The following is a 227,537-nucleotide window of genomic DNA, read 5'->3' as shown; positions in this document are numbered from 1 at the left end:
GTACATTGTATGTTGAGTTAATACCACGTTCTGTGACTACAACACACAAATATGAGCATTATTTTGGGCATGTTTTTAAATTTCGTGATGTCGCCATGGATGTTATATCTGACAATTTGTTGAATACGTAGACTGTAATTCTTCTGAATACAACAGCCAACAGTTTATTTTTCCTACCAATGAGATACATGGATACCAATGGGGGCTGTATATCATTGGTCCTACTCAGCCACAGATCTATCATTTCTTTCTGTTTAATATCTGTAATTAACAGAGTTTCAAAGCAGATATAAGATTTTTGCATCGCCCATGTGTGATGAAGAAGCCCTTTGTAGAGAGTGTCATAACAATATTCCGTAGTTACTTCTGGAATTATTTTGTGCTAACATCAATAGGGTAATCTGCATATTACTTCAACAAGTGCATTAGAAAAATATTGTGTTGAAATCTGAAGCATCTGGTTTATTTTCTCAATGATGTAAACACAGGAAAATAAGCGCGAAACTTTTTCTCTTATTGTTTGTGTTAGATAAACTGGATGATGTTATGAGACTACTTTTAGCCTGCTACTTAGTCAGCTACAAAATCAGCTATAATTTCGCTACCATTTCCTAAAAGTAGTGGAGCTATCGTAGTAGAGCTATCGTAGTAGAGCTATCGTAGTAGAGCTATCGTAGTAGAGCTATCGTAGTAGAGCTATCGTAATAGAGCTGTTTTTGTTTCTGATAACCTTATTGTGTTTGGTTAGTGCTTTGTGTAGTTTGTGAACATGTATCATCATTTACTGTGACTACTGCATAGTTTATTTCAATATACTCTGTATATGATCACTAATATTTTTGAGACAGGTTTGTACATATTGATGGTTTATAGAATAGTATAATATGCTATTCTATTAAGCATAAATATGTAGACTTGTCTCAAAATATATTAATGCATTTTATTGGTAGTCGTCACTTGCTTGTTGAACTGAATGCATCCCAATAGCAGTAATAAGTTATAACGCTTTTTAACATATTTAATACGTTTCCTTTATCCGTAAATGGTAGTGGTGCCAAATAACCATCTGAAACTATATATCAAAATATATGCAAAATGTTAATCACAATGTGTCTCTGTGTTAATATATTATGTAGTCTCAGTGTACCTCACTCCGGTAACAATTGACCTCTAACAATTGACCTCGGTATGTTGCACCCTGAGACAACTGACAAAACTATGAAACTTGCCCACAAAAATTTGCTTTAGCTATAAGTTGCCAACATAGATTACTATGAGTCAATTACAAGTTTTTCTCAGTAAATCTAAAAATATGCCAGGGAGAGCTAAAAGAATGCATGTTGTCCCAGCTAGCCAATCTCCCCTAATCCGACTTGCTATAATATTTAATTTTATATGCAAATATTTAACACTGATTGCTATATAGCATAGCCAGATTGTTAAAAATAGTTTCAATATTGAAACAAATAAATCAATTTTTAAATTTTGCTATTTTTTACATAAATATACTATGTTTGTAGGCTGATAGTTCTAAATTTAACTTATTCTAGTAGAACAATTGCATACTGAATCCCTATGCTGCTATCTATTTAATAAATAAAATGCTATGAGTTAATTATTAAGCTAGTTGATCACCTGCAGAAGAAGTTGTATTAAGAGCTGTATATGCTGCAACTGTTTCAGTCATCACAGAAAATAAACATGCTGAAACTGTGGAATGCAGTATTTAGCTAGCCTCATGATAAATAACCGACCTTATGAAACAAGCTAAAATTTAGTAAGAAAAACTAAAATCCCAATACGATTTTGATTGGGATTTTTAATCAAAATCCCAATTTTGATTAAATTACGATTTAATCAAAATTAAATCGTAATTTAATTTTATGAAGTAAATTAAATTCTTCGAAATATTATTACGAAGTAATAATATTTCGAAGTAATATGCAGAGGAAAGCTCCTAAAACTATAACATTAAATAGCTACTGCAAGAAGTGCACTATAATGACATGCAGTTAAAATAAATATAGAGTAGGGGAAAATGGGGCTAGTTAAGACAAGGGGCAAGTTGAGACAGTCACATTGTTTAAAACTTTGTCTTTATGAGTTGTGTTTTCTACTTGAGAAAGAGCATTTCCTGTTAGTATCAGCCGCATTGGTTAGAAGCTCATGTTGATGTCGTTTTGAAGTAAGATAATTTTTTTTAATTTTTCAACTGTTTTAGTAAGTTTTTGCTATCATCAGACTTGATGTGTTTTCTAAGAGATTACTAGGAATCCAAGTTTCAAATTCAAACACGTCTTATTTCCAGATGCTTACTACATGCTACTAAAGTTATGGATTTATTTCTACACATAGTTTTATGGAAAACATAGTTTACTTATTAACTGATGGGTTGGGGCTAGTTGAGACAGCATCGGTGGGGCATGTTGAGACACTGTTTCAACTAGCACCTTGATATATATCAGTTAAAACTGGTAAGGTCTATGGTCAGGATGTGAAATTACTAGCAGCCGTTATACTAATATTCATTTGTACTATATTACATTACTATACTACATTTCAACTACAATGCTCACTGCCAAGCAGTCTTTGATGGCGCCACTTTTGAGAGTGTTCGACCATTTCCCAAAGCTGAGCCACGCAAACAAAAAAGTGGACGAAAACGAGGACAGGCATTAGTTCTTACTAATATGCCAGTAAAGAGCATGATTCAAGCAATGAGCTTAGCAACACAAAACAAAGTTCAGAGAATTAAAAAAGCAAGGCTCAGGGTAGAAAGTTCTGAGAGTGAAAAGAAGACTAAAATCTACTATGTTCATGTAAAGTGACGAGCACTCTGCATGAAGATACAGCTGAAGTACATTTTCTCAAAAGATTAGGTACATGATTCATTCGACCTGAAACTCCAGATGTAGATGACATTGCTATAACCAACATAAAACTAGTATTGCTACCACCCCATCCTTGTCTGGGTACATCTTGTGCTCTTGACAAACTAGTATTTGATGTTGACATAGACATGGTCAAAAACTAATCTCACCATATTTTTGCAGAGTAACACTATAACATTGTAATCATATCATGTTAATGTTTTACTTGCTTCCAAGATACAATGTTTCTAGAACTATATTGGTTGTTTCTCATGATATTATAGATTTTCTCAATTTGCCCCGCTGCAAGTCTCAATTTGCCCTGCTGCATGTCTCAATTTGCCCCGCTGCACGTCTCAATTTGCCCCGCTGCACGTCTCAACCTGCCCTCCTTCGGGGTAGGTTGAGACAGTTATTAGTCAGTTACAAAAAGTGTTGTATATAATTAGGTTTTTAATCGAATCAAACAACAGTCCTTGCATCAAGTGCATAATTATTACGTGGTAGATTATTTTGCACCATATTTCACATTTTCACTCACAACAAGAATATAATTATAACTGAATACTTGACTTTTGTCTCAACTAGCCCCACCTTCCCTACATTAAATGGTTACTGTTGCAAGCACAATTTTTTGGCAGCATGGTAGTCACAACGTGAGTCAGCATAATTAAACATAGTTTAATATGCTGACTTGCTGATTGTGAAGGAATGTGCTACAACCTTGCAGGAAGATGTCCTTAAATCGGCTATTAATATAGGAAACTGCTGTAATAAAACTTTTGAGCTGCAATGGATGAACTAGATACTTTGAGAAATTTTTGATATTATTTGAGCGTTATCTTCTAGATTGGTATTAGTAAAAAATTTTGATTCTGAAAAAGTGAATAATTTTTAGTAAGTGTCACTAATTCTAATCTTACCTGTACATGTCTAGTACATGTAGATAAATATATGAAGTCTTACTATTACTCTCCTTTGTTTCTGTTTCTGAAAATCTTATTGTGTGTGTGGGTTATTTAATGATTATACACGTATATATTAATATACGTATATATATATACAATTAATATATATATATATTAATTCTTAATTAGTTCTTACTATTAATTTTCTTACTAATACATTTATATATATTACACATAAAATATAATGCAAAATATAATATATATATTATATATATTAATAATACATATTACATATATGGATTTATATATAATTATATATGTATAGTTTGTATATACACCGTAATCAGTTGCAATTACTTACTCCATATTATTTCGCTGCCTTTGTAATCTAGTTTGTTTCTGTAAGTAGGTGTTCTTACGTCATCGGCACATTATTTTAGTTCTAGCTACTGACCTTGTCTAGTCCCTGTTACAATGTTAGCTCTAATTAGTGGACCTTGTCTAGTGCGACTCATGTTTTTGTATCGTCTGCAGTCATTCTATTGCCAAGTGCTGTACAATTAGGTAATACGTACAATGTACTCTGCTGACCAACTACCTCCACCTTGTTAAGTCACACAAAAACAATTTATGTCAGGTTGTCAGCATTCTAGTGAAATAGCAGCATTGGAAGCTTAGTTGGACGATTGGAGTTATCTGCTCATCTCTCTATGAGTGGCCAAAGTTGATTGATGCAGTCGTTTTTTAATCTTACTCTCAGTTTTTATACTCTGCTGTTCATGTTTTCTACTAGAAACTAAAATCACTAACAAAGCTGCATTTAGTCCTGTAGTACAATGTGTAGTTTGTGGAGTGATCAAAAGAATGTTGTCATCAATCCAAGCTTTGAAGTAATAAGTTTTTTACTAGGAAGCTATCTAAGTCTTCAAACTTTTACAAACTGTGCTAATGGCATCTGACAATAGTTATAACATGTTCCTCTAGGTTGTATTCTGTAATGCATAACAAACAAAACAAGAGTGCATTCTTAAGTCTATGCATTGTGAGGATTGTGGTGTTGAATGCACTCTATCTATGCGAAAAAGTACTTTTATGGATAGAGCACATCTTTACTACAATAAGAGCTGTCTGTCTGCCCGAAGCCATGAAGAAAAGAAAAAGAAGTTAAGAAAAAGCTAAAATTTAAGAAATTAGCAACGATGTTGCTCTCAGCAAGACTCAAACTCTCAACTTATGGCTTGGTAGACTGATGCTACCATCTGCGTCATTCAAAAAAGGAATATATACAGTTATAGATGGAACCTGAGTAGAACATAGAAAAGTATAGACAATCATGTAAACATCGTTTTACATAAAGCCTCACTTCCGGTGGCGGCGTATGTTCAAAAAGTATGCATATACTTGATTGAGCTGAATTTTTCTATCACTTTTTGAAGCTTAGAACTAGTGCTAAAAAATAAATATTGACTGGAGGACTTTTATATTGGTTTAAACTAACAAAGAAGTTTAAATTCTGATATTTATTAAAAAATTAATTATTATTCAAAAGACGGATTTGACCAATTACTTGATATACATTTTTGAAGTTTTTTTTAAACATTTAGGAAACGAAAACTTCTAATATATGGGAATCACCAACAAAGTAAAAAATGGAAAAGTAGAATTGTTGTAGATAAGTAACCCTAGTTACTTTTTGAAGTGGGTTTTTGAAAAGTGAAAGATAATGTCTCAGTAATATGTTATTAATTGAAGGTGTGGCATTTCCGCCGCCACGGCTAATTAGCTATGACATCATTGTCTAAACTCTTATAATCTTAAACTCAGGATAGAACAAACAATTATAAAATAACAGGACAACACAACTTTAGTTTCAAATTCATGCGAATTTTGTCGGTATGGGGGCACTCTTAATTAGTTTCATGTAACGTTTTCACAACTTGATGCATCGAGAGTGTTTTATATTTTGCTTGCCACAATTTTCATGAGTTAAACTTCACTTTCCTACAACCTACATCATAACTATAAAAAATTAAACTTTTCTAGAGATGACAATGTAGCCAGTATTAAATGATTACTATGAGAATGGATACACTCATAACTGGTTATAGTAGCCCGCTAATTGTTGTATGATTGGCTACCTTTTACCAGTTGCAAATAAACATCGAGGGAGTGAAATACGCCAATGATAGGGTAGAGCTTACTAGTAACAAAGAAATCTTTTAAAAAAGGTTTAAAATTTTTTGTTTGTTAGTGTTTTTTGTAGGTTTTTTTTTCATGCTGTATATATCTTGCTAAATCAATTGTTTTTATATGGAATGAGTTTTGCAGGAATGTTCTGTCAGGGTAAGATAAGTTCAGAAGGGAGCAGAATTGGTAAGAATACAATAAAAAACAGTTCACTCACCCATTTCCTGATCACATTTTAAAGTTGAATTTTGTTTAATGAAAAGACTTAATTTTGATACATTAATGCTATCGCCTTTCCTTTCTCATTTAGTATCCAAAGTAATTGAAACATTCTATTGGCGTCAGCACACAAATGTAAAACATCTGAGGCAGCAGAGGCCCCCAGGGCTGATACTCTCCCCCAACAGGCCCATTAGGTTTGGGGCAAAATCATGTTTTAGGGAGGGTTTTCAGACCATGGAGCACTGTCAGTGAATTGCTACTTTAGGGGGGTTTCCACAGCCAAGCCAGTGAAAGGGCCCGTGAAAATTATTTTTATAGCTTCTGAATCATATGGATGTTTAGCGGAGCGTGCAACCTGGGCGCCTTTTAGGGAACTCCCAGTGTTTAGGGGCTGTATTTCAAATTGACCAACCAGGTGATTGGGGGTACAATATCCAAGCCTGGGCCTAGCCAGGTGGGTGTTTCTTTCAGAGTATCAGCCCTGGGCAGAGGCCATGCCTGTATTTTTTTTAAAGTATTATTGCACAAACAATGTCTCTATGATCTTTGCTCGGCATGTACGCCTCCGGCGGAAAGGAAAACTCAATGATTGAAGAAATACTCAGTTGCAGAAAACAATTTAAGGTGGAATGTCATTCTTGTCACTACCAAGGGCCGTTTCAAGAATTGAACCTCAACCCGTTGTTTGCAGGTCATTTATTCTGGACCACCTGGCCGCAGCTGCTTCTGGACCACCTGGCCACAGCTGCTTCTGGACCACCTGGCCACAGCTGCTTCTGGACCACCTGGCCACAGCTACTTCTGGACCACCTGGCCACAGCTGCTTCTGGACCACCTGGCAACAGCTGCTCTCTTGTGTTAAATATTTGCAATTTGAAAATCTAGTTATTAAAATAAAAATGTATTAATACCCCTGTACCAATCGCTATGAAATAGTTTTAATGGCAACAAATAGGTTAACCTACAAAACTTTTAGTCTTACAAAAATCGTGATGTCTTCTGACAATTTTTTCTAGCTGAAGGCACAGAAACAGGTAGAAAGGTTGGAAAATCATTCTCTTCATTGACTATTTAACCTTGTCACAGATTCTGAGTGCTGTATATAGTATCATAAACAAAGTTATAGCATGACAATAGCTATTGTGCAATACGCTGATGAGTCATGATCATAAATTTAGAAGCATTGTTCTATTACTAGATTGTTCCTGAATGGATTTTCTGGAGGTTTCTAGAATAATTGTAAGGAGGTATAAATAGCCTGACTGCAGCAGCTCATAACAATTCAGTTGACATTATACATGTCTACAAGTCAGCAATAAAGGATTATTTTATACTCTCACAGCAATCCTCGGCATATTATTATATAGACACTATATTACTTATACATAGTTAGCCGCAGTATTACACTAAGACGTCTTAATTCTTAGCCTTGTGCAGACATCAGGATACAATCACAACACCAGATATCTCGAACCTGTCACATTGCATCACCACTTTGTGACAAACCTTTAGTATTCCTAGACCTGCTGCGAATTTCATACCTACCTCATTAAGTCTACCTTTAGTCTACCTTTAGCTCTATTCATTCATATTGATTGACAAAGTATTCAAATAGCTTCATCAATAGCAACAACCTGTCAGATACTATGCATAGATAGCCAATACAAAACTATCAGGAAGGCGTGAAGTTCACTGACTCATCTACGAATGAGTGACAAAGATGTGTAATTCATCTGAAGTTTAATAAAACTTCTGCATAGGAGAGAAAACAGTCAGATCTCTTCACATGAAACACTGCTAGTTGAATCAATTTAATAGCTAGATAGGTAGATACTGTAAATAGATAAAACAAGTTATAGAATGACTAAAATTTATATGCTCTGCAACATTGTTTCCTATGATTTACATTACAATATTGCTTCGTATTGTTTACAATACAACATAATTGCGTATGGACTACGATACAACATTGTTTTCTATGGTTTACATTACAATATTGCTTCGTATTGTTTACAATACAACATCGTTTCGTATGGTTTACAGTACAACATTGTTTCATTTGGTTTACATTACGATATTGCTTCGTATCGTTTACAATACAACATTGTTTCATTTGGTTTACAATACAACATTGTGTCGTACGGTTTACAATACAACATTGTTCCGTATGGTTTACAATATTTAGTCACTCTATAACTTGTTTTATTCTAGCTCCTTTTTTAAGTGGAACACTTTATATGTGAAATCACAACAATTAAACTGGTTTTAGATAAATAGATATTAACTGGTCAATCTCCATTAAAGCAAATTGAACCTTGAGATAAAAAAGAAATAGTAACATAAATTACAAGTATTGAAAGAAAAAGGTTCTTTTGGCATAACTCTGGTCTAGCTGTTAACTTTTGAACCAAGGGATAGCAGGTAGAAAGAGTGTTCCCGCTTCGAACTCATGAGATTTTCGAAAGGTTGTCCACACTGATAAAGTGGCATAGAGCCCAATTTCGTCATGAAGTGTGATTCTTGTGCCCAGTCTGTATGATAAGTACTCTTGAGGGAACAACATATGCGATACTGAGTAGAGCTTCTCTGTCAATGTACATTTTCATATTTCTATAAAGCTTTTGATTTCATGAAGAGAGTTTTTGTGACCTCTGGAGAATTTCATGATGTACCAACTCGCCGTATGGGAGCAACCCAAGATGTCTAACTAGTTTGGTGTAGATTAGAGATTAGAGCCTTTGTTTAAATAGATGCTTTCAATTTTTAGGTAAACAATTACAGATTTTGAAAAACTTGAATGAAAATAAATTGTTTACAAATAATTCACCTATATAACCTTTAATTAAATGTTATCATTTAACACATTAAGAAGTGAAATTAATGTTTAACACTAACTATTTGAAATTTTTTTATAGTCTAAAATCTAAATATATATCATGAATTTGCTGCCAATCAAATAATGAGTGTTGTAGCCAAAATCTACAGTGATGACTCCCACTTTACCATTGTGTCTGTCTGTCTGTTAGTCTGTGTAAATGCTGTGTTTACGCATTTTTTGGTTCAATTCATTCAAACTTCACATGCATATGCTCTGTGTCGTCTGCCGAGTTGCTAAATATTTAGTTTCCAAACTTCATTTCGTTCCTGAGACTCTTAACCACCCACCTACAGACTATCTGATTGAAAATAAAGGAAATCCTGGGCAGCATCAGTCTAACTGTTAGTATGCTATATAAAGCCATAGCAACATAGCATTTGGTATCCATGGTAAAGTATCCTGGCATCACCTGGCCTCACCAGGTTTACTACTAGCTTTAAACAATCCTGGGCATCATAGGGCTTACCGCTAGTAATTAGTAAAAACCGCTGCTATGACATGTATAAGGTCTTAGGTTTTAGGATTTCAAGAATGTCTCATCACCGACAATCGCATAATGACAGACCCAAGGTACTTAGCCTATAACTTTATACATGGTGGCGGGAGGGATACTCAGTCAGTACCTCATGACAATATAATGTGATGGAGGACATTCGGTGTTGTTGTGTACACAAATTTGAGCAGTGTATGTATGGAATTGGACTGTCTCATGGTGATTTTCATAGCAAAAGTTGTCAAAATCACTTCTAATTTTTGAACCAATTTCCGGTGTGCAAGCTGTATTCAATCTTTTCATTTTGACACATTACAAATTCTTGTCCACTGTTTGCTAAATTAGTAGAGCCACCCATCATGTGACAGCTAGTAAGGCCTACCATTGGCAGGCCTGTATTCCCTGGTTGCAAGTTGGGGCTGTAAATGTTAGGCGACTAGTTATGAACGCTTGAGGGTTAAGGGGCGGTGTTAGCCCCCCTCTTCAACGGGATATGGGGCAGCGCCCGAGAGCTCTGGACCTTTTAAGTATCAACAACCCTCAAAGTATGGATAAATGCAATCAATTGTAAGCATCGAAATTCACATAAATATATTGCTTATGGTTCATGGTAGGCAAAACTTTTTCTTTATTCAACGAACAATATAAAACTCATGACGATACGGATTTCTGTAAAAAACATTGACAAAACAAGAGCTATTACTTCTTTATTGCAATAGCTTTTGTTCTGTCAATGTGTCCATGGCAGAAATCTTTCACAACTGATTCTGTATCTACATGTATTTCAACATCTTTATATATGTGTAATATTAGAAGATTATTTAGACAAGCCATTTTGATTTGCTTCAAAGCAGAAAAGGATCTCTCACTCACTACATTAGTGGCAGGCAAAACCAGATTAGTGAGCCTCATCGCTAGTTACGCTAGAGCGCGCAACTAACTCTCGTAATTAGTACTAGTTGGAAATTCCAAGTGAATGAGCTTATACTGCAATTCTTAGTACTTAGCCGTTAAAAATTAATAAAAAGTTGGGGCGGCTCAACCCTCCAGCCGTTCCAGAGAACACGGGCTTGACCATTGGTCAATTTAGACCAATCAGGCTAGGATCCTGTGTGATTTTACTAGGTCCAACTCTTGGTCCAACTTTCCAAAGCAAACTAATGTTTACTTTTTACTATTTTTATCTGTACTAGTGCACTGGCAGTCTAGTGTGCAGTGAGAGACTGTCATGTCTGGCTATAAAGTACAGAGAATAGGTGTGTACACAACTAATCTAAAACAGTGCAAACAATAAGGCACTGTGACAGGCTGGCAAGCAGGAACACCATGAGTTTGAAACCTATATGATGCAATATTTCTCTCAACTGGCTTTGCCATGGATGGATGAGCGCCTTACATTTGTCCAGCAGGTTGTTGTTTAATTCACAGAAAAGGCCCTGGTGGTGACAGCGATGGCATCCATCCTTATACCGCTCTCTCTGTCAACTCAATCATGTAGAACAGTCTGAGCGATGACATGCAATCTCTCAATTGGAGTTTAGTGAGAGGTGAGAAAATGTCTTGCATCTCGACTGTTCCAAGAAAATTTTTTCGCAGCCAACACTTATCACGTTTTTGCATAAAATAATCATCATTGCTCTACGCTTCTCCCATCCAGGTAAGAACCTCTTAAGGTAAGCAAATCTTCGACAGTTTTACACGCGTTTGGCACATTTATGGTTCTCTGTGACTGTCTTCTATAAAAGGTGTGATACACCCATTCAGAAACTGTTTGACATACTGTAGCTGTGAAATTTTAGTGACATACTTTTAAAATCGCCAGAGGAAAGAATAACAATTACCAACACTAGAATCATATATTATTTAGGAAGTGACTGAGAGAGTTTACTCACAGCTGTTTACTCCCTCTTTTGCCATTTTTTACATTTCCCAATTATCAATCGTGCGAGACCATTTTTTTTTTCAGGTCATGCTCAGTCATTCAGTCAAGTGTTCGCAAAAACTATTGTTTCATTCTCTGACTGTTATTTTATATAATTGAAACGCTGTGATTAGAGCAATGAAATATATATACACCCCGATGGTTGACCTATTACCTTGTACATGTAGTGTACCGTATATACAAATGTTGTATTGCTCAATTGGGATACATGAAAAAACCGCAATAGAGAATGCAACTCCCTTGGCTGAAGGAGCTAGTTTATACCATGCACACACTAAAACGGTTCTATACAAATGCTTTGATGTAATTGCTGCCGTGATGAGTATTTGTTCTCTCTACTAAAACTAAAATTTACTCGGCTTGATGTATTAGCCAACAGAAAAGCTATATTCCGGTGATATACATGTATGTCTAAGTATGCTGTATATATGGGTATGATTTTAGCTGACTTCTTTAGAACGCTTCTAAAATGGTATCAAGATTAAGCATTGTTGACTTATTTTATTAGCATTTGATACATTATCAAATCATTTGCATATATGATTAAAACACTTACCATGGTAATATGACAGGATTTGGTAATTATTGTCATGGAAATATCACCAAACATCTTTACTTGATGATGACAGTTTAGGAAACAAATATACTTCTACCACAAGATATGCAGGCTGAATGCAAGTATTTGCTGCATTTCATCAGAGATGGTACAAGTGAATAAAGGGTATCAGGAGGAACAAGATAACTGATGGACACTGCTGTTTATTTTATCTATATATGTACACAGCTTTACTAACCAAAAAATGTTTCACTGGAGCCAGTTTGTGAATAGTTGAATAACAAATATTCGTACAACGTTATATCCAGAGTAAAATTGAACAAAAAGTGTGGCATGGCTAGGAGACTGCCCAAGTATCACAAATATCAGCATACATATATTCAATCTATCACACACTCATTGTCACAAAGCATATGGTTCCAATATCGATGGGAAGACAATACCAAAATGAATGTTCATAATTCACTACTCGCATGCATGCACAAAGCAAGTCTACAATGTATACGAAAAGGTGGGATGCACTAGGACAGTGCTATTTACATTCTTGAGGCTAGTGTATGTGTAGATAACCTTTGGATTTTAAATGAGAAATAAATAGATTACATTCAGCGTGTATATAAAGCTGTCAATAACAACAATAAGGACGTTATTTCATCTACAACCAAACATCATGCTATTGCAGCAGCACCTCTTTGTCCCAAAGAGTGGCAAGAAGACAAATATGGAGATGGATATACTTGGATAGGTAGAGTGTGAGAGCGTGAGAGATTGAGACCACCTCGTAAGCCTAAATCAGGCCTACTCATGTCTTCCACGAGGAGGAGGAACGGTTCTGATTGATCATATCTAACAGGTACTGCCTCTGTATGTCGGCAGCCTGTTTGCTAGTTACACCCACGCCTGAATAGAGCTGGTAGGGAAGCATCTGGGCGGCTAACAAGGCCCTCATTTGCTCGGCTTGAGCTTGCCTCAGAGCTTGCTGGTGGAGCTGACTGGTTGACAGCTGCTGACTGTTGGGGGAGGGAGAAGACTGAGCATGCTGAGCGGTCAGCTGAGGCATGCTAGGTGTTGCGGCGGTTGCAGCGGTGCTAGGCTGTTGCTGTCTCACGACTGTCGCAGCCAGACCAGGCATATCTGAGAGAGGAGAACCCGCTGCCACTCGGCGTTCTGTAGTAAAATGGGAGTGTTAGACCAGAGAGATACACGAGTTCCCACTCACAAATATCAGACACTATTTGGAGCACATGAATGATGACATACAAAGATTTCTAGTTACACCAAAAACTAACAGCCCTTTGCGTGTCTGAGTATGCTTGCATTACCGGTAAAAAACTTAATTCTGGTTTCCAAATAAGCTGCAAGCACCGGTGGCAGAAACGTACCAAGTACTGCCAGTAGTTGTCGGCGGTCAATGCAAGAGTTCAACGCTGTTTAACTTTAGCAAGAAACCGCGGACAAAACCTTCCCGAAATGCATTGTACATGTGAAGATCACCACTTTCGAAACAGAATGGCGAGTGGCCATTTCTATGTGATCATCAGCCGCGCAGCTTTATGTGAACATAGCCGCCGAGCTTAGCAACGCAAATGTTCTGCTCCGTGAGATTACCGCCAGGCTCGGCTCTCGCAGTCGATATGGGAACCAGGCTTTAATCAGCAAATTATCCAAAGAGTGCGCTATCAGGATAAGATAAACTCATACGGCAGCAGAATGGGGAAGAATGTAATAGACACTAGTTCACTCACCTATTTCCTGCTCCTTCAGCAAAGCCTTACTAAAGACAGCTTTTAACTTTGCAGTATGTTCCTGCTTTAGCACCTGCTTCTGATTCGAGGTTATGCATTTCTCGCAGATGACATTTTTGCTGCCGGGCTTGTCGCGCTTCCAGACCGGGGTAAAGTCGGCATCACATTGGACGCAGGAGAAGGGATTGAATACAAACTTAACATCTTTCTGGTCAGTAGACAAGAGCTGCTTTACTACTTCCTGCAACACAACAAATCAAGACTAGTGCAATACACAAAATCAACATCATATTTTCACTCTATGTGTTCTCCATTGCACACCGACAACCTAGCCTTTTGCGTACGTGCACAACAAAGGACACTTATAGGCTGATGTTTACACGTAACCACGGAAATACAGATAAGCCATGATCTTTATTATTTTTACTATTATAGGACTAGCGAGCCAGCCAGCACAATTTCAACCCAAAGCGGGCATACATAGCCATCACCTTGAATTTTTAAAAACAGCGAGGAAAGTGGTTTAAAGTTAATCCTTCGTTGTTTTGTGACGTCATTTTATCGTTATCAGCCATCTTTATAGACAATTTTATTGTTAAAAACACGAAGCTTTTGCAATGAATTTTTGAAAACGATGATTTTGTTTACAATTTTTTATCATAGTATAAAAACAACACCAAAAAGTCCTATTAAATAAAAGAAAAACGATCATTTCTATAAATATGGCGGCTTTTTTGTGAACGAGCGCATGTGCAAACGGCTTGATGACGTAAAAAAAACCGATGGATACATTACTGTGAACGATGACCGCACAAGATAAGTTTGTTGACCAATGACTATTGAAATCGAAATCTGCATAGCATTTACATGTACTATTCAAGTAATAAACAAACAAACAAATCTAAATATACAAATCTCAAAGTTAGTGTGTTTTCTGTGATTCTGTACTTTGGTTTGTCCAGCTATAGCTTATAAAATATTGGAATGAAAAATTCGTATCGCAGAAGATTTGATCTCGGAACCTCCCATTCACCAGGCAAATACTTTACCAATTAAGCTAGGCGAGATTGATGGATTCATTGGGAAATATGTAGCTAAGCGGGTGAAAATACGCCACCGCTCTCTGTTACGACGCAACATATGTTTATGCTTACTCTCATGGCTCTTATTAGTAAACTTACTCAAATTAGCCATTGGCAATGTGCCACGCTAATGGCAAGCAACTACATTACCTCTTACTGTTTATAAGCTGATTTGTAATGCCCGTACAACGCCGAGCATTCTGCTAGTTATACCTAAAAGCCATGGTTCAATGGGAAAACTTTTGCCATAATTTTGAACTAAACAAATATGCCTGTAATGACATGGATAGAAAAACTATTTGTGAGCACTTGAAATTAATTTATGGGTGGCGATGATGAGCTCAACTGCTGTGACATTATACTTACTTCGTGCAGCAAAGTGTGGAACTGATCTTATTTACATTCTTGTCAAAATCAGACTGAATTGGCAGACATTTTATATAAAGCTACTAATGTAGTTTGGTTGCAATGGAATTAGCTGAATATAAGGGAGCTCCAACACAATCCCAACAGGACATCTAATTTCCAGTTTGACTCGTTCAACATAAAGTTACTAATGCAAAAATATTTTGTTGCATAAAACATTGATCTACTAACCAGGAATAAATATTCACTGATATAGACTAACTTTCCAGATAAAAAAAAATGTTAAAATTAATTTAGCCTACAAAATATGGTGGTTTTGTTTTCGTAGTATGGAAATTTATATATCTTTAAAATTGGAGAAGCTCGCAAATGCAATCATTCAACAATCCATGAAAATTACCTTATTTGTAAAAAGTTAAAAAGTGTCTAAAGATATACATAACAAGCGATAAAACACACAGTTAATACATTGAGTCACTTTAGTTCTACTGATCTTTACTAAGATAAACATAGAGTGCATATTTTCTAGACCCATTTGCTTTTTCAATTTCAACAAGGGTTCAACAGAAGATAAACACCTACAAGTGTTTCACTAGTAAAGGCCTTTACTGACTACAGGTTGATTTTTGTGAAGTCTCCGAAGTATGCTGTCAAAATATGCTAACATGAATTTAGCAATTATTGTGACAACTACAGAAGAGCAGCGTTTTAAAGTGATGATAGGGCAAGGTCAGGCTTTCTATCATTTGACATGAATTATAATTCATATGTTGGAGTTGAGAGTCACGATATTTTGTTCAGTCAAGTATAACAGTTGCCACAAGAAAAATTGGTATAATTGCAATCTAAATGTAATCAATGTTTGCAATAATAGTCTTGACCAGCTGAATTTGACGTCAAAACCATGTTGCAATGTTTATGTATTAGATGTTTATGTATTAGATGTTTATGTATTAGATGCAATATTTATGTTGATGAGATTTACGAAAGAAATTGAACACATCCACAGTGATGATGTCTTGCTATGAACAAATGCCTAGTCTAAGTAATCTGCTATAAAAATATGTTTACACAAAATGCTACAAAAATGTAACAGAGAGTACATATACACAGTTCACACACTACTCACAGTGAGGAATAGACATTAATACTGCAGTGTAGTGCAGTGAACCCACCTCCATGCCTATGAGGTAAATAAACTCTCCACTCGCGAGACTGGGCAGGAAGTTAACCTCTGGAGGAGGAGGTTTTGGCGCAGGAACCTGTTGCAGTGCCTGCTCTAATTGTTTCCTCAAAGCCATTTTGGCTGCCATCAGAGTCTGTTCAGAAGTGAGTTTGGGAGGAGCTGGAGAAGCCTTCTTTGGTTGGCTGACTGAAGCTGCCTGATAGCCATTGTACGACCCGCTGTTTCCTGCTGGTCATATATCAACAGTGACACGCATGAAGAATACTCTAATAATATGACAGAGAATGCAGTGACAGAAAACCTCTCCTTCTGAGACTCATTTCTCTGCTATATTGTAAAATAGGAACCATAAAGATAACGCTGACAAATATGTTGATAACCTTTGAATAAAGGAAAATATAAACTAATGGAGGGTGCAATAGGGATTGTTTTAGAGAAGACTGTGATACTAATAATATAATGGTTCCAGGATAGCAATATTTTAATCATTGCATTGTCTTGTAGCACACAATTGGCTTATTTATTTTATATATAAAACCATTTTAATAATACTAAAAGACATTTATTGTTTATAACAATGATATATACAGTGGAACCTCGGTTCTCAAACGCTCCGGTTCTCGACCAATAAAATTTGAGGTTTGTTTGCCTCAGATCTCGAACATAAATTCGGTTCTCAACCAAACTGGAGCTTGCGTATTGAAATTAAATGTTTGGAACAGCTCCAAAAAGCGTACAAACATTCGTTGACAAACGGAGAAGCAAGTTACACGCTTCATAAATTCTTTACAAAAAGGAAGGAACCACCTGGGGCGACGTCTCCTCTACCGAAGAGATTTGCTAGGGAGACAACTCCTCTAGTTGAATTACCCTAAACTGTTTTCGAGGAGGATTCTCCTTCAAAGATGTGAGGTAAACGTGCTATTGCTGTTAATATTTTCTTTTTCACACGATTTTTGATGTAACTGATTTGTTGCATTTTTGCTGTTTCATTATCAATTTCTGCAATTTTTGATATTGTATCTTGACCTTTAATGTTTTTAAAACAAAACATACGAAATGTTTACTTTTTGTTTTCTTTTTTCATCATCATAAATAGAAAATATTTCATTAAAATCAAACACGGCCGATATCTAGCGGTTTTTTTTATTGATATTATGCAATATATAGAACAGTTAATGGTGTAAAATGTTAAAAAAGTACTTCAACGAGGTTGTTTTCTTGAGTTGGAATGGATTAAAATTTACATACATTAATTCTAATAGGAAAAATTGTTTCGGATCTCGAACAACTTGGTTTTCAAACGACCTTCTAGAACGCATTATGTACAAGAACCGAGGTTCCATTGTATAACTAAGGCTTTTACCAATGAACTTATGCAACAGCATATAATATATACAGTTATATACATAATTATAACATTTACGTTGTAGGGAACTTACATTATCAGAAAAGTGGAATACACGTAAATTGCCTAAAGAGTTCCAAGACTTTTTAAACTCACCCCTTTCAGCATACAAAAAAGAAAAACTTGCTTTAACTTTTTTAATTTGATAGCTGTGCCGTAACTGCTGCATTATTAGTTTGCATCAACCACTTTTCTCCTTTTTATGCCACTTTTTTATGTCAACTTTTCTCCTTTTTAATCTCACTGGTTTTATAGACTATTATTGTGATAATTCTACAATAGTTTGATGGAGAGCGCACACCTTCGACGTTCATTTCCAATGATTTGCTTATTTTTTTCTTAACAGCAAAGTCTACCCTGCAGAGTAAAACTAATGACAAATATTCTATACGTCTACAAGCTAAAGAAAATAATTCACAAAAAGTAGTCAACCTGTTCGTTGTCAACCTGTATCTAGTTGTCAAGTTTATTATAAAAGAGAACTTTTAACAATACTCCAGCTCGTGACATTCGGATTGGTGGATCAACCAATCAATGTAACACCTGCACCAATCAATCGCCTTTGTATTTATGAACAATTGCGCAACTATCCTATTCTCTGTTTTGTCGACACATCTGACGATCTATCGTGATGAAAGTTGTATATATAATAAGTATAACGGTGCACGCACGTCGTTTTTTCTTTAGCAAGCGCACCAAAATAAATTAATGCTCAAATCGAATTCGTCTGACTTGGCACTTTATGTTATATGTAATTTTTTACGTAGTAGCAAGCAAAAACTTCACACAAATTCTTTACGTTATCTGGAATTTATGTTATAGGAAGTATGCGTTATAGGAGCGTCTACAGTACTGTATTTATATCAGTGTTTGATAACACATGCATAGCTAATATATCGTCTTGTTAGCCGAGGCCTAACTTGAATGCCTTAAAAAATAGTAATAATTGCCTGCATATTTACCTGCACCAAAAAATTTAAAACCATGAATAATAATATATGAAACATTCTAAGAGATGTACCGGAGGTGTGAGATGAAGACTTGGCCATGTTAACAAGCGGCGGGGGGCCAGCTGAGTTGGTACTACTAGAGATGTGGGTACCTTTTCCTCTTTCCACTGTCGCATGATGGTGATGTGTAGTCTGAAAACGCGAGACAACGACTCCTTTAATATATTAGATCAAGAAATGTAATGTATACTATTTGCAGAACCTACAGGACTTATGTCTAGCTGCAACTAGATGGCCAAGCACATAATGTTGGCTTCTGTGCCTAATGCTCTCAGCTATAAGCCACTATCACTATGCAAAAGTCTCGCGCAAAGCACACCTCCTGTAAGCGATACTTCCACAAATCATGCAAAATTTAGAATATTTAGCAAATACAAAGAGAAAGACTGCAGCCATATAGTAAGGAAAGCCTAAGAAATAGATTAGATAGTCATTCGAGTAGTCATTATGCAAGCATTTTCAGACATGAGCAAACAAAACAACAAGCAGCTGTGAAAACTATGAAGCCATACTGGTTGTTTGTCTGTAATGGACTACTAGACTACTACGCATCCAACCACTCTTACATAAATACAAGTAAAACATGACACATCACAAGCCCAAGCATGAACTGGTGTGAGGAGACTGACTGTACCTTGGGATGGGAGGGCTGAGACTGGTTTGGAAGGCCGTGTGGAGGCTGCTGATGACCTCTCTTTAAAGGAGGCGGTGCATTACCCCCGTTGCCGCGCTGACTTGCCACAATAGCACTCTTTGCATCTGGCAACTTGCTGCCAGCTTCAGTACTGGTTGAACTGGAGGATCTGTTGGCGTTTGTCTGCGAATAAATGTTGTCGGCGTGGTGACCATAGAGACAAAAGGCGCTACTGCGTCAGTTAAGAGATTACGACTTACATCAGTTAGCTTGGAGTGAGCTTAGCAGCATCGCTCCGATATTCAAACTATCAGTTATTCAATTGTGATATTGATTATTGTTTTAGTAAAAGGCGTAGGAGAGTGTTGTGAGGACCTAAGATGTGTCTTGCCAAGCTCCTACCAAACATCATAACTATCATATAGCTGACAATAAATCACCCAAAACGCAAATTAATCTTGTTAAATATTTTAAACCTTAATCACCGTTCCCTTCATCTCTCATTACAACTATTCTAATTGGACAAGAACTCGTCACACCACGATGAACAATGATAAAGAGTGGGGTCACTCTTCACGGAATCACTATGGTTGAATGACAAAGCTGCCTTTACTATTACGGCAAGTAGGAACACACAAAACTTACCACACTTTCCTTTAGTTTGCGTAGCAGAATAAGTTTAGACTCTTCAACCCTCAGCTGGTCCTGGTAGAGCTTGAGTAATTGGACTACCTTCACATTTGAGCTGTTGCGGCTGATTGCCTGTGTTAGCACCTGGTGAAAAGACAATGTCATACACACCTTACCATGAAAAACCTCAATAGATGCGGATTTAAAATCTAGGCCTGCTAAGAACACAAATTATTTCACATTTTTATTGCATTTCAATTCACAAGTAATCACTCTCCATAATAACAGACAAAATAAAAACAAACTATTACTGAGTAACATAAATGTTTTTCAGCGGTTTCTACATCCCAATCAGAGTATTGCCTTGATGGTCCAGAGACTAAACACCTAATGATCACGAATAGATTTACTTACCTCCTGGAATTCATCTTCACTGTCACTAAGGGTGATAATTTCAGGTTCTGCACCCCCTGGAGTTCCTTCACTTGTCTCTGTAACTTCGCAGCCTTCTGTAGTTGCAGCTCCTTTAGCTGGTAACTTTCCTTCCTTTTCATGTGTCAGATCAGAATTGGCATTATTTGTGAGTGTAGTTTCTTTTGAGATCGTGGAGTTACCCACCCCTTCAGTGTTAATTGCAGGCTTAACTTCATCGCCATTAAGTTGGTCACCCTTTATACATTCCTTGGTCTCTGATTGGGTATCATGAGGAATTTCATTATATCCATTTCGTATTGCGCTTGTCTGGATGGGTTGGATAACACCACCTGCGGAGCTTTCAAGCCCATTTGGAAGAGGCAAAGTCTTTGATCGTTTTGAACCGTTATGGTCTGTATGTTCCCGCGAAAGAACAGAATCAGGTTCGAGAGGCCTTTTGCCGTTTAATGACAACGGGCTTCTAAAAGCAAAAATGCAAAAGAGATGCAATGATAATAATGCTAGCATGACATAAAGATACAGCAAGAGTAAATGATACTGCATTACGACATTTACCTTTCTTGAAAGTGTCCATCGCCATGATTCATCAGTCGTTCACAGCCTAAAACAAACAATTTCAAAAGAACTGGCTAACTAAATACTTGACTGATACATCATTACAATCTTGCATAGCAATTTGATAATTAGGCCTACAAGACTGGTGAATTTTTGATATACTAACAATTAAATTAATAAAACTGCAAAGAATATTTAACTAAAACCTCATCAAATTTACATCTATAGATCTCATCTATAACCACTCCAATTAACAATTGAAAAACTGAAACATTTTTCCTCATCCACCCCTACGTGTGCCTTCACCGATGCATTACTTTCTAAAATGTGTAACATGTGAAAAGAACTCTAAAAAATCATCGAAAAACGCAGAAACTCGCACGCAAACTGACCACTCCAGTGTGACCACCTCAAATATCCTTGTGTTTGATGTGACCAGAGCCAACAATGAGCAAATGATTGAAAAAGCAAAATGGCACTGCCCCGAGTCAACACAATATGCTTGATTAGGCGTAATTGAGTTGCATGTTAAATTGGCAACGCAAATATTCCAGACAGAGTACAAATATACTACTGGCATATTATACTGTATGTTGTAAATGTACATAAATGTACATCATACTCCAAATTTGAAAACAAGAACTGATTTTAACTAGAGTACTATTTTAATTGAAACTACATTTTCTACAAGGATTCATAAAAAATTCTTGATCAGGGAGATTTTATTGGACTGTTACAGTGCAAACTTCCTTTGTTGACGAAAATATTGGAAAAACTCGAATCAAATATATATTCAGACATTTTAAAGACACGAGTTAACTGGTTGCTGAATTTGTTTATGATAATAAATTGATGTGCCAGTGCCATATTAGACTTAGTTGAAACTTCACGTAAGAATACTAGATTTGGAAAGCGACACACTAACAAACTGCTAACTCAATGCAGAATACTCAAGGTTTAGTCTATTAACAATTCATTTTGGATAAAAATTGTAAGCAGTTATAGCATCATTCTACTGAAAACCAACGCAATAACCATAAGAACAACACTGTTACAGTGATGTTCTTACGGTGTCTCCCAAACTATCAACATAACAACCTTAAGACCATTTATTGATAATCAAAATTTTTAGTTTCACTATTATTTCAACATTTATTCAAAGTCAGCATGAAAGCTAATAATGAATGTTTTTGCTATCTAAACCAATATGAAATAGTAAAAAATTAGGATGTTTTAAAACTTTATTATTACACAATCTTTCAGTTCATATGAGTTGATTATTTTTTGTGGATGTTTAAAATCCAAAATGAATCAGATCACAAACAAATCACTTATTCATCAACTTGAAATCATACATAACACTTTTACTTGGTCATGCAATGTAGTGGCATTCTAACTTTTGGTGATAAAAGTCAAAGCATTTCTTATGAATTATTTCTGGTAGACAAGATTTTCCATGGTTGATTTGCAACAATAATCTGGTGACATAAAGCTATGTTTTTAAAACCTTGTATTACATTCATCTAGCACAGCTTAAAGGACTGTCTTAATAAATACTTCAGACATCTGTAAAAGTGATTTCAAGTGAAGTCCAGTGCACAAATATATACCTAGTGAAAGCATGATAAGGTTACAGTAATTTTAGAGCTAAAGACATGTTGTTTTATTTTATAAGCAACTATTCTAGGATTATAAACGTGTCATTACGTGTCAACCGGTTCATATATGTAAAAAAAATCTATACCAAACCATAAAACTGAATCTTTATACTGTTATTGTATTAGTTTAACTATTTAATAAATAAATTGTTAAGGATTGATAATATTGGTAAGCTAGTTGATCAAATGCAAAAGAAAATGTATTAGGAGTTTTATATGATGCAACTATTTTAGCCTCATAATAAATAACCTGGCTTACAAAACAAACTAAAAAAATCCTACGAGTACTATTACGAAGCAAGATGCAGAGAAATAGCTCCTAACACAATATAACATTTAATAGCTACTGCAACAAGTGAATTTTATCAAATACCTTTTTGTATAGATCATTAAAACTAGCTGTTACCAAAAGAATTCTGATGCGTCGCTGAAATACCAAAGCAGTGATATAAAAAGAGAGCAAGCTCTTTAAAGACGTTTTCTACAGCATATTCAAAAAAGGGATTTCCCTTAAATTAATCATCAAAATAAAAGCGACGTAAAAGTATTTGTAAACTAATATTAAATCTATGAAACAAAATAATTCATTTCATAAAACACTAACCCTGGGTATGCATTTATTAAGTAGAGCTGACAAATAATATTTAAGTATATTATATTATTTTGAGAAATGGGAATTTACCTTCAAATTGTCGTTTATCGGTCATTTTCCTAACTCTTTAAGCGATATTGAATAAACAGAGCATCCAGTTATGACTAGATAAGAATTTTCTTAAAATGTGGAATTTTGAGGATTTGTCATTGTTTTACACAAAATGGCGACTTCTTACGGAGCCTCTTTCAAGGGGCCTCTTGGGGAGGCAATTCTTTGTTTACGTACTTGCGGGAAAATTCTACTGTAGAGGACTAATGTTTTGTTTGAGATGATCGGCATGTATTCTTGAATTTTAACAAATTTTTATAATAGAGTTGTATGTATCAAACAAAATCATTTTTTAATAAAATTTAGTAACTAAAAAATCCGTCGAAAAAGGTTTCCGTTGTTTACAAATTTGAAATAAAACTCAAACATGCAGTATTCTACAGTATGCATTTTTAGATCTTATTGATGGTTTGGGATCACCAACCTCAATATGCCTCTTATTGACTATTAGTTGATTGGACAGCATGTAATTTTCATCACGTGATATCTTGGCAGAGTTTCTATTTATAGATTGGAGTAACTTTTTAGCTGATGATTATATATTTCTGCTCTCAAGAAGACTGGTATGCAGAGCAACCTGAGAGCAAGGCCATCAAGCCAGAAGTTTCTGAAGTGTTGCTTGATAACAGATATGCTTGCAAATGCATCAATAGACATATATTTATTTAAAAGCATATATTTAATACACTGATATTAAAAAATACTTAATTAACTTGCCATCTACATGATAGGACCTGGATAATATTATTTACAAGGTGGTAGATAAAAACCAATAGCAATAATATACAAACACACCAGTGCATAATGAAATGTATTAAACAGTTTGAGACATTTAGAGCTCTTACGAAAGCGCCCTTGGTCCAAAGCACAACGGACCACAACGCCTAACAATAATTTATTATTTACTGATAAATAAATTATACAATACTTTCTCCTGTCCTATCACATTGTTAAAATCTTAGAGGGGTGATCGAGTTTCAACAATTTGGGTGCCATGATATATTCTCTTCCAGCTACGCTTGCCACTAGTCATAATTTGTGCATTATATGATCAATCAATGGCGCTAGCCGAGACGTAATTAACATGCCCTAACAGAGAAAATATTGCAGCAGAAAAATTGAGATCACATGAAAAAATAAAATTCAAGGTCTAGTCCGTCGAAAGTGTTCATCAATTTGCAAAAAAAATTGAAAATTATTGACAAAAATACTATGTGTAGATAATATATAAATGTTGCATTTGATTATACACATCAGGACTAAAGGATAAATCATACAATGTGAATACTATACAAAATGAACTTATACATTACACCATATTATACATGTTTTTTTTGTACATTTATCACAAGTATGAGTTAAGATTATGTAGTACGGCCCCATTGTTCTGTGCGCTTGTGCCTTGCATAGGAAGTGCAGCGGTGGAAGAGGTAGCTGCCCCGTTTTGATGTGCATGAGCTTGGTGTATACCAGAACTAAACTCAACGCCTTGGCTCATCTCACCCAACCACTACAAAAAGACCCGAAATGGAAGCTATAAAAGGAAGCAAGTACATGAAAACTCTTGGAGCTGGAATATTACAAGCAGTCAGCCTGAGCCTATATGTGAGCATCAATAATGCATGACGCTCTCCACCTCCTTCTGTTTGTAACAACAAACTATTCTCTGAGCGACATAGGAGGATAGATCAGTTACATCGTATTTACTATGTTGAATTGGACTGGTGTTTTTCTTGTGTGTCGTTATATGTGTCTTGGACTATACCAATCGCGAAAGCTGCTAAAATTGTGCTCGCTAATACTTTGTTCAGCCAATTGAAAGCATTTTGTCGACCATTTCGGTGTGCATCCACAGCCTTGACAGTTCTCTAGTTTCGGCCGAATACTGTATCTATGTGTTTCCGAACATTTCACGATTTCAACTGAAACATTTGGCACGTGTTGCCATACCTTTATACGATCAGAGTTTGAGTGTTTTGTTTGTTTTATCGTAGGAAACCAGGACCTAAGGCTAAATGCTAGCAAACCCTTTCATCTACAACAATCTACACGCACCCCATGCATTAGATGGTAAAAGTTGAAACCTATACGGCCTAGTTGGCATGCGACATTCTATGAAGTACAAGATGATTGTGGAATAGAGGTTTCAGCAGTTTTATTAGAAAGCATGCCTCATAAATAAACTCATACGAATAATGCATAGAAATTGAAAAGCACGAAGTAATACCAAAAAGCAAATATGCAGTAATGACTTGAGTATTCTCGCCTCACTGATTAAAGACACATGACAGACAGGATCTAATGTGTGGAATATTTTTTAGCTTATATACCAATATGAATGCCGAAAAATTTAATGCTCTGTGTAAAGACACGCTGGATGATCAAAAGCGAGTATCTTATACGCATTCTGTCAAATGGAGTGATGACAACAGAGCAACTACACAACCATAAACAGCTCATTCAAACCTCGTTTACTTTGCTGGTAAAAAGCTTACCAGTTGTAACATTACATGCAACACCAACAAAATATTTTTGATTTGTGAAAAAATCTATCCATCCTCCCCTCAGAGCTGCCTGACTAATTATAAAATGCCACAAAACACACAAAAATCCAAACGGGAATAGTACAAGAAGATTAGAAGTATTTCACTAGGTAATATTTTCAAACTATAGAGCTGATAACCGCAAGGCCAAATGTAAGTGAAACCAGTCGCCCCAAAGAGGCACTAAAATGTACCAAATTTCACGATAGATGAAATGCATTAAAAAATAAAATTATTGTAATTATAAAATATTACTTTATTTGGAAATTGTCTTCCACCTCATCTATACTGCAAAAATGCAAGATAAGGCAATCTTAGAGGAAATGAATGAGCGGCAATAGCAGTTATAACATCAGGCAAGTATACTTACTGAGATGAGAGAATGTTCAGGCAGCTCAAGAGCCTGATAATGGTTGGCTAGCAGAGAATTGGTGAGTGTCTGGTGAATATGAGCCTCCTGTGCCTCACCGGCAAAGTTTCCACATACCCGGTACAAATCTACAGCAGGTTGAGTCACCCATAATCCAGTGGCAGCCATGATATACTTATGTATAGCTATTACCCGCCTTACCTGCCTTGTCTAATCCAGCCTTCAAAGTGATTCCATACATTGTCAGAAAGATCTTTTAAAAGTTTAGCCGTATATCTTATACATGTACTCATTAAAAATACACCGCTGTGAACTTTTGAAAAGCTACAGAACTCGGATTAAACTATATCTATTTCACTTTTCAGGCATGAACTTGCAAGCCACTAATAGCGCAATCCGAGAGATGCCTAAACAATGTGTCGGCTGGCTCTCAAGAGTGCCCTAAGCAATATATTCCATGATAATTATGATTTGAAGGCTATACATGCCTGGACAATCAGCACAGATGTACAAAGACCTAAAAAAGTATGCTGTATGTACACGGTTATACGAAAGCCATAAAAACGCACCGCGAAGTAATGCTGTGCCCCACAGCTGAATATTGACTTCTGGAATCTTCTGAGCAAGTTGCATGGCTGGATTAACCATATCAAGGACTTCATTTGATCGTGACAAGTGGAGAAAAATCTGCCCTAGAAGAACAAGCCCGCATGAGGTGAGCTTATGCAGGTCTTCTGTGTTTGCTAACTTCAGAGCTTCCTGCAGAAATAGTCTGCAATCCAAGAAAACCATAGAATGATCTATATTAATGCGTTATAAACAACGTACTCTTTTCACACGAAACTTTCACCAATACTAAAAAATGTGTTGTTGGATTAAACTGTAGAATGAATGGGAATGAAAACTCATAGTGACTGAAAATGAGCCTCTCGTAAAAATAGTCCATAATCCAAGAAAAACCATTGAATAATCCACATGTATATTGATTTCATTGTGGAACATCATCGTTTCACATGTTACTTTGGCCAGTATTAGAGCATGTTGGTGGACGGAACTAAAGAAACGATATTAATGAAATCTCATAACTGAGTGGTAAAAATGAGCACCTTCAAATGATGAGATTAAATCTATGTTCACTGCAAACATTAAAGGTTGACTTGCAACAAAATTCACATTACAGTTATTTGGTATCAAAAGATTCACCATGTCTTACTCTGTTGTGTTGTAGGTGCAAAATATGTGGAAAGGTGATTACAAGCGAACACCGAAAAAACGAACAGAAAATCGCAGCCACACGAGACCGCCGTAGTTTGGATTCCCTTTCCAAAACGGCTCAAATGTGATATAGTTGTGAGAGATGGTTTCTGTTTACACTTTCTTGTAACCTTATTCGTCGATATATTTTCACAAATATACTTCACGCATTCAATAAAAGTCTATTGTTCTTACGGGTCTGTTTTATCGTCACCGTAATACTGTCACTTTTAGCAGGATATCTTATAACTTACCGTGAAAATTCGTTTAATTTTTTAGCCTTATCTTGAAGGAGTAAATATCATTGTCTGATAATCATGACAAGCCTGTTGGTCACTTGTGATAATCGAAAAGTGCTGCAGAAATTATTTGCGAAGTATTGGGTCACATGATCAGATTACGACTTGCCAATTAGACCAGGCTGAAACAAAACTGTAAAGTAGCGAGCATCTATATTTGATATGGGGTCTCCGGTAAAACCCGAAGTGTTTGTCATAAACTAGTACTACGATAAATTTTATATTGAGCTTTGTATTGGCCTTTCAATTCACGTGAGAACATACGTGACAAGACGATAACCAAATTTCGTGGTTACGTCATCAAAATAAATAGATTCCAATCTACGGCGGCTTTTCGTTTTTGAGCTTTTAAAGAGCTTATAATTACATTTCACATATTTGGCACCTACAACACAACAGAGTAAAACATGGTGAATCTTTTGACACCAAATGAATGTAATATGAATTTTGTTGCAAGTCAACCTTTAAACTCTCACCACAGTGAGTAAGTCACGTGTAGTGACTTACTCGTGTAAAACCAGTAAGTCACCACACTTGCCTTACTCACTTCACCACATCGCAAAGCAAGTAAAAGTTGTTTTCCATCAAAACATGTTTGCTTTCAGATAACAATGAGCATATATGCTATGCATATACAGTAGACACTCCTACAACGTAAAGTTGAAACCTATACGGCCTAGTTGGCATGCAACATTCTATGAAGTACAAGATGATTGTGGAATAGAGGTTGCAGCAGTATTATTAGAAAGCATGTCTCATAGATAAACTCATACGAATAATGCATAGAAATTGAAAAGCACGAAGTAATACCAAAAAAGCAAGTATGCACCAATGACCTTGAGTATTCTCGCCTTCCTGATTAAGGACACATGACAGACAGGATCTAATGTGCAGAATATTTTTTAGTTTATATACCAACAAAAGGCGCAGAAAATTTAACGCTTTGTGTAAAGACACGCCGGATGGAATCCAGAAACGTTCGGGATTTCACATTGCCCGAACAATACAATTCATGTAAATAAACCTCATCCGTTCCAAGATATTTCCAAACTCACTCCTTTGACTATACAAAAAGTAAATGTAGACTTTTTAATTTGTTGGCTTGCAATTATTTTGTACCGTAATTGTAGTTTTATTAGTTTGCATCGACAACTTTTCTCTTATCACTTTCACTCAGGTGCATATCTGTGGTGATTTCACAATAAGTTAAGTACATTTTCGACATCCATTTACAACGATTTGTTTATTTTTTCTAGACAGCAAAGACTATTCTGAAAGGTAAAACTAACAACAAATATTCTATATGTCAACAATAAAGCAAGACAAAAATATATTTTTACTATAAAAAGAGCGGTGTCTACTTGCTCGTCGTCTATGTGTATCCATGGGTCAACATTACGATAAAAGATAACTTTCGACGATGTTCCAACTCGTGACATTCAGAATGGTAGAAAAACGCTGCAACACTTGAACCAATCGATCACCATTCAGTAATCATGAACGATTGCACAGCTACCTATTTTCTGTTTTGTCGACAAATCTGACGAAATAAAATTTCGTGGAGATTGTATATACTGTATAACAGAGACAACGCTATAAGGACGACGTTTTTTCTCTCACAAGTGCGGCGAGATATGGTACCATTCCAATTGAATTTTAGAACTTGCCTTGACACTTTACGTTATATGGAATTTTTTACGTAGTACGATACAAAAACTTCACACAATTTTTTTACGCCATCTGAAGTTTATAGGAGGTATACGTTACAGGAGTGGCTACTGTGCTATATGTATATAATCCATGCGTTATCCGACAGCAACCCTAAATAGAATAGCATTCAACTTCACTGAAAGACTCTGCAACAAACCTAAGCAGTTTATACATAAACACAAGCGAATTAAAATGCTGCACCACAATAGAACAAAACTTGATGATGTCACAACAAGCGTCAAACAGTCGATAAAAGCACCTAACAACTTACTTTGCATCAGTGTACTGAGATTGGAAAAATCGCTGTAAGGCATTGACATACGCTGCGGCAGCCTTCAAACTGTAGGATCTACAAAAGGAATTTGTCACAATAGAACTACGGAACAATCTAGAATTTCCATCCAACAAATGATATGCAATGAGACTTTACTGTAGATCTGTTTCTATAGACAGTCAAACCTCAACAAGATGAAATTAATTTGTTCAGAGATCTGCTTTGTACACTAAAACTGGGAGATGCTGGAACCAGTATTCTTATAAAAATAAACTGTTAACTGCTTAATTTAATCCACCCTTTGTTAAACCCATGTTCGTTCTTCAATAAATCCACCCCTTGTTAAACCCATGTGCGCTCTTTAATAAATTCACCCCTTGTTAAACCCACGTGCGTTCTTTAATAAATCCACCCCTTGTTAAACCCACGTGCGCTCTTTAATAAATTCACCCCTTGTTAAACCCACGTGCGCTCTTTAATAAATCCACCCCTTGTTAAACCCATGTGCGTTCTTTAATAAATTCACCCCTTGTTAAACCCACGTGCGTTCTTCAATAAATCCACCCCTTGTTAAACCCACGTGCGCTCTTTAATAAATTCACCCCTTGTTAAACCCACGTGCGCTCTTTAATAAATTCACCCCTTGTTAAACCCACGTGCGTTCTTCAATAAATCCACCCCTTGTTAAACCCACGTGCGTTCTTTAATAAATCCATCCCTTGTTAAACCCACATGCGCTATTTAATCAATAATACAGGTTATTATTATTATACAAAGTATTAAAACAAATAGTTATTGTAATGCGGTGCAACTCTAGTCTTGGAGAGTTGACAAGACCACTTTTCACAAAATAATATTTACTAGCTGTCTGATTATAACCAATATGTAACATCTTCAGTGGAATACGAGCTTTTCTATAGTTTTTATGTTTGACTGTTGCTGCTCAGACTGATGTTGTAACAAGGAGAGAAGACTGCTTGAAGAGAAGTAACCTACTCGGGGGGCACCCTGTGAGGATGTATATGCTCGAGCAGCTGCATGAACTCGTTGTGTCTGTTTGTTCTTGCGTAGACGATGCCGAGGTTGAGATTGATGAATGACCAGAAGTGAGAATCTGTACAGGATGAGAGGGCTGTCTGAAACTGGGAGATGGCGTTCTCCATACTGTTCATGGCCATCGAGTAAAGACCCTGACGTTATAGAAAACCGTAAAATGTAGTCATTCTAAATGGAAATTGGTATGAGCATGGAGACTCGATTGTACTCACAAGTGTGTCATATCCGATGTCTATGTAAAAGGTAAACTATAATCACTAAATATTGCCTAATGTTGAACATTGACAAAAATTCAGATGTCTGTTATCAAGCTGAAGATATTGCTAAAAAAATAGATTTATTGTGGCTGGCGATCTCGCCGTTAACCATATTGATGTTGGGATTGTTACTTTGAAACATTGCAGAAGTCAGAAAGGCCTATGACTAATTAATCTTTTTATAAAACTTGCTTAAATGTAATGCAAGAACTATGGGAAATGTTCTCCTTTTCCTCTAGAATCTTAGATAAGAACTTGCTCACCAAAAGTGTGTGTAGCTGAGACCTGTGACACTGGTACAGCCTCGAGTCTTGCAAACAGATAAACTTGAGCTGTGCAATCTGCAAGTATTTAGGCTAGGCTTAGAACCTTGGACTGGACATAAACCACAAATAGAGACAGTTTGAACCATTACAATCTGCAAGTATTTAGGCTAGCCTTAGAACCATGGACTGGACACAAACCGAGTCAGTGTGAACCATTACAATCTGCAAGTATTTAAGCTAGCCTTAGAACCATAGACTGGACACAAACCACAAATAGAGGCAGCTTAAACCATTACAATCTGCAAGTATTTAGGCTAGCCTTAGAACCTTGGGCTGGACACAAACCACAAATAGAGATAGTATGAACCATTACAATCTGCAAGTATTTAGGCTAGGCTTAGAACTATGGACTGGACACAAACCACAAATAGAAACAGTATGAACCATTAAAATCTGCAAGTATTTAGGCTAGGATAGTATGAACCATCAGCGAAGAAAGCAATGCGTAGAACTAACTAAACCTAGCCCAAGGATTGATTTTAAGGTTGGGAAGAAAAAGCGAACCTTGCGAATGGCTGTCACCTTGTCTCCCGTGCTTATATGACACATGATTATATTCTCCAACAGCATCATCTGGAAACTAGTGAGCAATGGACTGTCATCTAAAGCTATAAACATAATATGACAGTTGTAGACGAAAGAGCGCAACTCCAATAAGCAGCTCTCACAACCAGTCATAGAACCTCTGAGCGGCAGTAGTCATTGCTGCTTATAGCATGCAGTGAGCAACATAATAAGAGCAGGTGAAAATTTTATCTAAACAAGAATAGAAAGTGTAAGACCATTACTAAGATTTCATATATTTGAATCCCAACAATGACTTACATCTATAAGACATGCATTAATAGGTCTAAACTGGTTTCCTTTGATAGCTTGAGTAACTTCAGAGTTTACGATAACAATTGATGGAGCGCAGTCTCAAGTCTCCAAAAATCTTTATTGACAGTTTCCAAATAAAATGGCTTCCCTTTAAATTTTCACAAACAGTAAACTGATTTCTGTTATATTTGACAACGTAAACCTTGAATTTTAATAAATTTTGAAGGAATTACAGTTTATTACAACACTGATGAAGAAGTAATAATTGAATAGGTCAACCGCTGACAGCATATACACCAACCGAATATGAAGCAATGCCCTATGGAGACTGAAAGTAAAATGAGTGACTCTTTACCCCAACATTCCCTCATCTACAAAAATGTTTAGTAATCCTATACAAACTCTATATATAAATCTCAAAGTTAGTGTGTTTTCTGTGATTCTGTACTTCGGTGTGTCCAGCTATAGCTATTAAAATTTTAGAATGAAAAGCTCGCTGCGTACTGGAGTTGAACTCACGGAGATTACATCCGCAAGTTTCAAACCACGCCTTTAACCATTGAGCTATACACTCCTTAGCTTTCTAACGCTCTTATCATATACCATATGCACACGCTAAATGTGCACTTTTAATTATTAACTAATATTACCTTTTGCAATTTTTATTTTTTGAAATTGCTTAACAACTAATTTTTTGTTACCATTACCTACTTTAAAATTTATAATTTTCAAATGTGCCGTTACAATTTCAAATGTGCCGTTACACTTCTATTTCCGGTTTTCGTGAGGTCCGATTGCCAAATTGGTAAAGGCCAATACTTTTCACGCGGACAATTGTATTATCTCGAGTAGGAATAGCCTCTACATTCTCTCTCCGTTCGGTCAGACAAAGACAACCGATATATCATTTTTACATTTGTACCTGTATCGAGAGGTACCTGTATCGAGAGGTACTAGTATCGAGAGGTACCAGTATCGAGAGGTACCAGTATCAAGGGGTACCAGTATCGAGGGGTACCAGTATCGAGAGGTGCCAGTATCGAGAGGTACCAGTATCGAGAGGTACCAGTATCGAGAGGTACCAGTATCGAGAGGTACCAGTATCGAGGGGTACCAGTATCGAGAGGTACCAGTATCGAGAGGTACCAGTATCGAGAGGTACCATTATTGAGAGGTACCAGTATCGAGAGGTACCAGTATCGAGAGGTACCAGTATCGTCGTGTTCACAGTTTTAGCTTCTGGTGGAACAATAACCTTTTATTTACACACGCACTTCTACGCATAAATTGTTATTATTAATTCAACATATTCAGGATTTTTATTTGGGTTTTCTCAGTTCGTATTAATTGTATCATTACCAAATCATCTTTTATTGTATTCGTAGCAAAACAGACTTGATTTAGCTATTACTTGCTAATTATTTCACATTTACATTTAAACACTTTTATAGTTGTTTTATTTTGTTTCTTATTTATTTGACCCGCACAAAACATTTTCCTCATAATATTAAGTTTGAAAGTTACAGTTGTTTGACAAAGTTTGAAAACCTTTACAGTTGTCTTATTTTTTTCTTTCAATTTATTTAAACAGCACAAAACACTTTTCTCAAGATATGAGGTTTGGAAGTTAGAATAGTAACTGCTGTTATATGTTATATAACCTACAGGATGAAATTATTCGCGGAGTTAAATTTCGCGAGAATTGTCTTCTCATGCATATTCACAGACTAAATTATTCGTGGATGAACACATTCGCGAATAAATTAATCCGTAAAAGCAGCTAGCAATAGAGTAAAACATTCACGTGCGTATACCACATGGTTAGGTTTCTATTTAGCTAAGAAATTTATGTGGATCATGCTAAACTATAAATTTTTGACTGAATCCAGAGGTTTTCATGAATATTCATCGATTTGGAGGCTTTTGGTGAACCAACAACTTGTGGTAAGTTACGAGTTTTTTCAACGTAAAGAACTGCAGGAGAGATTTTTGCAATTACGACGCCGTGCCGAATTCTGAATGACTAGTGAAAACCTTGAATAATTTTGTAAAAAAGTGTAATGCATTGGCAATGGGCCTAACTCAAAGCCCTGGCGATAATTTTAAAAGAGTTAGGAACTCAGCTACATTTACTAACTCTGCCTAGCGGTTAGTTTTTAATTTGTTGTAGTAGTTATTCTCCCTTATGTTAAAAATAAAACCAATTATTCGTGGGTTTTAATAATTCGCGGAATTGACAGTACGCGAACTCGCGAATTATTATTAAATCCATCGAATAATTTCATCTTGTAGGATAAAAATAAATTTTTCGTGCTAAGACTTTTATCACCTGGGAAACGCCGAGCACTCATCTAGTACTGGCATATACTGAAAAAAATGGCAGAGCTTTGTAAGAGATCGTGATGCTCACCGAGTTAAATCTCTTCGAAATTGAGGGCATGCACAAATAGACCGCTAGCTAATGAGAGAACGACTCACACTTCAAGCCTTGTATCTGGGTGAGAGCCTTCTCTGAGTAAGTCTGTGCTTTGTCTATTTGGCCAGCCTGAACGGCGTGATAAACGCTGACGAGATAAACAAGGATGCATAGGTGCTCTTTTGGCATCCACTCGAACACTTCATTCGTTTGTCCAGTAGGGTTAAACAGTAAGGATGTGTCTACAATGAAGACATTGATATAATGCAACTACTAAGGTCAGTGCAAAGACCAAATATGAAACAAAATTGATTTTCATGGTTAAGTTAAAACAGCTGACAAGAGAAACTTTGTGATCTTCTAACCAAAGATATTTCTATGCAAGCCAGTGGGCTAACAAGCATTCATCCAAGGTATAACGGCAGCATGATAAGAATATAGAACGTCTACGACGCACCTTCCTGGGTAGTGAGAGTTTGTATGCAATCCTGAAGTTGCCGGAGCAGAGGTTTCACACTTTTGGTCATACCACATGAAAGGTAGTGAGTGACTTGCAGAGTGAGGAAGAAGGCTTTGAGCATTCCTTTACTTTCTGCTGAACCGTTGTACGCCGTAATCATGCGCCCGCATGCTGACATAACGACCGAAGTGTCCTGACTGTTGTGTTGCAATAGAAGCACCTGCACAACAATTCATACAAGCTAAACTATACAGTTTCCACAATAACGCTTGTCGTGACATAAAAAGTCAACAATTAACACAAATGATTAATTAAACAACTCACCATGCCTTTCGATAGTAAGAAAAGCAACTCTGTGTGACTTGATTGAATTCTATGACAGAAGGTACATCCGGTGTCCAATAAATGACACGCGCTTGCTAGGTCTTTTTGATTGATATACAATTGCTGAAAAGCAAAATAGCAAACGTTGAGTAGACAACGAAATGGCTAGCTTTAAAGCTCGCAGCTGCAAGATTTTCTGAGTAAACAAACAATTTGTGAAGATGAGCTCTCTAGGCATGGTCTCAATCACCACCAACCCTACTAGCATGGATAGAATGCATAGGATGGTTTAGATATACTCAAACCTTTTACTTATGATTCTTTCAACATATGTGTTTTCCAACATACGATGTAAAATTCTGTCAAATGTGTGACACTACAACAGAAGTATTTTTCAACAAAGTTTAAAGTTTTTTAAACATCACCACTACGGAAATAAAAAGGTTAGTAAAAAGTAGACATAATACGAAGATGCAAAATAATGAAAATGTGTAAATCAAGTAAGTTTAAATTCTATTTAGCGCAAATTAGAGTAAATTATGCTGCATATCTCTACCATGATACTTACTTTAATTTCAACATTAAAGTAAATTTAAGAATGAGTTAACTTCTTATGTAGCCTTATGCTATATCTTAGAAACCATGTAACTTTCTATAGTGCACAGTAAACAGAAGCAAAACAAACAAATGCTACACTCTCTTGCATATTATTTAAAAACTGAAAAATAAAGTTTTAACCTTTTGACCCATCAAAAAGAATATAACAAACTTCTTAAGCGTAATCCGAATTTTAGACATGATCTAAAGATACTCACTGCGAGTTGAAAGAGAAGCCGGCAATGCCAGTAGTGTGAGTCTTGCGACATTTGAAGGGCTCTGTTCAAGTAGGAGCAAGCGTTTGCAAAATCTCCCTGCTGCAAAACCCATTCACGAAAAGCTTACATTTAGCTTCAGATTACATAGTCCTTTTAATAGATATGCTAATGCTTTAAATGAAACTCCAAACAGGCTATTGTACTGCACTTGACAAATAACATAAAATATGGTTAGTCAAAAGAATTATTACAGATCCTAATCCATGCTATGATGCTGGTAACTCTGTTGCTATCAAAACTTCAGATACAACTAACAATGTAACAGGTTATCTTTTACATAGCTTATTTTTCACAATAATGTAGTAAAACAGTTACCTGTTTCACCATGGCTTCCGCTAATGTGGAAACTGATTCAAATTTCACATCATCTAAAGAAGGATCCCGTGTCGATATAGACCACTGCAAAACAACCGAATAAATGGCAAAACAAATTAAGCAATGAATAGCACAAGGCATACCATGTCCTCGTAACCACCGCATAGACGCCTGATAGTATAGAAGAGCAGCTACCAAGTTGGCCAATTTATTTAGAGAATGTTTATTTTAAATTGAAACGCTCACGAGTTGTACTTTAAGCGTTCATAACACAGTGATCGTTAACTGGTTCTCTATGGTTTACTTGATCGCATTATTAAGGTTTCCCGGGCACGTCATGATGCAGCGTCCATATGGAAATTGGAAATCAACATATTTTTTAAAGATAAATAATATTATATATGCAAATTTTGTAATTAACCTATACAGCTCTTAAATAGAAGTACATTTTGTTAACGTACGGCTTGTTCTAAATGATGCCGAGCTAAATCTGGATTATCGGAGAAGTTCATCAGAACAGTTCCTAGTTGTAGATTAGTTCGAGCTTCAATTCGCGGTGGAGGTTTGCAATTCAATACACCTTGTAAACACTGTATACACAATTTAATGTTAGGAGGGGTTGATGTCCGAAAACTCTCTGCGGTTCCGAGCAAACCAAGATACAAAGGATCAGGATTCGCCATCTTGAACCGACGACATTGAACTTCAAAAACTCTTGTTGTGAGGAAGTACCGAATGATTGTATTACGAATTGGTGATTATGTCCACCTGTCGTTGGCATTTCATTTTTGCTCGAGTCTCAGAGTGGTCGTCATTGCCGAGGACGCTCGGTTGGAATGTACGTGATTTCACTATATATGCCAATTACACATGCTGCTCACAAATGAGCATAATACGTGTTTTGAAAGTTTGCTACTTAATATATATTTCTTTTATGCAGTCAACCTTATCATTGTAACATTTGAGTTTTTGTTAACTGCATACTGTAACATCATGTTTAAGCCGGGTGTAGCTACCGACAGATGGTTTGTTAATAGCAGTTTATGTAGATTTTTTTGTACTTTTTATTGAAACTATTTTCAAGTAATTTTTACCTTTCTTAAACAGGTTTTTTTCTCTTTCTTAGCTTATTCTGACTGTATAGCACTGATGACAAGCTTACTATTCTATCATCACAGCTTATCATATCTTGTTTAAAAAGTGTGTGATTTAACCATTGACACAACATCTCTCTTAAATGCTAACTTGGTAGCTTTTTTATGTCTGACAAGCCTATATTGAACAAAAATTCTTGTCTAGAACATAAGCTATTTAAATATGGAGTGGCTAGAATCAACATCGACACTTGAACAATTATTTTTAACTATAATATCGTGCCATAGTTCTAAGATAATCATCTAGCATTTAAGCCACATTTCTACTGTTAAGATCTAAAACATTAGGCAATAAGTTGAACATTTAGAATGCTGCTGGAACGGAACATTAAACTTCAAAATTAGCTTAAATTAATTCACTATAATTATGCTTGTTTCAACATAAATATATTTTCATATTTTCAAACACCCATATTCGATGATATGTATTATTTGTTTATTTTGTGTTAAAATAATAAATGGCTAGGTCTATTTCTGGAAGGCATTGTGACAAAGCATCAAAACAACAAATATAATTTGGTTACGCAAATGATTTTCTTCAGAGGCTTTTTTGGAAACCTGGTTATTTTAACAATGTATGCTTCTTAAACAATACTCGTCGAAATGTGCATTTTTCCTAATAACAATTAGGTATTCATTGCTTATTGCTTTCAATTTCAAGTTTGTGGAAGCGGACACTGTTTTACGATTATATTACAGAACAGTTCGAGGAGAAACATGATTTATTTACTTGCATACTTACAAGTATCATAAATACTATTTGTTCAGACTTGTGCACGCCATGTTGTCATGAGAATTTCCATATTATTGATTACAGGCTATTGATTTTCCATCAATAACCTGTAACAGTTGCTAGGTTTATTCAATCATCCTGTTACACGTTCATTTAGGGTTAAGAGTTTGCACTTTTTTACGGTCTTACACCAATTTCAGTCATAAAACCACCACATATCTGTAACCCCTTCTCTTATACACGCTCAATATTTGTGGAAAATTATTTCAAAGTATTTGGTGTCTTGTATTTGTAAGAACTTATAATTGCAAAGGTTGTGGTGTAAATTGAATGCGAGCCCAGCTGCAGAATTTTGCCAAGCACTATCTTCGTTTAACAGAATTTGTAGCTTACACATCCAATTTAGTGTAAGAATTCGTGAAGGGTTGAGCCAACCATGTTAGCAATCCTTGACTTTTGTGTTGTTCCATATGAACTCTATTCAAAAATGCATATCGTGTGGAGTGTGGGCATCTCCTTAAGCTTTTCATCATGTGTATCACTGCTGGAAGAATTATGCAGATATATAGTTTGTTAAAGAGATTAACATAAAAGCATAGAGCTTATCATTAAATAGAAGAGTCCTAGTCATCACACATCCTAGTCCGCACATCCTAGTTCTCTTTTAGAAAGATGTGAATGCAATAATTTACTTAGATGTATTGGAGACATAGGCTAGTGTTTTGTTTTTGTTTACTGTGTATGATTTTTGTGGATAACCTTACCTTTTTGGTTGAAAAATGTCGACCTTTTCTGCTGTTTGTTACTGAGATATGCTTATATCTCAGGTTGGTATGGAACCTCTCTCTCAAGAATCTGTCAATGCATCCGGAGATCATGCTGATGAACCAGCCAAAGTGAACAACAACAGTTTTTCCAATGGTCATCATCATCTTCTGCCATCGACCCAAGCTCAGCGATCTATATCTCCAAAGGTCCCAAATAGAAAAGCGGCACCTTTCAACCGCGCTTTTAAACAAGCAGTTTTTGAAAAAAGAGGCAAAGATGATGGCTCTTCAAACCTACATGTAACCTTCACCTCACCCAAGACAGCTGTGAGGCCAATAACTGTTGCAAAGCAGTTGGCAGAGCGAGATCACCATCGTGCCACCAAACCATCTTTTGGGAAAATAACAGGGATGGTGAACATAAAACCCAAACCTAAAGCTGGTAAGTACTTCTGGGAAGGGGTTGTGAAGATAGCTTTGGAATCTATCTGATTTGTGGTGTTGTATACTAACTGCCTATACCATAGAATATGCTTGCATTTTTCTTAGGACCTCCTGCTTACAAGGACATAGTTACCATAGACAAGAAAAAAATGCAAGAAGAAATAGAAAATATACCCAAGCCAGAACATATAGTGGAAGCTGAAAAGGTGCTGCTGTCACATGAATCAATGAAAAAGTAGGTAACACAATTACTAATAATGCATAACCACTCATTGGATACTGAATTGAATTTTACCTGTATATAGTAGCTCTATTGATATGTCTTTTGACTGTTAGCTCTCTGTAAATGGCTTGCGATATGGAATACTATTATTTAGTAGCTTGTTTATTATAGACAAAATTTGTGACGTTAATTAAACAAATAATTATATCGATATCGATCTATCAGTAGTCGGTGAGTAGAAGCCAACTAGTCAAGGATACTTCAATTACTGGGTTTCCATGCTTCGAATAGAGTTTCTTCCACTTCGAATCATAGAAATGGTCAAGTTCAAACGAATTCGAAGCCATTTCACTTTGCAAAATTTGTGCGAAGGCATTCGCAGTGAGGCTACTAGTTGACGTCGCAGAAATGCTCACTGCGGATGGATTTGAATCGATAATACCCAGGTAAGCTCAACCCTGTAGAGGCCAGAAAAAATTCAGTGCGTTTCATCACATTACCACGCGAGTTTATTATAACTACTATTACCAACGATGGGTTGCTCATACGAGAAGGATGAGATTATTTATTACCGTGTTCATTAAATAACTGAACCGACTGATTGTACAGATTCCCACTGCACTGGCGCCAAACCTTTCTAGCATAGAAAAGATTTTTTTTACTAAAAGTGATTATCGTTCATGTGACCTTTGAAGTAATAACTGTATAGCGAGTAGTAAATTCTGTTGTTTTGTAATAATACAGTAATATGAAGGGATATTAGTATTATTAATAATAAAGCAAATTCTGATCAGGTATTCTGGCTGAATTAGTGCAACGAGTGTATGAAGCAGGAATTGAAAAGTGACTGTGACCCCAAAGCGAGTCTCCTTTAACAAGTTCTCTGTTGAGGAATACATAGCTAGTTTTGTCTTGAAAAAAATCGACAATGTCAGCAGAAGTCAACTCTGAATCCATTCAAAGCATGGAAACCCAGTGAATGAATGTGATATGTTTTAGGTAGCTCTTTAAATGTTTTGACATTATAGTATTCTTTTTATTGCTCAGTGTAGAAAAGATAGCCCTCGGTAGTACATGTAGTTTCATCTTTTACAATAACCTCAGCAAACAAAAGTTTTATCATTCTGATACTTAAGAAACTTCTCTGGCTGAGTGTAAACAAGCCAAGTTGTGTAACGTTTATACAAACCTTTTCACTGTTGGCATTGATGTAGTTTTTCTTCCTTAGGTTTGCTCCAGCGTGTGAGACAAACAGAGACTATATCTGCCTTGGCTGCGGCGATGCGTTTCCATCACAGTTTGCTCTCGACGATCATATGAACAGGCAGAGCTATCAGCTGACTCTTGATTGTCCGCAGTGCCTCAGCAAGTGCGCCTTTAACAACAAGTGTCGAATGTATGAACATCTCCACGGAGAGCACGGCATGGACAGACATCGCTCCCTTCAAATCGCTTCCGCTTTCGTTAGCTTGCAAGCCTTGCCTCGAGCTCAAGTCAAAACGCTGGAAGCTAATACGGTCGCCGGTATGGGCGCTGATCCGGCAGATATTGCATCGCCTTTTGACAAGATGGACGATGGTGAGATGGAAGATGGGATGGTGATAGACGAGGTTGAAGCAGCGGAGAAAGGCAGCGTTGGTGGAAGAGCAGAACAAGAGGTGACGGTCCTTGATGGACGAGATGATCTCAAAGAGACTAAAGATTCCGAGCAGACGGCAGGTGCTACCTCTGAAGATGTAAGGCGATAAATGTGCAGCTTTCCTGAATTTCTTGTTATGTTTAAGGTAGAAATTAATACTGATTTAAATTGGAAATGTTATATAAACTATTAAATCTAGCTTTTTGCTTTTCTGCTGAACAAAAACTAACACCCATATTAGGAGCTGGTCACAATGACTGTCTATAACATAATCTCTTTATGCATATTATAGGTTACATACAGGAAAGATATACAATAAACATTAAATCCAATGAATCAGTCAAAATTGTAGTTGCCAAATACAAAAACGAAAGAAAATAAATGACTGGGTCTCAAGTTTTACCACCTAAAACAATTGCTTCTTTGAGACCTTTTAGTCTTTGCCATTGTTTCTTATCCAATTATCTTATCCTATGCGTTTTTTTCAGGAGATAATAATACACACACCCATCATATGCAATGGTGTAAGCTCTGATGAACAAGACAACTCTATCGCGTGCACGGAATGTTCACGGACCTTTGAGTCCGCCTGGACGCTACAAACACATTTTTCTGTGCCTTCTGCGGATGACTTTAAGCCCGAGATCTGTATACCTTGTAAGGTTGAGTTGGTGACTCCTTGTGCCCGCAAGGCGCATATGAGAATACACGGTCTTATGGAGCCTTTCGTCTGCCCAGACTGCGGAGAGAGGATGTATAGGAAAAATGTCTTCCTCAAGCACATTCGTCTGCACTGCCTTCACTACAGCGTCGTAAGTTTCTTTGTGTTCTTTACATATATTTGCGCTAATCTTTCATTCTCTGTTAGTTCTGCTTTATGATTTGATTTTAATTTATCGTTTGTAAATTTTCTGAAGAAATTAAGCTGACGCAAATACAGTCAGACCTCTACTTGCCATTTCCTTAACTCACAATTTTCCAATAAGTTATGTAAAATTCTAACAAAACTCTATACGCAGTATTGAGTTTTAGTAATTTTTATAGTAACTCTATAGTAATTTTTAATTTAAAACTTACTTTTAAGAAACATGCAGTTTTGTAAGTGAAGGTAAAAAAAAGCTTGCAGAAAATAAAATGCAAAAATGAGAACAAAAAATTTATTTTTAAAGTACTTTTATCTTACCATAGTCAAAGTTTTTTTTCAAATATTTTTGCATAATTTTTTATAACCCATTTTTAATGCTATCTGTAATAACCTGTAGTATTCATTAAGGGATTAGTATATGTATTTTAGCTGTGTAGCAAATTGACTGAATACCGTGTATGTCTTTTTGCAAAAATATTCACACAAGGATCTGACAAGTTTTGACAAAACAAGTTAACCTGATATACGGGGGGGGGGGGGGGGGGGGGGGGTTTACTGTAAACACACAGAGATGACCAGGTTTTCACAGCTGAATGCAACTACTAGTGTTCCATGAAGTGATGTTGTGTTGAATATCGCGTTCGTTCATACTTGTTATTGGCTAGTTCATTGAAAAATGGTTCATCGACGTACTACTGGTTCTTCAACTGACAAGAGTTGAAGAAGTGGGTTGATCAACAGAATATCATTGGCTCTTTGAAGTCTTGGCTCTATGGGGTCACATTGATATGATACTTAACAACTTGACAGATCAAAAGCAAGACATGTAATCATATAAACAATGAAGACGTTGTTTCCAGTACTCATCGTTTTTTCTGCAAAATAGCCTAAGATCTATATATTATCACTTATACTTCAACTATTGTTTAATTATCTGTTAGCTCACATTTTTTTGTTATACACGCTCAAAAACCAGGGAAAAATTATTTCAAAGTATTTGGTGTCTTGTATTTGTAAGAACTTATAATTGCGGTGTGTAACTGTTATGAAATTGTTACACACTGCCATGTATATAATCTTTGCTTTGCGCAAGCCTAGTGAATGTTGTGGTGGTATCATCTTACATAATCGCCATATACACCATATCATTGCCATATATACCACATAATCGCCATATATAGCATATCATCGCCATATACACCATATCATTGCCATATATACCACATAATCGCCATATATACCATATCATCGCCATATATACCATAGCATCGCCATATTTACCACATAATCGCCATATATACCATATCACCGCCATATATACCATATCGTCGCCATATATACCACATCATCGCCATATATACCACTTCATCGCCATATATGCCACTTCATCGCCATATATACACCACATCATTGCCATATATGCCACTTCATAGCCATATATACCATATCATCGCCATATATCCCACATAATCGCCATATATACCATATCATCACCATATATACCATATCATCGCCAGATATACCACATCATCGCCATATATACCACATCATCGCCATATATGCCACTTCATCGCCATATATACACAACACATCATCGCCATATATACCATATCGTCGCCATATATACCACATCATCGCCATATATACCACTTCATCGCCATATATGCCACTTCATCGCCATATATACACCACATCATTAGAGGTGGAACGAGACAGGTTTTTTAAGTTCGAGACGAGACTCGAGACACTGTCTTGTGAAAAGTCGAGACTCGAGACACGAGACAGTAAAATAATGAGCATTTGGTGATGATTTCACTACACAAGTACTAGCTGCTCGGTATATATAAATTAATAAATCTATTTTTAAATTGAATTTTCAACTGGTGTAAACGATTTAAATACAACATTTTAATTATTATAGTGATATGCATGTAGTTTTTGTAAACAAAAGTGACACAAACAGCTCTAAAATACCGAAGTTATATATTCTAAGAATTTTGAGCTTGATTGATCATAATTATTATAAACATATTGCTTTTGTACATGTATATTTTTACCATCTATTGAATAGTTCTTACTTTTTAATGTAATGTGTAATGAAACCGATAGCCGTCGCTCTACAAAGAAATACCGCAACAAAAAGAACACACGATAACACTTTCATTCTTATCGTTTCATTAATGTTAAGTTTTGTTTATGTGTTAACTGTAGTATGTGAATTATATTTAAATTGTACTCATGAAATTATATTAATTACTGTATACATGTATATTCTTATATTGAGTTGACAAAACGTCATTGTTAACCGAACACGGACTATGGTCGACACGACCTTTCGTTCGTTTCTCCGTGTCCGGGTAAGTTTTACCCGCGATTGGTAGTATATACGTAAAAGAGGCCCGAATTTTATGAAGGTCAGTTGGTGTTTAGACACGATACGATAAAATACAGACATTTTACCCGCAAAAGTTATCCAATTTATTAAATTGGATTATCCGAAGAGAAATTAGATACGACCCGGTATCTGTTTTAAGAACACAGAACCGAACTAAAATATAACAGGGCCGTTGTCCGGACTACATGATTAGACTCAGTGGCCAACATAATCAATAGCAACAGGTAGTAACGGACCGGGTAGAACTTTAAAGGCAGCTGCCCGCAATCCGTTACAATATATGGAGTTGTTGCTACCGCAAGAAGCCATGTTTTAACGACCGTGCGCAGGCGCTTTAGTTCTATTTCCTGTCTCGAGTTTGGCAATAGTTAACTCGAGACGAGACCGATACGAGACGAGACAGGTCGATACTCGAGACGTCTCGTGTCTCGTTCCACCTCTACACATCATTGCCATATATGCCACTTCATAGCCATATATACCTTATCATCGCCAGATATACCACATCATCGCCATATATACCACGTCATCGCCATATATGGCACTTCATCGCCATATATGGCACTTCATCGCCATATATGGCACTTCATCGCCATATATGGCACTTCATCGCCATATATACACAACGCATCATCGCCATATATGCCACTTCATCGTCATATATACCATATCATCACCATATATACCACTTCATCGCCATATATACCACGTCATCGCCATATATACCACTTCATCGCCATATATACCACGTCATCGCCATATATACCACTTCATCGCCATATATACCACGTCATCGCCATATGTACCACGTCTTCGCCATATATGCCATTTCATCGCGAACTACAAACTTGTCATTCTATTTTCATAACTCGTAACTTCACTGTTTGAATCTTGTACTTCATTAGCATACTATTGTTTATCCCAGCATTCTTCTGCCGGGCGGTATGCCTCAGTTTGCAACTTATTCAGGGTAGACCACACGGCACCCTACTTGAAATCGCTGAAATGTGCATAGCTCCACCAAAGCTACTGAAGTGTGTTAGAAGGCCCACCTTGAGTCAACCTAACTGAGAATATAAGACTGTTTTCTCGCTATTTCCTTTTCTGTCATATTGACAAGCGAATCAATCGTTTATGAAAAAATGCAAATGTTGCATTCGCTAATAATAATAAGTGCAACGGTATATTACATTTGCCGATAATATGTTGTTCATGCGAACATGAGATTCGGCTTCATCTGCCACGAACCAAATTGAGCGTGACTGAAGCAATTCTGTTGCAAGTTTTTTCGCGCTTTTTCCAACCAAAACAGTGGTTCAGCTGTGTAGGCACCCTTTTAGAGCATTAACTGACACGTTGTATTTGTTAAATAGCTCCTCATTTTAATTCAACCATTAAAACTCAATTATTTTAGATGAGTCAGTAAACAGATCTGACTAGAGAGGTAATATTGAGTTACTGTATAGAGTTCAATGACTCGGTGTTGCTTAGATGTCTGATGTAGAGTCCAGATCTGCTAGCTGCCAAATGATGGAATTGTAGTAGCGTGATCAAACCTTTTTCCAGGGTGATTGACAAGTCTCAACAAGTTCTTTTTTAAAATCTGTTGATTCTCACTCACTTTTTCTAATACTATGAAATAATTGTGTTGCTCTTTACCATGGTAAGGCATGATTAGGCTATGGCGCAAGCTTGATGATTGTCGGTATTTTCATTCATTCATTATGGTTCCTGCCTGGTTAGTTCGGCTCTACTAGCACTTGATTAGTAAAAGAATTCTCAGGCAATAGTCTGCTCATTCACCAAAACCTATATTAGCTATTAATCTCACTTACAACTAAGCAAAGTCATTCAGATATAGACCAATATACCGTTTGTTATTATGTAGGTTTTCTGTAGGTTATCAGGTTTTTTACCTGTTACAGCTGTCCGAGTACATGTGTCCAGGCTGTGCAGACACATTTTCGACAGCAGATGAACAGCTAGTGCACCTTAAAGTGCTGCCGTCCCACTTGAGGTTTGAGAGAGAACGGAGCTACTACAAGTGTAACGGCTGTCCAAAGGCATTTAAGTCTGTCGCAGCTCACAGCAAACACGAGGTAAGCCTCCTCTAGTCGTAAACGCGTGTTCCCATCCCTAAGCAGTAATATGACTACATCGTGCGCCATATTTGTTGATGTCCCTTTAGATTGGTGACTGCATAAAGTCATAGCATTTTATGACTCCCCTCTGTAGAATTATTTATGTGTTTGTTTGTACAGTCATACCTCGACATACGAGCTTCCGGGGACTATGTTCATGTGCTAATTCTCTAGTATTCAAATCAATTTTTAATATTCAAAACAGCTAAATACAAATTAATCCGTTCCTACCTTCTGAACAAACCACCTAAAACCAAGATATTCTAGCTGAAAAACGTGTTTTTAATCGTTCCCATTAACCACCTGCACTCACAAAGTAACAAATATCTAGTTAGTGGTTATGATCTGTAATAAAATGTAACATTCTTATGTAACTTACACTACAGAGTTTTTACCTTTGAGATGGATAATAGAGTGTGTGAGAGACTTGATGGCAACATGTTCGGTACACTAGACTTTGATGCTACGTAACATAACCTTTAAATTTAACTTAAATGAATTTAGCTTACTAAACACCGACTTAAAAATATGTTTTAATCTCAATTCTAATCATGTTCTTATTTTTTTAGTATCATCTTTCGGCTTGACTCTTTTTGCCTCGCTTTTACCTTCTCTTTTAGCTGACCTTTTTGAAACTTTTTAAACTGATCTGATAAGAAAGACCAGGTGATACTGTTCTTGTAAGTAGGCTCTCACATACTCGGCCACTTAGCTGCCGATCAAGAACCGTCTCGTATGCTCGTATCTCAATGCACAAATTTGCTCGGAATTTATCTCGTGTCTCAAATATCTTGTAATTTGGGTCACTCGTATGCTGAGGTATGACTGTATTTAATAGGTTTTTAGGTTTTGTCTCAGAGTTTACTTTTCAAACTTTACATACACATTATAGCTTTTCTGTGACAATATCATAGTGAACCCCCAGAACATTCAATTATGTTAACTGACAAGTTCTACAAGTCATATCAAGTCAATTCCACAAGTCAACTCAATTGAATTATCTTATTAAATTATTTGTTATTCATTTTAATTTTAGTAAATGTTTTGGACTGCAAAGGAAATTAATTTGGTACTCAGGTTTTTCTTCTAGCATTGTTGTTTGCGTAAAGACAAATTTCTACAAAGTTTTACAGAATGGTGGCCACATTACAGCTGACTAGGCTGGTTTTTTGATTGTTTACATTCTCAAATGTGAAACTTTATGTTACGTAAAAATCTCATTAGACCTGCTACACCCTATTGGCCAGTTAGCTAATCATGTCGGTGTTACAGAGCTGCCCCGGGGCTGGTTGCACCGTAGTACACATGTGCAACAACTGTCCGCAGCAGACTGTATTTCGAAGCTGGTCGGAGCTAACTCAGCATCGCTCAGAGGCACACCCCGAGCTTGTATGGGTACCGAAGAGATCAAAAATATATGCATGCTACCTCTGCGTACATAGATCTCGTACGAAACAAGGGTAAGGATAACTACAAGACCAAATGTAAGCAAAACCAGTCGCCCCACAGAGGCACAGAATTAGTCAAATTTCACATTAGATCAAATGCATTAAAAAGAAAGTGTAGTTAGATCTTTGTCTTCGGTGGCCATCTTTTACATCAATTCAACTTTGAGATGGCATCGCATAGATCAATAGTACTAGTATAAGGCACTTATGACCACTAATTTAAACCAAGTCTCCTAGTTATTCACAGGTTTGAATATAGCTTAGAATGTATCTACTTGTCGCCGTTCAAAGTTTGCTCAATACGAATAGCATTGTGTTGACTTAGATTGTTAGCTATTTCTTGGCTGTGTGTACTATATACAAGGCCTGTAACAGGGGATGTAGCTAGTATGTTTATTCCTGTAGTCAGAAATGCATGTCATGTTACTGTAGACAGTGTTATATACAGTGGTACTGTAGTCAGTTATATATACCATGTTACTGTAGTCAGTGTTGTATACCGTGGTACTGTAGACAGTGTTATATACCATGGTACTGTAGACAGTGTTATATACCGAGGTACTGTAGACAGTGTTATATACCGAGGTACTGTAGTCAGTGTTATATACTATGGTGCTATAGTCAGTGTTATATACTATGGTACTGTAGTCAGTGTTATATACCATGGTACTGTAGTCAGTGTTATATACTATGGTACTGTAGTCAGTGTTATATACCATGGTACTGTAGTCGGTGTTATATACTACGGTACTGTAGACAGTGTTATATACTATGGTACTGTAGTCGGTGTTATATACCATGGTACTGTAGTCGGTGTTATATACTATGATACTGTAGACAGTGTTATATACCATGGCACTGTTAACATTACTGTCAACAGTGTGAAGGTTGTACTAATGAGGTTCATAGAGTTCCTCGTGTGTCTTCAGGCTGCTGGATCATCTGCAAAAGTCTCACGGAAAAAAAAGAGTCTTCTTTATGTGTCGATACTGCGGAGTTGAAGTTGATTCTCGCCAGAACTTGGATTTTCACTTGGAGGTCTGCCCTTTCAAGGTACCATTTCAATGTGCTCAGCTCATCATCTCTTAATATCTGGTTACAATAATAAATATGCTATATACCGTAAAACATTTATTTGAATGCCATGATGCTCTATTTCTCAAACCTTCCCTTAGAGTGGCGGTTTATTAGAGGTGACGTTCAATTAAAGGGTGGCGTTGTATTTTTCAAACACCTCTTCAGAAAGTTGAGAAGATAATTTCAACCCTTTTGCGGGTGAATCAAATGTCGCCCATATCTTGCACTCTCCTTCGAGCGGTGTGACATTAACCTATTTGGATGCAATAAATTTGCTAACTTCCAACTTGTCGTAGAACTCTAAATAAATATGCACGAGGAAGCTGATACGTGTCTCTTCCAGTTTATATCTATTGCTTTCAATTAACTTCCGATGATCTTATGGTCTGCATTGCAATTTGTTGGAGCTTTGAAGTTTTTTTATTTCATTTCAAATTTGAAGGCATATTTTCCTTTTATAACTATATTTAACAAGGTTGCACTCATCGGTATGTTTGCTGCATTTTGCAGCCAAAACTGACTTGTTATGTGCAATAGAACAGGAGTTACGAGCGTGGATCCATTGTAAGCTGAGTTCAGATTACTGCAGGCATGCTATCAAATAATATGCTACAAATCTGCAAACTTATAAGTTTTATAATAGTAATTTTCTATCAAATGCTACAAATATATCTTCGAGAACAAGTGACCTAAACAAACCATAATTATCATACATGCAGAAACAAAATTCACCTGTTTTTAAACAACAAATATTTGTTTTGTTTGCTCGGCAGGTTGCGTTTGATTTTTGCTTTTGTATGAAACCATTTCATCATCTTCTAGCTGTTCAATACCTTCCACAGCGTCTGCTCACCTGAACTCTTTCTCTGCACTGCTAAACTAATCAATATTAGCATCCAAATCATTTTTTAGTATAGCAAAACCTTTACGCGTTGATATCTGAAAAACTTCGCGCAAATAATGATAAACTTTTAGCCGGATGCGTGCTTATCACAAGTCGTCCAAAGCATCGGAATTGCTGAAACGTTTTTCCAATACGTCAAAGTATCAAGACCGCGTTGAACAAGGAACTACTATTAGCCTAATACAGTTACTAATTATTTTTATGGTAGTGCAATCAAAGTTTTCAATGATATAACCTGAATACAGTCAAACATGGATAACTCAAACTTCACGGGATCGAGTGAAAGTGTTCGAGTTAGCAGAGCGTTCAAGTTATCAGAGCACTATCATAAGTCCATGTATTTATTAGTAAATACATGTACATATACAAACTATAATATAAATCAAAAGCATGAATGGCTTGTTTCAAATTAAATGCTTTTAATGTAAAGTTTAAAAGTTTTTATCAGAAAGTATAGAGATTTTTCTATCACTTGAGATTTGTTTGCTGTTTAATGTGATGTGACTGCCAGGATGTTTTCAGATTAAAATTGGCAAAACTTGATCGTTGTTGAAATGCTCCGAAGAAAAGACATCTTTTTCTTTTGAGCTCTGTAACCCCGTTTTAACCAAGATAAATTTTGTCGATTTTTCTTGAAGTTTATGCGAAGGTTACCTCGCTTTTCTTAGCCTTTGTAGGACCATCGCAAGGCGGATGTTTGGTAAAAATCAAATTTCATCAAACCTTTAGGAAAGTCGTGGACGAAAATATTTTGCAGATGATGGTAATAACGACGCCTACGAACTACTAAAAGTTGAGGTTTATCTCTATGGCTTGTAATAAAGTGATATTCTGAAGCGATAACAACCGTCTCGGTAGCCATTGGGCAAAAAACTGTTCGAGTTAACGAAGTTGAGGTCGAGTAATCTGAAGCAATTTATCATTGTGTGGGAACGGACCAAACAAAACCGTTCGAGTTAACCATGTGTTCGAGCTATCCGAGGGCGAGTTATCCATGTTTGACTGTACTTGGAGTGGGAAAACGTACTTCAATATACTAACAGAAACAATGAACGAATTAATTTTTATTGATGTAATTGAGTTATTATTAGCACATGTTTGTGGGCACTATTCTACTGATCACTTGCTATTATGGGCTTGTGACGATTACGAATGTCAAATAGTGGTAAAATAGAAGTGGCATTTAAATAGAACTGGCGCTCAATTAAAGGATGGTGCTCTATTTTTCAACCCTTCTCCCATAGTGGCGCTTAAAGTACATAAATTATATAATTTTTTCGTATTATGTAGTTCAATACATCAGAGTCTTGGCTTTCGAATGAGCCTATATTCAATACACAAAGAATAATAGAACTATGAAAAACAGGGTGTCAAAAGTATGTCCTGCAATAAAAAACACTTGGTTGCGGTTCCCACAATGTGATGTCATAATTATTATTTAGCCTTAGGTAGTTAATCCCTTTCGCTGCCATTGAGGCTGCACTTTTCTGTGACAATCGTTGCTGTTAAACCCAGAGAGCCCTAATAATTAGCTAGGATTCTAGATGACAATGCCCGGGGATTGTGCTAACGCCCGACCAATACAAACACATGTTCTGGGTTAATTAATTATGCTTCAATAAATATACTGTCGATTAAATTGTGACCTGCAGTTGCGTGGCCCTAGGACTATATATCAATCGCACTTTCGCGAGATCACGCAAGTCTTGAAATTAATTAGTCTCAGTCATGCCCCTCAACATCACAATAAAAAAAGAGGGCTAGTGCATAATATCATCGCGAAAACATAGTATGGTGCTTGGAATTTAAGTTATTTATCATAAATATAATCTGTACATGGAGAGCTAATGACACTGATTCCTTTGTCATCTTCATTGGTTCTCTGGAGTTTTCCTACCTTTGCCTGCCACTAGCCTCATTATCGTAGTTGATAAATATAAGCGGTAAGCAACAAAATAAGCAGTAAGAGCACACAACACCGAAAATGAAAATTGTGATGTCCTCATTTTTGAGCCTATACCATTGAACATTTCTGCGGTAGAGCTCTGGGGGAATCCTATAAACACCAACCAATGTCTGTCTAACCATGTCAAACAATGGCTCATTTGAAAGCCGAGACTCTGATGTATTGAAATATATGATAAAAAAAACTATGTAATTTATGTGCTTTAAATAGAGGTGACGTTCAAATAGAGGTTTTACAGTATATGTACTAGTAGCTACAGGGTTGCTGACAACCAGATTAACCAATATAAATTGGCTCAGTGGAGTGAAGGTTGTGACATCCATGATAACGTCTGTTCATTATTGCTTCTCAAGGATCAGCGATATGTAAGTCGTTGATTTACTTTGTTATAATCAGACCTGAACGGTTAACGATGAGGGTAACATTTGCTCTTTTCACGGTTTGCTCTAAAAGAAAAAAGGTAATGACTGTATGTTGCTCATAAGGAGTTTAAATACTAATTGCTTGAGCTGGATGCAGTTGAAATGTTAAGGAGTAAGGGTACATTTTGATTGTCTTTATGTAGGAAACATGCGATAGAGTACATGTGTTGTATTCGGATGCTCTACATGTTGTAAGTGTGCAATAGTGTGTTTCAAAATTGTAGAAGTGTTTGATAGCTTTTGCTATCATTGGTCTACACAACAGTGCGGGATTATCTTGCTCGGTCGAATTCGTTGGTTATGGGTAATCATATGCCTGTCGATGCAACGTTAGAAGCGATTGCTTGAGGTATTAATAACTGGTTAATGCTTGCGACCTTCAATAGCCGAACTTTTGCCATAAAACGAATGCATTCGGTGTACACTAAAGATGTCTTGTTGGATTCGTTTGTCAGTTTTTAGTTATTAAAAATGGTTTATGGAGATTAACCCCAAAGTTCTTATATATTCACAGGTGTGAACGAATGCGTATCATGTATTTATCCATTCAATAATATATATATTTAGATATTTTATTTAGGCACCTATCTCGGGTACATGTAGGAATCGTACAGCACACTAAACCTCGACTGATCAAAGTTGGGTCTGTTATGAGGCGTGACAGACTATACCAGTCAGCTATGTATTGGCTACTCTGTTGACACCCTTCACCAGTGCTTGCATACAGCCTTGGCTGTACTCTATTACTATTATCACTTGATGGTTTTCATACTTCTACTGTTAGGTCAACTGCCAAAGGCAACAATATAGCAAAGCTGGTTTCTATAGAAAGCTTTTTTATGTCTTCATTCATTTCCATACTCACTACCATTCATCTAGCCTACAGTTGCCAAAATTACAGGATGATGCAAAAAAGATCAGGACTCCGCTGTCTATACCTGAGAGGCAGCCCAAGCTGAGTTCTAGCAGCTCAGTAGTCAGTGACCATTCGTCTAGCACCGCTGCTGTGGAAGACGGTGGCGCTGTCAATGGCAGTACTGACAAGGATTGTCCTGGACCCACGATGGATATACCATACCTTGCACACGTGCCATCTTTTAACTGTCATATGTGCACTGCAGAGTACAACAGCTACAGTAAACTTAGAGGTAAATGTAATGATTGTTTCCTTCATTATTGGTGTCTGTCCTTAGCCGATTCTGTCTGTCTGTTATATCTAGTTTCAGCCTCAAGATATACTGCAATTGTTTCCTAGTTTAGTCTGGATGGCCAGATTAGTCTTTGTTTCTTTTGAGTAACTGCTGTTGTGTTGCTTTGCAATCTATTTTGATTGTAATCTATTCTGTTCGGAGCTGAAGATGAAAAGAAGATGAAAATTTTTGTAAGCAGCTTATCTGTATCGCTTGACTTACAAGTTCACTATGTATCCTAGTAGAGTGGCACTATAGAATGGAGATTGATTGCAGGTTGTAGGGTATATTTATTGCTCTCTGAAAGTAAGAGTTAACCTATATTTGTCTGTATCCTGTATATAAATTGTGGTGTGCTGCTTGTCTATCTATTAGACGTAGAGCTTTGTAGGTTGCCTGCTTCTGTAGATGTTGATGTGGGCATGACCATCTGTGTGAGTAAATGGTTGGTCTGTTGTCTCACTAGTCTCTGGTGAAACGATGTGACCCTGGTGCGAATAAGGTCTATAGGGAGTGACAGCCCTGGACAGTATCTCAGTGCAATATGGTGTGAATAAGGTCTATGTGGAGGTACAACCCTTGGGCAGTATCTCAGTGCAATATGGTGTGAATAAGGTATATAGGGGTGACAGCCCTGGGCAGTATCTCAGTACAATATGGTGCGAATAGCGAGGTCAATATGGGGGTACAGCTCTTGGGCAGTATCTCAGTGCAATATAGTGTAAATAAGGTCTATGTGGAGGTACAACCCCTGGGCAGTATCTCAGTACAATATGGTGCGAATAGCGAGGTCAATATGGGGGGGGGGGTACAGCTCTTGGGCAGTATCTCAGTGCAATATAGTGTAAATGAGGTCTATGTGGAGGTACAACCCCTGGGCAGTATCTCAGTACAATATGGTGCGAATAAGGAGGTCTATAATAGAGGGTGACAGCTCTGCCTATTGCTTCAGGACAGCTTGTGGTGTGAATAATCAGGCCTATATGAGGGATACAACGCATACTGTCTCAGATCAGGTTGAGGTATAAATCAGGGGTCTTTACTTTATCATACAACACTGACTGATGTATTGTCCTAGTACAGTTAGTGGTGTAAATGAAGTGGTCTTTGTATTTATTCCTGTAGCCACTCGCATCCACATATCATTGTTCAAGGAGGTCATGCTTTGTGCGGTCACTCCGATGGGACCAATTTCTCACATCTCTTGAGTTGTTTGTCTCCACGAAGGCTAGTCTACCTAGTAATTAATGCATCACTACTAGCATTCTCATGATGCGGTGGTTACACAATCAATTCTTTGTGTATTCCCTCGCTGGATGGCTTGTTATTGAATCATGGCTGTCTACGCCGGGCGAAGACTGGATAGGAGCCAATCCCAATGGCTCACCCTAGCCTCCATTTCTCTTCCCATCCACTGGTATTGATTTTATACTAGGCTGCATATCTAATGAGTGGAGTTTTTCCTACCCCAGTCTGGGTGTATCCAACCATCTTAGTAATGGTCGTGTAGTCATCTTTGAGTAACTTACTGCTTTTGAGCTTAGGCTATGCTCAATGTATAACAGAATAAGAGATGGGTGTCTATGTGCAGATCATGTGACAGCGAGACACGAAGGAAGAGGCCTTATCTATGAGTGCTGGGTGTGTAGGGACAGGGGTAACACATCAAACTTCTACAGGCAATCTGCTTTGGACAAACATATGACTGACATACATAAGATTCAGGTATGCCCGCTAATCATTTATCCTACCAGCAACACTTGCTTCTAGTTGTTGATCATTATTACCCTATCAACAGCCTGTCATTACTCGCTTCATTGTTCCTTATTAGGAATAGCATACCTTATATGGAAATCAAGTCACGCCCACCTTCTCCAGCTTTGAGAAAAGCGTACAGCCGTTAGTTGCGCTGGTCTACGTAGAAACCAATGTTAGTTTGGCACTTTGTTATTATGTTAGACGCCCTCATGGAAGATGGAAAACTAGTTGATGATGTGGAAACTTGTTGAGGGTGTTAAATGGCAATAAACACCTGTAGTCATCAACATTTTCAAGTGGCCCAAACTAGACAACTGTCAGTACACATTAAAAGACCAGAATGCTGTCACATGAATGAACTAATGGCTTCCAAGTGCTACTCAGTTGCTCGCGGTTTTTGGAATTTTAGAAGCATTGTTAGGACAGAATGACAGCAAGAATGCTTTCAGTGGGAGATTGTTATAGTTGTCACATCTCCTTTGGTTTATCCATTCAGGAAAGCAGCATCGCCATAGCAACACCATAACTGTTTTATGTTTAGCAGCACAGCTTACTTTTTAAACCGTGAAAACAGAATTGTTCTAGAAGCCAGGCTCTTGTGATAGTTTCATAAAACTGAGCATTGATTGTGAGCAAACTTGTACTAATGTTACAAGCGCTAATTGTTATAGCTAGATATGTGAATCTAGATATGTGAATGTCTGCTTTGGAAATTTCTCAGATATCTCAAACACCACCAGAGGCACCTATAGACAATGGAGAACCATCAGCCGAGGAATCATCTATTAAAAAGATGAGACTATGGAATGAGGAGAGTCAACCATATCAATGCTGTCGCTGTGACTATACAAGCACATCCGGTAATTGCTTACATCTCTGTAGCAGTATTGTCACAATGAGTCTGTGGCATATCTGTAGAAAGTTCATGACTTTACATTCATGTTAGCACGCATTACCAGTGAGTGTTAGGAGGTAGTTTTACTACGTGTTGTCACTCATGTGTGACAGTTTCACTACTTAAATGGAGTGACAGGGCTTGACTTGAGTGGCAGAACACTCCATGAGTCTCAAAATATGCTGTGAGTGTGAGGAGTTGTGATTAGTGTCAGGACGTGGTACCAGTGTCAGGGCTTGTCATCAGTATCTGAACTTGTTACCAGTGTTCAGACTTGCTACCAGTGTCAGGGCTTGCTTCCTGTGTAAGGACATGTTTCCGGTGTCAGGACTTGTTTCCAGTGTCGGGGCTTGTTATCAGTGTCAGTGCTTGTCACCAGTGTGGGGGCTTGTTACCGGTGTCTGGACTTGTTACTAGTTTCAGGGCTTGTTTCCAGTGACAGGTCTTGTTACCAGTGTCAGTGCTTGTCACCAGTGACAGGTCTTGTTACCAGTGTCAGGACTTGTTACCAGTGTCAGGGCTTGTTACCAGTGTCAGGGCTTGTTTCCAGTGACAGGGCTTGTTACCAGTGTCAAGACTTGTTACCAGTTTCAGGACTTGTTACCAGTGTCAGGGCTTGTTACCAGTGTCAGGACTTGTTACCAGTGTCAGGGCTTGTTACCAGTTTCAGGGCTTGTTACCAGTCTCAGGGCTTGTTACCAGTGTCAGGGCTTGTTACCAATGTCAGCGCTTGTTACCAGTCTCAGGGCTTGTTACCAGTGTCAGGGCTTGTTAAAAGTGTCAGGACTTGTTACTAGTGTGGGGGCTTGTTACCAGTGTCTGGACTTGTTACCAGTGTCAGGACTTGTTTCCGGTGTCAGGGCTTGTTTCCTGTGTCAGGACTTGTTACCAGTGTCAGGGCTTGTTAAAAGTGTCAGGACTTGTTGCCAGTGTGGGGGCTTATTACCAGTGTGGGGGCTTGTTACCAGTGTCAGGACTTGTTACCAATGTCGGGACTTGTTACCAGTTTCAGGGCTTGTTACCAGTGTCAGGGCTTGTTAAAAGTGTCAGGACTTGTTACCAGTATGGGGGCTTGTTACCAGTGTGGGGGCTTGTTACCAGTGTCAGGACTTGTTACCAATGTCGGGACTAGTTACCAGTTTCAGGGCTTGTTACCAGTGTCAGGGGTTGTTAAAAATGTGAGAGCTTGTCACCAGTGTCAGAACTTGTTACCAGTGTCAAGGCTTGTTACCAGTGTCAGGGCTTGTTAAAAGTGTCAGGGCTTGTCACCAGTGTCAGGACTTGTTATCAGTGTCAGGGGTTGTTTCCAGTGTCAGGACTTGTAAGCGGTGTTGGGTCTTGTTAGCGGTGTCGGGTCTTGTTACCGGTGTTGGGACTTGTTACCGGTGTCAGGGCTTGTTGCCGGTGTCAAGGCTTGTTACCAGTGTCAAGGCTTGTTACCGGTGTCAGGGCTTGTTACCGCTGTCAGGGTTTGTTACCAGTGTCATGGCTTGTTACCACTGTCAGGACTTGTTACCAGCGTCTTGCCCTGTTATCAGTGTCAGGACTTGTCAATGTCAATCATCAGATAATAAGTGTGTCCGTTGCTAGCCAAATAACATAGAAATGTTAGTTTGAAAATATGTAGTAGGCTATTTACAAAAATGACTTGGCCGAAGCTTTCAGATAATGATTAGTCACATAACTTGATATTGAGTGATTCAGAAGTAGGAAATTTAAGCGATCAGCTTATGAAAGTAGGTCTTTCTAGGTTTGTTGAATGAAATGTTAAAAGCTGATGGTGAACTCTCAGCTATTTCTGGACATGGGCCAGTCAGAGTGTGGTGTGGGTGTTGCTGAATGCCAGTCGGAGTGTGGTGTGGGTGTTGCTGAATGCCAGTCGGAGTGTGGTGTGGGTGTTGCTGAATGCCAGTCGGAGTGTGGTGTGGGTGTTGCTGAATGCCAGTCGGAGTGTGGTGTGGGTGTTGCTGAATGCTAGTTGGAGTGTGGTGTGGGTGTTGCTGAATGCCAGTCAGAGTGTGGTGTGGGTGTTGCAGAATGCTAGTCTGCTATTCATTTCTAATCATTTCATTTGACCTTTGACATTTATGAAAGCTTGTCTGACCAGTGTCCGAAACACTAAAATTCAGCTCTACAATACCCTACCTACGCGTCCTGCATATAATAGTACTTAGTTGGTTACCTTGGTAATGCATGCCTGTTCTCAACTCCCTGCTGTTAACGTTCCTCACAAGCACCTGTGTTCTTCACAAGCACCTGCGCAAGCATCCTTTCCACACCTGGCATTAAGAAGATTAAGGGGGAACTGTTGCCATTTCTTTGTGTGAAAACTTGTTTATCAAGTGCTGTGTAAAAGAGGGCAGTGCGTATCAATAATTGAGACGCCTTAACAAATACTCGCAGTTCAAGAGCCACACTCTTTCCTTTGAATCAGTGCGTGCCTGCAGTAGCGTGCTAGTAGTAGCAATGTTTGTTTGTTGCCATGTTTTGTAGTAGTTATACTCATTTTAGAAATTCTGTCTGTTACCAGATGTTATAGTAATTCATGAGGTGTAGTCACTATTTCCATGACGTTGTTAATTCGCAAGTTTTTCGTCATCTGAAAATGGAAACAGCAAAAATCCGCAAGTTGAACGAGTTTTGTTAGTCGCAAATTTTTATCGATTGTTTCCTGCTCCTGAAAATCGGAAATGGCACTTGCAAATGATGTGCGAGAAAATCCTGCACAAGCTATTCCATTTTTAACATTTTTTACTCTCAAGTCCTTATTTCGATTTGAGCAGTTTCGAATGCGCCACTTTGACCTCTGACTTAGAAATCATCTTTTTTAACCGAGCGCCTCGTTTAATCTGCATGATGCAAATGAACATTGAGACATTTCGTACAGTAATTAACGTCTGCACAACTCCAAATCTTCATCATGGAAACATAGTGTCCTTATGCCCGAGCAAATGTCATTTCAGGCACTGACTTTTCTTTTCAGGAGCTGACTTCAAGGATCATATTCGGCAACACAAGGTGTCTACTGAAAGCTATCAATGCGCGGAATGTGGCATGTGCTTCACTGTACAGTTGGCCTTGCGACGGCATCTATTTGCTGTGCACAAGGTGTCAGACTATTCCAAGTATTCTAGAAGTCAGTATATGGCAGACTTTGAGCGACAACTACATGATACACAGGGCAAGTGTCCCATCTGTAAGAGTCAGTTTACAACAGAAATGCAGCTAAAGAAGCACCTGCGCACACATGGCATGATGTATATTAACACTAGACGCATGGTGCCAACCTAAGCTTTCTACCACTGAAGTCATTTATGCAGCAACTAATGGATGTAGGAAGAATACATGTTATACATTTGATGATAATGACCTGTACAAGTCTCTCATAACACAATAGCGGCTCGTTGTGGTTACCTGATCTCTATGGTTACTAATTTTATTAAGTTTAATTTGTAAATAGGTTTACTTGTGGTTATTTAAAGAATACATATATACACATGTGCATATAATCTCCGATTCTTTTTTGATAGGCTCTTGAATTCTCTTGTATTCTTGAATTCTAGTCAGTATCTCATGATATATTTCAACTTTTTTATTATACTAGGATATGTAGAGTTCTTGTACATATATTCCAAAGATGTTTTCATGCAGTCATGTCATAGCCTATATTCTATTGTACATAGGGCAACTGTAAATACAATACCGAGGTTATATTTCTCATTCTTTGTGAAAAATTTTGAGATATACAAACATACAAGGATAGTTCTGATGTCTGGAGATAAACTGCTGGCTTATTCATGTCTATGATTAGCAATTACCATGTCTATGATTAGCAATTACCATGTCTTTCAATAGCTTACACAGTGCTTGGTAATGTCAGATAAATAAGCAAACAAGCACATTCGTCAAAACGCCAACAGTAAATGAGACAACTTGCTCTCCCTATCTAATCATACAAACCTCTAGCGTAAACCTAAAAAGGAAGGTTCCATGTAATCTCGGGCTTGACCTGATACTCCTCGTAGCATAAAATAGAATCACCTTCTAATATATCTACACCGTGATCCTTAAATGCCAAACCACACTCCATGTTGTCCTTTATCTCTTCAACCTCATTCTTAAAATGTTTAAGCATGTAAAGTGTGTCAACATGGAGAACTTCAGAGCCTCTCACAAGTTTGTACTGCTTGCTTCTGTCAAGCACACCATTTATGCACAAACATCCAGCGACTGGTATCTTCTTGTTCTTCTTGTTGATTTTCTCAGTAACATAGAAAACCTTTTGGATGACAGCTTCACCAAGGACTTTTTGCTCTATCTGTGGCAGCACCCTTTCATTGAGTATGCTCTGAAAATTGATTAGAAGTAGGCTTGTTCAGAGGTCCCTGACAATGTGAATAGCTTGCTGGACTTTGAAAATGTCTATGGTATATTTACACAGACACACTGCGGTTGCAACCATACAACTGTAAGGTTCCAATGGTAGAAGATGCCCAATTCAACGGCATTCAACAGCCAAAATTGACACGCTGACACTAAGCAACTAAACGATATGAGCTTACTACACTGGAATACGAAGTCCTTCAAAAGTGAGAATAAAATGAGTGTTGTTTACAGGTTGCAAGAATTGCTCAATTAAGAACATTAAAATGATCTTCTACAATTACATAACCTTTGATGAACAACTTTAATTTTTGCCATTAACTGCTAAACATATAAAAATCTACTGTCTTTTACTAGAGGTGATAGTTAAGATCAACCGTATACATTACTATATTTATAGCTTAATATAGAAAACACAATACAGGCATAACTGTACGACAATGATAGTAATAGATACTTAGTGATTCTAATAATAGGGTCTGTTTGGTAGCTGGTGAGTTGTGAGCTGAATCAGTCTTGTGTAAATAGTAAACAAGGTCCAGTGAATTGTAGCTAGTGAATAGGGTTAGTCTTATAGCTAGTAGGTAATAAACAGGATAGGTCCTGTAGCTAGTAGGTAGTAAACAGGATAACTCATGTAGCTAGTAGGTAGTGAACAGGATCAGTCCTGTAGCTGGTAGGTTGTAAAAAGGATAGGTCCTGTAGCTAGTAGGTTGTAAAAAAGAGTGGTCCTGTAGCTAGTAGGCTGTAAACAAGATAGGTCCTGTAGCTAGTAGGTAATAAACAGGATAGGTCATGTAGCTAGTAGGTAGTGAACAGGATCAGTCCTGTAGGTGGTAGGTTGTAAAAAGGATAGGTCCTGTAGCTAGTAGGATGTAGAAAAGAGAGGTCCTGTAGCTAGTAGGCTGTAAACAAGATAGGTCCTGTAGCTAGTAGGCTGTAAACAAGATAGGTCCTGTAGCTAGTAGGCTGTAAACAAGATAGGTCCTGTAGGTAATAAACAAGATAGGTCCTGTAGGTAATAAACAAGATAGGTCCTGTAGTTAATAAACAAGATAAGTCCTGTAGGTAATAAACAGGATAGGTCCTGTAGTCAGCATGTAGCAAAGTTGGTGCATCAGCCAATTGAGAAATTTTAATTTAGCTAGTTTTTGCAAAATAATCCGGTGATTATTTGTTTAATCTAATTCTCTGCTAACTGATCAAACAGTTTTTAATTAGTCATTCCTCAACATACAAGTTAATACTTTCCGGAACCGAGCTTATACGTCAATTCTCTCGTATCTCAAAGCAGTATTTTCTATATAAAATAACTAAATACAAATTAATCCGTTCCCACCTTTTGAAAAAACATCTAAAAACAGAATATTACGACGGAAAAACATGTTTTTAATTGTTTAAATTCACTAACTAGACTCACAAAATAACAAGCACCTGCCTAATAGTAATGAACGGCAATAAAATGAAACATTATTATGTACAGTACTAATGGAGTTCTTACCTTCGCGACGGTGGTTTGAGAGAGGCTTGACAGCAACCCTTTGATATGCTACACTTTTGTGACGCTCAACATAATATAAACCTTAATTATGACTTAAATGAATTTAGCTTACTAAATATACATTGAAACTTTAAAAGTTATTATTATTGTTGATATTATTCTGAAAAGTTTTTTATCGTACACTAAACTTAATTCTAATTTTGTCTTCGTTTACATTTTTTAGTATCTCCTCCAGCTTGGTTCTTTTTACCTCACTTTCACTTTTAGCTGGAAAACGAATCCGACGAAAAAGACCGAGCGGTGCTGTTTTCATACATAGTCCGCTAATATAATGGCTGCGTAAATAACACCTTTGTATGCTCATATCTCAAATATGTTTTATATCTCAAGGCAAAAGCTTGGGCGGAATTTTGCTCATATTTCACGGCTCTCGAGCGTGGAGGCACTCGTATTTCGACATATAACTGTATTATAATTATTCTTCAAACTCCATGACCACATTTAGCAGGTGTGTCTTGGGGATTCTTAGTTACTAGGTTGAAGCAAGTAATGGCAGGTGATAACAATGTAGATAATAGCTATCTTATACTAATGAGATTTGTGAGCGCCATTCAACATGCTTATATGAGCAACAAAGTATTGTGTTCCCTTCAGAAAGCCTGACAGCATCAATGAGCTGCTGTCATGTATAGAATCCCATGCAACATCAAAGTACATAGCTGCACAACAGTTTACCAGAAACTTTCCAACTCTACATGAAAGGTTTTAAAAGATTTCCAAGGAACTTTTAAAACCTTTTTTGTGAACTCATCTCTTTTCCAAGGTAGGAAAAGAGATGAGTTTGCTAACTCTATGGCAGGTCATCATGATTAGAGACAGGCAGCAACAAAAGAACATGAGATTTTCCTGGGACAAGGTGATGCCAACAGAATTCAAACTAATAATCAGCTTACACACTGGTAAAAATGCTGAGAAAAAGCTAAGCTGAAAAAATTGTAGATTTAAAACATTGAATAGATTTCAGCAACCAAGTTTAAAAATTTTTAATATTTAAAATTTAACAATTTTGAAAGTTTAAAAATATTTATGCAGCTACCTTGACATCATCCACAAGTTTATATATAATGTTGTGTTTTCTGATCAGCACATTGCAGTCTGTTGCCAGCTTCTCCACTTTGTCTGAAGACTTTGTGTTGAAAGCAAGGACTATTCCTACAGAAGAAAGACATCTGTGTTAATCAATCATGCTAACTGGAGGTAACATATTTTATGGCTTTTTCTAAAATATGACAGAAAAAACTGACTAGTATTACTAAAAACTATTTAGTGACAACTTTTAACGCAACAATATATCTATTTCTGGCAAACAACAACTTCAAATCAAACACATCATTCCTCTCAACAGTCCATACTCCAAGGATGATATATATATATAGTATATATAGTATATATAGTAGTACCCTAAGAGACCAGCATTTACATGCAGCTTGAAGAAAAGCAACTTGACGCATACTAAAAGACAAAGCAAATGATGAATACTATGATTAGTCAGCAAGGATGGCCAAATGATTTTGGTCATGATCCACTACCGCCCAATCTGACAAACTAAAGATCCACAACAAGCTGAAGATGTGCATTTTTCTTTTCTTTTTTTAAATATATACTATATAAAAAAATGCAAATATTTGTGCACATCCTCAAACAAGGCGGCAAATACATTTTTAAAAACTTTATTTATATACATAATTTGACTAAAAATCAGTGAACGAATGTGCCGTAATAAGTTTGTCTGAAATCAGTGAGAAAAATTATGAGTGAGCTTTGACTTCAAAACGTGGTTTAGTGCTACTTACAGCAACTCTAAAAAGTTCCTGACTAAGAGTATTTGTAAGTCATGTTGTATGATTGTTTTTTACAAAATTCATAGCTGAAAACAATGATTCCCATAAGTAGGTTGATGTAAAACAGGTAAGTAGTCTTCTATCTAGTCTAGTAGTTATTGGGTACTTTTCCAAGCTTACAGGTGATGACCAAATGAATGACCAGAAAAATTTACAAAAAAGTTTGGGAATTAAAATTTAAAATAAATACTTAAAAATTCTTTTGACAGCCAACTTGAAAGCTCCACAAAAAAGGCTAGAAAGATCCGGATCTAAATCCGCCATTTGGCCATAGCTGGATTAATGTTTTAATTATAAAAATATTTTTTACATTGTGTCAATTTCAGCAACTACATGAACATAAACCATAAATGCTATTATACGTTAAAAACAAAAGACGACATTTTCACCTCATAAAATAATGTAGGTACATTCTCAGGGGCAAAGTGCACAATTAAAATGCAATAACATAAGGTTGCTTTATGCAGAGCACCACAAGATACGGTACCAGGATATTATACATACTAGCAAGCGTACTGTCATGTCTGCTGCGTAATGTATGAGACTCACTCCTAAATTATAAGTGGCCCAAGTCATCCATTTAATCATAGTAGCTAATAATCATGATTTGCATTGTTTCACAAAAAGCCCTTCTTTTATATAATTGCAAGTTATAATTTTGACTAGTCGTAGTAGTATTTACTTCACTAAACATCATGAGTTACAACGCACTAGAGTAAATAATCAACAAACAATATTAAAGCACATGTAGGTTAAAATAGGATAACTAAAAGGTAATAGCAAACTGTTTGGAATGAATCCATCAGTGTAAACAAAGGTCGGCGAGGTCAGTATAAAAAGCCTCATTTAGCAAAAAAACTGAAACTTAATAAAATAAATTTCATTTTTTTGTATTTCGTTAAATGTTTTTTAAAATTTTTTTCAAGTCAAAAAAAACTTTTAAAAAGTTTAAAAAAAACTTTTTAACAAAAAATTTTTTTGTTGAAAACTTGAACAAAAAACGGCCATCTGTGACTGCTTGTGAAATAGTCTGAGCCAAAGATGACTCCTTTGGCGAAGTACTCAACACTGGTGAAATAGTCAATATCGACGATACTGGAGAAAAGAAAACAGGGACCACCATGAAAACTCATGAAAGTCTCATATATCACTTTTAACCACTTATGCTTATTAACTGTATGCATTTGATTGTTGATACGTTTTTTCTTTGTGAGATATGTAAGTACATTCCTATTTTGTAAGCAAACCCACAAGCTCTCAAAATGGCATTACTGAAAATGACTCTTTTCTATAAAATACGACAAAAAATTTATCAGTAAACCTGTATGCGGAGGCGTAACCATTCAACTTAGACCTTTTATAATTATTAACCACTTATTGCAATGCGTGGGAGTTTTACTCTGATGTACAGTTATACTCCGATAGCCTCTAATTGAGCGCTCTCTATCACCCAGCACCAATCCATACAGGTAGTTGTATTTTACCATCAAAGGCCTCTGCCAGTTCAACATCATTCTGGCCAACTTCACCGACACCGCTTGAAAGAATCTCCATTTCACACAAATCAGAACTGTATGTCTCTAGACAGGACAAGATGGCTTCTAGTGAACCATCCACATCAGCTGGAAAGAAGAACTACAAAATTGATATCTTAGCAAAGAGAGATATAGTGGATGACAGATGGGGAATACCAAGTCTACTAATCTTATCATCTACAGCCATTTGTAACTAAACGAGATTGATCAGCGCCATCTTGGTTCAACACGCGAGTTCAAATACAAATTATAAAAAATTTAACAGGATTATGTCATGGCCTAGTGGTCTAGAATGCCTCACCTCCAAACAACAGGTGGGGGTTCAATTCTCAAGAAAAGGCTAACCGTGGTGACAGGAAGGGCATCCAACCTTAAATCGCTCTCGGCGCTTGGGCATCCCAGGGGATTCACTCTCTTCTATTCATCCTCAAGGGCTAGTCTGGGATGTTATAAAATGCATCCTTTCCACTGAGTTGCACATTAATAAAAGCTAGCCCTTATCACTTCATCACCACAGACAAATTGCCCCTTTTTTTGTCATGAATACCCCTTTCCACTGTGTGGAAAGGGGTATTCATGTACCAAGCTAAAAAAAACATACCATTTTTTATGAAAACACTCTAGAGTGTCAGGCCACCAAAAACACCCCTAAAATGTGCTTTTTACGTCGAGCCCTTGGGGATGAATAAAAGAGAGTGAACCCCCTGGGCTGGGCATATCTCCAGTCACCCAGCAAACATAATCTTGATTTAGTTGAATTATCAGATTATTCAGCCGATAAAGTATTATTTCACACTTTGTTTTGTATTCTGTCAGCCCAACCCAAATCATAGAACCTGTTCATCCTGTCCACCTCTCAGGGTAGACCAGATGAACAGGTTTTACGACTCCGACAGGCTGTAATAACAAAAAGACAAAATGGAAGAGAGGACTTAATCGAATAAAACATCTCATCCTCTATTCTATATATGCTGGTATTACAACTGTCAAAGAGAATAGAGACTGCAATGGTGATAGCATGAGAGCTAAGAATATAATTCAATCAACTCAAACGGATATGCTGGTAACTTCCTATGCATACTTTGTCGAACGAATAGAAACCATTTGTCCAAGTTTTAATGCAGGTGGCTTATCAATGATTCATATTTCAGTATTCTCTACTCGGATTAACATATTTTTCATTTTATAAAAGCTTCTAATCATGTTTTTGCAAATTTACTCAGAAGTTGGTTTATCTAGTTAATTTCAGAAATGCTAAACTCTGCCCGAGCTCTTTAAAGTCAAGCCAAGTAGACACCCATAGACTATATCAAAGCATCTCAAACCTGTTGAAGATAAAATACAAATATAAAGTATATACTCGTACAAAACTTTAGTAGATTATATCAGAAAGTATCAGCATTTTTCTATCATTTGCAATTTTTATTGATGTTTGAGGTGATGTGACTGCCAGGATGTTTCTAGATTAAAATCAACAAAGCTTGATCGCGGTTGAAATGCTCAAAAGAAAAAGGCCCATGATAGAAACTTACTAATAGTTTCTGATAAAATCTTCTGAAATGTTGTGCAAATTTATCTTTAAACTCATAAAGAGTTAGTATTCTCTTAGCCAATAAGATGAGAAGAATAGCGTCTATAAAATACAGGTTCAACCCTAACTTTTCCAATCTAGGCTACGGAACTGATAGAAGTTTTCATTAACCTTTAACAATCAGGGAGAGCCTTGGTACAGACATGTCTTCCGTGGGTTTTGTGATATCCAACTCGCCTAGCTCTCGCCTTAGGCTCATGACATATCTGCAAAAGGAAAGATGACTCACTTGTTGTTTACAGCCTTAGTTCCATTATTATTATTGTACAGACTATTGCGTGTCATAGATTATGGTCACATGCTATTGTATAACATCTATATATACTTGCTAAATAGCATTAAAAGAAAATATTATATCTATACAACAAATATAACATCAAGTACAATACCATAATTATGTGAAAGAATGCACAAGGATATAATCTGAATCTCATTTTGAAAAAAAAACTGAGCGAATTGAACAGTTTTCCAAGTGATGATATTTTTAGAAGCAAAATAAATCAATGAGGTTAGTTTGCTTCACGAGTTTATATTCACACAAATTAAATCCATTAGTTTGTGTGAAAGCAACAGCCGTATTCATATTCAGGTGATCCTAAGGGTATAGTTACAAGTAGAAACTGTTATCGTGATAGAAGCTTAACAACTTGTTATTTCCGGCAAACGATTTCAGTCTTTTGGGCAATCACCAAACCTTTGATAGAAATTGCTACACAACGAACGTTGAAAATAATTTCATTCTGTCATGATATAACAAACAGACACACAAATGATTTCAGTTTTTAGAGCAGCAACTAAATCTGCCAATAGTATTCTCTAACAACAACTACTATAACTATGTCACAATAGTTGTTTGATGTTTAATGGGAAATTGATTAGTCCTTTATGGGAACAACTGCATATGCCACTACTAGCTCTCAATTCACTAGTCAAGATAGAGCAGGTGAAAACTGTTGGAACTTCTGATACTGATTATTTATTCCTGCTTTATTCGTTTCGCACCAAAAATTCTTGTCTAAACTCCTCTTCGAGTTCTACAGCTCTTGTTCTAATAACAAGATCTACTAAAATAATTATTGCAGCAGACGAATAAATAAATAAGCTCCCGCGGCAAAAAGAAAAAAACGTGAGATTGTAAAAAATGTGCACATGGTGTGTTTTTGTGCTTTGGGATTCAAAATAACTTCAGAAAAAATTTATCTGACTTTGTGGAAAGATGGCTAAGTCAGAGATTATCGTTTCAGCGGATGCTATTCGACAATCCATTTGGCTAAAAATCAATGTGCAATTTATTTGGATAAGCTATTGCCTAGTCTCAACATATCCTACAATTTCATCTCTGAGTCTTATCCAAATATATATTATCCAGATATATATTATCCATATACATGTATATATATTATCCATATAGGCTATATATGTCACCCAGATATATATTATCCAGATATACATTATCCATATAGATGTTATCTATGTATTTATATTATTCAAATATATATTACCTAGACATATATTATCCAGATATATATTATCCATGAAGATGTTATTCAGATATACCTATATATCCAGAGAACATCATCTTATAGCAACACAGTTTAAGATGATAATCAACGATAAATGTGATACAAGCGAACGCTGAATGAAGTTAAAGAATCAGCAAGTGATTATCATCAAACAGGTCAGTCACTGATGAATAACAATTGCAGAGTACTTGCAGTTGTTTGATCAATCTATAGTCTATACACTACTGACTGTTTCAAGCCGAGCTCATGTCTCCGCTTGACCTTCAGAGTGTGCTCTTCCTCGTGTGACCTTCGGTTCTCCTTGATAGCATTCCACTCCTCCTCCTCTCTCAGCTGTTGCTCATGTGCTTTTCTGTAACTAGACAAGAAAACAAACATAGCTGAAGATACGAACAAGGATGGCAAAGCCAATATGCTTTTACTAACTAATATATCATATGTAATAATATATTATAATAAAATATTATATATAATAATATAATATTATATATAATATTATATAATGACTAAATAAAAACAGTAATGATGGTAAAAACAAGCTTAGCAAAGGAATTACTCGAGAACTTCATTGAGTTCCAATAATCTATTTGATTTAATTTTAAACAAATGCTTTTTAAATTATTCTTGTATTGTATAATACAAAAATAATTTGTATAAATATCAAGTTTTGAAAGAGAAGCAATTGGCTGACAATTTATTATAGTGAAGTTTAAATTACTAGCTGTCAAACTGGACTCTAAAAACTTCAACTAACAAGAACATTGATGCCTAGGGATTGAAACGAGTATCTTCTACACATTTAGCATCCTCTAGCAAAGCAGTCGATTCATTTGGTAAACTAACACAAAGATAAAGTGCTAACAATGAAGTGGTGCAACAGCAAACCCATTCTAGCAGTTCCTGATAAGTACATATACAGCTGTCATACATCTTGTGAGGGCTATGAATCACTGGTGTTGACTTTGGTACTTCCAAGTGCCGTTTTACAGGATGCAATTACATGTCCAAACCTTAGTGCATTGTTACTTAACAAACTCCAAACCTTAGTGCATTGTTACTTAACAAACTCCAAACCTTAGTGCATTGTTACTTAACAAACTCCAACCCTTAGTGCGTTGTTACTTAACAAACTCCAAACCCTAGTGCATTGTTACTTAACAAACTCCAAACCCTAGTGCATTGTTACTTAACAAACTCCAAACCCTAGTGCATTGTTACTTAACAAACTCCAACCCTTAGTGCATTGTTACTTAACAAACTCCAAACCCTAGTGCATTGTTACTTAACAAACTCCAAACCCTAGTGCATTGTTACTTAACAAACTCCAAACCCTAGTGCATTGTTACTTAACAAACTCCAAACCCTAGTGCATTGTTATATAACAAACTCTAAACCTTAGTGCATTGTCACTTAACAAACTCCAACACTTAGTGCATTGTCACTTAACAAATTCCAAACTTGAGTGCATTGTTATATAACAAACTCCAACCCCTAGTGCATTGTTACTTGACAAACACATTGAAAAGATTTATACAGCAGTACTAGGACTGATTGTTTCCTTATGACGTTGCCTTTTATCGTGTCTTTCACAATTTAAAAAAACAGTTGTTAATACAATCCTTGTTTTGATATATTATAAAAATAAAACAAATAATTTAAAATTGATTAACTAAAAACAAACTACAAACTGTGTATAATCCCAGCAAGTGACAATCCTTTAGTTAATATACACTAGTGATCTCTCTGAGCAATTGACGATGCCAAACTTGAGTCATTTTCGCTGCTTAAAGCTGCTTCCAACAACTGGATTACTACAAGATGCAAGGATGTTCGTCATCGTCATAAGCGGATGTAATTTTAGATCAGAAATGCTGTGCTGAGAGAAATGCATGCTTTCTAATTCGTTACTAGCTAACAATTGGTTGCAACAGATATACATTTAGAGAAATATCACATGGTCACAATGGAAAGCGTGCATTGCTATTCTTTAGGAGACTCATGGCCAACACTGATTATATGATAGGAAATCTTAACAATCTGATACATTTAGTGAGTCTTCAACACATGAAGTTTATTAAACCATAACTGTCACGAACAACTTTTATTGTATTTTCTAAGTAAATCAGACACGCTGATTCCGATTTTGTACTCAAAATAAAGATTAGTCCACTAACCTTCAAAGTCATTTAGGCTTTTTTAAAGCGTTTCAATATCCGTTTCGAAAACAACACAATCGGCATTACAAGCTCCGCCCATAAATATGTGACGAAACCTAGCTTTTTCAGAAACGGAAGTTAGGAAAGTTTAGTCCGATTAAAAATAATAGAGATGGGTGTCTTAAAACCCATTATTATCTAAATCCAGCCTGTAAAATAATTTCAGTTTTTAATGAAAGGGATATAAACTATTTAAAATTGCTCGCAGCTTGTTACATGACGTTTAAATGGGCTGGACGCCGAGAAAAATGAGCTCAAAAAGCGCGGTTTTATCACGAGCTAGCGTTGTTATCGCGCTTTTTAAATATGCAATGCTAAATAGTTTATCTACATTTCAGAAAAGACTGATATTATTTTTAAAGCTGGATTCAGATATTAATAGATTTTAAATCACCCATCTCTATTATTCTAAATCGGTCTAAACATCTCTACGTAACTTCTGTTCCTAAAAAGCTAGGTTACGTCAAGTATTTATGGGCGGAGCTTGTTATGCCGATCGTGTTGTTTTCGAGACCGATATTAAAACGCTATAAAAAATCCTTTATTACTCTGAAAGTTAGTGGCCTAATCTTTATTTTGATTACAAAATCGGAATCAGCATGTCTGATTTACCTAGTAAATACGATAAAAGTTGTTCATGGCAGTTATGGTTTAAATTTGAAGAAAAATTGTTTTTTCCGAATCCATCAGCCTCTACTTTGAGTTTTTTCTAAACCGCTATTACATTTCTGAGACTTGGTCTTTGAGTCACAAAAATTAAATCATATTACTTTGTTATTTAATAGATATTTAAAAAAAATCTCAATTTTCATGATTAAGTTTTCAAATACTCTCAAAGAAAAGAGCATTGAGTTCTCATGAATAATTGTTGGTATTCACTTTATTCACATAGCGTTTCTGAGCTGTAGACTTGTGCAACATTCTCAGAAATGATAGCCTGAATATTAACTCTTACAAACAAAGATCATGGAAGAGCATCTGATATGATTTCCTTCTGTGATTCATTAGTAGCTTTAGGGACACATTTCTTATCAGCAGCGTAACAAATTGATTTATAATTACTAATATATTTTACATGCTCCGAAAACAACTGTGGCCTAGTGTGTACCTCATCAGCCATTAGGCTGAGAGTCAACTCTTTCATATGAAGATAATTGGCGCAGCTGATATTAATTACCAGTATGATTAATAATTAGCTCAAATTAGTAGCTGGACTTTATAGCTTAGGTTAGTAGCTTATGTTAGTAGCTCAAGTTAGTAGCTTAGGTTAGTAACTTAAGCTAGTAGCTAAGGTTAGTAACTTAGGTTAGGAACTTAAGCTAATAGCTAAGGTGAGTAGCTTAGTTATGGAACTTAGGTTAATAACTTAGGTTAGTAGTTTAAGTTAGTAGCTTAGGTTAGTAACTAAAGTTAGTAGCTTAGGTTAGTAACTAAAGTTAGTAGCTTAGGTTAGTAACTTAGGTTAGTAGCTTAGGTTAGTAGCTTAGGTTAGTAACTTAGGTTAGTAGCTTAGGTTAGTAGCTTAGGTTAGTAGCTAGGGTTAGTAGCTTAGATTAGTAACTTAGGTTAGTAGCTTAAGTTAGTAACTTAAGCTAGTAGCAAAGGTGAGTAGCTTAGTTATGGAACTTAGGTTAGTAACTTAGGTTAGTAGCTTAAGCTAGTAGCTTAAGTTAGTAACTTAGGTTAGTAACTTAGGTTAGTAGCTTAGGTTAGCAGCTTAGGTTATGAACTTAAGCTAGTAATTAAGGTGAGTAGCTTAGTTATGGAACTTAGGCTAGTAACTTAGGTTAGTAGCTCAACTAAAACATTATAAATAGATGTGTGTTCATTGATCATAGCCTATAGAGATAATTGGCTGATTCAATAAGTAGAGGTAATTGGTTATGTAAGTGCAGACATAAAGGACAATAGGTGCTCTTGCTGTGCTCAACGCTTTTGTAACTGAGGTATTTAATGCAAAACAAGATATTTTGGATGAATGAATCATTACCAGAGGGTTTGTTAGACTGTCTCTCATTTATCTGTTATCTGCATTTGTAATCAGGTCATGAACCGACACATCATTAGATTAACAGTTCAGTATTTGTGATGAACACAATATATCACCAGAAATCAACCGACATTTTGATGGAAAGAATGTGTTTAATGCAGCCTCTCAGACAAAAAGGTTGGGACACCCCGCTATAAAAATTCATCAGCTTTGAGCAATTGAAGCCCGCTAACACTTCCACCCCCTGGCACACAATAACAGCTAACTGCCTGTAAAAACAAATCCGACACCGTAATTTATGAGGACAGTTATTGGTAGGATACTGCATGTTGACTAACACCATGTAGCATCGGTTTGTTTAAAATGTATGCTAATGAATTTGCTTTAGTTCCGTATCAATATAGTTGGACCGACAACAAAACGATTAACTTGTTAAAATGATCAAAACCTGTAGCATCAATATATTTATGCTAAAGGTTTAGCGCTATTGCATATATTACATATTGCATGCATTGCATATATGCAATGCATGCAATTATTATGATGCATATGTGCAATGCGTGCAATTATTATAATGCATATGTGCAATGCATGCAATTATTATAATGCATATGTGCAATGCATGCAATTATTATGATGCATATGTGCAATACATGCAATTATTATGATGCATATGTGCAATGCATGCAATTATTATAATGCATATGTGCAATGCATGCAATTATTATAATGCATATGTGCAATGCATGCAATTATTATGACGCATATGTGCAATGCATGCGATTATTATGATGCATATGTGCAATACGTGCAATTATTATGATGCATATGTACAATGCATGCAATTATTATAATGCATATGTGCAATGCATGCAATTATTATAATGCATATGTGCAATGCATGCAATTATTATGATACATATGTGCAATGCGTGCAATTATTATGATGCATATGTGCAATGCATGCAATTATTATAATGCATATGTGCAATGCATGCAATTATTATGACGCATATGTGCAATGCATGCGATTATTACGATGCATATGTGCAATACGTGCAATTATTATGATGCATATGTACAATGCATGCAATTATTATAATGCATATGTGCAATGCATGCAATTATTATAATGCATATATGCAATGCGTGCAATTATTATGATGCATATATACAATGCATGCAATTATTATTATGCATATGTACAATACATGCAATTATTATAATGCATATGTACAATGCATGCAATTATTATAATGCATATGTGGAATGCATGCAAGTATTATGATGCATATATGCAATGCATGCAATTATTATAATACATATATGCAATGCATCGTAGTAAGCCATTCTGAAGAAACACTAACTCATGTCCAAAATTACACACACCAATAAAATAAATCCACACAGAGAGAAACAATAGATATGTAATAATTACATTGATAAAAAGTACTGCATAAGAGGTTGTTATCATTAGTTACCTTAAAGACATGCCAATGGAAGTGTAGAGTGGGTGAGGTTCGAAGGTAGAGGTGATGATAGAAATACGCATTAATGCTTACTCAAAACAAGGCGAAGTCACAATTAATTTAGCTTATACAATAAGTATTATTATGATAGTGTTATTTTTATAGTATTATTTTTATAGTGTTATTTTTATAGTGTTATTTTTATAATATTATTTTTATAGTTTTATTTTTATAAAAGTATTTTCATAGCATTATTGTTATACTATTATCTTTATAGTATTATTTTTATAGTGTTATTCTTATAATATTATTTTTGTAGTGTTATTTTTACAATATTATTTTTATAGTGTTGTTTTTATAATATTATTTTTATAGTATTATTTTTATAGTGCTATTTTTATAATATTATTTTTATAGTGTTATTTTCCTGCTTTACACTGAACCATCAATCACTTCCAATTTACTTACAAACTTCTTTGATAAATTTTGAGCATTATAACTTGAATCTTACTCTGGCTGTAGTATTAAATATTTGCTCAAACTTTCCATTGTAAATTGAAAAATTTGTAAGCTAGGCTTGATAGAGATTGAGTTGTACTAATATATTTTGGGCTAAAATTACAAGCCAACCGGAAGACGTTTTTGAATTTTATAAAAAGCTAATGAGTCTGGACCAAGGACAAATCCAGATCTAAGGCTATATGTAAAAAGATGCCTGAGAGTTGAAGACACCTCCACCAACCTTATGACTTTTTTCATTTGTGACTCATTCTCCACCTGTAAAACTTCGGCTCCGGGAGAGGGCAACTCCTACGCAACATCAAAATCATTTATGTAACATCTGTTTTTAAAAACCTCAAAATACAAGGACACAAGGATGAGATATCAACAACAACCTTCCAGCCGACCACTTCCGTTGCTTGGCCAGGTCCAGCCGTCTTCATTGGTTTCCCGTGTTCATCATTCAGCCGCCTGACCTTGCAGAATCCAAGGTCGGACACAAGAAAACTGCCAAGATTCAGTGTACCTACACACATACAAAAGCACAGTGACTGCATAGAACTTGTCGCTACAATGCAACTCAATTTTTCCTCTACATCCCGCTAAAAACTTGTTCTAAAAGCCATGGTGTGGGGCAAATGATGATTATAACAAAAGCAGTTGCTGCAAATATGATACTTTGTTTCATCTGAGAAAGTGTAAAAAGCAAGATACTCTGATAAACTGTAAATCCTGAATAGGTGCTGACTACTTGAGGTTTATATAAAAAAACTAAAACCCGAAGAATGTGAAACAAAGCGAAACTACAAATCCGTGTTTACTAAGTCATAGGATCGGGTGAAAAAAACATATTTTCGAATTATTCCGAGGTTTCAAATTGTAAACACTTTAGTTGTAAATCCAATCAACTGACAATATAGCAACCGTTATACTGCTTAGTAGAGAATATGTTTAGTTACAACCTGAGTTTAAGATTATAAGAGTTTAGACAATGACGTCATAGCTGGTTAGCGGCGGAAATGCCACGCCTTCAATTGATAACATATTACCGAAACTCTAATTTTCACCTTCCAAAAACCAACTTCAAAAAGTAGCTTGGGTTACTTAACCACAACAATTGTACTTTTTCATTCTTTACTTTTATGGTAATTCCCACATATTAGAAGTTTACCTTTCCTAAATGTTTAACAAAACCTCCAAAATTGTAGGTCAAATAATTGGTAAAATCCAATTTTTTGAATAATAATTAATTTTTTAATTATTATTAGAATTTAAACTTCTTTGTTAGTTTAGACTAATATAAAAGTACTCCAGTAAATATTTATTTTTTAGCAATGGTTCTAAGCTTCAAAAAGTGTAAAAAAAATTCAGCTCAATGCAAGTGTATGTAAACTTTCTGAACGCACGCCGCCACTGGAAGTGAGGCTTTATATAAAACGATGTTTGCATAATTGTCTATACTCTTCTATGTTCTACTCAGGTTGCTACAGTCAAAAATACAAAAGTTAAACATTTATCAGACCTCGTTGGACAAGTATAGATGCAATCTTTCCACGACCCTCTTCAGTTTTAGTCTCAATAATACGCCCTTCCATTGCACCTGTCGGGTCAGCTTTGATGTCCATCATCTCAGCCTGCGTGATAATGGCTTCTTGCAAGGCATCGATATTGGTGCCTATAAGACAAAACCGCTGTTACTTGCTACATTTACATGCATACATGTCAAAATGTAAATACAGTCATCATTAAAGGTAAGTTTTTTACAATTGACAGAAGAAACTTTAGACTGAGTAGTACATTTATACATTAATACGTGAGAAATTTTAAATACGAGCAAAATTTCAAACAAATTTTTGCGTTGAGATGCGAGACAAACTTTAGATACGAGCATACGAAATGGATCTTGCTGCGACCTCTAAGTGGCTGAGTATGCGAGAATTCGCTTACAAGAACAGCATCACCTGATCTTTCTTATCAGATCAGTTTAAAAAGTTTTAAAAAGGTCAGCTAAAAGTGAAGGTGAAAGTGAGGCAAAAAGAGTCAAGCCGGAAGGAGATAATAGAAAAATGAAAATGAACATCAGATTAGAATTAGGTTTAATGTAAGTTTAAAACTTATTTTTAAGTGTGTGTTTAGTCAGCTAAATTCATTTTAGCTAAATTTAAAATTTACATTGTTACGTCGCGTCACAAAAGTATAGCATACCGAACGTGTTGCCGTCAAGTCTCTCACACCGCCATTAGCCGCTACATCTGTCTCGAAGTTAAGAACTCCATACAGTATAACTGTATATAGTGATGCTACATTTTATTGCAGATAATAATGAATTAGAACAATGAAAAACACGTTTTTCCATCACAATACACTGTTTTTAGGTAGAGTTTTGCAGAGTGGGAACAGGTTAGTTTGTATTTAGTTCTTTTATAAAGGAAATATTGCTTAGAGATCCGAGAAAATTAGCATACAAACTCGTTTTCGATGATCAAAAAGCCTTATAAAAATTAAAAAGCGAATGCCCCGAGTGAGGATCGAACTCACGACCTTCAGATTATGAGACTGACGCGCTGCCTACTGCGCTATCGAGGCACGTTGCAATAGACGAGTTTAAAACCGGTACGATTGCTATGAACGTAAAAGCGTGATAACCAAGGAACATTTACCGTGTAGGGCAGATATTTCTACGCCAATCACATCACCGCCTAGCTCCTCTAGAACCACACCGTGCTCAGCAAGGTCTCGTTTGCAGGCCTCCACCTCAGCTTCTTCTCTATCACATTTATTCATTGCCACTAAAAGTAAAACTTAAGCTATATTATGTTATACATACATTTTATACTCATTTGTATTTTCCTTATCATGCGAGTGATGCTCTGCCAAGTATTTCCCTATTAATGTTCACAGTATGACTAAGTAATACCTATGATTGGAGCCTGGCTTTGTGTGGCATGTTTGATAGATTCGATAGTCTGAGGCATAACTCCATCGTCTGCGGCCACAACGAGCACAATGATATCAGTTATCTTTGCTCCTCGTCCTCTCATTGATGAAAAAGCAGCATGACCAGGAGTGTCAAGGAATGTAATAGATTTGCCTACAAAGGAGTAACAGAACTAGAAAATGTTATGTTTAGATATATGTAATGTTAAAAAAATAATTTATAAACATGATTTATAATGATTACATTATAAATCTTACAATTTATAATATTTAGATTTATTTATATACATATTTAGATATAGATTTATAAATAAATAACTTTTATTGCTTATGGCAGCGCATAATTACATAAGAAATATGGTATTGTTAGTAATCCTACTTTGTTGTACTAATATTTCTATTTTAGTACTTTCTGTTTTTATGACAAACAAACATACAATACAAGTATTGTATTTTTGTTTCAGAAAGCAATAACAGCTCCCAATTCCCGATTTCTTTCTTCTCATTTTGGTTTCGGCATGTAACGAAAAACATCATTTCGTTGAAGATCATTAATGCTACAAAATTTTAAACATACAAATAATATTAGTAGTACAATAAACTTATTTTAATTGCTAAAAGTAAGTAAAACTGAAATTATACCAAAGAAAATTCATTTTATTTTATTATTGATGACACAAATAAAATGATTAAATATATTAATGCATGCAAGAGAGCTTACTAAACATGTAACAGTTGCAATGCATATTTTTATATCTTCCATATTTTTTATCTATATTTGATCTTTATTCAAGAATATATTTACACCACAGAAACTGTAACTTTAATTTTACTATCGTACATACAATGGCGTTGAAGTAAATTCAGGGCAACCCCCGAACCAGGCCAAGCAGGAACTGATGCTTAGGTATCGTAGCTTAGGCACCTCCAATTTAGCTATACTTCCATCACGGCCAGCGTAAAAGCCATTAATACCAACTCGCTATCACACAGCCGATGGCAGACTGTGGATATACCAGTGCAACCCCAACAAGAGCCGACCAATCAGACTCTGTATAACAGCCGATAGCAGACTGTGTATATACAAGAGCAACTCCAACAAGAGCCTATAATACAGACTCTATATATTACAGCCGATAGCAGACTGTATATATACCAGCGCAAATCCAGCAAAAGAGCCAATAGTACAGACTCTATATAACAGCCGCTAGCAGACTGTGTATATACCAGCGCAACTCCAACAAGAGCCGATAAATACAGACTCTATATACTACAGCCGATAGCAGACTGTATATACACCAGCACAACTCCAACAAGAGCCGATAAATCAGACTCTGTATATTACAGACGATAGCAGACTGTATATATACCATCGCAATTCCAGCAAGAGCCGATAAATCAGACTCTATATTACAGCCGATAGCAGACTGTATATTCTAGCATGCCTTTTAAGCCAAGCTGACTACGTTACAAAAAAAGATGTGTTGTACTTGAATAATTTTATTGTGATATCATAGTATGCCTCATCGTACTAGCCAAGTCTCGATTGCCCTTTGAATGCGAAACAACTGTTTATATAAGCAAGCAGATGCAAACACAGCAAATGATTGGTGGTTACAAGTAGTTGAAATTTGTAGGTCAAAACGGCAGTTACTTTAAAAAAAACACAAAGGCTATTTACAAATAAATACATGATATAAAAATGTTGCTACATATTTGTAATACATTAATTAATATTGAAAAAAAGTTGATAATAAAATAAACCAACGAATATTCTTTCTTGAAGTTCGGAGGATTTTCTACTAGTAAGCCCAAAGTAGCGCGTGCCTTATATAATTTCTTAGCGGGCGCATTTTAGCTTGCATTTATTTGTTAGCCGTTTGAACACGTTATAATTTAAATTCTTTAGTTGAATAAATAAGCCCTGATTCGCTAGTGTGGTTTTAGCCTTTGCTTCCATCCTTTCTTCAGCCCTTCTCAGTGCCACCAACTTTTACTGAGGAGTTGACCTTCCGCTTCAATGGTGGAAAGTCTTTTTCGTAAATTTTACGCAAATTTACTACATCATGTCATAGATTATGTATTGTCACATAATATTGCATAACATAATATATATATGATAAAAAGCAAAAATATATCATTATGATACAATATGACATCATGCATAGTACCATAATATCACAATATAATGGTACAATAAGATGCAAAAATGCACAATAATATAATTTGAATAATTTTGAAGAAAAAACTTGAATGGTTTTTCTAGTGATGGCATTTTTAGAAGGAAACTAGATTGATGAAGTAATAAGTTATAAACTCATTAGTTTGTGTGAAAACAATAGCCCTGTTCAAATTCACTTGACCCAAAAGGTATGTTTACATTATGGAAACTCATCATAGTGAAACTATTTGTTGCATCATACACAAAGGATTTCTGCCTTTCAAGTAATTAGCAAACCAGCAAATAAAAATTTTAACGAAGAGCAGAACTTTGGTACTCTAAAATATAACAAGCATTAATTCGCTATGAATAAGACCTTTGAATTGAAATAAAAACCAACATTGTTTTCATCTCATTCAGCTGAAACCTCCTCCTTCCCCCCCCCCCCCCGCATTGGTTACGTTATATACCTTGAAATATTTAGCCTGTGAGAAAAAAAGTGTTTATGCTAAGAAAATTTCTAAAAAAAATTGCAATGAAGGTTAGACAACTCCTGTAATAGAAAACTATTTGTGGAAATTTTTGTTTACGCCAAGTATTACAACTGGTCTGTTTTACTAAATAAAAAATAGGTTACTCCTTCAAACTTATGCTGCAACTTTCTCACATATTTATGAACCATCTAAAATTATATTTCACCATCATGAAAGTTGAATAGCGCACAAACGATATGGTTGGAAATTGTTTGTATTTAGTTATTGATGAATGTATGATGAAGTTATTGATGAATCAATGAATTGTAGTTATTGGTTGTATTTTACTCTTGTTAGTGATTTATATAAATGGCTCTAATAACTAACGATTTTTAATTATCAAATGTAATTTAATAATTTTTAAAATTACTCAATGACACTTAATTTTTTTTCATTTTCACTATAAACCGATCGATTCTTTGAACATAACTGCATTTTAATTCATGCAGTTGTGTTCAAATTTGTCTGTCTTATCCGATATTTGGACCAGCATGGCCAGCTTTAGCGAGGGTCAGCTGTACTGTCCTTTGAGCACACTAAGCTTTTCACCTTTATTAAATATTAGTAAACTAGTGATTGTTTAGAGGAATCACACTATAATTTGAAAACAGGAACCTTTTTCTTGGGAAGTGATTAGATATGATATCTAATCACTTCCTATGAAATATATTACAAACTAACCCTTCCTCTCTTACCCATGCTTACCATCTTTCAGCGTTACAGAGAAAGCGCCGATATGCTGAGTTATTCCTCCAAATTCCATGTCAACTATCTTGGACTTTCGAAGATAGTCAAGAAGAGTTGTCTTTCCATGATCAACATGACCCATGATGGTGACCACGGGAGGCCTTGGTTTGCAGATGGATGGGCTAGCCTTAGGCCTACTGTAGACATCATGGTCAACTGCAACCAAATATATGGCTAGGTGAGACCAAGCAAGTGTCTTAGGCACTGAAGCCTTTTTTTCTTGAAAGTTTAGAAAATTGCCAGCCTCTGGGATCATAGTAACAAAATGATATTAAAGAAAACATTGTGAGATATTTCCATCCTAACCCTGTCGTCTAATAATACTGTCTATCATAGGGATAATAGACCAGCATATCCCAATCAATCCATGCATACTTGCTAAAAAAAATTTAATACCTGCAACTGCTTTGTGAGAAGAAGGACGGGCAATTATCCTGTGTTTAACTCCAGACATATGACAGACTTCACTAATGACATTGATATCTAGAATTGCTGAGTCTTTCTTCACTGTCTGTGATATATTTAGGCCTCTGAGGCAGCTAATCACGTGTTTTGTGTCTTTTTCCATAGAGCTGGCTAGTTCCTTCACCGTCATTTCTTTAAAGACGCTGATTACAGGCACCTACAGAGACGAACAACATATCTTGGCCCTCACCAATATGCATTAAAGTGGCTGGACTGTGATTAGCTTGTGATCACAAAAATAGCAAAACATATTTGAGTTTTAAAAATCGAGTTTTGAGACTATAGGAAAATCTATGTGAAAAATTACAATGATATGGCTATTGTAATCTATATATACATGTATATGAATCTCAGTGTCTGTCATTTGTCTGTCCAGGTATAGCAAAAAAGCTTTAGGTACAAAGAATCCGTTTGACAGAGGATTTGAACTCAGAACCTTCAGGTCTACAGACAGAGAATCTAAGCCAATAGACTATGTGTCCAACTGACGGCAGCGCTGAATAATGAAGCACATATTCATTAAATCGGTTAAAATACGCATAACGGCGCTGTGTCACACGTAACGATTACCAACTGGTCTCACGGCAGAATGTCCAGCATACTAAAAACAGCTTATAAGCAGTTGCAGGTAATTTAGTATAAAAGCAATGTAGTAAGTAAAGTAATGTTTATAAGCTGTTTTCTATTACTCGTGCAACGCAGAGCATTCAGCCAGTCTTTAGTATAATAAGAGCCATGTCTGTCTATCTGAAGTCACGCTTTGAGCATTAGAAAAAATAATTGCATCACACAGGAATCAAACACAAACATGTGGATCCACAGCCAATCTCACTACAATCTGCACCACTCTACTACCTTTGCACAGCTAAGAATAATTGAGCAAATAATTATTACACCTGATGATGTCTCACAGCTGTCGTGACCACCAGCTGCCGTGACCACCAGCCTACTAGTATAAATATATTAGCCAACCAGGCATTAGATACCCTCTTTCATCATTGTTGATTGGACAATTGTCACCTGTGGGTAAAAGACAAAGACTTGGCTATAAGTCACTACAAATCTGTAGTGACTTTTAGCCAAGTACTTTTTTCTTCCTATTTATGTTAGTTTTATTCCATGAAATTCTATTTTCAGTGAGAATTCTGAATTCTGAATGTGTTCCCGAAGTGTTTTCAGGTTCAGTTTTTTAGAGATAGACCCCTTCAGTAAGAATTTAGTACAATTAATTGTGCTATCATAATACATATATACTATCTAACTAGACGTTGGTCACTTTCATTCATTGCTTCACGGAGGTTCAAGGTGACAGCAGTTGACTCACCTACCTAAGGAAGCAACCTAAGGTCACAGCCCTTACTGCCTCCACCAGCGACTTTGAACTCAAAACCCATTGTTCACATGTCAGTAGCTCTGGGCAACTAAAGCTCTGCATACCAGATATTTGTAACACGACGCTATAAATATACTTTTCATGGTGATATCCAATTCATTTGATAGCTAGACACTTAACATAACAATTTAAGCCAAATGGTTTCAGAATAAACAGATACACGTTATATTATTTGGAGTTATATGGTTTACAAAAACAGTATCTATTATATAGGAGTTCAAGTAAATTTTCACAGATAGAGAAATCTTTTCTGAAAGTGTTTATCCGCATGATCAGTGTTAAAACTAAGAGAAAATTGCGAATGACCAGCTTGTGAGTTTGGCTAGTTTGATCACACAGAAAATAGACAATAAAATAACCGATTTTAAATGCCTGCCACGCATTACTAACCAAGGCGGCTAGTAAAGAAGGTATTGATCAGAATTTTGAAAATCAAAATATCAGATTTTTGAAAACCAGATACTTTATACTGCCTTCGGTCAAAAAAACAACTAAATATAGAGTTCCATCACAATGTAACAGTCTCCCAATACATTTACATCAAATTTCAACACATACTTGCTTTAAAAGCACTGTCAAGAGCTACTTGTTAAACCTACATTAATGAAGACCGGCCAACTGTTTTAATTTTGGTAAACTGGTGAATGTTATTTTCATTACCAAGTTATGCCAACTTCTGCTTGGGATTTGGGCCCAGCGCCTCGACTAGCTGCAGTGCTACTGCATATGCGCATTGTTTTTGACCTCATCATGTCTTACTTATTTAGGAATTACGGTTTTATTTATTTTATTTGTATTTCATCAATATTGTAACTATGTTTGTTTTTGTTTATTGTTGTATTTTACTAATTGATGAAATAAAGCACGCACAACAAACACAGATAGAAATAACGCAATAGATGGCTGAACCTTTTACGGTTTCGAGGCTAAAGCTTGCGAAAGCCTCCCGAACACAAATAGCATCGCAAGTGAAACACTCAGCCTTCATCTAAGTCTTCCAGTTAGTGTATAAAATAATATCATACTTTTTTCCTCAAATATTTTGTAACTTTTTGTTGAACTGGAACACGACGCTTGTGCCTGGCAAGAACAGCCCCGGTCTGACATAAACATCTTCTAGCTTCAGTTCTCCATGAAGTGAGATTTAAGAAAATCTGTCGAGCATACCCCACATTATGAGCCATCTCTTGTCACCTGCAATGATAGGCTTCAGTTACACGTAAGGATTTTAACATACAGTAACTGGGATCCACTTTTTTTATATCATTATATATGGAACAAAAAATCTATTAGATATAATAGCCATTAAACATTACCAAACCCGAAAACACAAAGCTAACCAATGGATGTAAGGTTCCTATGACATAAACGTGGCACATTCTTAGCTATTTGTTTTTTCCATGTTCACCATCAATGGCTAAATCAATAAGTGATTTTGCAGCAACCAATAGTGAATCAGAATAGGTACAAAATGATGTTATCAGTATTTGCGAAAAAAGTAAACTGGATATTAACAAAAGGTCTGACAACTTGACATGTTAAATGAGAGCAGTGCTGTTGCTGCCATCTGTGTTTAGCACAAGATGGCAGTCTGAAAACTCCCAAAAAGTATTTGCAGAAGCATTTCGTTAAGCGGTTGGAAACAATCACCTATATCGCCTATAATGGAAAAGCACAACAAACTGAATAGTATAAGAAAAGTGAAAGTTGGGCTCATCAAAGATCTAATACAATCACAAGATGATGCAAATAAAATGGTAATGTTTTAATGGAAAGACAACGCCTTTAGGTAACTGACATTAAAAGTAGTTCAAATTTAGAGAACTTTCAAATGATGGTTTCACTCGCTGGTCATTTGGTAGCAAGAATATTCATTCACTAGTTTCTAAACCTAGTCAGCAACAAGGCAGGACATCGTGAATATGTTCTCAATGTACAGATAAAAGTTATAAAGTATTAAACCATTTGAAAACTCATCAACTTACTGAAAATGTATACTCACTTTCCTTACCACTAGGTCAAAAAACTCCTTAGCAGTTCCTCAAATTGAAGTGCAAGGAAACTTGTCTGCTAGCAAGCTTTTGTTAGTAGTTTTTATTAAACTTTTGCTTATATAGCTACTGTCTAAAAATAATACCCTCATAACTTGATAGAGATGAGCATCTCTATTGAGATATTAGTTTAGTTTGGTATTAACTTAATTGGATTGAATTAGGGGTAAGTTAAAAACTATTTTTTCCAATACAGTTGTACTTGTTAAGTAAGGGAGCAGACTTCAAAGCAATATTATTTTTCTTTAAATTTGTGGAACTTGTTGACTTTGTTTGAAGTTTTGAAGCAAAAACCTTGCAGATATAGTCTAGCAATACTAAGGTGGCCAAGTGAAGCGCTACACAAAGTAGCGCTTCATTCATTTTGGTTAGTTCACAGGCAATCAACTAAAATAGGCTTTTTATTAAAATGCCGCATAAAATTATGCAGACTTTCTAGACTAGACTTTCATATAAAGCGCATAATAATTTTATCTCTGCTCCACCGCGGTTAGCATTGTGAAATGGAACATTTCCGCATAGATGAGTGCTCGCCGACTCTTAGCCTGTGAAGGTTGAAAACGATATTTAATAATAATGCATGTGACCTTTACCTTCTTCTGGATAAACCAATATGAGCTCACAAAAACTGTTTTTAAGATAATTAAGAAGAAACCGACTGTATATTAAAACGCTGTAAAAAACCTTTATTACTCTGAACGTTAGTGGACTAATCTTTATTTTGAGTACAAAATCGGAATCAGCGTGTCTGATTTACCTAGTAAATACGATAAAAGTTGTACGTGACAGTTATGGTTTAAGTAAAACCTTAGCTTCACATTTCTTGCCTTACAAGCAACAGCTGTCATATTTTTCCACAAGTTACAAGCTATTTGTTTTTATTTAAAATTAATCTTCTGGCGACATAATAGCGCTATCCAAAGTTGGTCTTAATGGAATTACGGTCATTTGAACAATAAATTCACATACCATAGGAATTTATCTACTTACATAGCAAAATGTACGCGTGATACTTTGCTGCAAATTTTACTGTCCTTTTGGGGCATGCCCAAAGACAACCCGGAAATTTTACATTATTTCAAATGTTTTGAGCTTAATATAAAAATGTAGGAAAATTGTACATTTAATACCATAGTTGATTTAATCTCATTTGGGATGCATCCCATGCATATTGCCCAGCACTGAATCCCTACAATTTCTTTAATCTATCAAGTATATTGGGGCTGTCAGAAAACGGTGATTCAAATTGAAGGCTATATATTTAGATGCTACTTGTAAAATGGTGCTATCACATAAGTGGACATAACCCTATGCATATATTTTATTTTGGTGAGAGTAGATCAATGCAGTGGCTCTTCAAAGAACTATTGAGAAAGAAGGTATCCATTAAACAGGCTTGTGCTTTCTTTCATAACAGCTAGCTAGCCCACAAGGTGTCGCCCAACTGGACTCCGGTTTATTGAACTATATTGAACTATCTTATCTTGAATGATAGTTGATGTGTAGACTGATGAGTAGGTATAACACCCATTTTCATTAGTGTGAAGATTTTAGATGTGTAGATTTTAGATGCAAAATTTAGAGTGTACAATGTGTAGAACGAATTAGTATGAATAGTATTTACTAATTGAATTAGGGGTAAGTTAAAAACTATTTTTCTGAATGCAGTTGTACTTGTTAAGTAAGAAAGCAGACTTGAAAGCATTTTTTTTTTTAATTTGTATACCTTATAGACCTTGTTTGAAGCTAGTCAAGCTATACTAAGGTGACCATGTGTAACGCTACATGAAGCAGCGCTACATTCTTTTTGGTTAGTTCACAGGTAATCAACTAAAATAGGCTTTTCCTTAAAACGTCCCATAAAATTATGCAACTTTCTAGACTAAACTTTCATATAAAGCGCATAATAGTTCTATCTCTGCTCCACTGCTGTTAGCATTGTAAAATAGAACATTTGAGTATTTGTTCTAGGAGCCCGGCTCATAGATATATTTGTCAAAAACAAAAAGAGAGCAGATGCTCATGGAAGATTTATAGAGTGTTCTATCACATAACTCAAAAAATGAGCATTTGGTCCTTCTATACTTCGCATTCTATGAAATTGAGTATCTCAAGACGAAGCACAAGCGATACTAAATGTTCTAATACTAATTCAGCTGAGCATAATCCTAGTAGGAGCTAAGAGATGCACCAACTAGTAAACAATATGTAATCAGGCACAAATATGTCATAATATCCTTTTGAGAGCTTCCTTTCTTAAGTTGAGAATCAGAATTCGAGACTAGAATTAGAAGAATTTAACCAGGAATGAGCATTGAATTGAATTAAATTCAACTTGAATTAAATATTCAATTTAAACATTAAACTCAACTTGAATTAAACATTGCACTTCCACGACATTAATTTTGTCAGTATTTCTACTCAACACTGTGAATCAGTTTTCAGCCTCAGCTATCTGTGTTATTACTAATGTGAGATTTCTTGGCAATTCAAGATGTGTTGTGGGTAGAAACTTCTTGATAATCCAAGATATATGTTACGCATGGTGTCAAAAGATTAAAGCTAAAAGCAACAATAGAACCAACAGAACAATGTAGTGTATTTATCTCCTGAGAAAAAAGACATCTCCATAATTGGTTTAACTACTAGCTATGATAGCTAATTCGTCATGCTAGTAGTGCATGCCACTTAATACATAACACTGTCAAGGTTTAGCATCACTTGCCATGCTATTTGCTGCATAGAATCAAAATATATCTTTGGCATTAAATCTAAATACTAGCAAATTTAAGTAAATTATGGGTGATTCAAGTTTTTAATAAACTGTATGTATCAACTGTAAATTGTATGAAACCTTGTAAAAGATTTTCTTTTAAACTAGTTTGATATATTATCTCTTTAGTTTGTTGCTTTAAAATCACATCTCCAAACATGATATCTCTTTTAATAATCTTACCTTAATATTTATTTTTAACATGACTAAGTCAAAGTAAGTCAAAGCGTAAGTCAAATTCTGGTGCCTTAAAATTATTAACTGATTTGAAGGACTATGATAGATTACTTATAAAATTGTTTTGCTATAGCGCTGTAAAAAATGGGGTCGTTCTGACTAAGCAAACTCTGGTACATAAACAAGCTTGCGCATACTTTGTATTACTGTTCAGGCTACATGTCATACTTATAACACTTCCAAATGATCACAGAAAAAAGTAAGTCATTTAATTTTTTAAAACATGTAAATTTTCTGACAGAAAGTGTAACAGAGCTGATGAACAAGCTATGTACTTAATAATGTGATGAAATTTATATTCGAAAATGGAACACAAAACAACTTTTTGTTTTTTACTCTGTCAGCGCATCTCATGGTCGAACTTTACACAGAGAACTACTTTTAGTACCTCAATACTAGTAATTCAAAAGTACTGAATATTCAATGCTGAGTAAACAAAATTTGCCCTTGCTGTTTGTTCAACAATAATATTTGCATCTTACATCATATAAAAACTAAATTTTGACAGGTGTCCGACAATCGATGGTGACGAGTTCTAATGTGGAGCTTCTATCCAAACATCAAAATTGAAAAGCCAGCAAGTAATAGTCAAATTGATATGTAATTATGAATTATAGAAACCTCCTGTTTGTGAGTTACACTTGTGTATGTGTATTATCCGTTTAACCCTATTGTTGAGTTCATGTCATTTCTGTTTGTAGTTGTGACGGTATAAGACGCTGAAACTTATACTCAGGAGATACTCAGAATAGTGAAAACAAACCAACAATCACTTAGCTCTAAATTATGAGTATGAGGGTAGACTTCCTAGTATCTAAACCTATTCAGGATGCCCGACTTGTTTACAGTTCGATGTCTAACAGTTTACAGAAGAATTTGAACTTTTTTTCATGACAGCTTAGAATGAAGCAGATGGCAAGATCAAAGTCGCCATCATGTTGAAGTGTATAGGTCTAAGAGGAGTAGATATATCTAAGTTTTTTAACTTCACCGGTGCAAAGTCAAAGAATAATTACACTCGTATTACAGAAAAACTTGATGCCTTTTGTAATAAAGGATCAAACAAGCTTGTGAAAAGGCATCAGCTGTTGTCAAAAAACCAGATCAGCATGTCCTTCAACGAGTATGTTATCGCACTGCACAACATTTCTCGGGAATGTCAACCAGACACTATGTATAGTAATTTTATGCTGCTCTTCTCCTGAGTATCAATGATGTCCAACTAAACCGCAAACTTTTTGATGATGCTGGAGGCGATGGAGTCTAAGGCAAGAAGTAAGAAAGTGTTGCTTGCAAAAACCTCACAGAAAAACATGGCTGTACTGCAAAGAGAAGAAATAGTCAAATATGTCTCCGCTAAATAAAAAGAGAACAAGGGCACTGCAACATCAGCAACTCAAAACCATGTGTCAACAAGGTCCACTTGACCAGCTCGGAAAACCAAAGGGTCATTCTTGGTGGGTGCCAAGAAAGTGGAACCCACCAAGACAACCCCTGGACTACAGTGAGTAATGCCACCTTTATATAATGTTCGATCACTTCAAAGCCTTATGTAGGCCCAAGAAACATTTCAACATAGTAACTGAAGATGAAAGTGATGGGTCTGGTGAATCTCTGTTCTGCCTGCAAGTGGTAAGAGAGAACAAGCAGTTCATGTCAGCGATCACAACCAGCGCAGGGAGCCATCATAAAAATATCTACTTCCAGCTTGATACAGGAGCTTCTTGCAACATAATAAGCTATCATGACTCCTGCGATTTTAGGGCACTAAAGCTCGATGGAAATCATTTAAAACTCAGGTAGCAGAAAAAACTACATATGTCATCCTGCACAAAAGTCTCAACAACAGTTTGCTGTCCCTGGATGCATAACTCGAAATTGGTCTAATACTGCTAAGAGAAGAGTGGGTAAGTCGAGTATCCAAAGGAAACCTCAAAAACATCCTGAGCAGCTATAATGATGGTATTTAAAAGAGTTGGGTGTCTCTCAGAGGAATATCATATCAATATTGACCAAACTGCGGTGCCAAAACAATCTCACAACAGGAAAACCCCTCTCTCTATGGTAGGCGACCTGAAAACCAAGCTGAAGTTACTAGCTATGAAAAACATCATCACACCCGTCAATCCCTCCACTGCCCGGATAAGTAATCACATAGTAGTCCGCAAGCCAAATTCATAACTTTGTGCCTGCTTAAATCCTTCAAACCTCAACAAAGTGATTCAGAGAATTCCTTTTCTCATGCCTACGTTTGATGATGTACTAACTGAACTCTCAGAGGCCAATGTCTTTTCTTTTTGTGACGCAAAGATGGTTTCTTGCAAATCAAGTTTAGTCAAGACTTCAGCAACCTCACAACATTTTGGACACCATACGGCATTGCTGAGGAAATGGCTGAGGAAGTAGTTTGGGCTCTGATCGAGTCTTGAAAAGTTTCAAAGAAGACTCTCTGATGCACTGAGTAGATTGCAAGAAGTTACAAGTCGTAGCAGATTACATTTTAATCTACAGCACAGGTGCAACTAGCCTGTCTTGACAAGCTGTTGTTTTTGTGTAGTTGTCCCCCCGTCGAGCGGCGAGCAACAACAGCTTGTCACAAGACGTACAGCAACTGATGCATCAGCTGCACTTATAGGGAGTTGTTCTCTTCCGTCTACGCGGCTTGGTTGCGATGTTATGTCGGTCGCTCCATTGGTAATCATAACGGATTTCACGCAAAAATTTATGTAGAAAAAAAAACAAGATTACAACGTTTAACCAAAGACCAGTTTTTGTGATAAACTTTAGTAGAACTTGAGAATAAAATAAACTGAAAATGAAATCCATTAGAACAAATAAAACTGACTGGTACAAAAATAGAAATAAAACTGACTGAGCGCACAAATAACGACATGTTTAGTCGCTGTTGTTACCTAAGTTCTCAAGTTCTACTAAAGTTTACCGCAGAGACTGGTCGCTGGTTAAACGTTATAATCTTATTTTTTCTACATAAATTTTTGCGCAAAATTCGTTATGATTATCAATGGAGCGACCGACATAACATCGCAGCTAAGCCGCATAGACGGAAGAGAATAACTCCTTATAAGTGCAGCTGATGCATCAGGTGCAGTACGTCTTGTGACAAGCTGTTGTTGCTCACCGCCCGACGGGGGGACAACTACGCAAAAACAACAGCTTGTCAAGACAGGCTAAGGTGCAACCTGTGACAGTGCTGAATAAACGAAAATAACCTGAAACCTAAATAAACTTACAACATAATACAAAAGGAGACAACCCAAGATATTCTCAAGCAGCTGCAGTGCATGATACCGACAGGTTGGTCTCAGACATTAAAAGACATACCTGCCGACATCTGAGTGTACCATTCTTTCAGAGATGAGCTCGCAGTGTCAGACGGAATAGTGTATCGGGGTTCAAGACTGGTGGTACTCACTGCTATAAGGTCGAAGATTATCAAGAAACTACACACTAGTCATCGAGGGACTATAGCAACCATCAAACAAGCTCGAAGTGCTGTGTATCGGCCAAACCTAGCTGAGGATATCCAAATCCAAACAGAAAGATGTGTGGCTTGTGCGATGGATGCACCTTCACAACAACAAGAGACTATAAAGCAACATGATGTCCCAGGCTGATGATACCCCAGCAACATGATATCCCATGGATTAAAGTAGGAATAGACATCCTCATTCATAAAAACAAAGACCTGTTGTAAGTAGATTACTTCTCAAATTTCTTTGAGTTGAGTCTCTGACAGGACTTCAACCAAGATATGTGATAACGTTGTCTAAGAAAGTGTTTTCGACAGTAGGTATGGCATACCTCAACAACTTCAGTCAGACAACGGATTGCAGTTTATATCCGCAGAGTTTGCAGCCTTCAACAAGAAGTGGGGATTTCAACTACTTCTTTTCCTGGGCATCAGAAATCAAACAGAAAAGCAGAATATGTCGTCAAAATCATAAAAAGGTTGATGAGAAGAGCAGAAGATCTCTATATGGTACTTCTAGAACACTGCAATACATCTACCACAGGACTATCAACATCGCTTGCTGAGTGAATGTTTGGCCATCCTACAAGGTCAAGACTACCTACAAATAGTCAGTTGACAGAGAGATTTTACTTGAAAAAGCACATCGTAAAGCTTTGATCCAGCAACAGTACAACAAAACACCTAAATATCTGCCCCAGCTGGAGATCGGATCCTATGCCTTGGTCAAAGATTTTCAATCACTCAAAAACCAGTAGAAACAGATACGAGTAGTTGATAAACTCTTTGATAAATCAAACCTCGTGCTGGCTGACCAGTCTACTCAAGCAGTCAGGCGTATTGGAGATTCTATATCATCATCAAACACTGATAGAAACAATGAAGTTGCTGTTCAGAAGAATACACCTGGCGCTGCACAACCCGATCCACAAGACGAATGTGTAGATGTTCCTATTGCCATGTCTCTACGTCCATACCACAACCGCAAAAAGATGGCACAGGTAGCAGTATCTCATGGCACACAAAAACCAACCTGGGGAGAGCAAGATCAACAAAAATTAAATTTAAGTCGTACGTGCTCTATCAGTGATTTGTCTCTGATGTGGACAAACAAGCAATGACACTAACACACCTACATAAAAATAGTTTGCTGTATCAACCAAAATCTGTTCATGGCTTGCAATCGTTTTGGTTATACTGAATCTGACGCTTGATGTAATAGTTTTCAAACAGCTCTGATGTATACGTTTGCACACATGACTAAGTCTTGTTCTTGTGTTCTGAGCTACTCTCCCTTTTCAAGTTATGCAAAAGAAGAAGTTTGTGAGTTACAGTTGTGTTTCATATGTATACGTATTATCAATTTATCCCTATCGCTAAGTTCATGTCATTTCTGTTTATAGTTCATAGTTGTAGAGTGGACCTTACACTAAACTACTGCACTTCAAACTGTCATGCTGATTATATCTCGCTAACATCCTACTGACAACATCACCACAACAACAAACTCCTCCAGCACTAGTGGCTTATTCGTAACAAAAAGAGGTTTGGCTCTCCCTAGTTTTTCACGTTTCTTTTACTCACCATTCAGACTTTCCAACCCATAGTTTGAGTGCAATCATTGTAATAACGAGACGCAAGCAGGTTTCTGTCAACAATAAAACCACCGGCAAGTTCGATGGCAATAGTAGCGATTAGTTTTGCCACGAATATACGCAAAAAACTAGCTGCGTTTATGTTTATTTATCACTACAAAGGCCAAAAATGGTACTAAAAGCTGTCATATTAATTGGAGGCCCAAACACAGGTGAGAATACAATATTAGAAGTATTTTAATGCAATTAAATACTTACCGATTTTACAAATTTAATGAATAAAGAAATTGAACTTTTTACTTACCTAATAGGCTATCTACATCACCGTGAATTTACTAGCTTATAGATTATGAACGTGAAATAGTTGAATGTGTCCAACTTGCAATATTTTTTGTTTATTGATGAATTTTAAATCTAAAGTTAGAGTTTAGTATGTTTAGCACTATTTAAACATGTCTACAGTTGTTTAATGCCTAACATGCCAAATTAAATATTTTACGTTTAAACTAGTCTGATTTGTATGCTTGTTGTATGGTAGTTGATGTAATTGTTCACTGTGTTATGATAGCGCAACAAAATATATAGAAATGTTTGGTTATCATCTAATCTGATTAGCTTAACTTATATCGTCATTAAATTTATGGCATTTGTTTAATTTTGCTAATTAAGCTTTAAAATGGCATCTAGGCTAACTAAGCACTGTTGCTCATCTTTGCTAACCTTTGTTATAATGAGAAGGCACAGTTATAGGTTGGGAAAAAGGTCTCATCACGCCAGATTTGAACTGCCGACTTTTAGCACGGTAGACCACTTCTACAAAAACTGTGCCAACTGACCACATCTTGTGATTCCAGAAAAATTGTACATATAGTTATTACACCAGATGATCTCTCACGATGCATTAGTCTACCAAGGTACTGGTGGCGATAATTGCTGAAATATATGTGTTATGTAGGTACTGGTTTCCGGCCATTAACCCTCGATGTACCTAAGCCGCTATTTCCAATCGCAGGGCATCCTATGATATACCATCTTATTGAAAGCTGTTCTCAGGTATGTCTGCCATTAAATAATTTTGTATGAGGTCATATGGTTTATTATTTGCGGCCTGTTTGTATTGCTCAATAGATCTTCTCATTTTTTCTGTGAAGTTTTCTAATATACATCGATCATTGGCCTACATTGATCATTGACTAACTGTATGTTGAACCAACTGAAACAAAGTTCTGTACTATTGTATTTGCATAGGTCGAGGGGTTAGATGAAGTCTTGTTAATTGGCTCCTATCAGTCCGATGAACAAGAACTGAAAAACTTTGTCAGCAGTGTAAGGAAAGAGTTCCATTTGAATGTCAGGTATGTCATATATAGTTCTGCACTTCTCTACTAGCAGCTACTTATTTTTTAATTCTGTGTTAGTAAACTTGTATCAATTAAGTAATATATTATCATATGTAATAATATACTAGCTAAATGCCCTGCGTTGCATAGGTAATAACAAAACAGCTTATAAACATTACAATACCCAAATTACTTTACCTATTACATTACCTTTCACTACATTACCTGCAGCTGTTTTTATTATTGTTGCAACGCCGGGCAGTCAACCCTGAAGCCAGCTAGTAGTCGTTACAGTGACACAACATCATTATGAGTATTTTAACTGATGTGATAAATATTTCCACTATTATTGATTGCTATGCTTAGTTGGATGCAGTCTAATTGGGCAAGCTCGATGCCTCCAGAACTGGAGTTCCGAGATCAAATCCTCTGCGAAGCGGATTTTTGCGTTCCTAAAACTTTATCGATATAAATGACAGACGAACAGACACTGAGATTTATATATATTTAAAGCAGTTAGTTGATGTTATTAATGATCTCCACCATTTTAGTATCATTTATTCGTTCTAATTTCAACTAACATGTTGGTACAAATGGAAATAACTTCTAATATAATTAAAATAAGCAATATTAATTTTTTAAGAAAGCCAAAAATATGGTGTCAAAAAGGACGTGTTCCAATTTGCTTGGACATAACATGAGAAGCACACACAGTCATAGCTCAAATAGCTAAAATAAAAAACATCTGCTTCTTCAACTCAAACCAGACTTGGTTTTTTCCTACTATAATCTAATATACGTATAATATGATTTGATATACATATAATATGATCCAATATACATATAATATGATCTAATATACATATAATATGATCTAATATACATATAATATGAAGGAATCATAATAAAAAACAAACCATTCGATGTGGTAACAGACAAGATACCTACATTAGTAGGTTTTAAGAATGATGGAAACATGTAGACTAGATTTAGTGTATGCTGTGGCTAAGCGAGTAAACCATAGAGTACATAGAGTGAACATAGAAGCCTTTGTTGAACCATAGAGTGAACATAGAGCCAAGACAATCATGGTTTGCTCCTCCGAAATTGTTTCTTAGACTTGGCTTGTTCACAGGTACTATCAGGAGTTTGCACAGTTAGGCACCGCAGGAGGTATTTATCACTTCAGAGACCAGATACTGAGTAACGAACCTGAAGCATTTTTCGTGCTCAATTCTGACATCTGTGGGGAGTTTCCCTTAACGGAGATGTTACAATTTCATAGAGAGAAAAGGCAGGGAGCTGACTATCATCATAAGGAAGTTTATACAATGTTGGCTACAGAGGTAACCATGACTATGCCTTTGACCTTGACATATGACTATGCCTATTGAGAGCCTTCGAAAGCACTGCTACTGTTATATAAACTTTTTCATACTAGTTGTGATGTGAAGCTGTTTGCAATCGGTCAAGGTTACACTGTATTCATTTATTTGATTTGCTGACCTTTGTTTTCGAAGCCTTGTAACCAAGCTCATGCTGTTCACTACCGTATACAGTAATCAGCTGTACACAGCTATCTGAATGTAGCGATATGTATGACTCACACAAAATAATATTTGAGCTGGTTGATGATATATCGCATACCTTTATTGTTGTTTTGAAAGTGATAGCTAATAGCTCTGCCATAAAACCTCTTGTGATAAGCAGTATACATTTTCTACAGGGAAGGAGTATAATATGAGCTCTACTCGTACGGATTACTGTAAGGACCGTATATTATACGAGGTTAAATATTAAAATTATGTATTTTTCTGTACTACTGTAGGCTACAAGGCAGCAATCTCACAACTACGGGTGTATCGTGAATAGGAAGGAAACAGGAGAGGTATGTGGTTCTACAGGCTTATAAGCTATTCACAGTTTGTGTGGTAAATTTTGCAACAGTTGACTTTGAGAGCAGCCGTGGCCTAGAAGTCTAGAACTCCTGACACGCTAACAACATGTTGGGAGTTCAATTCCCAAAAAAGGCCACTGGTGGTGATAGGCATAGGCATCCAACCATAAATTTCTCTCTACAACTGGGTGTCTCTGTCATTGAGGTTATCTTGCCACTGGGCTCAGCCAAGATCACTGAGCCATTGTTTGTACAACGGCGCTTTCAACAAACACGCACAACCTCTGCTTGCAGAAAGTGTAGCAGACATCATACTCTATCCTAAAGGGATTTCTCAGGCACGCACATGCATGGCTCATCCACACTATGACTCATGCGCATACAGTACTCTATGGATTACTCTGACTTTTACTGTATTACTCAGACCAATCCATTGAGTCAATAGGGCTAATAAAAATATAATTTGTAGTGCTGTAAGGTCATGATATAATCAACATTGCTTTCAGTAAACATTCAAATCTTGCTGAAATCAGCTGATGATGATATCTATCAACTGTTTATGCTGTAAAGACAAATTGATTACTTGGTCATTTTTTAAAAGATGTGTTCTAATAAGAGGGAAATTGTCATTATTTGTCAAGTGGTATGTCTTATCCTTTTAATAAAGTCACAAAATGATCAGAAACTCTTTCACGGACAGTATAAGTTATCGTATGTTGTGCTGTTTTGCAAATGGATGCTATTAGGTGTGCAATGTTTAATTACTGTTTTGGCAATCTATCTCATCGCCAGCTATGGCCTATTCTCCAGTGAACTTAGCAGTTTTCCTCTCTTGTTGTAGGTCATGCACTATGTAGAGAAACCAGAGACCTTCGTCAGCACTAGCATCAACTGCGGAGTCTATCTTTTCTCCCAACACATCTTTCAGCATCTCTCCAGTGCCTTCAAAGATAAACAGTCCAGACCTAAGTGAGTGGTTGTCTCCCTTGTTTTTAGTGAAACCTGTGATCTGATTGTTGGAAAAAATTAGTTCTTTTACAAGAAAATTATTGAAAAATACTAATTCTGCTCCGAATTATTTTCAACTCTAAGTAACTCTAAGGTTTATACAATTATGTACATTTCACAATGGTTTCTAAAGTTACGAATGTGCAAAACAGTGATGTTTGCAATCGACAGTTTTCTTTTAAATGAAACAATAATTGTAATTCTATTATATAACGCTGTGAATGAATCTGTGTGATTTTGAAGTTGTTAATAATGGTGCGTTTACACTGGCCGACACCGACTCCGATTAGGTGCCAATACCCCGACTCAGACAGGTACCTCCGACATTTCACGTATGGGTGCCGACACCGACTCCCACTTTACATTGCAACGATCAAACGATTTTTGTCGGTACCAACAGCCAATCACAGCGTTTCGCCGTTCTGACCTTCACCCGACCACGCGAAGACGAGTACACATAAAAATCAACGCGCTTGATGTGGAAAATTATATACTAGTACTACACTAATACTACTGCTCCTACTACTACTGCTAGAAGCAACTACTGAATGCCAAGCAATGAATGATTGATGAGGCAATAAAAATCCGAGCAAAGAACTGTACGTACAGTTCTTTCGTCCGAGTAATTACAATAAATAAAATGAATAATGAAGAAGATTGAATGGTGAATGTATATTTGTGGTAGTAGTAGTGTGATGGACGCCGGGCCAACACTTTACACTTCTTGTAATTATTTGTTTGTATATATTTTATATGTCTGTAAATATTTTATTATATGAGTTGTCCTTTTTATTCTCTCTTTATTGCCTTTTTATTGTTGGCCTTGTTACTCGTTATGCTATCAATTGTCGTCGTTTATGTTGTCATATCAACGCACTAGCGGGCCTAATTATTGGCCATTTAAACATTGCTAGCCGGTGTTCTCACTCGGTCCCGTTAGCCGGAACGGGCAATTTTATTGTATATAAGGGAGCAACGCTCACTTAGTAGACAGAGCAAATGGCCGTACGCTTCTCAGCTAGTGAATTTCCTTCGCTAATAAAACATTGAATGAAATCACACGCAATTTATTTCTGTATGACATAATCTAAATCGTGCCAAGTAAGGACCGGCAAATTTCTTTACAGTTGTATTTACAGTAGTACTAGTAGTAGAACTAGTAGTAGTCGTACAACTGGCTATTCACTTTTAATTAATTTAAATTAAAGAAAAAAACTTGATTTTTTGGTACTCTCGCGTTCACATCGTTGCTAGCCATGCTGGTTCACTATTAAAAAGAGAACGAGGGAAAGTTTAATGACAGTCTTCTAGCCTCTCATTAAACCTAGCCCTTTCGTTTCATAAACTTAGCACTGTCATTAAAGCCTAGGCTCATTTAACCAGAGGCTCCTAGCTTCTGATTGGCTGATGAGCGTCCGACTTGTCGGTGCAACCGGGCACTGCTGGGTAGCTCCGACACCGACTTTCAGATCGGTGCCGACACCGATTTTTCTGTTCACACCTACCGACACCGACTCATCAAATTTGTCTGTGCACGACAAAATCGGCCAGTGTAAACGCACCATAAGAGTGTGTTGATGTAACAATATTCAGGGTTCATTATATTTGACCTTGTGCTCTATATTCTCGTAGGCAGCTGTCCTTGTATGGTTGTTGTCATGTACTAAAGAGCTATGTCGACAGTAATAGAGTTATAATACATGGAACTACCGATATAGAGTTACTTTAAATATAGAGTTACCCTGACTATAGAGCTAAGGCACTACCACACGTGTTGAATGTTTTGGCTGAAATCATGAAATGTACAGAAATATTTGGAAACGCAAAAATAATCGACTGAAACTTACAGAATTGGCAAAGCTGTGCATGCATTACGAAATCGTTGACAAAATGCTTTCAATCGGCTGAACAATTTATTAGCGAGCTCAATTTTAGCAGCTTTTGCGATTAGTATAATCCGAGGGACAGATAACGACACGCAAGAGAAATACCAATGCAATTCAACATAGGAAATACGATGCTATTTATTAGATTTACTAGAGGTGGCACCCCTTTCTAATAAGTTGTATTTACTCTGTTGAATTGCGTTGGTTTTTTTTCTGTGTCATTATATGTGTCTCCGACTGTAACAATTGTGAAGGCTACTAAAATCGTGTTTGCTAATAAATTGTTCAGCCAACTAAAAGCATTTCGCCGACAATTCTTAATTTGACAAAAACTCAATTCTGTCAGTTTTGGCCAAATATTTTTGTTTCCACATATTTTTGTATCCATTTCGTGATTTTGGTCGAAACATTCGGCACATGTGGCTGTACCTTTACTCTTAATATAGAGTTACTTAGGTCATAGAGTTACTCCAATTACTGAGTATCTATGACGACCTGACTATGGTATAAAATTTTTTGAGAATATAGAATTCTGGCTATTCATCCTGACTCTAAGGTTACTTTGACTATAGAGTTGTTCTAACTAGAGAGTTTTCCCAGTTATGGAATTATTTTAACTATAGTTATTCTGATATATGAACAGAAGAATATACCAAAAATCATCACAATTAGTTAATCCTCCCAGATTAGTCACTGCCTATAGAAGCCATGTTGCCTCATAACCGTTTTAACAAGCTTATTCATTACATTGATAACAAGTCAAAACAATCTGCAAGTAGATGATTTCATGTCTGGGTTATCTCCACTTGTTGATCGTAAAACGTCTATCGCTGTCCATGACTGGAGAAGGTTAGAAAGAGATCTTTTCCTATCTATGCTTGTTACTATTGGAAAGTGAGAAAGCTATTTAGCTATGTTTGTACTCTATGTTACGCTGCCACATGCCTTTTTATATAGGGTTTTTATATATGTATTATTATGAGCGATGTATTATTATATGTGTCTATCACCATTTTAGAGACAGGATGAGTGGAAGGTAATGTGAGAATAAATACTGCCTATAGTATAGCAGCTCAGCACATGATTTCATGCCGAAACTTTTATTATCTATGTTAGAAGTTTCAATGTGGAGTCTTTCTAGGCTCCTGATATTTTCCCATCATTCTTAAAACCTACTAATGTTGGAATGTTGTCTGTTACCGCATCGAATGATTTGTTTTTTAGCTATTCTGCTTTGAAACGATTCTTTCATGTTGGTATATGTTAAATCTTGAGAAAAAAACCAAGTCTGGTTTCAGTTGAAGCAGTCGTGTTTATTTTATGAACGTTGACTAGCACCTCTCATGTTATGCCCAGGCAAATCGAAACACATCCTTTTTCATACCATATTTTTTTAATTTAAAAAAAAAAATTGGTTTTTCTATTAATGCACTTTTTTTAAAGCATTGCATAGTGTATTTATATTAGAAGTTATTTCTACTTTGTACCTATATCTGTGGTTCTTCTCACCTCTACATTCGTGAAAATCAGTTTTGCCACATTTTTATTCCACCATTAAACCTGTCCTCCTTCTACAGAATTGTTATTGATTTCTTTTAAACTGATGCACTACATGCAAAATAAGTTCAAAATTCACTAAGTTATTTTGTAGCCTCAGGCACTGAACTTTTTAGGACGGTGTGGGCAGCACAATTTCGCTCAAGCTTACGTTGCTTGCTACCTCAATATTGATATCATCTCCTAGCCTTCATCAACACTAGTGTGCTTTTTGAGCGTAGCCATGACTTCCAGAGCTTCTCCCGCCATCACTACAATTGCGCTCTAAGTCCCATCCATACAGTGCTGAAAACATTTGCTGGCTGTACTAGTCGCTGAGTTGCATTGTGTTTAAAAACAGGCTGTTGGTTGAAAGATTGTGTATAATATTGTGTAAACAAACTCGTTTTGATGTCAGTTTTGAGAACTGGTGCGTTTGATTGTATACCCTGTGCAGTCAATGGTTGTCACACCTAGAGTGTTTATTGCTTCTGTTTGGTGTAGCTTTGAGTCGAAGTTGCCTCCTACCTACCGTGACGAGTCAATCAGCCTGGAAAAGGATCTGCTGATGGAACTGGCCGGTACTGACAAGTTATTTGTCTACCATACCGACAGTTTCTGGAGTCAAATCAAATCGGCAGCGTAAGTCAGTTTGTGGTCCGAATTGTTTGATGAACTGTCATCTGCAGCGGAAGGTGTTCGCGATAAGACTTTCAAAAAGATTTTAAAAATAATTTAATTATCTTTCTCACTAGATGAACCAAGTTTAATTGCTACTATTTTATATTTTTGAATACTCATGCTTACTGATCGGTTAAGGGCACCCACTGCATTCAACCAATCAATAAAATGTTTGAGTACTATGCTGTATTTGAGTTTGACCTCAAATCTTCAATCCTTTAAATATTTTTCTTTGGTCGACTCAAGGACAGTGTAACGTTCTCAAAGCTTGGCTGACCTTTTGCTAAGCTCTGCTATTGGCCAAGACAGCATGCAGCCCGGGTGTCCTTACTCCACTAAACTCTTTCCTTTTTATCATATCATCACTCGTATTTACAGTGATATGTGATGTGATCAGTTGGTTTGATGCTGTGCCATTAATCAAGTAAAATTCAAGTGATACTGTTTAGTTTGCATCAGACTAGTTCATTATTTTACTTGTTGAACAGTTTTTTCTGTATTCGTCTGCAAATTTAGAAAACAGTTCATGCGCTTGGACTGTGCCCAAATTAGTAAATAAATCTAAGCAAAGTGTCTAGAACCTCTCTCTCTCTACCTAGTCGCATCTATGAGCAATTAATGACTCTCTGGTTACAGCGGCACCATCTATGCCAACCGCAACTATCTCAAAATCTACAGACACAAAAGACCTGAGAGACTTAGGTCTAACACCGATCATGGTCCACAGATCATTGGGGATGTTTGGATACACAGCAGTGCTGAAGTGCACCCTACTGCCACGGTAATTATATATATTATACATATAATTATTACATATATATGAGTAATATCTAGTAATATGTGTTTGTGATATCTAGTAATATGATTTAAAACAAAATTGAATAAATATGCATCTAAACATAGAACAGCGTATGAAAATGTTGATGACTGCATCATCATAACCCATAAATGTACAACCTTAGTTTATTCTCTAAGTTTATTGACCATTGTCACATTCCTCAATGCGGGTATCCGGTGGTTAGTACGTACTTTATCAGCAATGGATTTTCAAATCTTGGTACCTTTATCGATACTGGAGGCAGTAGCCATGAATATTATTCCTTCAACTAGAGCTACAGATGCCTGATATAAGGAGCGTCTGCCTGTTTGTAGATAGGCCCCAATGTGAGCATTAGTAAGGGAGCTGTGATTGGTGCAGGAGCACGAATTAAGGAGTCTCTCATTTTAGAAAGCGCCCATGTGCATGATCACGCCTGTATCCTGCACAGTATTATAGGTATGTGATATCCTATGTTTCTGACTCCCTCTTTTCTACCTTTGTGATTATTTAATATCTAGAGCTGTCAAATAACCTCGTTTTGATGCTGATTTGTTTGTTTTTCATTTTAAAGTGTTTTAGTTGGGCTTGTGAGCTGTCAGCATTACTATTTATTGAACGTCACTCGATAATCAAGATTTTGTTAAAAATTTTGAATTAACTAATTTTTTAGTTTAGGAGGGTTTTTGATGATCCAAATCTTGTAAAACAGTTGGATCTTTCGAACATAAAGTTCTTCATTCTCATTGGTTATTCCATTATGATTAACCAATCAGAAATGACCCCAAAGTCCGATGAGTCTGATTTCAATTCATCAGAGTTAGCTTTAATCTTAAATGTGTTTCACAGAATAATTTTAGTGTCGAAGCGTGTTTAAAAAGTAAAATTACAATCATTAGGTCCACACATTTTTGCTTTACATTGTTTTGTGTATAGTGTAGCAGGAGGAGACTATAGTATGGTGAACAGTTAACAGCAATGTAGTCGTAGCAAGATTTGGAAGTCAAAATACAAACCATCATATTGACACCATCTTTTGTCTGACAAAAATCTATTGTAATGAGGTTAAAAATTGTATGCATGGCAATAATACAGGAGAATTGTAATTGTAAATTTTTAAGCTGTAAAACTGGTTTTAATCAAAGTGGAGTTTTTTCAATATTTTATAATTGAAAGATGTACAAAGAAGGTGCTCAGATGACATCCTACAAGATGTCATCTGAGCACCACAATTAAAAAATAACTATAATAATAGCCAGTAATACTTAGTTATTATTAATAATAAATTAGCCTAGTTGTTTTTTTATCAAGTTATTATTGGGCAGGTATGACATAGAGATAAACCACAAATCTGCTAAAAAAAATTATTTTTAGTTGCTTTGTATAAAAATTTGGTTATAATCTTGCTAACGAAAACAGATCTCGATAGATGTAGTCACTTTGGTACATCTGTTGTTTACGAAGCTATAAAAGTCCTCTAACCATATTTAGTTGATTGTCTTTAAAATTATAAACAAAACTATTATCTCAATTTTTGACAACAACTGCCATGTCAAAATAGATTCGTATTTATTAAAACAACCTTATGGCTTTATGGTACCTATACTGTTTCTCTAGACTTAAACGCTATCCAAATAGACCCATTTCATCCTTGACCTTTGTGCTGTGCGAAAGTAATTACTTTGAGTCACGAGTAACAATGAAGAAGAAAAATGATGAACGTAAAGTATCATTTACAATATTGGTCAGAGCTATCTCTTACATTGCAATTTGTTTGTCACAGTATCAGTTGAAATCTGAGAGCAGATTATTAACTATTGATCTAATAATTGATTATCTTTTACTGTTGTATTGATTCAATAATAGCTTTATTTGATTTAGTAAATTTGCTGAACTGCAAAATATTTTCAGATTTTCGATCATGTTTTTTTTTAAATTTTTTTAAAGGAGTCAGAGTTAATTTCTTCCATAGCTGTTAAACATAAGTTTGAATTAGCTCTCCTAATCTTGTTAAAAAATATTCCATAAAGAAGTTATACAATAAAAATATTGTTTTATCTTTCAAACTAATTTAGTGTCAGCTACAGAGTTGAGGAGTTGTCCGCTTATAGAGGGTTTTTTATGGCGCGGTATAAACCACAGAAGGTTATGGTGAAGTTGCAGCAGAGAAGTAAAATTGACCAATCAAAAGGCCAACAATGCTATGATGCAGTTTGCTTTGTCAGCTCTATTTTTCTGTTAAAGCACCACTACATATTTTTGCAGTTCATACTTGGTGATGAAAAACATTACCAATCAATAAATCATCTTGCGTTTTGTAGTTGGAGCGCTCATGATATGATTAGCAAAAAAGTTGTTTATTTTGAACTATGATGATCACATTTCCTATACTCTGTCAGTAAGAATTGAATTTTTTTTGTTATAACTATTTGCATGGGATGATGCTATTTTCACCACCTCTCATTATCTGTAGGCAGAGACAGTACAGTTGGTGCCTACACACGGGTTGAGGGCACCCCTAATGACCCCAACCCTGATAAGCCTTTTTCCAAGATGGAGGTCAAGGGCTTATTCAACAGCAATGGCCAACTCAATCCTTCCATAACTATCATAGGTGTGTTTTTGTGTATTTTATATGACTGTCACTATATTTATCTTTCGAGAAATGGTTGGATATATTACAGCGATGAGGTAACCATATAACAGTGCTGAGATAGATATGTGACAGTGCTGAGATAGATATGTGACAGAGCTGAGGTAGATATATGACAGGAATGAGGTAACCATATTACAGTGCTGAGAGAGATATGTGACAATGATGAGGTAACCATATTACAGTGCTGAAATATATATGTGACAGAACTGAAAAAGATATGTGACAGTGCTGAGATAGATATGTGACAGAGCTGAGGTAGATATATGAGAGGAATGAGGTAACCATATTACAGTGCCGAGATAAATATATGACAGGAATGAGGTAACCATATTACAGTGCTGAGATAGATATGTGACAGGGATGAGGTAACCATATTACAGTACTGAGATAGATATGTGACAGGGATGAGGTAACCATATTACAGTGCTGAAATAGATATGTGACAGAACTGAGAAAGATATGTGACAGTGCTGAGATAGATATGTGACAGGGCTGAGGGAGATATGTGACAGGGCTGGGGTAGGTATGTGACAGGGCTGGGGTTGGTATGTGACAGGGCTGGGGTAGGTATGTGACAAGGCTGAAAAATATATGTGCATAAGGTTATGTTACGTAAGCACACTGTTATCACTACACTGAAAGACATGTATGCTATTTTTGCATCTCAATAGCAATTATGTGTAACAGTTGTATTCAGGTAAACACGTGATAACATCCTACATATTATTATGGTCCATCATTAGATAAGCACGTTGTGGTAAAGATTGTCTTCCTTTGTGGTAGACTTGGCAGCGCTGTGATGCCCATGTATGGTAAAGATTCATAACCGTGTAGCCAACAGTACCACCGCTATGGAAGTTACTTCTCCATGCTGTGCTAGATGAGGTGAATTTCATACCGTGCTGGAATAAAAACAACTCTGTAGCACTCAGTGCTTTCGTTGATACCTGATAGCTAAGATAGTGACAGCTAAAGAGTTGAGGAGTTGTCTGCTTATAGAGGGTTTTCTATAGCAAGGTATAAACTGCAGAAGGCTATGGCGAAGTTGCAGCAGAAAAGTAAAATTGACCAATCAAATGAGCAACAATGTTATGATGCTGATGGCTGTCTTTCATTGCCGCATTTTAATGATTGATGATTCATTTTTGCAGGCTCTAGAGTGCAAGTTCCATCGGAGATAGTTGTGTTAAACACAATAGTTTTGCCTCACAAGGACATTTCAGGCAGTGAAATGAATAAAATTATACTCTAAATGCGGACTTGGTCCACAGGCTTTTGCTATGCAGGGAGCTTTGACTTCTATATAGTTCTAACTGTTGTACCGCTTTCACTTTTTTGTCATATTTATGTATTTCTCCTTCTACTAGCATCAACGCTATGCTTGTTAGACAGCCACTGCAGTCTCATTTCTAGGCTTTTTTATTGACAAAAGGTGTAACTCTCTCTCTCTCTTACATTATAATACGTGTTTTCTGGATTACACATTGTGTGGTGTGCATAATATCATATTGTGAAGTTGTCTGCCCGCTATTACAGTTCCATTTCTTAACTTATACTTTTTAACATTGCTTCTTTTATTTAACGAAATACTATCATCATAAATGACTTCCAAATCTATAATTTTAGCAATTCTAGTTATCTCTTATATCTATAAAAAATAATTCTAACATGGCTCCATAGAATATCAAAAAAAGCACTAATAATTTATAAATTGGTGCAGCTGCTGTTATCGTCATGGCTGTAACAGATGTGTGTGTAGTTGATGTGTGAATCCAACAACTTTCCATTCTCTAGTGAGACTTACATGTACGTATGCACTTTTAACTCTTGGTTACAATTTCCATTAATATTATACCTTTGCACTACCTTATTGTGCCTGTCTTCTCACAACGTCAAACCCTATTCTTAGGCGTTTTCTTTCTATCTTACAAACTTTGTTACTGCTCAATGTGAAAAAAGCACATAAAAGTTGAGTTTCAGAGTATCAAGTTATAATTTATCTAGATATCTAGTGCTTAAATTAGAAAGTAGAGTGAATAATCTCCCCATTGTAATACATGTTCACATTCAAGAAGAGGCAACAAAATGAGGATGTTTTATACAACATTCCAGGAGGCTAATATATGATTTGCTAACAATGCAGATTTGATCATATAAACAGAATGATTTTTTAATTAGATAAATAAATAATGTCATGTAGCCTAGTAACTGCAGCAACCCTGCAGGACTAAAAAAACTAAGAAAGGATGTAGAAGCTACTCTGTGAGCCAATGGCCAGCTAGCTAGAGATGGTGTCTCAATAAAAACGCCCAACAGAAGGCTATAGCAAACCACTGTTGAAACCTGCCAAGAAAAGTCATGATTATAGAAAGTGGGGGAAAACCATGGTCGCCTATGTCCTCACAGGTCATGGTACCTAAAGAAAGAGAGAACCCAGTAACTCAGCGCATGTGAGAGGGTACTTAATTTCTTGAGTAACCAACTCAAAATTTATATTGTCACATTTCAATAAACCAGAAATTAACCAGGCAAAATCCCAAAACGATCAGCTTATTTAGTGCTAAAACATAAATCAAACGCGAAAAGAGTTTCATAGAAGCTATTAAAACCTACATGTAGTTGTTGGGTGATGCAATGATTTCAAAGTGTTGCGCGTATTGCAGCTTGTCTGCGAGTACAACTGTGTAAGCTATAACAGTGTTGGGCAGTTTTAACTAGACTTGCATTTAGTTTAGGAAAAGTTTTTTGTTAGAGCATCTGTGTACTGTGTGAGCATCTGGGTGGTTCAGTTGAGTTTGGTAATTTTACTTACCTAACCATCATGCAAAATTGCAATGGTGATGCAATTTTGCACCATGATGGTGCAAAAGTCACACAGATATAAATGTTTTTGTGAAGCGTAATTCTTTCAGTATAATCTTCCTTTTTATTTTGAAGGAGAAAGAAAATTAAAAGATTTTTAAATTTTTCACTCTATTTTGTATCAGCTTAATGATTTCAACTGCAGCAGTAAGTTTATCACTTAACGAGACTTGAAAAGTAATGCTTACCATTAAAGGTATGGAGTAGGCCTATATTGTTCAAACAAAGCAGACCCACCAAATTTACCTATTTTTTGCATAAAATAATATGAAGCTTAAACAGTTCTATAATATTATAATATTGTTTAGAATTGTTTGTAATATATTATGTTTCCCACTATCTGATCCTTAGACAGGGACAATAAAATAGGTATCCTCAGTTGAGTTGAAATAAGTACCCTAATAAGTCTCTTTGAAATGGAAGTCATAGAAGTATTCAGCAGTGATAATGTCTCCACTCACACGTAACAATCATAATTTAATTATTTTCAACTTTGATGAGATTGTTGTTATGTACTTTTTGGAGCAGCGAATAGTAGGTGTATGACAGCATTGTGACAAAACTGAGGGAAGGTACATGACCATGCTAAGGTAGAAATGTTACAGTACTGAGGTAGATATGTGACAGTGCTGAGGTAGATATGTGACAGTGCTGAGGTAGATATGAGACAGTGCTGAGGTAGATATGTGACAGTGCTGAGGTAGATATGTGACAGTGCTGAGGTAGATATGTGACAGTGCTGAGGTAGATATGTGACAGTGCTGAGGTAGATATGTGACAGTGCTGAGGTAGATATGTGACAGTGCTGAGGTAGATATGTGACAGTGCTGAGGTAGTTATGTGGTGAAGTTCAAGCAGAGACGTTGCAGGCATTTCGAAAATTGATTCCGAGTTGAATTTCAAAACATAGCAATTGTTGCAACAGTAAATCTGATTCATAGCATTTGTTGCAACAGCAAATCTGATTCGTAGCAATTGTTGTCACAGTAAATCTGATTCGTAGCAATTGTCGCAACAGTAAATCTGATTCATAGCATTTGTCGCCACAGTAAATCTGATTCGTAGCGATTGTTGCAACAGTCAATCTGATTCGTAGCAATTGTCGCAACAGTAAATCTGATTCATAGCATCTGTCGCCACAGTAAATCTGATTCGTAGCAATTGTCGCCACAGTAAATCTGAATTGTAGCAATGCAAACACGTTGTAGCATAAAGCACGCTGTGCTTTATCCAATTTGGTATAGCCCAGCTTTGCTATTGTGTATGTCGAAGACATTCAAATTAAATGACATCACTGTGTTGGCCTCGGCCTTTCAGCATATGCGAGCAAATTATTTTACTCTAGCTCTCTTACAATAAATATCCAATATGTTCAAATATGTAAATTATTTTGAAAGTTTTATAAACTAAATTTATAGACTATAGACTATTGGCTAAACTTACATTATAAACTAAACATAACTTGTTTATATTACCCGAAAACACCGATGAAGGCACAATAACCTGTGATAACCGTCAATGTTACTGTAAGTTAATTATAGTTTTTGCATTGCAACAATTTGAAAATAGGTTTCGACTTACAACATCACTGAAGAGTTGATATCAAGCATTTCCTTGGAAAATTAAGTCAATGGTGCTGCATATGGTTTATATTGTGAACTTACATACTTTGCAATGTAAGACAACTGCTAACCAATAAAAGAAGAGAATGGTGCTATTTTATTGGTCAAGGTATAACAATTACTAACACCGCACCTAACCATATGTAAGTAGATGTACTTACACCCTTTTATCCAACATTGAAATTTAAGTTATAAAGCAAAGTGTTTAACTTGTATGCTATTCAGCTCTTTTACAACTAGATCAACATCTAGCTAAACTTTTCTGCTGATATCTGCAACACTTTCTGACCGAATGGGTTATCTGGAAACCTGATAAGCCAACTGTCTGCATAGTATTACCTGAGTGACGCTCATATGACCAGCATGCAAAAATTCATAATAATATAAGCTGTTATGATGAAAATTTTACTACAGGTAGTCATCATATAGCCTCGGGTTAGATTCTGAAGACCCTGTCGTTATGTGACTCCGTCGTTAAGCAAACGCTTCCCCTTCGAGTCTCTGTTGCATACTTGTATGCATACTATTTACACTGTAATTCTTCACCGTTTCTCTTTTCTCTACTTTCTAATAGAGAATGTAAATAAATGTTAGGCTATCGTAGAGTATATTGCAGATGATACATATTTTACCTTTTCTTCATGTTAACTTTCTTGGCATTGCTGTCCTTTATTTAGTATTTGTATGTACCATATTATCTTTTCTTATAATGCTTCACATGCAGTAGATATTATCCTAACACCTGATACTAGATGTGCCTAAATGACAGATACACCTGATACCAAACATCCATAAAAACAGTGTCACGGCTAGCATACTTGTGTAATATCCATAGATTCATGGGTACTTTAATGGCTTTATGAAATATATGTACATTTTCTTTTTGTTTAGCATATTTTGGACAATTTTCACCACTTTTAAAAAAGTCATCACTCTGAGTAGTCATTAAGCGAGGACTACCTGTATTTAGTTCAATACATGTGGCCGAGACATTGCGTGGACATATCTAGCTACTTGTAAAATGTACAATCACAACAGTAAAGATTAGAATAGTGTATATTGGTACAAAGTAATTAACTTTTACTACAACTGGGCGCATAATGTGAACACACTCGACAATAAAAATGACGAGAGAATTTAGCGATAAAGACAAACTCTTTACAAATCTCTGAATAATGCCTAGCTAAGGTATATAAATTAAGTAAGCACACTTAGAACAGAAAACTGCGTGAGAGAGTATAAAAAGGGTTGAGAAATCAAATAGAGCTTGTGCTACTGTAAAAAATTGCCATTGTGTCATCAACAGGCAAATCCCAGTATGGCTGTAAATTCTTCCACAGCAAATAATTATTGAATAAAATATATTAACTTTCAATAATGTCTAAATAACTATAGACTTTAGAGGCAAAGACAGGTAACTGGAATATAAAAGATGTGCTACAAATTCAGAGGCGACTGACTGCATCTCAGAGGAAGCCTGCAGGTGATAGAGAAGACAATTTCTTTCGGATGTCAAACAAAAGTTATGATGTGATATTTAGCACAAAACCTCTATCTACTCGTTGTACATATATACCTAGCAGAGTTAGTCAAGAGCTTATAAAAAACCATCTTGCATTGTAACTGTCCTGGCCTAAGGACCAAACAACAAAAAAGGCTATAACACTGGAGCTGATCTATCTTTAACGTCTACTGCTTTCTTTAACTGTATGCCTCCATGTATTTGAGAGAGGAGATGACCACGTGGAGGCGACTCCCTGCTCTTGCCACTCTTTAGCTGCTCTATGGCTGCGGATTTAGCTGGTTGATTACCTGTGTGAACCGGCTGAACTGGAGCAGCCTTTTCGGCACCACCTAATGTAGAGTTCAATTGAGCTATGAAGTTTGAACTGAGTTTCTTTCCCTTTTTAGCAAGGGTGGGTGGGGGTGCCTCTCCTCTAGAATTTGCCTTGACTGGAGATTTAGGTTGCTGATCCCATGGAGCGTGACCACATCCACTGCTTGCCTGCGAGACCTTTGCAGTAGGTGGAGGGACTGCCTGCTTCAAAGGCTGTGAGACAACAGGGTACTGCGGCTGCGCTGGAGACACTTGGCTTGTAAGATATGCTGGAGCGGGACAGTCAGGTATAGGAGGTGGAAGTTCGGAAATGTTAAAGAGTGCTCCATTATCGGTGCTTGTCTGGTGGTCTAATCCAAACTCTGGAGGTGGTGGTGGTAATAAAGAAGAATCCATGGGATGGCAAGGCATCGGTACCGCATATGGATCTGTAAAAGTGAAACTATTTGATAGGGTGGAATATAAAGCTAAAAAGGATAAAAAATACTATGACCACCAAAATTATATTCCCACGACCAAACGAGCGGGAGCGAAGTTTGAAAGTTCTTATGATAAATGCATGTGCACACAACGTACGAAAATTATTCATCAACAAGGACGCAAACCCTTGTCTCGAAATCTCATCAACAAATTTAACCATTGTTTTGTAGAGTCGTTAAAGTATAATAACGATACAAAACACATAGAAGCCTATTTAAATGTGTTACCAAGTCTTTGTAAATTGTCGAGAGTCTCTTAAAACTTACCCATCTGAACGGATTATACACAAATAGACGCATAGAACGATTAAGTCGTGCGCATTTCACGACAAAATAACGTGCACATTTCACCAGTCTATAGCATTGTCGAATTGCCGAAGGTTTCTGTAATTAACGTAGGAGTACTGAAATCGTTTCATTATTGCCGATTTCAAAGTAATTGACATTTTGGAAACTTTTGAGTACTTTGATATTCTGATGTCCAACGCAGTGAAAGTAAAGGAAATGACGATGATATTTTTTCTAACGATTCTTATGAGATTATTACAATATTTAATTATAAGTTTGGATGACTACAGAACAATGACTATGTAGTACAGAATTTTAAAAATCTATATAAATATCACAACTTCTTGATATTGCTAGCTATGACGTTTTGAAATGTAAACAAAATTGTGCATTGGTTTTCTATTATTACTATATTAATAATATTGGTTATTCTAATAATATCGGTGCATTTTACTTCTAATATTGGCCAATATTGCATTTCTCCTATTGCAGGGGGAGAGATATAAACATATAATCTTTTCCTTTCATTATTGCTATTTGTTGTATATAATAACACCTGCACCCAGTACATTACAGCTACCATTGCAGTTATCCTATTGCACTGCAGTGCAATTTGACTGCTAATATCGCATTTCTCAACCATCAGTACCCTTTCTTTTTTGCCAATATTTATTTGATCGTGGGCTGTATGACAGTGGAATTTCTAGTTTTATATTTCTAATCTTAGCAACTAAACATGACATGATAAATACTAGGAGCATAGAGCATAGGAACAATAGACTCATTTTTAAAACAACAGCTCTATGGCAACAACAAAAAGATCAATCTGAGTGGCTCCAAGCTAGAGCGATTATTCAATTCAAACATTGCTAGATCTATTTGCTCTCAAATCTCAGAAAAATTAGCACAACAATATTATAGATTATTTGGTAATGGTGCATCTTAGGTCGGTACAACGTTCATACAACGCATGCGCAACGGACATACAAGGCACTTGCAACGCACAAACATTGTGGATACAACGCCCATACACTATCATCTCAACGTACATACAACGGTAAATAGAAAATAAATAGAATACTTTGTGTAATGTTTTAGACCTGTTTTATTAACAGACTATAAATAGAATATTGAATAATAATTTAATATTATTACTACTATTATTATTACACATTAATATTATTAATAATATCAAAGTGTAATAATGTGTACAATGCGTTGTATACGCGTTGTACCAGCCCTTCAAGGCCATAAACTAATTCAGCAATCAGTCAAATTCAACGACAGTGTGGTAAAAAGAAACATCCCAACTTTGGATTTCAACCATGATACATCGAAAGTCTGTAAAAACCGGTAATAAAAGTTGCTAAAGTTTTCATCAGTCCATTTTAGCACATATGTTCCAAGTTAAAATACAGTTCTAGCATCATTTGGCAACAAAATAAATGACTTTTTCCAATAATTATGCACTCAGACAAGGTTAAACTTATAAAACAAACTTAATAACTATCGAATGAGTTTCATGAAGTTTAAGACGCATGCCTTCCCTCTAGCCAAATAATATTATTGGACTAAAACCTTCTTTTTAAAGCATTTCATAACTAATATGAAAAAAGTTTTGATTGGTGTGTTGTCTGTCTGAAGAATTTTACTGGGTTTCCATGCTTCGAATGGATTCGGAGTTTCTTCCCTCCGAAGCATGGAAACAGTAAAATCAGGGAGAAACGAATTTGACGCCATTTCGCTTCACTAAATTTGTGCGAAGACATTCACAGTGAGACTACTATTTGACATCACAGAAACTCTCCGATAGATTCTAATCGAGAATATCCAGTTAAGCTCTCTCCAAGGAGATAAAACAATGCAGCATATTTCATCACACTACCACGCGAGTTTATTATAACTACTATAATTGCCAACAATGGGTTGCTCATACGACAATGGTGAGATAATTACCTTTTTATTTATTTTATTACCTTATTCATTAAATAACTGAACCTGCCGATTGTACATGTCCCCCTGCACTGGTGCCAATCTCTTCCCCGGCTTAACTTTTCTAACATGGAAATTTTTTTTACTGAAAGCGATTATTGTCATGTGACATTTGAAGTAATAATTGTATAACAAGTACTAAATTATGTTACTATTTTGTAACATAGAAGAATATTAATATTATTAATGATAAAGAAAACTCTGATCAGGTACTCTGGTTGAGTTAGTGTCACAAGTGTAGGAAGCGAGAATCGAAAAGTGACCTTGACCCTAAAGCGAGTCTACTTTAACAAGTTCTCTGTTGAGGAATACATAGTTAGTCTTGTCTCGATAAAGTGCAACTCCGAACCGCTACAACGTTAGGGCGTAAAATCGTTGGCGTAAACCTAGTGTTTAGGAAGTTAATTTCTGGCTTTTTCCGCAGGTGTTAAAAAAGAAAATTCGTTTATTGAACGCCTGATTTAATTACTGTTATGCTACTGTTTTCTGATCCCCAAATCAGGTTATAATGGCTGAGATCACCACTTAGACAGTTCATAAATTACTTTTAACTAAGTTAAATGGCATTTTAAATTATTATCACTATTATTGAAGCTCAGAAGCAGTTTTTTATATAAATTGCTTGCAAAGGTGGATTATGTTTATAAACGGATAGTTAGTAAGCTACTTGACTTCCTTCATGGAAAATTTAAAAGTCTGCAAGATTTATAAACATGTTCAAAAGCTGCAACATAACTTTTGATCAATTTCAAGCAGAACTTTTTGCTACTGAATAAAACAATAATAAAGTCGATAATTCTTAAAGCCGTCAAAATGAAATTAGGATGACGGTGTAACAAAAGGGCAATCGACGACCCTTTGGCAGGAAGAGAGAAACTAATGTAGAACTCTAATCCTAGAGAATGAAGCCCCACTACTCAGCAACGTTCATCGGTGACCGCCATTACAAATGTTATCGAGCAAACACAACGATGCATTTGTATATCATGGTCCAATAACAACAAAGTACACCAGATTATATTATGCCATTGATCAAGTCATGCCATTAGAGTTTTGTTGTCTAACTTAATTACACTAAACCTGCCGCTTCAATACAGAGAAAGCTCGTCAGAAAAAGATCTTTCTCTGAAAACTGTACACAGCTCTTTGAGATCAGTGTCATATTCAGTTCCGGCGGATACAGAAAATATTGTAGTGCAACCCAACAGTTTCATTGACAGAGGCACAGACAGAGGTATGAGAAGAAATTGAGTCAATTAGATACGTATGTATATGCTGATACGAATGTATATGCTGATACGTATGTATATCCTGATGCGTATGTATATGCTGATGCGTATATATATATGCTGATACGTATATATATGCTGTTACGTAAGTATATATTGATACAATGCTCACCTTCATCATCATGGTGAAGCGGTGGGGGAGACGGAAAAGATTCGCTTGCCCTCGCAGTAGATGAACTACTTCGACTGTTGGTCTCTTGTAGTTTGGGTTTTGGACTAACGACGGGTGGTTTTGAGGCCCTCTGACTGGCCACCCTTTCCATTCCATTCACGCTAGTCGTAACTGAGGAAGAGCGACGCACAGGAGGCGGTGGTTTGACTTGACCAGTTGGCTTACGCATTAAAGCTTTGCCAGCCCAGTTGGACACTTCCACACCTTCGACAATCAAGTATTCGATATTAAAATATACAATAAATAAATATATATCAAAATTATACGACAGCCACTCACTTTCGTTCGTGCAATGAAACATATCTACAAACCATAATGAGAACCATTACAGGCGATAAGTACCTTCTGCTTCGCGTTTAACCTCATTGGCGTGTCTCTGGTCAGTGACAGAAGTGCGAGTGGAATCGACAGGAGTAGATATACTTTGTAGAGGAGGTTCTGGCTGAGCCTCATCTTGTAATGATTCAGGGGTTTGGGGACAGGATTCCTCTGAGATGCGGTTGGAAGAGCTGACACTCTGCATATTTATTGAGTTTGTGTGGTAAGTATCTACAGTTTCTGTAAGGGCAGAAAAAAATTTACACACTTTATTCACAACAAGAAAATGGGACATCAGTCTTTAGATGAAATTTAAAGATTTCCAAAAAAAAGTTTAATTTTTCAAGTAATAAAATTGTGTTAAAAACTTTAAATTTTAAAGAATGCACTAAAATTCAAGTTAAAATCCTGCATTCATAATAGAATAGTAGGACAGAGTATTTTGAGCCACTGTTCAGATAAATATACTAAATTACAAACGCTTGTATTTCATCATGCTAATAGAACCACCCTAAATGCATTGGCATTGCAAGAACAAATCCTAAGTACAATGACATATTGATTAGGCATGATTGACATTAGGAAATGACTCCAATTTTATCAATGATGACATACTTGTGGTAAAATAGAATAGGAAGCAAATAGATTAGCCAGAGGTTTTCCTAATATTAGAATTTTACAGACGCTTTACTGGCAAACTTTATTTTATAAATCAGTTTTTTTATCTAATACGATATATGATAACATGAGCCTAGAGCCGCTGTCGATAATATGTGAGACTACATTCAGTGTGATAAAGGCTTCTTTTCACACGACTTTCAAATAACCTTCAACTAGCAGTGCTACACAGCTATCATGGCTACTTTCATATGCATAAATGTCCACTTAATCAGACTATTTATATAGGAACTCGTGTGTGAAAGCTGGCATACAGTTGACATTTAGTTGGCGATGAGCAATAGCCGGTTTATATGTCATGTGTATTTTATTCACAAACTTTAGGGAATAACCTGCAGCCAATGTCACCAAATATAGCTACTAATATACATAAATTCTATGTAACCTTGTAATTTTTAATATATGTAGTTTGCTGTTCAATCCTGACAGATAGATCTAATCAACTTTTAAACTTATAAACATGTCTGGCGCTAAATGACCAAGCGACAGAAACTTTGATGGCAATACGCGGCAACAATTCAGGTACAACTTCTATGTAGAAAGTAAATATGAACGTGCAACCTTTTAGTGATTCAATATTTTTATGACACTAATTTTGTTGTGGTGCGCTGCGCCACGGCCAATAGCCTGAGGTCTAAAGTCGTGGCTACATGACAACCAAAGTGTCTGATGTGTTGTGAAAAGTAGTTACAGAAACCTAAATGTAAAAGCTTGCATCCAAATTGCTTTGGTCAAGGTCAATTTGGTTTTGCCAGCTAGTTTTTGATTGGTCAACTTATTATTAGCGATTGCAATACTCACTATTGTTCTTCACCAATGATTAATTCGTGATTGCGAATGCAACAAACGGAATCGTACAATCATAGGACAGGAAATAGCTGCCATAATGCCAATTTTTAAGTTTTGTTCTGAAAATCATTGCAATTCTTTGTTAACTTCAGTTGTTCAGACTGAGACACGTGTGCTTGAACAGTACCAGTTTCGTTACTGTGTGGCCACAGTTTTGAGGTGCCCTACTTTACACCTACAGGTAAGTTTTATGCTACAGGAACGGTTAAAAACCATTATTTGAAGTCACTTCTAAATCGTATATATGCGATCCATACACCCAGTAATGCAACGTTTAGAGCGCCATATTTTCATACAATTTTCACCATTAAAATTTAAACTTGCATACTGCTGAAACCTCTTTCTAATTGGCTGAACTTCGGGACAACGACAAAAATTTTGAAACTTTATGTTAGCATAAAGTAATGGAACGATTTTGTAAATTTTTACTTTGTAGCCATTTTCAAAATAGGTCTAACCTCTAGCAAACAAATGCTTTAACAAACTATGAATCAACCATCCAAATATTTCAGCAAAAATAGATCACGTGAGAAATCACTAAAATAATTAAAATTGCTTTTACCCAGAAATCATAGCACAGGTGGCATCAGAACACTAAACTGGTCACATGAATGAGTATTAAAACACATGCTGCACTTCCACATCACATGCAAGCAATAGCCAGAGACACAAGTTTCAGGTCGTACACTCAAATCAACACCAGAATGATAAAGAAAATATTTTAACGAATAGTAGAGGAACTCTAGACACGAGCCAACAACGAGTAAAGCATCAATTAAAATAAAAAGAAAACAGTCGTAATCGAGAAAAATAATCGATAGCTCCTCTCATTATGACTGAGATGACAACTAACCAAGGACACAACACCCCTCATTGTGTTTGTAGACTACACCTTCCGCTACAAGTATCACTCTCCAAACCTTGTGTATGCGAAAAACTTGTCAACGCAACAAACTAGGATGAATTTATAACTTTTTATGAAGTTTGTTACGCCCTCAGCAAGATGAATGTTTATGTGATACCCATTAACGCTACAGCTATAATATTTACTGATAATTAGGGCTCAAAGAAGGTAATCATATTTGTCCGATCTCCTGACAGAAGAAGCCAACTGTGTATCCCTATATAAACTTAATTCTATAAAAATGCTCTCTGTAAAACTGCCAAAATAAAAAGTATTTTATTTTGAGGTTTTCACCAACAGGCTTTGATAGTCTTATAAACAAAACAAACGAGATCTGCTATGCTCAGCTGACCGCATTTTCGGGGCTAAAACTAACTAACAAAATGGCAGCCTTTTTCTAGAGTTGAATTGTACATACTGGATGCTGACCCGGCGTTGATGTCACACATAGAAGGGGGTGTGTCAGAGGTAAGTTACCAGTTGCTAGCGTTAGAGCAGCCATAAATGTAACAGAGTCGAGGAGGTACGACAACCGCGTGAGTGCAGGTCAAACTATTGACTGCCTATTTGAAGGTGCTTCCTTACCTACGATGAGGAGAATGAACTGAGACGGGGCCGTGGCACTGGCCTCACTCTCACAGCTATCAAGAAGTACACAAGGGCCGGTCACTACTATTTACTGGATATCAACTGGTACCCAGCAAGGATGAACTAAGCGAAAGTGACATGCAAATGCAAGGAAAATACTCATTTCAACAGCAGCAAGACAACTTGGATCAACGTGATGTCTATAATAGTGCAATTATCGTGCTGTGTTCAAATATATTGTGGGTCACAATAAAATTTGCTAGGTGAAACAATGTTAAGAGTTATAATAAAAATGATAAACATTTCACATGATCGTTCAAGGAACAACTTGGAAGGGCTGAGTAAAACAAAGACTGGATGGCACTAGAGTTCATCTATGTTTTTGATGCGACATCAGTGAACAAGATGGTCATGAAACTCTGCTTACTAGAAGAAAGTTTCAACAGGTTACCACTATTATAGCCACTCAACAGTAACTAAACCGGGTAGAACATTATTGCTGCCATAGGACATTAGCCGCGCTCCTGACAAGATATCACATCTATTTCCACTTGAATACTAAACCTTGGCCAGATTACAGGTATGTTTGACAGGGCGTATTGACTAGTTTTTAATACAACTTTTTTTATTATGCGATAAAAATGAGCTTTGCAAAGTATTGCTAAACCAGTGTAGATAGAGCAGACAACTCTCGATACTAGTGTAGATATTTATACGAATATCTCTATATTTATCGAATATTTATTTATTTATACGAATATCTCTATATTTCACGATATTTATACGAATATCTAAATACGACAACTCTCGATACCAGTGTAGATATTTATACGAATACGTGTTGAGAAAATAAGTACCGTATTTAGAAAGCCAACGTCCGTTACAATTACCCAGCAACATGCATAATTAAACCAATAGCACTCTCGACCTTGCCTTGTTGAAGTAAAGATTGTTTTTATTTATAAAATTATATGCAACCATTAAAGAAATATTGATTATTATCAGAGGAAAAACTTAAATTTGACATAGAATAATTGAAGATGGATTATTTTCTGAATTTCTTTTGATAATTCCTATTTCCAAGCCTCACAAACTAATTTTCTCATTAGCTAGTCTTTTATGATCTGATACACTAATAGCCTACATTTCCAGAATGAACATTGATTAATAAATATAGCCTGTGATGTACATGTAAGTCGGCGGACTTAATTTGTGTTTTCAATCAGGACAACCGAGGTGAAATGCTAAACATCTCCGGTAAGACGCATGATTGCATTGTGATTGGAAGATTTATGCCAATGAAATGCTGCTACAAAGTGTTCTCTCTAGGATTTACATGAAACATGACCTAGTTACTTTTTAAATAACACTGGAAATGAGCATTTTAAAAATAAAACAAAATTATAAAAGCTATTATAGCACATAATTACCAAAAAATTTGAATCATTGAATAAAAGCTTAATTTCTAAGGAATTCACCAAAAGCTGGCTGTATAGAATGCAATTTACTACAGCATGTCTGAACATGTAGAGCAGACAGCTCTCGATAGCCTGGTCTAGAGGAAGAGTGCAATGGAGAGGTCTATCTATAAAGGCTAGTAATGGCCAGCAATGAGCGATGCGAGCCAGCCAGCGAGCACTAAAACTCACGAGCTTACCGTGGGTTATAAGCTGGATGTCTTCGGATGCTGACGAGTTGCTGGTGGTGGTGCCATAGCCACTCGAGCTCACTACAGATTGCCTGTTGTTAGGTTCCTCTAGGCAGTCGTTCAGCGCAGCCGTGCTCGCCTCTAATTCAGCTATGGCATCAGCAAGAGCATCATTCTGTGCCTAAGTGGTAAAGAGCGCCCTTGTAGCCCTAAACTATCTCAAGCTCTGGCATTTTACAAGGGAGGCAATCAACAACTAGCGGTTTTGCAGCTAAGAAAAGCCAGCCAAATGCAACACTACACCTATACTAGCTGTGAAATACAGTATATGACCACAGGTTTGTCTGAGAGGTACCCATAAAAATTTATATTTCCCGAACAGAAGAAAATTTGAAAATTTTTCGTTGATCCCTAAACACTGCGCAGTACCATTACCAAAGATCTTGCGCGAGGAAAAATGTGTGTAAACCATTGAAATAGAGAATACTTTACTATTGCATTGACTAGCACTATATCTACCAATCATCACGTAAGCTGTAATAGTGACCAACCAATCATTGCCTGACACAAGCCTAACTACAACGTAAGGTTGCTACACCACAAACCAAGGTATTACAACAAGCTGTCACTACTTGATGCACACGCACAAAGATACGACGACTCCACATGAACAATTGTGTCAAATAGCTGTCAATTTTGTAAAACACCAAATGAACTGATATTGTGAGAGGGGACCGAATACCCCTTACACTCAGCAGAGAACAACAATACTACTTCTACTCTTGCCTGCCGAAACAACAGATCTGCATCGGTAAGGTTATTTAGAGCCACCGTAGAGGCTTCCATTTCCTTAACAGCGGCAGCAATATTGCTACCAGTCGAATACCGCCTCCATCGAGCTTCCTATAATCATTTTATCAATAGCTTAAAAGTTCGGGCACCGTTTTCCATCCCTTAATTGAAAGTTTAAAAAAGTCCAAAAGTTCAAGTTTTACAAAATGGACGGCTAGCGATATTTCAAAAGCATGCTCACCTCATCCTGTGCATAGTCCACCTGCAAGTGAACATGACGTGCGGAGTATCAGCTACCACCACTTATTGATCTCTAGTACTGCTATTGTACATGCAAGGAAGTCAGCGATTTAGAAAGCTAAAGCAGAGTTAGACATCGGGTAAAGTTAAAATGCCTTATTAAAAAGTGTCTGAATCTAGTTGAGGTTTCTAGCTGTGTCCAGCTGTGTTTCCAGCTGGTTTCCAGCAAGTGAGCCCCATTGACCAGCCCCCTGAATGCTGTGAGAGGCTCTATATTCCAATGCACAAAATTTGGGGATATTCATGTATCTAAGCAAAACCCCACAATCCAGTTACTGTTCCAAGCATACCATTACTAATACACGGCTAGCTCAAGCTAACAACACTAAACTTGGGAAAATATTTTGTGTCAAGCAGCCATATGTATAAATATGTATAAATATGTATAAATATGTGTAAATGTATATATGGTTGTCTCAATGTATAAATATGGTTCTATTCTGGGTAATTTTGTAGCAAATCTTGAGTTGTTGTACCCTATGTGAAATAAGAAAAACCTTAGCAAGTAAGCTTATAATAGATAACTTACGCCTCTAGTAGGTAGGAGTTGTACACACTTGTCAGAACACGGAGAGATAAACTAAATCTAGCGTGATACCTGACATGGAAACTGGAATTGCCATATAGCACTCACTGTTATTGCTACAAACATTAGTTATCAGTTGATATCACTCGTACCCCTAGCGCCTTGTATGGCCGAGATCAATTATGAACAGGATACCAACCTTTCTCTCTTCATCTCTTGTGGTCGGTGGCCTGTTATCTGAGGAAACAGACTGCGAGACAGATTGCTGGTTATCTTCTTCTTCCATCTTTTTGCGAGCTGCAATCTTGGCAGCCAGCTCTTGGGTGTTCATGTATATCGGTTCAGCTATAGAGGAGAGAGACACATTTCATGCTCAGTTATTTGAAAAATGCTAAAGACATCAATCGTGTAATGAGCCGTGGGTCCTAACCAACCCAATTGCTTCAGATTCAAATCTACAGCAATAGCATATTATTCTGATTGTGACTGCTAAGTGTTCACTTAGTTTAAGCTACCATCGCAGCCCAATTGGTATAGTCCAATAAAAATATTATTCTAGCTAGCGTTACAGCACTAATTGAAGCAGTACTATTTATAGCCGTGGACTGTCATGACCCTACCTAACGACACATGTCACATAATAGTCATAGCTGTGGTTGCAGCCAGTCAGATGGTCTCTGTAAATCCTACAGCCTTGATTAAGCGGCAATTGAATCAAAGGTTTGAAGTGCGCATATCTCGGCTTGTAAAAAGGGCCACACGGGTCAGAACCGAACTCAAAAAATTAAAACCACTTAAGCTATCTCCTGGTCGTAGGATTCCATTTTTTTCACTCTACATATTTATTGACTTGATCATTTGTGAAGATATAAGAATAAGTTGTCCAACCAAACGAGAATTTTGGCGCCTCTGACCGAAGTGAATTCAGCATGCCTGAAGCTGTTTGGTTGCAAGCTTTAACTCTTACAGAACTCTGGCTACTTCCCCAAACGAAATCTTCTGAAGCTGCTGTTTGCTTGTTGTATGTCATCCTGTTTCGACTAAACTAGCTGTTGTTGGCTAGTTATAATGCTAAATACACTCGATGCTGCATCTGTTCCTAGTAGCTACTGCTACATTTTGTAGCTGGCAGGGGGTTAAAACTTACTATCCATGAAGGGAACGGAGGGCAAGGCCACAGGCTTAGGCTTAGCCCGAGCTCTAGGAGGCATAGAGCTTCTGTTACTGCTCAGAGTGTTGCTTCTCTTGGCACCCTGAGAGCCGTTGGAAGATGTACTGCCATCATAACTGCTCACCCTCTGGGGCCGAGGAGGAGGGCCCATGCAATTTATATCTGTGAAACAACAAATCTCTTTACAACAACTACCAATGCTTCTAGATCCATTAACATGAAACATTTTTACTACTACTAACAGTTCTTCATTACATCACCCCGAATGCTCATTAACTTATAAGCTTGAAAGTTTTTGACATACATACATAGTAATATCGGTTGAATTGGATAATGATTTGAAATGAAAGAGTCCAGTAGTAACGCCGTGTACAAATCACATGGTCCAAGTGCAAACAAAAACCTCTGTTGAAAGGGAGAATTCTTGTGTACCAGATACTATTAAAAAGCCTCTATCGAGTAGAGAATTAATAATAAGTGACTAAAGGAGTTTGAGCAAGCTGTCTTTCTACTTACTAACAGATGTTGAGGGAAATGCATGTCAGTGTTTGTTCAGGCGAGTTCAATGCATACATATTTTGCCACTGTGTGTATTCAGGTTATCCGCAGGTCATTGCCAAAGCGTACAACATACACGTAAGCTTTGAATGCCTCTTATATTTCGCACTCTCCCTCAGGTGGAGCAACATTAACCCTTTTAGACCCAATAAATCTGTTAAAATAACTCCAACTTGTGAAAGATCTACTATATAAACGACAATCGTTGTCTGTCTGAGTGTTTGATTGAGTGTCCGCCTTATAGAGTACCGTACTTTTCGGACTATTACCCGCTACTAGGTATCTAGGGCGCGTTAACGTGAATCTCCGGTTAGTACACGCCTCTATACATAACCTATTCATCGTTTACCATTTCCCAACAAAAATGACGTAATAATTACAACTCTGGCTTTCTTTTAGCTTCATGACACACGATGCTTTTTTGTCCTTGACGTATTAGGGCTGATTCATTTTTGGCAAAACGATATCGACAATAGATTATCTCGATATTAGAATTTGGCGATTAAATTTTATTAACTCTATGAAACACGATGCCGTTTTTGTGAACCTCTATTTCTGGCTTTTCTTAAAGTTCAATTGCTAAATCGCTGTTAAGGTCACTACTTTTCACGCGGACTATTGTATTATCTCGAGTAGGAATAGCATCTAGATTCTCTCACCTTCGATCAGACAAAGACACTACAATATTTTATTTTTAAATAACATATCGTCGTACCAGTATCGCCGTATTCAGAGTTTTGATGAATAGCTGTTGGTGGAACATTAACCTTTTTATACACACACACACACACACTTCTATGCAAGAATTGTTATTATTAATTCAACATATTCACGAATTTTATTTTTTCTCAGTTTGTATTAATTGTATCATTACCGAATCATCTCATATTGTAATCGTTGCAAAACAGACTCAATTTAGCTATTACTTGCTAATTATTTCACTGTTACATCTAAGCCCTTTATAGTCGTTTTATTTGTAAAATTTATTTGACCTGCACGAAACATTTTTCTCATGATATGAAGTTTAAAAGTTGTTTGACAGAGTAAGTTTGAAACTCTTTACAGTTGTTTTAGGTAGAATGGCAAATGTTGTTATATGTTAAATACAAATCAATTTTCTGTTGTTTTTTCATTACCCGGGCAACGCTGGGTTGTTCAGCTAGATGTATTAGCTTACATATCTCTGTTTTTAAACCTAAACAATTAGTCTTTCGTAATTAATTTCACATTTTACAACAAACATTACTGTAAGATTTATCGTGTAAGATTGCAAGTATCAGTTATTCTCCACTCTCTTATATTTACACACATTTACATACTTTGAGAAATATATATATAGGTATACATATATAAATTTAAATTCTCTTATTACCTTTATAAACTTTTTATGACTTTTTAAGTTTATAATATAAGTTTTTTAAAGTTTGTTTCATCGTTGTTATTATTTCAACTTGCATTCTTTTAAACATAAATTGAGTATCGTGTTTGAAGTTTAAACATTATTCATTTTCCTATCACTGTTATTATTACTTGATTAGTTTCCAATCTTCATTATTAATATTATTCTTTTATTCAACCATTTTTGGCAGACATTGTTCTAATAAAATTTCAACTACAAAATACTATGATATTCTGTCATAATTTTTAGTATCGTCGTATTCAAAGAATTGATGGATAGTTTCTGGTGGGACAGTAACCTTTTTATACCCACACACTTTTATGCAAGAATTGCTACTATTAATTCAACATATTCATGAATTTTATTTTGTTTTCTCAGTTTGTATTAATTGTATCATTACCGTATCATCTTTTATTGTAATTGTTGCAAAACCGACTTAATTTAGCTATTACTTGCTAATTATTTGAAATTTACATCTAATCCCTTTTACAATTGTTTTATTTTTTTTAATTTATTAGACTGGCAGAAAACCTTTTCCTCATGATATGAAGTTTGAAAGTTACAGTTGTTTGACTAAGTTTGATAAACTTTACAGTTGTTTTTATTTTCTCTCATATTATTTCAACTACACAAAACACTTTTCTCATGATAGGTTACCTATCATGTTTTCTCATGTTACCTATGTAGTTTGAATGTTAGAATGGCAAATGTTGTTATATACGTTAAAAATACAAATAGATTTTCTGTGCAAAGACTTTTTATTACTCGGGCACAAGTACAGCTTATGGTGTGAAATGTTGAAAAAATACCTTACTGAAGTTGTTTTCTCACCTTGAAGCGAATTAAAATTTACATTATTCTATTTTAATGGGAAAAATTGTTTCGGATCTCGAACTTCTGGAACTGATTTTGTTCGAGAACTGAGGTTCCACTATACGTTATCAAAAGATATAGGTCGCTGGAAGTTATGAAATTTTAAATTTACTTTTGGTTTGAAAACCTTTACAGTTGTTTTATTTATTTTTAAATCAGTTGTCCTGCGCAAAACCTTTTCCTCATGATATGAAGTTTGAAAGTTGTAGTTGTTTGAAAAAGTTTGAAAACCTTTACAGTTGTTTCATTTTCTCTCTTAATTTATTTCAAATACACAAAACACTTCTTTCATGATATGTAGTTTGAAAGTTAGGATGGCAAGTGTTGTTATATGTTAAATACAAATCAATTTTCTGTGCAAAGACTTTTTTACTACCCGGGCAACGCCAGGTAGCACAGCTAGGCTTGGGGCAGTGGCGTCACTCGAGAGACTTTTTTCGCCCCGAGTAGGGGCGAAAAAGTCCCTACAGCGAGAGTCTCCAGGCATGGCTTTCCGGATGAATGAGTTGGCGAGTGCGAGGCGATTGATTGCAAAGCGATTGAATGCTAGGCGATTGATTGCGAGTGCGAGGCGATTGGTTGCGAGACGATTGGTTGCGAGTGCAAGGTGATTGATTGCAAGGCGAGTGCAAGGTGATTGATTGCAAGGCGAGTGCGAGGCGATTGATTGCGAGTGCAAGGCAATTGATTGCGAGGCGATTGATTGCGAGGAGTGCAAGGCGATCGATTGTGAGACGGGTGCGGGTTGATTGATTGCAAGGCGATTGATTGCGAGTGCGAAGCGATTGATTGCGAGGTGAGTGCAAGAGCGCGATTGTCAACTGCGAGGCGGGTAAAGACTGGTCAGCCGAGGCGGGGGCTCAGCGGCAGAAGTGCGCGATCGTCAACTGCAAATATAGACGGGTATAAATGGATGCATGAATCTAGACACATGAATCTATAATATTTACTAGATTTTACACGCATCTAGCTGTAAAACACATTGCAGATTTCCATTGTTCTCCCCAACATTGGCATGTATATGTGCACGCATACTCCGATCAGGACTTCAATTTCAGTAGACTGCATATTTGGAGTTGTTTTACAGTATGAAAGACAACGCTCAATAAACCTTATGCTGCACGTGAATCTGTTCATGTAGGCGGGTAATGCAGCTAGTCTCTTAATAAATATGCATTGGGAAGTGGAGAAATATCTCTACCAGTTAATATTTATTGCTTTCAATTAACCTGAGATGACATTATAGCCTGTGCCCTCCTTTACAATTTGTTGGAGCTTTCAATTTTTTATTGCTTTTTAAATTTAATGCTACATTTAACAATGTTGAATAAAATCTCATTGCACTCATTGATATGTTTGCTACAGTTTGCATCCAAAATTGTAAGCCGAGTTAGGATAAACACAAAGATGCTCTCAAATATGCTATAAATCTGCAAGTTTATAATAATCTATCAAATTCTACAGATATATATATGTATTAAAAACAAGTGACATAAACCAACCATACTTAAAATACAAGCAGAAAAAAAATTAAAGTTTTTTTTAAACAAAAATATTTGTATAGTTTGCTCAACCAGTAGCGTTCTGATTGTTGCTTTAGCATGGAACGATTTCATCTCCTTCTGGCTGTTCAATACCTTCCACGATGTCTTCCGAGCCCAACTGTTTTTTTGCATTGCTGAACTAGTCGATATTAGCATCCAAACAGTTTTTTTAGTAGAGCAAAACTTTTAGGCGATACATTTCACACATATAATGATAAACTTTTGGTGGCATGGGCGCTCAGCACAACTTTTAGCATACAAATAGTCATTCATCGTAAATGTAAACCGTTCATCACATACGTCGAAGTATCAAAACCGTGTTAAAGAAGAAGTAAAGAACTACTATTAGTCTGGTACAGTGATTAATTATTTCTATGGTGTAGCTTTCAAAGTTTTAACGAAAAAATTGAAAAGCTTTGAAGTTAGAAAACAGACTTTAATACGAATAGAAACAACAAAACAATTAATTGTTATTGATGTAACCAGGTCATTATTAGTGCGACTTTGTAGACACTTTTCTACTGATCACTTGCTTTTATGGGTTCATAAATAGCAAAGAATGTCAAAGTGGCATTCATATGGAGGTGGCGTTCAATTAAATGGTACGCTCTATTTTTTAACCCTTCTCCCATAGTGGCAGTTAAATAGAGGGGGGTGTTCAATTAGAGGTTTTATGGTAGACAGTGACATACTCACAATAAAGTGAGTACCCATGCCAAGATGCTTCACGATTGAAATTGATAAAACTTGATCGCGATTAAAACACCCGGATCAATCGAAGTTGCGATTATGATGTCTATAATTTTAGAGAAACTGAGAGAATACAGTCGAGTAACGCTTCAACTTGAACGCAATAGCCGGTATCAAATTTCACAATAATAAAAACCAGCGACATCATTTTGCACACATTTTTCTTTAGAGCATTTTAATCGCAATGAAGGCTTATCGATTTTAATCTTGAAACATCCTGGCAACCAGATCACCTCACATAGAAAACAATAATAGAAATAGAAAAATACTGATACTTTCTGATAAAACATACAGAAAAATTGTGTAAGTTCACATTCAAGTATAAGAAGAGACAACGGAACCAAACTAGAATATCACTGACCTGAGCCTGAGGAACGAGTAGACTGAGGCCCATCATACGTATCCATAGAGACAGTGGGGCGGGACAGAGTGCGGGTACCACCGATAGTGTGCGCTCTGTCAAGTTGAGGCTGCTGTCGCAGTTGTGACTGAATCACAGTTGGTACTGAATGGGTGCTGCCAGAGTTGTGACTCGCTGTGTCAAACTCGTTGCTGCTGCCCTGGCTGATGCTCGAGTAGACACTAAGCGAGTCCGATTTCTCCTCTTCGAGGCTGCCATGACTACGCTGCTGCAAAGTATAACAACTGATTTACAGATTATCCAATAAAGATGAAGGTGATCGCATAGCGAGATAAGTTTAAACAGTTATGGGTTGAGAGGGGATAATCTTCTACTCGCATGAAAAGGTTAAAACACTGAGTGGGAGGTAGAGGACAAGTGTTAGTTCTCTGCGTTGTGTGGCTCAATTGGGTGATGAAAAGTAAAACAAGACTATTATTAGCATGTGTCTAGAATTCACAAGTCATATGATGGTCCAAAACACACCATTCGTGGTCCAAACTACGTTTGAGAATTGGCACATTAGAGTCGCACTAACACGACTGTCATCAATTTTTCTGGCTTATGCTCAGACGGTAATAAACAGGGGATATGAGCACCAAATACAAATATCTTCTACTATAATGACGTCTTCCTAGACTGCAGCCCTGCTATAGATAAAAAACCTGGTTCTTTATCTTATAAAAAAGTAAACTATTTAGGTATGAGAAAGCAAATCCTGCAAAACGGATTTTTTTAGCAAAATTTTTTTGTCATCCATTGAGCGTGAGAAGAAACCAGGCATTAGCGTGACACACACCTTGGTGACAGCATTACTACTGCTGCCCTGGGAGTTAACAGTTCGAGCAGTTACAGCAAACAGTGCATCCTGTGAGGTGAAACCTGAATCTTGGGAGGCGACACTGAGCAACCCATGGTTGTTTGTTAACTAAAACACAACAACTCTAGTCAAAGCAAATAAAACGGGTGCAGGCAGTCATGCAAGTAAACCAGCCTAGAAAAGCGTGCATCATTAATGGTATACCAACATTTCCATATTCAATTTATAGTCATGATGGCACCCTTATAGACTTTAGCTAACTTTTGAAGCTAGAGTATAGAGGTATGAGGCAATGTCACGTAGTGCGACGACGGTGCATTAAACATTGGGATGCATTCTCATGTTTTATAATAATTGCTGGTTGACGAATGCTTAACCCAAGGATTGACGAAAGGATGTTAAAGAGAGAGTTGTAAATCTGTGACAATCTTTGAAAGACAAACTGATACTAACGAGATAACTCATGTTAACTTTCTTAAACAAAGTTATTTACAAGTACGCTTCCGATAAATACGTCTCAAAAAATTAGGCCGGCGTAACGAAATACAAAGAACGCAACGAATATGCATCAGTAAAGACGGTTCTTGGACACCTTGCCCCAATTCCATCATTTAACAAATCGACCTTTCAATTAAATAGCGACTCGTAGAAATATAGTGCTTAAATGGCAAAACAACTCGCACAAACTCCTATACCATTAAAACAATTATTGTGAATAAATAAAACAGTACTCAGATGCAGCTTCTGTTCATTTCCGAAAATTTAGTCGGTTAAAACACGTATCCTCTACAACACGGGCAGGTAAGAAACTCCAGTAGAATGTGGAGCTGCTAAACTAACCAGGGCCACAATACGGCATTGAATAAACGGTCGTGGCACCTCTATTACACATGTGTAAAGTCCCTTGGCATCACTTCACCATCTATCTATTTCTACTAATAAGATAAATCTCAAAGTTTGCGTGTCTGTATATCCTTCGATATGTCCGACTATTGCTATTAAAATCTTAGAATTAAAAGCTCGCAATCTGCTGGATTTGAACTCACGAAGATCGCAACCACAAGTTTCGAACCGTGCATTTAGCCACCCAGCTACGCTGTTCTGACTATTCAATTGCTCTTATCATACAAAGTATACTCTTTTCTCGATTGCCCATGCTAAATGACGTATTGATTGAAACTCTATGAAATACGATGCTTTTTTGTCCTCGCTGTACTAGGGCTAAATTGTTTTCGGCCAAACGATATTAACAGTAATTCTCTCGAAATTAAAATTTGGCGATTGTGTCTCAGTTTAGCGTAATGCGTTCGCTGTCAGATAAGTGATAAAATTTTGGTTAAAAGATTACTAAAATGCACACTAAAACATCCTTCAAGTATGTTTTTAGTAAACTAAATTCAAATGAGTTAAACTCAGCATTTATGTTACACGTTTGTCTTGCCCGAAGTACATTGTGTTATATTTTCTTGCATAACCACCATATCCTTTTTCTTGCAGATCGTAACCACAAAATGCACTAAAGTTATTGTAGGTAACTATAATTACTAAAATTAACATTTTGTTTTGTTACTATTTTTTTATGTTGATGATTTTGACGATTTTTACCAGGCAGTGATTGCTTTAGATAATTACTATGGTTTTCTATACCACTCTATATGTCTACAAGATATTTTTGCCTTATGATGCCAACACTGAAAAAAACTAAAATCATACAATGGTATACCAAATTTTCTCTTAATGTCAACAAAAAAACTTCTTCCATGATTTGAAATTTAAACATTAGTTGTTTGAAAACCTTCACAGTTGTATTCTTTTTTCTCTCAAGTCATTTGAACTGCATAAAAACACTTTTCCCATGATATGAATTTTAAAAGTTAGAATGGTAAATGTTGTATATGTTTAATGAAAATAAAATTTTCTGTCCATAGATTTTTTATTACCCGGACAACGCCGGGTAATAAAAAGTATGACTATAAAATGAAAACGTAAATATTGGAACAGTTGGAGAATTTTCTGCGTACTACTTTACTAAAAACCTACAATGAAATTGTTATAAGAATAAATATCTTGCTTCTAAGAGATTTTGTTTTTATCTGCCCATGTATCAGAGCCTTCTTCATAAGGTCCAATTTCTTTTGAAAGCATGTCAAATAATTTACCTACCTCATATTCATGAGCTTTTATCTCTACTCAATACCCATACTAATGGTAAAGTCCAGCCACAATATTTGTTTAAAAATCGTTACATTAAAATACATATTTTATTTGTAATCGTTGTTTTGGTTGTAGTTGCTCAAATATTTTGAGGGAAGCTAGTAATCAGGCATGCAGAATGACAAAATTATTTTACTGCATCCACTAGCCCACATCAATAGGTAATTGCAGCTAGGATAAGCTGATCTCATTCCAGCTACATGCGTGTATATGAGAGTTGACTATCAATAGGTCAGCGCAAGCCGTGAATCACATCAAAATAACATATATGAAAAAACCATAAAGTTATTATTACCTAACTCATACAGCAACCAATAATTAAAAGATGAAGCAACAGCTGTAACCAATTCACAACTGTCAAGCATACGCGAAATGACTACAGACACCTGCTTGCCACCTGTCAACAAGAGCGTATTTGACATAACAGGAGTTGCCCTACCTTCATAGCCTGCAATCTGCTGGAAGGAGAAGAGCTGCGCTGCGAGGCCCCATCACTCTCTGGTGCACTCACCAGAGAGTTCATGCTCGAAGACAAGCTATGTCTGTCTGAAGTTGGCGAATCTGGTGGTGTCTAAGGGAAGAGAAGGCAGGCATGCAGTGATAGACAGCGAGCAAAGACTGGTTGTGCATGGAAAGCGCTCACACCTTATACACAGCTTAGAGATTCTTGTCTTAGCTCATACGTATGAATAGCTCTTCAGGATACATTCTCAATAATACTGTCGCTAGCTGAACAAGACAGCCAGGACAAATAATCGCAATCTTGTTTAAGAACACTAGGCATGACAGCCCTATGAAATCTTTTCCCTATTTAGCAATCGGGCAGGTGTCAAGCATGCCAGCATACTCTAAGGCAAGCTGTGCACGGAAACAAGCTGGCAGCCTAATCCATGGTGACAACAGCATCAGTTGCTCATTGCGAGTGCCTGTACCACCTGTACCACCTAAACCACCTGTACTTTTGACTCTGCTAGGAAGGGTACATGTTGCTTTGCACCATATATCGCTGCATATATGCGCAGTCAAATGCCAAATGCTCATGAGAAGGTATTAATTATAAATAGACTGATTAATTGAAGGAATTTATTAATACAAGAAGAAATTGAACTTGATTGAATATGTTAGTAGTTTACTAGTATCTGACTAGCAACTGACAGGTAACTGTCTAGTAAGTGACAGGTAACTGTATAGTAACTGACAGGTAACTCTCTAGTAACTGACAGGTAACTGTCTAGTAACTGACAGGTAACTGTCTAGTAACTGACTGGTAACTGTCTAGTAACTGAATAGCAACTGACTAGTACATGACTAGCGACTAATAATTGACTAGCAACTAGTGATTATGCAGCCTCATAGGGCAGCACATTTATACTTCCCTTGAATCTACCGAGTCCAACACAGCGGGTTCCATAAATGGCAAAAAATACAGACTGATGGTAAATCAGCGAAGACTGATTTTGTTGCAGACTAGCTCAGAGCATCTGACTAGCTAAAACTGACCCGAATTGTACAACAAACTTGGACTATATGAATTGTCTTCCATTGTAAAAACTTTAGGTGAGAACACATGGATTTTTAATGAGCAGTCTTTGCCATTCGCGCTGTTCCATCTAACAACCATCGCAGCCAATAAGGGTAAGGGAAATCCCACCTTAGTTTTGAAACCATAGTCGGTCCCATTAAGATGGTCGGTGATAATCTGCTCACTAGTTTCTGGGAGTGTGTCAGGCTCAGCTACGAGGCCAGAGAGATGGTCGACGATCTCCTGCAGGTGAGCTATCTCATTCACCATGGACATTTCTGAGTCCTACAATATACCATTGTACCTCATAAAGCTACTGCTTCCTATCTTCAACACGCATGTAAGCTAAACATCTGAGAGAGGGTGTTGAAGAACAACATAATGGGGTGTGATAAGAACTTTTTGTGATATGACAACGCTTCAAATTGAAAAGCGCCCCTATGAATAATGTACTGATAATAGCCTGCTGTAACAGACTGTTGAATACTAGAAGTATTAAACAGACATATGATACATACACAAAAGCTAGAGCAGCATCAGCGATGAAACTATTTCTATGTTATTTTGTCAGTCAATATTATGTGTGAGAAGTACTTGAGGAATTACACATAAAAGGAAGAGGAGATTGAGTATGACGGCTGTCCTTTGCGTAACCCTCATGCGAAAATATGCCAACAGGTGAATCACATGTGACACGCAGGTGCCAGCGGTAAGTGGGAGGCACATGAATGCACGCGCCATTTGATACAAGTTATGCATCGATAGCCTTACGAAAAGGAATTCATTGGAGCTAAGAGAAGTCACATCTAAACAATCAAGACACTTGCCCTATTAGCCCCGAGGATACTATGTAGTCACCATTACATAACACATTTCCATTAGACGCACAAGTATGCAAAGGCCACCCAAGACAAGCGGGACAATGAGACATTCGATACAATTGAATTTATGAATTAGCCATGAAAGAATGTCAAACGATGAGAATCCCCTGTAAGAAAGCCTACCTTTAGTGAAGTAAACAAATTTCAAATAACTCACAAAAGTCCCCTAACAACCATGGCACTCGTATCTGTCACCCGCAAACCAGTGACAGTTGGGAAGAAGACTATTATTACCTTTTAGCCTGGTTCATATTGGGTGTTGTTCGTGTACAAAACTTAGAGAAATCTGACAGACAGCGTGTGCGATCATAACAGTAAAAGATCTTTGATACAAACAGAAATGCTTAGCTTTATTAAATCTTTTGTTATGCTTCTTGACCAATGGTAACTATGGTAACTATGATGGCGTGTTGGCGCTTAATTCGAGCACAGCCTTAGCCAAGGCAACAAACAAACAAACAAACAAACAATAAGTCTATACTGATCTGAAGGCCAAACCTGCTTCTTAGTGAGTGTATATATATAAATTATCATCATAATTATATAGCCCTATGTATAGATATATATCATCAAGTCATCACCTGATGACAGATCTATATCTGCTTGAAAAAATTCATAGTGATTGAGTAACAGCTAAACACACTTTATATGTTATATTATATCATAGTGAATATATCATAATATACATCATAGTATATATATTATAGTACATGGCTATTATAATACATATGTATAGTTTAAATATTATAATACATTATATATATATATTATAAAGTCATACCTCGACATGCGAACTTGATGCATTCTGGAATGAAGCTCGCATGACAATTTTCTCGTGTCTAAAGACATTATTTCCTATATAAAATATCTAGATACAAAATAATCCGTTGCCACACTATAAAAACCACATAAAACAGGATATTACAATGGAAAAACATGTTTTTAACTGTTGTAATTTAGTAAATTCGCTAAAAAAGTAACAAATACCTATTTAGTTGTCAAAATCTAAAACAAAATGTAACATTACTATGAACACTACTGTAGGTTTTTACCTTTGAGACAGATGTAATGGCTAACGGCGGTCTGAGAGACTTGACAGCAATGTGTTCAGTGCACTAAACTTTTGTGACTTTTGTTAAACTTTGAAATTAACTTAAACTAATTTAGCTTACTAAACACAGACTTGAAGCTAAGTTTTAACATGCAGTAGGCGCTCCTACAACAAAAATAATCCGTTCAAGGAGCGTTTACATTATAGGGAATTTATGTTATAAGAACAGTAAAATACATGTAAATTGCCTAATCCGTTCCAAAATCTTTCCAAACTTACCCCTTTAACCATACAAAAAGGAAATACTAGACATGACTTTTTAATTAGAGGGCTGCACTGTAACTGCAGTATTGTTGTTTGCACTGACAACTTTTCTTCTTTTTCTGATCAACTTCACTGGTTTTATAAAATGGTTTCATTGCCGTAAGTTTACAATTAGTTGATGCACATCTTCGACGCTCATTTACAACGATTTGCTTATTTTTTCTAAACAACAAAGTCTATCTTGCAAAGCAATACTAATAACAAATATTTTATACGTCTACAATAAAGCAAAACAACAAAATATTTTTACTGTAAAAAGCAATACTACCTGTTCCTCTGTCTATCTGTAACCAGGGGTCAAGGTTAGGATAAAAGTGAACTTTCGACGATACTTCAACTCGTCACATTTAGATCGTTAGATCAACGCTGTAACACGTGTACCAATTGATCGCTTTAGTATTTATGAACAATCGCGCAGCAACTGTTCTCTATATTGTCGACACATCTGACGATCTATCAAGACAAACTAAAATGTTGCGAAAGTTGTAAATAAAATAGATATAACTTTATATGCACGTCGTTTTTCTCTCGCAAGTACAGCAAGATTGAGTAACATTCTAATCAAATTTGAGAACTCACCCGATTTGACACTTTACAGTATATGGAATTTTTTACATAGTAAGAAGCAAAAACTTCACATAAATGTTTTTGTTATCTGGAATTTACGTTATAGGAGAAATACGTTATAGGAGCGTCTACCGCATTATTACACTTACTTTAATTTTGAAGTCTTATTTTTTTGTTTCCGGTTTTGCGCTTTTTGCCCCGCACTCATTTTAACTTCTAGCCAAACATTTAAAAGCTTTTTTGAAACTGACTCAATGAGAAAAACTGAACGATGCTGTTCTCGAAAGTTATCACATACTTGGCCATATAGTGGCCATCAAGGACCGCCTTGTATCTAAAGATTACTCGAATCTAAGGGAAGAAACTTGCTCAAAATGCCGCTCGTATCGTGATTTTCTTGTATGTACAAGAGCACTTGTATGTTGGAGCACTTGTATGTCGAGGTATGACTGTAGTACATACAGTGAAACACAGATAACTCAAACTTCAAGGGACCGAGCAAAGTTGTTCAAGTTATTAGAGCGTTCAAGTTGTCAGGACAGTCATAAGTGCACGTATTTATCAGTAGATACATTTACATATACAAACTATATATCAATCAAAAGCATAGATTGCTTGTTGCAAGTTAAAGGGTCTCTTGTGTGAAGTTTTAAATATTTTTAATCAGAAAATATAGATATTTTTCTATCACTTGAGATTTGTTTGTTGTTTTGGGTGATGTGACTGCCAGGACGTTCTCAGATTAAAATTGGCAAAACTTGATCGCGGTTAAAACGCTCAGAAAAAATACATACATATTTTTCTACCGAGCGTTTTAACCAAGATCAATTTTGCAGTAAGTCAGTTATTACAAAACTGCTTTACTATTAAAAACCCATTATCAATTTTGCCAATATTACTTTAAAGTTATCCAAATTTTACCTCGCTTTTTTTGTATTTAGAGGGCTTATCGCTAAGCGGATGTTTGGTAAAATTTGATTTTTGCAAACCTTTAGAAAAGTCGTTAATGAAAATATTTGCCGATGTTGGTAATAACGAGGCCTAAGAACTACTAAAAATCGATGTTTATCTCTATGGCTTGGAATAAAGTGATATTCTAAAGCGATTGTAACAACCGTCTAGGTAGCTGTTTGGCAAAAAACTGTTCCAGTTAACGGAGTTTCGGTCGAGTTATCTAAAGCCATTTATCATTGCGTGGGAACGGACCAAGCAAATCCATTCGAGTTAACCATGTGTTCGATATATCCGAGGGCGATTTATCCGAGTTTCACTTTATATGTAAAATTAATGTAGAAACTTATCAAGAAAGTATAATTTTTTCCCTACACAGTTATTAGACTGTATATATATATATATATATACAGTCGTGTATATGTGTAGTAGGTTATTCTATATATATATAATCTAGCACAACTGTCTTACCACAACTGGTCGAAGGCAGCATACAAAATCACAAAAATGTTTTCTTTCTTCGATGAGTGCTTTTCGAACGTAGGACTTTTCTACATCTTCCAGAAGTTTGTACTTGTCTGTCACGCCGTACATAGCGTGCTCTAGTTTCTCCTTCGCATCACCTTTACCTAAGCGAATAAATTGGCTTGAGTTAGAGAAAGATTATGAATGGAACTGGGACTTCTAGAGGAGGGTAAAACACCAAATAATGACAAACTGTTCGATCCAACCGCTTGATTATAAAAAGGGAGGCAGCATCGGATTACATGTTAGCTGTACTAAAGAGAAGAGCCAAGTTTAATGAAAATGCTAAGGCCTTAAGGCAAACCACTCTGGAGAAACCAAACAACACCTAACTCTGAGATAACCCACACCCTACACTATTGACAGCCATGAAATTAACTAAATGCCGCCAGCAACCATCAAATTAGTTTGACACATTGCAAGTTTACACAAGAACTGAAACCATTTCCAAACAATCTCACCACGCAAGTACTGTATTGTCTGAACTCTACTTACAATTAATCAAACAGATCATCAAATGAATTTTAAAAAGCTGAGATACATGAAAGCTTAGAATTTAAAATATACCATTCACAGCTATTTAAGAATAGGAAAAACAATTAGTGGTTTCATGTGTGGACAGGCTTGGTTTAGGCTATGATTATTTTCATAGAGATAAGCAACGGTGTAACTGTTATACTTTTGGATAGTGCGAATCTTCGTTTAGAGTGAACCTCAAGCCATTCTTATTGAGCCTAGTTATTACCTGCTGTAGGCTCTTGTAGACCTTTCATGTTTAATGTATAGTAAGTATATGTAAATTGAAAATGAGACACTTGTTTCTATTTTATCCTACTTCATGTATTTAATAAATTTTGTTGCAATTATTCTGTTTGAAAGCAAGAGCTTTAAATCATTACCTATCATTAGAGATAATTTCACATATTGTTTATTGCCTCTACGGAAGCAGTCAAAGTTAAAACCCTTTCAAACTGGCTATTAGTTAACTATCATTCGAGACTAGCAAATGTTCTATTTTCATACTGGATTTTGACTTCTAAAGGTGAAGTCTACTATAGGTAGTCTACTAAAGGTAGTCTACTAAAGGTAGTCTACTATAGGTAGTCTACTAAAGGTAGTCTACTAAAGGTAGTCTACTGAAGGTAGTCTACTAAAGGTAGTCTACTTAGGCAGTCTACTATAGGTAGTCTACTATAGGTAGTCTACTAAAGGCAGTCTATTATAGGTAGTCTACTAAAGGTAGTCTACTAAAGGTAGTCTTTTAAAGGCAGTCTACTATAGGTAGTCTACTATAGGTAGTCTACTAAAGGTAGTCTACTATAAGTAGTCTACTAAAGGTAGTCTACTAAAGGTAGTCTACTATAGGTAGTCTACTGAAGGTAGTCTACTAAAGGTAAAGGTTTTTATTTCTGTAAAATTCTAAAGCTTATATGGATGCCTTGATCAGTTTGGGAAAATCACTTCTTAATTGAATTCAATTCAATTCTTAATTGATTCAAAAATTGATGCATTCTCAAGTGGCCTCTAGAGCTGTAGGACACAACTGGGACTACAGGGGTGGAGTTCGGAAGAGGGAGATATGAAATGGAAGCCACTATGAAGAGTATTAATGCCTTGCCATCACAACCTCTCAATATGTACATGCTAAGTAAAAATGTACAAAAAAATCTTTTGTCCTTACATTCCTATATAACCACTTTTGTTTTAATAATGCTGATAACTTTAGATAATTATCAATTTTTGATATCTTATTATTCATTTTAGAAATCATTTTTATTCCAAATCACCTAAGCTCTTTTCTTTGTTTCAAAACTAATCAATCTAAATCAGTAAGTCTATGCTGAAGCAGCAAATTTATAATAATACCAAGTAATACTGATAACGCAAAACTTTGCTATCTGCTCACTACTGCCTGTTCAATAATTTCAAGTATATACCTTCAGTATAATTCAGATTTTTGTCAGCCATTGTCATGCCACACAGCTGCTATAATGACACAATTTAAGAGACCAACTCGGAACCAACTCATAACGATGACTATGCATTAAGGTAGAAATAATGCTATAATGATGATTAACAGATAAATAGCTGCAGAGAGGGTGGAATGAATAGAAAGAACCGTTCCATCCAAAATTAGCTATGTAATTGGTAACATTAAACGAGTCACTGCCTGTTTCCCATTTGCTGATGTATGAACAATAATATGAAGCTAATGACCTTCACTGAAAGGGAGTTAAACTTGCTATGAACTCTCTGAAGTCACTAAGTGAATACAGGCTAGAGATTTACCAACCTAGACTTATGTAAACTGAAAAAACTTGTTCGGTTTACCTCCGATGTGCTTGTAGGTAGCTGGGTTGTTTTTCTCAAACTTTGCTTTTTTGTATTTTCTGTATTTTAGAAAAGAAAATGGCGAGAAGGTACAAGTTCAAGTAAAGGTAAGGCCACACGAGACAAAATTCTCACGAAATCGGCGAAATTTGGACGAAACGATTCGTACGAATTGACATTTGGACGAATTCGTCCATCGTTGGTTGCGCACGATGAACGAATCCTGAATTGGACGATACGTCAGAAATTCCTACGAATCGTTGTTTGATTGGTCGGTTGAAAAGGTTAGTTGAATGTTGAAGGTCGTTTTCTTTGGCGCATATCCAGAAAGATTGAAACGGAATCGACTTCAATTTATCACCGCGTTCTGATTGGCTAGTTGAAAGTTAGTTTTGTACGAATCCGTGGTAGGGAAACTCCGTGTGGCAGGTCAGAAATTTCGTACGAATGGAATTTCCCAGATTAGTTGAAATTACACGATACGTGTGGCCCTACCTTTAGTCTATCTTTTCTAAATATTCCTATGAAATCGAACTCCATCACAACGCATCCAAGATTGACAAGTTGAAATATTTAGAATTTTAAAACTTACACTTCTAAAAAGTAAATCTATAAAACAAGTTCTAGATAAATCCCACAAGCAAAGCGGAAGTGAAGTTAAATCAAACAGCCCTCACCACAGACAACATAGAACACACGGTGTCGTAGCGGTGGAGGCAAGTAGCGGCAGGAATGAGGAAAGAACCATAACCGTGAACAGAAGGTGCTAGCATATTTTCCCTGAGAGACAACATTATTTTAGCGAAATGAATACCAAATGACAGCTGAGTACAAGTTGCAAGGAATTCTGCTGAGCCTAATTGCTATTTCTGATAAGTGGAGTTGGCATGGCGTCTCATCCCAAGCCTACAGCGGATTAATCTTGACTCCTACATAATGCCGATGGACTAATCAAGAATGAGCATCTTGCGTGTAGGAGTGATACACTACACCCTCTGTCACACAAAACCAGATAACATCTAATTATCTGACTCCATTTCTTTCGCAACCCTCAAGGATATACGACAGCGAAAGATATCTAAGGCTAGCTTTTTATATTTATTCTTTCCCTTCATCCAAATAATTTTAATGTAAAAACAAGAGAAAGTAAATATGCTTTCATCAGATATTACCAATCATTGAAACTGCAGTTCGTAAAAACAAATTGCAAATACATCATCATGTCATTCAACAAAGTTGATCATACGATCATCAACTTATGAAATATTTATTTTACGCTAACCTCAACTATCCTTACTTTTTTGTGAAACTGATCAGCAGCGACCAAATGCTTCCAACAAGTGGGTTGATGGGGAATTGCTTAGTAATGAACACGTTTTAGCAAAATAAAATAATGTCTCAGAATACAAAGAGAAGATAGAAGAGAAGAGAGAAGCGCTGACAACCAACAAGTAACCAGAAGGTAGGACAGAAAACAGGTTAATGTAGCGATGAGCCCACTCAAGCAAGCGCTGGGCTTACCTACTCTCCACATAGGGAGGAGTGTTGAACCGAGATGACAGTCGAGTGCTGACATATTTCAGGGGTCGAATATGACGAGAAACGCAGGTGATTGAACACTGAGCGCTCGTAGGATTAGAAGTACAAGGAGAGTTAGTGTAGAATAGCATAGCAGCAACTTACTGTAGGTGGTTTTACCTTTGCGAGTTTTCTTCTGTAACCTAATGGTATCAGATGATGCTCGTTTGATCTCTCCCCTCACCTTCTTGTGGTCTGCAATAGACATGTATTCAATGACGGGAATGCATTTCTGTGGCTGCCGTTGCCTCTGTCTAGGACGCTACGTATAATTTGATTGCGACTAACAGAGACAGGTAGCTAAATAATCATAGGAGTTGATCTAATAAACCGAGAGATAAGTGCTCGAGTCTGCCCTAGCCTGACCTAAGATAGCCCGAATTAAACGGAATACCGTAATCAGTTGCTTTCCATGAGGTGAAGATGGAAGATGGAAATGGAAGATGGAAATGGAGTCTTTGACTGAGGCATGTTGACCGAACTATTTATGGAATCGCATCATTCTGGTAATGTAATGACCTCTTACAGAGTAAAAACGCTAAAATGCCATCAGGTGTGAAACATAGAAACGAATTAGCTAGTTAAAGACACTTCTTCTCCACAAAACAAGTTGATCTCTACAAAGCATTTTTGACACTCCGACCATTATGGCAATAACTGTTGGCTATTGGTTGATTATGCAAAAATCAACACGAGTAAATAGAAATTTTTTACAGTATTTGAATGGACATTGTAACATCGCGCCATGAGCGCACTGAATGTGACACTTCATTCATGGGGTATCACTGCCAATGATCTATCACCCATTGGTGTAAATAAGAATAGAGTTTTGCATTGAGCTGGTAAAGTCTGGAGACTTTAGGTTAACCGACAGTATTTTGAAATTATGTATGGACCATATGCCGTTCACGTTCAGACAGCAGCTCAACAAGAAACAAAGTAGACCGAACAACAAATTCAATGTTTTCATTAAGGTGACCTTGCACAAACCTTCTATAGATTTTAGCAGAAAGTATCAGCATTTTTCTATCATTCAATATTGCTTTTGATACTTGGGGAGATCTGACTGCCAGGATGTTTCAATTGACAAAACTTGATCGCAGGTAAAATGCTCAGAAAAAATATACAGTCAAACATGGATAACTCGAACTTCAAGGGACCGAGCAAAAGTGTTCGAATTATCAGAGCATTCAAGTTATCAGAGCACTGTCACAAGTCCATATGTTTACTTATTTATCAGTAGATACATGTACATATACAAACTATAATATAAATTAAAAGCACAAATGGCTTGTTTCAAATTAAATGCTTCTAATGTAAAGTTTAAAACGTTTTCATGAAAAAGTATAGAGATTTTTCTATCACTTGAGATTGGTTTGTTGTTTGAGGTGATGTTATTGCCAGGACGTTTTTCAGATTGACATTGGCAAAACTTGATCGTTGTTGAAATGCTCAAAAGAAAAGACATTTTTTTCTTTTGGGGTTTTACCCACGATCAATTTTGCCGTTTTTTCTTGAAGTTTATGCAGATTACTTTACTTTACCTGGGATTCGTTAAGAGCAACACTCCGAGGCAGTTCAATTAGAAGTTTTACGAGGTTTTACGGTACATTCTATATCACTCACGCTTTTTTAATAGATACTTATTGAATGTACACACGTATTCTGTGTTTAAGTCAAACGATGAATAGTTTTTTGTAGCTCAGACAACGTATACGTTTAGTTACAACATTTTTTAAGACGTTTTAAACATTCAACATTCCGACGTTGATTCAACACGGAATCAACGTCGGAAAACTATTCATCACGGGCTAGCCGAGTTACGCACTCAAGGATTTTCGCCACGCACATGCAAAACAACATGCGATTTTTGTTTTGTATGTGCGTGGCGAAAATTCTTGCACGCGTGCCCCGGCTAGCCCGAGCTATTCATCGTATCGCAGTATAAATCAAATTTCACCAAACTTTTAGAAAAGTCGTTGACAAAAATATTTTGCCGATGGTGGTAATAACGACGCTTATGAATTACGAAAAGATGAAGTTTACCTCTATGGCTTTGACTAAAGTGATTTTCTAAAGCGAAAACAACCGTTTCGGTAGCTGTTGGGCAGAAAAACAGTTCGAATTAACAGTGTTGAGTTCGAGTTATCTATAGCAATTTATCATTACGTGGGAACGGACCAAAGGAAATGTTCGAATTAACCATGTGTTCGAGCTATCCGTGGACGAGTTATCCATGTTTGACTGTACTTGTAAAATGACATCACTAGTTGCTATCGGCTATTGCGTTCAAGTTGCAGTGTTACGCATCTCTATTCTGTCAGTCACATCGCAACTATAGACATTATAATCACACTTTCGATTGATTTGAGCGTTTTAATCGCAATCGAGTTTTGTAAATTGTAATCTTGAAATCTCCTGGCAGTCAGATCACAGCAAATGTCAAAAATAATTGCAAATGATAGAAAAAGACCGATACTTTTTGATAAAAACTGCTATAATTTAGTGCAGGTTCATCTTTAATTGAGATCTGTGCACCTTAAACTAAAATCTGTGCACATTAGTGTTGGGCCGGTATATAATTTAGTGCCGGATAGGAATCCGTGCACTTTTTTATCGGTTTTCTCGGTGTCGGTATCCTCGGTATTTACCATCTTCGGTGTCCTTTGCCAACTAAAAAAAATCGGTATTGATGATATTGTAGTTCGGTAAATGGTTTTTAGTGTGTGTTTAACTTCAGCTTACCTACTGCCCATTTTTATATAACGCAGGTGGGGGATAAATCAAATATAAAACGTATAAATATATCAAAAGTATCAAATATCAAATGGGGATTTTATCAAATATAAAACGTAATATATGTTTTATATTTGATAATAAGTAATATTATCAAATATAATAATATATTCCCACGACCAAACGAGCGGATGCGAAGTTTGGGAGTTTTTATGATAAATGCATGTGCACACAACTTACGAAAATTATTCATCAACAATGAGACGAACCCTTGTATCAAAATTTCATCAAAAAATTTAACCATCATTTTGTAGAGTCGTTAAAGTATAATAACGATACAAAACACAAACAAACCTATTTAAATATGTTACAAGTCTTTGTAAACCCTCGGCATTATCTTAAAACTTACCCATCTGATTGGATTATACACCAATAGACAGATTTATTTGGACGAAAATCGTTATTAAAACTTGCTAAGCCTCACTTTTATCAAAGTTAAGACCCGAAATTGAAATGCCGAGCGACAGGGAATAGAACGATTAAGTCGTGCGCATTTCACGGAAAAAAACGTGCACATTTCACCAGTCTATAGCACTGTCGAATTGCCGAAGGTTTCTGTAATTAACGTAGGAGTACTGAAATCGTTTCATTTTTGCCGATTTCAAAGTATCTGACATTTTAGACACATTTGAGTACTTTGGTATTCTAACTGATGTCCAACACAGTGTAAGTAAAGGAAATGACGATGATGTTTTTTTCTAACGATTCTTATGAGATTACGATATTTAATTATAAGTTTGGATATTCTTCTTGATATTGTTAGCTATGACGTTTTGAAATGTAAACAAAATTGTGCATTGGTTTTCTATTATTACTGTATTACTATTACTAAGTTTGTGATATTCTTTTTGATACTTTTTGATATTGTTAGCTATGACGTTTTTTAAATGTAAACAACATTGTTCATTGGTTTTCTATTATTACTGTATTACTATATTAATAATATTGGTTATTCTAATAATATCAGTGCATTTTACTTCTAATATTGGCCAATATTGCATTTCTCCTACTGCAGGGGAGAGATATAAACATATAATCTTTTCCTTTCATTATTGCTGTTTGTTGTATATAATAACACCCACATCCAGTACATTACAGCTATCATTGCAGTTATCCTATTGCACTGCAGTGCCATTTAACTGCTAATATTGCATTTCTCAACCATCAGCACCCTTTTTTTTCCAGTATCACTTTGGTCGTGGGCTGTATGACAGGGGAGTTTCTAGTATTATAATTATATATGTTATAATTATGTAATATATGTTATAATTATATTATAATGAGTTATAATATAATTCGCATGTGTTGTGTTTTCAGAATGTCTGAGAAAAAAGTTGTGATTGCCGATGTGCGCTGGGCGACTCTTTTTGATTAGCGTGTTCCTCAAAGATGCGTTTTGCATCTTTGAACATCAATTGACGCGCGATTTTTCTCATTCTATTACATAGCGATTGCGGGCGAGACGTCAAATGAGCTCTTTCATAAGCAGCTCATTGTGCAGGAGATTCTCCCGCGAACACGTCGCTGGTAATGCTGTAGCCTGTCAAATACAAAAATCTTTCCAGATAACCAATTACCGATAGGCTTTCATGGATAAATACCGATCATATCAAACCGGCCACGGATAACTAACTGTCACCTAAAATGATTGGCTTTCTGGATAACGATAATCACTCGGATAACTCCTTACCGGCCCAACACTAGTGCACACAAATTTATAAAGACAGTTTTGTTATGACAATGTCATGGCTAAACAGTCCGGCACTTGGAACGAATGTGTCGGGTACACGTTTTCGATTGCATCAACACTCTCATGCAGATTCGCTAAACACTTACGCCTGTTTTTTATACTTTATCAAATTCTGAACTAAACACAGCTGGTGATATGCATGGGTATTTTTTAAATCTAAACTAAGCAAAACGCAGTTGTACGTACACCTGGTGAGTTGGCAATGCAGCTTGGGTCATCAAATCTTTTGAGAATAAAGGTTTTCATACTATTCACCCATTCATACACAATCAATATATAATATTTGTTTACTGATGTCAATAGAATTCATCACGAAACAGAAATTTTTCTAACAAATTTATTCTTGGCATATCTAGTTCTGTTTAAGAATTGATTGTGACCTAGCTAAATACTGAAATAGTGGATAATGCATATCAATATGAACCATGTAATCACTGACAGCCATTTGATCTGCATATACTACTAATCACCTTAGCCTAGTACAGATGGACTGACTGTGATTATTGAGATGCAATGTTTACATAAGTGATTCTTATAGGTAAGGTGTTGAATTGTGAGGGCATTCACAAATTCACCTATAGTAAACCAGATCCCTCCCCCAGCCTATTGGAGTTTGACTAGAGAGTAGTGAAATACATGTTAACAAACCTTTGGCGTGTTCTTTATCTATCTGTACTGTGTTTTTCTTCCAATCTTCTAGTTTCTCCTGAAGGGGGACGGCTAACTCTTCCATGAGTGATCTGAAACAAGAAAAAAATTGACCAGAACCCGAATATGCTTAGCAACATATTCACGACAACTGCTACCAGGTGTTACTGTAAATATGCTAGCTTTTTGGTAACTTCCTAAAAACAAGAAATGACTCATGGTAACTAGGGAACTAACTGGAGCAAACGCAGTCCTTTACCCGCCTACACAAGCTCTGTACAGTTTGGTGCTTGAGCAAGAGTGGCATTCACCTGGAATGGTTCTCCAACCTTAACTACAGACTTTCCTAAGGTTCAACTTGCATCAAATTAATTACTTTTAAACACGCTATAAATCACTGGAGATTACTTTGAGAAGTACTAATCACAATCAATAGCTAAAGTGGTTCTGCACAAGTCCAAAATATAAATCTCCATCAGGTCAAGGCCAGCAGGGACACAAACAGTAACTAAAGTTGTGACGCCACCATGACAGTGTGAAACAGGGCAGGACAGTGTAAGACAGGACAGTGTCAAACAGAGCAGGACATTGTCAAACAGAGCAGGGCAGTGTCAAAAAGTGAAGAGCAGTGTTAAACAGGGCAGGATGGTATCAAACAGAGCAGGATAGTGTAAAAACTGACAGGAGTGTCAAAACTGGAAGAACAGTGTCAAACAGGATAGGACAGCATGAGTAACAGTAACAGTGTCAAGAAGTGCAAGACAGTGTAAAACAGGGTAGGACAATGTCAAAACTGGCAGGACAGTGTAAAAATGGTAGGACAGTGTCAAACATGACAGGACAGTGTTAAACATGACTGGACAGTGTCAAACATGACAGAACAGTGTCAAACATGACAGGACAGTGTTTAAGAAGTATTGTGAACAAACCGTATAGCCAAGCAGTAATATATTCTGAGCTCGATATCATTTGTTAAGCAAGAAATTGAGTGCATCGTTGCAAGCTGTGTGATCGCCTTTAAAATGCTTATACCAACACATAACGGGAAAACAAACTTCTCAACAACTTGCTCCGACCAACTTAAGCAAAAGGTAACTTGGTCATGGACTTGTATGAATATTGATAGATGTGCTACAAGCCAACGGTAATAGTTAACGCTAAGCCTTAGAAATATTATGACGACGATACTAAAATAAGGTTTTCGCTTCCAAGTCTCCGACGAAGAGAATCATGTACTATAGAATAATTTTCATAAATGTCTGAACAAGAAGACTTGTATCATAGTGGAATGAATAGAGGAGGAATGAAACAGAAAAGGTCATGTCTTACTGAGTGACGAGGGGAGAAAATGAAAGAAATAACTTGATGACTACCATTTTTCTACTCAACAACAGTTGAAGTAGTAGAGAAGTAGTGAGCTGATATCTGCAGCAAAATCCAATATACCAAAACAATTCAAGGGAATATGTTGACTAGTTCTGGTGTTTCAGACTAAAAATATAGATATTAATGGCGTACACATTTCCAATTTTGTGACCATGGTCAAGTACTAGGATACCATACCTCTCTACACAGAATATCTGATAATACTTTTACAAACACAGTTCTTAGACTCTTTTCACTAAAGAAACCAAGCATGCATAGAAAGAACTTTCTTCAATGCATCAGAGAAATTAGCAACCGATTTACAGAACCCTAAAAACAGAATATCAGTTTTGAAATGTGCTCACAAAAGTTCAACTAATAACCGTAAAACAAACATAACTCGTTGTCTCCTCTTCTTTATTGTTAGTAAAAATAAAAACGCAAAAGATTTATGATGTTACAAGTAACATGTAATGTACACAACAAGTAATGTATGGCTGCTTGCCATACATTAAGGACTGTTTCACCGATTCGCGATCAATATTGTGTATAAGATGTTTAATGAACAGATCCTGAATATCCGTATTGCCTCAATTTAGTTTATTTATATATGGAATCTTTGACCCACTAGACAAGCTCAGTGTTTAACGATAAAGCACACTTGAAAACAATATCTTGCAGTGAGACTGTATATTTTGCTCTAATAACCATCTCTCTATGGAGAGCTATTCAACACAAACATCGCTGCAACATGCCAGGGCTCATTAGGCCTTATTACCCGCTTGTGGACAGGAAGGAGAGCAGGGTGGCACAGTTGGTATTCCTAGCGTGTTACATAAAAGTTATCATAGCATAGCACTAGTCCAAGTTTACATGTATTTAGTCCTTCAGCAGTAGAGCAAACAAATACTTTCAAGTGATTAGGATATCGATTTACTGCTGGGCGAAGAGATTAGTAAGCTACAGCAAGGGCTTTAGTAAAAAAATAAAAAGGACGTCTTAGTCCTGATGCTGGGATGCCGGGCTTTCCCAGCATGGCCGATGATGCTTTCCCGGCATGAGGATGATGCTTTCCCGGCATGAGGATGATGCTTTGCCAGCAAGATGAAAATATGGCGGGCTTTCCTTTCGGAGAGAAAGGAAATCATAAATACCATAAATATGATAACTATCATAAACGTGGCCAATGAACAACCAATCAAAAGTCAAATAGTTAGGCTAATAGTCAATTAGTAAGTGCCAAAAGTAAAGAGGAGTATTTTTACTAATACTTTCCAGAGCAATAAGACTGAGTGGATGCACAATTAACACTCTAGTAAGCTCGAGTTACAATCGATTGGAGAATTGAGATAGGAGACTTGACAGGGGAAAAATAGAGTCTCACATCAATGTGTTGGCACGGCTTGCAGTGAATGGCTAGCAAAAGCCAACAAAACGTTCTTTTATATGAGAGCAACAACATCATTGATTAAAAATGTCAAGACGAGATAGATCAAATGCGCTCTAAACGTATTCTAGGCTGTTTGATCAACAATTATCTTCTGTGACCAAGTTTTCTTAAAGAGATGCTATGGAAACGAATCACTGTAGGAATGACTCATTGCTGTACCATATATTTCTCCGCTAACATGTATCGAAGAACCATGTTGATCGATGCACTATCGTTGTAGTATGTAAACAACATAATTTTGTCCCAATTCAGTCAGAGGTACAAAAACGACAACAAAAACCGTCGATAAAATGAATTACACCACAAATATTGGGATACCTCTGATAAACAGCCTAGCCATCAAAATTTGTCCGACAAACTATCATGCCAGTCATCATTACTTATGTTTCAACCATATGGCAATGTACAAGTTGTGCATAGAAATTCTCATACCGATCATTGCACCAATGCACGATCACTACATCGATGTACCATCATCTCATGAAGCGCGAGTGAATATTTATATAGCAAACTAGAATCGGTGTTTGAGCACGCCAATATAGGCTCTATACCTATAAATCTCAAACCTACACATCACTGCTGAGTCATGGAGATGTAAAGCTAATGATAACACGATGTAACACAACACTTTCAGTTATAACTTTTCAGCTTGTGTGACACTCTGAACCTTTGACAGCGGAACGTATTTTTTATCGACAGTAAGAGCCAGTCATTCAACAAAAGCTAAGAAAAATCCACTCAAAAAGCGAATGTGTTGTGGGAGGTAAAAAGAGCTGTCGAAGCTGCGGCAACTATTGTCATTAGTCATAGGATGGCTACACCAGCTGATGTTTCTGGTAACTAGTGTTCGACCCAGTATATTCTGCCAATCAGCTGGTGGCTACACATGACAAGAATGTATGCCAGCGGTTTTTCTCGCTTTGCTCGTACAGATAGTTTTTACTAGGTAAGCCCATTAACAAATGTCAACAAATTTATCCAGTCAAGGCTATATTCAAGGCTATGTTTATTTACCATTTCAGACCCAATTACATAACTATCGCGCACATCCAGGCCCAATTAATCAATTGCCTATACAATTATCAAGCGATAGACTTAATATTACCAATTGCCCGTCCATCCTTTTTCCTTTTTTATTAATTTTATCTTAATTCTGTTTGTTTATTCATGACGAAGACATCTCAAGCTACATTTTTATACTAAACTAATATAGCTATAAACAAGCAAAGAAACCTTTTTTGAGCAAAATAAAAAAATTGCTTCAATTCACCAAACGATTAAAAAGAGAACTGGCGACTAAAAGCATGAAAAACGACTAAAAGCATGAAAAACCGACCCAACTTGATCAAACTAAGTTCAAGTTGTAAGAACATCTATTAGGATGAGTACAAAATTAGGAAAATCCATGCACTACAAGCTGAGATAAGTGTGATTATGTAAAACATGGTTGGTCAATGTCTGATTGTATTCAGCTGATATTAATTATTATTGTCCATATTCCCAATTTTAGCAGCAAGCAGTAAAGCTGCTTGAAAATAAAATCATACTACATTAAAGTTTACTCAACTCGCTAAAAACCTCTATCACAGCAGTCAGACCCAGTCAGATAGTACAAACTATCATTATTGTTGATGTCTTGCTCACCCTTTATTAAAGGTCTAGTACTTACCTGTGAGTAAATCTTATAATTACATCTGCTTTTGAGACTTATCTAAAGTTAGTGGTACAGTGACAAAATTGTAGAGTTGGAATATAATATTGAAACTATAGTGATAATGCTGAAAATAACGATCCTCAGACTTTGCCGATATGGTAGATTTTTTTTACAGCTTCAGAGAAACAGCCTATTAGTCTGCTTTCTAATCTCCAACCAATAGCAAAATGATACTCATTTGTAAAATGAGAATGTGCACTTTTGGAATATCGTGACAGAGCTGCGATATAACAAACAACTTTTGCACAATTCGCTTAATAAGATGATCCCGATCTATTCGGGATTCGGCTCAAAGGATGACAACTTCTTCCTGATTATTTCGGGATCAGGGCTGAAAGGGTTGTCACAAAGATGTGCGAAGGCTTGTCACGACAGAGGGCTTATCGTGTCAAGTAAATCCCCAAAACGCAAAAAGTGGGCTTGTTGTGAACATAATTATTAATCAATGATGTAAGCGATGCAACAGTATTCCGAACAATCTCCAACACTCTGGACTACCAACAAATGCCATCACAAACATGGATCTACACTGCCCAAATCAGAAGGAAACTTCAGCCTCTAGCCATTTTTGAAAAAAAGACAACTGCGTGTAGTAGACGCCTGTGGGTGGTCTGTACTGGCAATATTAAACCAGCTCTGCTAAAACCTTCCCTGCATGCACTAACATTTCCACTTAGCCTCATCAGATCTATAACCCAGAACAACTTAGGAGGAATCAATGTGTAAGTGATAAAACCTTTCCCATGGGCAAGTCTCCTGTGAAGGGAGATGGTGCTGTACCCAATGCCCTTGTCATGACTCGATGATCTTACACTCTACTCATAACCTTCTCAATAATTGGCCACTGGCCAGTGATGTCATTATTGATAGTAGGCCGGAGGAAGGGGCGCAGGCAGGCGAATACTACAGGTAAATAGAATCCAGACAAGGATTTATGATCTCATTACCTCAGCTCAGCTAATTGCGTGAAATGCATTGTTGGAGTCTACTCAGCATGCCTCATGCATGCAATTTCATTGACTAGTAAATAAAATAACAAAAATCCATCAGATTTCACTCTAAAGCCGCAAATGCATCTTTAAACAGCTAATAGAAAAATAAATAGCGGCAATGTCGACGAGAGCCGCCAAGAGCATACAAATAAGCCCAATCTGGCCACCCAGTGTCATTATCATCAGACAAAATTCAGAAACTGTGAATGCCATAAACCAAAAGAATGGAGGGCTCATAAACAGAACATGAAAGAAAACCAGTAGGCGACAGCCTTCAGAGGAAATGAGTTGAAACGGTCATGACTACTAGCCGTAACGGTGAGTCCACCACTCTACTAACAACCTGAGAGCAAGTGAGAAGAATAAACGAAGCTTGAAGAGACACAGACGTAAACATTCTTCCAGACATCTGCAGAATGTCCAAGATCCTTCCAGAAGTTTTATACAACAAAAGCGTGATAACCTTCAGGTCTGACAGCCAGTCTATTCAATATGCTGAACAGAATACTATATCATGCTTTTCCACTTCGATGCCTCTTCATAATCTATCGCTGGAAACATGTTGAGCAAACTTTGAAAGATTGGAAGGATTACAAATGTCCAGACCCTCAGAATATTATGGTTTTTAATGTACAGCATGCAAATTCTTGTAATGAACTGGAGTCGACCAGGAACTATGATTTTTTTGCAAATCATGGAACTATGTTAAGTCGGGCGGGTTATTATGCTTTTTAAAGGGAATTGTAGAGATTTTCCAAATTCTAAACTTTGGGTCGTGATTAACTGGTACAGATTAGTATGAATGTGGGATCCCTAAAGTTGATGAATTTAAAAACTTGCCTAAATGCAAAGCTAACACTTGATAAATTAACAACGTTAAAAAAACATTAAAACCTACCTCGAGCACTCAAGAAATAATTATAACTCCTTTTTCATCGACATACTCTATGAACAGTATTCTAAAGCTCAGAGTTTACTAGAACCACTTTTTTCAACATTTTAATAAGATTATAAACTTTTAAGAGCCAATATTTTATAGTATTTTTATACATAAGCTAGTCAGTAATCTTTTTAAAATCTAATTGTCGCTGAAAAGGTCTGAGCCTTCCCTAATGGTACATCATATAACTGATGACAACATATATATGACAACAGGATGAATTGACCAAATATTTAGTGCAGTAAACAACCTACTGTCAAAAACAATGTGGAGATAAAGGGGACATCCCGTCCCTGATAGAGGAACTCAGCCTTCAACAATATTACTAAAGATAGTTATAAGACCAGAAAGAATGTGCGCTATAGAGTAACTGGAAGACAAGCGTGAAGAGAACAGAGGGTAGGGTTGAGACTTCATTCACTCCGGAAGATATAGAGATTTAGGGAAAGTTAGGATGACATGGGGAGCGAGAAAGAGCATACTCACGTTGTATAAGATTTCATCTTGCTTTCTATGCTCCTGTGACGCAGACATAATCGCGTCAAAGACTTTCCTATTTCCTTCGTAGCACCTGCAAGATAATCATCTGATTCATGCATACTAGAAAATATGGAACAAACAACTTCTAAAATATTTGACTATCCTACAAAATGACGCTTGCTAAAAACAACACAAATGGGTAAGCAGAAAAGATTTGAGCACGGAATACCCTACGACGACAGCTGACTATATACTACGTATTCGTTGTGCGGATGATGAGGATTTGGAATTGTGCACACATTGAATTACAGTGTGTCAAGCGTTTCAACGGGCATGATTCGCATGTTGCGGATCAACGTGGGTGAAGGAACTCGACGCCAGAGGTCATAGCAGCGCATTCTTGTCTCGCTGTCTCAAAACAGGAATAAAAGTGTGAAAAATGTTTAAAATGGAATAGCTTGAGCGGAAATTGCTCATGCATAATTCGCAGGTGTTGATTCCACTTTTCGCAAGCATGAAGCACTCAATAAAAATCTGGGAGAAACAAAACTCGCTTGGCTTGCGGGTTTTTGCTGTTTCCATTTTGCCTTCTAGCCAGTCTAGCCGCGTCATAGAAACATAGTGATAGACTTGACCTTTGGTTCAACTAATTGAGCCAGTATTTTAGTTTACAAGTCGACCATCTAATAAAATAGAAAAGAAATTCGAAAGACTGAACTAGAATCACAATAAATATATGCAAATCGGAGAAGGACTGATGAATAGCGCTGAACAGCTTACAAATATTTCAATACGACTAGCTTAAAGATAGAACAAATGTATCAGTCTCGGAATCTAAACGTCAACAAAACCAATTTCTTTCGAAAACAATAAAAAGATTCTAGCTGCCTTAATCTCTCTGACCGGCACGCTACCCTCAATCGTTTCTCGTTATAGACAGAGTGGATGAGAATTAGATTCATTAGCTGGCATTGATATTGGGGAATGCAAGAATGAATATAGTGCCCGAAGGGATGTGCACCAGCCGATACGAGAATCCACAAGTAGCTAACTGTAATTCCGTCCGCATTCAGCGATCGATAGAGCATTTCTTTGTGCCGAGTCTGAACTATATCCAACCCTCCCTTGCCACCTATAGCCAAGCTTAAACTGATAACTGTCAAAGCTCTGGATGCTCTTAGAGGCCTCAGCCAGCGTGGGACACCGAACGCGAGGACTCTTGCATATCATTTGCATAAACAACAGATAAACATGACTTGATGAGTTTTTACTTTTTACACAAACTGGCTTAGCAATCTCCTTGACAACAATGGTGGCTAACAGGAGAGATTTCAGAGTATAATCTTCCTCAAAGAAAGCTAATTTTGCTCCGCTTGATTGATAACTGTTTCATGCTTTCTTGACAGTGAGAACAGCGTGATCAACTGAGATACAATTCATCTATGCGCGACACCTTGCTGTAATTGTAGGAGTTAACATTGCGAGTAAACAACTGGTAAGATGACAGGTCGCAATTTGTAGAAATTTGTGTAGTTGATTGCTTTTATTTGGTTAACCCTCTATTGGGATTTGAAAAAGTTGAATAATAACAAACCTCTATATATCAACTCCATTGTACCACGACTTGACCTTGACATTGTACCATGACCAAAAACTTTTCAACTGTTCGAAGATGGGCTTGCAAGTTTGCATAATACGGTATACTTTGCCAATGTTTAGCCTTAACTATTTTACTAACACTCACATGTAAGTTCACAGAATGGTTTCTTACACAAATATCTAAAATGTTAAGGGTGCTTTTTGACTCCTTACACATGTATCCTATGGCATATCTTTACATGTACATAATCTGAATGTACTAAACTATTTCAATGACTTGAGAAGATCTCAATCGTCAACAAACTGGAGCAATATTCGGGCTGGTAACAATTTTTTACCAATGAAACCTGGATACGCTTTCCTTATGTAAAATAACTACACAAAGATAACCTAGATATATTGCCACAACAATACACTTACTAGCTCTGAACTAAAATGGGGCAACTCGTAACAAATGTGAGAGGTTCATGCCTCTGACTCCACAGAATGTGGAAACCATGACATCATTCAATTCTAGCAAAAAACTTTGTGACGAGATACTTTTTCAAATGCGTATTTCAAAAAATTATAGGTTGTTGTTTTACGAATGAAGGTCTATAGAACATGAAATAGCTGTAACACCCTGGAGCACATGAACTGATTGGCGGTTAAACAAATGTGACCAATGAATACATTAATTTGCTTGCTATACTGTGAGCAGCGTTGCTAAATTCTTCTGTAGAGCCATTCTGTAAGAGACTTTTTGCTAGATTTGATAATTTCAAAGATCTCATAGAGCTGCACTCCACCGGAATGACATAATTATATGATTCATGTTAAATCTAATATCTTCAAACCAAAAGCAACACGACAGAGAAACACAGCCATGTTGTTGTATGGGTGTTCATATCTAAACAGTGACAACGCTGGGTTCAAATCCCATATTCAATGCCTCTTTAAAATAGTTTTGTATTTTAGCAACAGTAAACTTACTAGCTCTGAACAAAAATAAACCGACTTTTGCAACAAATGTGACAGATTCATGCCAGTGAGTTCCCAGAATGTGGAAACTGTGACATCAGTCCACTCTAGCAGTGACTGGACAACTCATTGTACTGATGTATTGAAGAACTCTTATGTAGCTTTCTATTCGGTCCATAAAGTTCAAGTCAAAAAAGGTTAAACAACCTGTAAGGTGCATTCTTATAACAAAAGATGAACAAATATTAGCCATAAATAAGTTTTGGGTAGTCGACGAGTAACATGATTTTCATGACCATACTATAGTTTAGAGGGTATGAAATTCCCACAAACATCAAACTAATGTTTTCAAGTTTGAAACGTTGAAGTAATTTTTGTTAAGTCAACTTGATAGAAAGGAGTTGATCCCAGCTCTAGCATGACTCCATGAGAAACTAATTGCGTTGAAACCTATTTTTTTGCCAAAATTTGATAGAAAACCATATGAGGTATCAAAAGTCTTGAGCGATCAAGAAACTAATCAAATAGGACTACGTTAGGAAGTATTAGTAAACTTTGGCAAATACCTCATTATAGGAGGTTAAAACAGCTTTCTCTTATAGAGATTAGGTGACGACCACATATTAGTACACTGCTTTGCTGCATGACGCAAGTTGCCTAGTGCAGATGAGTCTCAGTAACTAACATTCACTGAGGCTATGCTTTCTCGATGAAACTTTAAGACGGATTTGCATGCTTAAATGAGGTTCGAGGAACCATTGTTGGAATCAACCTCGTTTCTGAGAAAACCAAAAATGAAATAAGTCTTTTAAATATTGTCTGCACAAAATCTTTTTTGTGCCTATGACTAGTAAAAGTCCATGGATAAACTAGGATGTTGAAATTATTCAACGTGGCTTGCAATTTCAACATCGAAAAACAACTTTTTAACCTACTGACTAGCTGGTTTATCCACTGTCCAGACAGAACAAAGCTCCTACCACCAGGGGAACAGAGAAGGGCCATAAACTGTGAGATTCTAACCTATTAATTACTGGGATAAGGCTACAGGCCAGCAAAAGTTCAAATAGTAAAAACAGGCATAAACAGCTGTACAAAACCGTTGACTGATTGGAAACAATCGCATCTCTGCTTGCTTTTCTTTGGTGCGCTGTTGCTTTGAAAGTTTACCTAAATTTGAGTGAACAAGAGCTAAAGGCATGTGCATTTATTGAAAAGATAGAAATCCGATGAATTGGTTATGGCCAGACGAAAGAGAGAACACAAAAGAGGGCATTGATAGGAGCAATATCATGTATGATCAGCACAGCTCCTGAGCGACAGGGGCACAATCGCAGCTTTGTGTGTTTCATGTTGAACATATTAGGGTAGGGCTTACTGTGAGATTAACCTGGTTATCCCCAGGAGACATGCCCGCTACAAAAACATTAAACCACAGGCCCAGCGCCTTGTGAGCTAAGTACAAACTTGATAAAAAAGATAATTTTTCTTTGTGACTGCTAGCAACTCTAGTCTTGCTACTCGACTAGAGTTCTGGATGGTTCCACAAGCTAATTTTTTGTGCCAACACGCTTACACCGTTTTAATTGCCTGCAATAATTTCTCCGATTACTATTTCAGCTGCAGTAAACTAAAATTGTGTAATGTGACACATTTAACACTTTGCATAGCATAGTCACCACACTGGGTGCTCATGTGCCACACCAATGTCATAGCAGCTGTACAATGACCTTAGCCTGTGTCATCACACCACGCTTTTTTGTTAACAAAGCTAAACAATTACAAAAAAACTAGTGGGACATATGAGATCAGAACAAAAACCTTTTTGTAGTAGCCCAGCTGTATGGTTGAACTTTGCTACGCATCCAAAATGTACATGCAATTTATACCGCAGTGCAACGAGAATATCACTGAGAAGAGCTAGGCCATCTGGAAGCATTAGACCTTTATGTTCATAACTCACCAAGACATCTCAATTCAGCAGCTGTCGAGTGCCATTTCCTGTGACTCTAATGTGAAAAGGACCTAGGGTTTTCCCTTTAGGGACATAATTAGCAATTAACCTTTGCCGTAATTTTATGCCTGCTCATCCCTACATTAACATTTTTGGATAAACACGGTCCTTTAGCACTCGAGGTGGTCATAAGATATGCTGCCTACCTTTAGAACTGGTTGCGGCATCAGCAACCTTCTGGAATGCCTCAAGAAAGGCAGCTATTGCAACAATTGACGATCTACAAAACATGGTTGAGGTATACAAGCCGGCGGCTGCTGCTTCTGCATGAAGTGACAAACAAGGGCCATTATTGATGCTTGCAAGCATTTTACATAATTATTGGGTGACCACTTAAAGAGAAGTCATGTTAAACCACCTAGATCCCACACTGGGTACGCAACTGTATCGGAAGAGCACCTGTCACCGTTTCTTATTTCTAGGTTGTAGTGATATATTTGACAAGTGTTTAAGACACCGAAGGTCTGAAAGGTCGATTTTGAAGACCAATGTTTGTAGTAAACTTTTGTTCCCAAGCAAATTGATACCTAGCTAGTGAAATTGTATTAGGACTGTCAGCATACCATATAATCAACAGGGTCAGCGAAAATATTGACACACTGACTCCGAGCATAATCAATTGCATGAGAACTGTTGCTTAAAACACAAACATTCGCTACTCAAGTGAAAAAGGTAGTAACTGGCTCATCCCTAATACCTTACTGCTGCAAGATCAAAGCTTTTGCAAACATATTAATAAAATTATAAGCCGGATAAAACTAACTCTGTCTGAAAACTAAATAACTCTTTCAAGCAGTTTTTGGACAACCAGATGTCTCCCCAATTCCTACGATTTGGTTGCAATACCAGGTAATCCATTTTTTACTTGCGTCTCTTAAGAGCTAGCACCAAATTACCCATGTTTTTCGGTCAAGCATTGAAGAGTTTTTCAAGCAAAGACTTATTGTATCAGCGAAAGTTTTATAGATCTATTATATCTCCCAGCAGCGTAACACAGGGAACACAGTCTATAGCTATACTAGGTACTCATAAGGTGCCACTCAAGGCTGGTTCATACTATATCACCATTTGTCAGCGTTTTCCTTTCAGTGTTCATGGCCGATTATGTGAATCGATGGCATCGACGAAGCAACGCGGACATGCCGGGAAAGTTTGCAGCTGTTAAACTTTCCCGATATTTCGCTGAGCATCAACGATTGCCTTTCAAAAGTGAACCATTTCGACGATAGTAATTCGCGGTCACGGATAGCGTGATTTATTCATATTCGTTTATGATAGTTGCTGCGGGACCAGTATTTAATTCCAGCCTGCGAAAATAAAGACATTTCTTCGCGAAAATTTGAAAAGAGAAATGGAAACACTACGTGACGAAGTATTTCCTGATGCAAACGGGATGGGTTTATGATAGTGTGAACATTGTTATCATCGACGATCACCCGAGTATTGTGGCATCAATGCTGAGCTATGGCGATATAGGGTGAAGCAGCTTTTGGGTGTGTAACACTATAACCTAGCGAAGAGGTTTGAATCTATATAATTGCAAAGGTTGGTTTAAATGTATATCAAAACTAATCCTTGATCGCATAGCAACACGCTAGAATGCAAGCTTTAACGTACAATACTTACTGCTATTGGACGACCATGTATTTGCAATCGTATAAGGTGAAAGTTGTTTGGAAAGTAGAATGTCCGATTTCAATATGAAGCCAGAAATGAAAAGGGTGTGTCACAGGCATAATATAATGCCTGACATTTCTAATCTACACACATGCCTTTAGGACCACAAATTCTTATATGTACACCCAAGAAAGTAAATGCGCAGCCATGTGTTGTTTTGCCAGAGCTGATAAACTGTTACATGAGCCAGCCTATGAGAACAGTCGATTAAATCTCTCTAAAAACTTGGTAAAGCTTTTGTGGTGTATTTTAAGGCTTAGCCAATCAGGATTAAGTGAAAAACAAAAAGCGAACTAAGCAAAAGGAAACGAAAAGCAAAAGGAAACGAAAAGCAAAACGAAAGCAAAAAATATCAAAAAAGGCTTTTATACTTACTACCAAATAAAGCATTGATTGTTAAAGATGAACTTGCACAAAATTTTAGTAGGTTTTATCAGAAAGTATCAATATTTTTTATCATTTGTGATTGTTTTTGATGTTTGAGGTGATCTGGCTGCCAGGATGTTTCAAGATTAAAATCGACAAAACTTCATCGCAGTTAAAACGCTCAGATCATGCGAAAGTGATGTCTATAGTTGCAAAAAACTGATAAAATAGAGAAGTGTAATGCTGCAACTTGAATGCAATAGCCGATATCAACTATAGCAACGATAACAACTAGTGATGTCATTCCGTACATATTTTTCTTCTGAGCATTTTACCCGCGATCAAGTTTTGTCGATTTTAATCTTGAAGCATTCGGGCAGTCAGATCATCTTAAACGTCAACAACAATCGCAAATGGTAGAAAAATACCAATACTTTCTGATAAGATCTACTAAAATTTTGTGCGAGTCCATCAACTCAAGTTGGATGTAAATTACAATAACTTGCATCATAAGTTAACATATGCATTAAAAACCTCAGGATTAAAGGACTACATATTCAACTTAATAACATTTAGTAAGCAGACATGCTTCTGTAGAACATGTCTGACAGGTGCTTACCTAAGCGTTGAGTGAAGCTTGGTTGTCTTGCTTACCAATTCCTCAAAGGCTGGCACACTGTCCTGTAAATCAAAGCAATTAGCGGATGAAAATGACTGACACACACAAGACATCAATAATCCAAACTACCAGACTGACATGTCAGATGCCCTGCACAACCCCGCCATCACCAAGAAACCAAAACGGGCAAACGCGAGTCAGTAACCATAGCAACAAGTAGTTTAGCGATGCGAAACTTGCCTAACAAGACAGTAGAAAGGTATGTCAAATAGACACAAATTGTTGAACATGTTGCTACGACTGGCTATCTGGTCATTGTACCAAGAAACAGTGCAAGAGATGAAGAAGGAAATGTACACTTTTAGGAAACCTTACACGCATGTCATTGATGAGCCCTTGAAAGAGATTGGTGAGCGTGTTGCAATTCGTCTCGAGCTCTGCAACCCCCATATCTGGTTCTACTGCTTGATGAAATTATACCAATAGATGTAACTCCATCTTATCGAAGTAATCCATTAGAAGAGGTCAAATGTCAACATAGTCCAATAGGTATGATAGGGCTGTGTTTAATCCAGCGCCAATAGGTTTCTACAATGTTATCAAGATATTTTTCAAATTCCACAATGTTTCGAGAAAATATTAGTAGCTTTACATAGGTTAAACTGAGTAGGAGAAGGCAATCCTAACAACCAACTAACAACTGCAACTACTAGCAACCATAACAAAAAGTCTCCTAGCTTGTGAAAGTATTATGCAATGACGTGAGCTTCATATTAAACAGGAAGGTAAAAACTTTGGCGTTTCACAAATGCTTATACAAAGCAATGGTCATGATTAATGAGCATAACTACAGCCATGTTTTTTGGTGCTGAAGCCAGATAGATCATCTGACAACATTTCTACGTTTTACCGGTCAGTGCCAGTTGCTTCACAGTAAACGCAATCGATACTTGACTTTTAATGAATAACCATGAAAAACAGTGAATTAACTATTTAGTGGTAGCGGGCAGTTTCATTTCAAAAGCTGTGTCATAGTCTGTGAAGGACACGCATCATTGGTCGGCTCAACAGTTGAAATAAGGTGATGCAGTTATTAACCTTTTACTTTGGTAATCTTTTGATGTTTTTGGTGTTTGATGTTATCAGAATTATCACAGCCTCTACACCTTTGATTGTAATACATCATTAGAGGTACAGCTGTTTTTTCATTCTATGAGAGTATAGGGATTTGCTGGAGTGCAGAACATTATCAATAGATGAATGGCTTGCTGCAATACACTGGCATGTTATTGCCCTACCAAACACCGAGGTAATTCCAAAGTTTCACATGGTCTATTTTATAGCTATTTAGAATACTTAATAAATATTTTATTGAAAGAAGCAAATGATATCCACACCAAAAATGTGTCATGAGATCTTTTACAGAATTTAAATGGGAATCAGCAATGGTTCAATTATACCGAAACGTATAATTTTCAAATAAACAAAAGCAGCAACGAAAAACATCCTCATATTGACATTAAAATGGGAAGTGCAGAGGATTATTACTAATCTAAAAATATTCATATACTAGATTAAAGATGATACCATGTTTTATATTGTGTTTAGTTGCCAATTTTCTATTTCAGGTTAACCCGAATTTCAAAGCTTGAAACTGAATCATGAGAAGAGTGAGAGCGTAATAGCTAATAGCTAGCTATAAAAAGCTTACAATGCTCAGTTTTCATATCAATCCCATAAGAACAGTATTATGACATGAAGTATATAAACAATAATGAAAATGTCAGCAATGAGTAGCAGATAATTGCCACCTGCCGGCATTTATGACTAATTATTGAAGTTTTGGTAAGCAAATTAGCAAACATTAGCCATTAAAAACTTGAATTTATGCAAGGTGGAACAATATAACAACAAACTGTCTAGGTTACAGCACATTAACACCAATGCGAGCTTAGCTCTGTGGATGGATAGCAAATGAAAAAACAGATATTATGCAAACGATAAATACTTGAAAAAATGAAATAAATAATAGTATATTAAATCGCAAGCATGCATTAGCAATAAACGTATGCATTGTATTACACAGATTTGCAGCGCGATTCGCCTCACTCGTTGCTACGATCGATCTTTGCTTACTAGGTTCACACAGTGGCCCAACCCAGCTATTACAACTGAAACCGTTCTCATGAAACAGTTTGCTGCATCAATATCTTTCCTAACCTCTTTTCTTGGCCAAATTAACATACAAATAAAAACAAGCTCGACCAGACAGGGATATTAAAAGCCTCCTGACTATACAACTTCACAACAAGTGTAATTTTAAAGCGCCCTCCATAATAGCCCACAAAGTGTTACCCAGTTTGGGTTAGTTCCACATCTACACAACAGTGCCACAAACTGCAGTGCTTCAAACAGCAGTACCTCAAACAGCAGTACCTCAAACAGCAGTACCTCAAACAGCAGTACCTCAAACAGCAGTACCTCAAACAGCAGTGTCATAATAGCTGTTTAGCGACTTGCCCGTACTGCCGCCGTATATAATATTGATTCTTTAGAATAACTTACTGATCGTTTTCTGCACTAGTAATCCACTTCACTGTTTGACTTACAGCTGAGGTTTTAATGAGTCAACCTGCGAACGTTTGGTAAACAAGGCGCAAAAAATTATCGAAAACTTAACACCTTCCCAGCTCGTTCGCGTTCCATTCACTAGCTCTTTCCCACTACCAATCTATACAGTCGACCCGCGCCTTCGCAACGTTTATGGAGTCGTACCGGAAACATCATACACCGCCTTTTATTGGATAGCTAAATAGTGCTAATAACAAGAAGCACGTAAATTTAGGTATCGATAATTGCTGTACGTTTAGTTTTAGGACTATTGATGTTACGATTACTATCTGTAAGGAATGAAAACCTCGAATTTGGAGAAAACTATTTATATTTGAGATGCTGCAAATCAACTGGAATAGTTCTCAAATGGTCTAATTAAAAGCAACTTGTTCTAAAATGGCACAGTGTCAACAGTCTGCTCATGATTTTGTTAGAGGTACTTTCAGTCCATTTATCGGGGTCATTTGTTCAGAGGAAGCAGACGCAATATGCCTGAAGAATCACCTATCTTTTGTGGAACTGCTATTACCTTTTAGCAAAATCACCTCATCAGGTGGGTGTCTCTAAGTATTCTAATCAGAGTCGAGTCTTCAACGTAAATAATACAGAACGGTCATATATTTTGTTTATTAAAATATTGAGGCAATTTGATAAATGCTACATTATTTACTCATGCATATACACACGAGAATATATTTGGGCTTTTTATTGGCTGGAGCTTGTCATCATTTGAACAAACGTGTATCGGAGCTAAAACCTTCTGATGATAGGAACTACACAGCTTGTCAACTGTCATGTTTTTGTTATACTTGTTTTAGCAATTTTGCACCCTTATTACTAAAAAATTTACACATCAATTAAGAGATACTTTTATGTTTTTAGTTCATATCAAGGATACATCTGGTTCTGCAGTCACGTTGCAAGACTTCTCAATGCAGTTCAAGGATGCCAATACACTTCCTCCACAGCAAACTCTTGGTGTTCGTATGTTAACGTAAGTGTTTTTATTTTTCATGTAACATTCTTTTTGTTTAAATTGATTTAGAAAGTTTGGAAAATCCGACAGATATGTAGATGCGCACTTTTTATATTGACAGTGAAGCAGTGGCATCACGTTCTACTCTACAGAGAGAAAAGCAGGTTTCATCGCCGCTGTATGAGATTAGCTGTCCAGGTAACTATAATCTTATTGTTTTCTTGCATGGACACAATTGACTTGTCCAAAGTTTTAAATAAGACTTGTATAATTTCTCTTTTCATAATACTAGGAAGATAAAAATTTTCCGATCGATCTGTTTTGTGACTTTTATGTTTCGTGTAGTTTATCAATGAACTTTAGATATAAAATGTAAATGAATGCGTTAAATAGGAATCTTTTCAATAATTTTTAATATCAGCATGGCTTAGTAGGTTAACGGGAATATTGCATACACAAAATAAATTAATATACAATTTTGATTTTCGCTGCGTTTGGTGAATTTTTCTAACCGCTACTTACATTGATCTGCTTCATTGGCAAATGCTGTTCTATAAGTTCTATATTAAAGAGAGATTATTACAATATACCGTCAAACATGGATAACTCGAACTTCACGGTACCGAGCGAAAGTGTTTGAGTTATCAGAGCGTTCAAGTTATCAGAGCACTGTCACAAGTCCATGTATTTATTTATTTATTAGTAGATACATGCACATATACAAACTATAATAGAAATCAAAAGCATAAATGGCTTGTTTCAAATTAAATGCTTCTAATGTAAAGTTTAAAACCTTTTTATTAAAAAGTATAGGAGATTTTTCTATCACTTGAGATTGTTTTGTTGTTTGAGGTGATGTTATTGCCAGGACTTTTTTAGATTAAAATTGGCAAAACTTGATCGTTGTTGAAATGCTCAGAAGAAAGGACATCTGTTTCTTTTGAGTGTTTTAACTGAGATCAATTTTGCCAATTTTTCTTGAAGTTTATGCAAAAGTCACCTCACTTTTCCATGCTTCCGAAAGACGATCGCTAAGCGGATGTTTGGTAAAATTCAAAATTCACCAAACGTTTAGAAAAGTCGTTGACAAAAATATTTTGCCGACGGTGGTAATAACGACGCCTATGATTTACGAAAAGTTGAGGTTTACCTCTATGACTTGGAATAAAGTGATTTTCTAAAGCGATAACAACCGTCTCGGTAGCTGTTGGGCAAAAAACTGTTCGAGTTAACAGAGTTGAGGTTGAGTTATCTATAGCAATTTATCATCACGTGGGAACGGACCAAAGAAACCGTTCGAGTTAACCATGAGTTCGAGCTATCCGTGGGCGAGTTATCCATGTTTGACTGTAGGTGAGTTATGTCACACTACCGTATTTTCTGTAATGCCCTATAAAAAATATTCATTAAAAATGAGAAAAAATTAATTAAAACAGTAAACAATAAAATACATAAATCTTCCATACTCTGGCCAAGTGAGATCTGTATGCGTGCTCCGTTGTGCTAGCAGCCGTCGCAGTTTTCTATTTCCTTGTTACATTTTGTGAAGTGTAGAAGAGCATTGCACTTGTGACGTCCTGCAACAAGTCTTTCGAACGCCCTCAACTCTAAAAATTTCTATAAAACTTAAGAAAAGATGCATATGATTAATGATAAAATGATGTAATTAGATATTTATTATTATTATTATTTATTAGTCTCTATTCCACGGATTTTCACTCATCGCGGGGTGTGCTGGTCTCGATTAAAAACACATAGTGAGGGATTAATAATATAGATATATATTATTATATATCTAGATTAGATATATATTATTAGATATATATATATTAATTATATAAATATATATTAATACTATAAATATATATTATTACATATCTAGAATAGATATATATTATTATATAGATAGATGTAATACTATATAATAGATGTATAATAATAGATGTTAGAGTAGATGCAGACAACTGATGGAAGTATTATTATATAATAGATGTATAATAATAGATGTTAGAGTAGATGCAGACAACTAATGGAAGTATTATTATATAATAGATGTATAATAATAGATGTTAGAGTAGATGTAGACAACTGATGGAAGTATTATTATATAATATATGTATAATAGTAGATGTTAGAGTAGATGTAGACAACTGATGGAAGTATTATTATATAATAGATGTATAATAATAGATGTTAGAGTAGATGTAGACAACTAATGGAAGTATTATTATATAATATATGTATAATAGTAGATGTTAGAGTAGATGCAGACAACTGATGGAAGTATTATTATATAATAGATGTATAATAGTAGATGTCACAGTAGATGTGTCCAACTGATGAAAGTATGTGATAATCTTTGAGTATCATGAAATTACTAATAAACAAACTGTGCAAGCAAGAGTTAGCCATATTTGTGGAGTTAGAGGAGAGACATAATCAGGGCTGCATATAGGCATTATCATTATTTATAGTATCACATGGACATTTGTGAATTCTGTCAAGTAAGCTGCCGGTGTCTGAGGTTAACTGAGGACAAGATATAAGACATTAACAGAAAAGTCAAACTACTGCGTTTGTAGGGTCTAGTGCTTTTCGGCCCCCCTTGTGATAGCTCTGATTTTTTATGGCGCTTTAGGCCTCATGCAGCTTAGCGCCGAAATAAAAGAATCATTTTGGTTAGAATGAAAAATAGATACTACCATAAATATTATTGAGTATTATTATTTCAATGTATGGATTTAATTGAATTAGGAAAGTATTCAAACGTTTATTTTGACAATAATGCAAACATCAATATAATAATTAAAATCCATTTGTCAGCTCTCACAAATTCTAGAATAAATAATTTGAAATTGCAAAAAATTCATTGGTTGTTCAAATCCTTTGTCATTTAATTGTTTTTTTTTGTGCCAACGGACTTGGTATTCATCCTTGTTCTCACATCTCCAAAACTTCACCAAAAGGTTCTTGCTGTTCTTGACTGACACATATAAACCTCTATTTTGACAGAATTCTGTTTTATCTCTTTTTCTCAAAATTATTTCTTCCATACTTACCAATAATAAAAAAATCAGTACACTTGTAACATGACATATGCGAGTAGACATTAATAAGCTGCTCGTAAAGTACATTGCAAGTGTTATCTGAGGATGTTGCTTAGTTATAGGAAACAGGTAAACTAGGTTATAGTTTGACAGACTATATAAAAAAGTTTGGCGGCAGGATGATGTAGTTTGAAAGACATAGTTTTGATGACAAATGATAATAACAACCTTGAAACAGTTTGACCAGCTAAAAAGACAGAACTCAACTCGTGATGTTGGCTAGAGATAGTTTAGATACAAGAGATGAGGAGACTACCAATGACTCATAATCAAGCACTGCCTACGAGATGCTACAATGTCAATTTTAATAACTTTTCTGCTCGTCTGTAAAAAACGTGTAATAGTGTGTAGCTTAAGATATTAAGCGAGCAAAAAACCTGAATTTAGAGTTATTTCATGCTGTTGTGAGCATATGGCGTTTTATTACGTAGCCTGATGCTGTTTTTTATTTATTAGATTTGTCAATAAACAGATAAGCTACGATTACTACGCTAGTTGATTTAATCGTATCTAATTGTTTTAAAATGGTGGAAAAGGAACGTACAAGAATTAAAAATGTGGGGACTAGTTAGTAGAAATACAAGGAAACAGTCAGTGATAGAAGAATACTTCAAGTGATAGGTTTATTTAGATATGTACAGTTGAGTAGTTGAGAGGTACTAAATCACTTCAAACAGGATGTGTGATACCATGCAAAAAATACTAATTTGTGGATAGATTAGCGTAAGTAAAATGGTGCAGTGAATATACTGAGCAGGTGTTATCATCAATTAACACAAACAAAAGCTGTGCAACATCCCTAAATCATAGTAGCAGGAAGATCTGAATTTACAAAGCAAGGTATAGAGTGACTAAAATTTCATTGCGTTACAGAATCCTTTCATATGGTTTTCGATGAACATGGAAGTAGAGCTTTAAAATCCGAGCGAACCACACTGATCAGATGCTAAGACCATATCAAATGTCTATGGTATGACGTACAATATTTGGTATGGTTTTAGCACCTGATGAGCTGGTTTGCTCAGATTTTAAAGCTGTCCTAGTAATTTCATTGCAAACCATATGAAACAATGCTGTAGTGCAACTAAATTTAAGTCACTCTATGGATGTATATAGTATATACTACATATATATATATATATATATATATATATATATATATATATATATATATATATATATATATATAGTACTTTATTGGCAATAATTTCATTTTAAAAATAAAAATGTTTTGCAAATTAAGTCATACAACAATAGTAAAACAAAAAAGGGCTACAGTTAGTCATTAAAATCAAATAATTAGTTTGACAAATAGTGTTTAAAATGCCTTTCTCTGCTAAGAGAACAGATATTAGCTGGAAGATGGCAGCTGGCAATGATATTTTCAAAATAATTAGTGGTTGTGTGCAATTTGTTCATATCACGTAAGTTGAAATGAGTTGAGAACCTATGCCTTCTACCTTGAGGACCTCTATACCTTCTTTTATTTTAGCCCATTTCCTACGTTGAGCCTTTATACGTAAAGTCATCACAAGTAGACTGGTATCAGGAAGATCTGCATTATTCAATAATCTAGTCTGAGAATAAGCATAAACATGATAGCAAGTCCTGTTCATATCGGGCTAGTGAACATTCTTCGTTAAACGTTAATAATAAGACTAACATATAATAAGCGAGAGTAACAGTTATGTGCAGATAAACACTGCGTTAGTTTGCAACATTTGTGCAGCAGAAGTTTTCTGGGGATGAGTGGTGTCACATTATTAGATTTTTTCAAGAATGTGTGAACGCTCATCAAGCAGTTTGTGACACGCACTATTACCCGATTTAGCATCTTAAAATGGTGTATTCGACCTCGAGACTTTAACAGTTGTTTAGAAATAATCATTAGATGGCTTTAATAAGGCAATGCCAATATAACTACACATAGATTTAATTAACCTTCTGAATTTTTAAACCACTAATGCTAACTTGGATTAAAGTCGAAAGTCAGTCTCGAGATCACATATCAGACTTTTTTTTAGCTGCCGTTTTTACTTCATTGCTGTCATATGCCAGTTACTCATAGTTGACCTTGCGGTACTAAAACCATAATCAACAGTATTGTATTCAAGTTGACATTCTCATTCTATATTAATAAATCACACTTTGTCATCGTGTCTGTCTGTTCGTGTGCGCAAACTTTATGCTTTTCCACATTTTTTGGCTCATTTTGTCCAAACTTCACACGGATATACTGTGTGTCTTTTGCTAAGTCACGAAAAATATTTGGTTTCAAAACTTTGTCTGGTTCCTCTTAAACAGCCACATGCAGACTATCTGATTGAAACTGAATGAAATCCTGGCATCAACGGGCTTCATGCGATCATGGTCTAAGATGATATTAATTGATATCTTCATGTAGATGTATGCTATTTCATCTTTCAGTGAGTACTCCCTGGTTTGAGGAGTATCGAGATTGCTTCCTTTCGATCATATTCCCGTCGGATCATGAGTTCTTGCGAGCCTATACGGCATGCGTGTTTGTTGTTTCCTCGTCTCACTCTGATCCTATGAATCAGTTCGCACAGATGACAATAGCCCAGCATCAACAACAGGTATGTTATGTGAAGTGTTTTAGAAGTAGAGAGTTACCTGCTGCACATGGATTGAGTCATTGCAATCTAAAAAAGCTTTATCCTGTCTGGCACTTTACTCGATGCTTAGCTATATCATAGCTGTTGGCGTTTGACATACTCTGTTGTTTAAAGGCTTGGTCACATGTAGCAAAATCTCAATTCAATGCAGAATTTTTCAAACCGTCAAGAGTTGAAGCTAATTGTTTGATTAATTATTGGTAATAGATTGAGACAAGTAAAAGATAAAAACAAATGATTATTAATAAAAAGTGCCTCTAGTTTATTTGGCGATTTCAAGACTGCTGCCTGTTTAGCAGATAAAGTGTGTGTGATAGAATTTTAAAATATTTTCTAAATAGCATTCTTCTAACTCTCCTCTCCATTGAGATTTGTTCTTCAAATTCTCAAATATTCTAGACAATATTTGCTAAAGCTTCTTATTTTTCTCTGATGATGATGATGAGCTTAAGACAAATTATGTCTATTTATAGAGTTTTGTTTCATCGGTAAGCATGATCTGCCTGTATACATATCGTGTCAAAATCTTTACTCACCACTCCATTTAATATGTTGATCATTTCAATGGTTGTCCTCTCCATACCTTTCTTTTCACGTGCATTGATTCTAGCTGTTTGTTATTTTGAAGAGACCGTTTTTTCTATTTGTCTTTTTCTGGTAGTTGTCTCGTCTTGCTAGACTCGGTAGCTCCAACCTTGAAGGATATGTAAATAGAATTTGGTATTGTTAACGGGTGTCTTCTAGTGTATGTACATGTATATTAGTATTCTCTTGAAATCCCTACTTGCAAACATATTTTATAACAGGTTTTGGTGATGAATTTGCTGTTTGATTCAATAGATTAAACTAGTTGCTATACACTATACACTGTGTAGAAGATGTTATGTTTCAGTCTATGTCATAGATTGAATCTATGTTATATGTTAAGGTAAAGAGTAATGTGATGTGATATGTGAAAATCAAAGGACACACATCGTGGTCTATGTCAGAAAAGAGTATATGATGCGAATTATTTTTTGGGGGACATCGCTGTTGAAGACACCAAAAGAGAAATGATCCATGTTCACTGTTCGCTCTTGATGTTGTATTCCTGTGCCATGTATCATTGTTACTTCTCAAACTGGGGATAACCTTTTCATGTCCCACATTTTAAATCAAGTTTGAAAGAATAAATCTTTTTCTGGTGACATCTTTAATTTTAAATACAGATTATGCTTTATTTACTTTGCTGTTATGATTTACTCCTTAAATGGATTCGTAATGCTCTAGTGGGGACATCGTCACGGAATAGCTGGAATAGCTGAATCCTATTGCTGAAGGATTCAAAAAGTCAAACTTTCTCAGATTTATTTTTTTTTATTTATTCAAGTTTTATTGTAACGTTTTTATTGCAATGAAGCAAAACAATCTAATAAAACTAATAAAAAAATTAAGTCCGCATGTTTGCAATTTACCAACAAAAATTTAGGCATTAGAATATTGGTTGGTATGGGAGTTGTCTGTCCTTTCTTTTAACTCATCTGTCCTTTCTAATAATTCAGCTGTTGGTTTTGCTCATGTCTTATCTTTCTTGTATTTTCACATCTAGTGTGTAATCACTCGTAACACGTAGTCAGTTTTTAATATTGAAAAGCCTTCCATTTTTATCGACATTTTGCAGCAACAGACACCTGCTAAGCTTCCTCGTTGGTTCTCGACTGACATATGTCGGTATTATGTGCTGCTCCATGACTGTACAGATGGAGACGACACCAAGTAAGCATCTTTAATCCACTCATCTAATTATCTCTTACTTTCACAGCTCTTTGGTATAAGAAATGGTAATAGACATGCCGATGAATACTATGTGTTTGTATCTACATATAATTATTTGACTATTACTCTATATATAACATATACAGTTCTTTTCTTACATGATATTACACTGGTACCTTGCAGCATCCTGTAGACATTCTAAAGTAATTCTTTCTTTGCTGTGGTGACAATGATGTCCAGCTGCTGTATGTCACTCTTGTTTCTATGATGTTTATTCTATTACCAGGGCTGAAGCTGTCTATCAAAGCATGAAATCCAAATACGGCGTCTTTTCTTGTCACCTGCTCAGGATCAACTCTGTTCTACCCAATGCCGAACCCTCGCCTCCTTTTGATGCCCTGCCAGACCCTTGGAGTAACTTCATAAAGCATACCGTATGTTTATGCTACTCTACAAGGAGTTGTCTTGCTCTGAATCGCTGATAATTGCTGTTAATACACAAACTAATAACTTTTCATAGAGACATCATTGTTCTATGAATATTGTTAAAAGTAATAATATTCAGTCATTTACGACTCCTAGACTGATAAAGCATGCCGTGTAATCGATGCTTCAAGTGTTAACAATTCTTGGAGTTTGTAGCCCTTATTGTAGGCAATGCTATTTGTAGGCATCTAGCAAGGAGCCACAGACATCTCTACCCAATGGCGTTTCTAGCGCAGTGCATTCAGGTTAGTGTGTAAGCTTATGTCTTTACCCTTAGGTATGCGCCGCTCAGTCCTGGCCAATAACTATGGTTTCTCTGATCAGGGTTGTTAAGCCTGGTTTCCATATGACAGCGCAAGGCGCGCAACAAGGCGCACGACGTCGTGCGTAGGCCAGTTGTGATATGGAAACGTCAACGTACGACGGTCGCGCGACGTGCGTACGCTGATCGCAAGTATCCAACAGAATGGATCCTTGCGATGGGTGCGTGCGATTATGTATCCCACAATACACCGCTAGACCTTTTCAACCTATCCCACAATTCCAGCGAAAGGCTTTGTTCCGAAGAAATCGGTCTCCCGTACGAAAGAGTAAGCCTGATTTTTATATGACAGCGTAATTTCGCAACGGAGGTCAGTTTTTCCGAAGAAATATGTCTCTCCTACGAAAAAGTAAGGAAAATATCCACCCTGTCCAATGCAAGCATGGAGCTTACGCGCGATATGGAAACACTGCCTCGCGGCCCAAGAAATGCATTGCGCACGATCACTGGGCCGCGCGCGATCATTGCGTTGTCATATGGAAACCAGGCTTTAGATCCAGCGGATCAATATTTTGCTGAATAGTTAATGTCCTTGACATTGGTATATTTTAGCTGTTGGCTTTTGTTACTTATTCGTTTTTGGCTGGAAACATAGTTAGCCATTTGATAGCAATGCTTTACTACAACATGTTGACACTGATAGTGGTACTGTATCTTGGTTATTTTCATAATTAGACTGCGTGTAATCTGTAATCCAAATCATTACATTTTATTCTGGTGGTTAGAATAGATTTTTATTCTCCTTTGATTAAAGTTTAGTCGCTTGAAGATCCATACCAGAATGGAGACTACTTGTTATGGGTCAAGCAAAAGCCAGATGCTAGAGTGGACTATGTACTGTATATATAAATAATGCATATATGCATGATTTATATATAATGCTACTAGGATCATATTGACAACAGTACAACTAATAGTGCACCAAATCTCATTTGTGTTAAACTGATGCGTTCCTTTAGATATTATAATACTGGAAATGATAAATTTAAGGGAACTACATCTATATCTGTAATAAGAATAAAAACAGAAAATAATGTAAATCTTAATACTTGCTAAAATGTATGAAATGTTGATTTATACAATTTATGAAATATACCGTAATATTAAAATTAATATTAATGAAAACATGAAATGGGTTTGTAAACGATGGCTCTTTTTTACATGTGGTACCGCCACATAGCCATAATCATAAATTAGCTCTTACACATATATCAGTATGGGTACTCATAAGAAGCCCATCAAAAGTTGCCTGTCTATGGGAAAAATATTTGCATTGTCATGAGCAGACAACTATTTTCTTAAATTAACATGACACAAATAGCTCAAATTTATGGGCATTCAAGAAAATTTAGAAGCTTATAAAATGTGTACGCATTTGTTGGTGGAAAACTAGGAAAAACTTAACAGTTTATATTATAGATGCGTTTGCCATAAATACATATTTTCAAGTATGTTCAGAGCACTCGCTACTAATGTTATTTCTAAAATCTGGTACATCTCGTTGTGACTTTAAAACTACTAAAGTGGTTGTCTTTTTGTTAGAAACATCGCAAGACACAAGTCATTCCGCTCATCCACTCGCTCCATCATCCTCTCCCAAACGAGAACGGAGCCATTCAGGTGGAATGCACAGACCTAGAACCCGATCTGTGTCAGAGCGGGGGTGTTGGTTGACCACCCATGATCATGATAGGCTGAAGACCTTTGTCCAGGAGTTTGTTGTGAGAGCATTAATACCATGGGCGGAGAGGCTGATCAAGTCATACAATGAACTGGTGAGTGTACTAGTGCAAATGTCATCTATCTAGCACACGTCGCTGCTGTTTCTATTTCCTACTGGTCTGTTATTGGTGACACCAGTGCAGAGATTAGTTGCTGACTGGTAAATAGTGGAGTTATCTTCCCTTCCTAATATGTTGACTGGCTTATATACTATTATCTTAAATCGTGTACACAAAATAAACACCTTGCGAAATTTTTAGGCAACCGTTTCACATTTTCTCATTTTATTTACACGAAAATTTTATAGTTGCAGGTCGCATGTTTAATCACAGATTGTTTTTGTGATTGTTCACAGCTGTGGCTAGTTGTAGGGCATTTCATTAGTTGAAACAATGTCAACTCTTATCATATTCTGTTTATGTTTTTCTCTATGAAGCAACCAGAAATATCTTTGGGCCTTTTTAGTACCAATCAAAGAGAAAAGGTGGCCTTTTCAAGTCCTTGTTTAGTAGAAATCGGGTAATGGAGTCTAAACCGATCTCTGGGTGAGTTGTCTGCTTTTGATAGATGTTCTTCATTATCTCATTTCTTAATATATATGTATGTTTAAGTCAACATTCTATACCACTTAACCGTAGCTTTTATTTTGCCAGCTAACGAGCATTGTTTCTTTTTTACATGTTCAGTTTTAACTTGGTACCACAACATTTTCATAGGAGTTCTCATAAACTTTCACTGAGTATCTAAGTATGTTCATATGTACCTCTGTCTAAGTATGTTCATATGTACCTCCGTCTAAGTATGTTCATATGTACCTCCGTCTAAGTATGTTCATATGTACCTCCAGAATACATTTAATAGAGCTTCACATTTTACATCATTTCATAAAAATTTTTAATTTACAATATTGACTAGAATAATTCCCTAATACGATACCTTAGTATTAGGACTGGTGGATTACAGAGTGACTTGATCATTGTAAAGGTTGTAAAAACACCCTTTATTAACAGGGGTATTAAATGGATGTCACAAGTTCACCATCTTTCTGGAGAATTATATTGTTAATTTTTGTTGTCTAACTTCAAAAATTTGTTGGCGTTTTTCGAAATATTTTTGTTAGTAATCATGACTATGACAGACAATATATGAAATGTCGACTGCGCGGTAGAGTAATGCCTACAAATAAAGGTAACATTGTCTTAAAGAAAAATTACGCACAGTTGTAGATTTTATCAGAAAGTATCAGTGTTTTTCTATTGTGATTTTTTTAGGTCTGAGGTGATCTGACTGCCAGAATGTTTTAAGATTAAAATCGATAAAACTTGATCGCGATTAAAATGATCAGATCAGTCGAAAGTGCACGTCTACAATTGCGACGTCTACAATTGCAAAGAGACTGACAGAATAGAGACTCGTAATGCTTCAACTTAAACCCAATAGCTGATACCAACTATCGCAACGATAACAACTAGTGACATCATTTCTCAAGTATTTTTCTTCTGAGCATTTAATCGTGATTGAGTTTATTGATTTTAATCTAGAAATCGCCTTTCAGTCAGATCACCTCAAACAACAAAAGAAAATGAAAAGACAAAAGAAAATCACAAATAATAGAAAAATACTGATGCTTTCTGATAAAATATACAAAAAATTTGTATTTGTAGAAGTTCATTTTAATGGACTTCGGTACGTAATAGGTATAGAAGGTATACAAGGAAGGTATAGAATAGGTATAGAAGGTATACAAGGACGGTATAGAATAGGTATAGAAGGTATACAAGGAAGGTATAGAATAGGTATAGAAGGTATACAAGGAAGGTATAGAATAGGTATAGAAGGTATACAAGGAAGGTATAGAATAGGTATAGAAGGTATACAAGGAAGGTATAGAATAGGTATAGAAGGTATACAAGGAAGGTATAGAATAGGTATAGAAGGTATACAAGGAAGGTATAGAAGGTATACAAGGAAGGTATAGAATAGGTATAGAAGGTATACAAGGAAGGTATAGAATAGGTATAGAAGGTATACAAGGAAGGTATAGAATAGGTATAGAAGGTATACAAGGAAGGTATAGAATAGGTATAGAAGGTATACAAGGAAGGTATAGAATAGGTATAGAAGGTATACAAGGAAGGCGAATAGACTTAGCTGTTCATATATTAATTCTTCTTACAGGGGATACCTGCCAGAGTCCCCCGAGATGCAGCTACGCAGACTTGCAGACCTGTGCTTCATGTTTCAGCTGTATGATCAGGCATACAATGTTTATCACACACTCAAAAAGGACTTTGAAAGTGATAAAATATGGCTATATTGCGCAGGAGCCCAGGTAAGATGATCTCCAGCCATCAGCCGGTAGCCTAGTCTAGTGATGTATGCTTTAGATTTGCTGACTATGGCATCATGCTAGTCGTCAATCTCATCTCTTTTGACATCCTGACCTTTGGCATTATACAGTCAACAAACATCAGGATATCAGTGCTGCTGTGTTTTCATGTTGAAGTTTATTCATTTACTTTCCTTAAAACCTAGGTGAGTGAGAGGACAAAGATCAAAGACATGCTAACCAAAGAACTAGCGTTTTGTTTTCTGCAGGATTTGGGAATGTGCTAGTATAAATGATACTAAAGTATCTAGTATAATTTATACTAGATTATACTAAATTATAATCTAGTATAAAATTATTATTTTGTACTAAATTATAATTTTGATCTAGTATAAAATTATACTAGATTTAATTTTATACTAGATTAAATGCAAATCTAGTATAATTGGATTTGGAAGTAGCCATTTTATATTTAAACTGATAATCCTCTAGATAGCAGTTTAGCTGTCATCAGTGTGATTGTGCCTACCTTGTATGTCAATCAGCCAATCACAAATTAGAAAATGAACAGAGATTCGTTTAGCGCTCGCAATAACTGCAGATCGAATAGTGTCAAACACGTTCTTTATCTGTTTAGAGTTTCAATCAGTTGAACTGTTGTTGAGTTAGTATTTGTAAAAAATTAAAATGATTGCGGAAAGCTAAACCGTTTGTAGGCATTCAAATTTGTGATACATCAAAGCCATGTTTGTCTCTATGATTGACTTGAAAGCTACTTGAAAAAGGTTAAACAATTTTTAATTTTCTGTGCATCTTTTTATAAATAATATTTTCATTTATGAAAAGATATTACTAGATATTACTACTATTCCAGTTTGCATAAAACTTCCAGACGCGTAAATGCCAACGCTTGCTCTCTGTTACATATCGCTTCGCTGTCAAAACCTAATTCTACAAAATTCTAACCTAAAATTCTAACCTAAAACAAAATTCTACATTCATCACAACACAACCAACTTTCAAACTGTATATTACACATCAGTTTGCCGTTTAACTTTTAATATTGCATTTCAGAGATATAATAAACATATTTCTTTATTGTTGACATTGTTGTTGTTAGTTAAATTACATACAGTAGGTTAGGTCTACAGCTTGAATTAATATTTATTTTATTATTGTAAAACATAAATTTGAGATAGTTAAATATTTATTTTATTAATATTTATTTCTGTTACATATCGTTGTCAAAACTGTTCTGCATTCAACACAACCAACTTTCAAACTGTATATTACAATATATTTTACTTGTAATATTGCATTTCAGAGCTATAATAAACATATTTCATTATTGCTGTTGTTAGTTAAATTACGTACAGTAGTTTAGGTCTACAGCTTGAATTAATATTTATTTTAACCAACAACCAACTTTCAAATTGTGTATTACACGGCAGCTGGCCATTTTACTTTTAATATTGCATTTCAATATAATAAGAGATTTAATAAACATATTTCATTATTGCTGTTGTTAGTTAAATTACGTACAGTAGGTTAGGTCTACAGCTTGAATTAATATTTATTTTATTATTGTAAAACATAAGTTTGAGATAGTTAAATATTTATTTTATTAATATTTATTTCTGTTACATATCGCTGTCAAAACCGTTCTACATTCAACACAACCAACTTTCAAACTGTATATTACAATATATTTTACTTTTAATATTGCATTTCAGCGATATAATAAACATATTTCAATATTGCTGTTGTTAGTTTAATTATTTACAGTAGTTTAGGTCTACAGCTTGAATTAATATTTATTTTAACCAACAACCAACTTTCAAATTGTATATTACACGGCAGCTTGCCATTTACTTTTAATATTGCATTTCAATATAATAAGAGATATAATAAACATATATCATTATTGCTGTTGTTATTTAAATTACGTACAGTAGTTTAGGTCTACAGCTTGAATTAATATTTATTTTATTATTGTAAAACATAAGTTTGAGATAGTTAATTATTTATTTTATTAATATTTATTTCTGTTACATTTCTGTTATTTCTGTTGCGCCTTTTTAGAGTCGTGCTCCCTCAAATTTATTTTATATCATCTCAAACAAGTCTCATTTACATTATACTCTGTCAATTCCTGCTGAGAACTACTTTTTCAACAACCTACAGTACCCTTTCTTTTTTCCATTATTACTTTGGTCTTGGGCTGTATGACAGTGGAATTTCTAGTATTCATAATATTCACGAAGATAATGTGTTTACTCAGACACTAAAAATGCTTAATAACAATTTGATTAAAAAGCTGCAATAATTAATGAAGGCTTTTACTGGAGACCAAAAAGTTTTAAAAACTGCAAAGGTTGTTTGTGATAATGGAAATAAAATGGAAATGTAGTAAACTTTATGGCACTTTGTACATACTACGCTTTGAAATACTAAATGTGTTTTAAAATGAGGCTTATTATTATAATTTGAAGGAAACACTCCAGGACACTCGTTGTGAGTTGGAGTGTTTCCTGATTGGTTAATGTAAGAGAATAATCATGAAAATTGATCATACCATAACCAAATTTAATTTCAAACAATTCCCAAAGTTTCAGATAGACCGATATTCAAAAAATGTGCTGAATAATAAATAATCTAGTTTTTAACAATATTTGTCCGACTCTTTGCTCGTGTTCATGCAGCCTGGCCGTGATTGCTGTGAATACATTTGCTGTAGCTACATTTGATGTGATTACATTTGTTGCAGGAAATGGCGGGTCTCTCAGTTTTTATGCAAGGCACAGTGGCCAATCGAAACTACCCAACCCACTATTTAGATGGAGCTATAGATGTTTATCAGACTTGCAAGTGAGTTAGCAACAACTTCGATCGCTCTCTCCTCTGCTCCGCTTCATCACCTTTTTAATTTTGGAGTATATTTAGTTAATGCTTTTCATGCTGGTAACATTTCATAGGGATGAGTGTGTTGAAGCTCTCTCTTTGGTAGTATGCTTATAGAATCCTGACTTTATTGAAAATGCATGACAATATCGAATTCTATCCAGTAACAGCAGCAATGCTTATTTATGAACCCAAATAATGGCTCAAGACAATTAAACTTGTACTTAAGTACTTGTACTTAAGTACTTGTACTTGTACTTAAGTACCACACTTAAAGATGGACTTACACAACGTTTTATTTATCTATTTTATTAAAATTTTAATTAAGTAAAATTTATCAGAAAATATCGGTATTAATTTATTACTCGCGATTGTCTTTGATGCTCGAGGTAATTTGACAGCCAGGAAGTTTTAGGGTTAAAATCTACAAAAAATTGATTGGGGTTAGAACACTAAGATTCAAGTCAAAGTGTGATTGTTGCGTCTATAGTTGCATTTTGGCAAAGAGACCGACAGAATAGAGACGAGTAAGGCTGCAACTTGACTAACAGAAGTAATATTTAGTAATATACGAAACGCACTTGATACCTGTATGTTTCTGCACATTAGTAAGTTGATGAAGGCTCGTTGTGATGTAATACTTATAAACACGAGATAATAGTTAAGTCTAACTTGCAAGGGAAACAGTCATTTTATATTTAGACTGATAATCCTGTAGATAGCAGTTTAGCTGTCATCAGTGTCAATCAGCCAATCACAAATTAGAAAATGAACATAGATTTGTTTAGCACCCATAATAACTGTAGATGGAAGTGTATCAAACACGTTCATTGTTTGTTTAGAGCTTCAATCAGTTGAACTGTTGTTGAGTTAGCTGTGTTTCTAAAGTTTCTAAAGCTAAAGTTTCTTTTGCGGTTTTCTGTTCCACGGTTCACAAGTATCACACTCCAGTTTCCTTCATTCACTTTACCGTGACTCCGTTTTGTTGTTTACTTAAACTTATATATTTATACATTATATTTACATGTATTTACAATTATAATTTACATATATTTATACGTTATATTTACATGTATTTACAATTATAATTTACATATATTTATACGTTATATTTACATGTATTTACAATTATAATTTACATATATTTATACGTTATATTTACATGTATTTACAATTATAGTTTACATATATTTATACATTATGTTTACATGTATTTACAATTATAGTTTACATATATTTATACATTATATTTACATGTATTTACAATTATAGTTTACATATATTTATACATTATATTTACATGTATTTACAATTATAGTTTACATATATTTATACATTATATTTACATGTATTTACAATTATAGTTTACATATATTTATACATTATATTTACATGTATTTACAATTATAGTTTACATATATTTATACATTATATTTACATGTATTTACAATTATAATTTACATATATTTATACATTATATTTACATGTATTTACAATTATAGTTTACATATATTTATACGTTATATTTACATGTATTTACAATTATAGTTTACATATATTTATACATTATATTTACAATTATAGTTTACATATATTTATACATTATATTTACATGTATTTACAATTATAGTTTACATATATTTATACGTTATATTTACATGTATTTACAATTATAGTTTACATATATTTATACATTATATTTACATGTATTTACAATTATAGTTTACATATATTTATACATTATATTTACATGTATTTACAATTATAGTTTACATATATTTATACATTATATTTACATGTATTTACAATTATAGTTTACATATATTTATACATTATATTTACATGTATTTACAATTATAGTTTACATATATTTATACATTATATTTACATGTATTTACAATTATAGTTTACATATATTTATACATTATATTTACATGTATTTACAATTATAGTTTACATATATTTATACATTATATTTACATGTATTTACAATTATAGTTTACATATATTTATACGTTATATTTACATATATTTACAATTATAGTTTACATATATTTATACATTATATTTACATGTATTTACAATTATAGTTTACATATATTTATACATTATATTTACATGTATTTACAATTATAGTTTACATATATTTATACATTATGTTTACATGTATTTACAATTATAATTTACATATATTTATACGTTATATTTACATATATTTACAATTATAGTTTACATATATTTATACATTATATTTACATGTATTTACAATTATAGTTTACATATATTTATACATTATATTTACATATATTTACAATTATAGTTTACATATATTTATACATTATATTTACATGTATTTACAATTATAGTTTACATATATTTATACATTATATTTACATGTATTTACAATTATAGTTTACATATATTTATACATTATGTTTACATGTATTTACAATTATAATTTACATATATTTATACGTTATATTTACATATATTTACAATTATAGTTTACATATATTTATACATTATATTTACATGTATTTACAATTATAGTTTACATATATTTATACATTATATTTACATATATTTACAATTATAGTTTACATATATTTATACGTTATATTTACATGTATATACAATTATAGTTTACATATATTTATACATTATATTTACATATATTTACAATTATAGTTTACATATATTTATACATTATATTTACAATTATAGTTTACATATATTTATACATTATATTTACATGTATTTACAATTATAGTTTACATATATTTATACGTTATATTTACATGTATTTACAATTATAGTTTACATATATTTATACATTATATTTACAATTATAGTTTACATATATTTATACATTATATTTACATGTATTTACAATTATAGTTTACATATATTTATACATTATATTTACATGTATTTACAATTATAGTTTACATATATTTATACATTATATTTACATGTATTTACAATTATAGTTTACATATATTTATACATTATATTTACATGTATTTACAATTATAGTTTACATATATTTATACGTTATATTTACATATATTTACAATTATAGTTTACATATATTTATACATTATATTTACATGTATTTACAATTATAGTTTACATATATTTATACATTATATTTACATGTATTTACAATTATAGTTTACATATATTTATACATTATGTTTACATGTATTTACAATTATAATTTACATATATTTATACGTTATATTTACATATATTTACAATTATAGTTTACATATATTTATACATTATATTTACATGTATTTACAATTATAGTTTACATATATTTATACATTATATTTACATATATTTACAATTATAGTTTACATATATTTATACATTATATTTACATGTATTTACAATTATAGTTTACATATATTTATACATTATATTTACATGTATTTACAATTATAGTTTACATATATTTATACATTATGTTTACATGTATTTACAATTATAATTTACATATATTTATACGTTATATTTACATATATTTACAATTATAGTTTACATATATTTATACATTATATTTACATGTATTTACAATTATAGTTTACATATATTTATACATTATATTTACATATATTTACAATTATAGTTTACATATATTTATACATTATATTTACAATTATAGTTTACATATATTTATACATTATATTTACATGTATTTACAATTATAGTTTACATATATTTATACGTTATATTTACATGTATTTACAATTATAGTTTACATATATTTATACATTATATTTACAATTATAGTTTACATATATTTATACATTATATTTACATGTATTTACAATTATAGTTTACATATATTTATACATTATATTTACATGTATTTACAATTATAGTTTACATATATTTATACATTATATTTATATGTATTTACAATTATAATTTACATATATTTATACATTATATTTACATGTATTTACAATTATAGTTTACATATATTTATACCAATGTCCTTGCTTGTTGAAGGTCACAGTCATACATGACAAGAGCGGTCTTTCTCAGTACGGAAATTCTCAAGGTGAAGGGTCTGTGGTTTCAAGCTGCATCCCAGTTTTTGAAACTCACTGGAGAGGTAAATCTATTAATTGAAATAGCCTTTGTTCCTTTTTAACGAGGACCGCAGACTCCCGTCAACCTATCAAACTGACTAGCTACCTGTCATTGACAGGGACCACCATTTTCTGTTATCATGAATTTATTATTTGTAGACTATTTAATTCTATTTAAACACTGTAGAAACAAGTTGTTCGAAGAACTGGTTTATCAAACTGCAGTGTTTCGTGAAACTCTGGATGTTGTATGTTGAAAATCACTTTGAATGTTAATATTATGTAAATTATTTAATTAAAGCATAACTGCCACAAACAGCTTTCATTGTTTGTTCAAAGGTAATCAGACACGCTGATTCCGATTTTGTACTCCAAATAAAGATTGGTCCACTCATTTTTTGTTTTTGAAGGCTTTTTTACAGCGTTTCAATATCCGTGTCGCAAATGACACAATCGACACAACAAGCTCCTACCATAAATATGTGACGTAGCCTAGCTTTTTAGGAACGAGAGTTGGGGATGTTTAGTCCGATCTAGAATTATAGAGATGGCTGTCTTAAAACCTGATATTCTAAATTCAGCTTTCAAAATAATCTCAGTCTTTTTTTAAAGGTAGATAGGCTATTTAACATTGCTTGCAGCTTGTTACAGGACGTTTAATAGGCTGAACGCCGAAAAAATGAGCTCAAAAAAGTGTGATTTTATCACTAGCTAGCTTGTGATAACAAAGCGCGCTTTTTGAGCTCAATTTTTTTGGTGTTCAGCCTATTAGCAAGCTACAAGCAATGTTAAATAGCTTATCTACCTTTCAGAAAAGACTGAGATCACTTTGAAGGCTGAATTTAGAGAATAACGGGTTTTAAGACACCCATCTCTATAATTCTAGATCGAACTAAACATCTCCAACTTCCGTCCCTAAAAAGCTAAGTTACGTCACATATTTATGGGTGGGGCTTGTTGCGTCCATTGTGTCATTTGCGACACCGATATTGAGTCGCTGTAAAAATGCCTTCAAAAACAAAAATTACTTTGAAAGTTAGTGGACCAATCTTTATTTTGGGTACAAAATTGGAGTCAGCGTATCTGATTTACCATGAACAAACAATGAAAGCTGCTCCTGGCAGTTATTGTTTAAACTGCACTCCATTTCAAAAAATTTATAAGTCGATCATAAGTTGAGGTTCGACTGTAAACTTACTAAAAGTATCTCGACATCTTCATTGTTAATATTGTCATTCACATGTAGGAGTTTGACCTGCGGAGTGCCGTGCTGCTGGAGCAGGCTGCCTACTGTTTCCTCAACATGTCCATTCCTCAGCTGCGTAAGTTTGCCTTTTACATGGTGCTAGCTGGTGATCGCTACTGCAAGGCCAGTCAACGAAATCACTCCCTTCGCTGCTACACCATCGCTATGCAGGCGTATCAAGGCAAGAGCTGGACTCTGGCGGAGGTAAGACAAGCTGTGTATGGCGGTGATATGTTATGACCGGTAGGTAATCCATTTGCCAACCAGTTGAAGTTGCAGACGGCTCATGAAAAATTGGAGCTAACTGTAATGGTTGGTTCTGTTGTTTTAAAGTGTTTTTGGCCAAGCGCTATTATTTTCATCAACACAAACTGGGAGTGTTTGGAGCCTGAAAAATGGTTTTAACTAGAAATTGTCGAGTTGTAAACCTTCTGCTTTCTGAGTGGCAAGTGGCTGCGTTCGCTCATATTCCATACTGGCTATGCTTTGCGTGATTTCCGATGATTGATCAAGCCTCTTTGTTTATCACAGTTTCCATTGAATGGATGAAAGAGTTTAGCTAGAGTTGCTGACAAGGGAAGTAAAACCTTCGATCGTGAACAGCCCATCCTTTTACAAATCTATCAAAGCAAAACTGTAGCCATGTACACGTCAATTGATTATTCCACTTTGCGATACCTTATACTTCAAACCTATTATGGCTGGAGTGCACATTCCCGGTTGTACACTATATATATGAATATGATTGTGCAAACATTATAAAAACTATTACTGTAAATTCCGTGTATAAGTCGAAAGTTGACACCGAATTTCAAGGTTTAAAATATATCCTCAACTTATATGGCGGTCACGTTTTTCATTACACAACTTCTAGTAAAATTCAAGTAGTAAAATACAAAACCATCGCAAATCAAAATTGCATGATATGACACATATGGATTTATTTATGAAATAGTAAAATACTAGTAGTCCTACACAACGTGAGGTGGATCAAACACAAAGTCCCATTCTACACCATTCAAATTGTCAAAGCTAGGATTCTCTTCTGAAAATTTTTTTTTTCGAATTGAGTGCTTTTTTCATAGTATCTGCCTACAAGCCCACATTTCGGTAATCTATTTGACACATCCGCTATCGTCTATCCACCTTTTTTCTCTCATGCATGACTCACAATTCCTGGCAGAAATCTGTCTTGCAGCTTTGCTGTTAAATACGTATTATCAGGTGTGGCAGTTTTGTTTTATTAGCAAGGCAGGCCAATACGATGGTGAATTGATGTTTTTCGTGCCCTATGGCCTTCACTAGAGCTGTCATCTCTAGGTATTTTGCTAATTGCTATATTGCTGAACCAAAAACATGGGCGTTTTGCTGATAGCGTTTATGAATGCCTTTTCCTCAGCTACGTATCGCATCGCCCATCTTTGATGCTGATTGAACTATTCTGATCAAGTGATTTGAGTCAGAGAAAGGGGTCGGCTTGTGTGGCAGGTACATGCCAAAACCATGATTTCAAACCTAACTTTAGACCTCGAGTTGCACGCCGGGCCGACTTGTACGCCATAATTTATGGCATGTGGATTTGGCTCGTTTTCAATAACTTTTACAGCAAACACGTTTATACAGTGGCTAGATCGTCTCAGGTCTTGTCTCGCAGGTCACTCCATTCGTATGCATGATGGAACAAGTTATTTGTGTGAGCACTTCCCATGAGCTGTCAGTCTTATTTTGGCTAGCAGTAGTAGCTAACTCCAACTACTAGCACTTGCCATGGACTGCCTGTCTTACTTTAGCTAGCTGGAATAGTCAGCTCCGGCTACTAGCACTTGCCATGGACTGCCAGTGTTATTTTAGCTAGCTGGAGTAGCCAGCTCCGACTATTAGCACTTGCCATGGACCGCCTGTCTTACTTTAGCTAGCTGGAGTAGCCAGCTTCGGCTACTAGCACTTGCCAAGGACTGTCAGTGTTATTTTAGCTAGCTTGAGTAGCCAGCTTCGGCTACTAGCACTTGCCATGAACCGTCTGTCATATTGTAACTAGCAGTAGTAGCTAGCACCGGCTACTTGCGGTACTCCGATGCTTGACTCCTTTTGGTTTAAGATGCTTTCTCTCACTCTTAATCTTGCTTCTGTTATATTCACGGCATGCGAAAATGTTTCTGATGGATTTGCTCACTTTTGCTTACAGAATCACATAGGTTATACAATCTCTAGGCTCTCCAGCCAGCTCAACCAGAACCTACAAGCTCTCTCACACGCAGGCCAGGTGCTGGCCAACACCTCTGAGACCTCTGACCAGCAGTCAACTTTCCTTAAGGAGTATCTCCAGTTGTACCAGGTAGAGATCAGTATCACTGTTGTTTGCATATATTGAATAAAAATAGTTGAAAAAACTGTATTGTTGTTGCACTGACATCTGTATTGCTATTCGTTAGATGGTACAGAAAGAGGATGAGAGATCATTACCTGACATGGCTATACCCAAGTTGCTAGATAACGAAGTGCTGGTTACCACTGACCAGTTTGATAGTAAGTTTTAAAACTTAAAAAAGTAAATTTTTAAATTTCCATTCAAGTCATCCACTTTCTACTGATCAACGGCTATCGGTGAGAACTCAACTAGGTGGCTGCCAGAGTAGTGCATAGCTGTCAGCTTCAGTATATGTATATATATATTAACCCTTGAGCAGTTGGTCATGTGTATATGCATATATACATATAGGTATGCATGTATAAATACATATAGGTATGCATGTATATATAAATGTAAATGTATATTTTTGTCTAAATATACATGTACATGTATATACATGCATGATAGCATTTGATTATTTGATAGCATCATTGCGGTAATCGGATCTTTCAACTGATCGACTCTCATAACCTCTCTTTTATTGCACATAAAAAGCCAGTTTTGGTTGCAAACTTTAGCAAACATCAGTGATTGCAATGAGCTTTTATGCAACATTGTTAAATATAGACATAAAATACAAATATGTCTCCAAATTTAGAATGAAATAAAAATTGAAAATCTGCGAAGCAGGACACAGGCTATAATATCTTCACAGGTTAATTGCAAACAATAGATATCAACTGGTAGAGATGTTTCTCAGTTTCTCAATGCATATTTATTAAGAGATCTTTGACAAGTTAGGGATAAGTTAGCAGATTTATTGCATCTAAAAGGTTTAATATCGCTCTACCGGAAAAAGAGAGCAAAATAGAGGCGACATTCGTTTCGCCAGTAAAAGAGCTAAATTTATTTTCCCAAAATTTTTGATGAGCTTTTGAAAAACACAATGCCAGCCTCTATTCAAGCGCCGCCTCCAATTGACCGCCACTATGTAGGTGGTGTTGAAAAATAGAGGGCCATGGCGTTCAATTAGAGGTTTTACGGTAGGTTCACTAGAATTACCATATATAGATGTAACACAGTGGTTTAGAGTTATAAAGCGATTTCATTTGGTTCAATAGACTGCTGGTCACCCATTTACTACATTTTTTCATTGGGTGAATTCAGTCATTCGTAGGTTATAGAGAGGTGCAATTAGTTAACTTTTCAATGCATGAACAGTCAATGCACAGATGAACTTGGCGCTATCCTACTGCGAATTTTCAAGCATTAGTCGGGATTGTCATCCCATGCTTCGATGGATCACGGTTATGCATTGACTAGCTCTTTCTTACCTAACAGTTGAGGCAGCTCTGACTATTCAATTTACATCTATTAGTGTGATTCTAGTTAATCTTGCTGCTTGTAATATCAATGATTTGTTATGGGTGTTGTAATCGTAGTCTCTGGTGTTACTATTATAGCTCTCTGTTGTGTCTGACTCGCTGCTTGTATTACTGTAACAAACACGCTCGTGTTAGTATCTCACGAGCTGCTTTTTGTGGTAGTGGTGACTAACAGCACTGTCTACTCTGATGATGTTCGTTGGATGCAGCTGGAAGAAGCGTGCGTTCTCAAGAGCCAAGGAACACTTCCTATCATGCTACGGAGGAGCATTCCTTCTCATAATAAGCACATGAAAAACACTCAGCCACCCCGAGCCATAATAGCAGGTGACCTTTTGTATTTGCTAAATGAAAAGCGGTTTTTATTATCATGAGTGTTGGTGAGTGGTGCTTTACTATATTTGAGCAAGATCACAATTCGGAGCCATCGTGTCAAGTTGTAGCGCTGGCAACTACCTTCTACTCTGTGGGTAAGTAGTCTAGCCATTGTGAGATCTTTATAACAAATTATCACAACTAGTTTGTTATTTCTACTTGGTTTCTGATTTCATCTGCAGATTTACATTTAAAAAGAAAAATGGTAAAGTTTTGCTTTAACCCATTATAGAAGATGAAGCTCACTCAAAAAATTCTACAACTCATTCAATATTAGCTTGAGCGTCAACTTTTATTGTCAGTGCTTTCATAGATGCGATTCCAATGTCTACGCACTTAGAAAGAAAGCTGAATTCTGTGTAGGCCAAGATCTTGTGAAATACTGCTGGAAATTCAAAGTAGTAACTTTCAGAACCAAAAGAAAGAAAACAAGGCTGCTGTATCGTTACATCTCTATCTTTTATCCAATCACCATGTTTTATCTTGTAGAGACCTTTTTTGTGAGGGTTATGATACGTAATCCTTTGAGGGTCGACCTTCACCTGTCCAATATAGCCTTAGATTGGAGATTTAAAGCTGATGGAGAGGAAGAATACACTGCCAACAGCAAAGTATGTCTTAGCAATGTGTTTAGCAATTCGATGTGTGACATCAAATCTATTGGATGTAACAACGAGTTTTCAGCGCTAGTTGATTACTTATCTACCAAAGGGTGTCAGGGTGGCCTAGTGGTTGCACCTTTGGCTATCAACCATGGGGTCGGTGGTTCGAGCCCTGCATAATGCCGATTTGACAAAAAAGCTCTCAGTAAGCAATTTAGGGTTAAAAGCTCTCACTTTCAACCCTAAATTGCTGGGTCTTTCAGATCTAGACCATAACTTGAAGGCCCCGTGTCTCACACCAACATTGTGTGCACATTAAAGATCCACTTCTGTCCTTCACACATTGGACAATTGAATGGTTACCTGGCAAAAATGCATCACTTTTGGTTAATCTAACAAAGTCAGAAGAAGTCCTTGATAAGTGTTAGGACCACCCAAGGTAGCTTATAAAAACTAGTCCTGGTGGCGTGTTTCTTTACTAGAGAACATGAGAACACTATCAAGCATTGTCACTACATGACAGAAGCATGCCATTACTTTTATTTACCAATAACCTTCACATAACCATTTATCTTATTTTCTAGGAAAACAAAGAACTGGTGCAGCAGGTTTTGATACCTCAGCTTGACGTGCCAGCTCTCAACAAACAGTGGGTTAGTTGTAACTAGCTTTACATTCAGTGGACCCTCTGGGGATTTTAGTGATAGCATTGTATAATGAGAACTCTATGGGATGGACTATTCGCTGACGTAAACACAGATGAGTTTATGATAGCGTGAACAGTGTTATTACAGGTGATCACTAATGTAATGTTGGATTACTGCCAATATACTGCGATATGGTCTGCACTAGGTTTAAGTTATGGATAGCCTAAGGTTCTATAATAAGTACGAGCCCTAGTAATAAAGTATCTTGAATGGACTTTTTGTGGCTGAGAAAGGCTATTCATCAGCATCATTAATCGCTAAGCAATCTTTTGTGTTTTTACATTCTAAAATTTTTCTTAGGCTTTAGCGTTACTGTGGTCTCTTTCACTCCTACCTTTTACTGGTAATAATTATGTTATTGCAATCTAGAGGTCATAGCCTTAGTGATGACTTCATCATTTCTTCCGTTTGGGTGATTCCTCACCAGTACTCTCATAGTATCACTTCACTTTGGTAGTTGCTATCTGATCTCACTGATTCTTCATATGACATGATCTTGCAGGTGCTCTTTCGTCTGATGCCAAAAGCTCTCGGTTTACTAAATATTGTCTCAGTTAGCTATTGCCTAAGCTTTAAAGATGCTTCCAGCCCAAGCCTTCCTCCTGTACAAGGAAAAGTAATGCTCAACGTGCGGGGGCCAAGGCTGAACACGTCTATGCAAGAGAAGAACTCGGTCATGTATGGTGTTGACAAGAGACTTTTTATTAATGTCCAACCCGTCATGCCAAAAATAAAAGTATGTCATTATCTAATTCTAGATTTTCACTTAACATCGCTAGTTAGCACACGAGCTACGAGTACAAAATAAGATATTGAGTAAGGTGCTTGTAAAATCATAGGGGTGTAGTTTATCGTTCAGTTTTTTACTTGCTTTGCTCTTCAGGGTTTAGTGCTCATTAATACTAATGTTCGGCGTGACTGTTTTGGCTCTTATTTTTATGGTGTTAACGCTTTTGGCCCCATCAAAGAATCATTTTGGCATCGAATGAAAGATAGACATTATTATATTTATTATAAATATTATTTAATATTATTATTGCTATGTATAGATTTAATTAAACTAGGAAAGTATTCAAACGTTTATTTTTGTAATAATGCAAACTACAATATAAAATTTCAAATTCGTTTGTTAGCTCTCATAAACTCTAGAATAAAAAATTTGAAATTCCAAAAAATACATTGGTCATTCAAATCCTTTGTCACTAAATCGGTTTTTTATGCGCGAACAGACTTTGCATTCATCCTTGTTCTTACATCTCCAAAAATTCATCAAAGTGTCCTTGCTATCCTTGACTGACACAAATAACCATTGTGATAGTTTTGGTTCATCCCTTTTCCTCGATACTATTTCTTCCCTACTTGTGAATAGAAAAATCAGTAAACTTAAAGTTTAAAATAAAGAGTTCTAATTGTGAGTTCAGCCATGAGTAATAAATATAGTCAGCCGGTAATAATAACTGGTGCAAAGCTGTGTCAGATAATTTGGAGCTGAAATAATAATGGAGCTGCATGGTTGGCACCAAACTGATCAATTCTGAGACCTCTATTGGTTCCACTGCTACACTCAGCATGACATATAAATTTAGCCTTAGTTAGGTTTATAAGCATTAAAATTGATAGCCTGTGGTCAGCACAAGATATTTCCTCTCACCTTAGTGAAAAGTGACCAACTTCATTTGTATTTTGCATGTGCTGTTGCCGCTCCTTGCTTTAGTCAGCTTTCTTGTAACATTTAGTTGATCTGATAAAATCGAATGATGATAATGTAAAAAGTTGTTCTGCGCCGCTGCCCTCCTTTGTTCTTAATGCACATAAATTTCCCTTAGGCAAAAAGGAAAGTTGAAAAAAGCTTGCTTTCACGCTTCATATTTCTAAAAATGTTACATTGTTTGGCAACATGTTAATCATCATTATTTTAATGCTCTTCATAAACTTTTATATAGCTTTTTGCTCCTACAGTTTTTAAATATTTCTTTCCTCAAAAAGGTAGCGGGTTATTTGAAATGTTACAGTAACATTTGAAGCTTGATTCAGACAATATAGTCAAAATATGTTATTTTCACTTAGAAAGTTACATATACTTTGCATTTAATGTTGTTTGACGATATTGTTCTGTGGGTGGTATATTTCTAAAAAAAGGAATTTTAAAAAGTTATATCAATGGTTACTGTTTTCCTATTAGTTATGCTTATCATACTTGTAGCCAGTCTGGCCAGTGTTCCTTCTAACAGGAATAGAAGATTATTACCAGTTTTTGTCTCAAGCCGTGGCAAACACGCTTCATATCAGTGTAATCATTTTTATGGTTTTATGTTTTGGTTCAGCTGATTTGCTTTACATCTGAGCCATAACATATCTCAACATATCTCATATCGAAAGCATAGTAACATATCTCATAACATATATCATATCATAAGCATAGTAACATATCTCATAACATATCTCATATCGAAAGCATAGTAACATATCTCATAACATATATCATATCATAAGCATAGTAACATATCTCATAACATATCTCATATCGAAAGCATAGTAACATGTCTCATAACATATCTCATATCAAAAGCATAGTAACATATCTCATAACATATCTCATATCAAAAGCATAGTAACATATCTCATAACATATATCATATCATAAGCATAGTAACATATCTCATAACATATCTCATATCGAAAGCATAGATAGTGACATCTCAAATTGATCTCATCTACTAAAACTTGACTTGTTGTGCCACCTTCTTTAATAATAGATCTTTTTCCTGCTAGGTGATGTTCCAGTCATTCCCCTCTAATATGCAGTGTCATGCGTTAGTCAAAGTTCCAGTTACTGTAGTCAATGTTGGACCCATAGAGCTGAAGCGCCTTCACCTTACTTGTAATGAACCCAATATGTTAGTTTTACCTGAATATACATCGATAGATGATTACTCTTCCTCTTCCAGGTGAGTCAATGCTGTTTTCAACTTGTATGTAACTGGAACTCTCTATATTTTATACATGTATAGCATGTCTGTGTTACATATCGATGCTGTGTTTATCGTGTCCGTCTGCTCCAGTGTGTCAGGCTTCTAGCAAGGATCTTAGCAATTTGCAAGCACTTAGGTTAGAGCCTTCTCATCATCAACCTTCACTATTTTTCTTTTTTGCTTAAAAATCTGGTTGTCCCCATTATTTATGTACGACTGACTGGCCATCGCTATTATTCCATACAATAGCCTGGGGATAGCTTATATATGTTTTTGTGTGTCTGCGTGCGTGCAGTGTGTGCGTGCGTAGTAAATGTTGTTAGATGTATACAGTGAATCACAGCTCTTCGTGAAGAATAGGTTTAGAGAATGGCAAGAAAAATTGAAATGAACTGTGAGATGAAACCCCTTGAAGCGCTACATGATCCTTGAAAACAGCATTGTTGTTACTGGGTTCCTTATATTTATAGTGACTCAATTCAATTTATTTTTTTATTGTCATCAGTCTGTTTGTCTGTCTCTCTGAAGTCATAGTTAGAGATTAGATAAAATATTGCTTCATACGGATTTGAACTCGTTAAATAATATCCATTTAAAAGTTAAATTTTGTTCATTGAACATCTTCGTAAACATCAATCAGATTCTTACTCACTGAAAAAATTTCAACACTGTTATACATCTTACAATGGCTATATAAACACTTGTTTTACTATTCAAGGTGAGTTTCACTTATAAATCAGGAAAACTCCCACCAGCAAACGAGAAAAAATTTCTCTACATAGACATCGTTTCAACCGGTTTCATACATCATTTACATTATTCTGCTCTGTCTGCAGTTGAATTAAATTTGAAACAAACGAAAAAGGAGCATACAGCTGTCAAATGTTATTTATAAGTTTTTTTCTTTTAAAATCTAATTACATGTATTTCTATTTACTATGTACTTTTTATTGCTGACTAGCCGAATGCCCGGCATTGCACGGGTATTAAAAAGCAGCTTATAAACAATGGCAGGCAAGGTAGTTGCCATTGGCTAATCGAAGTAAGTTGGTATCCTTATTGCTAAACTTACTAATAAGAGCCGTGAGAGCAAGCTTTAGTGACTTTGCGCGTAATGCAGGGTCACTATTTTAATCAGATAGCGACTCATATCACCCAAAGAATCCTTTGCATCTCGTCTGGCCTAATGGGTTAGTGTCTCGCTTTGCGAATGGGAGGTTCCGAGATCAAATCTTGTGTGATACAGATTTTCATTACTAGATTTCAATCGCCATAGCTGGACCGACGAAGAAAAACTTTGAGATTTATATATATAGATGAGGACACAACTTCAAAGATCTATAGTAATTGAGCAACCAAGTAACACGTGCTCCCTATAATTACATGTTTCTAGTGTGATATACTATTCTAGTGTAATGTTTTCTAATGTCATATACAGTAAGTGTAGTCATACACGTGTATATCTTGATGTAATACGAGGATGATATAGTCTAGGCAAGTGGTTAAAGCAAAGATTTGGTATAATGGTATTTCTCTTACTTTTATTGTGACAATACCTGTCATACAGTAATTGTAGTCAATGTAGGTGTAGTTAAAGTGTAGTCTGGTGCATTAATTCACACATTTTTTGGTTTATTTAAATGAATATTTAAATATACTTCGAATATGTTGATCTCGCTCGCGTAGATATCTGCCAAGCTTCACAACTTTATTTCAGTTGTGTTATTTCACCACCAGACCTTTTTGTTCGCGTCATGTTGCTCTCAAGATGCCAAAAAACATGACTGTGTGCAAATATGCTGTATGTTGTTCATAGGAAGGTCATTCCACTCGACACTAAAGTCAAAACTATTAAACCTAACGAATCACTCAACTTTGACATATGGCTTCGAGCCCAGGATCTACCTTGTTCAAAAGCTGTCAACTTCGTATTCTACTATGAGAGTGCTGCTGCTCCTAATCAGACGATAAGGTATGTACACGCTGCCTACGCTGTCATTACGATCACCTGGTTCCTCTGTTCTCATGAACACGAGCCTAAGAGCCATCGCTATTAAGCAGTATTTTATTTAAAAAAATTTGTGGTAATTTGTTGAAAATATGTTTTGACTATATTAGTCCATAGCTTTATATAATATATAGAATAATATGATATGAAATATTGACTGTTGGCTAGTGTAAAAGCTCAACGTGAGTGTATGGATTCCTAATTTTAAGTGCAAAATTGAAATGTTGAATGTTGGCACACTAGAAGTCAAATTAAAGACTATGGGACACTTTAAATAGTTCCAAATTTTTGGGACCATGATGTAAACTAAAGGCTAAAAATTTGTACAAAAAGTTGCGTTTTTTGGCCACATGATTTTTTTTGGTTTCAAATCTTTTTAAAAATGTAGGTTTTTAATTTTGTTTTAAGTATTATATGAAGCACTTGGTTTTGTTTTAAAACTGAATAACAGAAAATCATCGAGCCGGTTCAAGCAAAGTATAGCTATAAAGTTCTGCTCCAATATCTGTCTCGACAGGTTGATGTTTCAAATGTTGTCTCTGTTTATGATTCATTTCTTGTAAATTTCCAACAAGTGTACTTGTTGCTAGCAGAATTAGCTAGTTAATCAATGAGAAGCGAGGCATGTAGAGCCCTTCCAATCAAATACCAACATGATACATAGGCAGAGAGTATTTATTGCTGCAGCCACATACACACCCGAGCTCACCATCTAACCCAGTTGTATCTGGTGCTCTGCAGCCACATACACACCCGAGCTCACCATCTAACCCAGTTGTATCTGGTGCTCTGCCGCCACATATACACCCGAGTTCACCATCTAACCCAGCGGTATCTGGTGCTCTGCAGCCACATATACACCTGAGTTCACCATCTAACCCAGCTGTATCTGGTGCTCTGCAGCCACATGTACACCCGAGTTCACCATCTAACCCAGCTGTATCTGGTGCTCTGCAGCCACATACACACCCGAGTTCACCATCTAACCCTGCTGTATCTGGTGCTCTGCAGCCACATATACACCCAAGTTCACCGTCTAACCCTGCTGTATCTGGTGCTCTGCAGCCACATATACACCTGAGTTAACCATCTAACCCAGCTGTATCTGGTGCTCTGCAGCCACATATTCACCCGAGTTCACTATCTAACCCAGCTGTATCTGGTGCTCAAGTAATACTCGCAAGTTACTGTAATATTCTTCCTGCTGTCGAAATATAAAATCAGCCGCGACATCCTGTGCCTCTAGCCTCATCATATTGTAGGCGGTCTCGTGTGCACTAGCGACATTCATTCTACCAGAAAAAACAGTGCTAGCTTGTTTTAAGACACACCTGACCATTGGACGACTACCAATGCTTAAGATGAGTGTCTTCTAGACCATGATGTTATCTGAGTCAGAGGGCTCAAATAATAACTTTTAACTTTTAAATGACCTTTATATGGGCTCCTGGTCATTCTCACTTTTTACAGACTTCTAATGCTGCTGGTAAACTGTTTCCTGTAAGCGTTTGAACAAGTTTAGGCAATGCAATCGATCTTACAATAAATATTTTTATTGCTTGTTGAACATTACAAGATGATATGAGCCGACTCTTTATTCAGTTTCTGTTTCTCTAAGAAAGTCTCCTATTTTTCAACCCAGGCATCGGTGCAGCCGTTACAGTTTCCTCGTTAGGAGCTCAGCAGAACTAAGTCTACAGTGTAACACATACAGTCGTACAATTCAGGAGCCAGAAGAACTTGGGAGTTATCTCGCCTCCATCATGTTACATAATTGTGCTCTGGTAGGTTTTAGGCTGTTCATAGACAGCTTTGCATTTGTCAACCATTTGTTTTTATTGGCTTGGTCAAAAGTGTCATTAGATCGTTAAATGTCTTTCAGGGAAAGGCACTGACAGCAATGATTTCAGATACATAAACAAAGGGTAGAACTTCATACTTCTTGTTTAACAATGTTTTTAAATTTTAATATTTTAAATTTAAAAATAGTCTTTTTTTAATATATATAAATCTACAAGTTGGTATTGATAAAGAAGAAAACTTCCACAGGATTGAGACTTCAATTCAGTGCAGAGGCAGTGTTTAAGTCAAATCACGACAGTACCTTCTTTGTATTGGTTGCTTTTATCTATTCACTGGAAACAGGAAAAGTTATTGTTACTTTTAATAAAAATGCATTGCAGCATCGCATGCAATAATGGTTTGATGGTAGGAGATATTCTTCAGTGATTTTTGGTCATGATAATTATGCTGTGAAAGTGCATGATGGTTTTCTATGTAATACTGCAGTTATACATTTCGCAGCTTCATCTGATGCGTAGTCAAGTTTTGTCATGGATATGATAAACCATTATATTTATTATACAAATAATAAGTATTATTATTTATTACATCTATGAGTTTTCCCCAACGAGCTGATGCGCTTGTTGAAGCTGTCTTCTCCTATTCATAGCCTTCCAATGAATCGGCCACAGAATTTGCAATGACCGATATAATCTGTATGAGCAAGATGTGGACCGTCTCCTCCCTCAATCCTGATGTGTCATCCAATGTCAGAGTGAATCAATCAGAGGTTGCGTTACTGAGCGCTCTGCTACAGCACACAAAAGGGGCGGATAACTACCAGATGACACGAGTGCATTTCAATGGCGAGCAGGTATGACTCGTTCTGGAATACTTGTAAAGAGTGTAAACTAGACTGCAGACTATAGTAAGACTTGTGTACTACCAATCACATACTCCAGCTCACTGTGCTTCCACCAATCACATCACAAAAATCTGTAAACATTTTGTGTTATCACAAACTTGCTTGTTTCTGCAATTGTGTTACATGTTTCAAAATCCTGCATAACTTATGCCCAGAATATTTGTATTTATCCTTCCACGTATGACAAACATTTTCCGTTTTGTGATACCAACATGCTATATCCACAATCATATATTTTAGTTCATGAACTTTCTGTTACTACAACCTTCAATTTGCTATTCAGACTTCCAATCCATGCTAATCCATGCTAATCTAATAGTATGAATACTATTAGATTACCAACTTTTAAATCGGATTAGTTCAACTCACTCAATAATTCATGATTTTTGTCTTTTCATTTTTTTTATACTTTTTTGACATATAGTAATAAACATCATTTTGTTGATGGTTTATAGAAATACTTGTCATGACATAAACTAGTTGGTAATCACTCTGTCATGGCCATGCTATGACATTGACCATGACATAGCATGGCCATGACATTCTAATACCATAACATGCTATGTTATGGTATTGCAATATATTAACACACAGATATGCGTTGCCAGCCCACTTCATAAAACTAACATATATTTACGCTTGAATAACATACTTGTCTACTTAGGTAGGTACTGTGTAGGTTTTGTATAGACCGCTCGTTGGCCCTGTAATAAAAAAACCAAAATTGGAGGAGTGTCAGCTAGGTAGCTTTTTCATTTTTTAAACCACCTCTGCAAATGCTACATGTATGTCTTTTTAAGTCTGCTTATATTTGTAATAGCTATAATTAAACTGTGTAAGAGTAACATCACGTTGATAAACATATCTCTATATCATATACGTATTTCTATATCATAAACATATCTCTATATCATATACGTATCTCTATATCATATACGTATCTCTGTATCATAAACATATCTCTAAATCATAGACGTATCTCTGTATCATAAACGTATCTCTATATCATAGATGTATCTCTATATCATAGACGTATCTCTATATCATAGACGTATCTCTATATCATCAATGATATACAGCCCAAAAGGATAGCCGACGGCTATCATATGGGCGGGGTTTAATGATGGAGCTCTATTAGGATTGTGCTAGCCTGGGTTTCAAAGCAAACACAACTCTCGCGGGGCGGTCGCGTTGCCTTGTTAGGTTTTAGAAAACACGAATCGCTGTTATCGTTTCATTAGCTTATTCAGCCAGTAGACCCCGCGGGTCACAATAGCAAACATTGAATTTCTGCAATGTAGGGGTAATACCTAACCAAAATAATGTATCTATTCAAAATAAAACATTTCAAATTACCTACTTTTAGTAATTTTAAAATTAGTAAAGGTCGTAGTATATGCCTAAAGTTGAATATAATTACCCGAACAACGGCATTTTTTTTTCTAGTTTTTGATTAATATTTTGCCACCCCTAACATAAAATAACAAAGTCTTTCATCAGTTTCACATTGTTTTACCTTGCCAATAAGATGGGACAGCAGGCAAAGCTGTGCAGTGTAGTTTTCATACTCAAAATCTAAATGCAGAACCGAATTTGAGCTATTTTACGATTGTGACTATTAATATCACGAATGCTTGTGAATGGCAACTGACTGATCATAATGGTGACAATATTGGGATACTATATTTATTTGACAACAAAATGAGATCAACAGATAAGTAAAATAACCACTATAGTTCATAATATTCGTAAATTTACAAGGTGCGTTATTCAGCATATTTGTTTGTTCGGGTTCGGGTTAATCCCAACAGAGCTTCATCATTAAACCCCGCCCATATGAGCGCCGTCAGCTATCCTTGGGGGCTGTATATCATTGATATCATAGACGTATCTCTATGTCATAGACGTATCTCGACCAATAACAGGTGTATGTTTGCTGATGGAACGTATAGCATGAGACCGTGTTTTCAGGTGGATATCGCTGAGTCAGTCATGAATGGATTTCTTTCTATTCCTTTGATCAAAGAGGAGCCTGGTATAGGTGAAGAAGGGGCGAAGGCCACCTCTGAACCAAGCTTGGTTCTTGGTATAGTTTGGAAGGTATTTGGTTTACCATGATACATTGTAGCATAGTACTCCTTTCTGCCTCCTAGAACTTGAGTGTTTAACGAGAACTATCTTCAGATATAACGTAATAGTGTGACAATGTGTTGGAATTTAATAACACAAAGAATTGTAAGCTGCACAGTAAATAATTTTAACCTATTTTTTTATTACGGTTTTTTCCGCAAAGGAATAACATTTTTTTCTCATTAATGTAAGAATGTGAAGTTGTCTCATTCCGGTCCCTGACTGAGTGGTCCTTGAATAGATATCGATCAGCAAATATGTTGTAGGGTCACAAGAAAGTCTCTTGAAACCAAGGTGTGCAATCATAAAACTTTTGTATCTATATATCTACTTACTCATTGTGTGTCAAGTATATAGGTTCATACAATCGTTCGTCTTTGCAAAAACACCATGCTAACCAACAAAATCCTTACAACTTACTGCAATCCTTAGGCATGAACAAACTCCCAGTCGTCATGTTTGCTCTGGATGTGCTCCAATAATGTCTGCAAGCAAGTGTTTCATGTGGCAATGTTTGTTGGTAGCGGTCCATGCCAATGGTTTGTTTATAGTTTTGTTCTCAACAGGGCTTTAGAATGAATGCTGATGGAATAACAACTGAAAGCGTGGGGATGCATTGCCTTCCCCTAACGACAGTAAGCAATGAAGGGGTGACTCGGTCTCTTAGGAGTCCAGTAAGTATGGCTTTTTACCTTTTTCTGCTTGTTTTAAAAACGACTGTATTTGCAGTCTTCGATTCTGAATTTGGTTTAATTGTTTTGTTTGCTGCTACTAGCACAAAGCCATCTACTGAAGTCGTGTCCCCTTTGTAGCTGGGGATAATATATCACTGCCCAACGTAGCAATAGTTGAGTGGATCACCATTGCTGCCATTGTGAATTGACACTGAGAGATTGTTTTCAATTGGCTGATGCCATTTTTTGTGGTTTTTGCAGATCGCTGCTAGCACTGTGGATAACGTGGTTGTAAGGGAAATAAAGGGCCAATTATCTATTTTGTTTCCTTCCCTTGCAGAGCATGAACAGCCAGTACAATGCTGTTTTGGAGATTCCCAAGCGTCCACAATCGCGAAGGGGGAAACAAGAAAGTACAAATGAAAGTTCGGGTATAGAATATCAACTTTTGCACCCAGCAAGTGTCTGCACAAACATCTCTCACACGAGGTTTGTATTTGCTCCAGTCCTTGTTCTAGAGATGTTTGATGTTGTATCTGTTAAAGGTTGACTTGCAACAAAATTCACATTACAGTTATTTGGTATCAAAAGATTCACCATGTCTTACTCTGTTGTGTAGTAGGTGCCAAATATGTGGAAATGTGATTACAAGCTCTTAAAAGCTCAAAAACGAAAAGCCGCCGTAGATTGGAATCTGTTTATTTATCTGACGTAGTCATTGCAGTTTGGTAATTGTCTTGTCACGTGATGTTCTCACGTGAATTGAAAGGCCAATAAAAAGCTCAATATAAAACTTATCGTAGCACTAGTTTATGACAAACACTTCGGGTTTTATCGAATACCTCATATCAAATATAGATTCTCGCTACTTTACAGTTTTGTTTCGGCTTGATCCAATCGTCAACTCGTAATCTGATTATGTGACCCGATACTTCGCAAATAATTTCTGCAGCACTTTTCAATTATCACAGGTGACCAACGGGCTTGTCTTGATTATCCGACAATGATATGTACTCCTTCGAGGTAAGGTTAAAAAATTAAATGAATTTTTACAGTAAGTTATAAGATATCACTGCTAGAAGTGACAGCATTACAATGACGATAAAACAGACGCGTAAGAACAATAGACATGGTTTTATTGAATGCGTGAAGTATATTTGTGAAAATATTTCGACGAATAAGGTTGCATGAAAGTGTAAACAGAAACCATCTCCCACAACTACGTCACATTTGAGCCGTTTTGGAAAGAGAATCCAAACTATGCGGTCTCGAATGTCTGCGATTAACTGTTCGTTTTTGATCTTTTAAGAGCTTGTAATCACATTTCCACGTGTTTGGCACCTACAACACAGCAGAGTAAGACATGGTGAATCTTTTGATATTAAATAGCTGTAATGTGAATTTTGTTGTAAGTCAACCTTGAAGTAATGTATGCGTGGTACAGTGCTAAGCATAGATAACTTTTGAATGCTAACATTTAATATTTGTTGGGCCATTTGTTATGATCAACAGACAAGGTTAGGTTACATATTAGCCTGTCTTGACAAACTGTTGTTTTTGCGGAATTGTGCCCCGTCGAGCGGGCGAGCAACACAACAGCTTGTCACAAGACGTACTGCACCTGATGCATCAGCTGCACTTATAGGGAGTTGTTCTCTTCCGTCTATGCGGCTTAGTTGCGATGTTATGTTGGTCGCTCCAATGGTAATCATAACGGATTTATCGCAAAAATTTATGTAAAAAAAAAAAAGATTACAACGTTTAACCAACGACCAGTCTCTGTTGTAAGCGTTAGTAGAACTTGAGAACTTATGCAACAACAGCGACTAAACATGTCGTTATTTGTGCGCTCAGTCAGTTTAATTTCTATTTTCGTATCAGTCAGTTTTATTTGTTCTTATGGATTTTATTTTCAATTTTTTTTATTCTTAAGTTTTACTAAAGTTTACAACAGAGTTGTAAACAACCAACAGTCTTTGGTTAAACGTTGTGATCTTATTTTTTTCTACATAAATTTTTGCGCGAAGTCAGTTATGATTACCAATGGAGCGACCGATATAACATCGCAACTAACCTGCATAGACGGAAGAGGACAACTCCCTATAAGTGCAGCTGATGCATCAGGTGCAGTACGTCTTGCGACAAGCTGTTGTGTTGCTCGCCCGTGCGACGGGGACAACTCCGCAAAACAAGTTTGTCGAGACAGGCTAGTTACATATACATACCTACCTGTTTCTTCTCACAAATTCCAGTACTTGGAGTTCATCCTTGCCTAAACATTCCCAAAAGATTAGATTAGGGTCAAATGGATGATTGTGAAAACATCAATTTAAAGTACACCATCCCATAATAATGAAATGCTGTTATGGTCATCTATCTAAATACGCAGTTTTGCACTAGTGTCACTTTTTAATGAAATAAATCAATATTTTCAGTGCTGACACACGGATGTAGCTTTTTCTATGCTTTAGAGAATGTCACTGAATGCTTGCAAGTGATAAGAAAGCGAATCTAATCCTGGATGGACAGTCATTTTATGTTGTAATGCCAATGTCATGGCTTCTTCCTGTAATGAGCCAAAACTACCAGCTATAGCTTTTACATGTGAAAACAATTTTGGTTTCATTAAATTCAGTTTAAATTAGTTGCTCAGCTTTCCTCTGTCGATGATATACTAGTCCATTTGACTGCTTTATCTTTTCAACTGCTCAAACCTAAAGAACACTTTCACAAATACATGTACAAGTACTATCAATAAACAAGCCATTTTGTATCTAGCGTTTAAGATTCATCATACTATTTAATAATGCCTTTACCGCAGTATGGATGCTGGATACTATAGACTTAAGATTGTTTTACTAACCACGGACTTCAAATAAAGTAAAACATCCATATAACTTACCTAAATTCAATTATGTAACTGCTGCCAATTTCAAAAATGGCATTATGGCTCCATTTTGTGATTATGATCAGATATACTTGTAGACTCTGTGTGGTGCCCATCACTATAGCCTTCAAATCTTACTCGGATACAGAGGCTAAGGTTACCGTCTCTCACAAAAGGTACGTGCATGTTACAATGTACTTTCATTGGCTTGTGATAGTTGCGAGCAGTTTTGCCAGTGATGCCATGTTAGCAATTTATGATCTTGAGCAATGGGTTCACGCTATTGACTGGGGTAAATCATTTATTATAGTAGCTGCTTTTTAATCAAGGTTTGATAATACAAATTTTTGAATATAAAAACATAGTCTGGATTGAGCCTACAACTGTATTCTTTGATGTCTATTGTATGTTCAACTAACTATATGAATAGATATTTTATCTTATGATTGTATAAATATATATTGCATTTACCTTTTATAATACTAGTCTATATTGCACCCTCCACTAGATACTTGAGGGTCTATTGTATATTCAACTAGCTGGACGAGTATAACTGGAGTGACTCAGAACCTGGTCACTTGATGGGGGAATTTTTTGTTTTTGTCACATGTCTTGCACATGCCCAGTCGCATTTAATCATGTATCATGATTAATATTAGACACTGGCCACAATGCTATATTCTATCACAGCAATATTGCAATAACCCAATACTGTTAAGAAATATAAGATAGGATATTATGCAAAAATGTGCATAAATAGTTGCAGAATTTTGCATAAGATTATTGTACACGGAGAGGTATTTGGAAAATGTATAGAAAAATAGAGAAATGTATAAAAAAAATATAAATCTCGAAAAAATTGGTAAGATTTGGCATGAGATATTAAATATTAGACAAAAACAGAAAATTCCCCGGTCACGTGACCAGGTTCTGAGCCACTCCAGTTATACTTGTCCCAACTAGCTATGCGATCTGATATTATACTTCCCTGTTCTCATAGAAGTATATATTGCATCTCCTTCCAATTATACTACTATATATTGCATACTCGACTGGGTATCTGTTCATTTATCATATATTTAACTAATAATATGGATAGAAATTCTATCTTCTTGTGATTATAGTGTATGTATAATTGTATCTCCCTCAGTTCTTATAATATAAATTCTGAAATTATGTATATCTCATCTTTTAGTTTATACATTGCATTGTTTGTGACCTACACATAAAATTAGTTGCACTATATATGTATGCCTAGCTTTGGTATAGTTTTGACTCTGTTGTATACAATGACCAACATGATTGTTGAAGCCATAGCCATCACACTCGTTTGATTGCAGGGGAGAGCATGGAGTGTTGTGGTCGGGCAAGACAATTAGCCATCTTGTCATTGGGCCACACAAAGAATGTTCGATTCAACTCCAAGTTACTGCATCACGTTACGGTGTCTATGACTTAAATTGCCTCGATATATCCGTCTCCAACAATGTTTTCTTAAAGGAAGCATCCAATCAGCCTTCCCTACTCATTGTGCAAAAGGAATAGCTGAATTTTTATAAGTTATTTTTTAAATTCATACGCATCCAATCGCACTTTTTAAGCAGTTCTGCATTGGGCTATACATGACTGATGTTAAAACTGATATATATTTTAATATCGATTTGCGGGAGCTGTTGTACAGTTATATAGGCTTCTATAAACTGCATGCCAACTACATAAATCTAAGGTGTGACAAACACATTCTCTACTGCATCATGTATGATATATTATATTTAATGTATTTCTTCACTCATTGATTGGTGCTTACTGCTTATCATAAAGCCAATGAAGGGTATTAGTATTATGGATTTCCATTGTCCTTCTGCGCCATTTGTAAAGAATTAGGGAAAGTTGTGGATTATCTACAAGCATTGTTCCTGCGAGTTTCATCTTAGCCCATCGGAAGCAGCACACTGTAACGACAAGACCAAACAAATAGCATTAAAATTACATGCTATGGAAGGACATTTAAGAATGGAACAGATATTAGGTTAGTAACTCACTCGACAAGGGTAGGATCTGGCATGCCTTCTGAGCCACCTTTCCTAATGCCTACAAGAGAAAGATGATATTTATGTTAAATTAATTCCTCAATATCAAAATGGAAAGTTCAATGTGCTCGGGTGATGCATGTATACTTTAGAAATGGATTGGAGACCTTCGATTAATCGGTGGGCTGCAGTTTCACTGGTCTGTGCTACATTACAATCGATTCTTTACCAACAATTTAGAGGCTGTAGCATCTTCTCACAACAAATAAACCACAATATATTCTCGGCTAACTTGATATAATGAAACCTTTCTAACACACAGAGGTGTGACAAGTTACTTGAGATACTCATCTCTACATATATGTATTTACACCTACATGTATAATCCTCACAAATAACGACTTGTATATGCTGTCGGTTACATGAATGCCCCTTGGGATATTTACAAATAGTCACTGGAATATTTAGAAATAGTCAATGGACTATTTTAAGTGGGTCATAAATATAAAACAAATCTCCAAACAGAATGGAGCCATAGATACATCATTTTTACTGAAGTTCAAAAACCTATTATGTTAAAATTCGAATCTTATTGTGCTCTTTCTCTTAATAGATGGCCATAGATGGGTGGCAAGTATATGAAATTATATTTACACCATACTGGGTTCTCTCTCTCTTTTTACCAATTTGATCACACGCCACAAAGTTTACAAGTCTTGTTTCACAAACTGCATAAACTATAAAAATAAACACATGTTATCAACAAAACCTGTAAGCATAGCCAGCCCCAGTAACTGAATTCTTCTGGACAAAGCTGAAAAATTTTTACAATACATTATAAAAATACATCGGTAACAAAATAATTGCAACAGAAACCTTATCTACAAAACTATACATTTTTTATTTGTATAAGCATTATTCATGTTTGTTTTAGGGTTATTTGTACAACCTTAGCAATATCAGCAAGACAAATTTAATTCTACTATGTTGGTAAATATTTGCAACAAGCTTATTGTTACATGGAATAAATGGATTCCTCCTTTGATTCCAGAATTGACATAGTAATGAATGGTGAAAAGATCTGCTAGGTCTTATGAAAGTTGTTGAGAACTGAGATAATCTTGACAAAGGATATTCGAGTATTCATAAACCAAAAAGCGTGTCCTTAACTTATAGATGTTTCTCACTTGTTTTTATTTAAACACCATTTGCATACACTTAAATTCATTGACTTTGCTCCACATTTGATTCTTTCAAATACCGTTTAGACACAAAACAATCTACAATCAAAACAATTCAAACATATTACAGGCTTCCCTAAAGACTTGAAAGAAGTTGCTAAGATGTTCTTCCTACTAAGATCTCTAAACTTCACACCGTTTCCATATTTATTACATGTATAATTTTGGACAAGCCACATTTTTTAAATCTAATTTTAATCTATACTTTTACACTCATGTAGGTTTACATAAATATCTTCTACATACAATTTTTTTTCCTAGGGTGTACACTAATTTTAAACCTTTTAGAAACGCTTGAACCCAACGTTATTAGAATGTCGTTAAAAGCCAAATAAAGAAACTACTTCTTACTTACTTTCCAATTGATCATAAGCGCCAGTTCAAGGCATATAGGGTATATTAACCTGTATCATCGTGTATTAACTGAGCTCTGAGTAAAGTGAATCATAGTATAGTTGTTTGTATAAAATGAGGGTAATAAAGTGGTAAAAACTATATATATGAGTATTTATGTATCATCAGTCCGATTGTCTAAGGCCAAAGGTGATATAAATGATATATATGAGTATTTGTGCATATCAGTGAGTATTATCAGTCTGATTGTCTGTGGGCGGAAAATATACTTTAACTTGGTTTTTAATGCGATTGTAAAAGCTAAATCGCCACACATTTGTTCTGTGTTGGTGGCTTAATATCTTACTTTTAGTGTCATGTGTCACAGGTGCAAATTTAATGTATTCATTTAATTGTATGTTGTAGAGACCCGCTTCAATTTTTCTGAGGAATAGGGTATCCAGACTATCTCGCCTGTCACTCAGAGAAAGAATTTCATTTTCATTGCAGCATTCTGTTATACTACATGTAGCTCTTTGACGGAGCCAGAAGATCCATCTCAGACCATTGTTTTGGACCTTTTCAATGTTATTTGATAGTCCCACTGCGTGTGGAGACCATACTTGGGTTGCGTATTCAAGGATTGGTTTGACCATGGTATTAAAAGCTATAAGCTTTCTTTTTTGGGGCACCAGTTAAGTTTCTTTTTAGGATACCTAGTGTTCGATTCGCCTTGGCAATAGTTTTGCTAATATGGGTGTTCCACTTCAAGTTAGAGTCTATATGGATTCCGAAATACTTGACCGAATTGGAGACCGGAATCTTCTCACTACCTAGTTCGAAAATTACATCTGGGGTGTCCTTTCCAAATTGAATGTGACAGCATTTCAACGGGTTGAATTTCATCCCCCATTGACTTGCCCAGTCATGCAACTGGTTTACGTCCGCCTGTAAAACTTGAGCGTCGGGGTGGGAAGAGCATAACACCGTATCATCTGCATAGAGCCTAGCATCGGAGTTAGTAATTTGGTTTGTCATGTCGTTAATGTATAACGAGAAAAGAAGGGGACCAAGGACAGAGCCCTGTGGCACTCCAGATTTGACAGGGAAACTAGAGGAAGTAATCCCATTCACAGACACCACAGAGCTGCGACCCAGGAGCCAGTCTTCTATCCAGTCAACGCATTTATTGTCAAAATTATATTGGCGGAGTTTGAATAACAATAGATTGTGGGGAACTTTATCAAATGCTTTGCTAAAATCAAAGCTAATCAAATGATGGTGTTGTTTAGGTCATAGGCTTCAGCAGCTCGGTGAACAACGTGGAGTAATTGGGTAATAGTGTTTAAGCCTTTACGAAAGCCATGCTGATTGCTTTTAAGTATCTCATGGTTGTTAATATGTTGCCACATACGCGAACATATGATGTGCTCCATAGATTTTGCTAAAATGGAAGTTAGGCTAATAGGTCTGTAATTGTTTTGTCAGTACGTTTTCCACCTTTGTATATTGGCTTAATAACAGCTGTTCTCCAGTTGTTAGGGACTTTACCTTCCTTCAGACTGGTGCGTAGGAGGGTGCCTATGCAGTCTAAAAATGAGGGACAATTTATGCTAAAATTTCTAAGAGCTATTGCGGGGATGTTGTCAGGACCTGAGGCTTTTCTAGGATCTATTTTTGTTAGTAACAGTTCAACGCCATGCCTACCAATGGTTATATCCTCCATTTTCGGGATAATCTTACAGGTTTCAAAAGGAGGGTAAGGGAGGGCCTGATCTTCATAGACTGAGGCAAAGTGAGTGGCAAGTGTGTCAAGTATTTTGTGTGGTTCTGTGTCAGTCAGGCCTGTGATGCAGTTTGACCTACCGCTATGTTTGTTAAGATAGTTGTATAAGGGCTTGGTATTTCCTTCCTCCATCTGTTTAGTGAGATGGCCATTTAAAAAGTCTGATTCTGCGGTTTTTATCTGGATTTTTAGCTGTTTGCACAGTGAGTCTAGTTCATATTGGTGAGCTATACTAGGGAACCGTTCATTTCTTTTATATAGTCTATGTTTTTTTCTGATTAGTCTAACTATGTTTCTATTTATCCAAGGTTGCCCTCTTGGCTTAGCTAGCTTACTAGGAATAGTATCTAGTGCTTTTCCGACACCGTCTTTAAAGTCAGTCCACTGGGATTCAGTATGTGACTTTGTGGTTTCTAATTCGCTTGCTAATGAGGAAAAAATATTTTCTATTTCACAGTAATTTGCCTCATTGTAGTTTTTGAATACACGCATAGTGTTACGGGGTGCATTAGCCGCACATTGAGTTTTAAGGTCGACTAAAATCATGTTATGGTCTGAGATCCTAGGCAGGACCTCGCATTGTATTTCGACTTCATTAAGGAAAGCTTTGTTAGTCATGACCAGGTCTAAGGTGTTTCCTAACCTGTGCGTAGGTGTACTAATTAGCTGTTTCAGGTCGGCCTCTATGATTGAGTCCAAAGCAAATTTGTGTTGGGCTTTTCGCGAAGAGTCTGATTTTACTTTGCCATTTCCTGGGTCACTCTGCCAGTCAATATCCGGTAAGTTATAGTCCCCAATGTAGAGACCGTTTTTATTGTTGTTTGATTCTATAATCTCAACCAAATTATCCAGGGCATATTCACTTGGGGGTCTGTAGAAAGTGACCAGACTAAATTTAACCTTCGGGTGTAATTGAATCAATAAGGTGATGGGTCAATACCGTATTCACAGTCCACTACTTGAAAATGCTGATTTTGTTCACTGTCATTCTTTAGTGCCACTAAGACACCCCCACCATTGGTATCTCTATCATTTCGCCAGATGGTGTATTTGTCTCCCAAAAGTTCGTTATCGTCGAAGTTTGGCCCAATTTTGGTTTCAGTTATCGATATGAGATCAGGGTCATATGTTCGGGCATAACATTTAATTTCATTTAGCTTTCCAGTAATAGAGTTGCAGTTCATAGAGAGAATATGTAAATTTAGTTGTTTAGGATGCATCTTGTTTCGTGTTTCAGCTTTGGTTGCCTGGCTTTTGGTTGGTCATAGGGTCTGTATTTGGATTGCCGTTGTGTTGTGTTTGAAATTTGGTTGTCTAGTTTCAGGTTTGCTGTAGGCTCTGAATTTGTGTTGCAGTGTGCGCCATCGGTGAATGGGACAAAGGTGCTGCCTGTGGCCTCGTGTATCTCCCCTTTGTATATCTTAAAGGTTCTTCCTTGGTATTTCAGTCGTACGTCTGCCAGCTTCTTAACAAGCTCTCGGTCTTGTTTGAGTTGCTCAGTTGTCAGAAAAGGTCTAGCATAGACCTTTACATGGTCACACATGCTTTTTAGTTTGTTTATTTCTCTTATAAATCTCCATTTACTCTCTTGATTGCTGCATGTAATAAACATAGGAGTGTTACTTCTGCCTAATATCTGTTTTATTCAGTTACCATTAAATAGTCTTTCAAAGTAGAAGACACAAAACCAGAACCTTTCTAATATTTAAATTGTTATTCTAAAAGTTGATTTTTGCAACATTGAAATTACTTTGAAAACACCAATGTCCTCGTATATTAATTATTACTCACCTAAATAGATTACGGTCGGTATAAATCCCCAATGAAATAAAAATTTAGCTGCACCCACAACGGCGTATATTCTTTTTTTAGTGCCATCGTATTTACTAGGTTCTTCTTTTGTAGATTTTATGGCTTGCATGGCACTAACTCTGAAAGCAAGATTTTCCAAACAAGTAATTCAAGACCTGAGGATCTCGAACAATCAGAAGCACGCTAGTGGACTGCGTTACGAAGCGCTACATTGGCATGACATCGCTGACAACATCGCCCAATATATGAAATCGACGTTGTTTATCAAATACATGTAGGTATTGTTGCCAGAAGTACCACTTTCGCTATTTGCTTTAAACAATAAATTTAACTCGACGAATAAAATAAACCAACTCGCCGCAAAGTCAACCAGTGCAATGAAAAAGTATACTGTACCTAGGCCTGTCTTCACAAACTGTTGTTTTTGCGGAGTTGTTTCCCCGTCGAGCGACGCCTAGATCCGGCGATTTGCTATAAGATACGGTCAGGTATAATTGCAGTGGCTCAAAACCTGGTCAGTTTCTGGGTCGTTTTGTAGAGGTGGAGCTTAATCCGGAAATGCAAATGTTTTGTCGGCACTAAGCGACGAGGTTTTACGCAAGTGCCAATGTTTAGTCGGTTAGAAATTGAGTCTGTAATCTTTTTATTTTTTGTAACAAAATAAGGCATAAACATCGTTTTAGATAAATCTTTAATCAAAAATATGAGCTCTTTCATCAAACTAACATAACGTATTCACATAGTTGTTTATTGTAGTTTTGTCGTGTTAAGACGAAATAGTAAAATGCTCACTAAACGGAAAAAATCTTCTTAAAAATACATCATTAATTATTCTGTATTCGTTTATACAGTGTGTATGAAAAATTTCTTACATACGTTGTGATATGATTGCACTTACATGTATGTAATGCGGTATTATATAAGTTATTGAATATTTGTGATTATGTTCTAACCAAATAAAATGCACATTGAAACAATTGTCTACTTTGCTACCATTCTGAGAGCTAAAGAAGAATCTATTTCATTTTAGTGTAATTATTTATGTTAGCGTATCGTAAGACAAAGATTGTGAAAAGGCAACAGAAGACATTAGCCTATCTTATCTTTACTACAAACACTGACTTCTCCAACAACTAACTTTATTTAGATTTTAAACATGACCGCACTTTGTAGGTATTCATTTGTCAATTTGCTTATATATTTATTATTTATGTACAGCATTGTGTGACCAAAAAAATTTTCTTGATTTGTTGGGCAAAAAATATTTTCTTACTGTTGGCATGATGATGTATTTTCTTGTTCCAATATAAATAATGCATGTGGCAATTGTTGTGCATCATTGTTAGCAGCTTTCCCGTTACCTCCACAAGCACAATGTAGCCAATTCCGGAAAATCAGAGGGCAGCACACAAAAAACCTTTAGCATGATGTATGTCTATTGGCATTGCTGACGTTGTACAACATACATTGTTTGAAAAGTCGATGCGCAATGACAAAATGTCTGGTGATGGACCACTGGAACAATGATGGGAAGTATGTTGTTTTAGTTATCGGACGAATCTATCATGATAAATTGTAAAGTTTAATAATTTTACTTTATTTGATATAAAAAGAAAATGTTGCACATAACTTAATTACTACCACATCAGCACCAAAGCCATAAAAGGCCTTTAACAAGCACAAATGAGAACAGAATAACACAGTAGAAAAGGGCTACATATACTACATGTACATTGTAGATATGTGAAAATAAGTGAATATAAGTCTGGGTTATTTAAAAAAAAATCAGTGTTGAAAATCCTGAATGTTTTATGTATGTAGGTATGTTTTAATTTGATCAATATATTCACTCAAAATTGAGCACAGTACAAGCTGAAACAGTTCGAGTTTTTGCATATAAAAATATTCCTATCTAGAACAAGTTTGTTCTCTATGGCTGCAGATGAATTGGCAATGAGGTGGAGGGCACGCCAGATGCCGTCTGGCGTGACCTCCCTTCATTGCCAGTTCACCCACAGCTATAGGGAACAAACTTGTTCTATGCCTATCTAGATATTGCATGTATTAGAAAGCCTCAGGAAGCATTTTTGCTCTGTCATTTCTTACTCCCTGCAAACTCCTCTTGGAAATCCTTGATCTAAAATAAAAACAATCATAGCATGTGTATTTACATCTCCTTAAACTTGTAAAGTACTGCGAATGCAGTATTCAAGTGGCATTATTTGCGACGATTTTTGACTTTGACAGGAATACTATTTGTTAATTTAATGAAGTAGATTGGAAAGTTACATTGGACATTGTGATTAGCTGGAAGTTAATTTGGCGATCTCAAAGAACCGGGCAAATCTGCTTTTGCTAGTTCCTGACTTTATTACTGTTTTTACAGTAGTTTTATTTCACAATTATTTCCTGGCTTCATATATCTTCTCCAATCCTACATTGCTCAACCAACTTAGCCCATAGAGTTGACTTGTAGAAGACAACAGCGAAATTAGTCCAAGTACTCAGTCTATGAATCGGATGGTGTTGTGGCACCTTGTTATCAATTTCTCAAAGAGTTGATAACAACTCCAGAGATGCTCCTAAATCCTGATTAGAGATTTGCAAATTACATCAAATAACCAATCATGAGATTGGCATCAAAGCACCATAAAACTGGATTACCCAGTTTGTAAATTAAATCAAATTAAAACCATCAATTACATAGTGGATGATGGTTTAAACTTCATTTTATTTGAAAGCTGAGCAGTCAACCTTCTAAGTGATTTGATTTGGAGCAAAACGCATGCCAGCGATTTGATACGCTTTACAAATCTGGAATCAAAGATTTGGGAGCATCGCTGCACAACTCTCTCCAATTCAGACACTGAGCACTTACACTAAAGTGACACGAAAGCATCATGCAACAGGGTTCTAATTTTAAAACTGAGTTACTGAATATTATCACTCACCGGACTGTTAGGTATGAAAGTAACATCAGGTCTCTGAGTTACATCTATAATGCTGTCGTTTGTGGAATTTCGTAGATGCTCTCCACATCTATGGAAGCTTGCATAGCCTCTGCTCTTACTCCTACCCGTCCTGAGCAAGCACTGCATTTCCTCCTTATCTTGAGCTATAAATCAGAATGCTCGAGGCATTAAACGTTTGGCTGGGTGTGAACAGGCAACTTAACAAATATCGCAGTTGGCAGCAAATAATTTGTTTCTAAAACCTAATCCTGCCTACACAAGGGGTTCTTCTGCATTATCCTACTATAACTTCACGTTTTTCTAGCTACTAATCTAGGGCTATAAAGGGCTTGAAGATCCGCCTACCAATGAAATTCCACATTTAACCATAATTAATATTGCACGATTTGCCTAAAATTTTATTGCTGGTTATGTGAGTACCTCCGTGTTACTATCAGATGTATTGTCTTGAGGATGCGGTCTCTTTGTTGGATTCTGTGACTAAAAATGTAAACAATACGTAAATTATGTATATCGACACCATGTGACAACATATATGAATTTATGCACATGCATAGCATATTTACATTTGTGGGCACAATCTAACTAAATTCAAATTGGCAAAAGAGTCCAAACAAAGGCCTTGTTGCAGGGCTCCAAAATAAGCATTCATTTTATCTTGCTTTTAATGATTGTTTTTGCAAATTTTAGGTGTAAAATATTAAATGTAAAATAAAATATTACGTCCAAGTTTAACCAAAGGTGTGAACTGCGATATAATACTATCTGGCGCATGTGTGAGGCCTCGGGATGAGAAATTCTCAAGAAAAATTCTCAAGACAGATTGCCGTAAACTTCACTGGCTATTGGGTCAAGGATATGGTATCTGAGCATTCCAATCAAGTCCTTGTTTCTTTGCAATTCTACCAAATTTCTATGAGAGTGTAGATGAATTAAAATAAGAGAAAATGTTTTTGAACTTTGATGTACTGTGAGACCGAAAGCAAAGTATCGAATACAGCTTAGACATGTCGCAACCCTCACAGTAGTGTAGACTTAGATTTACTGCATTCTCTGATTTCGGCTTACAAGAATATAAATGTGCACGCACGCTTTTGTTACAAGATAGCTATTTCAGAAATAAGACAAATTAAAATCCATAAAAGTAATAAATATTATTTATCATCTCTATGTAAAATCCATACTATACTATCTGTGCATTTGCAAAGACATGGAAGGATAGCCCTGTCTAAATATATTGGACATACAATGACCGAGTTTTGCTGTCCAAAAATATCCCTTATAATAGGCTGAGTAAAATATTCTTGGTGTACCAGTAACTTACCCTCCGCTGTTCTTTGTACTTTTCCTTCTGGGTTTGCCGTCTTTCAGGGCTGTACATGCAGCCATACTCTTTTTCTTCGCCATACTCTTTTTCTTCGCCATACTCTTTTTCTTCGCCATACATACATAAATAGCCTTGACTGTCATGAATGACGTTCTTACCTCTCCAAATATCTTCACCTTGCTAAATTAGAGCAGATAAAATTTTAAAATTAAGAAACATGGTACAGATTTTTTAGATTCAATGGCTGAAGACGTTGTAGGTTTTTAGCCTTACTAGATTGTTAACACTCAATCGGGAAGTAACTGCTGCATGTATATGATGCTTCATACATTTATTGCTTGCTTGATTGTAGTTATTAATATATACAATGATTTTTAATGTCATTTCAATTGCATGCCAATGCTTGTACACTGAAGCCCGTGTATATCTTCTAATCAAGGCTGCACTAAAAGCTTGATTGTAATCCACTGCATGTCTGTATATACACGAATATCCACTTCGTCAAATTAAGCTTAAGACTTGAGTGTCTATCTAGTGTCTTGAGAGAGTAATCCTTTATTGCTGAGAGGTAGATGGTGTGTATCCAGTGTGAGTTGCTAGTGAACTGATGAAAATTGTGTCAACTCTGCTTCAAGTAGGGCCTGTGACGTCATAGATCACATGGTACAAAAACAAACCAAAAAGGGCTTCATGAAACTGCAGCATAAAAATATATAAGCTACTATTGACATGTACTTCTATTGCACAACAACCAAGCATAGGCCTACATTTTACAATCAAGGTTACACTTCACAATCAAGGTTACACTAAAATATCCGAGGTATAAAATGTTCATTTTCAACACAAGATCACAAATTAGGCAGTGGAGAAAAAGTGCTTTAAGGATATGAGATTACCTTCAAAAAGTCTTTCATGCTTGTTGAATATGCCGTCCTCATGGTTTGTGTAAAACTTGTTGCCATATTCGATTTCATGGGCTTTAATGGCTTGCTCAGCCTCGTCTAACAATGAGGCAAGAAGGAGCGGCATAATGCTTAAATGCACTGCAATTAAAAAATATATTTGGTAGGTCCTCAGGCTCCTCGTAGAAGTTGACTGTCGTCAGCGATCATGTCATTCAGCTATCGAGGCTTCGATAACCTACCGACATGATTGCCGACTACAGGCATGGGAGGCCTGTAGGTGGGCCTATATAGAAGATGAAATGATGAATACAAAAAGTCAGTTATGAATACATGATGAACCACTGAGGTCTTCTTTTAGGGTTGAAGCAATATGAATATGCAGTGCATTTCAATTAATTTTTTAAGACAAATTGCAAGCAGTAAGCGACTCTGACTACTGAGGACTACTGATCACAGGCAGGCTGTCTAGTCCAAAAATATAACTGCCCTGCATTGCAGAAGACTATGTTGTCTTTGTCTTACAATACGCTAACATAAATAGTTACACTAAAATGAAATAGAATCTTCTTTAGCTCTCAGAATGGTAGCAAAGTAGACAATTGTTTCAATGTGCATTTTATTTGGTTAGAACATAATCACAAATATTCAATAACTTATATAATACCGCGTTACATACATGTAAGTGCAATCATATCACAACGTATGTAAGATATTTTTCATACACACTGTATAAACGAATACAGAATAATTAATGGTGTATTTTTGAGAAGATTTTTCCGTTTTGTGAGCGTGTTACCATTTATTCTTAACAAGAAAAAACTACGATAAACGGCTATGTAAATACTCTATGTTATTTTGCTAAAAGAAATCATACTTGTAATTAAAAATTTGCTTGAAAAAGATGCTTACGTGATATTTTGTTAAGCAAAAAGATAACTACTCGATTTCTCAAAACTAAACGTTTGCAGTGGTTCGACTAACTTTAAAGCTTTGGTATTTCCGGATTAAGCTCCACCCCTACAAAACGACCCAGAAATTGACCAGGTTTTGAGCCACTGCAATTATACCTGACCAAGATACACTGTGTCACAAGACGTACTGCACCTGATGCATCAGCTGCACTTATAAGGAGTTGTTCTCTTCCGTCTACGCGGCTCGGCTGTTGTTGCTCGCCGGGGGACAACTACGCAAAAACAACAGCTTGTCAAGGCAGGCTACTGAAGCATCAGCCTCACTGAAAGAGAGTTGTTCTCTTCCGTCTATGCGGCTTGGCTGCGATGTCATGGCGGACGCTCCATTGGTAATCATAACGGATTTCGCGCAGTCATTGTAAAAAAAACATTGCAACACATTATAGGTCACACTGTTTGTCAAACGCAGCTCTTTTAGTAAAGCAAGAGGACATCAAAAAGATGTCAAAAAAGTGATTTATTCCTTTTGAAGGTGGGCTATGTGATAAGATTGGCATTAGACCTGCCAACCCAAGAGTGGGGCAATGCGTGATATTTGGTTTTGGGACAATTTATGTATCAATGATAGTATATATCAAATTGTGGAAATTGGGGCAAAAATCTCACGCATTTTCATTTTTTCTTTGGCATGATTGCGTGAGTCTCACACCCAATGCGTGAGCAGACCTGCCAACCCAAGAGTGGGGCAATGCGTGAGATTTGGTTTTGGGGCAGTTGATGTATCAATGATAGTATATATAAAGTTGTGGAAATTGGGGCAAAAATCTCACGCATTTCTCACGCATTTTCATTTTTTCTTTGGGGTGATTGCGTGAGTCTCACGCCCAATGCGTGAGAGTTGGCAGGTATGTGCGTGACAGTTGGCAGGTATGTGCGTGACAGTTGGCAGGTATGAGTGACATCTAGATCAGAATTTCGAGCTGATTTCAAATACCTGGTTTCTACACCTTGTTGTATGGAGATACTGCGAAAACAAGATACCAACAGGGAATGTAGCCAGACCACAGGATAAGCATATAATTCGTACAAGCAGCAAGACACCCAAAGACATTAAAAGATTCAATAATTAGAAAATGTCAGAAGCAAATTAGAAACTTCAAGTTTGGAAGAAATCAATCATAGAAATTGCCTCAACACCAGATGGAGAATATGCCAAAGGGAAGTCGAAGCAATTAAACCTACCAACCACCATCATCAAAAAGCCACCAGAGAAACATTAGAGACGAGTCAAATGAGTCACATACAAATCTGCCACTCCTGTCAAACATGACCTAGACACCAGGAGTAAGTCACGAGCTCTACCCTACATGTCAACATCACGTGCACCAGCTGAAGACTTACGCAAACAAGATATCTTCACATGCCTGACAGAAAGCATTGAACCTTAACACTCAACCTACACCCACAGGCTAACCATCCCACATGCCAGACATCTATAAAAGGGAACAGCTCCAATGACTCAGCATCTCTATCCCCATCTCTATCTCCGGCCCTAGCTTGAGCTCTGGCTCTCTTTCTTCCCGAGGGCCTCCTTGGACGCTTTCCGATCTGCCTGCTGAGGAGCCTCTCTCTCTCTTCTCTACCAATGGAGCCTTCTTCTCCTCCACCAGCTGAGCCTCCTCTACGCAACTATCTCAACTGCCGACACTCTCTACCTATGACCTCTCACGACTCTCATTTGACTGTCGAAACTAACAACTGTACAGGACTGATCAACAAGCATAGACGACCGTTCGAGTAAAGATGTAACTTTCATTAGCTATTCTAATTGTTTTGTCATTAATATTATTGTTTTAGAATTTTGCTAGTTGTGTATTTTAATTGTTTGACTTATAGAATAAAGAAGTAACTTGTACTGGTAAATATCAGCATTACTTACAATAGCTTAACACCTTCATTAGTACCTGAACCAGTAATAATCAAATTAGTTCCCACAAGCTAAGCAAAAGTACACAAACTAAACATAGTCAAAATAGAATAATACGACAAGCAAATTCAACACTGATGTTGTGCGTGAATTCGGATTAGTTATGCATAACATAATTTCTCTACAACCACACATAACAACGTCTCAGATTGTTCATTTTTGAGCAATATAATTAATATATTATTTTAATTGAATAAATGTCTGTAATGTTTTATGTGCTTCTGCCAACAATGTGATTATGAAAATGGCATATAAATACTAAATAATCAGCAACAACCCAAGGGCTAGCCGGGTCATGCACTCAAGGATTTCCGCCACGCACACGCAAAACACAAACAGTTGTTTGTGTTTTGCGATCTCGCTTTTATAGATAAAAGATTTTTACCTCAGGCAGCTTAGGAAGAACAGGCTGCAACTACATGCACTAAAATTGTGACACGAGGAACAAGCTATTCTTTGCTCACCCGAATGATAAAAAAAAGTCGCATTTGTTAGGAAAAAACGCTTAAGCTAAAAATCTACTTTTGTAATGATTATAAAAGAAAAGCAAAATTTATTTCAGAATGAATAGCAAAATTTTAAGAAAGATGACCTATTGTCCTGCCCGTCACACACCATACCAGAAAAATCTACTCGCATACCCCATATCATCATGAGAGATTATTTCATTATAAAAATTTTCTTGTTTCTGTATGTCTGAACATGTTTACTCACTAATCAACAGAAAATTATGATCACAAAAAGTAGAAAAAAATTGCCTATGTGTGTGACCCTATGTCTGGCTCTGCCCAGTCAAATTTTTCTTGCTTGTGCTCGCGTAGAACAACTCGTTGTTGCTCACTGTGCTGAGCCATGTTGAAACTGACAATTCAGATATGTATACTGTACACAGAAAAAAATCTTTTTTCCTGGCATTATACAAAACATGCCTTTATAAATGACCTCAAGACTCGATTTTTGGAGTAATACATTTATACTCTTTCCTTTTAGAATACAGAAACCTGTGGTGAAACCTTATGATGCTCAAGTTAATCAATAACTTTTGGGAACTTGGGCTTGGGAACATTCAGGGAATTCAATTTTATTGCATCCTAACCATAGCTTGATGAGATATTCCAAGTAGTGATGAGATTTTGAATTTAGCGATGTAGGTATAATATATTTGTGCTTACTTGCTACCAAGCCAGCAACAGCACATTTTAAGCTGCTTTGGAAAAATTTTCAACTGTCCAAAGTGGTGCAGTTTATCTTACAACTACCAGAAAGTATGTTTGGGGCTTATGCTATGTTAGGCCTATTATAAATGTAGGTTATTCAGGGAGTCCTGTTTGTCATTCTACTCTATTTTAACTAAGCTTATGCTGGCTTTTTGGGTGGTGTTTATAAAGCTGAAAGATCATATTTCACATCAGAAGGTTACAGCAACAATAGATATGTCATACGTTTCAGCCAACTCATACTCACTCAGGCTCTGTAACTCTGAGTCTGATCATCAGGGACCACCGAGAAAGGAGATGGCTGTAGATAGCCATTTTCTTATGCCTATGGTGTTTTTATAAAAGCACCTATACTGATCATCCCACTGAACATGTAGCCAGCAAAATAAATCAGGCTTATGGAGAATACGGGCATTAGTTCAGAACTGCCAGCTTATCAACCTGAGAATTGTCATTCACTTTTTAGTTTTCCTTGTGCCCAACAGCAGTTGAGCATAAGTTATGTTGTGACATTATTATTTGTGTTCATAAAAATTAAGGCTATTGGAGGGTATGTCCAAAAAGTGTCTTATTGCAGCCACATTTATATACATGTAGCCGTAAACATTTGCTTCGTTTGATTGTCTGACTTAATAATTTAAGTCTGAAATTTAAGTTCTTAAAATTATTTTTTTACTTTGATAAGGTTTATCATCACCGCTATGTACAATATCTTTAACATACCATGAAATTTTTAGTAAGTGTTTGTCTCAACACACAAAGTAATGACATTATACGAGGTCGAGTTTTTTCAAAACATTCTCTTTTTGCAAATTAAAATAAAAAGGCAAGTAAAAATCATAAAACATTAAGGCTTTACTGTATACGCTTGTAGATGCTTAAGGTAGTCAAGGGAACTGAAGAATTTAGTGCCTTTGAGGTTGTTTGCGACTTTGAGATAAGTCTGCATGAAGCAATAAAAGCAGCATGGCCCAATGTAGAAATATGTGGGTGCTATTTCCACTTAACCCAGAGTATTTCTTGAAAGGTGGCAGCTTTTGGTTTGAAATTGGCACACAAGAAAGCAGAAACACAATTTCCATTTCCATAACATTTCCATAATTCATTTCCAAATTATTTCCATTTCCATAATTAATTTCCATATTATTTCCATTTCCATATCATTTCCATAATTAATTTCCATATTATTTCCATTTCCATAAAATTTCCATAATTCATTTCCATATTATTTTTATTTCCATAACATTTCCATATTTCATTTCCATATTATTTCCATAATTCATTTCCATATTATTTCCATTTCCATAACATTTCCATATATCTAAAATAAGATTTCCATATCCATAAAATTATGGAAATATTTATGTTTATGAAAATGGATATGGAAAAGTAAGCATTTCCATAATATATTTAGCGATCCCTGCTAGAAAGATTGTAATGTACTAGAGATCGTACAAACACTCTCAAGTATGGGATCTTTTCCGCCACATCACGTGATCGGGGCATTTGAGTAAGTTGTATTAAATTAATATGATTATTGTAATGTAGATTTTTGTTGTTACATAATTTTATTAATTTCATTTGAATATCATTTGACACGATAAACATTTGAACAAATGCTGATCAGCAGTTGTGCGCATTACAAAGTTATTTAAAAGCAAATACGCCTGGTTATCGAAATATGGTGGTGATAGGACTAACGATCAAATCAAGAGTGGAAAGTATTTTACTGATTAATAAGCAAACTACAGTAAAAGTTGTTTAATGCTATAGTAATCAATGCAGTTCTATGCCTGGAAGATTAGCTCTACATAGAGTATTTGGTTAATAGAATCTTACAAAAATATATGAACTGAACGTTTACATTAGTATAAATGGCAATTCTTTACAAGTGGATAGGCATTTTCAGGCAAAAATTGTATTATTATAAGTATTACTCATGTATAAGTCAACCCCGCTATTCCAGAATATTTTAGAATCACTATAACTGTATCGATTGTTGCTATCCGAAAAAAATATAGCTTTCAAACGTTTTTTATTCGATATGATAAATAGAGTTCATCGGCATGTTTTAAACGAGGTTTTAGTTGACTCACTTGTGATATTGTTTGTGAATGGATCACATGCTAAAACAAAATTTAAGCATTGCCTGTTCTCACTTGAGTGTGGGCTGCTCAGGAGGTAGTAAAAAACAACCAGTGCATATTTAGAATTTACAATGGGAATATTTCGCCTAATGTTTTCCAAATATATTACTTGTTAAACTTGAAACCGATTGGTAGCAGTTCAGCATAACATTAGCGCTTGCCATATTATGATTGAAATGCTGTACTAAGCATGTTCAATAGAAATATATATGGTATCTTCGCTGATGTTCCATACTGAGACTTTCGTGAAATAACTTTAACATTAATTTTATATGCTGAACTATCATTAATATGAGTGTTTGTGAATCCGTAGACTAATGCATGCTTCGTCGTCATTAAATTTGCTATTTTGCTTATTTGCTATTTATGGAAGGGTTTTGATAATAACGGTTTTTGCTGGAAAGCCTTTCGTCTTCAACAACCATGAACAATTGTTTTTTATTTACCCACATTGCTCGTGCCATCCAGATTTTGTTAATTAGTCAATATATATAGTATGAACACGGACTACATGGATAAGAATTGATATTCATATTTTTAAAATATTTTTTTTAAATATTTCACTGCATATGTGCATATAAAATTTTATGTAGACAACAGTGCAAATGTGCAGTACCCAGTACTTAGGCTAAGATCCTAAAAGGCTAGTAAGCTAACAGCAATCTGCTGTAAATCAGAAATAAGCTTCCACAAGGTTAAAATAAAAACTGTATGCGACTTTCATCCAAATTTTTGGGTTAAAAAAGATAATTCGTATAGCGTAATCATATTATAAGTTTATTCAGCAAAGTGTTTTTCCTTAATGCCTGGCCTGGAACAGTCATTTCAATAACGTGGTTAGAAAAAATCACCCTTCGATATAGCTTCTAATTTCATGTTTAGAGGACGAAGAAGTATTGTATAAACATCAAGCCGCAGCTGCTGAAAAAGGTTTGTCTTTTTTTAATGAAAAAATATGGGAACGATCATTGTAATCTACTTTCTTTGGCAGACTTTGTGTGACGTAATGATTAATTTGTATTGCTAAGTGAGTATTGCTCAATGACACAATTTATGCTCAATACTTAATTGCTTATAGGCATAGAATTTACCAAGTGTAACTGAAAAAACCTCATAGTCTCAGATTTTGATGATTTTTTAATATGTTGTTGCCTATGTCGAAAAACGCTCAAATCCCAAATATTTACCTTCTAGGGTCATCGGTTCAGGCGCTATGAGGATTTGAACTTTGACCATTTGTCTCCTGAGTTTGAGGGCATCGCACATCTAGCTGACTTTATATTCATATAAATTCAAGAATATACAAGTTAGAGGCCTAGACCTTTATTTGTCTACGCTCAATTTACATATTTACACAAACAAATAGGTTTGAAATTTTTCGGATGAATAATGTGGGAGATAACTCCGACCAAAAATGACCGAAAATGCTATTTTAGCCACTATTCAAAAGCGAATATCACCACTAACATATAATTTGCCATTGTTTCTGTTAATATTTCCGAATTTCTCTAGACCTCAGCTATCCAAAACTAGTCTCATCTTTTCTGTAGATGCATCGGGTCAGCGTCTAGAAACCATACAAGATTAACATCTTTGTCGAGATACTGCAAAAGTAGAAGTCAAGGTCAACCTGTGGTTTGAACAAAGTCACACATTTTTCTCATGTTTTATACCAATTAACATATGCAGATTTCATTACAATCATCAAAAGTTTGTGTTTCAGATTGTAAAATGCTTAAAATTGAGTTCCAAATGCCCTCCAAACACCTTTGTAAAGCGCCTTAATTAAATGAGATTATCCCCCCTAATCAAGCTTTAACTTGGCTGATTATTATCCTATTATATATATATATACATATATATATATATATATATATATATATATATATATATATATATATATATATATATATATATATATATGTATATATATACATGTATATATATACATGTATATATATATATATATATTAACTAAAAGCAGGTGCAAAAGCATATAAAAAGAGAACTCTACACTAAAAACCTAAAAGATAATCAGTGGAGTATGAAATATTTGAAAAATTATTACGAAGAAAGTAAACTTTTAGTATTTGCACTACAAATTTGTTTCGTGCAAAGCACTTATCAGACGCCGGTTGTACTAAAAAATCTTTTTTTTAAAAACTTTTTAGTACAACCCGCGTCTGATAAGTGCTTCGCATGAAACAAATTTGTAGCGCAAATACTAAAAGTTTACTTTCTTCGTAATAATTTTTCAAATATATATATGAATAGTGGAACTGATAACAAACCCCAAAATGCTTTTCAAATGCATTTTTATTTATATGCAATAATTTTCATTTCAGGGAAACTGATAGTTTGCAGGCGGAAAAAATAACAGAAGTTAGAGGAACGGATTCAAAAGCTCAAGAGACAGCTGGAGCAGGGAAAACGAACAATAAATTGCTACTGGCGGGCAATAAAATATGCTGTGAATTAAATAATTTAAAGTTACCCCCATTTACTTTATAAAAATCTATTGTATACTGTATTTATCATCTCAGTTAATTGATGGAGAACACTTTTATATGTAAAATTATTTATTAAGAAATAGTTCATGCCTGTTGGGACTCTCCCATGAAATTGCTAGAACGAGATAAACTCCTAAATATATCGGCTATATACATGTATAATCCAATGGTTACTTGGCTGCTTTGTTTATGGTATATGTTTAGAATACATTTTATTATTATAGTTACATAGTATATTATTATTATACCGATTAGCTCATTTCTTTTATTTAAATTGGGCATGTGAAAAGTAGAACATGTAGAGTAGAAAAAGGAGATATGGAACCTTTTTTAACAAGCGCTTGTTGCATCTTACGGCACTAATGTTACATAAGGATATTTTACCAGTTTCCACTTAATAAATTACTAGGCAATATCATCCCTTAATTGCCAGATGTAACTACATGTACTTGATTTTAGTGCTGCTCTTTTGAAATACCTAGGAACATAGACGCAAGTGAGTATAATATGCTCATTATGAAGTGAGGAATATAATAGGCCCTTTGATTATATTGCGAAATTGAGTTAGGAACAGACCCAAGGGAGTAAAATATGCTCATTATAAAGTGAGGAATATAGGCCCTTTGATTATATTGCGCAATCTCGAGTGAGGAACATAGACCCAAGCGAGTTTAGTATGTTTGTTATGAAGTGAGGAATATAGGCCCTAGTGAGTACCTATATCGTAATATCTCGAGTGAGGAACATAGGCTCAAGCGAGTACATTGTACAATATCGAGTGAGGAACATAAGCCCTCATGATAATAATTATATTATAATTGAGTGAGGGATATAGGCCCTCATTATATTTATAATAAAATAGAGTGAGAAACAGAAACCTTCATATTTATATTTATATTATAATAAAATGAAGGACAAATTATATTTATAATATACATAACTATATATAGTTACGAGTGAGTAACTATATGCGTAACTAGTAATAATATAACTAATTTTGGTAATAAAATATTAAAAATATAACATTGCTATAATTACAATAAAATAGAGTGAGGAACATAGTTTCTCATTATTGTATTTATATTATAATTGAGCGAGGAACATAGGCCTTCATTACTATATTTATAACATGATAGTGTGAGGAACAGAGACCCTCATGATTGTATTTATATTATAATAAACTGAGGAACATATTATATTATAATATACATAACTATATACAGCTAATAATATAAATAATTTAACTAATAAAATATATATAATATAACATTGTTATATTTATAATAAAATAAAGTGACGAACAAAAACCCTCATGATTATATTTATATTATAATAAAATGAGAAACATATTATATTTATAATATACATAACTATACATAGCTAATAATATAAATAATTCAACTAATAAAATATTTATAATATAACATAATTATATTTATAATAAAATATGGTGAGGAACATAAGCCTTTCATGGTTTTTATTTTTATGTTAATAGAATGAGGGACACAGGCCATCAGAATTATCTTTATAACAGAGTGTAGACCATTGGCCATCACGATTTTATTTATAATATATTAGGGTGATGAACATAGGCCCTCATGATTATATTTATAATATAATAGAGTTAAGACCATAGGCCCTTATTACTATATTTGGCCATATTTATAATATAATCGAATGAGGAACTTTGGCCTTAATGATTATATTTATAATACAGTTGATTGAGGAATATAAACCTCATGATTATATTTATACAGTACTATAATTGAGTGAGGAACACCCAGGGCTGATAC

At 35.9% G+C, this 227,537-nt stretch overlaps 8 protein-coding genes, 1 long non-coding RNA gene and 1 other non-coding gene across 15 annotated transcripts; 3 read left to right on the top strand and 7 right to left on the bottom strand.

Annotated features, from left to right (window-relative positions):
• Positions 1-12,239: 12,239 nt before the first annotated feature.
• LOC137390108 (transcriptional repressor p66-beta-like) lies at positions 12,240-23,600 on the bottom strand. 2 transcript variants are annotated; one of them, XM_068076361.1, is made up of 9 exons: positions 23,448-23,600; positions 21,108-21,153; positions 20,532-21,012; positions 20,133-20,261; positions 19,488-19,670; positions 18,865-18,985; positions 16,425-16,663; positions 13,802-14,042; positions 12,240-13,223 (listed from the first exon to the last, which is right to left on the bottom strand). In XM_068076361.1, exons 1-9 carry the CDS (start codon positions 23,470-23,472, stop codon positions 12,859-12,861), a joined length of 1,830 nt encoding a protein of 609 aa, XP_067932462.1. In that variant the 5' UTR covers positions 23,473-23,600; the 3' UTR covers positions 12,240-12,858. The 2 variants fall into 2 exon arrangements, with proteins under 2 accessions (XP_067932462.1, XP_067932463.1); XM_068076362.1 differs by having other exon boundaries at positions 16,425-16,660.
• A 516-nt stretch (positions 23,601-24,116) lies between these two features.
• On the bottom strand, positions 24,117-37,457 carry LOC137390016 (MAU2 chromatid cohesion factor homolog). The gene is made up of 13 exons (XM_068076239.1): positions 37,228-37,457; positions 36,767-36,850; positions 36,392-36,490; positions 35,577-35,699; positions 35,250-35,472; positions 34,855-35,034; positions 32,062-32,165; positions 31,495-31,572; positions 30,915-31,108; positions 29,916-29,993; positions 26,951-27,153; positions 26,382-26,509; positions 24,117-24,978 (listed from the first exon to the last, which is right to left on the bottom strand). Exons 1-13 carry the CDS (start codon positions 37,447-37,449, stop codon positions 24,814-24,816), a joined length of 1,881 nt encoding a protein of 626 aa, XP_067932340.1. The 5' UTR covers positions 37,450-37,457; the 3' UTR covers positions 24,117-24,813.
• Positions 37,458-37,565: 108 nt separating this feature from the next.
• LOC137389830 (zinc finger protein 532-like) lies at positions 37,566-60,507 on the top strand. 2 transcript variants are annotated; one of them, XM_068075960.1, is made up of 12 exons: positions 37,566-37,604; positions 39,481-39,862; positions 39,970-40,099; positions 41,316-41,823; positions 42,215-42,538; positions 46,912-47,085; positions 48,400-48,587; positions 49,505-49,628; positions 53,846-54,092; positions 55,726-55,859; positions 56,614-56,732; positions 59,823-60,507. In XM_068075960.1, the coding sequence occupies exons 2-12, from the start codon at positions 39,487-39,489 to the stop codon at positions 60,076-60,078; spliced, it is 2,580 nt and encodes an 859-aa protein (XP_067932061.1). In that variant the 5' UTR covers positions 37,566-37,604; positions 39,481-39,486; the 3' UTR covers positions 60,079-60,507. The 2 variants fall into 2 exon arrangements, with proteins under 2 accessions (XP_067932061.1, XP_067932060.1); XM_068075959.1 differs by having other exon boundaries at positions 56,614-56,752; positions 59,771-60,507.
• Positions 60,483-84,822, bottom strand: LOC137389831 (translation initiation factor IF-2, mitochondrial-like). Of its 2 annotated transcripts, none has more exons than XM_068075961.1 (13): positions 84,659-84,822; positions 82,172-82,397; positions 81,734-81,931; positions 78,315-78,488; positions 78,058-78,186; positions 76,920-77,072; positions 75,793-75,923; positions 75,639-75,706; positions 69,451-69,579; positions 67,810-67,904; positions 66,057-66,194; positions 63,768-63,883; positions 60,483-61,135 (listed from the first exon to the last, which is right to left on the bottom strand). In XM_068075961.1, exons 1-13 carry the CDS (start codon positions 84,815-84,817, stop codon positions 60,761-60,763), a joined length of 2,091 nt encoding a protein of 696 aa, XP_067932062.1. In that variant the 5' UTR covers positions 84,818-84,822; the 3' UTR covers positions 60,483-60,760. The 2 variants fall into 2 exon arrangements, with proteins under 2 accessions (XP_067932062.1, XP_067932063.1); XM_068075962.1 differs by having other exon boundaries at positions 69,451-69,573.
• Trnam-cau (transfer RNA methionine (anticodon CAU)) lies at positions 77,911-77,983 on the bottom strand. The gene has a single exon. It is a non-coding gene; the product is annotated as a tRNA-Met (tRNA).
• A 9,065-nt stretch (positions 84,823-93,887) lies between the features above and the next one.
• LOC137390053 (mannose-1-phosphate guanyltransferase alpha-A-like) lies at positions 93,888-107,582 on the top strand. The gene is made up of 11 exons (XM_068076294.1): positions 93,888-93,991; positions 94,735-94,832; positions 95,028-95,134; positions 96,255-96,465; positions 96,948-97,007; positions 97,858-97,985; positions 101,951-102,088; positions 102,764-102,908; positions 103,280-103,403; positions 105,418-105,558; positions 106,752-107,582. Exons 1-11 carry the CDS (start codon positions 93,949-93,951, stop codon positions 106,850-106,852), a joined length of 1,296 nt encoding a protein of 431 aa, XP_067932395.1. The 5' UTR covers positions 93,888-93,948; the 3' UTR covers positions 106,853-107,582.
• Positions 107,583-111,128: 3,546 nt separating this feature from the next.
• LOC137389568 (serine-rich adhesin for platelets-like) lies at positions 111,129-164,280 on the bottom strand. Of its 3 annotated transcripts, none has more exons than XM_068075615.1 (18): positions 164,139-164,280; positions 161,949-162,161; positions 161,574-161,635; positions 159,058-159,131; positions 154,345-154,429; positions 147,398-147,489; positions 142,309-142,398; positions 138,241-138,398; positions 134,125-134,280; positions 132,913-133,044; positions 130,239-130,367; positions 129,401-129,668; positions 123,892-124,077; positions 122,944-123,089; positions 121,136-121,307; positions 116,484-116,699; positions 116,082-116,345; positions 111,129-112,349 (listed from the first exon to the last, which is right to left on the bottom strand). In XM_068075615.1, exons 2-18 carry the CDS (start codon positions 162,021-162,023, stop codon positions 111,742-111,744), a joined length of 2,913 nt encoding a protein of 970 aa, XP_067931716.1. In that variant the 5' UTR covers positions 162,024-162,161; positions 164,139-164,280; the 3' UTR covers positions 111,129-111,741. The 3 variants fall into 3 exon arrangements, with proteins under 3 accessions (XP_067931716.1, XP_067931717.1, XP_067931718.1); XM_068075616.1 differs by having other exon boundaries at positions 129,401-129,665; XM_068075617.1 differs by having other exon boundaries at positions 142,324-142,398.
• Positions 164,281-164,520: 240 nt separating this feature from the next.
• Positions 164,521-206,152, top strand: LOC137389566 (trafficking protein particle complex subunit 8-like). Its single transcript, XM_068075614.1, has 28 exons — positions 164,521-164,739; positions 165,069-165,180; positions 165,284-165,360; positions 170,697-170,866; positions 172,566-172,660; positions 172,947-173,094; positions 173,331-173,391; positions 175,011-175,243; positions 175,656-175,735; positions 177,369-177,522; positions 180,287-180,387; positions 184,441-184,546; positions 185,770-185,973; positions 187,955-188,104; positions 188,202-188,295; positions 189,667-189,831; positions 190,369-190,490; positions 191,066-191,134; positions 191,691-191,924; positions 193,961-194,136; positions 195,977-196,132; positions 197,811-197,952; positions 198,621-198,824; positions 200,847-200,975; positions 201,572-201,679; positions 202,020-202,168; positions 204,665-204,742; positions 205,907-206,152. The coding sequence occupies exons 1-28, from the start codon at positions 164,583-164,585 to the stop codon at positions 206,109-206,111; spliced, it is 3,879 nt and encodes a 1,292-aa protein (XP_067931715.1). The 5' UTR covers positions 164,521-164,582; the 3' UTR covers positions 206,112-206,152.
• A 154-nt stretch (positions 206,153-206,306) lies between these two features.
• LOC137389571 (uncharacterized) lies at positions 206,307-211,982 on the bottom strand. Its single transcript, XR_010978072.1, has 3 exons — positions 211,748-211,982; positions 206,609-206,657; positions 206,307-206,518 (listed from the first exon to the last, which is right to left on the bottom strand). It is a non-coding gene; the product is annotated as an uncharacterized lncRNA (long non-coding RNA).
• A 1,365-nt stretch (positions 211,983-213,347) lies between these two features.
• Positions 213,348-217,042, bottom strand: LOC137389570 (uncharacterized). The gene is made up of 5 exons (XM_068075619.1): positions 216,964-217,042; positions 216,065-216,247; positions 215,161-215,220; positions 214,720-214,883; positions 213,348-213,905 (listed from the first exon to the last, which is right to left on the bottom strand). The coding sequence occupies exons 1-4, from the start codon at positions 217,039-217,041 to the stop codon at positions 214,764-214,766; spliced, it is 441 nt and encodes a 146-aa protein (XP_067931720.1). The 5' UTR covers position 217,042; the 3' UTR covers positions 213,348-213,905; positions 214,720-214,763.
• Between the last annotated feature and the right edge of the window lie 10,495 nt (positions 217,043-227,537).

This window comes from Watersipora subatra, chromosome 3 (genome assembly GCF_963576615.1).
Source record: "Watersipora subatra chromosome 3, tzWatSuba1.1, whole genome shotgun sequence".
In the NCBI taxonomy this organism is placed as follows: Eukaryota; Metazoa; Bryozoa; class Gymnolaemata; order Cheilostomatida; family Watersiporidae; genus Watersipora; species Watersipora subatra.
The sequence above is the reverse complement of the archived record's forward strand: the minus strand, read 5'-3'. Positions and strand labels throughout refer to the sequence as shown.

Bases quoted from the DNA above. Each gene is read 5' to 3' on its own strand.
- LOC137389831 (XM_068075961.1), bottom strand. From the start codon at position 84,817: ATGGCTCATAATGTGGGGTATGCTCGACAGATTTTCTTAAATCTCACT. The intron at 66,195-67,809 runs GTTAATGAAAAC...TCTTCTTTCCAG, and splicing joins GCTCTCCCTGATTGTTAAAG to CTGATGTGGATGGTTCACTA. The intron at 61,136-63,767 runs GTAGCTGCATAA...ATCAATTTTCAG, and splicing joins AACTTGTGGATGATGTCAAG to AGCATACTCAATGAAAGGGT.
- LOC137389566 (XM_068075614.1), top strand. From the start codon at position 164,583: ATGGCACAGTGTCAACAGTCTGCTCATGATTTTGTTAGAGGTACTTTC. The intron at 165,361-170,696 runs GTAACTATAATC...TTCATCTTTCAG, and splicing joins GTATGAGATTAGCTGTCCAG to TGAGTACTCCCTGGTTTGAG. The intron at 190,491-191,065 runs GTATGTCTTAGC...CTTATTTTCTAG, and splicing joins AATACACTGCCAACAGCAAA to GAAAACAAAGAACTGGTGCA.
- LOC137390053 (XM_068076294.1), top strand. From the start codon at position 93,949: ATGGTACTAAAAGCTGTCATATTAATTGGAGGCCCAAACACAG. The intron at 94,833-95,027 runs GTATGTCTGCCA...GTATTTGCATAG, and splicing joins TTATTGAAAGCTGTTCTCAG to GTCGAGGGGTTAGATGAAGT. The intron at 97,008-97,857 runs GTATGTGGTTCT...CTCTTGTTGTAG, and splicing joins ATAGGAAGGAAACAGGAGAG to GTCATGCACTATGTAGAGAA.
- LOC137389830 (XM_068075959.1), top strand. From the start codon at position 39,487: ATGGAACCTCTCTCTCAAGAATCTGTCAATGCATCCGGAGATCATGCT. The intron at 48,588-49,504 runs GTAAGGATAACT...GTGTGTCTTCAG, and splicing joins AGATCTCGTACGAAACAAGG to GCTGCTGGATCATCTGCAAA. The intron at 55,860-56,613 runs GTATGCCCGCTA...GAAATTTCTCAG, and splicing joins CTGACATACATAAGATTCAG to ATATCTCAAACACCACCAGA.
- LOC137389570 (XM_068075619.1), bottom strand. From the start codon at position 217,041: ATGAAATCGAATATGGCAACAAGTTTTACACAAACCATGAGGACGGCA. The intron at 216,248-216,963 runs GTAATCTCATAT...GCTCTAATTTAG, and splicing joins GCATGAAAGACTTTTTGAAG to CAAGGTGAAGATATTTGGAG. The intron at 214,884-215,160 runs GTACTCACATAA...TCTGATTTATAG, and splicing joins CATCTGATAGTAACACGGAG to CTCAAGATAAGGAGGAAATG.
- LOC137389568 (XM_068075615.1), bottom strand. From the start codon at position 162,023: ATGGGGGTTGCAGAGCTCGAGACGAATTGCAACACGCTCACCAATCTC. The intron at 142,399-147,397 runs GTTTGTTAACAT...TGTCTATTGCAG, and splicing joins AGATAAAGAACACGCCAAAG to ACCACAAGAAGGTGAGGGGA. The intron at 112,350-116,081 runs GTGAGCATTGTA...TCACTTTTACAG, and splicing joins GCTTCACCATGATGATGAAG to ATCCATATGCGGTACCGATG.
- LOC137390016 (XM_068076239.1), bottom strand. From the start codon at position 37,449: ATGGCGAATCCTGATCCTTTGTATCTTGGTTTGCTCGGAACCGCAGAG. The intron at 35,035-35,249 runs GTGCGTCGTAGA...TCTTCATTGTAG, and splicing joins AACTCTCACTACCCAGGAAG to ACACATCCTTACTGTTTAAC. The intron at 27,154-29,915 runs GTAAGTTGTTAG...CTTGGATTGCAG, and splicing joins TCTCAGTACACTGATGCAAA to ACTATTTCTGCAGGAAGCTC.
- LOC137390108 (XM_068076361.1), bottom strand. From the start codon at position 23,472: ATGACCGATAAACGACAATTTGAAG. The intron at 21,154-23,447 runs GTAAATTCCCAT...TGTTTGTTTTAG, and splicing joins CGATAAACGACAATTTGAAG to GCTGTGAACGACTGATGAAT. The intron at 18,986-19,487 runs GTACAGTCAGTC...TCGCGTTTTCAG, and splicing joins CTCAGCCCTCCCATCCCAAG to ACTACACATCACCATCATGC.